We start from the raw sequence: 245,877 nt of genomic DNA on the forward strand, positions 1-245,877 counted from the left end.
AATTAACTTGTTAAAACATGGTACCAAACAAAAGATCTTGCTGATAGAAACAACTTGGGTTTTATTTGAAGCCAATAGGTGATTTCATTACAAAGTTATGATCATTATTACTAGCTGCAAAATTTGATAATTTTTACCTGCCCTCAAGGTGTGAATTATCTGTGGGCAGATAATTATGCATAAATTTATCAAATTTTGCAGCTAATAAAAATACTCATAACTTAAGAATGAAATCACCTATTGACTTCAAATAAAAACCAAGTTGTTTCTATCAGCAAGATGTTTTGTTTGGTGCCATGTTTTAACAAGTTAATTACTGCCTCAGGGAGTTAAAGACAAAAATGATCAATTTTCTGTACAAAATGGCAGTAAAGGTCACCAAAGGTCAAATCAGCGATGGCACTATATCTAAAAATACATGGATTGAGGACTACTATTTATGTGGAAAGTTTCATGGCTTTATGAAAAAGTGCACAATTTTTGGGTTGTGCCGCTATACTAAAATACATTATTTTACCCTGAATGACAATTTTTATTAGAAGATGATGAACTGTTGTTGATCATTTCCAACACTTCCTTCTCACAAGACTTAATGGATATTTATACGAATATTCTATTAGAGTATTTGAATAACTTTCAACAGGTCCCATCTGTGGATCCTTATGAATTAAATCTTACTATAAATTATTGCTCTGTACTGCATGCTGCACTTTTGTGCTGCCAAATTTAGCATGTTAGTACTATTTCATAATAGTGTGTTAAGTTGATATATAACAGAGCAGTCATACAGTCTAATATTTAAAACTATCAGCAGATTACATTCAATGTATACATCTTATTGCCTTACTGCTTCATAATCATGCTAAAAATTGAATTACAAAAAATCTATTAATTTGAGAATAATAAATGTGACCCGGTCTGCGAAAAGGGCTCTTATAGCCTTTCCAATTATCCATGTTTGGCTAATCATAACTCCTAATCTACTACAGCTATCATCATGTAATTACACCCACAGCTACTGCCAGGTTAGGGTTGTTGAGTGACCAATTTGTAGGCTTGTACCATATTCACCAGTCAAGTTATGGGTTACCATATATATGCAATTGGAAAGGCTATAAGAGCCCTTTTCGCAGACCGGGTCACAAATATACATTTTGAAATGATCAGAGCATGATGAGAGCTATTTGAGAACTCTGAATAAAGAATGAGTGAAAATTTGAGCATAACTCTTGCCTGAGGCTTATATTGGTCACTTTTCACTCTGACAGCATTTGGCAATCAGAAATCAAAAGTGCTTATATAATTACTCTGAAAATGGGACCAGCTTTAGAGATACCAAAATTCAAAAACATATAATATTATTTAGTTAGCTGGCTACTATTTAGAATCATCACTAACAAGTCCATCCTGGCATTCATTGTTAATTATATAGGTGTTCAAGAATATTAAGCAATGCTATTACCCATCGTCATTCTTTTTGCTAAAACAATAATTTTTAAAATCCATTCAATAAATTAATCACATTTGAGTGACTTGTATAGGCAAAGAATTGAAAGAAATAATATGTGCAAAGTTGAATAAAAGTCAAACTTATCATGACATTTGTGACAATAGAAAAATTGTACTTCAGTTTCGATATTTTTGAAATTTGTTGGACATTCATTAGTTAAATTGTAAGTAATTCTGCCAATATAGCAAGGCTGTGAATAAGGATGTGTTGTCCTTCAACAAGTATAAAGTCGCAAGTCTAAGTTTCGATTTAACATTAATAATTATTTCACATTTATTTCACATTGCAATCATTATTAGGTTGCTTTTCGTTTTTGAATTCGTGATCATGTTTCACTGATTGCTTTATTAGAGTAATTTACTATTGTGTGACTGTTCTATTGACTGCTCTATTAGGGAAACTTGATATTCTCCCAATATTGGGACATACAAACAACTGGGCATGTATTATGCACTACTAAATTTTAGTTGACAATATCAAAAGTTCATAACGTAGATCTATTAAACTGGGACAACCATGCAATATCAACTATAATATCAGGAAAAGTTTATCAGAAGCTTCTCAGTCAGTAGCTAACTAGAAGGAGATAATACATCAGTCTTGTGTGTTACCTTTATATTGTTGTCAGTCCTGGAAGCCTTTCTGAATAAGGCAAGAAAGAATACAGTGGAGTGTATAAAATTAAAATAATTATAACAACTTTTATTCATTGTGCATACAAGACATGCTTAGTAAAGATGCTACAATAATATTATATTTTATTGACATCTTCTTTGTTACATTTTACAAATCCTAAACCCTCACTTGAAACCATGCTGTCCAACACAAGATTTGATCCTTCAGACAATTAAACACTACATATACTTAATACCTTGATCTGTAGAATTCTTTATTTCATTTTGACCATAATTGTAAACAGAAGTTATACACCAACATGTTATTTATTTACAAGAAATTGACACTAACAATGTGTATAGTGTATACTAGTCAATATCTCTGCCACCGTACAAAAATGAGTAATAATTCACTTTATGTAGTATTAAATAAAACTCTCATCAACTGGAGATGTGCAGTTATACCAATCTGCTATATAATTAAATGAGTTATCTAAACATTAAAGTTAGAGAACCTCTCCAGAGCTCTCTTAAAGACATCAGTATTTCCTAAAAATCCCAGACCTCACTTGTTCCATTGATTTTTATTTTATGATCCCTACTCAAAATTTCTAAATTTTCCTTATACTTGTTTGTTTAACACAATGATGACTGGTGAACCAATGTGGTATGCTTTGATGTGGTATTGCATACCGCTTTGATGTGGTATTGCATACCGCTTTGATGTGGTATTGCATACCGCATCAAAACAATGAATGGCAGCAGCCGGATAACATAGTAATGTAACTTGTGCCCTGACTAAATAAATTACCAGATTTGTTAAAAGGGATCTTCCCCACACACCCAATTTGCCAATTTTCACAATTCATGATTTAAAAAGTTCTTACCTTGAATGTTGGTCAATGGTGAGCACCAACATATAGCTCATTAGATAGTGAAAAGAATATCAGATTTGTATGCACATTGTATCTAAGTTATGGTTTTGCAAATTCGGTCATCACAGAGAATGACATAGCCATTGTTCTTAATGTTCAGCTTTGTTCTACCCATTATACAGCATTACAAACAAAGGAACATTACCAGTAGTGCATTAGCAATCCACTCACTAAAATAAAATCGATTCACTACAGAAATTGCAACTAAATCACCCTAGTAGAGAATTATATTCTGACAATTATTATAACACCTAAATATTGTCAGATTAGTGAGGATGTTGCTTCACTGTGTTAAATATATATATATATATATATATAGTAGACCTAATTACAGAGATGTTAGGTTAGAGAGGTGTTGTATATACATAGGTGAATATTACAACACTATTATGTGACCGGATCTGTGAAAAGGGGTCTTATAGCCTTTCCAAGTATATGTACTTTTCAATCCATAACTTGATTTGTGTGGATGTTACCAACCTGAAATTTGGTCACCTTACACTCCTTACTCCAAAATAGCTATATATATGATTTTGACTGGTTTTTAATTGCAGCAGGAAAAAACTGATTGTGGTTAATAAAAAGTTAGTATTAATTTTATAATACTAATCGTACAGGTGTGGAAAGACAAACACCTGTGAGGCCTGCTCATTACACAAATCACACAATACTACACCTAGATAATTAAATCTAATAAATAAATCATATTTATACAATATAATAAACTAAATAAACAAATTATAGTCAAGTGTTATAGGGTGGTAGCTAGCTATAGTGAATATCAATGTTGAAATCATTAATAGAAGGTGAATTGACAGTATCCCAAAGTAGGTTGTTCAGTTTACACATTATAATTATAAAATTAATCTTCAAGGTAGCTATGCATGCTCACTTCAGTCAGAACACTTGTAGTTGATATCAATTTGCATAATGTATTTTTAGTTGTTTACACATCTTTAAACATTGTAATGTCACATGTTATGGGGACATAAGTGTATATTATTATAGAGTCTTTCGCACTTTCTTCTGTTACACTAGACTAGCAGTGTGCCTATAAAGTATTTACAGATTTTGAGGTCTACATGTATTGTAATTACTAACACCAAATTAGTTCAGTTTTTAGAAAGTTTAAAGCTAGCCTGGTGAGGGAATAGGATGCAATGAGATCGGGCCTACAAAAAAAATATCATGTGGGCACATAAAGTTTGTTTTTAAATTTCAATCATAACCTTTGATATTTAAGCTATTGCCATTAAAGTTTTGGCACCTAAGTATTATCCATTTAACTGGCTATATAGTTACAGAATGCAGATATTCTATTCCAGTATTGATATGAACTGTTGCATGATGTGGTGTAGTTTGTGCCCACATGACCGGTCACAAACATTGAGCTATATGTACTGTATTATATTCCATTCATGTGCAAGTTGAGCTCGATCCTGAAAAACAGCTAAAAATTGTAAGTGGATCTTTTCTCAACATTTTAGCCAACCAGATGATTAATTGTGACAGCAAAGGTGTCAAACAACAGACACATACAGTTTGGTAGCTCCATTACAAGTTCAGGAAGAGGCTGTAATGGACACTGAACTTTTATGGCTTCATTATAAGAAATGTATGGTAAAAATTTAGATTGGCCGTAAATAATATGTCAGACATTTGAACAAAAAAAATTGAAATATTTTTAGTGGGTCAAGCAGCACTACAAGTGTGCCAAATATTAAGATTGTGTGTAATAGGCCGTCTCAGCAAAAACCTGCTTAGTTTTCACAACCATGCATTTTGAGAATAACAAAATGATGAAACTATGCATGCTACAAAGAAAAACATACGTAAACAAGTTTTAATCGAGCCATTACTGAAGGGAAGCAAGTTTCAAATCAATTAAATCTATGTACCATCTTGCTTGCCTGTTCATGGAGAGTTTGAATATCCTCGTTTTGTTTCATTAGCCCCAACAGTGTGCATGCCACATGTGCTTCCTTATGATGCAGCAAAATTGATGTTACTTCTTTATATAAAATTCCTTTATTGTAAGTGACTACAATGATAAAACTATTATATTGATTGATTTGCCAATTCATGAACGTGTAAGCCAAATCCCAACTCTGTAGACTAATGCAAATGAAAGTTATGGCAGCGAATTTAAACGCCTGCAGTTTATTTTCAGTAGAGTTGCTGTATATTTCGATTTCTTTGCTCTTCCTACCATCTAGTGCTATAATTCAAAAACTGCTAACCATAATTTGGACACCAGATAAAGCTGAGGAAATAAAATGAAATTCGGAAGTTGTGCGACCCAGGCAGAATTCGCTGAGATGGTCACATATTCATACATAAGCTTGCACACACACAATCACAAACACAGGGATTGTAAACACACATCTTAGAGAAGTCCCTTTTGACCACACTACTCTTATTAGTGCTCTCCTCCATCTCATCACTATCATCATCATCATCCAGTAGGACTAGTAATGTCCCATGACCTCCTGGTGTTCAACTCATCTGTCTTCTCTGTCACTGCACTAGCATGGGTACTTCTACTCCTTAAAACTGGGGTTTGAGCTAGTGGAGTTGATAGGTATATCATAACAGAAAACTAGCACACAATACAATGGACACCACAACTGGTTTATTTTTAACATACAGCTTCATACGTAGTTATAGTCATCTGACCACTAGAAGTTTGCATAACTACTAGGGTGTTTATTGTTACAGTAGTGGGAAGTGAGCTGGAGGATACTTACTGATCTAATCACATGTATGTATCATAGATCAATTTATGGTCACTTCTTTTTAGAAGAAGCGCAATGTCAAGTAATTGTAACTGTAATTTTTCTTCACCACACATCTTCCAATTCTATGAATATGGAAATCATAACTTAATGATTCAGAAATAAATTACCCTGAAATTTTCTTCATCCACTAAGCCACACTATTGACCAAATTTCAACCCAATATCCATTTCAATTCTGAAGTTGTGATTTATCAAAATTAGCATAATATGTACATGGAAGACCCCTTTTTGCAAATCTGGTTACATATACAAGTTATCACTAATTGTAAATAACAGCTTACATAGGTCCCCCTCAATATTATACAATAATGCACTAATATGGATATAGTATTTATAAAATTTATCCCTAAGGTGCACCAAGAACAATTAGCTACTATATACTTTATCTTGGCTACTCTACTTTGTTTTAATTCATCACAGATCAATTTATGGCCACTTCCTTTTAGAAGTAGCACAATGTCAGACAAGTAATTGTAATTGTGATTTTCCTTCACCAAAATGTTCCAAAATAGCACATGAGAGAATTGTGCACTAGTAAACTGATACATTTTAGATGATTTTAATGTTTAGTTTCTATTTGTAAAATTTAATGAACAGAGTATATACATTATCCTATTGTTGGGACTAATTCCTTATTGTTTTTAAACCAGGCGCACGCCCACAGCCGGCCGAAGGCCGGCTGTGGGCGTGCGCCAGGTCTACTGAAATTGTTTTCGTAAAAGTGTGTGTGTGTGTACCTATCTATCTACCTATCTACCTATGTTTTGTCCGTACGCACCCACGTGAGCAAAATCGTTTAATAACGATAAAAGCAGCTTTTACGTAAGAAGTAAAAGTGAAATGAAGTCTGTATTAAACTTCTGCACAGGTGAACTTTGCTCTGAGGTGGTTTCTTTTCGGCAGACTGAAATACGGGTGTGGTGACTTTCCTCAGACTACCTTCCCCTTGAGGTTTTCAGATATTTAGCAACTGAAAAACAACGGTGCAGGCCTCGTACACTGCCAGGAATAGCCTATCGCTTCGAGTTGAAAGGGGGCGTATCCCTTACGTACGCGAACGAAAATGAGGAGCAGCTTTGAGGCTTTGTCGAGAGAATTTGTGGGAAAAAACACGTTAGTCACACTATAAAACAGTCTAGAAGATAGTTTTGTGCGTAATATGTTGGTAAAAGCGGTTTATTTAACAAACGCTTCCTTAGCAGTGCATAGCAACGTAATTGAACGAATTACGAATATTTCATGAATTACGGATATTTCATGAATTACGAAATACAAGAAATAGCTAATTATATTATTGCACAACCCAAACTACCCTATTGTAAAGTAGTAATACATAGTTGGTTAATTCATAGTAGTATATACTGTCTATGGTTATTCCAGATGAGTTAGCTAGCTCCATGGCGCCTGGTTTTTAGAAGTAGCACAACATCAACTTGTTTGTTCTGGCATTACTAACCAATATCTACAAGTTTTACACAGGTCAATCTCAACTATGCATGCAGCTATCAATAAGTTTCAGTGAAATGTCTGAAATAAGAAGTACATATATTCCTGATGTTGCTTTATTGTGCTAAATATAATAGACTCAATTACAGAGGTGTAGGGTTAGAGAGGTATATTTTAATACTATGTGACTAGATCTGCGAAAAGGTCTTATAGCCTTTCCAATTGCATGTGTGCTTGGCAATCCATAACCTGACTTGTGTTTATGGTATTAGCCTGATATTTGGTCACCTTACACTCCTAACATAGCACTATTCCTGGATGTAATTTTAAAACAATAGGTTAAACATATAATGAGTTATGACTCATCAAACTTAGAAATTTTGGATAGACTATAACACCCCCTTTTGCAGATCTGGTCACATATACATAATATTATCTAATCCAAAACAGCCAAGCTGTAAAAAAAGTGTGCGGCCCTCAGAAAGGCTATGGTGAAAAAAGATGTGAAATCCAAGGTGGCGGCCAAGAAATGGCTGTGATGGTAGGTTAATGGTAAAAATTTTAATAATGACAATTCAGGTAAATTTTGTGAAGCGGCACAAAATTTACCTAAATTGTCATTATTAAAAATTTTACCATTAACCTACCATCACAGCCATTTCTTGGCCGCCACCTTGGATTTCGCATCTTTTTTCACCATAGCCTTTCTGAGAGCCGCACACTTTTTTTTACAGCTTGGCTGTTTTGGATTAGATTTCATTTCTTTTTGTATTTGTATACCCCAAAGCCGGCCTATGGCCAGCTTTGGAACTATTTTAACCTATGCTCTTTTTTTTTACTACAGGAAGAAGAAAAGATGAAGTAGATGTACTTTAAATATTTTATCAGTAAATGTACAAATTATATATATAATACATGTGTGACCGGATTTGCGAAAAGGGGCCTTCCACACACATCCAATTTTCCAACGTTGACAATTCATAACTTCAGATTGGAAAGAGCTATTGCCTTGAAATTTGGACAGTGGTGAGCACCACTATAGCTGAATACATGGTGAAATTTGCAGGTTAATATGTTACTTGAACACTGAGTTATGGTCCCCAACGTTTACGGAATTGGATGTGTGTGGAAGACTCCTTTTCGCAAATCCGGTCACATATATTGATTACAGAAATCTCCATGGTGGTTTCTTTGTAACTGAGCACTCTACAAGGTGACTTCTTCTAATTGCTCTCTCTACAGGATGAATTGTTTGTAGCTGAACGATCTACAAGGTAACTTCTTCTAGCTGATCTCTCTACAGGGTGATGTGTTTGTAGCTGAATTCTGTATAAGTGATTTGTTTGCAGCTGAGCTCTTTACAGAATGGTTTCTTTGTAGCTGAACTCTCTAAAAGGTAACTTCTTCTAACTAATCTTTCTACAGGGCAATTTGTTTCTGACAGAATTTTCTACTGGGAGATTTCTTTGCAGCTGAACTCTCTATACATGGTGGTTTCTTTGTAGCTGAACTCTCTACAAGGTAATTTCTTCTAGCTGATCTCTCTACAGGGAGATTTGTTTGTAGCTGAACTATCTACAAGGTAACTTCTTATAGCTGATCTCTCTACAGGGTGTTTTGTTCGTAGTTGAATTCTGTACAGGTGATTTGTTTGCAGCTGAGCTCTTTACAAAATGGTTTCTTTGTAGCTGAACTTTCTCCAAGGTAACTTCTTCTAACTGATCTTTCTACAGGGTGATTTGTTTGTAGCTGAACTATCTACAAGGTAATTTCTTCTAGGTGATCTCTCTACAGGGTGATTTGTTTGTAGCTGAATTCTGTACAGGTGATTTGTTTGCAGCTGAGCTTATTACAGAATGGTTTCTTTGTAGCTGAACTCTCTACAGGGTGATTTGTTTGTAGCTGAAATCCCTACAAGGTAACTTCTTCTAGGTGATCTTTCTACAGGGCGATTTGTTTGTAGCTGAGTTCTCTACAGGGTGTTTGTTTGCAGCTGAATTCTCTACATGGTGGTTTCTTTATAGCTAAACTCTCTACAAGGTGACTTCTTCTAGCTGATCTCTGTACAGGGTGATTTGTTTGTAGCTGAACTCTCTACAGGTGATTTGTTTGTAGCTGAACTCTCTGCAAGGCGATACTTCTAGGTGATCTCTCTACAGGATTCCTTGTTTCTAACTGAACTCTCAACAGGGTGATCTGTTCATAGCTGAACTTTCTACTGGGTGATTTGTTTGCAGCTGAACTCTCTAAATGGTGGTTTCATTGTAGCTGAACTCTCTACAAGGTAATTTATTCTAGCTGAACTCTCTACAGGGTGACTTGTTTCTAGCTGATCTCTCAACAGGGTGATCTGTTCATAGCTGAACTTTCTACTGGGTGATTTGTTTGCAGCTGAACTCTCTACATGGTAGTTTCTTTGTAGCTGAACTCTCTACAATGTGACTTCTTCTAGCTGAACTCTCTACAAGGTGACTTGTTTCTAGCTGATCTCTCTACAGGTGATTTGTTTGTAGCTGAACTCTCTACATGGTGGTTTCGTTGTAGCTGAACTCTCTACAAGGTAACTTCTTCTAGCTGATCTTTTTACACTGCATATTTGTTTGTAGCTGAGTTCTCTACAGGGTGATTTGTTTGCAGCTGAACTCTCTACATGGGAGTTTCATTGTAGCTGAACTCTCTACAATGTGACTTCTTCTAGCTGAACTCTCTACAGGGTGACTTGTTTCTAGCTGAACTCTCTACAGGTGATTTGTTTGCAGCTGAACTCTCTACACGGTGGTTTCTTTGTAGCTGAACTCTCTACAAGGTAACTTCTTCTAGCCGATCTTTCTACAGGGTGATTGAGTTTTTTGCAGCTGAACTCTTTACATGGTGGTTTCTTTGTAGCTGAACTCTCTACAAGGTAACTTCTTCTAGCTGATCTTTCTACAGGGTGATTTGTTTGTAGCTGAATTCTCTACAAGGTGATTTATTTGAGGCTGAACTCTCTACATGGTAGTTTCTTTGTAGCTGAACTCTCTACAAGGTAACTTCTAGCTGATCTTTCTACAGGGTGATTGATTTTTTTGTAGCTGAACTCTTTATATGGTGGTTGCTTTGTAGCTGAACTCTCTAAAAGGTGACTTCTTCTATCTACAGAATGATTTGTTTGCAGCTGAACTCTCTACATGATGATTTCTTTGTAGCTGAACTCTCTACAGGGTGATTTGTTTTTAGCTGAAATCCCTACAAGGTAACATCTTCTAGCTGATCTTTCTACAGGGCGATTTGTTTGTAGCTGAGTTCTCTACAGGGTGATTTGTTTGCAGCTGAACTCTCTATGTGGTAGTTTCTTTGTAGCTGATCTCTCTACAATGTGACTTCTTCTAGCTGAACTCTCTACAGGGTGACTTGTTTTTAGCTGATCTCTCTACAGGGTGACTTGTTTTTAGCTGAACTCTGTACAGGTGATTTCTTCTAGCTGAACTCTCTACAGAGTGATTGATATTTTTGCAGCTGAACTCTCTACATGGTGGTTTCTTTGTAACTGAACTCTCTACAGGGTGATTTGTTTGTAGCTGAACTCTCTACAGGGTGATCTGTTCATAGCTGAACTCTGTACATGGTAGTTTCTTTGTAGCTGAACTCTCTACAATGTGACTTCTTCTAGCTGAACTCTCTACAGGGTGACTTGTTTTTAGCTGATCTCTCTACAGGGTGACTTGTTTTTAGCTGAACTCTGTACAGGTGATTTCTTCTAGCTGAACTCTCTACAGAGTGATTGATATATTTGCAGCTGAACTCTCTACATGGTGGTTTCTTTGTAACTGAACTCTCTACAGGGTGATTTGTTTGTAGCGGAACTCTCTACAGGGTGATCTGTTCATAGCTGAACTCCCTATAAGGTAACTTCTTCTAGCTAATCTTTCTACAGGGCGATTTGTTTGTAGCTGAGTTCTCTACAGGGTGATTTGTTTGCAGCTGAACTCTACATGGTAGCTTCTTTGTAGCTCTACAATGTTACTTCTTCTAGCTGAACTCTCTACAAGGTGACTTGTTTCTAGCTGATCTCTCTACAGGGTGACTTGTTTCTAGCTGAACTCTCTACAGATGATTTGTTTGCAGCTGAACTCTCTACATGATTGTTTCTTTGTAGCTGAACTCTCTACAAGGTAACTTCTTCTAGCTGATCTCTCTACAGGCCGATTTGTTTGTAGCTGAACTCTCTACATGATGGTTTCTTTGTAGCTGAACTCTCTACAAGGTGATTTCTTCTATAGCTGATCTTTCTACAGGGTGATTTGTTTGTAGTTAAACTCTCTACATGATAGATTCTTTGTAGCTGAACTCTCTACAAGGTGATTTCTTCTATAGCTGATCTTTCTACAGGGTGATTTGCTTGTACCTGAACTATCTACATGATGGTTTCTTTGTAGCTGAACTCTCTACAAGGTAACTTCTTCTAGCTGATCTCTCTACCGGACAATTTGTTTGTACCTGAACTCTCACATGATTGTTTCTTTGAAGCTGAACTCTCTACGAGGTGATTTCTTCTAGCTGAACTCTCTACAAGGTGACTTGTTTCTAGCTGATCTCTCTACAGGGTGACTTGTTTCTAGCTGAACTCTCTACAGGTGATTTGTTTGTAGCTGAACTCTCTACATGGTGGTTTCGTTGTAGCTGAACTCTCTACAAGGTAACTTCTTCTAGCTGATCTTTTTCACTGCATATTTGTTTGTAGCTGAGTTCTCTACAGGGTGATTTGTTAGCAGCTGAACTCTGTACATGGTAGTTTCTTTGTAGCTGAACTCTCTACAATGTGACTTCTTCTAGCTGAACTCTCTACAAGGTGACTTGTTTCTAGCTGATCTCTCTACAGGGTGACTTGTTTCTAGCTGAACTCTCTACAGGTGATTTGTTTGCAGCTGAACTCTCTACAAGGTGATTTCTTCTATAGCTGATCTTTCTACAGGATGATTCGTTTGTAGTTGAACTCTCTACATGATAGTTTCTTTGTAGCTGAACTCTCTACAAGGTGATTTCTTCTATAGCTGAACTTTCTACAGGGTGATTTGTTTGTACCTGAACTATCTACATGATGGTTTCTTTGAAGCTGAACTCTCTACAAGGTGATTTCTTCTAGCTGATCTTTCTACAGGGTGATTTGTTTGTAGCAGAACTCTCTACAAGGAAACTTCTTCTAGCTGATCTCTCTACAGGGAGATTTGTTTGTAGCTGAACTCTCTACGCGTGATTTGTTTGCGGCTGAATTCTCTACATGATGGTTTCTTTGTAGCTGAACTCTCTACAAGGTAACTTCTTCTAGCTGATCTCTTTACAGGGTGAATTGTTTGTAGTTGAACGATCTACAAGGTAACTTCTTCTAACTGATCTCTCTACAGGGTGATTTGTCTGTAGCTGAACTCTCTACAAGGAAACCTCTTTTAACTGAGCTCTGTACAGGGTGAATTGTTTGTAGCTGAACTATCTACAAGGTAACTTCTTCTAGCTGATCTCTCTACAGGATGATTTGTTTGTAGCTGAACTATCTACAAGGTAACTTCTTCTAGCTGATCTCTCTACAGGGTGATTTGTTTGTAGCTGAATTCTGTATATGTGATTTGTTTGCAGCTGAGTTCTTTACAGAATGGTTTCTTTGTAGCTGAACTCTCTACAAGGTAACTTCTTCTAGCTGATGTATCTACAGGGTCACTAGTTTGTAGCTGAATTGAATTCTCCACATGGTGGTTTCTTTGTAACTGAACTATCTACAAGGTGACATCTTCTAGCTGATCTTTCAACAGGGTGATTTGTTTGTAACTGAACTCTCTACAAGAAAACTTCTTCTAACTGATGTCTGAACAGGGTGAATTGTTTGTAGCTGAACTCTCTACAGGGTGATTTGTTTGTAGCTGATCTCTATACAGGTTACTTATTTCTAACTGATCTCTGTTCAGGGTGACTGCTCTATTAGGATGACTGCTCTATTAGAGTATCTCGATCTCGCACTTGCTACACCAAGTTGGATTTCGTGTTATAACTCCGTGGCTTTAAGTCTGATTCTTCTACACCATTGAAGAGCCTTTTTAAGATGATAACTCCATCTGTACAGCGATTTTCAAAGCATTACCCCAAGCGGTTTATCTGGTAGGCGTGGAAAGCAGTCGTTTTTTATTAGCTAATCTCGATTGCGTAATTGTTACACACTGTTGATTTTTTCGCTGTATCTTCCTAGTTTTTAGCTCGATTTCTTTCAAACCACAAAAGGTTTGAGGTTCAATAGTTAACCTATTCACCCACCGATTTTCAGCTTCTTCCCACACGTGGTTTACCCTGTAGGCCTGACAACATATTGGTGTTATTTTTCGTGCATAATCGCTCATAACTCTTTGCCTGTTTATGGTATTCCAGCCAAAGTTCGTACCGAGATGCGCCTTTATACCCCCCTTCTGTGTGCCAAATTTCAAGACAATCGGATAACCCGTTCGCGTTTTATAGCAGTTTTTGTAAGTGTGCGAACAGAGGAAGAAAAATAAGAAGAAAAAAAAACGAAGAAACTAAGCCAATTTTTGAAGTCGCATATCTCAGGAATTCCAGAAGCGATTTCGCTCAAATTTGGAATGTGGAGTACTGAAGTTGGAGGGAATGTACACAGTAAAATTTGTCTTGTTTTATCAAGGCAGCACAGAGCTACGGAGGTGCGAAAATTGCGTTTTCTTTCTTCCTGTCAATGTACTACGGGTGTTGCGAGCCGGCTTCTTGGGCCGCACGACACACTACCGTGTGTCTTGATACGATTCTGTAGAAGTTGCAACTCTATATATGCAATTTAATTATTTTTATAGTAAAGTGCACAACTTGCAAGAAGTAGCTATACACATGATTTTGACTGGGTTTTAATTGCAGCAGGAAAAAACTGATTGTGATTAATAAAAAAGTTGGTATTAATTTTATAATAATAATCGTACAGATGTGAAAAGACAAACACCTGTGAGTCCTGCTTGTTACACAAATCACACAATACTATACCTAGATAATTAAATCATATATACATTATAATAAACTAATAATTTAATAGACAAATAATATTACTATAGTCAAGTGTTATAGGGTAGTAGCTAGCTATAGTGAATATCAATGTTGAAATCATTAATAGAAGGTGAATTGACACATGCCCAATCACAAACGTTGAGCTATATGTATTATATTCCATTCATGTACAAGTTGAGCTGGATCCTGAAAAACAGCTAAAAATTAAAGTGAATCGTTTCTCAAGAGGGCAAACATTTTAGCCAACTAGATGATAAATGGTGACAGCAAAGGTGTCAACAACAGACACATACAGTTTGGTGGCTCCATTACAAGTTCAGGAAGGGGCACTGTGCTTTTATGGCTTCCTTATAAGAAATGTGTGATGGTAATAAGTTTGAATGGCCATAAATATTATATCAGACATCTGAACGAAAAAATTTTGAAACATTTTTAGTGGGTCAATCAGTACTACAAGTGTGCCAAATTTCAAGATTGTGTGTAATAGCATCATCCATGAGTTATTAAATGTTTTTGAAGATCCAGCTGCTCAATGCGTACATACTATATCAAATTTTGTACCTAGCTGTAGTCAGTCAACTGGCATCATCATGTGACCTGGAAATAATGTAGCAAACTTGAAACTTTGTTATTCTAGAGCTCTTGCGTAACACAGTAACGTACGTATACATCTAAGACAAGAAAGTTTCAAGTTATAACACATGAAAAAGCTATTAGTAAGACATGCACCACTTTGGGTTACTAATGTCTCACACTACACAGTAGTTCAGTTAAACACTTCACAATGGAAAATGATATGAATTATTATACACAACTATGTATTTACAAAAATGAGACAAGAAACAGTTTGTATTTGATGTAATTCACAATTCATAATAATAAAAACCACAAACCAGCTAAATACAAATCAATAATACATAAAAGATGACATAATTAAAATAATTATGTTATTATCGGCTCACTCCAAAATAGATCATGGTATTTGTAGTAGGGCCGAAATGAACTCAAGTGAATTCTAAGGTTCATACGAAGAATGAATGAACATTCAAATATGGGTTGAACAGTTCAAACTATACTAATTAGATAGTGATACAGTTAACTATTCCATAATGATGTGTGGGAAGCTAAACATATGGTATTTTGGAATTTAATCAAGTTAACTAGTGTTGATGGTGCTAGTGGTGTTACAGGCCATGTCTATAAAGTAAACTGTGAGGTTTTAAGATTTCCATGTTGTGCCAGTCACTTGCCTCAGCTGTATAGCCATAGTAAAACCTAGTAACCACACTTGTGGTATTCAATTTTAAGTTTTTTGAGTACAAGTGTTGAGTCAATACAATTGCACGCGTTGCAAATTTGTGAGACCACATTAATATGCGACATTTATATACAGGAACCATTTCTCTTTAAAAGTTGGAAAGATTTGTAAACGTTAGTTAATAAAAGTTTGAACCCTGACAATCCAAGTTTGTTTGGGCCCTAGTTTGTAGGTTACTTGCTAAATTTGTCTACAAAGTTTCTTACCAGCCTTAAAGCCACTTTTTACTGTAATATTTTCAAAGTAATCTTTTTCACCATAACATGGAGGGTGATAGATCACATCATAGTCGTCTACCTTGTCTGGACTAAACACAATTAGCTCTCAATATTGTTTGGGATTACTACAACTTGTCATTGAGTGACTTAGTGAGCCGTGACTTTTTCTCTAGTGTGAACTGAGAGATTGTACTAAGTTCTCTAGAGTGAACTGAGAGATTGTGGGGTTGCTTATTATTATTATTATGATTAAAGTACTTGGTAAAGGCAGAGCCTGTATACCAGAAGCCTTATAAAGACCTGTTTAATGATGTTTACCAGTTACTACATTAGAGTGAGCTCCATTTCAGTTGGTACATGATCAGGTGATGATACAGCAATCATGAGATCATCGAAAATCAAATTTCTGAATATGTGACTGAATTTTGGAAAATCACCCATATGGGCACACTTTACATCTAAAATATTTAATGATCAAATCACAAACTTTATAGTGCAAATCTACTTGTTAATGGTTGTAAACCATTCTCAATACCTTAAATTACAAAAAATACTTGAAAATTTTTCAAGATTGTGCTCTGCTCTTATTAGCAACCCACTAAAAATGAAAATTCTAATTGTTTCATGTGTGCCCATACAGGTGATTTTCCAAAATTCAGTCACATATAATCATCACATTGCCTTTATGAGACAAGTTACAGAATAAAATCCTCTTATGAAGATGGAGATACTCTAAACTCTAATAGAACAGTCAACTCATATAATCTAATCCTCCACAGCTATTGATTCACGGGTATCATCAATGGTAGATCCAGGATGGGGAATTTGGAGCAAATGCCTCCCCCCCACCTTGTGTAGGAGTCAGTCATAGCTACATGCTTCTGATTAAAATACTAAACTTTATGTCAGGCCAAGATTAGTTTATAATATATGCACATTTTACTACAGTAGCATTTATTACAAACTTTACCTGAAACCAAAGTAAACTAACTGTAAATTGTCATCCAGCATCTTCGTGTGTGCTAAGCACCTCTAAAATAATTACTGTGCTGCTGGCATCATTGCATTCAATGCCTTTAAACAGTTTTTAAACACTTCACAACCATCTGCAAATGCCAAAATTGCAAACTCAGCAGTGAGACACTACTAAGAGGTGATTATTTGCTGCTTCAAAAATGCAGCAATTATGACAAGATAATCTGGCTCTCCCCAACCACCTACAACTTAGCCTGTTTGCGCCCCTCTCCTTGCCAGCTCCTGGATTTACCCCTGATCATCTACACCGTCTTTCCATGCATGGGCATGGTTTTTTGCTAATGAAATGTACATTGTCCTTTATTCTCCATTCTTTTTTATAGATATTAAATACAAAATGATTAATAGGCCAAAGGCCTTTAACTATGTCCATATCCAGTTTTCCTCCTGTATTAGTTTAATAACTTAAAGGCTATTAAATTTTTGCCAGATCAGGTAAGTCATTCCATTGTTGGTCATTCCAAAGTTGAAAAGTGTTGACCAATGCTTCTGTTAATTCTTGGTTCAATTGGTGACCCCTGCATGGTGACACTATCTTGTTGTAATGTAAAAATATCTTTTGGGTCAATTTGATAGAGTGATTTTAACATTAAACACCTCAATTAGGTCTCCTCTTGTTGTACTACAAAATAAAGTGAGTAAAAATCAAGATATTCAAGTCTAGCTTCATAAAGTAGTGTAGAGACAGATGGCATCAACTTAGTGGCCCTTTTTTTGTACCTTTTCTAATACATCAATGTCATTACTAGATTATGCTCATTATGCAACTGATAAAACCAAAACTTAATGCTTAAAATCTACTACACATTAGTTATTATACACAGCTCAGATCTAATTACTGATGATGTCACTATTATCATCTGATATCTGAAAAAATTTATAGGTAAAATGTAATGGGACTCTAGTGTTTCAAGCATCCTTTCATTTGAGTTATGGAAATCATTTCCCATATCCTTGTATACACGTCAAGTCACTGAGCCTCTAAAATAGTCTACACTGTGCTGCTATATATAGTGCTAACTGAAGTTTTAACTATCAGTGCAATTGGAAATCAATGCCTATAATAGGTTACACAAGATCTATCTAACTACTGAATCCTTATGCTTAGCTATTTACAACTACAGCAGCTTGTAGCTTATAATGATTCTACTGTATATTAAGATATATACACACTATTACACCTTTAATAGGCTAGGTAACACAACACCATGGGGTATTGTGGCTGCTCTGTCTAAGTATCTTACTGCTCTATTAGAGTAATATACATTGATCTAGTTCTCCTTAGCTGCCTTGGTTGCCTTAGTGGTAAGTAGCTATGCCACTGAACCCTCTCCTGTTCATTCCATAGTCCTGCAACGTTTACCAATGAAATTTTCAGGAAATGTATAATTTTGTCATGCACATGCACATTTCCTGAAAGGAATTAGGTACATTCATACATATAATTACCAAAAGCAAGAGTTCATAATATAAATATACTAAGTACATATATTATGAACTCTTGCCAAAAGATAAATTAATTGTGACAATTCCTTACACAATTCTATGTACATTTTCTTTAATTCAGGAATTACGCACATTCAGGTATTTCTGACTCAAGGAATTGTCATAATTTGTTATGCATGAAACGTCAGGAAACATAATTTTTTTCACAGTGGTAAATATAGGGACCATGAATACACTGATACAAATGGAATGACTTATATACAATCTAAACATTGCTTTTATACAGATAGATTCATTCTATGCCCAAGTGATAAAATACAGGAGTCCTACAGTATGTCTGCTATACAAAAAATAGCAGTGTAAGGTCATGCTCATTTGTATCACCTTCAAGTTATAATGTTTCGTCTGAAAATATTGTTAGCCGTAAACTCCAAAACAAACACTCACCAACAACCTTTTATATTGTGAGAATGTTCTATTAGAGTAAATGTGACTGCTCTATTAGAGTATACATGACTGATCTATTAGAGTATTTATTAATGCTTTACAGCAAAAATACTGAAGGTTCCCTATAGCTGTTTAAAGATGTCATTATAGGTGTGTTTAAAAATTTACAGAAAGGAGAAAAATCCTTGATCTGACCTAGGCAGCTTCGAACCTGCAACAATCCGATCAACGATTGAACGCTTACAGGAGTTTGCCAGGTGGTCAGGACATTTTCTCTTTGTATTTGTATCCATAGGAACTCTAGTGAGTGACTTATTATCTCTAAGTACCCCAAGTAGAACCAAATGGATATTACTTACTGTATTATTTTATAATATTCTTTTTAATAGTTTTATAAAAAGGACTCATGAGTGTAGGGGTGTAGGGAAGGGGTTTCCTATGGTTTCAGGAATCCCTTTGTAAAATTTAGACTTCTAAGCTTGCAGCAAGAACTTTACGCAGCATTAATTTGGCAGCACAAAATTACACATAAGCATTGCTACCAAATTTTGGAAAATCACCCATATGGGTGCATTTGACACCTAAAATACATTTAATGATCAAATCGCAAACTTTATAGTGAAAATTTATGGTTTTAAGCTATTCTCAATGCTGTAAATTTCTTCAAATGTTTTCAAAACTGCGACCTGCTCTTATAGCAAGCCACTAAACATGAAAACATGAAATTTTTTGTTGATTTCGTAGTTGCTTCGTTATCCAAAAAATTTTCATTCTCGAACATTAACAATAATCGGATTGGCTCAATGCTTTATAATAGATAGCCTAGGTCAAAAACCAGTGATCCTTGAAAATAAAACTGCGAAAACCCTGAGAATTATTAACCCACAAAAATTACATACCTTGAAAATTGATACATATACGGTAATCACAAATCATTTTACCTGTTACTACTTACATTGAGGAGTGAACATCACTGTTATAATAGAAGAGTGATGTGGATAAGTGGTAGAACAGGTTGGGTTGACACTAAACATTTCCCCTGACCACTTAGTTCCCTCACCAGTGTTCATCTCGAATGGTTCAACTGTACGGTGTGGCAAACACTGTAGGTGAATAAGCATGTATTACTATAGATAATACCTATCCCTAAAAGAATACACTACAAATCTTAAGCAATAGGTTAGTAAACTGCGCATGTCAGTATCACATGCCATACATGCAACATATGATATCCCATTTCAGGGGACATGTGTAGAATTAAAATGATGTTGGGAGTGACAGGATCTCAATGTTGCAGCTCTGAATATTTCAGAATGTAAGCCAAGACATTTTACAATGTGTTAAGTCAGATCCACATTGTTATCTATAGCATTAAGAGTGTTGTTTAAGATTTCAATTTTTAGCATTGGCTCGTACAGTTTTAGATTTTTTTGCCAAAAATATAAAGTTACAAACATGTCTCATGTAGAGTAATCCTCAGTTATCTGAACACTTTTGTTCTTATAGTTAGTCATCAGATAAGTGACAATTGTTCGGATAACTGAAGCCATAACAGAGCTATGTTCAATTACTCTAATAGAACAGTCAATTACTCTAATACAGTGTACACTAATGACAAAATACTCTAATAGAACAATCACTTTTGGCATTTGGATAATCAAGGTGCTCAGATCATGAGGTTTGAATAAGTGAGAATCCACTGTACACCCAGAGAGGGTAAGGGTGCAAATCACAAGGGACATGATACAATTGATAATATTATTATGTACTATGTCTATTACTGGCTAACAGTCTCTGGCAGGCAACCAAGTCTCAAGGGTAATCACTCATTTTATAGACATGCCTGTGAAAAAATCAATTAGAAACCATGGTGTAGCACCTGGGACTTGAAGGTGACTGGAAGTGAATTAGCATATCTTGTAGTGTTGACTATGCTCTCGTGTTTGTTTGAAACATTAATAGACACAGCAAGAACGATGTCAGTTTCCAACAGTTTCTCAATTAGCCCACTTCATGTGTACAAATGCAGTTTACAAAAATTGAGTTAAAAAGTTGCAAACTTTGTGTACACAACCACAAATGGTTATTGAGTTAATCAACTTATGTATTAGAATGCTTCATACCACAAGTAGGTAACAAGCAGTTTCCAAATGTGGAAACTCAGTCAATTAACTTTTCAACCAAAAAAACACACACAAAGCCTTACAAATACACCTATTAATAGTTGTATGATGTCATAATTAATTAACATACACCACACAACATAGTTGGTATTCTAGCAAATAATTTTCTAAATATATTAGACTTACATATTTACAAATGTACAGATAAGTCATATCCAGCTCTATATTAAAGAATTATAGCTATACGTTATCAAAATAAATATAACACAGGTGTCATTAACATTATATTCCTCACATTTACATCCGTTACCAGGTGGAAAGGATTTTTATTGGGCTTATATGAAGCTGTAGATACTTCTGGGTAGTGGCTATTGTACCACCAATCTCCCACCACCTTTGATCTTCTATAGCTATCTTGCTGTGTGTTAATGAAGATATCAATGTCTATATATGCATAAAATAACAATGATAATGAACATACACAATAATGATAATTATGGTACATCATTGTCATACATGCAACTCCATTATATTAGTTGCATAAGTACATTAAAGTGTGAAAAAAGTGAAGCTAAAAATTGCATCTCATGGCATGGCAGTAGTATTCATCTTAACAGTGTTACATCTCCAAACCTCTGTGGCCATCTCGTCTGTGTTATTATGTGGATTGAATACCACAAGTGAAGTTGAGCCAAGCAATATAGTGCTTTATAGGCGTGTCCTCAGTTGTATTCAACCCCCAAAAAAACAAATTTTCTCCATAAACATGTGCACACACACACACATACGCAAAATAGAGCAAAGCTTTGGTCATATATTCCTATGCTGTGAACCAGTTCAGACACCTCTGCAATACTCGGGTGCTATGAGTCAGCACATTCCAATCCTCCAGGTAAAGGACTAGTGACCCACATACAAGAACAACAACAACCTTGCCTGGTGAAATGCTTACATGTGAAAGTTAAGGTACGTAGAACTAGACTAAGTTATGAATCCAAGCTGTACGGTTCTTTGCATACTACCAGAGAATCAAGCTGATACCTGGACTGTGTGTTCAGTAATTTTAGTGTCAAAATTTCTGGCTAAACAGATTTAGCCTTCTTTGTGTGATCCCAAGTATAAGCACACATTACAGTATGTATGTGGGTATACATGCATGCATGCACACACACAGACACAGACACAAAATTAATATGCACAAAGAAATCTCCAGCAGCTACAGCTATTGCTGTCTAGCAAACACACTAAATATCACACCACACATGTACACTGGACACACACTTTATACTCTACATAGTGCACATACACACACAGAAACCTAATAATTGAACCAATGTAAGTTGAATGAATGCACAGTAGTTCTGGATGGGAGATGTATGAATCCTATAGTGCATGCATAGAATGGTTGTTGGCAGGTCAAGTGCTGAGACTATGCTTTAGCTTTTATAAACAGTTCTAATATAACATACACAACACAGTACACATTACACACAGTGAAATTTGGTACTCTAAATGCAAGGGTGTATAGTCAAGGGTTTCTGAAGGCTCAGAAGCCTCCCTTTTCCATGAACAGAATGTTTTAAAGTTAAAAGTTACACCAAACTTATAGCTCTGGAATTCTACAGTAGCCATACTTGCACACTGGTGCTGCACTGCACTACTCCTGAGGATCACATACCACTAACAATGAATTAAGCATTTCTTCAATAGGTTATTAGGTATATCATAATATAATCAATTGTGTACGTGATTCTTGGTGTAAATGGCAAAAGATTCATAAAACTACTTACAAGGCAGCAGGTGCAGAAAACTTGAGTGTTCATGTGATATATGCATCAAATTAGCACAAACTGTTGAATAGTTTATGTATTTACATTGTGAATGTTTGTATGTATGTGATGTCTTATTGGAGTACAAGAGTAAAGACACCTGGATTTACTTTGACCATCAACAGGGAAAGGAACAAGAATTATGTTTATATTTGGAAGAAAGTTTTGCCAATCAATAAAGTCACTCAGACGTGGAGGAAGCAGGAATACTAAACATTAAAGTTGGTTGGTCATCAGTAGCTACGTACCTGGAAGAGGAAGAATAGTAGTTCTATTTAGGCTTAGATCCTGTGTGTACATTTCAGCTAGGAAGATGCATACACACTAACTTTAATGTAACCACTTAGGGCTCAGTTTGCATATGCATTCGTAGGTGCCTCCAGGAGATCACCCCAAACCTTCCAAGATAATTCACTTCAAATTTGAATCCCCATTCCCTCCCAGAAACTCTTGACATGTGCATTTGGTGACAGTGGCAGCAGAGGGGAGTATAGAGAGATTGAAGCCATCAACTTTAAGGGGAGAGGGATAGAGTACTCCAATATTACCTTGCATGACATCATGAGTCTATGACATGATTCATGATTTTTGAATTGGCAGTTATATAATTATTAAATACGTAGCTATGTATGTCTGATAGTTAAATTACTTGACAATATTTAAAACTTAAAAAGTGTCACCAACTTCAATTTCAAGGTACCCACTTTTCAACAATTTCAGGTCCTCCTATAAGAGGCATGCTATGTTAAGTGTCCATTGCATACTGTTGTAATCACTAGTACAAACATAAACAAGTACGTACTACTCCAGCCTCTATATGAGTGTCAAATATTTAAGCCTAGTTTCATGCCTAGACCTAGCTACCTTCCTCCCCCAACCTTTTCCCATTCCTCAGCCTCTGAGCTACACACTTTACACTAACACCACACACAGTGAGCCATAGATATACTAATTAACCCCACGTGATCCACTACATTTTCAATAAACTTAGTGTACTTAGAGTCTACCTGTGACGAGATGCTGTAGTTACAATCTTCTCCTCAATTTGTCATACTGCTCTGAGGCTAAGGAAACTTGATTACCAGTTCCTCGCTCAGATTTTTGAAAATTTGATTCGGGAGGGCGGTTATTATTCATTATTTTCCAAAAGCACAACACACATCCCAAACATGAAGATTTCTGCCAAGAAACAGTGAGATCTATACATTGATCATTCTTGCATTAAATAGCTAACTGAAGCCATAACAGAGCTGTGTTCAATTACTCTAATAGAACAGTCAATTACTCTAATACAGTGTACACTAATGACAAAATACTTTAATAGAACAGTCACTTTTGGCATTCGGATAATCAAGGTGCTCAGATCATGAGGTTTGGATAAGTGATAATCCAGTGTACACCCAAACCCAAGTGAGGGTTAGGGTGCAAATTACAAGGGACATGATACAACTTATATATTATATGCTATGTCTGTTACTGGCTAACAGTCTCCGGCAGACAACCAAGTCTCAAGTGTAATCACTCATTTTATAGACATGCTTGTAAAAAAATCCATTAGAAGCCAAGATACAGCACCTGGGACTTGAAGGCAACTGAAAGTGAATTAGCATATCTTGCAGTGTTGACTATGCTCTTGTGTTTCTTAGAACACTAATAGAGCAGTCACTTGACAGTGACATGCTGAGGGATTTCAGGTTATTCGCTCACTTGCATTTATAAAATTAATGCACTCTCACTTGCTAAATACAATAGCTAACCACTTGTCTATAGCATACTCACAAATTTAATCTTGGGCTTGAAGCCAAGCCTCAACTGAAGAACAAGTATTTGGCCATTTAATGTCACTCTAGCAGCTGAAATCAATGAAACCTAGCATCATCACACTCGTGTAGTGTGGATAGTGCACTGGGAAAACTTACTACCCATGCCAGCCACTACTTTTGTGCAATAAACCAGTTAAAGCACTGCCTAGCTCATGCAATATGGAAAAAATAGCTTGGAGCATGGTCTCGAGCGATGAGCCCGCACTCTACATCGCATTTACAGTGGTGCTTTAACTAGTATAAGAAAATGCAATATTATCACAATAGGGTCAGGCTAACAAGGCCCACATGTTTTAAAAACAAGTTGATGATGTGCTACTTCTAAAAACTAGGCACTGTGTGACCAGCTTGAATTAACAAAATATAGTAATATTTATTTAGCTTTGGTGCAATGCTACATACAGAATTATTTAAAATTCATGAAATATTTTGTAGTTGTGTAATTATGTTGCTATGCAATGATAAGGAAGTGTACTCCATTTTAAACCACTTAAGAAGTACCTTCATAATGTGTTTTATAGTTTATCTATGACATTTTCTTGCACAAATTTTCCAGACGAAGCCTCAAAGCTGGTCTTAATTTTTGTTCGTGTTATATATAATTAGTACAGGTCATGTCTCTTTTAAATCAAAGGAATTCACTATAGTATACCTGGTAGCCTACGAGACCAGCTACATTGTTTTTCAGCTGTTTGACACCTGTACAGCAGATTTGGAAAGGCTTTCACAACAATATGATAAAACTAATTTCACCTGTATTTCAAACTGGCACGTTGATGATGACGATGATGAGCTTTCTGAATTAATTTGCTGTTGTGATAGTCAACTTATTTCAGGTTATGAAGACCGATCTAGCTAGCAGGGTTGCCAAGAGAAATTAAGGGGCCCAGGGCAAAGAGTTAAAGTGGGGCCCCAGGGACAAGGAGGGTTCCACTCTCAATGCACAACTTCAGCCTAGCTGTAACTGAAGACCAAATAAAATAAAAGGCCATTAAATGCTCACAATGACAATAGCTACCTCACCAACTATATCTCCATTTTATAAGTTTGTTACACTACACCTTTGAAGAATACTATGACTGCTCTATTAGAATATCAAGGTCTGACTGCTCTATTAGAGTATATCAATTTTTTAAACAGGTATTCAAGGGGCCCCTTCAGGCTGGGGCCCCGATCAAGGGCCCCTTAGGCTGCCAGCACCATAATCCACATGAAGTCATATCAGAAGGTAACTGATACAGATTTAGTCATATCAGAAGGTAACTGATACAGATTTAACAATTGTAGACAAAAGTGGGTAAATATGTTATTGCTTAGCTGCCTTATCAGACTGTCAATTACCAAGAGTACAGTTTTGCTAAATGGCTGAGTTGGTAGCTATATACTAACTGTAACTAGATAAACAATGTAACAATTTGAATCAAACTACACTTTGATTAAGAATCACCTCTTATAGCCATAGTGGAAAACAATGCATAAAACAAAACTCACAATTAAACTTTTGTAACTATGGAAATGCAACCCACAATCAAACCTTTTTCTTGAAGAACTTTTGAAGAAAAAGAAGCTATACTCTCCTGTAACAGAGTTGAACAATAGGTATAGTTAAATAGACATAATTTGTGTTGATAGTGATGTATAGTTCCTGGAATAAGTCTGCTTTTGATACACATTGAGGATTTAGGGTTTTATTGGCCAAGTACTAACTTAAAAAGGAAGCCCCCTTACCCCCCTCCCTAAATCCGCCCCTGCAGTATCTATGCCTTAGTTAACGTTAGACCACCATTTAGATATTCAACTTGTACACATGTTTGTATCTGTGTGTTTAGTTTTGTACTTGTTAGCTACATAGCTATACTGTATTTGTATATTTTGTACTGCTCTGGCAAGGGAGAATGGCAGTCATTGACTGCCAGAGGGTAAATCATAAATCAATCAATCAGCAGAGACACTTGAATGTCCCTTGATGACCTGTGAGTGATCAACAACCTCAATAACAATCAATCAACTTTGACACCTACAATTTGATCAGTCTGATAGGATGAGACGAGGCTACTCCTTCATGAGCCTTGATCATGACCTTTACCAGATCACATGATCCTTTAATGACATCATCAGGTATGAGATCATCATCACATGATTCCTCATTATCAGGGAATGGTTTACCCACAGCTACAGTGAGGTCTATCAGTTGTTGATCCCCTGGTACTTTATTGTACACCTCCTAGTCCACCGTCAGCTCTGTATATGAAAATAAACATTTTAAAAATACCAGCAGTCAGATTTAACTGCATCTAAAAATACAAATATAAGCACTACCAAAAATATGGTGACCAGTGTGCATGTAGGAGAGACCCTACAAGGATAAGTGTAGCTTGTGCTCACTACAATTATACTAAACTAACTCACCACATGGACTGGTGTTGTTTAATTTCACACTTCTCTTAACAGGTCCACTATCAGCTGGGTGAGAACAAAACCTGAACAACACACACACTAATCATAGCCATACTTTGATGTAACACATAGTGGATACATCAATATACCATACAGTCTGGTTGTTAGGCACATAAAGTTCAAGAAAATTAAAATGTATTTGTTAAGAGTATGTGCCTACTTGTTGTGATTATGATTCACTCTCTTGGGGATCATGTGATTTGTAGTCACAATGTCTACCAATAGTTGAAGTAGTCTGGTTACTGTGTAAATCATTTGTATGGAGCATACTTACGCAGTGACGGATACAGGGGGGTTGCAATGGTTTCAGCTGAAACCCCCTCTGAAAATAGCTTGTACCCCAAATTTATTGACGAGTCATCGTGTCAGTGATAAAATCGCCACGTGTGTTATAGAAGGATTCTCTACTGGCGAAAATCTTCATAGTTTAGATTTTGAAATCACAACTGTAACGTTCTACAGCAGGTTGTGACCTTTTTTTTTGGTCTTCGACTTACAGTTAGGCTGAAGTTGAGTGGAATCTGAAACCCCTCTGAAAATTTCTAGATCCGCCACTGCTACGGTAGACCATTTTGCTTAGTAAGTATAGTCGTGCCATGTGAAATTTTACACCTTGCAACATTGGAGTACTTCTACAAGTTTTATAGTAGCTATCTTGCATAGCACATCTTGTCTTGGAACTTTGTGTTTGTCCACAAGTGTTTTCTTTCAACGATGGTTAAGTACGAGAAATGGGTAAGCACTTAACAAACAACACAAGCTTAACATATGCGTACGCTTAACAACCAGACTCTATGGTGTTCTACAAATTTACGTATTTAATCTAATCATTTAATTTAATTTAATCAGACTCAATCTACAAATTTACGAAGTCCTCATTATTACAAGCACACAGAACAATTTGGGATTTTCAACTAGAGTAGGGACCATAGCACATCGATAAAAAATACTGAAACAAGTTGGAGTACAGTGCACGCTATTAAATCACAGTAAAACAATAAGAAGTGTTATATCCCTACTGTGCATGGTCCCTACTCTAGTTGAAAATTCCTAATTTTTCTGTGTACTTGTTTGTTAACTTTTTTTTGTAATAATTATTATGACTGGTGAACCCATGCAAACCACATCTGAATGGCGCTGTACACCCAAGCTATGTTAATTATTGTCTGAAAAGAGAAGTATCCATTACGCTTTGTTGTCAGCTATGTTCAACCCATTACACAGCATTTTGGATCAAGAACAGCACCTCTGCATCCATACACTGGTGCAGCGCTCCAGTTATTTTAATTATTGTCTGAAAAGTGCAGTATCCATTATGCTTCATTGTCTACTATGTTCAACCTGTTACACAGCAATACAAATCAAGAACTGATCGAAAAGCTCCTCTGCAATCAAAATAGCCACTACAAAAAATACGGGTGATTTCCGTTACGAAGGGAAGCCATCACATGTTACCACCAAATCGACACTTTTCGCTGTCAGCAAAGATGAATGGGACACAAAGGAGGACACTGATTAAGCTGGGTAGACTGGAACAATGTTAGAAAAGTTTCTTGTTTAGGGAAACAAATAACAGCATTAAGCATTAAACCTATATAGAACCTTATGGTTACCATGTCAACACTATATGTTTCACCAATTTGGCTGCCTCACAAACAACACACAAGCAACCTTATATTTTTTACTAAAACTGTATACCAGTTGATCAGGGGGGACCACTTCTTGTAGAGTAAACTTGATGGCTACTTCCGTGTCATTCCTGAAGTGTCTTGGAGCAACCATTAGTGATCAGACCATAGTTCAGTGATGGTAAGTCACCTGTCAATGATGGAGCCTACAAGGAACACATATTCACTGATCACTATACTACCACACATAACACTGACTATCCAGTCACATAGACAATTGAATCCACAAAAAAGAGGCATCAGGATGACTAATGGTTAAGGTTAATAGCTGTAACTACAATAACCTTTAGCAAGGAAATAATGTGGCTACCATGTGAAAACAGCTACTATCTGAGGGTGGCAACTATGATGTTGTGTGTAGGAGCCCACAGCATCCTTCAAGACTGTTATCCACATGGCTCCTTTCAAAATCACTATTTCATAGCTTAGTCTCTCCTTCAAACAAGTGTTATCAACAATTGCACCAACATATTCAGATACAAGTCAGAGCTCTAATCCAACAGAAGTTACCATAATAATTCAAGGCTGCACTATAGCTATTATCTATTATCTGGGGCAACTATTATATGTGAGCCACAGCTATTCTGGTAAAATGTGGTATCATCATCTTAAGATTCTCAGAACAGTTTCATACAGTACGCATAAACACTGTATCTGTATTCAGTGGCTAGCACAGAATCAACACATAAATACTCTAATAGAACAGTCACATTAGAATAAGTACTCACTTTAGCAATAGCTCTAACACACATCACCAGGGGTAGACTACGATGTGTGATAGTACAGTTGAGATCTACTGATACGGCACCAGCCACAAGTGGCCTGATCAACACCTCACAATAGCCAACACCACTGGACACTATACAAGTGATGAATAGAACTCTCTATACACTGGAACCATATAAGAGAAATACACCTTGATATGTGAGCTATAGTGTAGAGCTATGAAAATGGACGAAATACAATAACCGGTTACTGGGCGAATCATAACTTCCGGTTATCCGGTTAACTGAACTTAATCTAATTTTTATGCTGGACTTGTGTAGTTTTGTAAGCTAACTGCAACTTAAAATGTATAGAATAGTTTATCAGATTGTATTTGTAGTGGCCAAAGTAATAGACAACAACTAAGGCTGAACCCCACAACAAGTGTGATTATCAATGTTGAAGAATGAAGATTACCCAAACCCCACATTTTTGACCGAAATATTAGAAATCAGTTATATGATAACTGAATTTATAAAAATTACTAGTCGATTAATCGGCTAACCATAAGTAAGTGTATAAGTCATGTGTATAACTTGTGTTAACCATAATTAGAACAGTACATGTACGCATGTGCACATACAGACACACACTACACACTACAAACATACAAACTCATACACTACACAGACACATACACTACAAACACTTACACTACAAACACTAACACTACAAACACTACACACACACACACGCACACACACACTACAAACACACACACACGCACATGTACTACAAACACACACACACACGCACACACACACGCACACACACTACAAACACACACGCACACACACACTATAAATACACACACACACACACACACACACTACAAACACACACACACTACAGCGTGCGCACACACACGCACGCACACACGCACGCACGCACACACACACACACTAACATGGTGTTGCTACATCTGTCTGGTCATTCCTAAAGACATTTGGTAGTTTAGAGTGTCCCTTCTCATGACGTAACAAGCTGCTACTCTTAGGATAAGACTTGTAGCTGGTGGTAGCTGTCATGTGCCTCATCTGGTGACTCTGCTCTCCCAAAATGTAATGGTCTTGTGGTGGTCCTGTAAGAAAGTGTGGTGAGATCTTACTACGTGAAATAAACCACAAACAATTACAGGCTGACAACATGTCAATATACAAACTGTTTACACACACAATACACAAACAGTCTCAATGTATACTAACACATGAGGTGTTCTGTCTACACAATTGTGTAGGAAGAAATAAAGAATACTAAATTAAGACTTACTAGTTACTCAAATATCACCGTATAACTTGTTTGATGTTCTATTAGAGTATATTCATCCTTATAGCAGTTAGTGGTCATGAATGGTCCAACAGGTAATAGGGTGGTCTGATGTCAAATCAATGACATCCAGTTTATAATCCACTCTGATGTTATACAGCAACAACATAATAATATCAATTCTTTAAGTTATTCTAATAGAACAGTCAGTCAGTCAACTACTCTAATAGAGCAGTTATCAATGTACAACTCAACAAGTTTAATAAATTCAAGTGCAGTGTTACACCACATATGATATCAACACCACACAATGAGGTGATAACTTACCGAACTAGACTTCCGTACTTTCTTGCCACTAGCAATATCTGGAATGTGAAACAACATCATGAGATGAACATTGTACTGAGACCTGCTCACTGTGTACAAAGCCGACTATACCAACTTAAGTTTCAGCATCACTACCGTATCTCAGGTTATTTTCAAATGGTTTTTGTTTGGATTACTTTGAAGAGGCTCTTCTTTCAAAAATAAATTATCTCCTGCTTGAAAATAAATTGCCACAATTAAAGTTCACATGACTGGCATGAACATATAATCGCTCCACGCTCGTGTTATAGCACAGTATTAGTGGTTTAGCAGTATCATTGAACAGATGATCACAGACCTGCCATTGTTGAGAAATGACATGTGATCAAGCCAGTGGCCGATTAGAATTTGCTCCACTAGAGACTTCCCCAGACTTTCTCCAGTACATAGGGACAGGGAATAATTTTCTGTTGGCAAGATATCACGCATTTGTGACACAAATTTCCATTTGTTTTCAAAATGTACACTCTTAAAAATAAAACTTCAAAATTTGGATATTGCCTCTTGTGCAAAATTTTCAGCTTTGAAAATAACCCACTATACGGCAATTTGTCAATCAACTAATATTGACGCTGGCTTCAGAACTGACCCTAATCATTACATAATGAGACTACAGTCAGTTACTAACCTAATGTTCCATGTCTCATCTTCTTGCCCATATCAGGAATAAGATTGTGATGATCTGTGTAACACAACTATTACGATCAGAATACTACCATATATGGGTACAATCTGATATGTCCTTACAGTACAAGGTTCAATTAGGGATCATAGAAATAACAAGTAGTGAAACAAGTGAGGTCACCTACACCTACAGGTATACTACCTACTCCATGACCAAATAAGGTATATCTGTAGGTACAGGGAACATCAAATTGTATCAATACTTTTTTCTATGATCCCTAATTTGACTTAAAATTCCAAAAAAAAAATCTTTGAACAACTAGTTAAAATGAGAATTAAAAGAACTGCTGAACTGCTGGCAAATTACAATATTTAGTCTTCCGGTTCATCTGTAACTTAATCTGCAATACTTTTGTCACCTTGATCTATTATGATAATTACATTAGAGATTAATAACTACATGTGCAAAGCACATGCAAGCTAGGAGGGTATGGGGGCATGCTCCCCCAGGAAATTTTACAAAAACAGATGCTTTGAAATGGAACCTAGAGGCTTTTTTGCCATGCAAAGTATCTTGCTCCTTTCTTTTTTTAATATTAAGATAGCATAGACCAAGCAGTATAATTAGAGCAATGTTATATATTCTACTGACTGTTCTATTAGAGTATCACACTGACTGCTCAATTAGAGTATTTCAATCTTTTGACAAATTCAAGTAGCTGAAAATTGGCATTGGTTAATCACAGTGGCTCTTTGAACTACTATTCCTCTCACTGGTTTACTGCTTCCTACACATCCCAACCGCTGCACACAGATCTAAGTAGATAGCACCTTCAAAATACCCAACAGTATGCCACACAGTTGACGTGGGCGAGATGTGGGTGCAGCAGGAATAATGGCAAAACTGGAGATGCCATCTTACTAGCTTAAGTTGTTCTGCTTAGATCATGTGCGCTATATTGTGATATAGTTTCTAGCTATTGTATTGCAATATAAAAAAATATGTCTTATGTTGGCTATATCGCCCAGCACTATTATGTGGCCATCTCAGCAAAAGCCTGCTTAGTTTTCACAACCATGTGTTTTGGTAATAACAAAATTTAAAACAAATGATGAAACTACACATGCTACAAAGAAAAACATACGTAGGCAAGTTTTAATCAAGCCATTACTCAAGAGAAGCTAGTCTCAAACCAATTAATTCTATATACCACCTTGTTTGCCTGTTCATGGAGAGTTTGAATATCCTCATTTTGTTTCATTAGTCCCAACAGTGTGCATGCCACGTGTGCTTCCTTATGATGCAGCAAAATTGATGTTGCTTCTTTATATAAAAATGTTTATTGAAAGTGACTACAGTGATGAAACTATATTGATTCATTTGCCAATTCATGATGGACATTGTAAGCTAAATCCCAACTCTGTAGACTAATGCAAACAAAAGTTAAGGCAGCGAATTTAAATGCTTGCAGTTTATTTTCATTGTAGTTGCTGTATATTTAGATTCTTTGCTCTTCTTACCATCTAGTGCTATAATTCAAAAACTGCTAACCATAATTTGGACACCAGATAAAGCTGAGAAAATAAAATGAAATTTGGAAGTTGTGTGAACCAGGCAGAATCCACTGAGATGGTCACATATTCATACGCAAGTTTCACACACACAATCACAAACACAAAGATGATAAGTACACACCTTAGAGAAGTCCCTCTTGACCACACTACTCTTATTAGTGCTCTCCTCCATCTCATCACTATCATCATCATCATCATCCAGTAGGGTAGGACTAGTAATGTCCAATGACCTCCTGGTGTTCATCTCATCTGTCTTCTTATCTGTCACTGGGTACTCTTACTTCTTAAAACTGTGGTATGAGCTAGTGGAGATGAGAGGTGTATCATAACAGAGAACTAGCTAACACACAATACACGACGGACACCACACTGGTATATTTTTAACATACAACTTCAGAGTTGTAGTTATCTGATCACTAGAGGCTTGCATAACTACTGGGTTGTCCACTGTAGTGGGAAGTGAGCTGGAGGATACTTACTGATCTTATCATATGTATGTGTTACTAAACACATGGATTAACTGCCATCTATGAATAACTGTAAACAAAGAGCTGTAACTTAGTTAAACAAGGTGTGAAATGGTACCTATGTAGGATAATTTAACTTACTAGACCAAAACTTTCATAAACTACTCTAAATAAAAACTATGCAAGTCTTAAAAATGGTTAATATCTACACAACACAATTCACCATTCAATAGCACATCACGCCATGTTATGGCTAAACTTGTTCTTTATATGGCTGCTACTGTAAGTAATGGCATCAGGTACTATGATATGCAGAACCTGAGGATAAATCCTGGGACACACACACACATGTGCTCACACACACACACGTGCACACACACACGTGCGCACACACACGCAAACACACACACACACACACACATACTACACACACATACACACACACACACACACACACACACACACACACACACACACACACTCTCTCTCTCTCTCACACACACACACACACACACACACTACACACACTACACACACACACACGCTCACACACACACTACACACACACACACACACGCATGCACACACATCACACTACACACATACGCGCGCGCGCACACACACACACACATACTACACACACACACACACACACACACACACACACACACACACACACACACACACTACACACACTACACACACACACACACACACACACACACACACACATACTACACTAGTGGTTTGCGATATAGGATATTTTCTTATCACAATTATTGCACACAATTATCACGATACGATATATATCACGATATACAAACTCATCACTCAGCTTGTGTACTTACACTGATGACACTTGTAGCACTAATGTACTAGAAGTACAACACAACATGGTACACAACATTACATTACTGACAAGCTCTTTTATCAAAAAAAATATTACAGTGTACAATGACATCTTGGGTACATTTTTTTCTAATTATAGCTAAAATCTATACTTCAGCTTATATCACGATATAAAGATTCAATATCATATCATGATATAAAAAAAATTATCACGATATTTCGATATAATTATATCACATATCGCACATCACTACATTACACACACACACACACACACACACACACACACACACACACACACACACACACACACACACACACACACACACACACACACACACACACACACACACACACACACACACACACACAAGCAAAAGCAAAGCAAAGCCTCCGGCAGCTATGCGAAACATAGCTATTGCTGCCCAATGAACCAGCACTGGGATGCCTGTGCACCACTCAGACACTTGAGCCTTGTGCAGGCAAATCCTCCTGGGGCAGGGCTAGTAACCCAGGCTGATAGCCCACGTCAGGCTGATAGCCTGACGTGGGCGGACGAATGACGCCCACACTAACTAGCATGATGACTAATCACCCAGATGACTCAGGCTAATAGCCTTTGTCACGCTAGGCAATCAATCACCTCAACCAGTAAGTATGAAGTAAAAGTGAAATGAAGCCTGTATTAAACTTCTGCACAGGTAAACTTCGCACTTCTTTTCAGTGGTCTGAAATACGGGTGTGGCGACTCTCCACAGACTTTGTGAATTACCTTCCCTTCAGGGTTTTACAGGTGTTTAGCAACTGAAAAACAATGGTGCAGGCCTCGTAGACTACTAGGAATAGCCTATCCCTTTGAGTTGTTGAAAGGGGGCATATCCCTTATATATGTGAACGAAAATGAAGATAAGCTTTTTATTTGAGGCTTTGTCAAGAGAATTTGTGGGGAAAAAAACATGATAGTCAACAGTTTAGAAGATATTTCTGTGCGTAATATGTTGGTAAAGTGGTTTGTTTAAGAAGCGCTTCTTTAGCAATGCATAGTGTAATTAAAAGAATTTAAAAATTTTCATGAATTATCAAATACGAAAATTACACACTAATGATAATGTATTATTGCACAACCAAAAACCCTATTGGTTATAACAATGAAAAAGTTGGTTAGTTCCAGATGACTTAGCTAGCTGCATGACGCCTGGTCTTCACAAGTACCACAACATACATGTAGCTTGTTTTTCTTTGAACCTGTTACTTATTTTGTAATAATACTTATGACAGGTGAACTCTCACGTACTGCATCCAAAAAAAGAATGGAACTGGAATTATTTTTACACATGAACTCCTGTAAATGGGTAATATGTTTCACTTTCAGTTTTATTCAGCCCATTACACAACATCAAAATGAATAACAGTAATAATCCAATCTCTATGACAATGTAGGGAAGCCACCACAAATCAACATCTTAATTGTGTTGTCAGTGAAAAGAAATGGGATGAAAGGAGGACAAAGGTAAGTCCATGATGTGTCTATTGTACATACTGCAGTATGCCAACAAGCTCCTGACAGACTGAAACAACTTCTAATAATATTGAAAAAGCACATACATAGTTTTAGCTGTTATTGAGGTTCCCTTCTCTGAAGGCATCAGTCAGTCAGTGAGACAGTCAGTCAGTGAGGCAGCATAGCTAAGTGGTTAGGGAATCTGCCTGGTGATCGAAAGGTTTCAGGTTCAATCCTCGGTTATGCTACTTTGGTTTTTTTTATTGTTTCCTTGAGCAAGAAACTTTACTCAAAGCTGCTTCAGTTACCCAGCTGTTAATGGGGACCTGGTGGTCTAGTGTCAACTGGGGAAGCAGTCCACCCAGCTGTAACATCAATGGGTACCTGGTATTAACTGGGGAAGCAAATGTCCAACTGTCCTTGTCTCGTTTAGCAGTGTTTAGGCCATTGTGGAACTCTGGGTTCCGCGACCTCTCTCTATGAGACCTGGACAGTCCTCCTGTGGGTTACTAGCCCTGCCCCAGGAGGATTTGCCTGCACAAGGCTCAAGCACCTGAGTAGTGCACAGGCATCCCAGTGCTGGCTTACTGGGTGGTAATAGCTGTGTTTTGTACAGTTGCTGTAGGCTTTGCTATGCAGTCAGTCAGTCAGTCAGTCAGTCGGCCAGTCAGGCAGTAGAAAATTCTCCTGGATTAAAAATAATGTACCAAGGCACATTTGGGCTTGGTGATACTGTACCTAACCAATACTGCCAAGGTGTCATGAGTATTGTGAGGGTGAGATTGGTTTATAGTAAGTGTTTTTTTTTGGTGCACACCTTCATGATCCATAATATAGAGTTTACCAAACTGTATGATAAACACAAGTACATACACATGTGCATGCACACGCGCATACACTCATGCACACACATATATATGCACGCACGCACGTAAAAACACATCCACTTACCACTATCCAGGATTCCAGAAAATAGCAACAGTTTGTCCTACAGTGAACTGAACACAACTGTAATAAATGCTATTGTCAGACATAAGATAACAAAATGTGGAACTTGACATAATTTCAATACCATATATGGTACATACAGTATGCACACATGTTAATGAGAGGAATAACATTTAACCCTCGATCTCACTGCCACAACTGCCCTATGGCATAAACGGCCATAGCATCACATTCTAAGTGCTCTGTAACTTCAGTCAAGCATTTTAGTAACTCCTGTACTTATGTATCTTGTAGTGGCCACGCCCTTAAGTGAACGGGAACAGGGATAATTGGCCTCTCTGCACTATTGCGTGATTAGATGATGCAATCACATACTTTTGGAATGTTGATAACAAGTATTGTAGACGATTCTTCGCAGTGATAATGGCACTACTAATAAAGAGAAACGGTAAGGAGAAGGATTGTACAGGTTGGAGTGGCATGTTGCTACTTCTTTTATGCCTCTAAACAGTGACCTCATGTCTGTATGTGCATGTGCACTTGCTCAAATGCTGAAAACCAGACTTGGTGACCATCACTTCAACCATAAACAGGTAAGCGATGTTTATTGTGTTATTAGAAACAGTGGTAGCCTGCAGAGAGTTGTGAAATTTCACGTTTGGTTTCACTTAGGCCAATTTTTGCCCTTAAAAGTTGTATAATGACTCTGTGGTTCCTCTTGTGTAAACAACAACCCAATAATTGAATTCCTTATTCCATTGCAAGTAAACTGATATAGTTTTATAGGATTATATGGTATAATGTGTAAGCTATAGCAGTTTAAAAGCAGTATATTGGAGGTGGTGGTGAGGGGTTTTAAAATTAAATTTAGTAACACAAAGTCTTCTTGTTCACTACAAGGTAACATTCCAGTTTGTACAGATAACAGATATTAGTTAGTTCACTGTACATACAGTAGTACATTGAATGAGCTCTTCTTGTCTACCTGAACTGTATTCTAATTCATTAACTATCAAGCAAACTAAATTTACTTGTGGCTACTAGCTAACTGAGACATTAAATAGTTGATCATCGAATGTGAATTGGCCAAGCAGTCAATTATATCAATTCTTAAATGACTGTTCTATTAGAGTATTTGAACTTAACTTGTATAACAGAATTATTTTTCAGTTCAAGGAAGACCATTTGTTTCAGACAATAAATATAATCTTCTAGCAGTTGCTGTTGACATCATTTACACAGCACTACAAGATTTTATTATACTGTAGCAACACTTCTCCAAGTAGGCCAGTGAGAAGGTTTTAGATCAATGTGTACAAAATTACGTGTTACCCCACCTAACATTGCCATACAGGTCCGTTTTGTGTAAACACACATTCTTTGTAGCACACATTCTCTACAAAGTTCTATGTGGGCTTAAGGTACTTACCCTATTAGGAATGTTCATACCAACACTATCCATCAATATTCTGTAGATCACCTTCACCCAGTCATCTTACACATTAGGTAAAAATACTCTAATAGAACAGTCACTTCCACAGTTTGGATAATCGATAGTCAGATAATGGAAGACCATTGTATACAAACACACATTAGAGTGTTTTGTCTAAGGTGTGATTTTACTAAAGTAATTGAACAACGTTCTGGATTATGTATTGAATGTGTCCTCAAGTGTCCACATTAACAGGTTCCAGTGTAATATGGAACAGAACAAAGAACCCCTCTCCAGCTACTATTGGATAACGACTTATTAAATACAAGCACATGTGACTTACCATAATGTCTTCTTTCCCATCCTCTCCAACAATCAAACAATCATTGATCTTCTGTAATAGTGATAAACAAATGATGAATTATTTGTGTGTTTAACCGTACGTATGTCAGTATATACAGTAAACAGTCCTTGTATATACAAATAAATATGAAATATAAACAACCACACACACACACACACACGCACGCACACACAAACACACACGCACACACACATGCGCGTACTTCTAGTAATAGTGCATACTTCAACACTCTCTGGACAGGTTTCAGCAGGTAGGCTCCTAATGGTAACATGTGTCCAAGTTTCTGTTGACATTTCTGTACAATAATACAATATAGTGATCACATCGTTATCATACACTATCAATGAACAGTTATGAAATCTAGAGGACTTTGTAAGCTTATGTATGACTGGCATTTCAAGTGAACACTTATGTAATAGTTACGCTTCAGACCACAGGGGTCTAAGTAATTTAGTAACCCGATGGCCCTTATTGTGTGCACTTGTTTATGGTTTTCAAGCACTTGTTAAAACAATAAGAAGTGAATATCCCTACTGTGCTACGATCAATGCACAGTAGGGATATTCACTTCTTATTGTTTTACAGTATTTGGACATTACATACTACTCTGATCCAGCTTTTTTCAGTACTTTTTATTGCAGCACTATACACTGTCCCTACTCTAATATGCTTGTTTGTGAATTTTTTTTTGTAAGCTCATGACCACTAAATAGCCTGCTTTTCACAAAACCAATCACAATATTTTAAGAGTTAATCACAGCTCTATTGTACTAGATTATGACTCATACAATAACAACTGATCAGTGGGTGTGGCTCTACAAAAAACTGCAGACAATAATGTACGTGGATTCGTGCGTACCTACAGACTGGTGAATGGGCGTGGCTACCACATGTCTACAGACAGTAATTTACATAAGTGGGCATGGCTCATGAAAGAAGCAGGACTACACTATGACGTGTAGTAGCACGTCCACATTTTAGAACGTTCAGCCGTGTCTTCCTGGGATTTTCCAAATGTTTATAGTAGCATGCTCTAGAATGGTCAGCTGTATTTTTACGAGATTTCTGCACATCTTTGTCATATGATGCTTTGGTGCTTCAGCAGATTTCATCTGTCACATGTACTGGGCGGTACACCAGACCAGATATACCGGGATGCAGCGGTATTATTACCAAACCAGGTCAATCAACTCGTTTACACTAGAAGCAGAATTCGAACCATTGTTGTGTAATTCAATCTGGGGTGATTAACACTTCAGTGTAAACACATGCCGAATTGAGCCATGCAAATATGAATGGGGCTACCTACCTGAGGTGGTCCAGTTCAATTCACTGTGACTCACATCTGTGTGTAAACAGTTGTGACCTTGTAGTTCAATTTAACTTTATTAAACGGAATAAAGGTACGGACAGTTACAGCTAAAATGGCGACTGTAATGATGAAATGAAGTAACAGAACAGTATTTAGGTGACGATATGGAAAGACACCCTCTAGACTACAATAGGACTCAAAGCAAACATGTACGTGTACTAATCAGTAGTTAACTAACTACACAGGGTTGGGAGTAGTTACCCAACACCGAGGCCAACATTTACGCAAGAGTTTATCATGCCTGCTAGCCTGGCAAAAATAGAGAGCACAAATCCTCAATCAACAACATTTGTGACCAGATTTTACAGAACCGATCCAAATCGCACATCAGGCAAAATCAAACTAACACCACCAGTGGATAGCTGCACTATCTTACTACAAGTTTTGACCCTCAGCACTACTCAAACTACACGAGGCTGGTTTTTACACACGTCTTTTCTGGGTGGTGTGGAGTGCTCAAATGGCGGTTTCAGGCCTTGTGAAGAACCTGGCTTGGCAAGAGTCAGTGGTTTACTGGTGGACAGCCTTATAATGTTGGCCAGACGTGTTCTCTGCTGATTTTGCTACATATCAGCCACTAAGGAGCCAGCACAGCCCTGTAATCTGGTGTCTGGACTCCAATCGTGGTCTGCCTCCATTTTGAGGTCTAACTTTTGCCCTCCCCGCCACCCCCCAGCCTCCACCCCCCAGCCTCCACCCCTTTGTGAGCACTCGTGATACTACTTCGCTCGTTCAACTGCTCAGATTTTCTATCTTATTTGGCGGGAAACTGTACAAGCAGCTACAAGTACTGGAAGTGGCTTGAAAGGTAACAGATTGATGCATCTTTTGTGTAAATTTCATACGCGTGCTTGCTATCCTTGGAGAGTTATGCTGGCTTCAATTCTTTAAAACCGTTTATCTCGGAACTTCTAATGTGCGATTTGGATCGTTTTTCCAAAATCCAGTCACATTTAGTTTGATACAAATTATGATTATGGGTTTAAGTTTTTACAGATTGGAGTGGGCTTGGCCTTCGTAATATAAACGGGGCTCAAAAGTTGATCTGGATTGCACTGAAGTGATACCATCCAGAGTGATCTGCAGTATAAACACATGGAGAGATATTCACTTTCAAATCTACCAGTAATATTGGTATGAATGCCATTAGGCTATGAGGGAAGCCAAACATCAGGTCTTTGGTATTATGTGTTGATGGTTTGGTGGTGACCACAAGTCCTGCCTAACAGTAAACTGTGTGGTTTCAGGCTACACTGTAGAGCCAACCATTACTTGTATAGCAAAATGCATTTAACCTGTTAGCCATGAATAACTTTTACTTGTGGTATATCTCCAACTTTGGATAATAACTACAGATTAACACTTTGACTGTTTTAGCATAAATAAACATTACCAGCTTGATTAAAATATGTATTAGTAGATTACATAGATACTGTGAAATACCGGATACCGGGGTATTTTCTCAATACCAGATATACCTGGAGCAAAAATACAATACTGCCCAGCACTAATCCTAGTACAAAGTATCTTGTGTCACATTCCCACATCTCACCAAACTGCAACACTTAAACTAGAAAACCAGATTATGATTTAATAAAACAACAACAATTTAAAACATACAACACTTAAAGATTTACATGAATAATGATTTCAAACAGTGATACAGTATCTCATGACATGTTCATCCCGTCTCTTAGAAATAAAGATTTTGGCAAGAACAAGATGAACAACCTGTATTATAACAATAACTACACACATGGCACAAAGAAGAGGTACCCCTCGACCCACAACACATCACTACACAGACGGTGTACACAGAACACACAATACTCCCTAGTTTATGTCATCCCCATAGACACAGTACAACTCAACACTAACAGTACAAAAGATATGGGACACTACAATAATGTCAGCACAGGTCAAGAGATAAACAGATTAACACCTTAGTGATATTCATAACAACCAGCTGACTGTATGTGAACACTTCTGTACCACAATAGACAGACAGACAGACACAGATGGACAGACAGACACAGTTACATACATCATTGTGTTGCTTGTACATGAAGTGATCTTCTTTCTTCTTAGTAGAGGAAGAAGTGTCTCTCTGTTGTCAACCTGTTGTTAGTATTGACTGGCTTTCCACCGAGAAACCAGAATGTGTCCTGTAGTAAAATAGTGTTAACTATATGTGAAATACTTGAAATACATGTTAAATACATCAAATATATACAAATGGATGACGTAGTCTTATGACAATAACACAGTTTCAACAGTAACTGTTCCATTAGAATAATTCTGCAACACAGCTCTTACAACACACACACACACGCACACGCACACACATGCACACTACACACACAGCCCAAATTGTGAACACACACATGTTTTGTTGACTGTAATAAAGCGAGTACACTTAGTTAAAATAAAATTTTACAGATCAAAAATTCTTTAAAATTTTGCTACTACATATCAACAGACACACAACTTCAAACTCTACACAACTCATCACATTAAAATGTTGCTACAATACTGGACCTTGTTTACGATGTCAAAATTCTTCCACTTCATTACAACAAACAAGGTGTGTTGTTCCTATAATAGTATACACTGGACACTTTTATACACTAAGATGTGAGGAGTAATTGTGGGTTTGAGTTTGTGTATGCTATGATGAGGTGGAGTTGTTAACAACATCTAATTTGTACCCTAACAGGTAGAACACAATTTATGCTATTATATTTGTGATTTAATAAAGAATAAAATATTACCTAGGGGATTACTCTGTGACCAAGTCAAAAGTTGCCATGACAACAATGTTTATACAATTCAAACACACATGCTACAAACTATTCATACCTCCTTCCCAGTTCACTACATTGAGCTGATAATGTTACAACATCTAAAACTGATGTTAGTTGAACATTAATAAATTGACTACTGTGTCATATTCATTCACTATCGGTCTAGTCCTTCATAACAAGTCAGTGAATGTTGTTACAATTATTTATCCTTTTCTGAGTACACAAATGATATGTTTTCTATTGTTGGATGGTTTTAGGGTTTGTACATTTGTTCCAGCTCTACCATATGTACATGGTCAACACATGACTACTACAGTACTACCTTCACACAGACGTACAATATTTGTATAACACACTACACACAGACAGATGGACAGACACAATTACCTGTGATGGTAAATATCTCGGAGGAGGTGACAACATGGATCACAGGTTAATATACTGTCCTAATCTCTCACTCTCTTAGACCTATATCATCTGTGTCATTATCTACCTGAGGGGACTACTCTTCTGTGCCTATCACATGATCCTCATAATCCCAACCCTTAGGGTATATAACACTGGTCCATTATTGTATGTCCAACTTGTTCATCACTTGTTAGATGAGACTGGAACACCATCTGACCATGAGGGTGTTCTGTGTCTGTCATCTTGTTGAGATCATGTGATCTGACTAACTTGTACTAACAGTGGTGGTCAGCATTTCTTGAATCAACCTGTAACGGAACAAGTTTAATGAGACACATATGACAAGTTAGTCAGTATGGTATATGTATAACTACTCTATGATGACCATGGAATCATTACAATTTTATGAAATGAGCTACACAAGGACTAGTGGTGTGCGATATCAGGATTTTTATTTCGATATGTTATCGATACGATATAGGGGTAACTATCGAAATTTCGATACGATTTTCGATAATTTTTAATTGTGTGGGTGGTGTAATTGCGTGGGCGGCCGATACTTATAAATATGCTTGAAATACACTTTACACACAGACTATTGCATAAAACTAATAATAAGCCTAGGAAACTGGTAGACAAGTTTTTTAAGTGGCTAGATAGTACAGAACCAGCCTTCATTTCTAGCGTGATTGCGCAATCACACACTAAATGCTGTAGATTTATCGAAATATTCTTCGATATTTTGATAATTATCGCAAAATATTACCTTTTCGATAAATATCAAAATATGCTAAAGCAGTATCGAAAATCGATACGATAACGATATCGACAAAATTATCGTGAAATCGATATTTTTTCGATATATCGCACATCACTAACAAGGACACAGTTATTAAACTACACTACTAGTGTACATGGTTGAGAGGTAGAGGATGACAGATATACTACAGAGTTAACAAAACTGTCAACATTGAGCTGTTAAACAATCAGAATAAGAAGTGTTATATCCCTACTGTGCAATTCCATTATGGTACCTTGAGCACAGTAGGGAAATAACACTTCTTATTGTATTACTGTGATTTAATATCATGGACTATTCCAGCTTGTTTCAGTACTTTTTATTGATGTGTTATGGTCCCTACTCTAGTTGAACATTCCAAATTTTTTCTGTGTACTTGTTTGTTAACATTTTTTTTGTAAAATAATTATTATGACTGGTGAACCCACGCATATCGCATCTGAAATGGTGTCATGCATATCAATTATTGTCTGAAAAGTGAAGCATCCATTATGCTTCGTTGTCAGCTATGTTCAACCTGTTACACAGCATTTCGGATCAAGAACTTTTCGAAATGCACCTATGCAATCCATGCATACCAAAACAAAGAAATGGTGCCACACGCCCAGTTATATCAATTATCATCTGAAAGTGAAGTATCCATTATGCTTCGTTGTTGGCTATGTTCAACCCATTACAAAGCAGTACAAATCAAGAACTGTTCAAAATGCCCCTCTGCTATCAAAATGACTACTATGAACAATACAGATGATTTCTGTTACGAAGTGAAGTCATCACGTGCTACCGCCAGATTGACACCTTTCGCTGTCAGCAAAGATGAATGGGATACAAAGGAGGACAATGGTAAGTCCATTGTATGTACTGCAGTATGCCAAAAGGCACCTCTCGGGCTGAAGCGACATTGAACAGTGAAAAAATCAAGCCCATAGCCTTAGCCGCTATCGAGTTATGCTTGTCTGAAGCATCAGTCAGTTACTCAGTCAGTTAGTAGAAAGCTTCGTTAAATAAATATATTTTTAAAAAGTCCGTAGCAACTTGTTGAAAGCATTTCGGGTCGATCTGAAAGTTTGTTTGGGCTTAGTTTTACCTAACCAAAACTGCCTTATCATCGTCAGGGAATATTGAGGCTGGTTTTTGGCTACATTGTTCAGCAAATGGACAAAGGCGAGCAGTTCTTTGTTTCCTGGCTGGATAAATTGTTGTCTTCAGGTACGTAACAGTTATACACAATATTACTGACATTGCGTTTGAGTGTTTAAATTAGACACTTAATGATTATATTATTTTAGAATATGATCCCATCCCAGCTCAGCAAAAGAGCTTTATATCCTGGCAGGTAAGTTGTAGCTGTCACCGTACATGACAAAATTTCGATGGGGGGAAATATTAGTGAGTGGAGCTTTTCTCCTTCGTGTTGTATATTGAAGAGGGAAAATTTGGCAAACGACTTCTAATCCACCAATATTTTGCCATGTACGGTATATCTGATAATATTAACTCTCTATGTTTATCACTGTACTAGACGTGGGACCTACAAAGGATAATGTATTACGGATTTAAGGAGTTCAGTGCACAATACATAAACAGAAATCCTGGATACTACATCAATCCCCATGATGTTAATGGAAGTGTAATGGAGACAATTTTTGGCCAGATGAGACAGGTCGCCCAACACAACCTGACAGCAGCCAACTATGCTTGGACAAGGGCATCACTTTTAAGGAAATGGAGTTTGTCAGGAAAGAGGACATCGGGAGATGATTATAGACAACAGCCTTTGTATTTAAAGGAAACAGAACTGCGCAGGAAGAAATGGGTGTACATTTCCCAGTAATTTATAAAGTTATGTTATGTAGGTACATGTTTTTCACTAGCATATGTTTTTAACTTAGCACGCAATGCTACATCTACATCAGCACATTTTCCTCCCTTTAAGTTTCCTAGCAAACGGTGTCCTGTAATAAATTCTTTACATCGTGAATGTAGCATCTTCAGCATCATCATTTGTTCCACAGAAGCAACTGCACTGTTCAGAATATCTTGCGGAATCAAACATCTTGCAGAATCCATCTATCGTTGTTTTAGCATCTCATTGTTGAGTACAGCTTGCTCTGTGACCTATAGACATTGACACATATAAATACATACATATATATATATAATATATACATTATGCAATATAATATACATTATGCATGCAAGTATCATAATTTTATGGTATATAATTTTGTATGTTAAATCACTTTAAGCAGCTCAGAACCATATTTTTCATATCTTTCTGTGCAGAGATGATCCATCAAAATTTTGTTTGCAAATTGTATGTAGTGGAGCAATGAATACTTTGGAAATGTCATTGATCCCTTGTCTTGAGTTGTTATACCAATTGGCAAGGTCTTCTTCTCTACATCAACTAGTGATTGTAGAACCCGCAGCTCTGTGGAATATGACTGCAGTTTGTCAGCTGTGTGTTTAATCTTTGTTTTGTTCTTAATTGCTCTTTCCCGATAGTCAATGCAGCTGAATAGTACCCAACCTCCTAGCCTCAACATTGATACCTCATCATCCATAACTCTTCTTTTCTTTTTCATTGGTCTGTTAATAGCGCATATTCATTACTCAAATTTGCGTAATTAGAAAATACGGTTGGAGGGGCATGTGCGTTAAAAGAAATAACTGTGATGATGGAAAACCTCGCGGAAGACGACAAAAGGCTATCTAAAATGAAGGTTACGGAATTGAAGAACTGGCTCGCCAGCAGGGAAGCACCAACGAAGGGGAATAAGGCTGAATTGATTGCCAGGTAAGATATTCATAGGCTTATTTATAAGTGTTTGTAGTGGCATCCCCCACATACGCCTGTGGTGAGACCTGTACTACAGCTATCCTGTATACGTAGGTTGTACAACTACGCTTAAACGAAGGTCTATTCCCGGGGTCGACATCTGTTAGGGTATTTTTACACGAGAGCCTGCTTATTACATGTAGGATATGTAGTTTAATGTTTGCATTAATATTTCATCTTATATTGTGTATAGAATAATTATTAGTGTCCATATATACATTACACAGGGTGAAGGCTTGTATTAAATATGGAATCAAGAACAAGATTGATTCTAAAGGAGTGGACATTAATAATCAAGCTGATTGCACCGACTTAGAATTCCCAGAAAGTGGATGGGAAGAGTTTGTAAAGGCTCTTACGATCACCGACAAGTTCCATTTTACTTTTGGTGAAATAGTATCTTATTTTGTAAACCGATCTGTCTCTGATGGACTTCCTGCTGATGATTTCAAAGCAATCAATTCATCTGCAGAGAACTTGTTTTGATGTGGACACATTCAAGGAATTCAGGTATGTGCTACAGAAGATAACCTGTTTTTACGAGATGAGAAAAGACAGAGTCTACTTTCTCAAGATGGTGTGGAATGTGAATAGTTGTGATATCTTTTATGCTGAATGTGGATGCCCTGCTGGAGTTGCACCACAAGGAAGTTGCAAGCACATTGGTGCCTTTTTCTATGCTTTAGCGGACTTTTGCAGAGTACGGTGTTTGCCAGAGTACATGACTTGCACAGACAAATTGCAGGAATGGAACCAGCCATGTGGGAAACGTGTAGAACCAATTCCAGTAGACCAACTTGGTGCTCATTGTCGAGAATTAAAACAAGAACAATTTCGATCAAGAGGCTCGAAGACGGTATTTGATGCTAGGCCATTGAAGTTTAGAACTCCTTGCCCACAAAGGCTAGAGGAACTCCGTTGTAATCTTTTGAAGCTTGAAAAGCTACCGAGTTTCTTGAATGTTATTCTACCATCAGTTGACAAAATTCAGCATGATCATTGTTATTGTATCAGAAGTGATGAAGTTTCAGATATTGACCTGAATGGCAATGACGAATGTGATAATGACACAGCAGCTTCACCAAACCAACTTTTTGTGATCCCAGCAGAGCAGAATATTTTGGAGAAGTTGATACTTACAGCTGAGGAAAGGGACTATTTAGAATCATGCACCAGACAGCAGTCTGAGTGTGACAAATGGCATGATGCACGTCGTCTGAGAATCACTGGCTCTAAATGTGGCCATATTTTATTGCAGAAGAAAAGGACTGTTTCGTTGCTTCAGTTTTGTATGTATCCTAAGGTCATGCAGCACCTACCCAAACCTATCGCTTGGAGTATCAACAGTGAGGACAAGGCAAGACAAGAATATGTAAAGGTCATGGGAAAAGATGGTCATCATGGCATTGAAGCCACTCGGGCAGGATTTGTGGTACATCCAAGGAAATGCTGGCTTGGAGCTTCACCAGATGCGTGGGTTACTGATCCACCTGTAACAAACCCACAGGGAATAGCTGAGTTCAAATGTCCATATTCTAAGGCATTTGTCCATCCTCGTGAGGCTTGTAAGAATGCCGACTTCTACTGCTCCATTATTGATGGACAGCTACACCTGAAAAGAACACACAGTTATTATCACTAAATACAACTGCAGTTATATGTTTCACCCAAATCTAAGTGGTGTGATTTTTGCGTATATACCACATGTGGCATTGCAATTGAAAGGATTTACCCTGACCCTTTATGGGAGGATACTTTTTGTAGTCAACTTGACGATTACTACATGCAACATGTTTTACCCGAGCTTATATCCCCGGAACACAAGCCCAGTTATTATTTATAGAACATGCATTGTACATAGATATACAAGTTTCTTTTGTGCATAATTATATAATATGTATAATATCATTACTATACAGGTTTTTAGAATATACGTAAACAATGTCAATAATTTACATTTACTTACACAAAGGAGGTGAAAAATTTGCTAGAATGCAGCACACAAAAAAGATTTTATCTGCAATATCTGTCAGTGAGGAAGGTATGGTATGATCAAATACATGAAAATTCTTAATCCTTTCCATGGCTCTTTCAACATGTATCCGTAGGGATGCAATTCTTCTAGTGGATACTAATTCATTTTCTGATAGTTGCTTTTTACCACGTAAAAATGGAGGTATATTTAACCTCACTCCAATAAGCATCAGATCTTCTACAATTTCAAGGCCTCTATCAGCCATAACTGAGTCCCCTTCTTCCAACAAATCAAGAATGCCACTCTTCCTTGTCAACTCTTTATCAGAAATACAGCCTGGATATAGTGAGGAAATGAAAGTTATAGCACCATCTAGTGAAATACCAACTAATGCTTTGAAAGTGTTGTGATTTTTGTAGCTAGAAAATGTCATTTTTTGAACCTATGGTAACTGTGGTTGTTCCACAAATATTTTTGTGGCATCAATGATGACTCCGGTTGATGGGTACTTTTCTCGAAATTGTTTGGGCATGTTCATTTGTACTAGTTCTCTGGGTGGCCACAATGGAATGTCTTTGAGTTTTAGATACAAAAAATTTATCCAAGTGCAAACTATCCTGGATACTGTTGACTGACTAACTTGGAATCGATTAGCAATGTCCTGCTCAAAAAGGCCAGCACGTAAACGCAGCATGGTCATAAAGAATTCTTCAAGTGGAGGTAGAGCTCTTGATCGACATCTCTTAACTTGTTCGTCAGGAATGGGAGCATCATGTGAATAACTCAGGTGATCTGTAGCCGGCCCAAGATAATCATAAAAACTCTTGAGGGCAAAGAATGAACTAAACCCTGTATAATAACATACTTGAGAGTCATTGTTTTTAATGTTTTCTAATCGAAACAGTTTGCTGTTTGCACTAGCAAGCTCCTCCAATAACCTAGTGTTCTTTTGCTTTTCTTCACGAAGCAAACGCTCTAGTTCCTCTATGCTTGGCCCTTCCCTTTAACTACTCTCACACTTACTACACACTGACACGTTTGTAGCATCACTTTCTGTAGAGCTCGAGGTTGGGATCCCCACTTCTGGGCTGCAGCTGCTGGTGTGCCTGGGCTGTGGCTTGACAAAGGGGCGATCTTTAGGGGTTTTTCGAGTAGCAGTTTTATCGCCTGTGCTTCTCACCGGAAGGTGAAGAGATGGAACTTCGTCTGGCCTTAACAAACGCCCAGCTGCATTCACGAAATGAATACTGCAAACACGAGTACTGCCATTTATCGGTAGATTTGTCCTCCTGATCACATGAATCCATTGCTTCAAAATGGCTTTTCTGTTTAACGGCAACTTAAAATAAGAAAGACCTGTTTCTCTGTCCGATCGGTTTGAGCAACCTGGCACGTAGCAGGAGTGAGTCATTACTAGGAGTTATTCCAAATAATACGCATGCCCCTCCAACTGTATTTTCTTATTATGCGCATTAGAGTAATGAATACGTGCCATTGCTTCAATAGCTTTGGTCACTTCTGTTTGTATTATGCTAAATGATACAAACAGTGTGGTGGACACCAACGTATTCCAATTATCAACACTCACAGCCTTGTCATACGAGTCTGTGAGGTCTTTTCTCGACTGCACAAACATTGCTTGGGCAGGAACCGAGTGTGGCTGATTGTACCATTGTAAGTAAAATTTGGAATACTTATCAGCTCCTTTGTTGTTTTCTTGGTACAGCCTGTTGTATTCATCTGTTGTGTATATGTGACCGGATTTGCGAAAAGGTACCTTTTTCACACACAAAATTTGACCCATTTTTTGAACTTTAAAGCTTCATAACTTTTTGATCATGGCATAAAATTGCTTGAAATTTTCAATGAATGTAGCTACAGTATCTGGCTACATTTTGATACTAAGAGCAAGTTAATCAGTATAAGGAGTCAAGTGTTACATCATTTTGTTTGCTGGTATGTCAAATGTGTGGAAAAGGTACCTTTTCGCAAATCCGGTCACATATTATGTAGCTATAGGACAATATTACTATATAATACTAACCCAAAAGATGTACAACGAACTGCCGAAAGCTGGGGTGACTTGAACAATGTTCCCAAAACTGAAGTTTTTCATTAATATGACTGATGTGCACCATTCCTGTATATATATAGCTTCACACATGCATGCACCACATTTAACTTTACTGGAGTAGTGACATAGATAGCTATATAGCTTTATGGAAGCATATACCTGATATAACCTTTACTACACCACTGTGTACTTTGCATTTGTCTAATGCACTTATAGTTGATGTCAGTTTCGACTTCTCATCTTTGTTAAGCCTTCTTTTCGGCTGTACTGTAGTGTTGTCGCCTTCTCCTTGAAGCTCATCCTTGTCTTCCGAATCGGTGTACTCCTCTTCTAACTCGTACTCTTCTCCCCCTAGCTCATATTCAGGCGCCTCTTGTACTTTGTCGTCAACATATATAACAACATCGCTGTCACTCATGCTGACAAGCGCAAGGTCTGTTGGCACCATGGCTTTTGCTTTTAAGCTCCTGTTCCGCGCATTGCAGTAAGAAGCACGTGTACGTATTACGTTATACCCATGAAATAATTCCGTTTAAGGCAATTTTATTTATAGTAAAGCTCGTTGCCATGCAACTACTCCTATGTTAATTTAGGTTATGCATTTTGTACTATCGCATTGGTCGTTGTATACTCCTCGCCCCACAGGCTTATGAGCTCCTGTTTATATACAGAACATTAAAATATACTTTAGGCAAAATACTCTAATAGAACAGTCGCTACCACAGTTTGGATAATCGATGGCCAGGTAAAGGAGAGACCGCTATATACAACCACACATTCACCCACACATAAAATACATAATTATATAATGCTAGTTGACTAACAAACAATACAATAGAGTGGTCCCTCCATAATCTGGTCATTGAACAATAGAAATGACTGCTCTATTAGAGTGTTTTGTCTAAGGTGTGCTTTTACTGAAGTAATTGAACAACGTTCTGGATTATGTACTGAAAGTGTCCTCAAGTGTCCACATTAACAGGTTCCAGTGTACTATGGAACAGAACAAAGAACCCCTCTCCAGCTACTATTGGATAGTGACTTACTAAATACAAGCACATGTGACTTACAATAAGGTCTTCTTTCCCATCCTCTCCAGTACTTAAACAATCATTGATCTTCTGTAATAGTAATAAACAAATGATGAATTATTAGTGTGTTTAACTGTACGCATGTCAGCATATACAGTAAACAGTCCTTGTACATACAAATAAATATGAAATATAAACAACCACACACACACACACACACACACACACACACACACACACACACACACACACACACACACACACACATGTACACACTTCTGGTATTAGTGAATGCCACAACATTCTCCGGACAGGTTTCAACAGGTAGACTCCTAATGGTAACATGTTTCCAAGTTTCTGTTGACATTTCTGTACAATAATACAATATAGTGATCACATCGTATCATACACTATCAATAAACAATTGTGAAATCTAGAGGACTATGTAAGCTAATGTATGACAGGCATTTCAAGTGAACACCTACTGGAGGCTTAGAAACATTACACAATTATATTGTGATGATTATGCTCCACCAGTAGTATACTACTGGACCAATCAGCTTATGATTGATGTGTATTAGTCACAAAGTGCTGAGAAAATTTGAGCAGAAGCCATGACTTGTGTGGGTCATTTTGTGTTCATAACTGGGTCAATGGAGCACCTTGATATTACATTATCAAATACCCTGACAGGAATTAGTTACAATATCATGGACTCCCAAAAAATTCAGCAGAAATAAATTAATTTCATTCTGAGTCTGGCCGAAGAATTAGGAAAACAATGTACCAACCCGGTGCTATTGTCAAATTATTCCTAATACAGACTGCAAGCTTTATGGCTATGTTATTAGTGATCCGTTTACTGCTTATTTTCTGGATTTCTTTCTACAGGGACCAACAGGAATGACCTTGAGATGGAACTGATGATACCACAACACTCACTTGGCCGCAGTGCTATATACTATGATTGCCTACATTATCCAGGAGGGATGGTCAATGTCATTACTACATTGATTTTGAATATAGTCATCCAGATGTAATATTAAGGATTTCAACAAGTAAAAAGTAGAAACCACAATCAATAATAAATAAAGTATCTCGTGACAAATCTCTATACCAGATGCTGCATGAAGTGTTCCATGGCTTAACTAAGCATTATCCGAGGGTGAATCAGGTTACAAGGAGAAGAGGGACCAAGAGAGACATTATTCTGTGAACAGAAATGAAGATTGTTTTGCGGTAGCCATGATGCTTACTGAGATGTCACACATTGGGCACGTTCCAACAATTTCACACTCGGTGCTTCATCCAGCATCAAGGTAACATATTGTGTGAGGTCACTGGTAATCCTAAGTACTCAAGAGACCTTCGTCAACTAGTACTCCAAGTGCCAAAAAATTACCGCGCTTATAGTTAGAAATTTCCTGTGCTTGCCGAAATTTAGAGTATGTAATGGGCTGGGGACCCCGCTACAGCGCAAGGACTGGACCACGCGTTTCCTTCACTACAATTCTTATTAACGCATCTCAATTACATCTTCACGCATGCGTACACAACACATGACATACACTATAGTGATATACAGCCTGGTTCTCCAACTCCGTTACAAGTACATTGCGTTCAAAGCACGGGGAGTGCCAAATATTTAGCGATACCGAATTTTTAGAGTATCCACGAATAATTTTTACTTGTATATATCCAACTTTGGATAATAACTACAGATTAACACTTGACTGTTTTAACACAAATAAACAATACCGGCTTGATTAAAATGTGTATTAGTAGATTACCAAGATACTGTGAAATACCGGATACCGGGGTATTTTCTCAATACCGGATATACCTGCAGCAAAAATACAGCACTAATCCTAGTACAAAGTAACTTGTGTCACATTCCCACATCTCACCAAACTGTACATTACAACACTTAAACTAGAAAACCAGATTATGATTTAAATAAAACGACAACAATTTAAAACGTACAATACTTAAAGATTTACACACATACATGATTTCAAACAGTGATACAGTATCTCATGATATGTGACCCAGTCTGAGAAAACCAGTCTTATCGCCCATTTGATTTTTCACCTAAGACACAAAGCTACATGAATACACTATCTAATTCCATAATCAAAATCAGCTAGACTTGAGTGGTCTGGTTTTGCTGGCTGCTTTTCCCAAGCCCAGTGGTGATCCGTACATGCGGTGTGGGGCATTAATGGAGCTCTGGTCAGCCTGGAAATGACTGTATGTGGCTGTACAGCTCTGTGGTGTTGAATAAGTACGTCTGCTGTAAATTTCCTTTCATTTTAGCCAATTCTGAGACCTCAATGGTCAAAAACTTGGACTAATTCATCCCTACGCCTTCCTTTTCAATCTTTGAACACCATCTTTCCCGCCTTCCAGGCCCCCTGCCTCCCACCCATTTTGCAGCTTGCCTGATACAGTCAACCTCGGTTTAAAAACTATCTAAAATGGCAGGAAACTTAGTTGTTGACTACTTGCACAGTGGATGCTGTGGAAGGTAAGGAATTGGTGTAAAACGTGTGAAAATTTGGTACACATAGCTTCAACCATTGGCGAGCTACAACACAGTAAATACTTAAACCGGCGTTTCTTGATACTTTTAAATAGGCGATAAGCCCGGTTTTCTCAGACTGAGTCACATACGTTCATCCAGTCTCTTAAAAATAAAGATTTTATTAATTGGCAATAACAAGAGGAGAACCTGTATTATAACAATAACTACACACATGGCACAAAGAAAAGGTACAACACCTCCACCCAGAACATGACACATCACTACACACATGACACAAAGAAAGGTACAACACCTCCACCCAGAACATGACACATCACTATACACATGACACAAAGAAAGGTACAACACCTCCACCCAGAACATGACACATCACTACACACATGACACAAAGAAAGGTACAACACCTCCACCCAGAACATGACACATCACTACACACATGACACAAAGAAAGGTACAACACCTCCACCCAGAACATGACACATCACTATACACATGACACAAAGAAAGGTATAACACCTCCACCCAGAACATGACACATCACTATACACATGACACAAAGAAAGATACAACACCTCCACCCAGAACATGACACATCACTATACACATGACACAAAGAAAGGTATAACACCTCCACCCAGAACATGACACATCACTACACACAAGGTACAAAGAAAGGTACAACACCTCCACTCAGAACATGACACATCACTACACACATGGCACAAAGAAAGGTACAACACCTCCACCCAGAACATGACACATCACTAAACACATGACACAAAGAAAGGTACCCCTTTGACCTGCAACACAACACTACATAGATGGTGTACACAGAACACACAATACTCCCTAGTTTATGTCATCACCATAGACACAGTACAACTCAACACTAACAGTACAAAAGATATGGGACACTACAATAATGTCAGCACAGGTCAAGAGATAAACAAATTAACACCTTAGTGATATTCATAACAACCAGCTGACTGTATGTGAACACTTCTGTACCATAATAATACAGACAGACAGACAGACAGACACAGTTACATACATTATTGTGTTACTTGTACATGAAGGAAGAAGTGTCTCTCTGTTTTCAACTTGATACTAGTATTGACTGGCTTTCCACTGAGAAACCTGATTGTATCCTGTAGTAAAATAGAGTGTTAACTGTATGTGAAATACTTGAAATACATCAAATATGTACAAATGGATGACGTAGTCTTATGGCAATAACACAGTTTCAACAGTGACTGTTTCATTAGACTAACTCTGCAACACAGTTCTAACAACAAGACACACACACACACTCGTGCACACACACACACACACACACACACACACACACACACACACACACACACACACACACACACACACACTCACACACACACACACACACACACACACACACTCACACTCACACACACACACTCACACACACTCACACACACACACACTCACACACACACACACTCACACACACACACACTCACACACACACACACACACACACACACACACACACACACACACACACACACACACACACACATACAGCCCAAATTGTGTACACATTTTTTGTTGACTGTAATAAAGCGAGTACAGAGAGGAACCTTAGTTAAAAGAAAACTTTACAGATTTAAAATTTTGCTACTACATATTTTTATTTATTTTATTTTATTAAATAAAAATAAATAAATAAATTTAAAAACAACAACAAAAAAAACACTAAGATGTGAGCAGTAATCGTGGGTCTGAGTATGTGTGTTATGGAGTTGTTAACAACATGTCATTTGTACCCTAACAGGTAGAACAGGAGTGTCAGTTCTCCATTTAATATAACTGCGTAGATTACTTCCCCACTTAACACCAGGTCCCCATTAATAAAGCTGGTCATTTTCTAACTCTTAAAACCCACACACATACCTTAGTAACAATTCACTGAAAAATGCACACACTGATAAACTTTTACACGTAACCTCAAACAGATTACTATCACTATGGAACACAATTTGTGCTATTATATTTGTGATGTAATAAAGAATAAAATGTTACCTAGGGGTTTACCCTGTGACCAAGTCAAACTTGCCATGATAACAAAGTTTATATAATTCAAACACATATGTTACAAACTATTCATAACTCCTTCCCAGTTCACTACATTGAGCTGATAATGTTACAACATCTAAAACTGATGTTAGTTGAACATTAATAAATTGACTACTGTGTCATATTCATTCACTATCGGTCTAGTGCTTCATAACAAGTCAGTGAATGTTGTTATAATTATTTATCCTTTTCTGAGTACACAAATGATATGTTTTCTATTGTTGGATGGTTTTAGGGTTTGTATATTTGTTCCAGCTCTACCATATGTACATGGTCAACACATGACTACTACCACTACCTTCACACAGACATACAATATTTGTATAACACACTACACACAGACAGATGGACAGACACAATTACCTGTGACGGCAACTATCTCAGAGGAGGTGACAACATGGGTGACAGGTTGATACTCTCTCCTAACTTCTCACTCTCCTATGCCATTATCTACCTGAGGGGACTGCTCTGATCCACATAATCCCAACCCTTCGGGTATATGACACTGGTCCATTACTGTATTTTAAGGCCCCAACTTGTTCATCACTCTTAGGACTTTTTAGATGAGACTGGAATACCATCTGACCATGAGGGTGTTCTGTGTCTGTCATCTTGTTGAGATCATGTGATCCGACTATCTTGTACTAACGGTGGTGGTCAGCACTACTTGAATCAACCTGTAACGGACCAAGTTTAATGAGACAAGTATGACAAGTTAGTCAGTATGGTGTATGTATAATTACTCTATGATGACCATGGGATTATTGTGTTGTAACACAAGTTTATGAAAATGAGCTAAACAATAGGGTTGAGACAAATAGTTCGAAGCTTCGTTCAGTTTCATAACATTCGGATGCTGCTTTACTTCACCAAAGCATGAACACATGCTTTAACACATACGTAGAGATACTACAGTGCTTATCTTGCCAGGGGATGGCTGACTCCCCTGATGCAGTTACCATCACCGAAGTGGAAGACCGCGGTGGACTAGCTTCGACCATGAGCTGCAAATTCAATGCCTGTGGTCAGCAGATCACTTTTTAAACATCAACCAAAACAACTGGTCTAACTGGCAGAGCACACTGGACCAATAACTTAGCAGCTGTTTGGCAATAGGTGGTGGCTTCAATTCACTGGAAGAATCAATGAGCATTCTCGATGTTCCAGTAATGACAAAATCATCATTCATCCACACAGAGCAAGTTATTGGCAAATGGTAGTGGACAATTTTGGAGGAGTCTATGATAGCTGCAGGGAAGGAAGAAAAGCAAATTGCAATACAAAAAAACAGCTATCATGGAGGATACCCAGCTATAACAGTCATTGTTGATGGGGGATGATGCAAACGCACACATAAGCATTCATACAATGCATTGTCTGGAGTTGGTGTCATTTTTGGCAAAGAAACAAAGAAGCTTTTGTATGTTGGCGTACGAAACAAGTTTTGTGTGGTGTGTTCTAAGGGTGGTGACAAGCAACACGAATACTTTAAGAATAGGTCTGAATCATCATCCTTCATGGAGTCAGATGTTGTATTGGAAGGGTTTCGCAAGGCTGAAAAACAGCATGGTTTGCTCTACATCAACTTTATTGGTGATGGTGACAGTTCGGTCCAGTCCACATTGAGAGACAATGTCCATGGATGGGGACGTGACATAACCAAACAAGAATGTGCAAACCATGCTGTAAAGTGTTTCAGGTCTTCCTTAGAGAATTTTGTGAAAACCGATCCTCATTACAAGGGTAGACACAAGCTTATGAAAAGTATGCGAAAAAGACTGGCTTCATCAGCTATATGTGCAATCATAATGAGGAGCCAAGATGTAGCAGAAAAGAAAAGCGATCACGTAACCGCTGCCAAACATTTGCAAGAAGACATTTTGAACTGTGCACTGTACTGCTTTGGAAGCCATCACAAGTGCAAAGCTGATTACTGTAAAACAGTCCAGAATCTGAATGCCATTCAACAGTCAGCAACCACAAACTCATCTACTGATACTTTAGTGCCTACAGATTCCTTGGACACAACATTATCATCTTTGGACACCACTGTATCTTCTACTACCTCATCTGATACCACTGATGACTCACTTCAAGATATTACACATGATAATATATCAGCAGTTGAGAGGGATGTAGAAATTGACATCATAGATACAGTGGTGCTAGAACAGCTGACAGCATGGGAGGATGCAACTACTGATAACCAGGTTGATTTTGTTAGTTCCACTTTAGATCCACCTGTACCACTTTATGAACGAATGATCTGTGACATACGAAAGATTGCTAGTAGGCTAGCAGCAAAGTCCAGTCAGCTTATAGGTAAGAAACAAACATATAGAATTCAGCATGTTGCTATATCTCTGTTACTCACCTAGGAAATTTTACAACTGATTTGGCAGAAGATTACATGCACATCCGCAGCAAATTCGATGGTGGTAAACAGATCAATCATTGTCAAAGTGTGTCCTGGCAAGGAAGATGTGCTAGTGCTGCACTGAGGGGCCAGAATGGGGACCATCATGCTGAACTAAGGTGACACAATCTCAGGCAAATAAATGTTTCAAGTCTGTCTCAGCCTCTAAAGCCAAACAAGTTTACAATGATCGTAAACGAAAAGCTACAGATGATGCTAAATATAAAGGAAAGCAAAAAAGAAAAGAAAGTGACAACTCATTACAAGACCATCGGGATTATTCACGATATGATAACAAGGGGCCAAATGCAAGAGAAGTTTCCTCAGACATCTCAAATTCAAACCTTCATGAACTAATGATTAAGTACTTCAATGCTCAGGTAACAGTAACTGAAGCCTCAGCAGAAGAAATCAATATGAGCACAATAGAACAAGGTAGCAATAGGAGATGGCATTCAGAGAGGAGAAATAGAATCACGTCATCAAATGTGGGCCAGATAGCCAAGAGAAAAAGTAGTACCAAAGTTGCTGCCACTGTCAAAAAACTATTGCATTCAAATTTTTGTGGAAACAAAGCCACTGAGTGGGGGATTGAACAAGAAGAAACCAGCAGAGAAGAATACAAGGAGCAGAAGCCGACTACTTTAGCTGACTACTCAGTTGTACAGTGTGGCTTAGTAGTTTGTGTTCAACATCCCTGGCTTGCAACTAGTTCAGATGGCTTGGTTTACGACCCCCACCAAAGGACTTAGTTGACTTCAAAAATCCTTACTCTGCTAGGGACAAAACATTGTTACAAGCAGCAAGCTCTAAGACCTTTTGTCTTCAATTTGATAAACTTACTATAAAACCAAACCATGATTACTACTACCAAGTACGATGTGCAATGTTTTGTAGAAAAGTGTAAGTGGTGTGATCTGGTGGTAATGACTAGTATGGATCTATATATAGAAAGGATTTATTCAGAGCTTATGATAACGTCCAGACACCAGACACCAGACAGCAGACAAAATCCGGTCAAATTGCATAGATGTCTGACCATAATGCAATTTGTCCAGACACAGTGTCCCATCAAAGCACAGGGAAGGAGCCTAAGGGCTGAGCTGGCATGCTATCAGCAATAAAAGTCACTTGGTTGCCAGGAGATAGTATATATTCTTACAACCCAAGGGAGTGACCACAAATGTACTATTGCCAACCCTCTGGCTCTGGTGTACTGTAACCACATAACAGCTGCAGTAAGGCATGTGACATCTTAACTATAATGTTTATTTGCTATGCTACAGTGGACACATTGGGCATTTGTCTTCTACATGTCCAGTCAATTTTGGCAATTGTCTTGCCAATTTTGGTTTGCCAGGACATTGTGGCAGGACAACACAGAATTCTTATCATAAGCTCTGTTATTTTGACTTAAACTTTTGTGAAAAATTTCTTCCTAAGTTACGTGAATTCTACTTCACATCAATTTTTCCGGAGTTGGCATCTGAGCAGGGTGTATGTAATACGTGAACCAGACCAGTGGCTAACAGATGAATGGACAGAAACATATTTACAATTGAACAGGAATTAGTGTATTTATTACATTATTGTACGTATACCATTTATTTTTATTAAAATGACTCTTCTACCAATGACCCATAAAGTTACACTCCAAATAACCGAAGTTGGGTAGTGGGTGGGAATTTGTACTGGAATTGAATGGGAATCGTAATCCACAGGGTAGTCAAATTTGCAATTTGAATAGCTATTGTCAATGAATTCCAAGATAAAGAGCATGGAATTAGTAAATTGTAGCTCAGTGGAAATTTGTAATCTATTCTTTGCAACCCCACCTCTGCCAGACTTGGGTAAGTGGAGGGTGACATTGATAGGTGCACACTAGACTAGAGTACACCCAAGCGGTGACTATCAGACCCCAACAGCAAGCAATCTAAGCTATGTATCAAGCATGTAGGCCTACGACAAAGGAGCCACAACAACCGAGATGTAGAACTAATTACTCTACATTCAGTCAAACCTTAACCACGTAAACATAGTATATAGCTACCTACACTGGCATAGCTAAATGACAATGATTGCTAAAATACAGCACTTTACATATAGTAACTAAACAAACTTTTTCAGTTCTAATCTTCTCTTAGTAATGCACACCTTAATGAAACAGATTGCCACTGGTTTTCCATCTATTACCAAGGTCACCTTTATAGGTTATAACCCGATCCTGCACAGGAATTTAGCAGATAGAGAACCAAATGAATGACCTTAAAAGTAGTGCACTCTTTGTGCAATCACTACCCATTGATTACCTTTGATTACACAACGTATGATGCAATCATAGGTATGAATAAATTTTAAAGCCATATGACTCAAATTCCTGGTTAACCAGTGTTTCCGGTATACCGTAACCTTAAAAGAAAATTTTACAGATCAAAAATTCTTTAAAAATTTGCTACTACATATCAACAGACACACAATTTCACACTCTATACAACACTCGTCACATTAAAATGTTGTTACAATACTGGACCTTGTTTAGTCTAGTGCTGAATAATTGTAAAAATTTTACTATCACAATAGTTACTCATTAAAATTAGTGAATACTATCCCGATAGTTTATGAAACACTTTGCTCTTAACAAAATCTTAGTTGTATAGCTATGATTTGCAGTCATATAGAACGTTATTTTGCATGCACAGGACATTTGTTAATTAACTGCGTGGGTGGCCGATGAATATGGACTTTTGGTAAAGCTTGTAAGAAAGCTGGTGATACCAACTGTAAAACAGTATAGAAGGGCTGTTAATACCATTTTAATACAGATCTGAGCTTATCATAACTATCAAGATAGTGATATCCCTACTATCACGATAACGATGGTAATTTACTATCGTGATATATCGCACTATCGATACTATTGCTCAGGAGGAGTAATTGTGGGTTTGAGTTTGTGTGTGTTATGATGAGGTGGAGTTGTTAACAACATGTCATTTGTACCCTAACAGGTAGAACAGGAGTGTCAGTTCTCCACTTAATATAACTGTGTAGATTACTTCCCCAGTTAACACCAGGTCCCCATTAATAAAGCTGGTCATTTTCTAACTCTTAAAACCCACACACATACCTTAGTAACAATTCACTGAAAAATGCACACACCGATAAATCGACTTTTACACGTAACCTCAAACAGATTACTATCACTATGGAACACAATTTGTGCTATTATAATTGTGATGTAATACAGAATAAAATGTTACCTAGGGGAATACCCTGTGACCAAGTCAAACTTGCCATGACAACAAAGTTTATATAATTCAAACATACATGCTACAAACTATTCATAACTCCTTCCCAGTTCACTACATTGAGCTGATAATATTACAACATCTAAAACTGATGTTAGTTGAACATTAATAAATTGACTACTGTGTCATATTCATTCACTATCGGTCTAGTGCTTCATAACAAGTCAGTGAATGTTGTTACAGTTATTTATCCTTTTCTGAGTACACAAATGATATGTTTTCTATTGTTGGATGGTTTTAGGGTTTGTACATTTGTTCCAGCTCTACCATATGTACACGGTCAACACATGACTACTACAGTACTACCTTCACACAGGCATACAATATTTGTATAACACACTACACACAGACAGATGGACAGACACAATTACCTGTGACGGCAACTATCTCAGAGGAGGTGACAACATGGGTGACAGGTTGATACTCTCTCCTAACCTCTCACTCTCCTATGCCATTATCTACCTGAGGGGACTGCTCTGATCCACATAATCCCAACCCTTCGGGTATATGACACTGGTCCATTACTGTATTTTAAGGCCCCAACTTGTTCATCACTCTTAGGACTTTTTAGATGAGACTGGAATACCATCTGACCAAGAGGGTGTTCTGTGTCTGTCATCTTGTTGAGATCATGTGATCCGACTATCTTGTACTAACGGTGGTGGTCAGCACTACTTGAATCAACCTGTAATGGAACAAGTTTAATGAGACACGTATGACAAGTTAGTCAGTATGGTGTATGTATAACTACTCTATGATGACCATGGAATTATTGCGTTATCTACACAAGTTTATGAAATGAGCTACACAATAGGGTTAAGACAAATAGTTCGAAGCTTCATTCGGTTTCATAAAATATGGTGCTACTTTACTTCACCAAAGTTTCGTTACCATGGATACTAACAAGTTAAACCAGTTACACAACTATTTCACTCCTTGTGGAAGCTGCTATTTGCTTATTTTTTGAGTAGTTATAGTTTAAACAATAGTTGTACTGGAGCTATAACAAAGTGTAGGAGTTTGTACTACAGTGTACACCCTAATAATCATCAATTGTGTTCATTAATTGTTGACATGACATCCGTAACAAAGCTTCGAAGCTTCCGTAACATTTTCAAAAGAAGCTTCCGAGGATGTATTTGTACATTCGTTCCAACCCTACTACACAAGGACACAGATATTAAACTACACTACCAGTGTACATGGTTGAGAGTAGAGGATGATGACAGATATACTACACAGTTAACAAAACTATATCATTGACTATGACACGATTGTGTAGTCAGTCAAACACACAAGATAAACAAGTGGTTAGTGACATGTATCATCCTGGAGGTAATATTTGTAGACCAACATGTAACCATCAATATATTAGTTACAGGTCAAACAGGTTTCCAGTTTCAGATAGACAAACCCTTCTCCAGGGCGATTTATCACAATAACAGCTGAACAACAAATGTGACCCAGCTTGGGAAAACCGGGCTTATCACCTATTTAAAAGTATCGAGAAATGCTGGTTTTAAGTATTTAGCGTGTTGCAGCTCGCCAATGGTTGAAGCTATGTGTACCAAATTTTCATATGTTTTACACCAATTCGTTACCTTCCACAGCATCCACTGTGCAAGTAGCTAACAACTAAGTCTCAGATAGTTTTTAAATCGAGGTTGACTGCATTAGGCGAGCTGCAAAATTGGTGGGAGGCAGGGACCTGGAAGGCGGGCAAGATGGTGTTCACAAATTGAAAAGGAAGGCGTAGGGATGAATTAGGCCAAGTTTTGGGCCATTGAGGTCTCGAAATTGGCTAAAATGAAAGTAAATTCACAGCAGAGATACTTTTTCAACACCACAGAGCTGTACAGCCACATATATTCATCCTAAGGCTGACCAGAGCTCCATTAAGGCCCCACACCGCATGTACGGATAGCCACTGGGCTTGGGAAAAGTAGCCAGCAAAACCAGACCACTCAAGTCTAGCTCATTTTGATTGTGGAATTAGATAGTTTATTCATGTAGCTTTGTGTCCTGGGTGAAAAATCGAATCTGCTGACATGGGAGATAAGATTGGTTTTCTCAGACTGGGTCACAAATGTTGATTCTTGCAATAAACCCTCTATCTGCTTGTCTGAGCTGTCTGTCGACACATGAACAACTCTGGCAGTTGTGGGAAACACAGTTATTGCTTCCAGTAAACCAACACTGGAATGTCCATGTACCACTCATACACTCAGCTGGGGCAGGACTAGTAACACACAGGAGGACTGTACAAGTCTTACAGATAGAGGACACACAACCTGAAGTTCCAGAATGATACCTAAAACACTACTCAACACAAGGACAGATTCCACAGTTGACATGTGAGCAAAGTTACTTGCTCAAGGTAACAACAGTAACAGTAACTGAGCATTAAACTTGGAACCTTTCAATTACCAGGTAGTTGGTATAGCCACTTAGCTATGATACCTCACACAATGCATGCACGCACACAGATGGACAGACGGACACACACACACACACTACAAATCTGCACAATAGCAGCTTCAATCACAGTCAGAGCATGATGATGTGTAAAATGGCCTAATGTGACGTTAATTTTAAACTCAGAATCAGTAGTTGCCATGACAACATTACATCGGTAGCATATACAGGTAAAATGACATCTGCACAAAAAAAATTGTTATGCACAGTGAAACCTCTAGGACCATGAAATTGGACCTACTAGATGTGGCCGCATGGAAATACCTTATACAGTGAAAATCACCTTTACAGAATAGCTTTACTCCATTCAGCATCAATTCATCAATTATGCATTAAAATAAATGCCATAACTTGAACTTTTAGCTTGCTAGCCTGTATGTCTGCACCTGACCACAATCACAAGGCTAGAGGCCAAACAAAGCAGCACACAACCACCATTATATGCCACAACAACAAACTCACTGGTGGGATGCAGAGGAGGTTGGAAGGCTTCCCAAGTCACATGACAAATAAAGGTATTTTTTACATTGATGGAAATAAATTATTATGATCATTGATTAGTCTGTGGCTTATTACTGAATTTTTAGCACCTGTGCATTAGGCAACAGGCACGCCCCTTGCTATTCTACATCCTTATGTTTAAAATAGAACTAGTGTATCATTTTTCAACCAAAAGGCATAAAAATTTTGGATGAGTTACTGTAATAATTTTGCTAGAAAAGAGTGCTTGCGGTTTTTTGATAGCAACTTCGGGTGACAAATAGCATGGAAGTAAAAGGAAAGATTGGTGGCAGTGTCAAACTGGAAGTTGAGTATCTGGTGATTGAGAAGCTAAAAGAAAAATAAAAACACACAATAGTTTGTACTGTTTTGTATAGTGTATCATGAAAGTATCAAGGCTCTAGTGTGTAAACTCTAAAATATATAGTTCTAGTTTATAGGGAAAAATTATAACTCACATTCTACAGCAAATTAGCAGTTGGGTTTGGACTAAAGTGTGTTCTAGTGTTAGCTTATATCCAGTAACAAAGTACAGTATATTTGCCAAAATCATTTGTAAGTTATGGAAATTTCATGGGAGCCGTACATGAACTGCATGTACAGAGCAAGCGTTATGAAAACTTTTCTTGTGTTGATTGTATTAATGAGCAGGGTATAACACGAAGGAGGACAGCAACATTGAATGTTGGCCCTGAGAATATCATTTCTAGCCTTCTTTGTGGTGGCCAGTTATTGCTATCATTCATCTGGAGGCTTTCTTCATCTTTGTAGTCTCATGTGATCCCGACTAGGGCACATGCCACTAGTGTCTTAATGAAGTACGCTGTATAGAATGACTTCTTGTGTGTTTATTTGTACTGTTTTCTCAGGTGTGACTCCTCTATCTATCTTTCTAGCTTGTCAACAAAGACATTTACAGCATCTGTGGCCTGGTGTGTAACCTCATGTGAGTTATACTTAGCCCAAGTTTAAAACTAACCTATTCAGTGGGGCTTAATGGGGCTCATTGTGCCAATGTCATGTACTTGTCATATTTCATCAATCAGGAGGTATTTCAGTACCCAAGAACGTCCAGTACATTTTTCATTGCAGACCATTGGGCTCACGTGCACGCTTCCAACCTCCGCTGGGTGGGATGTGCCTTTTGTATTCCTGATGAATGTCTGCCTTCTGTGTTTTGTCATTTCTTTTGTCTTCAATTAAATGATCCTCTTCTATCCAGGAAATCATACAAAGACATTAATCTTCCATATCGACACTTTCCTTGAAAGAGCATATCTAGATGCCACAAAACTATTTGAGGCGCTTAACAGACTGGTAGCTGCTAAGCTGTGCTGCTTTTAAAACAATTGCCACACCCCTTAAAGATCAAAATGTGACATGACAATCTAGCTTCATAGGAAAACAAGGTGTTGTGTCATGTCCACTAGCTTGATCTAATGTGTAGCTTAGTGGCAAGATCGAGATACCACACTAGCATATTTCATAGCTAGCTCTAGTAAAAAAGAACCAAACTAGTGCAATAAAAATTACATAACTTAAAAATGTGGTATGGTTCCAGCAATAAAACAAGAGATGATGGTAGCTGTGAGGGAAAATCCCTAGTTACTTGGAATTGTAGCAAAGTGGGGAAACTCCTACTTTTGAATCCATCATCTCGTGCTTCACTACTTTTTATCACTGGAACCATACGTACCTCATTTTTAAATTATATAATTTTTATTGCACTAGTGTGGTCCTTGTTTGCTAGAGCTAGCTATATAAAACCGTACTTCATTGTTTAAAGCAATAATTTTTATTGCACTAACTTTAAGGTGGTCACTATAATGAGCTTGTCTCAGGGAGGGTAGGACAAGCTCACGTGAATACGTAATAACACTTAGCAAATACTGAAAGTATTTCACGTCAACTGAATAGACCCTGTACAAAAAGTAGAGGGAGGGGATCGACGGGGATTAATACATATTCTAGTTCTACTTAGTTTGTTGTTTGCAATGATGTGATTCACGATTGGAAAAACGCTGCCGTTATGGAGTAATTAGACTTACAATGATGACGATGTGTGGCGGTGATGACTTTCACATCAACAGTAACAGTAGTTATCAATGATTACAATACAATCTTTTTTTGTACGATCTATTAATTTCAACAGGTAGTATGACTATGTTTAAAACAAATATTTTAGTTAGCGCTCCGTAGTGAACGTGGTCCTGTCCTACCCCCTGAGCTTGTCTTATTAAAGAGGTGGTAATATAAGGTTTCACTGTACTAATATTATAGAATACACTAAAACACTTTGTTGTTACAGGCCCACAAGCTGTTGATAAGATACAATAAAAAACAATAGTGTCAGTTATACAATCACTCAGGACCACCACTTTGGTCAGGTACCACAATACAACACCTTCACATGACTACATTCAACCATAGATATACGACTCTTAATAGGGATTGGAAATGGCGTCACACATCCAGTATACTACTTGTACATTTGACGACACCAGGTAGATACAAGGAACATTTCGCTTGCTACCACTTTGAAGAGCATGAGAAGACTAACACTTCTTACTGTATAACACTTCTTACTGTAGACTATTACTGTAGGTTTTGTATAAGTTCTGTATGGTTGAATGCAGAGGAGGTTGGACACGCTTTAAGCATCACCAAATATTATTGCCGTTAATTGCATTATTTTAATTGGTACTTCACATGACCCTCGATAGTCTCAATACAAAAAATACAAATGGTGGAGCAGAGTGGGGTATAGTGGGGTAGACTTGATAATCAGATCACTCTTCATGTAAGCTTCATGAAGAAATACTTTGTTTTGTTAAAGCACTTAGAATTTGGGTAAAATTGCTAACCACTTTTTCGCATGCAGAACTTTGCCTGACAAATCTCATATGTATTTGTAGACAGAAATCATGACGTCTCACTGATTTGGATCGAGACAACCCTTTACTTCACTTCATAAAACAGACTATTGTAAAATTTGTTTTAGTGGTGTTTAAGGGTTGAATGATACAAGCTGCTTTGGTGAAAGCCATTGAGTGGCCTTTCCCACAGAAGAAACTTGTTATATCGTGCTATTTTGTTATCGTCTCTACACCAAGGTACCTGTAGCCTCTGCACACACTTCTTGGTATCAATGATATGTGGCTTTTTAGAACACTTTTGGTCATTAGAATTGAACAGAACAGTTTGTAAGTCATACCCCTGGTTTAAACACTGCAAATTCCTTAGTTACAACATTGCTTGGTGCTGTAATACCCTAATGTTTCTGTTCTTTAACTCTGCACGGTTGTCATGTAGCACAACTATTTTTTGTCTATCAAGCATTAATCTAATTCCCAAGCCATTGAACAAGGCTAGTAATACTGTGACACACTTTGTTAACGGGTCCTAACCCCTCTCACAAAACCTGCAAAACTCCCATCAATGGCCAATAATTTAGTACATGCGGTACTTAAATTACAGGAACCACATGCCCATTCAAAATGTGGCTATTTTAGGCATGTGACGCTATTTCCAATCCCTTTTTAAGAGTTGTATATCTATGATTCAACATGTATACTTCATGTACAGTACATAATGCATAGACCAGTAACACCATAACATTGTGATCAGCAATATGACCATATTTAGCTTGAATAACATTTAAGGCTTGTGAGCAGCAATTTGTAACCTCAGTTGGTATAGTGACTAAACCTTATCCTCCAGTTTGCCAACCTACACACTTAAGTAATCTGGAGTGAGTAAGTTATAGGATCAGCCTAACTCACATCCAAATAAAGTGATGAGTTATGCAGAGAGATGATACCTGCCATATACGGTTTTGTTAAGTAAGCAACATGCAATATCTAGCCATACCTAGACATATCGCTGCCTATTCACAAGTGATACAGTAATCATGATCAATGTAGCTTAGTCACCATTTCACTCGCAAAATCACTATTCAGCTGGTAAAATATTTTAATTTTACTGACCTATTGACCCTGTACTTGGCTGAATTTGGCCCGAGAAACAAAATATTTAGTTGAAGTGGCCTAGTTACAGGTTGCACATCTTGCAGGACATCCATGGTTACAAAGGATTGATGGGGCACTACCACTATTGACAAAACTGTTTGTATGGTTCATCTCAATTCCTACAATATAATACAAAATAAAAGTAGTTCTCAATATAGAACTAAAGTATTAATTCTATATAACATTGTAGATCTATATTCACAGGTCATACACTGATCAACACTTCAAATAACAGATCAAGGTGATATGTTGCCCAGTCAAGACCACAAGGACTTTGACAGTGGTAGTAAAGCAACCTATAGCTCATATCACTACCTTGTATTGTATATAGTGTACTTCCCCAACAAACATATTGGTTTGTTTACATGTTGGGACTATAAGAAAAAAAAAAACTAATGCTAAACATCTATTACTAGTAATAGCATGGGTAGCAGTGAAATTTGGGATAAATACCACGAGTGTTGTATTGGAAATTTACCATTTCCATTACAACAAGAGTGCCAAATTTCACCACTACACCCATGCTATTCCCAGTTAATACCATACTCGCTGCATACAAGCATGGGTTAAAGATAAAATTACACTATTTGGATACACACTCCCATATTATATAGGAGAAATTTTGCATACCCCTATGCAAAATGTCTCCTATATAATATGGGAGTGGCAGCATTTATATAGCGTACCCCTACGCTATGGCGTTCTCCCATAATATATAGGAGTAATTTTGCGTACCCTACGTAAAAATTACACCTATCATACACTAAAGTACTGTATATTGGGATCATGGAGGTTTGCACCAATTCACAATACATACCTCCAAATGCTATTCTCTATTCTTCACTGTAACTAATGCTGTGTGATGGGCTGAACATGAACCCAAGAAAATATGATCTATTGACTTTTCACAAGTGGATAAATCCACTCACCCATGCAATTAATTAATTATTTAGTTGTAAATTCTTTATACAAAGTTTGTGAGGTTAGCGTTGAAACAAGGGTGATTATCTACACCTGCAGAAAGTGCAGATACAATAATAGATATACCTTATTGTGCTGTCCCAAAATCGCTGCATATACTATTTGAACTCTACCACCATTCGATACTCATAAATAATTATTAAGCACTTATTTTCACAATCTATTACACGAACCATGGGTATTAACCAATCGTTTACGGTATATGCATGTAGGCGCGACCATGCTACCTTTACTTCCAAATTTTCCTTGTATTAGTGTGCCCACATAAAATTCCATGCAAAAGGGTGATCTGTTTCGTGATGTGATCATTGTTTTTCTATAAATGATATCTTTTCTTATTGTTTCAAATGTCACCTTTTTGATGACATTTGACAAAAGTCACAATGACCATTCCTTTAATATGTCAAAGAAATTGCACACTTTAATATCTGAAATGGTGTTTCATTATACAATTACTTTGAACTTCAGTGTATAAATAAGCCAAGTTTTAGCCTGTTCAGTACAGTTTGCATAGTAAAGAAATGGTCATTGTGACTTTTGTCAAATGTCATCAAAAAGGTGTCATTTAATAATATAGGAGTGATTTTGCGTGGAGTATGCAAAATCACTCCTATATATTATGGGAGAACGTCGATGCATAGAGGTACACTATATAAATGCTGCCACTCCCATATTATATAGGAGTGCGTATCCAAATAGTGTAATTTTGTATATATCCCTGGACTACTGGACTGACATATTTTTGGTTTTTACACATTCTGAGGTTGGTTTATGAGTCTTGCTAGCTAAGGGTCTTCAGAAAAGTTGCAGCCTGCTACTGAAATGATGAGTGTGATGAGTGGAGTAAGCAAAAACTGACTTTTCACTACTTGTTATGACCTACAGCATTTATATACTTCTTAATATTGTGTTTTGGAAATTGTAATATCTAGCAATAGCTAGTCATAAATCATTTTACTATATTTGTACTACCTATGATACACTGTATCCTTACACTAAATAGCTCAGACCCCTGGGACACAACCTATCCTTCCTAAGATAATCTATTGCAGCTAAATTTGTTCCTACATACAATATACAAGCTCATTACACAACTGTAGAGTTTTTCTGCTATCATGATTAGTTCTTACATGTGCTGGTTGGCGTACTATAATATGCGACCAAATTTATTAGCATTGTACAAGCTTGCTACTACCTCCAAGTTGTTCTTATTGGTTAACCATAACTAGTACATTCCCTGTAGCATACTGATAAGGAGTATAGTACAGGGGTGTGTGTATATGCACTGTAGAAGAACATAATAAATAGAGGTGAAATCACTAGAAGTCAGTTTTTGCTTATTCCACTGATCACACTCATCATTTTAGTAGCAGACTGCAAGTTTTCTGAAGGTCCTTGGCTAGCAAGACTCAATAAAACCAACCTCAGAATGTGTAAAAACCAAAAATATGTCAGTCCAGTAGTCCAGTCCAGTGTTCCAGTCCACTGATTAGTTATACCCCTTCACTTCAACACACATAGTGGTCTGGATAAAACAAATAAAACCAAGGTAGAGTCTAATCACTGGACTGGACTACTGGACTGGAATACTGGAATGGACTACTGCACTGACATTTTTTTTTTTGGTTTTACACATTTTTAAGGGTGGGGTTACTGTATATTTGGGTGACTTGTGACAACATTTCGGCACTGAGTGGTGAATATAATACAAAATGTAGCCAAATGGGTTCAGTTAAATGTACTGCTTGACAGTATCTACTCTACTGTATAGCAGATATACTGGTACACCCAAAAATTTTCTCTCACTGTTAGGCACATGTGATTAATATGATGCAACTTTACACACAAACTAGATCCCATTGCATGACTGGTCATATTTCATTATTGGAATGAAATGTCTGCATTCTGTTAATTGTATTAAGATGCCATTTAGCTGTTAATAGGAGTAGAAGATTGCACGATCATAGCACAATGGCGTACAGTACATACAGGTTTTAGTAGGTAAATTTAATGTGCCCCCATTACATACAGTTACATACGTGTATCATGGACTTCAGTGACTAGTCACCAATTCACAATATACATATGTTATAGAAAGTTGTATCACAATGATCATGTGTGCCTAAGAGAGAAACATTTCTGGGTATACCTACATGTCAGTATCTGCTATACAGTAGGGTAGATACTGTCAAGTAGACTTAGATACTGGCTTAATTTTTAGGATCATATTCACCACTCAGTGCTGAAATGTTGTCACAAGTTACCCAAATATATAGTAACCAGGCCTAATGTATTTCGCGGACTGGACTCACAGACTGGACTCGCGGACTGAGTTGGAAACAGATTTTAAACAATAATCCAGACATTATCCATCTCTTGCAACACTGGAGGCACCACTATCGAGCTACAACTGCTGATACTGCTCTTCCTTACAAGTCAACAAACTAGCACACGCACTAATTAATTAGAATACACTTACGATGACGTGTACTAGCAGTGATAAAATGTGATAGAGGCTATTGTTGTGGCTTAGATGTTTTCCTTTGTTGCTCCAGTACTTAGCACTAGTGTTAGGGCTGTAGTGATGAGCCAGTTTATTTGCATAGCCCCGTCAATATAGCTACCCTGCTAAGAATTATTACTGACTTATCTCTACAACCCTAGCACTAGATAAAGGAAAACATTTACGCTACAACAATAGCCTCTATCACGCTTTATCACTGCTAGTAATCGTGTGTCGTAAGTGTATTCTAATTAATTAGTGCATGCGCTAGTTTGTCGACTTGTAAGGAAGAGCAGTATCAGTAGTTGTAGCTTGATAGTAGCGTCTCCAGTGTTGCAAGAGATGGATAATGTCTGGATTATTGTTTAAAAGCTGTTTCCAGCTCAGTGCGTGAGTCCAGTCCTGGTCCAGTCCGCGAAATACATTAGGCCCAGTAACCCCACCCTTTAAAATGTGCAAAACCGTTAGTCCAGTAGTCCAGTCCAGTGATTAGACACTACCTAAAAACCAATGTTCTAAATGTCTGAGCAGCGTGTTACTGTACATTAGACATTGACCAGTTACTGAAAGTGATTAGGCCACAATTTGGTGATCTTTCATTTCTCATCAGTTCCCACATGTATTTCCCCATTATTACAGATTTAACCATTATTTGTCTGAACAACAAAATACTGAGGTTAGTTTTCAAGATTGTCACACCTGTACAGCAGCTACTGTACCTCATGCACTGTACAAGCAATGTTTATTGGAGTATCAGATTTGTGAAGTGAGCCCTTCATCATTATAATGTTTACAGAACTTTGCAAGCAAAAAGTGTCAAACAGTGCCACTGTGCTTGTCAGTGGAGCTGACAGTACATCAGAAATGGTCCAGTATCTTGTCATAGCCTAGCAATTGTGTGATAATGACCACCCGCCGCACTCCACTTTTTAAATCTTCTGATGAGAAACTGAAAATCATTAAATAGTTGCCTTATGAACGAGAGTACTTAGTCTCGCGTGGCCAAACCACCTTTTCTCTTTATCACTGGGTACGGAGAAACAGTGACAAAGTGAAAAAAAGTGGTCCGCGTTTGAGACTTAGAGACTACTCCAGGTGGGCTAACAAAACATAATCGAGAACATAACAGACCAACTGGAGGATTATACATCCCGTACAAACACATCACAAACACTTACTACACATGCTCATTTTTGGTATCGCTCCTACTCAGTCTAGCTCCTGCTCTGCTGCTTACCTGCTTCATTTCCCCACGAGTATCCACCAGTGGCCGTATACACTCCGAATATTACCTACGCCAGTCGCGTGATTTGCCTTAGCCTGAGTAGTCACTGTCCTCGTCGATACTGTCGATAGCTGATAATCACTCTATAACAGGTGTTTGTGTGTGTTGTGTAGTACACTATAATGAAGTGTTGATTCTTGCTCGTGTTGTGTCCTCGGGTGACGCGACTTAGCAACGCACAAATTCCGGTCCGGACATGTTAATAACTGCTACCTATGCAGATAGGGTATTATAACAGCTAGTAAAAGATCAGTATACAGGAGTAAACTCGGGAATTTAATCACATTACACTTGTCTTATGAAATAAATTACAGTGAGTAGTTGGATTATTTAACTTATATATAGCTAGCAGGCATTCAGAGGTGGCTCAGTGGCCCAGATTTTAAGCTGGGAGCCCTGTAATATTTAAATCAGAGAAAGAACTGTGTCTAGCTTGTACAGTGAAGTACACAGTAACATGATAGCTCTTGTGCACATATCACATGTGCAATCCCAGTACAGGCTGATCATGACCAGTGGTTAAAACAGTGGACACACTACACATTCCTTTCTGTGTTATGTGACATGTAGGAGTATTTTAGCTTAGGTCTACTCTAATGAATAAGTGAATGTGAACCATCTCGTCTACTGATCACATGCTCCACAAGAAGAAACATTACCTTAAAGATTATAGCTATAATTCCCTCACCGTTAGCCCTTATAAAGCTTTACAAAAAATACATGCACCACATCTGCATAAGCTATTATAGTGGACATTGATATTGGTCGATTGATAACTCATATACGGAAGGTCACATAAGACTTGTATTTAAGATTTTCAGAATGCTGACATCACAAAAAATAAAAATAATGGTGTCCAAGTTTTACCGATTATGCTGGTTGAAACACAGGGGTGTAAATTTGTATAATGTTTTAGAGAAGAAGATACAGTATCTTTGAGGTTTGTAAACACTGTGGGCTCTAGTTTTGTAAAATGTGTCCGTCAATCTACAAGTTGATATGGTCCAGTGTCGCTTTTAGCAAGTCCCTCAAGATTAGTGTGAAACGTTCGAGTGAGCTGATGGCAATTCTTGCCGATTGAGGATAGATTTTTAACTGAAACCAGATGAAGAAGACCATGAACACACATGGAGAAACAGTACTAACTCTTTTATTATTGATAATTCTAAAGTAGACCCCATATTTTGCTTTCAAGAACTCCTCTGCCTGGTGGTAGCTAATACTGCCCATTGTCTCATTACTGCATGTTGGAATCTGATTGGCATACAATGTAGGGAATTAGTTCAGATTGACAAAATATCCATTAACATAGTGATGAAAGAGATTTATTCATGATTAGCATTATGATTATAGAATCATTTTAGTAAACCCGCCACCCTCCCTCCTACCCCCCAATCAGTGCCTGTTATTGTTATTAGGACTGTACCAATACCACATTTTACATCGGTACTGATATCCAATATATATTGTCTATTTCCAGTACAGGTTTTTTTATGTCATATAACACAGCCGATACTTAAAGTTGAACTGATATGCATTACAGCATAATAGTATGTAGGATGATCACTATGGCTGTGTTAAATTACTACAATTCATATTATTATGCTTTTCAACCATGTACTCCACACAAGGCCAACTCTTGCTAGTTAAGGACTTAGCCATTTGACAACAGTTGTAAGGCACTTTTCATGTCACGTACGTATACTATACTTTTAATAGTGCATATAACTTGAGTGAAATATCTGTGTTGCAGAAAATTTTATGTAATATTTCTTTGATATCTGATGATACTAAGTCCAACAGTAACCTGTGGTGGGGTTAGTAGCTAGCAACCTGTGGTGGGATTACTAGTTGTAACCGGTGATGGGGTTACTAGTTAATAGCCTGTGGTGGGGTTACTAGTTAGTAACCTGTGGTGGGGTTACTAGTTGGTAACCTGTGGTGGGGTTACTAGTTGGTAACCTGTGGTGGGGTTCCTAGTTGGTAACCTGTGGTGGGGTTACTAGTTGGTAACCGGTGGTGGGGTTACTAGTTAGTAACCTGTGGTGGGGTTACTAGTTAGTAACCTGTGGTCTCACCGGTGGTTGTTCACTACATTCATCAAACGAAAATCTGCAAAGCCAATAAAATGTCTGCTAACTTTCAGGAATCATTAGCATTCAGTTAGTCTAGGTGTTAACATCATTCTAGCCCAGCATTGTACCTACTTGTTACTAGCACTATTGTCACGTAGTGCCTGAATGTCATGCTGGTGCAGTGGCAACTTGACTTAAGAATTCCAATGCTAGCACACACAGTTTGCCACTTTCTCTCACTCTTTCCTAACCAAAATTTCTAAATCACTTGGAATGGGTCAGCTAAGCTATTTAAAGCCCCTCAGATGGTGTGGGCTTGGCTACTGGCCTTGGCTACTGGCCTTGGCTACTGGCCTTGGTAATTAAATTTGTTCATAGCCTCGCCCACATTGTCCTTGGGTCTCTAAATAGCATAAAAACCTTGTTGATCCATTCTAGCTAATACGTAGACTTCCAATTGACCAATACTGACACTTGTAATATATTAGTACTGATACAGATGTAATATCGATATAGGTATAGCCCTAGTGATTATGTCAGTATAATTTTGGGAATGACATGTTTACCTGTTAACACTATAGGTATAGTTATGTTGGTTAAAACTGTAAGAAATGCACCAGAAATTCCAAAAAAAAAGTACGTATTATCCTAAAGGAAGCATGTCAGGTTGTACTAAAGGCACTTTTGGATTTGATTATAGTTAACCATGCAATACAGCCAAGGCACCATGAAGGTATTGTGAGGCTGGTTTCTGTTTTATTTTATTTTTTGTGACCCATACAGTACTACCATATTGTACGATGAACAGTCACACTAGTTAAACTACTCTAGTCAGGTATATAGAATGATGGAGCATGGTTGCTAAATTATTTAACTAATCACTGAAAGACAGTATAGTTTCAACTGGCTGGAAATAGTCTCTCATAACTGCAGTTCGCAAGGGTGATCATTAGAGGGCATCTTGCTTCATGCTGTACATCATATAGATGAAGGAAAGTAGTGTGTGCTGCTTTTCTTGACTTTCATAAAGCGTTTGACTCCCTTGACCACTGTTTACTATTGTAAAGAATCAACAATCTTGGTGTTACAACTTCTGTACTATCTTGGTTATATGTATTCAGAGCGGAGAGAAATGAAAGGTGGGATTTCTCAAGACAATGTGCTGGGACCATTGTTATTCTTGATATACTGTACATGAATGATCTACCTTTACAGGTTACTGATATGGGCCAGTATGTTAGTGTTACAACATTTATTTGTAGTGGAGCTACTCCTTCCATTACAGCAGCTTCCATTACAGCAGCTTCCATGAACACACAGTTACATCTGATACATAACTGGATCACTAACAGTAAAATGAGATTAAACTGGAAAAATATGTCACGTGGTTCAAATTTGGTTCTAAAAAGTTTTCATCATATCAGTAGTAGATAATTCTAACCTGAAATCAGTACATAAACAAAAGTACTTGGGTGTGTTGTTTTTGACTGTATGTTATCATGAACCTACCATGTATCTCAAGTTTGTAAGAAAATGTCATACTATCATTTTAGTTGTCACAAACATTGTCTGAATGCTGACCTGCTCATATCAAAAGATTTTGTACAGAATGTGAGACACTGCAATCTCCGTGACATTTCCGGATTTTTTTGCTACAGAAGAATGGCTACTAGGTCACACCGTTCCATCCCTAAGAGACATTATCGTGAATTAGCTGATGTAACTGTGCCGAAAAGGTCTATAGTATCACGTCTGTTGTCATTTAGTAAAAGCAATGGAAGAAGTGATGACAGTTCATCCAAGAAACTTTACCGTTTGAGAGTAATATAAGCCGATAGTGAACGTGGCCATGTTAGAGTTCGATACATAGGCTATGGAGCCGAGTGGGATGAATGGAGGTCTCTTGACGATATTGTGGAACTGAGAAATTCGTCTAGTTCAGATGAAGCTACTACTACCACCCCAGTATCATCTGAAGGTCGGTTTTGTTTTTATAATGAACTGAGGAACAACATAAAGTCAATGTTGGTCGTCAAGAGGAAGGATGATTCAGTTTGCACCATAGTCATGAATTTTGACAAGGTTTATTTTGAAGGACGTATAAGGCGTGGTGTAAAGACCAATGGGATGCGAAATAGAGATATGTACCAGTTGAGCAGCTTGTCAAAGCTGGATGATGTCTAGGAAGAAAGGTGGTATGTACGCGGGCTTAATGCTAATGGAGACTTGTTATGTCCAGCCAAAAACAGTGAAATCTACTATTTTAAAAATTCAAAACAAAAGGTTGACTATCAGATGCAAGCAGATGGGTTACTATGCAAGTATGTATTTGGTGGGAATTCTCAACTGGTCTTTCATTTCATCCGTTGTGATGGTACTGTAGCAGACTGGGATCATGTATCATGCCAGTGACTTCATAATTTGACTCAATTGTATTACAACTGTACAAGTGACAGGGGCGTAGCCAGGATTTTTTGAAGAGGGGTTCCAACAGCAGTATTGAGTTACCAGAAGCAGGGGTCTGCGCCCCCAGCCGCTGAGAGACTTTCCATATTTTAATAAATCACAACTCAGCAAATTACTATATTTTATGCAAAAAAGCTGGAGTACATAAATTATAATGCATATAAGTGCCCCTGGGGTGAAGCTCAAGTAGTACTAGGTAAAGCTATAATACCACATGCATGGAAACAGACAGCATAACACATAACTATAAGCTTAGAGGCACATATAGATAATTGCCCCACTAAAGTGTAGGATTGGAACCATGAATCGACTGATACAAATAGAATGACTTAGCTACAATCAAAACATTATGACTACAAACATGCATAGCATGGATTCCTGCATTCTGCATTCCTAAGTGATGGAGTTCTATATCTTTTAACCAAAGTATAAGGTCATGCTCAGTTTTGCATTCAATAGAGTGTCTTAGAAACTCCGCAAATGAAGTCCTTTAACATGGATATTACAGTTAGAGTATAGGTGACTGTTCTATTAGAGTATTTACCTAACTGCTCTATTAGAGTATATCGGTCTTATCAAAAAGTTTCCAAGAGGGCCCAGTAAATCCTTCCAGTGCAAGCTTCATCAATTGTTGTGCTGTGTCATACACTATTACTCACTCATTTTGATGCACTGCATGTACTAAATGGTGCGGAGTCCTGCTGTAAACCCAGAAGCCTGAGTCTGAATTTTTTACAGGGGGGTTCCTGAACCCCCCGGAACCCCCCTCCCTACGCCCCTGAGTGATAATATCAAACATATAATGCTGTATGTACAATCAAGCACTATCATTGTTTTGGGAACATGTTCGACAGTTGTGATTAGACTGTTGACATATTCCACATAACTGAACTCTGTTTGAATGAATGCAATCAGGATTAAAGGTTGGTTTTTCAATGTGATTTAGTTTAAGCAGAAGTTGATGTAAGGAACTGATGTCACGATGGTTTGTAGATCTAAAGTAACTTTTTGTTATGTTGTCATTTAATTTTTCTAACCCTTGTTGACTAAATGGGGTGATGCTTCCATAAAGCTTCAGAAATTCAGGGATGTGACTTACTAACACATGTAGGTATGGAGTAACATTCTCAGTCTGGTAAACGGAGGTAAAAAGTGACATCCACTGAATCAAATCATGTTTAAGGTTGCTTAACTGAGTACTAGTTAAAATTGTGGGTAATTGAAGTGTTTTGTAAATGTTGTAAAATTGTTCCCAATTTATTTTTACATCAGTAACTTTTGGCAAATCTGGAAATAAATCACTGGAATCAATATTGTTGAATACTCAAACTTTCTCAGGGCCAGTTAAGTCCCTCCATTTCAATACTTTAGACTCCTTATCTTGATACGTGTGAAAGGATACTTTGCAATCCTCATTCGAAAACTTGATGTACTTGTCAAAATGTAACGTATTTTTATTGATGCCATCTAGAGGTCTCAACTCCACAATAAGCAAATGTGACCGGATTTGTGAAAAGGGGTCTTCCACACACATCCAATTTGTAAACTTTGACAATTCATAACTTCAGATTGGAAAGAGCTATTGACTTGAAAGTTGGTCAGAAGTGAGCACCAACATAGCTTAGTAGTTGGTGAAAATTTCAGAGTAATATGTTACTTGAATACTACATTACGGTCTCCCAAGTTTACAAAATTGAATGTGTGTGGAAGACCCCTTTTCGCAAATCCGGTCACAAATTAGTTAGAACATCTGACACCCTCAGAAATAAATATAATATATTGGGAACCACATGGTCTATCGGTATGGACGGAAATAAAGGCTGCCGAATACAACCACACTTTTCTTCATTGTACTTTTTTGTTTTAGGCAATAATGAACCTTTGCTGATACTTACAATTGTCCATCCTCATTTTATACAGACCAAATTTTAGTCATATCACGTCTGTCTTCGGAGGGACACTTACACCATATGCAAGAAAATCTGGCGTTAGCAGTTTCAATACCTGTGATTATGGCTAAGTATTTTAAATCTGCGGTGAAGAACCATTCAGTTGCAAATTGATGCGCACCTACTTTTATTGACTGTGTCTGTTGTATTTCATCTGAAATTTTCACTAAAGATTCTGCTAAAGTGTCATAATTTTCTGTTGTATTTAGAATTGCAATGGTGTGATTTCCACTGGGGGAATTTGGAGAAGCAACTTCTCTAAGAATTGTAAAAGCAATTACAACACAATGCATACTTTGACTGACGCGAGTGCCATCACCTGTGATTTTTACTCGAACAACTGAATTTTCTGTAAATGAAGGGTCACTTTCTACCGAGTGAGAAATCACCTTATGTATCCGCTTTCTTATGGACTGTTGGGCTCCCAAACCTCTTCCTGGGTTAGGGCAGATGGAGCTCTTCTTACCTAGTTTCTTATCTTCTTTGAGAATAGAGCTAGAGCTTGGAAGAGAGGGATTTGCCATGGAAAATTCATGATATGTCTCATTAGAAATTTTATACCATTCCTTAAGGTAGAGTGTCTTCTGTACAACGCTATTTTCAGTCGCTTCTTTTTCTTCAACCACCTGAGTTGCTTTTCCATTTCTGTCAACAGTCATAGTTTCTCCAGTGGTCTTATTCATGAAGCTTACTTTAGTAGGTGTAAAATGATTATCTTCTGCAAATGACAGTGCTGCCTTCACATCATTGGTAAACTGTTCTTTTGTACTGAGGGGTATACTCTTCCCAGCTTTTGTAATTTTTAGGAGTACCAGTGTCTCCACTCCGAACTATTTTTGCTGCCAGCTTATTGTTAGACTTTCTAACAGATGTTAATTCATTTGAGATATCCTTTAATTTATCATTGGCTTCTTTGACTTTTTCTTCTAGTTTGGCAAACTTCTGATGAAATGATTGAACAATCAAGTGGTCAGGGTTTCGCTTCCTATTGGTTGGAATAATTTCAGTATCCTTTAACTCGAGTAACCATCATATTGTTTCTTTCCAATTGTCTAACAATTTAGCATGGCCAGTTCCTCCTACTCATTGAATAGCTTTTCCCATTCAGATGTAAACAAGCTCTCAACCTGTCTGTTATCAGCACACCACAATGGTAATGGTTGAAAAGTTTCACAATCACCTTTCAATCAATAGTTGCTTATCGCTTAACTTCTGCTTACTGCAAAATTTTGCCTCGGAATCATCTGATAGGTCACACTGAGGAAGACCATATTTATTTGGATGGCTAATGCTGTACAAATAGTGGCTATAAAAAACAAAACAGAATCATAATAAAGTCACACAAAACAAAATAAATAATTTATAGAACCATTAATATAGCTAGTGCATAGACAATAAGAGGAAATGCCTACTGCCTTAAATAAAATCAGGACCGAGATAAACGCTCTGCAACATTATCTTATGTACAAAACTACCCAGATAAAATTGCCATTGAAGTAGGAACACCACTTACTTGTCAATGTTCAATGAGCAAACTTCTGTGGAGTGTAGCGGACTGTACGTTGACTTAGATAACGAAAAAGCAGACATTATCGCTCAGCATAAAGAAAAGTCTTTATAACTAAGATAAGCTTCAGACATCAATAGTCGTAATTCCTGCCATATTTACTGTTAGTCTCATTCCTAACGAAATATTTTCATCAATAAAGGGAGGTTGTTGAAACCCACAATTGAAATTTGCATTGTAATGGCTGACACTTGTAACGAGAACTAAGCAAAAAGCGGATAATACAGATACGAGTATTGCTTTTATTCCAATGTAGACATGACAAAGATGTTTGTGAGTTTGTGTCCAGTCGTTTTGTGTAAAAATATATTGTACAGAATTTGCTATTTAGTGCCACAAACGAAATAACTATTACAGCTTAAGTTTAGGTTGATTTGATTTTTTGTTTAAACTCATGACGTTCGGCATAGCTGTTCTTCCATGTCAGAGTACACATACAAATACACAAGTACAAAACTGAAAAACATACAAGACATGACACATACAAAGCAATACATTTAAATAATACACAAATTAACTACGTACGTATTATTAGTCATACAGTGGGTCTTCGTTAAAGTGACAATAGGAAATAGTAAGTAACATTACATTTTATGAATAATAGATGGGCATGTCCCCTTACGCGTAATGTACTAAAACTCTATTTGGGTGTTTTGATTTGGCTTCGGGTAAGGGTAGAGGGTGGGGCGACTTAGCAATGGACAAATGGTCTGGACTTGTTTAAAGGACCACTGCTCCACCAAGACGATCTATGCAGAGATGGTATTATTAAAAGATCAGTGCTAGAGTAAAGTATAATAGAATCACATTGATCACTATCTCATTACTTTGTGTGATGTAGTGATTATGTCGACATAATTTTGGGAAGCTGTCAGTGCTATAAGTGTGGTTTTGAAAACTGTAAGAAAATGTGCACAGTTCGTTAAATATGAGATGCTCTAATAGAGGAGTCAGAAATTCTAACAAGTGCAAAGAAAAACTATTGATATAAAATGCAATAATAATTTGTGTGTGTTCATGTTATGCATTATTTTTGGCATGCGCATTGCACGTTTTAACTAAAGTTGTTGAAAATCATCCTTTTATGCTGGCATAATGCTTGATGCTTTTGCTAGCCTATTATGCTCGAAATTATGCTGGCATAATTGGCGCAAGCCTAGTGGACATTTAATCCCTAGTTCAATCATGGTTATAGGGGCAGTAGTAGCAGACAACCTCCCTTGTTTCACTACTTCTATCCCTAATCAAACCGAAGCTTCTGTTTCCTTATACTGTACTTGTTAATGTAAGTATCTGTTTTGATTACATGTAGGTCTACCAGAATTTCAGCACTGCTAAAAAAACAAAATACCATAAACTAAAGAGCAGTAAAGGTTACCAGATTTTTCTTACACTTATGTATATGCACAAACACTACATTTCACTATAGTTAGAATACCACAAGACAACAGGTTGGTGACCAGGTAATATTCATAGCAACATGTTAGGCTAGGTACCAACATTAGTTACTGTGGTAAAACACACATGCAACAACCAGACAGACCATCGGGTAAGTAGAATTGGGGGGAAAGTGGAAATGACCAATTGAAAATGCTTGATAAAAGCCACCATGATTACATACAGGTTGGATTTGCAGCACAACGCTTCTCTGTGTCTAATCCTTCTGCTAAAACAATCAGAACACACACTAATATAGCTGCATTAAATACTCTAATAGAGCAGTCAAGAATGTTTACCTAGGACTGCATTGAAATCCGGTTAAATGGTGGACTATCATAGATTAGGTTTATAGACTAGCTAAGTCAACGCCACTAAAAGTTAGCTAGACTACTTACTTGAAACCAAATGATTTAACCATTAAACATGAATAAGTTTTCTAATAAACCGACAGTGCCTGAATATGTATGTAGATCTGGGAAGTTGTACCCACAACCTCAGGGTAATCAAATGATGGGGTATGTGTAGCTGGTTCAATCCAATGAGGAGACTACGGACAATGACCAGTCATGGGAATTCTTTTGTAGCTGCTTCAACTTGACAATCATACTGCTGCATGCATACCTCCATCATATGATTTCTTATCTGGAAGCAGCTGGTGTAGCTAAGTCTGTAACAGGGACTGTCAGTAAACTAGAATACATCATGAACCTCATTGGTATAAAGAGTGTATAATATTTAATAGTTGAATATTTTAAAATATTTATAGTTTCAAAAGAGTAGCTAGCTAACTTTCAGTGTTGATGACTTAGCTAGATAAGTTTATATACCCTTGTATTAGTCCATCAATTCATAGACTTTCAATGCAGTCTCTGGTAACCATTCTTGACTGCTCTATTCGTGTGTACTTTAGTACAAGTAACTGCTCTATTAGATTGTTGTAGTAGAAGGATCCAACAATGCTGTAACGAAGCATTGCTGGTGCTGTGAAATCCAACCTGTATGTCGACATGACCTATATCAGACATTTTCTGTTGGTTGTTCTCATTTTCCTAGAAATCTACTTATACCCCAGATCACCTCCCCACTAAACCAGTCACTACTATGGTTTTGTATAATATTTCATAATAAATAGTGATATCTGTGTAGATGTTAAATCACCAACACAACCAGTTCTGTACATTTCCATCTCTGAAAAGAGGACAACCTCTTTGTTCTACCAAAAAGGAAACAGAATTCTTGATTCTAAACTGTACATTACAAAGTAGTGTCCGATGTGACTCAGTCAAGCTACAATAGTTCAGAGATGACAAGTCCTCCTGAAGACATGACCAGTAACCCACAGGAGGATGTACCGTGGCTTACAGATAATTTTTTTTAGCCTTTAAAGTATTATCTGAACCTCATTCACGATGTGAGACATCACCATGTGAGACATCACCATGTGAGACATCACCATGTGAGACATCACCATGTGAGACATCACTATGTGAGACATGGACAGTCACTTCCTAAATTACTGGAAAAATAGCAGCATATTGTACCAATAATTTGTTCTATCAGGCAATATTGGTTACTAGCTGATTGATCAGTTTTGATTAAATCAAAGCTGATATTAACCTCCACTGTGCTGTGTAGTATAATGATGTGGGGGAGGCTAGACATTAATTATTTGGCATTTCAATTAAGTTCTGTGTTGATGGTTTAGCAGTGACTATCAGGTTTAGGCCATGCCCTGAGGTTTTAGGTTTGTATGTACATACTTGTCTCACTGTATAGCAGTAGTAAAATCCTGGCAAACACCAGTAATTTTTGCTTGTGGTATACATCAAGCTTACAGTGTAGCCTACAATGAGCTGTATATCAATGGTTATGTCACTAATATGAGTCACTTGGTAATGATAAGAATGAGTATTAGTGATATTAGTGTAAATAAGATCAGTTATCAGTATCTGTTGCTTAATTCACTTATTGGAATTATAGGCTAACTTTGTTATCTCTGCAACACACTTTACAAGGCTGCAATTTAGCAGCTGCTGCAGCATTGGTTGGTGAACATAAAACTTTCACGGGTAAGTAGAATTCTAGGAAAACGGGAACGGAACGGAAACGGAAAGCGGGAACGGAAACGATCAACGGAAAATGCCTGATGAAGGTTATCATGTCAATATACGGGTTAGATTTTACAGCATGATGCTTCTTTGTAACATTGTTGGACCCTTTCGCACTGTTCCGCAAAAGCGATCGAAACTCTCTAATAGAGCAGTCACCGTGCATTAAAATACTCTACTAGAACAGTCAAGAATGTTTTAGCTAGCTAGCTACTATGCGGACCTTTAAACCTGTGAATGATGGAGCAACTATGGCTGGCAAAGATGAGGTATGTAGACTAGCGAAAGAGTCATCAATGCTGACTGTTAACTGTTCCTTTAAAACTATAAACATTTTAAAAGATTCAACACTGAAACATGCTTGAAGAAGTTTGTGTAATTATATAGACTGAAGACAGTGTCTATATAGGCTATGCACTTACATGCAGCTTCCTGATAAGAGTTATGTATGATAAGGTATGCTGTTAGCTTGCTTGTCAGCTGCAAGACGTGCATGGCTAGTCTCATATGGCACACACTAGCTATATCATCAACACTATGTAAAAATCTGAAATAACCATACTCCTTGAAACCATACAAAAGATTCAACAATTAAGAGTGAAGAGATTTACAAGTATTCTAATTAATTGACTGTGTTTACATAAAGATGTTAGAAGGTGTATGGCTGCAATATTGTCAAGATAAAAGTTAGGTATGTGGTAGATACAGTAATCAGTATGTGTCAGGTTGAGGTGACTCCAATGAAGAGGCTGAGTGTTGCCAGCTATAGTACAATTATTCACAAACTTTCAATACTAAAAGGCCCCTGGTGAGATACATAGTTTGTAAAACATTCTGTGACTGCTCTATTAGAGTATTTTAATGGACGGTGACTGCTCTATTAGAGAGTTTCGATCGTTTTAGCGGAACAGTACGGAGGGTCCACCAATGTTACAAAGAAGCATCATGCTGTAAAATCTAACCCGTATATTGACATGATAACCTTCATCAGGCATTTTCCGTTGGTCGTTTCCGTTCCCGCTTTCCGTTTCCGTTCCGTTCCCGTTTTCCTAGAATTCTACTTACCCAACTTTCACCACTACACATCACACTACATACCTGCACATCACACTACATACCTGCACAAACCTGTTACACCACAATACTATAATCCTAACTTGTTAAAATACACAACAACACCCATCATAACCTTTACACTAACATTACCATAATATGGCCAACCACTAACTACACATCTTTGTAAACTACTGGACTATTGTAATCTACTGGACTTTTGTAATCTACTGGACTTGGACTGGATAAATAACTACAGAGACCAGGGAAACTTTGTAAATATCAGAACAGGAAATCCACAGTTATAAAATCTCTTGTCTAACCAGCCAACTAATCCACAAATGTGTCATTTGTGCACAAAGTGGCCAACTACACTGAAGTTTGTAGTACTAAACACAACACAACAAACACACTACGCACGCACTCACACACCCACGCATACCACACCCACACACAGAGAACTGAGCGATAGCATCGATAGTGCAATACTGTAGATCGTGATAGTTAATCATGAAGACAAAAGCGATAGCATTGCATCACTATCATGATAGTAGCCAGGATTCGTGCTAATAATGTTATCCATTAGTACTGCCACGATATAGAAAACTCTATATCATATATCACCAAGGTTTATATTACGATATGAACATATATCACGATAATATATAGAAATAACTAACATTTGCAAGACAAACATATTCATTGTAAGTTTAAATGTATACCACAAGCAAAAGGTACTCTTGTTTATCAGGTTTTAAATGCATTTTGTTACTGCTTTACAGTTGAGACAAGTGGCTGGCACTACATAGAAACCTTAAAATCTCCCAGTTTACTTTGGGGTTGGCTTGTTTACCGCACTACACCATACAACAATTAAATGCCAAATACCATATGTATGGCCTCCCCCACATCGTTACACTAAGTGGCGCCACTATTGCGCCACTATTGTGCAACCATCGATATAACTGATTGGCTATATCATATCATTTCACTACCTTGTTATATCGATACTATCGATGTATCGATATATCGTGGCAACACCATTACCTATCATTAACATTTTAAACCTGTATCAAGACACACGGTAGTGTGTCGTGCGGCCCAAGAAGCCGGCGCGCCACACCGTGAGTATATTGACAGGAAGAACGAAAACGTCATTTTCACACCTTTGTATCTCGGTGATCACTTATCTGATTGGAACCAAATTTGCTACACAGTTGCCCGCCAGCCAAGGGAGTCTACATTCTAAATTTGAAGGAAATCGCTCCAGCCATTTCCGAGATACGAGCTGCCAAAGTTTCGTTTTTTTTCTTCGTTTTTTTTTCTTCTTCGTCTTTTCGCACACTTGCAAAAATTGCTATAACAAGCAAACGCGTACTCCGATCGCCTTGAAATTTGGCACACAGAAAGGGAGTCCAAAGGCGAATCCTAGCATCAACTTTGGTACAAATCCGATGAATGGTTCAGGAGTTATGACCGATTATTCGCGTAAAACAAGATCGATTTGTTGTCACGCCTACAGGGTAAACCGCTTCATGGAATGAGTTGAAAATTGCTATGTAGATGGAGTAACCATCGTAGGAGTGCCTTTTGGTGGTTTGAAAGGAATCGAGATAAAGACCACGGAGATATGACACAAAACCCAACCTGTGTCATAATTACGCGATCGATTTTTATGAATAAAAAAGTATTAGTTTTCACGCCTACTAGGCAAACCGCTTAGAGCAATGAGCTGAAAATCGGTGTATAGCTGGAATAATCTTCATAGAAAGTCCTTCCAGTAGTACAGAAGAATCGGATTACAAACCACTGAGTTATGATTCGAAAGCCAACTCCTTGTAGCAAATGCGAGATCGAGATACTCTAATAGAACAGTCACCCTAATAGAGCATTCGGCTAATTTATTTACTCCATTATAGAATTTTATTACATCACAAGTTATTCTGTAGGGAGTTCAGCTGCAAACAGTTAATCTTATAGACAGTTCAGCAAGAAGACAGTCACCATGTGGAGAGTTAAGCAAATATACCACTATAGAGATTCAGAACATTACGAGTCACACTGAAGAAAGTTCAGCTATAAACAAGTCATGCACTGTGTAGAGAATTCAGCTACAATTAAGTCACTCTCTAGAGAATTCAGTTACACAGAATTCTGCTACACACAAGATACTGTGGAGAAAGTTCAGCTACAAACAAATTACCCTTTAGAGTGATCAGCTACAAACAAAACACTTTGCAGGGTGTTCAACTGCAACAAATCAATTACCTTTAGAGCGATCAGCAATGAACAAATCAACACAAATCTACCTGTAGAGAGATCAGCTAGAAACAAATCACCCTGAAGAGAGTTCAGCTACAAAAAATCACCCTGTAGAGACATCAGCTAGAAACTAGACACAATGTAAGGAGTTCAGCTACAAGCAATCACCCTGTAGAGAGTTCAGCTAAAACAAATCAACCTGCAGAGAGATCAGCTACAAACAAATCACCTTATAGAGAGTTCAGCTACAAACAGATTACCTGTAGAGAGATCGGCTACAAACAAATCAACCTGCAGAGAGATCAGCTATATACACACAAATCAACTTGTAGAGAGATCAGCTACAAACAAATCACCCTGTAGAGAGATCAGCTAGAAACTACACACAATGTAAGGAGTTCAGCTACAAACAAATCACCCTGTAGAGAGATCAGCTACAAACTAGACACAAAGTAAGGAGTTCAGCTACAAGCAAATTACCCTGTAGAGAGTTCATCTACAAACAAATCAACCTGTAGAACAATCAGCTAGAAACAAATCACCTTGAAGAGAGGTCAGCTACAAAAAATCACCCTGTAGAGAGATCAGCTAGAAACAAATCACCCTGAAGAGAGGTCAGCTACAAAAAAATCACCCTGTTGAGAGATCAGCTACAAACAAATTGCCCTGTAGAGAGATCGGCTACAAACAAATCAACCTGCAGAGAGATCAGCTACACACAAATCAACTTGTAGAGAGTTCAGCTACAAACAAATTACCCTGTAGAGAGATCGGCTACAAACAAATCAGCCTGTAGAGAGTTCAGCTAAAACAAATCAACCTGCAGAGAGATCAACTACAAACAAATCACCTTATAGAGAGTTCAGCTACAAACAAATCTCCCTGTAGAGAGATCAGCTAGAAGAAGTTACCTTGTAGAGAGTTCAGCTTCAAACAAATCACCCTGTAGAAAGATCAGCTAGAAGAGGTCACCTTGTAGAGAGTTCAGTTACAAAAAAACCACCATGTAGAGAGCTCAGCTACAAACTAGTGACCTTGTAGAGACATCAGCTAGAAGAAGTTATCTTGTAGAGAGTTCAGCTACAAAGAAACCATTCTTTAAAGTGCTCAGCTGCAAACAAACCACCTGTACAGAATTCAGCTACAAATAAATCACCCTGTAGAAAGATGAGCTAGAAAAAGTTACCTTGTAGAGAGTACAGTTACAAAGAAACCACCATGTAGAGAATTCAGCTACAAACTAGTGACCTTGTAAAGACATCAGCTAGAAGAAGTTACCTTGAGAGAGTTCAACTACAAAGAAACCATCATGTAGAGAGTTCAGCTACAAACAAATCTCCCTGTAGAGAGATCAGCTAGAAGAAGTTACCTTGTAGAGAGTTCAGCTTCAAACAAATCACCCTGTAGAAAGATCAGCTAGAAGAGGTCACCTTGTAGAGAGTTCAGTTACAAAAAAACCACCATGTAGAGAGCTCAGCTACAAACTAGTGACACTGTAGAGACATCAGCTAGAAGAAGTTACCTTGTAGAGAGTTCAGCTACAAAGAAACCATTCTTTAAAGAGCTCAGCTGCAAACAAACCACCTATACAGAATTCAGCTACAAACAAATCACCATGTAGAGAGATCAGCTAGAAGAAGTTAACTTGTAGAGAGTTCAGCTACAAAGAAACCATCATTTAGAGAGTTCATCTTCAAACAAATCACCTGTAGAGAGTTCAGCTACAAACAAATCTCCCTGTAGAGAGATCAGCTAGAAGAAGTTACCTTGTAGATCGTTCAGCTACAAACAAATCACCCTGTAGAGAGATCAGCTAGAAGAAGTTACCTTGTAGAGAGTTCAGCAACAAAGAAACCACCATGTAGAGAGTTCAGCTGCAAAGAAATCACCCTGTATAAAATTCTGCCACGAACAAATTGCCCTGTAGAAAGATCAGTTAGAAGAAGTTACCTTGTAGAGAGTTCAGCTACAAAGAAACCATTCTGTAAAGAGCTCAGCTGCAAACAAATCACCTGTACAGAATTCAGCTACAAACAAATCACCCTGCAGAGAGATCAGCTAGAAGAAGTTAACTTGTAGAGAGTTCAGCTACAAAGAAGCCATCATTTAGAAAGTTAAGTTACAAACAAATCTCCCTGTAGAGAGATCAGCTAGAAGAAGTTACCTTGTAGAGAGTGAAGCTACAAACAAATCACCCTATTGAAAGATCAGCTAGAAGAAGTCACCTTGTAGAAAGTTCTGTTACAAAGAAACCACCATGTAGAGAGTTCAGCTACCAACTAGCTACCTTGTAGAGACATCAGCTAGAAAAGTTACCTTGTAGAGAGTTCAGCTACAAAGAAACCATTCTGTAAAGAGCTCAGCTGCAAACAAATCACCTGTACAGAATTCAGCTACGAACAAATCATCCTGTAGAGAGATCAGCTAGAAGAAGTTACCTTGTAGATAGTTCAGCTACAAACAAATCACCCTGTAGAGAGATCAGTTAAAAGAAATTACCTTGTAGAGTGTTCAGCTACAAAGAAACCATCATGTAGAGAGTTCAGCTGCAAAGAAATCACCCTGTAGAAAATTCTGCCAGAAACAAATTGCCCTGTAGAAAGATCAGTTAGAAGAAGTTACCTTTTAGAGAGTTCAGCTACAAAGAAACCACCTGTACAGAATTCAGCTACAAACAAATCACCTGTAGAGAGTTCAGCTACAAACAAATCTCCCTGTAGAGAGATCAGCTAGAAGAAGTTACTTTGTAGATAGTTCAGCTACAAACAAATCACCCTGTAGAAAGATCAGTTAGAAGAAGTTACTTTGTAGAGAGTTCAGCTACAAAGAAACCATTCTGTAAAGAGCTCAGCTGCAAACAAATCACCTGTAAAGAATTCAGCTACAAACAAATCACCCTGTAGAGAGATCAGCTAGAAGAAGTTACCTTGTAGATAGTTCAGCTACAAAAAATCTCCCTGTAGAGAGATCAGCTAGAAGAAATTACCTTGTAGAGAGTTCAGCTACAAAGAAACTATCATGTAGAGAGTTCAGCTGCAAAGAAATCACCACTGTCCAAATTTCAAGGCAATAGCTCTTTCCAATCTGAAGTTATCAATTGTCAAAGTTGGCAAATTGGATGTGTGTGGAAGACCCCTTTTCGCAAATCCGATCACATATGTATTATATATATAATTTGTACATTTACTGATAAAATATTTAAAGTACATCTACTTCATCTTTTCGTCTTCCTGTAGTAAAGAAAAAAAAAACATAAGTTAAAAAAGTCCCAAAGCTGGCCATAGGCCGGCTTTGGGGTATACAAATACAAAAAGAAATGAAATCTAATCCAAAACAGCCAAGCTGTAAAAAAAGTGTGCGGCCCTCAGAAAGGCTATGGTGAAAAAAGATGTGAAATCCAAGGTGGCGGCCAAGAAATGGCTGTGATGGTAGGTTAATGGTAAAAATTTTAATAACGACAATTCAGGTGAATTTTTGTGCCGCTTCACAAAATTTACCTGAATTGTCATTATTAAAAATTTTACCATTAACCTACCATCACAGCCATTTCTTGGCCGCCACCTTGGATTTCACATCTTTTTTCACCATAGCCTTTCTGAGGGCCGCACACTTTTTTTACAGCTTGGCTGTTTTGGATTAGATATATTTATCAGTACTTTCTTTACTAACCAGTGTTACACCACACAAAGCCATCTAAGTGCACTTGGAAGCATATTAAAATCAGTTGAAAAATGTACTTACCAATACAATGGTTCAGACTGACAAATGGAACACACTAAAGGACTTGCTAAAACTGCCATCTTTGAAAAAGCTGAGCAATCTGGATCAGACATTGTGGTAGCATGCATTATATTTTTTGTGTTGCCTTATTGTCCGAGTTGTGTAATACAAACAACACCACCAACAGCTAACAGACATAGAAATGGAGAGTCCAGAAAACACGAAATAACGGAACAGCGGAATAACGGAATAAGCAAAAATTACATTCTTAACATTTTACTACTATATATACAGTCTATAGCATTTATACAATACTCACCTCGTAGCAATTCCACAAAGAATCACTAAGGCGATCCTCAGGGCGATCTTTAAATAGAACTAGCACAAATGTCATGGATTGATTGTGAACTTTAGTAACATTGTATATAGGTAGACTTATATCACGTCTGATTGCAGGTCTTGTTTATTAATGTCACGTGAATACAAGTTTGGTGCGTACGCGAACGGTTGTGACTTTAATCCGGTTGTGACTCGAGCATCGTCGAGAAACTGCTATCACTATACTCATTACAACAAAACTAACCACTCCAGAATAATCTAACTAAGCTAAAATACTTTCTAATACACTTTACTACAAAATCGCTACAACACTATAAGTTCTTTCTGATACAGCTACTTATACCAGCCACCACACACGAGTAACTGCCCGAATTTATTAGTGACAACACTCTATCCTAAGAAATCTTCTCTGAAATAATCTACTTTGGCTAACTGTTAGTTATCCATCGCCAAACAAGCTTAATGTAAATTCAAAAGGTTAAGTGCTGTATTTAGCTGAAAGCACTTTGTGCAGCTTGATTCTAATAAATTCGGGCAGTTACTCGTGTGTGACTGCTGGTATAAGCAACTGTAGTAGAAAGAACTTATAGTGTTGTAGCGATTTTGCAGTAAAGTGTATTTTAACTGAGTTAGATTATTCTATAGTGGTTAGTTTTGTGCTCGTTCTATTTAAAGATCGCCCTGAGGATTGCCTTAGTGGATTCTCTGTGGAATTGTTACGAGGTGAGTATTGTATAAATGCTATAGACTGTATATATGTAGTAAAATGTAAGAATGTAATTTTCGCCAATTTCGTTATTCCGCTGTTCTGTTATTCCGTATTCCGTGTTTTCTGGAGTCCCATAGAAATGTTTGTAAGAGGATATTATACAGAATCAAGCTGTCTTAAGAAATATCCACTTGGTAATGCAGTTCAGAAACTATTGGGATACAGTATTCACTATAGTGATATTTGCTGAAAAACTATTGTGATAGTAATTTTTTTATGATCATTCAGTACTACACACACACATACACAGCATAAAAGCAGCAGCTATGGTAATAGAATGCTAACGATGCAAAAATCAGCAGATCACGCTTTATATCTATGGCAACAGAATGCAAATGATGCAACAATTAGCAAAACACGTCATTCACACCCACAAACAATCAAGAAGCTGCTCAGTAGAAGCCCCACAATCTTGGGATAGGTCAACGACCATACTATACTATGTTTAACAGACCCTTTCCTTTTCCCGCTCCCACACAAAAGAAAGAAAGGGGTCTGGCTACGTGAGACTACATCATTATAATGTTTACAGAGTTTTGTGTCACTGTACTTGTTGGTGGAGCCGACTGTACATCAGAAATGGTCCAGTATCTTGTCATAGCCTAACAATTGTGGCATGTTGTGTGATAATGATCCACCTGCCCACACACCAGCCTCGCACCTGCCTGTACTCCACTTTATAGCCTTCTGATGAGAAACTGAAAATCATCAAATAGTTACCTTATGATTACTTAGTCTTGCGTGGCCAGACCACCTTTTACTCTATCATTGGCTGGGAAAAACAATGACAAAGAGAGGTCTGGCCAAGCACATGAAGCGAGACTAGAGACTACTACGGGTGGAAACATAACAGACCAACTGGGCCGATTATACATACCGTACAAACACATCATAAACACTTACTACACATGCTCACTGATAATTTCGTGTGGTATCACTCCTGCTCTCTCCTGGTCACCTTGCTCATGGTTCACTTCCAGATCCGAGACCTATCCATACTTTCCAGGTATTACCTACACCAGTCTCGTGATTTGCCTTAGCCTTTGGTACGCTTTGGTAGTCCTCGTGTCCTCGTCGATAGCTGATAATCACTCTATAACAGGTATTTGTATGTGTTGTGTAGTATATTACAGTATGATGAAGTATTGATTCTTGTTCGTGTTGTGTCCTCGGGTAAGGATAGAGGGTGGGGCAACATAGCAATGCACAAATGGTCCGGACTTGTGTAAAGGACCACTGTTCCATCCAGACAATCTATGCAGAGAGGCCATTATTAAAGCTGGAAAAGATCAGTGCAAGAGTAAAGTACAATAGAATCAGATTGATCACTATCTAATTACTTTGAGACAAATATTACGTCAGCATAATTTTGGGAAGCTATCAGTGCTATAAGTATGGTTTTGAAAACTATAAGAAAATGTGCACAGTTCGTTAAATATGAGATACTCTAATAGAGAAGTCAGAAATTCTAATAAGTGCAAAGAAAAAAATAATTTAAGGATCATAGGAGTGTACCTGAAGATAGCATAAGTGACCGATTATCAAATGAGGTTTACACTTTACTTTTCATAAATCCAGGAAAGCAGTATTAACCTCAAAATTTCACCACGAGGTAGCACCTTTCTCGTAGAATATCTCACGTAAGTTTGAGCTGATTAGTGTCCGTGTGACAAGTGGATTTCTGCATTCCATATAATACGAAATATCGAACACCGCTACCTATTATCAAACAATCGTTAATTTCCGTTGATCAGCTATTGAAAATTTTGCACCTTTTCTACTGTGGTAACCTCAGTGCAACATACATACTCTTAATTATTATGTCAACATGTTAACTGAAGTACCATGATACTGTAACCGAAGTATAATTTTGATACAAGCATGCACATGTGAGTTACAATAGTGAATCATTTAGTGTTAAAGGTGTACAGTAAAAAGTCAACACAATAACACAGCCTTAACATCTTTGTTTACAACAACCCCTCCTATACAGTCTTTGTGGATACATCTTTCACTCAGGAAAATGATAAATAGTTGGCCAATTCTGCTGCCAAAGTCACACTCGAGTTGTAGTTCTTTCATGACAATTCCTGTTTTCTTTTTCTTCATTTCTTCATCGGTAAGCTCATAGACTACACTATTGGAATTCTCCATATAAACACCTTACGAGTATGTGGAATAATATTGTAAACTTCTGAATACATTACATAATTTTAATGTTTGATAATAGGTCACTATACTGGTGGACATTTAATACCCAATTTAGTCATGACTGAAGAAGGGATTAAATGTCCACTAGTATATCGTCAGGTGTAGGCAACTCCATGCACTTGTTTCATTGCTTTTAAAAATCTAATTTTTCCTTATATTATACTTGTTTGTTTACCTTTTTGTACAATAATTACCAGCGCATAACGCATTAAAAGACTTTACATCAGACTTGGTTTCATCTGAATGGACATACCAAGTTCACTGAATTACTGAAAAGTGGCAAGTGGCTAGTACAATTCATTTTTAGCTACAGTATGTTCAACCCTTTAAACAACGTTACAAATGAAGAACCATATGAGAGGTACCTCTACAATCAATCCAGTCACTACAGAAAATACAGATGATTCCTGTTACAAACTTAGGGAAGTTATCACTTGTTGAATCAACACCTTGAGCTGTCAACAAAGAAAAATAGGACACAAAGGAGGAGAGAAAGTTAGTCCATGATGGATACATTGTATGTACTGTGGTATCACAGTTGGGCTGAAGTGATGTCTAACAGTGACTGACTGATACTACCTGACTGACATACTTACTAATACCTTCAGACAAGTGTAGCTCAATAACACCTATATATGACTATGGGCTTGATTTTTCAGTCATGTAGTCGAAATAAAAGAGGTTCATATAGCTACACTGTACCTAATGGAGGCATTTCAAGTAGTATTAAAGGCACTTTTGTGTTTGATTATACTTAACCAATACTGCCAAGGTGGCATGAAGGTATTGTGAGGCTGGTTTACGTGTTTTTTTTTGAGACTCCATGATCCTTGATATACAGTACTGGTAAACAGTCACACTAGTTAAACTGCTCTACTAGGACAGTCTGGTAGAATGTGAGAACATGATTGCTAAATTATTTAACCAATCACTGCTTTAACTTTAGCAGCCACATGATGACATAAATCAAAACACAGAAATTTAAATGTGTGTGTTCCATTACTGACTCCATTGGAAAGATACTGTATCTCTGAATATATTCATCCCTATTACAGGTAACTTATAAATTTCCTGATTCATGTGATCATGTGATCCACAATAGATAACTATGTAAATATTATAACATGTTGTATTGTGTTATGTTGTTACAGAAGATAGTGATATGGCTGAAAAGAAGAGGAGACCTACTCAAGTGAGTATACACTTATTATACCTGTATTGTGTATTGTGTTGTATAAATGTCAAACCTACAATGTGTGGTTGATGTATTAGTGTGTGAAATAATGTTTGGGGACATTACTGGTCAATTACACTAGTTGTCAGGCCATATTTTGTCAGAAAATAATGTCTTTATAAGTTGAGTGTGTGTGAGATATTGGCCAAGGAGGGACACCAAACATAGAGGTATTGGAATGTAATTTTTGTTGTTTCCTTGTGGTGACCACAAAGCCATTCCTAGGTAAACTGTGAGGTTAACAGTTTACTATGTTGTACCAGCCTACTTGTCTCAACCTGTATTGTAGTAGTAAAATGTGCGTACTTATAACCTGTTAGCCATTATTACTTTTTACTTGTGGCATTCACCTGTACATCTAGAAAGAACAAGACATCACTGCATCTCTTACAATTTTGAACTTAGTGATAAACCTCAATAATAAGGCCACTTTGTTTTATAGCTACACTAGCATTGGTACCCGCCCTACATGCAGGACCATCTCCACATGTGTTAATGCTGGACACAGACACCAAGCATTTAGCATTGGTACCTGCCTTACATACAGGACCATCTCCACATGTGTTAATGCTGGACACCTAGACCGAGCATTTAGCATTGGTACCTGCCTTACATGCAGCACCATCTCCACATGTGTTAATGCTGGATACAGAGACCAAGCATTAAACACCAGCACTGCTCATGTAGGTATGTAGCATGTATGGTGATGTTACTTTTAAAGAACTTATGCCATCCCTCAAGGTAGGTAAAATCAGTGTACCCAGGGACCAAGGACCCGGGAACCTGTGGGAATCCAACTATTCTTGGAATTTTATACACTTCACAACATTCTATACTTGTACTAGGACAAGTAGTCTTGCATGGACAATCCACTTTTTCCCCATCATGGTGTCTCCCTTGATGTTTATACCAATTAGAAATTATAAGCGTTTCTGGAAAAGTGTCTGAAGCTGACTGCACTTTATATAGGCCACTTGCCTGCATGAGCATACGTACTAGTCTATTATGCCGCCTAGCTACTAGACTAGTTTAGAAGCATTGTGCAAAATGTATGAAGTCTGGTTGTCGAGCTGCTGGAACTTGCTTAGTTTGGCTTAGCTAGTAATCGCTATTTACATAGAAAATTTGTTTGCACAATATTTCTAAACTTTAGTAGCTAGGTGACATAATAGACTAGCATGCTCATTGTGCAGCAGGTGAATGGTTTGTGAATGTAGTCAGCTTCAGATACTCTTTCATAGGGGTAGGTAAAAACATTGGACCCATTGACCAAAGACCAGGGGACCCGGCCAGGGATCCAACTCTTCTTGGAATTTTAAACCCTTCACAAAATTCTATATTTATACTAGCTACCTTTGCAAGTAAACTTGCATGAATAATCCACTTTTCCCCCCATCACGGTGTCTCACACAATGTCTCACGCGATGTTTAAACCAAGTAGAAATTATAAGCACCTCTGAAATCAAAGTGTCTGAAGCTGACATTTATAGGCCACTCGCCTGCTGCACAATGAGCACACTAGTCTATTATGTCGACTTACTACTAAAATTTAGAAACATTGTGCAAATGCACCACGATGTATGAAGTCTGGTTGAATGTCGAGCTGTTGGACTGAAACTTGCTTAGCTAGTAATCGCTATTTTCCGTGAATATTTGTTTGCACAATGTTTCTAAACTTTAGTAACGAGTCGAAATAATAGATTAGTATACTCATTATGCAGCAGGCGAGTGGCCTACAGTTTCAGACACTTTTTTCAGAGGTGCTTATTACTTCTAATTGGTTTAAACATAGTGTGAGACACCATGACAAGGGAAAAAGTGGATTAGTAATGCAAGTCTATACTTGCAAAGGTACCTAGTATAAGTATAGAATATTGTGAAGGGTATAAATTATAAGCAGAGTCAGGTCCTTGGGTCCCCTGGTCTCGGGTCCTCAGTCCCAGGTCCTCAGTTCCTGGGTGCACTGTTTTTTACGTACCCCTTTCATAGGCGCTTATAATTTTTGGTGCAAATATCGTGCAATACACTCTGATGAGGGGAAAAGTGGATTGACAATGCAAGACCACTTGCAAAGGTACCTATATGACCCGGGGACCAAGGACCAGGGGACCTGCAGGAATCCAACTCTTCTTGGAATTTTATACACTTCACAGTATTCTATACTTGTATTGGATTAGTCCTACTGTTTTTACCTACCCCATCCTGCATACTGAAATTAATGATGTAAAACAACAAAGTTATTTGTCTGTGGTTTTGAGAACAATGTAGCTCATTTATTGAGTGAGTCTTGCCTACCAGTGCCTTCAACGTGTTGTAAAGAACAAATAAAAACATTGGTGCCTGCTGTACATGTAGGGACAACAAATGTGACATTATTAGTATTCTATATTACTGTGTAGCATACATGTTGATAGTGCTTTGAACATAATCCTTATGTCATCCATATAGTGACATAATGAACATGCAGGGTTAGTTGAACTACATGCAAGCTAAGGCCATTACAGGTGGTGTACACATAACACAGTTTCTGTCTCTGCATGACATTTACCTTACTGTCAACAAAAAGACAGAAATGAACTTGTGCATAATTTAAAGGACATTACTAAAATGCGGAGCAGACTGGGAAAGCAGACTTACAAATGAACTGGGAAAACTTACTCCAAACGTATATTTACCACTCCTGAATGATATCAGATGCTGCAGTGACTGTAAATAAACCTCTGAACATTGTCTTGAAACTTGTATAAGCTGATATTAAGTAGAGCTGTACTGATAATCGGATCAGCCTAAATATAGGCCACTGATATTTATAGCAATTTTTACCAATATCGGCATCGGTATAGAACAGTATCAGGACCGATATTTATACAGCAATAGTTTGTATATAAACGGATTATAATATTGATTTCCTATGTTATTCATGTGGTTGTTCAGTGGCAGCGGCTTATTTTCACTCTACAGCAAGCGCTACATTATGAGCAGCCATACAAATACATGCAATTCTATTGTTTGTTGCTGGAAAGCTTATCAGTCTTAAACAAAGCAGTTATATATAGTACCTTTGTAATAAAAAGAAGAGTCACAGGATAACCAAGGAAACCGACTGTACCAGCCTTCACACAAGCCAATAAAATGCAGAGTAATGCAGAAATATCTGTTTAAGGCTTCATGGGAGTATGTATAAAAATGTTCGTGGGTGACTAATTATCTGGATTGCACAATAGAAACCCAAGCCACCATCACCACAGGCATAGAGTGAGCAATGAATATATTCACATGTTGTTGAATAGTAGGTAAATGTATAGTTTAACTATGACTTTTATTTGTAATGCAAATATCGGATCGACTATCGGCTATCGGCTTCTTTTGGTGGTATACATATCGGATATCAGTACATGCCAAAAACCCATATCGGTACAGCTCTAATATTAAGCACCGCGCTTAAAACTGCTGTTGAACGTCATTCCTTCTGTGCTGAATTAAAAGTGCATTCTTCATGGCGTGACTTTATAATGTTGTAAACAAGCCAAAGGTGACTTGTTGAAGTGATGCTGTTATTAATAATAGATTTGTGTTCAGGTTAATTGCTACATAGCTTTGCAGCTGCTTCTCAGGTTACGGAAGGTGATAGGCAGGCTTCAAAGTCACACCACAGTTTTACTTCACCAGCTGGTAAGGCTGACTGCAACAATAAAATGTGCTATAATTCAACCATGTTTACAGCACTGATAGTGACAATTTCACCCGTGACTGCTATTACCTGAATTTATTAAACCTAGTTATAAGTACTGGGCTTGTTGTTGGCTCGACCGTGCTTTAAAATCATGGGTAAAAGCTTTTGTAAAAACCTTTGTTGTGTGTAGTATTGTTTATGGGATGCTATACTATGAGCTATACTGGTATTTAGGCTTGTTTGAAACAGTCCATTTACGAGTCTGTTCTGCATTTAACCATGTCCTTAAGAGAGTGTCACTAAAAGGAAGAATGGGAAATGAGGAAATGGGAAACTGAGTATTTCTTTATAGTTTGTTTTCGACGTATTGGCAGTATTGCTAGCAAGTGAAGGCATCAAAAGTCATCAGTGAGGGTGCAAGCTGGACGCCAAGTGCATAGTTGAAACTTGATCAATTTTTTGGTGTTCTACAGTAAGTGCAACTTTGCTAGGAGTAGCTAGAGTGATAATGAACAAGACTGAATGAAAGCAGCTCGTCAAATGATCTCAGTGTTGTGCAAACTCGACCTCATTCTTCCGACGTGTGACCTCAGTCAATACATATTTGTGTATCTCATGCTGTGATTATACTATAGTGTGATTAGTCTACTCAGTGTCACACGTTCTCCAGTCACTACTGCTAACACTGGTATATTGTATGTATGATGTTGTAGCTATCATCTGATTGCTCATGACATTTGTATTTACCATGTGATTAATGTAGTCTCAGATGTAGTGGTCGGTGAAGTAGTAGTAGAACAATGAGTGACCAAGGGAATCTCTTACACTGTATCATAATCACAAAATGTTAATTTTAAATCATGTACGCTACTACAAACATTGCAAGGTGCAATACGATAAGTCACCTAGCTCGCTATACAGTCATGATAGTACTGGCAAGCATATACTGATAGTGGATTGGTGTTTTGACATTACCATATCCTTAAATAATCTGGATCATCTTTCTTGGAACACATTATTTGATATTTTCTTTTTGAGGAAACTGACTACCAGTAGCTGGCTAGTGAGATTTCACTCTACCCAAGCTACTACCATGTACAATTACCTCTACATATATGCTGATTGCACATGTGTCATATTCACATACATAAATTCATATTACGTTACCATGTATATGTGTAATTAGTGGCTACTTACATTCATGATTCTTGATAAATCATAAGTGCCGAACTTCAAAGCAAAAGATACAGTAGTTGCACTAATGCCATAGTAGTGTTGATAGTGACTTGATGCAGTGACAGGAGAATTTGAGTTCAGTAGGAGGTACACAAATATGATTGAGATCACATGCCAGAAGAATGAGGCCAAGTTAACACATTTTGAAGAGCTGCATTCAATCAGTCTTGCTCATTGTCACTCTAACTACTCCTATGGCTGTAGCAAAGTCACACTGACTGTGGAATGCTGAATAATCGCTTCAGATACCAAGTTTCGACTATGCACTTGGCTTTATGTCCTGCCTTGCACCTTCACTGACGGCTACTGATGCCATCACTTGCTAGCAATACCACACAGAATATGACAAAAGTGCACTATAGAGAAACACTCTGTTTCCTATCTCCTCATTTCCCATTCCGGTTTCCTAATTTCCCATTCCTCCTTTTAGTGACACTTGATTTAAGATGGTTTAGTTGATGTTACACGTGTTTCCTAGAATAACACATAATGTATTGTAGCACATCATTCCTTTTTTCTAATAGCATGTATAATTTCACTTATTTTTCAAATATTGTTAATTAAAAAAAATGTTGTGCAAGCAATGTGGATTATGCTGAGATGATTGCATATACACTGAACACTGTAAGGTTTGACACTATGTTTGTTGAAACATTAGAATGAAGTCATTTCTCTTCAGTTCAAGATAGTATTACAGCATGATTGGATATTATTGTAGTTGTAATATATAGAAAAGATTTGAGTGGTGAGCAGTTACATTTATTCTAGCAGTGAAAAAAATAAGGGATTATCCATTATTTTCAGTGTTTTTGCAAGATTACAGAGAGTAGGTTAGGGAAGAGGAAAATTCATCTGTACATTGTTTTAAAAATATGGAGGCCTGACTTATAGGAACTAAACACTCGGGCTTCTATACAGATAAATGTGTTATGTCATAATGTACATATTGAAGTACAGTACATATGTGTAAAGATGATAATTATCATTGGATAGTTAGTGCACTAGTAATGACCATATTGTGTTGTGGAATTAGTGATTGTTGTTATGGTTACTAGTAGGTGTAGTGTGGATGATGTAATATCATGTCATATATATGTTAGGATGAGAAGGACAGACTTCACAAAGCTATAGATAATGATGATATAGACACCATTAAGACAATGATGGAGGAGGGGTCAATTCATGTTGATGCTTGGATATTGTATGCAGTAAGTATAGTTCTAGTTAATGTCCACAATGATGTAATTTTATCAAATTATAATACTGCTAATCACATATATTATGTGATGAAGCAATTGATTAGATTTTTATTAATTTGTGAAAAAAATCACTGGGAAGAGTAGGAGGCTAGATAGCCTATAAGAACACCCCCAAGGGATGAAGTGAAAGTGGAGAAAGGCTCATGGGTGTTCTGTAATAAGAGTACATTTCACAATATTTTCCATAATAACTTGAATATTTATGAAATTTTCTGGTATAATCTGAGTATCATTTCTCACACTGCTTGTACATGTGGTTTAGCATATTTAGTAGTGCTGCATAATTATTCTATTGTGAACCATGGTAATAGTTCGTAACAGAGATTGCTTGGAATTTTTGCAAACTCCTAATACTATAACCTGAAGAGTGACTTTAAATAGCAGACTTGGAACACTCAGAAGATTTATTAACTTAGAGAAATGGTATTGTTTTGAAAAAAAAAAAAAAAGATCTGGGTGAAATTTGGGGACATTCAAATATTGAAAATGTTTATCAAAATGTTCATCTTCATATTATTTTTCATTATTCATACGAAGTATATTCATCTTATTGTTTCAGAGGTTTACAGCAAAATTTAATGTGAAAACTATGTCCATGACCCATTCATTTATAGACCTGCTCGTTATCCACTTGATATAGTTCAGAGATTTTTCATCTCGTGAACAGAATTACGTAATTTATTAAATCTGCCATATTGGAGCACCACAATCTCAACTAAGGGTGACCTCAATCATAACAATGATTCAGTTTGTCGTATGTGATTGTAATAACCGAACTGATCCCTGTCCTGGCAGCAACCAAGACAAAAACATTTCCTTTCATAGAATACCAGCAGTTCACGACAGAGAAGGGCAGAAAGATTACGAGTTAAGAAAATGATGATAAGATGGGTATCTTGCTGTTATTCATAGAGAAGACCTCAATATTCATGCTCTAGATAAGTACAGAATTTGTTTGAAGCGTTTTTGGTCTGGAAAGCCTGCAGATTTGTACTACCAAACAAGCCCAAACTGGCTATCAACTTTGCACCTTGGACACTGAGGTAGTAACAGTGAAAACATTTCGAGAGCAGCAATTGAGAGGTATAAACGAATATGGGAAAGAGACCAATGTGAACCAGGAAATGGGAGAAGTGCTACCCACTGTAATGGGTAATGAAATTGATTTGATCATTTCTGAAGAGGTGAAGCTGATTGCAAGCGAGCAAATTGAAATTGCACATCAATATTTTAAGGCAAAGGAGTCAAGTGATTGTGAGTATTCCAGCAAAGTAGCCTTGCTGGAGAAAGAACTTGCTGATAGTAAAGAAGCCATCAAATCTTTGAATGAGCAACTGCAACTGATAGATTAGAAGCATTTACGAGGTTCCTTTACAGAAGAAAGTCTGTTTAATGCAACTGATGATGCCATGAGTTCATACTCTGCCTTACTGAATTTTAAAATCTTAAAGGCTATTTTTGAGCATGTCCATAAAACTTTACCAAGTGATGGGATCACCAAGTTGTTTCCTTTTCAGGAATTCATGTTTGTGATGCTTAAGCTTCAGGTGTTGTGAAGGTCGAGTGAGTGACAAGCATCTCACTGAACACTGTGGCATTTAAAAAATATATATTACCAGGAGATATAGTCTTGGCTGATAGAGGATTTGACATTGCTGAGTCAGTGGCTATGATGCAGGCACAACTTCACATCCCTGCTTTCACAAAGGGAAAGCAGAAGTTGTCAGCAGCAGAGGTAGAAAGCACTAGGCAGATAGCCAATGTTAGAATTCATGTGGAGCGTGTTATTGGTTGTGTTCGCCAAAAATATTCTATATTGTGTGGTATTATTCCAATCAATATTGTAACAAAGAGAGTGGGAGAAGAAATCCCAGCCATTGATTGGATAGTATGAGTATGCTGTGCCTTAAACAATGTATGTGTGTCAGTTGTACCATTTGAATAATCAATTTTAGAAATGATGCATTATAATTACATACATGAATCAGTAAATTATAATTATTGCGATTTCTTGTTTGTCTTGTGTCACGAAGCCAAGTAGTTCTAGCTATTCGATCCGGCGCTTCAGTTCTCAATACTCAGTTTAGCACACTCAATTGCAGACTAAATTTTGCACACAGACACAGAGTATTTATACAAGCTGTAGTGCTAAGGTCAGCAAAAGATCAACTACACAAGCTTACAAAGCGAGTTAATTACCTGTACAAAACTAGAACAATAAAGAGACAGAGATATGTCAAAACAACCTATTGATAACTTACAAAAATAACAACGAAGACAGGATTAGGTAAAAACACCTGGCTAATTACACTAATAAGCTACAAAAAGTAATTATATATGCATACAAAGAGATAATTAATGTTAATTAAGTATGAAGTCATAGCTGTTTACAGCCTGCTTCTTCACATCCCTCCCTCCTTAAGCTGATGGCTGGGGCTGCTTGTAGTCACTGCCATTTGCTCAGTTAGTTGCAGTGTTCCTCTAGATAGCCCATCAGCATTACCATTCTTACGACCAGAACGATGACATATCTCAAAGCAGTAGGGTTGAACAGCTAGTGCCCATCTGGTAAGTCGCTGGTTGTTGTTCTTCATTTGCTCTAACCAGGAGAGTGGCTGATGGTCGGTCTCTATAGTGAACTTCTGTCCATATAAATAAACATGAAACACTTGTAAGGACCACACAATCGCAAGGCACTCCTTCTCAATTACAGAATAATACTTCTCTCTAGGCAAGAATTTTCTGCTAGCAAATGCCACTGGATGTTCTTCTTTGTTCTGATCTATCTGACTTAAGACAGCCCCGAGTCCTTGTTCAGAAGCATCTTTCTGGAGAACGTAACACTTAGTAGGCTCAGCAACCTTCAAAATGGGAGGAGTAAGCAACAGTTCTTTCAACTTACAAAAAGCTCTCTCACACCGGTCACTCCACTTAACGTTGTCGGGGTTCTTTGCCTTGGTCAACTCTGTTAAAGGCTCCGCAATGGTAGCAAAATGTGGCACAAATCGTCGATAGTAACCAGAGAGGCCTAAAAATGCTCTCACCTCCTTCTTGGTTGCTGGTACTGGGTAGTTATCCACTACTTCAAGCTTCTGAGGGTCTGGTTTCACAGTTCCTCCTCCAATTACATGACCCAGGTAGTGTACTTCACTCTTCCCAAACTGACACTTGGACATATTAACCGTTAATTGAGCCTTCTGAAGACATTCAAGGACTTGACACAAATGGTTAAGGTGTTCTTCCCAGGAATTACTGAACACAAAGATGTCATCGAGGTACGCCCTAGCAAATGACCAGCATTCTCTGAGCACATGATTGATCATCCTCTGAAAGGTAGCAGGGCACTATGTAAACCAAATGGCATTATCTCAAATTTAAATAGTCCAAATGGTGTAGTGAATGCAGTCTTGTCCTTTGACTCTTCAGCCATTGGTATTTTCCAGTAGCCCTTGGCTAAATCAAGTGTTGAAATGACTACTGCTGGCCCAATTGTATCAATGAGCTCCTCTATTCTAGGCATTGGGTAGGCATAAAATCTGGCAACTTGATTCAACTTGCGGTAATCCACACAAAACGAATACCCCATCTTTCTTATTGACAAGAATAATTGGTGAGGCCCAGGGGCTAGTTGAAGGCCTGATCACACCTGCCTGTAACATTCTGTCAAGCTCCTGCTGAACCTGCTCTCTCTGGGAATAAGGCACCCTGTAAGGCTTCTGTTGTATTGGAGTTACATCTCCCACACTGATGAAATGCTTAACAAGGGTAGTCCTTCCTGGTTGGATGGCTAGTACCTGTGGAAATGATAACAGTATTTCACACAGTTGCCCCCTTTGTGGTTCGGAAATGTTCAAGTTCACTTCCTGGACCCCATCTACTTCCAAAGGAAAGAACTGTTCCTCACCGGTCTCCTGCCAGTACTGAGTATCTTCTGACTCTGGAACAGCCTCAGCTGGGCCCATGGCCATTGAAACAGCCTGTACACTGGGTTGAGATGGCATGACATACCACTTCATCATCAAATTTACATGATAAACTTTTCTTTCCTGTCTCCTACCTGGAGTCTCGACCTCATAGTCAACAGTGCCCAACTTCCTTGTGACCTTGAACGGGCCAGTCCACTGCAACTTCAGTTGATTTGCTCTAGTGGGAAGTAGTACCAACACCTGGTCTCCAACCTTAAAACTTCGAGCCTTTGCTCTTGTGTCATAATATAGCTTCTGCTTCTCCTGGCTCCTGGATGAGTGTTCAGCTACCAGCTGTGCCATGTCTGCCAATCGCTGCCTCATCTCTACCACATATGTATTCACAGGAACTGCAGCTTCCTTATCTCCGGTCCACCCTTCTCTCAGTACATCTAAAGGACCTCTAACATGGCGTCCATAGAGTAGATCAAATGGGGAAAAGCCAGTTGTTTCCTGTGGAACCTCACGGTAAGCAAACAATAAATATGGCAAATACTCATCCCAGTCCTTCTGACTTCTGCTTACAAACTTCCTCAGCATACTCTTCAGGGTCCCATTAAACCTTTCCACCAGCCCATCAGTCTGGGGATGATATAGGGTGGTCTTGATCTTCTTGATATGAAGCAGCTGATAAATTTCCTCAAGTAGACTCGACATGAAATTCGTTCCTTGGTCAGTCAGAATTTCATCAGGCACTCCAACATGAGAAAAAGGTTTACTAGTTCTCTAGCTACTCTAGGAGCTTCCACACTTGGCAGAGGGATGGCGTCAGGGTAGCGGGTAGCATAATCACAAATAGTGAGGATAAATCTGTTCCTCTCTGTGTACGGGGTAGTGGCCCAATGACATCCATAGCTACTCGCTGGAAGGGCTGTTCTATTACAGGCAAGGACACCATCTTGGCCCTGGGGGGAGACTTAGGATTACTCTTCTGACATACCTCACGTGTCCGACAATAGTTAGTCACATCTGTGAAGACTTCTGGCCAATAATAACATTGTAGGAGACGATTCTTGGTCCTGGTGATCCCCATGTGGCCAGCCATTGGTACATCATGAGCTAACTGTAACACTGCTTGTATGCACTGCTGGGGCAACACTAATTGTTTACAAGTTCTTACGTCCCCTTCTGATGACCCCTCAGGTCTCCACTTCCTGTACAGCAGCCCATCATGGTAGTAAAAGCCAACTCTAACATCACTCCCCTCTTCTCCAGCCTCATCCCTGACCCTAGTCAATGTAGGATCAGTGGTTTTCCATTGCCTTATGTCATCAGCATTAGCCTCCAGTGGACTGTGTTCCTCATCTGTGGAGGTTGGTAGCTCCTCCCTCCTTTGCTCATTGCTCTCCTCTATGGGATCACTCACAGTACTGCACTCACCCTGAGGATTACTGTTAACTGGTATGACCTCATTGTCATCACCGGGTTCTGGTCTGCTACTTTCTTGTGCACCAGCAGTAGAACTGTGACTCCTTCTTGCTTGGGCCCTGGTAGTGACCAATACTGGCTTGAGTTCATAAATGTCTGTACCTAGCAGCACAGGCACTGGTATACCAGGAGCAACTACTACCTTAGCAACTTGTGACCATTGCCCCAGCTTAAGGTTCACTTTTGCAGTTGGGTAGCTCACCATATCCCCATGTACACAAAGGATCTTCTCCTGGTTGTCATTGTCTAAGCAGTTAGGGTGGATATAATCAGCTGACACCATTGTCTTGGTACACCCTGTGTCTATCAGCATTTGGACTGGCTTACCATTCAGCATACCACGACGCAAATACTTTTGGCTCTCCTTATCACAAGCCTTTCCACTCAATCCAGCATTGGTTTGCTCACGTCCCTGATGATCTGGGCAACTATACATTAAATGTCCAAACTTTCCACACTGAAAACACTTCTTGTCTCCTCGTAGATTGGTTTGGCTTCTGCCATTTCTCATCAGATTGCTCTGGAGTCGATCTTTTGAACCCAGACTGCCAGCTGAGTTCTCCAGAAGATGTGTGCCAGTTCCAGGTGGGGTTGAGGAAGATGTCTTGAGATTTGTCTTCTGGTTACCCTTACGAGCTAGAGCATAGTCATCTGCAAGAACTGCAGCTTGTTGGATTGATGTGGGTTTTCTCTCATGTAGCCAAATTCAGAGGTCATCAGGTACACTGACAAGAAACTGCTCAATCATTACAAGCTCCTTTAGTGGGACAGCCTGACTATCAACCCATCGAGTAAAGTGATCTCCCAGCCGGTCAGCATACTCCTGATAAGATTCCTCACCCTTCTTACGGTCCTGTCTAAACCGTTATCGATATGTCTCTTCATTTATTTCATATATCTCCTCAGGATTCCCTCTTTCACCTTCTCATACTGGATTGCATCCTCTGGGGTAAGAGCTGCATACGCCGCCATCGCTTTGCCACTAAGTAGCCCTGCCACTTGTGTTGCCCATACCTCTTTTGGCCACTTCTGTTGGGTTGCAATCCTCTCAAAGGTAGCTAAAAAATGTTCCACATTGTCTGTTGCAGTTAATTTCTGGAGCATAGGCTTTGGTAACTTTGCCTTTGCTGGGTCACCCATCTCTTCCTTTGGCTGGGTGTCCTTGAGAGCCTTCATCTCTCGTTCATGAGCCAATTGTTGCTGCTCCATCATATCAAGCAACATCTTCTGTTGGGACTGGTGCTGTTCCTGCATAGCACGATTCTGTTCCTGCATAGCACGGTTCTGCTCCTGAAGCATTTCCAGCACTCCAGCCAACGATGATCCATCAGAGTCTGCACCTTTATCTGCCCCCTTGTTAGTCGGCATCACTGAGTCCTATATACAAAATGTAGGAAGACAGAGAACAACTGCTCAATGCAAATTGCTAGACTATAGACCTTTCAGGGTACCGTTATCACTAGAAGCCATGGTACCACAGCGGATGAGCTTCGGGTTACAATAATCAGTAGAGCTATCAATCGCCACGCAATTAGCTTTAACTGATCCCACCGCTGCCACCAAATGTCACGAAGCCGAGTAGTTCTAGCTATTCGATCCGGCGCTTCAGTTCTCAATACTCAGTTTAGCACACTCAATTGCAGACTAAATTTTGCACACAGATACAGAGTATTTATACAAGCTGTAGTGCTAAGGTCAGCAAAAGGTCAACTACACAAGCTTACAAAGAGAGTTAATTACCTGTACAAAACTAGAACAATAAAGAGACAGAGATATGTCAAAACAACCTACTGATAACTTACAAAAATAACAACGAAGACAGGATTAGGTAAAAACACCTGGCTAATTACACTAATAAGCTACAAAAAGTAATTATGTATGCATACAAAGAGATAATTAATGTTAATTAAGTATGAAGTCATAGCTGTTTACAGCCTGCTTCTTCACATCTTGCCTTTTTCTTTATGTTTGTTACTGTTTCGGCAATTGGGACAGCACCATTTTCCTTTTGGTATAGACCTACTACTCATATTCAAGTATTTGAGATGGAACCACTTTATTTTACAGTCATTATTGTCTCAGCAGATCTTTTCCCCTCATCTGGACCACTACAGATACAAAACGTATCATCTTCATTGGTTGATAGCGCCCTGTCCTTTTGCAACTCCAGACTGACTACTAGTCGATCACCCGTCTAGATCATTGGATGATGTTACAGCTGGCTGCGTAAACCAGTGGCCTATAATCTCTGGCAACAAGCAAGTGACAAAGAACTGCTCAGATTTCAACACACAGCTATCCCAAAATGATTCACTTCCTTTAATGTGCTCAACATACAGACTAGGTTCCTTCTTAGAAGATTCAAATGTGAGCAAACAAAAATTACAGTGCAGTACATCACAAACAAACATCTGCGTTTATACTTGGTAATAGTGAGCACGACTCTGATTCAGATGAAATGAATCACCTTGTTTGACCAGACAAAACTGACCATCATTGTCTACTGCATCTTCAATGCTATCCTCACGGTGACAGTAAGGACACTTCACTTCCAGTACACGCTTGACACAACAGTCACACTACACAATACCATCAGGGGAAGCTCCAATGTGTGGCCATTTTGGATTAATAAACAGTCCATTTTCTGAAACCTGTAGGTTCTGATGATCTTTCTTGGCGGCCTTTACATACTCCTCTACTGCAAGCTTCTCATGTTTCCTCCCCCAATCTATTTATTTGCTTGCTGAATACAAACAACTCAGGGTAACAAATTCTTTTAATAAGGCTCTTTGATGGATTCATACTATCTATGTGGCACTCTACTTTCATATTGGAAGCAGTAACTCTTCCAGCTCGGTACTTAAACCAAAGCTTGGAATTTGCTTGTTTCCTCGTTTTGGCCTCAACCTTCTCAGCCTTTTCAAGGGTAACAGTAAGAGAAACATTTTTACATACATCAAGCAAAAGGTGGTATTCAAATGTAGCATACTCTGGCTTCTGAAGTAGAGTAATAAGCTGTGGGAAAGTTGACAATTACATTGCAGAAATGTATCAGAATGCTCTGAGACAACTGATAGCACAAACTTTGACCCAGTAATACTCAAGTTATTCAAAAGCTGTGCTAATTCTTCATTTGTTGACCTTATGCCTTCTTTAGATTTCTCCTTAGGACTATCACGCCCATCAATTATGTCATCTAGTTTTTGCTTTTTACCTCGTGCAGAAGTAAAATCAATGTCCTTAACTGGTAGATACTGTACTGATTTCAGTGAGGATGGCAATATATGAGCACACTGGCCATAAGTACAGGTTCTCCCTCCTTCGATTCTATTAACTGCTTCCAAGTAGAACAGCACAGCAGCTACATGAGTGCACACTTCACCAAGCCATGCCATGCAGTTACAGTGTGCACAACAGACTTGACCATCTTGCTCTATTATCGGCCCACACTTCAGAGGAGTGTCACTCAATCGTTGGGAGTGAAATACCTGCAAACAAGCCGACAAGTTACACTCAATTTGTGGATTATTCCTTACCCTTCCAGTTGTAACAAATTCTTTTACCCAGCCACACACAAATTAATTGTATGCCTCTAGTCCCTTTCTTGCTACAAACTGTTCTGTTGTTATAAAACTAATCCTGAGCACCAAATATGACAACAAGTCACAAGCGTCCACAGTAGGGCAATCGTTACTTCTTTCGAGATATCTAAGCATACTGGTACAGAAGGGACTGATTCCACCAATTATTCTGATCTTATGTAAGTAATGAGACTTCGCTTCATCTGACAAACTACTTGCATACGACGATATAGTAATATCTGCTGCTTCAGAAATCCAAAGTCATTGTTCTACGAGCATTGTTCTAAAGTAGCAGTGGTGCTCCAATATGGCAGCTTTAAGAAATTACTCACACGATGAAAATTCTCTATAGTTCTAAGTTCTCTTCACCGTTATTTCCGGTGGTTCCATATAACTAAAGAAGTCTTATAATAACAAAATATACTGGTTTTCTTTGTATGATTGTGTGCACTGGTGTTTGGTGAACCATGTTGAAGTGTTACTTAACTTAGTTACTTTAAGACTGTAGCAGTACTTTTCATATTTAAACAATCACATATTAAAATGTCACTGATAAGGTTCTCTTCACATATCTAATTTGCTGCAAAAGGCCATATATATAGGTGCATTCATCATTTGTGCTGCCTCTGCTTAGCAGCACTCATGCCCACTTATTCATTGTCATGAATTTGATTCATTTCCCTATCCACACAAAAGGGTATATACTAGTAGGATTGGGCCATATTGAAATCTCCTCCCAAGGCTATTGTGGAGCTTATTAACATGATACATACCACGGTATTGAAATGAACTAAAGCAAGTATACTTAAAAACAGTTCACACATTATAATATTATCTAATCCAAAACAGCCAAGCTGTAAAAAAGTGTGCGGCCCTCAGAAAGGCTATGGTGAAAAAAGATGTGAAATCCAAGGTGGCGGCCAAGAAATGGCTGTGATGGTAGGTTAATGGTAAAAATTTTAATAACGACAATCCAGGTGAATTTTTGTGCCGCTTCACAAAATTTACCTAAATTGTCATTATTAAAAATTTTACCATTAACCTACCATCACAGCCATTTCTTGGCCGCCACCTTGGATTTCACATCTTTTTTCACCATAGCCTTTCTGAGGGCCGCACACTTTTTTTACAGCTTGGCTGTTTTGGATTAGATTTCATTTCTTTTTGTATTTGTATACCACAAAGCCGGCCTATGGCCAGCTTTGGGACTTTTTTAACCTATGTTTTTTTCTTTACTACAGGAAGAAGAAAAGATGAAGTAGATGTACTTTAAATATTTTATCAGTAAATGTACAAATTATATATACTGTATAATACATATGTGACCGGATTTGCGAAAAGGGGTCTTCCACACACATCCAATTTGCCAACTTTGACAATTGATAACTTCAGATTGGAAAGAGCTATTGCCTTGAATTTTTGGCAGTGGTGAGCACCACTATAGCTGAATACATGGTGAAATTTTCAGGTTAATATGTTACTTGAACACTGAGTTATGGTCTCCAACGTTTACGGAATTGGATGCGTGTGGAAGACCCCTTTTCACAAGTCCGGTCACATAATATTATATTGATTACAGAAATCTCCATGGTGGTTTCTTTGTAACTGAACACTCTACAAGGTGACTTCTTCTAATTGCTCTCTCTACAGGGTGAATTGTTTGTAGCTGAACGATCTACAAGGTAACTTCTTCTAGCTGATCTCTCTACAGGGTGATGTGTTTGTAGCTGAATTCTGTATAGGTGATTTGTTTGTAGCTGAGCTCTGTACAGAATGGTTTCTTTGTAGCTGAACTCTCTTAAAGGTAACTTCTTCTAACTGATCTTTCTACAGGGCAATTTGTTTCTGGCAGAATTTTCTACAGGGTGATTTCTTTGCAGCTGAACTCTCTACATGGTGGTTTCTTTGTAGCTGAACTCTCTACAAGGTAATTTCTTCTAGCTGATCTCTCTATAGGGAGATTTGTTTGTAGCTGAACTATCTACAAGGTAACTTCTTATAGCTGATCTCTCTACAGGTTGATTTGTTCGTAGTTGAATTCTGTACAGGTGATTTGTTTGCAGCTGAGCTCTTTACAAAATGGTTTCTTTGTAGCTGAACTATCTACAAGGTAATTTCTTCTAGCTGATCTCTCTACAGGGTGATTTGTTTGTAGCTGAATTCTGTACAAGTGATTTGTTTGCAGCTGAGCTCTTTACAGAATGGTTTCTTTGTAGCTGAACTCTCTACAGGGTGATTTGTTTGTAGCTGAAATCCCTACAAGGTAACTTCTTCTAGCTGATCTTTCTACAGGGCGATTTGTTTGTAGCTGAGTTCTCTACAGGGTGTTTGTTTGCAGCTGAATTCTCTACATGGTAGTTTCTTTATAGCTGAACTCTCTACAAGGTGACTTCTTCTAGCTGATCTCTCTACAGGGTGATTTGTTTGTAGCTGAACTCTCTACAGGTGATTTGTTTGTAGCTGAACTCTCTACAAGGCGATACTTCTAGGTGGTCTCTCTACAGGATTCCTTGTTTCTAACTGAACTCTCAACAGGGTGATCTGTTCATAGCTGAACTTTCTACTGGGTGATTTGTATGCAGCTGAACTCTCTAAATGGTGGTTTCTTTGTAGCTGAACTCTCTACAATGTGACTTCTTCTAGCTGAACTCTCTACAAGGTGACTTGTTTCTAGCTGATCTCTCTACAAGGGTGACTTGTTTCTAGCTGAACTCTCTACAGGTGATTTGTTTGTAGCTGAACTCTCTACATGGTGGTTTCGTTGTAGCTGAACTCTCTACAAGGTAACTTCTTCTAGCTGATCTTTTTACACTGCATATTTGTTTGTAGCTGAGTTCTCTACAGGGTGATTTGTTTGCAGCTGAACTCTCTACATGGGAGTTTCATTGTAGCTCAACTCTCTACAATGTGACTTCTTCTAGCTGAACTCTCTACAGGGTGACTTGTTTCTAGCTGAACTCTCTATAGGTGATTTGTTTGCAGCTGAACTCTCTACATTGTGGTTTCTTTGTAGCTGAACTCTCTACAAGGTAACTTCTTCTAGCCGATCTTTCTACAAGGTGATTGAGTTTTTTGCAGCTGGACTCTTTACATGGTGGTTGCTTTGTAGCTGAACTCTCTAAAAGGTGACTTCTTCTAGCTGAACTCTCTACAGGATGATTTGTTTGCAGCTGAACTCTCTACGTGGTAGTTTCATTGTAGCTGAACTCTCTACAATGTGACTTCTTGTAGTTGAACTCTCTACAGGGTGACTTGTTTTTAGCTGATCTCTCTACAGGGTGACTTGTTTCTAGCTGAACTCTCTACAGGTGATTTGTTTGCAGCTGAACTCTCTACATGGTGGTTTCTTTGTAGCTGAACTCTCTACAAGGTAACTTCTTCTAGCTGATCTTTCTACAGGGTGATTTGTTTGTAGCTGAATTCTCTACAGGGTGATTTATTTGTAGCTTAACTCTCTACAAGGTGACTTCTTCTAGCTGAACTCTCAATAGAGTGATTGATTTTTTTGCAGCTGAATTCTCTACATGGTGGTTTCTTTGTAACTGAACTCTCTACAGGGTGATTTGTTTGTAGCTGAACTCTCTAGAGGGTGATTTGTTTGTAGCTGAACTCTCTACAGGGTGATCTGTTCATTGCTGAACTCCCTATAAGGTAACTTCTTCTAGCTAATCTTTCTACAGGGCGATTTGTTTGTAGCTGAGTTCTCTACAGGGTGATTTGTTTGCAGCTGAACTCTACATGGTAGTTTCTTTGTAGCTCTACAATGTGACTTCTTCTAGCTGAACTCTCTACAAGGTGACTTGTTTCTAGCTGATCTCTCTACAGGGTGACTTGTTTCTAGCTGAACTCTCTACAGGTGATTTGTTTGCAGCTGAACTCTCTACATGGTTTATTTCTTTGTAACTGAACTCCCTGCAAGGTGACTTCTTCTAGCTGATCTCTCTACAGGGATATTTGTTTGTAGCTTAACTCTCTACAGGTGATTTGTTTGCAGCTGAACTCTCTACATGATGGTTTCTTTGTAGCTGAACTCTCTACAAGGTGACTTCTTCTATAGCTGATCTTTCTACAGGGTGATTTGTTTGTAGTTGAACTCTCTACATGATAGTTTCTTTGTAGCTGAACTCTCTACAAGGTGATTTCTTCTATAGCTGATCTTTCTACAGGGTGATTTGTTTGTACCTGAACTATCTACATGATGGTTTCTTTGTAGCTGAACTCTCTACAAGGTAACTTCTTCTAGCTGATCTCTCTACAGGACAATTTGTTTGTACCTGAACTCTCACATGATTGTTTCTTTGAAGCTGAACTCTCTACAAGGTGATTTCTTCTAGCTGATCTTTCTACAGGGTGATTTGTTTGTAGCAGAACTCTCTACAAGGAAACTTCTTCTAGCTGATCTCTCTACAGGGAGATTTGTTTGTAGCTGAACTCTCTATACATGATTTGTTTGCGGCTGAATTCTCTACATGATGGTTTCTTTGTAGCTGAACACTCTACAAGGTAACTTCTTCTATCTGATCTCTTTACAGGGTGAATTGTTTGTAGCTGAACGATCTACAAGGTAACTTCTTCTAACTGATCTCTCTACAGGGTGATTTGTCTGTAGCTGAACTCTCTACAAGGAAACCTCTTTTAACTGAGCTCTGTACAGGGTGAATTGTCTGTAGCTGAACTATCTACAAGGTAACTTCTTCTAGCTGATCTCTGTACAGGATGATTTATTTGTAGCTGAACTATCTACAAGGTAACTTCTTCTAGCTGATCTCTATACAGGGTGATTTGTTTGTAGCTGAATTCTGTATAGGTGATTTGTTTGCAGCTGAGCTCTTTACAGAATGGTTTCTTTGTAGCTGAACTCTCTACAAGGTAACTTCTTCTAGCTGATGTATCTACAGGGTCACTAGTTTGTAGCTGAATTCTCTACATGGTGGTTTCTTTGTAACTGAACTATCTATATCTATAAGGTGACATCTTCTAGCTGATCTTTCAACAGGGTGATTTGTTTGTAACTGAACTCTCTACAAGAAAACTTCTTCTAACTGATGTCTGAACAGGGTGAATTGTTTGTAGCTGAACTCTCTACAGGGTGATTTGTTTGTAGCTGATCTCTATACAGGTTACTTATTTCTAACTGATCTCTTGAATTCTGTTCAGGGTGACTGCTCTATTAGGATGACTGCTCTATTAGAGTATCTCGATCTCGCACTTGCTACACCAAGTTGGATTTCGTGTTATAACTCCGTGGCTTTAAGTCTGATTCTTCTACACCATTGAAGAGCCTTTCTAAGATGATAACTCCATCTGTACAGCGATTTTCAAAGCATTACCCCAAGTGGTTTATCTGGTAGGCGTGGCAAGCATAATAATAATCATAATAATAAAAGAAAAATTAGCTAATCTCGATTGCTTAATTGTTACACACTGTTGCTTTTTTCGCTGTATCTTCCTGGTTTTTAGCTCGATTTCTTTCAAACCACAAAGGTTTGAGGTTCAATAGTTAACCTATTCACCCACCGATTTTCAGCTTCTTCCCATACGCGGTTTACCCTGTAGGCGTGACAACATATTGGTGTTATTTTTCGTGCATAATCGCTCATAACTCTTTGCCTGTTTATGGTATTCCAGCCAAAGTTGGTACAGAGATGCGCCTTTATACCCCCCTTCTGTGTGCAAATTTCAAGGCAATCGGATAACGCGTTCGCGTTTTATAGCAGTTTTTGTAAGTGTGCGAAAAGAGGAAGAAAAATAAGAAGAAAAAAAACACGAAGAAACTAAGCCAATTTTTGAAGTCGCATATTTCAGGAATGCCTGAAGCGATTTCGCTCAAATGTGGAATGTGGAGTACTGAAGTTGGAGGGAGTGTACACAGCAAAATTTGTCTTGTTTCATCAAGGCAGCACAGAGCTACGGAGGTGCGAAAATTGCGTTTTCTTTCTTCCTGTCAATATACTCACGGGGTTGCGCGCTGGCTTCTTGGGCCGCACGACACACTACCGTGTGTCTTGATTTGAAGTCTGTTTACTACTTTGACAACAACCAGCCTAACTTATGGAGATGCCATGGAGTGTATATAAATCTTGAAGGAGGTGAATCATGAATGACTATAATATAGCTAGCAGTTGGTTTACTAGCTAAGGCTTGTTAATATTGGGCCAGACTCTTTATACCACAACACAGTAGTGCTGCATCCAGCTGGTAAGTGCCTCTTATGGATTCTAAGGGTCCCTTGAGTTAGGCTTGTTTGCTAGTATATATAAGGAGGCTGAAATACTGATTAACAAGTACTATAATTATGGCATTGTTAACATAATTGCAACAAGAAGCAGCTGTATTTCTGCCTCAATATCACAATACCTGTATAGCAGTTATTTTAAACAAGGTGGCATCTGTTACTGTCAGCTGTAATATTGCCTTGTTACCTTCATACCAGTATATCGCCCAACACTAGATACTAGTCTTGTTAATTTAATATTAAAACTATTTACTGTATCAGTGCCATATTGTCTACCCGCAATTTGTAAATATGCATGCCTCATGCTGTCAAAAAGTTGCTTACAGCATTGTTTCCATGTGCTCACCCAAGATAATGTTATCTTTCTGATATTTCTAATGGAACTCTTATTCACATAATACCTTCCAAAACTTGTCAGCTTTCTGCAATTTAATGTATAGTGTGTTATTACAGTACAGACCACTTACAATTCACACACGTGTAGCATTTTGCAGGTCATGCCATGCATTTTTCTGCATGAGGAATGCCACTGCCACGAGTGGGGAATTCCACGGCCATGCATGGGGACATAAGTGCAAAATAATATCCAGAGCTACACATGGTAAAAGCCATGGGCAATACTTACATAAAGAACACAGCATGATTTCTTCACTAGTAGTGGCATATTTCATTACTACATAAGTGTAGTGTAGCTACGTACATATAATGTAATTTTACAACCATTATACTGTACATAAGTATAGCTACTTACCCTGTCTTTTCAATGTACAGTAGATATATTTACATCACTATCTACCAAACTCTGGCACCCGTCTACTGCAAGAGCAACAGCTAGGATCGATTTCTCGAAACTTCGAAAAGAACTCTCCGTAATTATAATGAAATGCACTTATATATAAGTACAGTGTATATACCTTCTTGTTCACACGGTTCCCATATGTACGTAGCTCAATACGTTGAGGTCAAAGTTCATGTACTGGACACGTCTAACCAATTGCTACTCCACCTTCAAGGTCCTCTCACAACAAATTCAGCAAAAGCCACAAGGTATTGAACCAACAGTGTGCAAAATTTCATTCGAGTTTAGTCAGCTTGCTACATTAGAACTTCTGATTATATCACCACTTAATTTATTAGTGACAACATGTAACAATAATACATGTAACAAATAGAGAGCTGCAGCATGATGATTCGAAGTCTACTCATGGTACAGCACATCTGAAAGGGATGACACTGAAGAAGGGAGGGCACGGCAAAGTGTAGTTGTCACTCTATAGCTTAAAAATCAACAACAAGAGGTAAAGTGAACATATAGTTATACTTATAGCATTTATCAGTCAGGTAGGCTATGAAATATATCATTCTAGCTTAAGACACACCTGGCCATTGTTGTAAACATGTGCCATGCATGGTGTACAGCTCATGCGTGTGAGTATTCCAGGCCATGCGTGTGAGTATTCCCGGCCACACGTGTTGGCATTCTCAGCCACGAGCGGCAGATCCCATGTTGATGTGTGGCGACACACATGGCCATGAGTGGTAATGTGAAGTTGTAAGTGGACTGTACCATATCATGTTGTACTTTTTGTATAGCACTGTTGTATATAGTTAGTTTTAGTTGTGTAGTTGTACAGTTGTGTTGAATTGTTTTGTACTAGTATATGTGTCGGTATGTAACTGTCTGTATATACTGGAATGGAAGAATGGTATTGGCTGAATTCCAGAACAGGGGCGTAGCTAGACGTTTAGTGACTGTAGGGCCTAGGTGGGGCATACCTTCTCATCAAGTCCTCCCATGCAATATAAATACACGACATACGAGTCCATCTCACTGTGGACTCTTACATATCTATATAGAAATCTTATTAAAGTGCATGGTTGTGCCTAGCTAGCTAAATATACTGCCACACTGTTGTTTCTGCAGCTAATCGACCCTACAACCTACGCTAATGCTCGGTCAGCATGTAATTTTACCTAATTTCTTCTTCCACAGTTCTCACGAATTAACTCTTGATCCAAATTTTAATCGGCTAGCAACATGTCACACATCAGCACTGCAGTGTTGGAGATCCGCTTAACCACAGCGGGCATTAAAAGTAATATGTAGTAGCATGTGCCTCATCATCTTGACAATCTCCTTAGTATCATAGGTCCAATCACTATCAGCTCACTATTCACAACCTTATTGCAGTGAGCATTAAAAGGAACACTTCATTTATTAAACCTCTTACACTTCTTCTTTCAAGAACACCTCACTCAACACCTGTCATAGAGTAGTATGTTATCACCTTGACTTGATACAATCACGATGCGTACAGCCTCATTTTACTGACACCTTCCCTCCAACTCACACATTTGAACTCGCGATCACGTGATAGTGGGCATTTAAAGGAATTTTAATTTTCTTTGTCCGCTGATGTTAGTAATAGCGAAATAACAAGAAATTGTATCTGCAGCGATGATATTCATATAAAAATTTGCATGGTAGCGTTGTGAAAAATCGTTGCGCATCGAATCACGTGACTTGCAACATTTACTGACGGTGGGGCCTGGAAAGCTGACGGTGGGGCCTGGAAAGCTGACGGTGGGGCACAGGCCCCAGTGGGCCCCAGTGTAGCTATGCCACTGTTCCAGAATCCATAGAAGTAAGAATCTAGTCAAAAAATATTGGTAATGTGAATATTGCATGGCTGCACAATCAACTTAGTGATGATGTAGGCTACATATTCCTGCAACACACAGCATTGTGTTACTGTGTGCATAAAGAAGACTATTCTCTTTGGTTTGCTATATCATGATCAATCCATAGCTGTATAGTGGCTTTTGGAAGATAACCACCTGTTTCTGCACCACTTCATATATTGCCAATCACAATGATATCTAATCCTCAGTGATTCCTCACCACGAATTTATCCACATAGTGCTAAAAACTAGATTTCCTGTAAACAATGTTTTACCTGTGTAACCTTATATGTGACCAGATTTACAAAAAGGGGTCTTCCACACACATCCAATTTACCACCTTTAACAACTCATAACTTCAGATTGGAAAAGGTTTTTGACTTAAAATTTAGTCAGTAGTGAGCACCAACATAGCTTAGTGGATTGAGAAATTTTCAGGTTAATGTGTTTCTTGCTTGCTAGGTTATGGTCCTCCACGTTTATAGAATTGGATGTGTGTGGAAGACCCCTTTTCGCAAATCCGGTCACATATAGTAAATGATGACAAAATCAACCCATTGATGGATTTATAAAATGTGACCGTCTCAGCAAAAACCCGACTTGTTCACACAAGCATGCGTATTGAGAAAATTGAAATAATAAAATAATTCGTAAAATTACGCATGCTACAAAAAAATTATGCAAGTTATTATCGGGCCAGTACTTGAAGAAGGAAGACTCAAATCGATTGAAACTATATACTATCTTATTCGCCTGTTCATGGAGAGTTTGAAAATCTTTGTTTCGTTTCTCTAGCTCCAACGGTATGCGTGTCACGTGCGTTTGTTTACGATGTGGTAAACGTAAACAAAATCGTCATCATTTTGTCTACCAAACCGCCTTCATATTCATATGCGCAATTATCTACAGGGATAATACTATACCTTGGCTGATGTGCTGATCCATGGTGAACGTTTTAAGCCAAATCGCAACATTGTAGGCTAACCCAAACGGAAGTTATGGCTGCAAATGTAAGCGCCTGTAATTTATTTTCAGTATAGTCGCTGTACAAATCGATGGTTGAGTCCTTGGGTTTGTGGTCTGCTGCTAGTCATCCTATCTTGCAGGATATTGTTTTGAGGACAACCACCAGGAGTGGCATTCTCGTGGCCTAGCATACCGCCATCTGCTAGAGCAACTCTCTGTTTGTCTGTGGTGCCACAATTCCCGGACATTTTTACATCTATTTAGCCTGTTGCCTGGTAGTCCTTTGTGGGAGTTGAACTCTGTTTCATGCTCCCACTCCCTGTAGTTTGGACAGTAGTCTGCAGGGCTTTCTTGTTAAGGCCCCTGTCCGGGGGTTTTGCTGTGTGTATGCTGGCGGTCCATGCAGTGTTTTTGTAGGCCTGTGTAGGCTCTGTAGGTTTAGCTGCTTTTTCTTTCTTCTGTTTTTTGTCATTTATAAATTAAATTAGGTTTAACTTCTAGCTAGAGATCGGGGAGGATGGGAGTGCCATTAGGGCTGGAATAATATTATAAAAAATAAATAAATAAAAAATAATTAAAAAAATTATTTTGCTCTTCCTAGTGTCTATCGCTATAATTCCAAAACTACACACCACAGAAGGCTGAAACTTTGGTGGTCCATTCCTTGGATACTGCAGATATTGCTGAGTAAATAAAAAAATTTTTTTATTGTGCGAACAAGTCGGGTTTTTGCTGAGATGGTCACAAATATAAAAATACTAAACAGACTAAAAATTAAAAATTTACAAAGAGGGATAGGGATCGCTAATAAAAGCCACCAAACAAGAAGGGATTGCTGAGGTGGTACATCCTCATATAATTTTTTGCCTTAATAGAAGAGTCAAAATAGGGATTTGTTGTTTACATTACTACCCCAGCAATTATTCTTGTGTGGTGACTTAACAATCCCTATTCCTCTTTTTAAACTTTCATTTTTTCTTTATCTAGAGAATGTACAATATTTATTACTGGATTAAGGTTAAGGTTGGAGTTAGGGTTGACTCACTCTCAGTTAACATTTTAATAAAGTGATAACATCCAGCTCTATTTGGCTGTAAATGGGATAAAATAATTATGTGACCCGCTAAGTGAAAATCTGACTTGTTTGCATCATTCTGTTTTTTTGAGATAAATGCCATTGAAATACAGTGGGTAAAGAACACACACTACATACATTTTATGCATGTTTTAATCACTTCAGTAAACAGTGAAAAAATTAAAAACTCACTAATATACCAATGGATTCACATATTCATGGAGTGTAAGCAAATGTGAGTTACACTGATGCATGTTTTGGTTACGTTGTGGTAAAAGTAACTGTATTGTTGCTGTTTCTAAGTTTGAACAACCTTTTTCTTAATGGAATCGGTATATTTAGACCACAAATTATACCTAGATAAATGCCCCAGTTCATGATAAATAGAATTTCACAAGTTCCAACTCTGTATCCCATTACACTTGAGACTTATGATCAATTACACAAGTGCCTGTAAATTTTTCCCATATAAGCACTGTACAAATCAATTAATTTGCTCTTCTTGTTGCCTATCGTTGTAACTCCAAAAGCACTTACCAGATAAGGCTGAAACTTTAACACCCTATTGGTATTTTCATCTAGACAACAAAAAATGTCATAAAATCAAGTTCGAGGAAAATGCTAACAAGTCAGGTTTTCACTTAGCAGGTCACATATAGTAATATCCTTGTTTTTGTCTCCAACTGTTAATACAACTACTGTAATTATCAAAGTTCTAGTAATGTTGTTATTACATGTTTCTTAGTGAATTGTGTGCTTGTGTGATGGTGTAATCATTTGATGTTTGTTTGTCTTAATTGTTGGTTTGGTGCTGTTTTACATATGTACATAATTTCATAATTTCGTACTCTACTGAATTAAGAAACTGTATGACGCTCATCAACTAGGGGAGAGAAGCATCACAAGGGTTGTTGACACAAGCAGTTGATACATGTAGGATTTTGACTACTGTCAAAGCCTTGTTTACATAGACAGCAAATATTATAAGAAAACAAATTAGTTAGATTTTTAAACATAAGGTTCTGTGGATTGTTGTAGTACTTAAGCAAGGTCATAATGTATGCATGGCCGAGTTGTTTAGAGGGAAAAATCAATGGCCTTTAGTCTTATCTGTTGAGTACTCTTAGAGTTAAAACAAGGTATATAGAGCAGGAACAGTGAAACAATTTATTTGTACGGTAACTATATTAACATACACTTGGTGTATGACTTGTAAGTGAAATGGTCTGAAGAGTCGGAACTTGTCTCATTGTATTGTGAACAGGGGAATATGTCAAAGTGAAGTGTTTTACTCATCAATGCTTATGAGCAAGATGGCTATAGAGGCTTTCAACTTATGATCAAATTACATTAATTTATGAGCATAGCATAAATCATGTTTACCTACGTATGACAAATACTACATTACACCATCAGACCAAGTTTTGATGTGAATAGTTCAATGACTAAATAAGCAAATGCAGTATAATGCATAAATGGCACTAAGATGTTCTTACTCTCCATGAACAGGCAAATGATTTGATATATAAATTTATTCAATTTGAGTCTTCTTTTGCTGCTTACTGAAGCAATTTTAAGGTGCATAATTGTATTTGATATTTACTTGGTGCATTTGTTTGTTTGATAATCATATAATACAAACTAGTCTGGTTTTTGCTCAGCAGGTCACACATACAAGGGTATGGAGTGTATAAGTGTTGTAGAGCATAATACATTTTAGCATCATAAAAGGACAGTTTTACTTATTACAGTATTCAACATTAAGTAGTGCATGGACTATAGGTTACCTGTTCCAAAAATCCAGTCCACACAATACTAACACCCATATTGTAATGTAAAGGTGACCAAAGGTGGTGCAATGGGCTTGTTTCTGCTAATCAATATTACATTTCTTATTATTTATATATAAGCGGCTGACAACAATTACAATAAGGTCTTAACCCTTAAACGCGCATGAAACTTTTAAGGAATTAGTCCTGAATGCGCACAGAACATTTATGGAATGCGTGTTTACACAAAACAAACTTATATGGTGAGGTAAGACAGCCTTTCCTAAATCTATTAACCTAAAACCATATATCAGTAGAAAGCTTATTCATTGGTCTACTTGGGGAAGGCTAAATAACCTCTGTAACAACAATGGCTTACTTAATTATAAAGCGAAGAAGATCGATGTCTCGCTTTATCGCAATGCCACATTCTTCACTTCAATCGTAGTTTTGATTGTGGGTTTAGTCATGTGAGCTATATATGGCCTCATTCGCCATTGAATGGCCATTCGAATAGTACTTGTTTGAAGCAAATCGGACAAACTGTCAAGGAGTTATGGATCATTTTCTAAAGGTATGTAATATATTTTTTGTGGTTAGTTGTTGAAAATTATTTTTCACGGTGCTTTTTGGTCTTATGCTTTGGTCGTAGGGTAAACCCCTAGGTATCATCTTAATGCTTATTACATCACGAGTAGAATGGCACAAGTTACAAAGCCATATGGTAAACGCTTCAAAAGTTACAGTGCTTTGTTTACAACCATGCGTAAAAGCCTACATTTAGGCTTATGCGTTTTCAAGACCATGTGTAATCTGCCTATATATAGGCTTATGCGCGTTTAAGGGTTAAATGCTTGACTACAGATCACTGGAGTCTATGTGTGTAATAATAGCCCTAAGTCCCTGTAGTAGCATCATCACTTCACTAATGTGCCACAACACAACATCTTTGTGTCATTACTTGTGGAGATCACTATAACTATTACAAAGCCTTGTCATTGATACAATGCCCACTTGCTTCACATAAGGATCAGTAAATATACAAATAAAAGTTGTCTAGAAGAAGACTACATGTGGGAAGTAAATTGGTTTGTTATTATAATCAGTGATTTTTTTTTCCCTTTTTTTTCATTTGTTGATTTAACTGTATAGTTAACCTGAGTCCTTGCTTTGTATTAATAACTCTTGTTACATGGGTCAGCTGTACAAACATTTAAAAGTTGTTACAGAAAGTGTGTTTGAAAAAGTGGAGAAAGGAGAAAAAACCCATGACTGGACCTAGACAGCCTCGAACCTGCAGCCATCCGATTAGCACTCGAATGCTTACAGGAGTCTGCCAGGTGATCAGGATGTTTCTCCTTGTCAATTTCATGTATGCTCTGTGATGTTGAATAAAGACCTGTGCTGAAAATGTCCTTCATTTTAGCCAGTTGTGATACCTGAATGGCCGATAATTTGGCATAATCCATCCCTATACCTTCATCTTAAATTTATTAAAGCAGTCTCTTTCCCTCCTCACCACTACTACCCACCCCCTTTTGTAGCTCACCTGATGCAATCTAGGCTTGTGTTGATTATGTGGTATAATTTTAGGCATAGTATAGGGGAGAAAAGTTTAAAGTGATGGAGATAATATCATAATTAGCAGCGTATTGGAGAAATTTCTGCGACAATACATATATAGCTCCTATACAACAGTCACAAAGTCAAGGGTTAACCTGTTTTGGATGGCGCAGTGAAAGGAATAATTTTACACTTGACAGAATGAATGCTTTATAGAGTCAAACATGCGGCCGTGTGCCAACTATTGTATGACATGGCAAAGTAATTTAGCTCAGCATCAATCATTGCACATATGTAACATGACTGATGTCTGAAATGATATAATGATTATGTTGTTGATTATTGGAAGACAGTTCAATGTGGATGTAAGCTATAAACTTTGACATAAAGTTAATGTTAAGTCAGGTAACTATTGAATGTAGGGACGCATCTATTATGCCGGAATGATTTCAGGAATAATAAGTGGTGGAAAGAATTAGGGAATGTTCCAGAATAATCGGATAAGTTCTAGGAATAATTAGTACAAGATTATGAATTATTCTTGTAGTGCAATGCAAAAATCTTTTGGATACAACACTGAAACAATGCAAGCATAAAAATGGTTGAAAACATTGAGATACTCTAATAGAGCTGTCGCTTATACTCTAATAGAGTGGTCACTTATACTCTAATAGTGCAATTAACTTCAAGTCCATAATTCTAATATAGCAGTCACTTATGTCAAATTCTAACTAATATGTTTGCTTTTGCACAAATTCCAGGAATGATTTTGGGAATAATAGGTCAATTTAAAAAGAATTGCCAGAAAGAATAATTGGGAGATTAAAAAGCATAATAGACTCCTGCCTAATTGAATATCTGGACAATGAAATAGTGAAGTCTTTCTAGGACTGCAGTGAGACTGAGGTTAATATCGAACCAGGAAAATATTTCAACAAGATTGAGATTGTCTAATAATAGAACAGTCAATACTCCAATAGAACAGTCATTGCATGCAACAGGAGAATGAGAATCCTTGAAGTGTTTATTTCCAGGTTGCTAATATGTTCATGTGTGTTGCCAGCATTTAAGTTACATATTACGCTGATGTCCTTTGAATATAAATTGCTACGATTCATGTTTAACAAAGATAGATAAAAACAATGTATATTTATTTTGCAGATACGTAGCTATTTACATGCAGAACTAATACATGTTGTAAGATAATATTTTGCATTAAAATTCCTATAACTTCAGGGGGCTAGATGTGCTTCCAGAGCCCTAGGCCTGCTCTAATATGTATGCCTATTAACTCTGGAGCAATTGGTATGTTGCAGTTGATACATGGGAAGAAATTTACTGCACAAGGGAAAACACAAAATAAGAGCATAAAATACCGTAGAGTCGGGTTGTTAAGCACATGTATCTATTAAGTGCATATTATTTGTTAAGCGCATACACATTTCTTGTAATTAGCCATGGATGATAAGCGCACATGGCCAAATGCGACAATTCAGCTACACACAGCAAGAAACGGCAAGAAAAGCTGAAAGTATATACTGAAAAATCAATGTCTTCTCAAGCGCTTACGTCTCCCTTTGCTATGCATATAGCAAATCTTATGTCTCCCTTGAGGTCTCTCTTTGCTATGTATATAGCAAATCAGTCACCTGGAGAGTGATAATCTTGTTTATCACGAAGGATTTCACCCAGAAATGGAGTCAAATATTCTTGCACACTAGCATGGTGACCGGCACAAACTATTAACTACTCTACAACATAGTGATTCCATGTTACAGTTACCATAATTATTTATTAAGCGTATGCGCCTAACAGATAGTATGATTTTTACAAAATGTTTTCTCCAAAAATCATAAGTGCATCTGCTTAACAACCCGACTTTACGGTACATCAATATTCTGAAAAGCATAAAATCAAGTATAATAGGCAGAAAATTACAAAAAAACATAATAGGTAAATTATGGAGCATAATAGACTGAAGTGTACAGTCAACATCAATTTAAAAACTATCTAAAATGTTGGGAAACTTAGCGCTTGGCTACGTGTACAGTGGAAGGTAAGGAATTGGTGTAAATCATTAGTCTGGCATAACTAGACTGCTTGCAGTGATGTCTACTGAAAATTCACCAGACCCTTCCACCTACAAAAAAGCCATATACAATATATAATAATACCATTTACAGTAATTAGCTAGCTAACCTTATGAACGAGATAGTCCCAAAAAGTTGTGTACTTCATTGTCTTGTAAACTGAGACTGTATAATAATTGATTTCATAGGTGCTTCTGTACAACTGGACTTAGTTTTGAGGAATTTATTTTGAGGTCATTAAAAATGAGAATTAATTATTGAGGCTCAGTCTTAAAGCTATTTTTGGACCTACGATACTTCACATGTCCAGTATAATGAAGTGGTCTTTGCAATGAAGTACTATTAGTAGAAATGTTGTGAATTTTTGTCCAATTTCAGTTTTTCACTTTCCAGTTTTAGTTTCCAGTTTCAATTTTAGTTGTATACTGTAAATTCCAGTTTTCAGTTTCCAATGTCTCTTAACTGTGATTAATATGTGTATAAGTAATATGTACTTGTTGGGAATGATCAGTTGTACACTGCTGCTGTTTTAAAGTCATTTTTAAGTTATTGTCAAGTTATGACATAATTGGTGACAAGGATAAACTATGGTCACAAATTGCCGCCTATGAGAGTTCAACTCTGCTGTGGAAGACTGGACCTCCTATGCTGAAGGACTGGAGTTATACTTTGCTGCCATTGATGTGAAGGAGGCTGACAAACACAGAGCTGTTCTTTTCAGTGTCTGTGGTGCTGCTACTACTTACAAGCTCATCAAGAATGATGAATCTTCTGGCTCATATAAGCCCTGCTGAAGCTGCTTTCAAGAACATTGTAAAATTGTTGACTGAACATCACCAGCCTAAACCTTCCAGAGTTGTGCAACATTACTTGTTTAATTCTTGTAATCACAGGCAGGTTAAGTCTGTTGCTACCTACATACACTGTAGCTGAGTTTAAACATTTGTCTGAACATTGTAAGTTTGCATGCAGGCACACTGGAAGATAGATTATGTGATAACCTGGTATGTGGAATTAATGATAGCCATATTCAATGCCGTTTACTACCTACCTGGGATGCCAGATATCAGCCAAAGTAATACAGCCCATTGAAGACAAAATCAGAGCTATAATGGATGCTCCAATACCTACTAATGTGACACAGCTATGGTCATTTTTGGGTATAAATTTTTGCCTAACTTTTCACCAGTGTTAGCTCCCTTGTACACTTTACTACAGAAAGGTTGTGGGAGCTCACAAGTTAACATCTGAGTGCTTATTAACTCATTGTAATCCCAGAAGTCACTTACCTTAGCCTGCGATGCCTTTCTCTACAGGGTCGATGCAGTGCTTTCGCTCATATTAGATGATGGCAGTGAGCAACCAATAGCTCTTATATCCAGATCCTTATCTCCAGCAGGAAAATGGTACACTCAACTAGCACTAGCTATTGTTTTTAGTGTCACAAATTTTCATGTTTACTTGTATGATTCAGAACACAATCCATTACCGTACCTTTTCAATCCTAGTAGAGTTATGGCTTTTGTTAGAATTCAGTGTTGGGAATTACACTTTAGTTCATACTAGTACACAGTTTCTTACATGCCACGATCTCAGATGCCTAATGCAGATTTTCTGAGTAGATTACCTAGATGCCTGAGCCAGTTCCTACCATTGGAGAAACCTTCTTTCTAATTACAAACATCACAAATATTGTTTAACGAACTGAAACAGTGGACCGCACAAGACCAATCCTTTTCAAGATATACACATTGGTACTTCAGTGATGGCAGCATTCCAATGATCCTAATATGAAAGCCTATCAAGTGAGACATGGTAAACTTACTATATGTGATGGATATGTATGTTATTTGGGGGAGGCGCATTGTTGTTCCACAAGCAGGACACATTAGCATAATGGAACAGTTACATGATGGCCATCCAGGTACTTCAAGAATTAAGAGTCTGGATAGAACCTTTGTATGGTCAAATCAAATGGTTAATGACATTGCAGACAGAGTGAAATCATGTTTGTGTAGAACAGAGTTGTTTAGATGTTGTAGTACATGAAATTACCTTTAGGTTAATAATTTGAGAGCAGGATTCCTTTATAGACATTTCCATTTTTTTTACAGTAATGCATTTTTATGAAAATTATCTCATGAACTCTCCCCTGCAGGTTTGCTGGCTAGCTTGTAGCAGAAATCTCTACAAGGTAACTTGTTGTAGCTGAACTCTCTACAGAGTGACTTCTAATGTAGCTAAACTCTCTGTAGTGTGATTTGTTGGAGCTGAACTCTCTCCACAAGGTTACTAGTTTGTAGCTGAACTCTCTACAGGGTAATTTAAACACCTTACAGGGTGACTTGTTTGTAGCTGAACTCTCACTTGCTTGTACTGTAGCTGAACTCTCTACAGGAAGATTTGTTTGTAGCTGATCTCTCTACAGGGTGACTTGGTTGTAGCTAAATTCTCTACTTGGAGACTTTTTTGTAGCTGAGCTCTCCATTGGAAGACCTGTTTGGACTCTCCATTAGGTGCCTTGTTTGTAGTTGAACTCTCTATAGGGTAATTTATTTTGAGCTGAACTTTCTACAGGGTGACTTGTTTGTGGCTCTGTACTGAGTGACTTGTTTTACATAGCTAAACACTCTACTGGGTGACTTGATTGTAGTTGAAGATGACTTGTTTATAGCTAAACTCTCCACAGGATAATTTTTTGTGGCTGTACTCTCTATAGGAATACATTTTGCATCTGAACACTTTACAGAGTGGATTTTTTTGCAGCTGAACTCTCTACAGGGTGACTGAACTCTGCAGAGTGAATTGTTTGTAGCCGAGCTCTCTACATTGTAGCTATACTCTCTACATGATTATTTGTTAGTAGCTGAACTCTCTGATGATCTGTAGGTAGCTGAACTCTCTACATGGTGGTTTATAACAGACTAAAATTCTCTACAGGCTGACTTGTGAAATAGCTGAATGCTTTAATAGAGTACTTTATTTCTTAGCTGGCTGATCTATTAGGGTGACTGCACTATTTGAGTATGTCAATCTTGCACATGCTACACGTATTTGGTTTTCATACAATGGCTCTACATCCAATCCATCTAAACCACTGAAGGGCCTTTCTAATATGATTAATCCATTTATGAGCCCATTTACAACTCATTCCCCTGAGTGGTTTGTCGGTAAGTGTGGCAAGTCAATGTTCTCTTCTGACAGAATATGTAAAATTGGTCTATATTCTAGTCATTGTTTTTACTAGTAAATCCTGGTCACATTATTGTAGTAGATAGGTGAAAACATGTTCTTTTCTGGCAGAAAGCATAAAATTAGTATTCTATAATTCAAAACATGCTTATTCTAAATTTTACAGGAACTACTTTGTCAGATTAGAGCTACCTACTCAATATGGATATTTTAGACAAAAAATAACTAATCTGTGTTCTGTGCCCATTACGATTCTGCTGATTACTAGAAATGCTACCTCTCAAAGTGCAAGACTCAAATCTGATGAAATGAAAGTTTCCAGGTTGAGAGAGGTTGACTGGTTGTTGCAAAAGGAGCAGCTTGACCAAGATGATAATGTGTCATGGTCAGCTTACTTTGCACATCTTCATTGCCATTTTCTTTGATGCCTTTGTTTAACACTCTAAGGTCATGGTAAAGTATGGAATGGCTGTCATATTGAAATTACTGAGTTATTGAATCCTAGTCTAAACTCTTGATCAACCATTATACACCATTGCTAAACAAATACAATAGTCTTGGTCAAACATGTATGGTGAAGAGAAGTGTGTAGTGCTTATTATGGGTTGACTCTACATAGAATTTCTCTACTGAATGTCTTTGGTAATTGGTTGGAAAAAGGTGGTTGGGCAGCCAATATGGCTATAACAGAGAGGAGAGTTGATGCCATTCAAAGTGGTTAACTCACTTCACGAGCCCAGTGGAGTCATCAAGTTGCAGCAACAACCTTATTCCATCTACAAAGTCAAGCATTCACCCCATACAAGGATAATCATTTTAGAGACAGATAACATGACAACAAAGCCATTTGATGAGCAGTATGCAGATATGGAAAGTGGTCACTCACAATTCTTTACAGTGGTAAAACTCTGAAATTGGAGGTCCTCTTCCTCCAATTCATGTGATCGCAATGAATTTATTTTACAGCACTTTGATGTTTGACATGGATCACTTTCATTATACACAGTGGCTTTCTGTACATGCATAAATATATTACATGTGAGGGACCTCATACAGCTGGAATGTGAATGCTCCACAGTTTGGAGCCAGTCCCTTATAAGGGACGCTACGTCTCTCAGAAACCCCACACAAGTTATCAATGGTGGCTCACAATCAATTTCATGAGCAATTGAATGCCAATGTAAAGTGGAGTAATATGTTACTGAGAATGAATCACTCTGCAATGCCGGATGATTGCTGGCTTAGATATGGCTATGAAGGTAAGTGAGAACAGCATTAAAAGTCTGGAAAACCAAAGTGCAGTCATTATGAATAAACTCGAAGTACACAGAACAGATGTGCAAGCATGTAGTAGATGTCTTCAGTGAAATGGGAAATAGATGTAGTTTGGGACTCGTACACTGCTCTGTGAATACCATGTACTAGAAATCATTTGCGTGCATTTGAGAGAATCCTCAGAACTGGAGGAGTTAATTCCAACAAAACGGAGCTCTTTCCACTTCTTGCTTCAGCCATTGAATCTGTTGTGACACCTGAAGCCATCACCACAAGCCTTGCATGCAATAAGAAGCTGACCATTGTGTTATGTTTCATTGTGTTCATGCTCACCAACATGGTCTGGAGAAGATTATGTTGTATGCGACTGGCACACATACATATGCTTGTGCTTGCTATCATCACTGCCAGTGAGTTAGAGATATGTGAAATTTGGTTACAACAAAAATTTCAAGTACAATGCATTTCATATAATTGTAGCTGAACTTGGTGATGATTTGGTGCAAGGTCTTGTTGTCCATGCACATCTTCTCAGGCTGTGATACAGTCATATCTTTTTGCAGCATAGAGAAGAAAACTCTTTGGGATGTTTGGAGGTGTTTACCAAGCTTAACAACTCTGTTTGGTCACCTTTCTCAAGACTCCAGAGGCAATTACTAATGAATAATTAGATGGATGTTTGTATAACTGTACTTCACAACTTGCCACTGTAAATGCTGTAAGGAAGCAACTCTTTTATTATTGGAATAGAAAGCTGGAAAATCTTCCTCCTTCCAGGATGTGTAGTGAGTATCATTCCAAGCACGCCATATGTGGAGACAAGTGCTGATAGCAAAACCATCTCTTCCGAGTCCCAAGGATTGGAGTTGGAAGAAAGACAGAGGTGGAAATGGACACCATTATGGACCAAACTTGCTGAAGCAAAAAAATTCAGAGAGCTGTAATTGCAAGAAACACTGTCTTCGATACCACAAAGCCAACTTAAAGTGTACACAGTTGTGAAAAATCTTGACCACATGCATACTGAGTTAAAATGTAAGTAGGAAGCCTTGTTCTGATGAACTGGTTCCAGTTAAATTCAGAATCAGCATGTTTTAAAACCCCAAAAATACCAAATTGTATGATTTCTGCCAGAAGTGAACATGTTTGCCATTAAGTTTGATGTTACTGTACATATCCACTTCACTATTATTGATACACACTATTGGTCTTTGTGCTGTATCTTTATTGTCTTTAGCTCAATTTTTTCAAACAACAAAAGGCTTAAGGTTCAATAGTTAGCATATCCATGTACCAATTTTCATTTTATACCCATATGAAGTTTACTCTGTAGGCATGATAACATATTGATGTTAGTTTTCGTGATTAATCACTAATAACTCCTTGACTGCTTACCATATTCAAGCTAATCTTAGTACCAAGAAATGCCATTATAGAGACTCTCCCCCCACCTGTGTGTGCCACATTTCAAACCAATTGGATAATCTGTTAACGTTTTATGACAGATTTTATTATTATGCAAAAGTAGAGATGTACCAATAATTAGATCGGCTAAAATATTGGCCACCAATACAGTAATTTTTACTAATATCTGTATCGGTTCAGAACAGGAAGGAAACTGATATCGGTGCCAGTGGCTTATTGTTCACTCTGCAACAAGCACTATGCCACAAGAAGCCAAACAAATACATGTGATTCTAGTGTTATTTGCTGGATAGCTTATCACAGTCTTTACACATGAAGCAGTTGAGTACCTTTATAATAGAAAGGAGGGTCACAGGATAACCAAATAAACTTGCTGTACCAGTTTTCACACAAGTCATTAGAATGCGGAGTAATGCAGAAATATCCGTTTAAAGTTTCATGGGAGTATACATAAAAATTTTGTGAGTATCTAATTGTCTGGATTGCACAATAGAAACACAAGCTGTATAGTGTATACCACCACAGGCAGAGTATAGCAATGAATACATGAACATGTTGTAGATAAATGTACACTTTTGTTTGCTTAAAACAATACATAATGCAAATATTGGATTGGCTATCGGTTATTGGCTTCTTTTGGTGGCATCAATATCTGAAATCAGTACAAGCCAAAATCCCACATCAGTACACCTCTATACAAAAGATTTTTTTTAAATGAAGCAAAAATGAAATTAAGCCAGTTTTTAATGTTTCATATGTCTGGAATACTAAAAGTGAAGCGATTTTGCTCAAATTTGGTATGCGCACTGCAGACAGTGGAGGGAATTTTCACAGCAAAATTCGTCTTGCAGCATGGAGTTACAAATGCATGAAAATTGTGTTTTCTTCCTGTCAAGTGTGGCATGCTTGGGAAGCATTACTAGCGTGTGTCTTTATCAAGGAAGTACTGTACTTGTATAAATAGTTTCTTTCATTGTAATATTGATGATGTAATCTTGACTAAATTGTGGTTAATACTAGTCCTGCACAGCAAATAATTATTTACTTTTGTGCTAGAAATAATTATTATACTCATGCATACTGAGTCCTTTACAAACATATAATATATACTGTTTTGCAGATTGCTATTCTCAAGCCTTCTGAGTTATGTTAGCCATAATAATAAACAACAATACATTGCATCCACATTATTTTAATTTGAGATTACATTGTAGTGTTGTTTGACTTTTTAAAGGCTGTAGTAGTGCTCTTCACTCATAGAAGATGCATCTTTGGTGAGTCTTCCTGTAGGCGTGGGAATTCACTGCAAGAAGTCATTCAAACACATTCAGGTCCTTATATGTAGCTACGTAAGATAAGTAATAGCATTGATTACAATGTATTCAATATTACGAATTTGGTTTCTATAAGGATATCACAGTAGAACAACATTGCCACTTTAAGATTGATGTACTCTATTAAGCAGTCAGACTCTCTACTATAGCTAGTGGTCAGTTATTCCAGTACATTAACCACATCCTATGACAACCCAAAAAAAGGAGCCAATGATTAGACACACTAAAGATGTGGCACCTCACTGCAAAATTTTGAAGCCTGACCAATCCCAGATTCACTGTGAAAACAGAGGGATATAAGATTGTATTTCCAGTGGCTTATTGAATACAAAAAACCTTGTATAACCTGTATTATACTAACAGTCTCTTGTAAGGCTTTAGTTAATGTGTTAAACATACTGAAACCATATATGTGGTGGTATAGTGTAGGTATTATATTTGATATAAGCTATTTCAGGTAATGTAGTAAATAAACTGAAACCATATATGTAATATTATAGTATGCATTATACTAAAGTATAACATGAGTATAATACAGGGTTTGTATTAAGGCTTATTTGTATTCAATAAGCCACTGGAAATACCATCTTATATCCCACCTCTTTCACAGCGATTGCTTCCTACTCTCCTGTTCTAAAAAAGCATTTTATTTTCACACAAACATAAAGCCTGAAATCTTGTTTATTACAGCAAGTGCCACTCTTGACTGTCAACAAAATTTACATTACTCAATGTTCAGTATTCCATATTATACGTGCATAACAGCTGCTGGGTTCAGTAGATTCCTTTAATACTTTAATAACTGCAGAGCATAACATCCAACCATAGTACTGTATGTAAAATTAAAAATAGTTTAGTAGTATAATTAATGTGGACGTCCAGCCCACCCCATAGTAATGGCCTCACAGAAATAATTTGCACATATCTGTATAGTAGCCTAAATGTCAGGCTATTGATGGAATATTTCTCAGACAATTTCTATATATGGCTAATGAATTCACCACAGATAATAGTGTGGCTTAACTGTTCAACTTCAAAGCAATGTGCATGTTAGCATGGAAGAGTGTATAAGATAAGGACATTGTTCTTGTCAACAATATTGATAATTAATATATTATTGTACATTAACTTAAAGTTTGGCTATCATTAACTTGGCCACCTTAATTTGCTGTTTTGCAAGCTTTTGGATTAACTGTTGCATGAAGATTGCAATGCCTTGTACAAAGATATAAAGAGATTTGTGTTATGTTGTCAGGGGCATACGCAGGAATTTTGAAAAGGGGTTTCCACTAAAACTAAGTGACTGTTATATTAGAGTAGTTTATATTACCTGACTTCTCTATTAGAGTATCTCAATCTTTTCACCAAAATCATAATTCAGAAAAATGCTATAAGTGTTGCTATCATGTTAAAAACTATTATTTAACTAAGATAAAAGTTTAAAATATATCCTGTTCCATGACAAGTTCCATATTCAGGAAACCTGAAGTTTCAATTTCTTAATGTTTCAAGTAGTGTATAAATCCAAAGGGGATTCTGGAAACCCCTTGGTATGCCCCTGGTTGTGAAGATGTGGATAACATTTCACAAACAAATTTAAAGTGACATAATGAAGGACATGTTTTCTGGATGAGTTGGTCTGTTTTAAGAAGTTAGTGATGGTAGTAATAGCTTTCTAGAATCAAACTCTTGGAGTTTATGCAGAGCATGCATGAAAAGTGAAATGTTGACAATCTTAATTTCAATTGCCAAAGTGTATTTAGGTCATAAGGAGTGAGCTTCTTACAAGATAGCATAAGCTACCAATTATTGATCCATATCTCTTATCAACGATTAGGCATGTGTCTATTATGCCGGCATAATTTTGGGAATAATAGGTACTGAAAAGCATTGGGGAATATTCCGGAATAATTGGGTGAATTCTAAGAATAATTGGTACAAAATTATAAGTTTTTTTTTGTGGTGTAGTGTAAAAATCTTTCACATTTACTACCAAAACAGTGCAAACATAAAAACGGTGAAAACGATCGAGATACTCTAATAGAGCAGTCACTTATTCTAATAGAGCAGTCAATTTCGAGTCCATAATTCTAATAGAGCAGTCACTTGCCTAAAAACCCTAACAAAAATACTAATTTGGCACACATATTTGGGAATAATTTGAGAATAATAGGTAGACTCAGGAATAAATTTGAGCATAATAGGTGAATAAAATAATAAGTGCCAGAAAGAATAATAGGAAGATTTTGGAGAATAATAGACTTAAGCCTATCAACGATATTGAGGCATGTGTAATGTAAATGGTAACCTAATCCAAAACAGCCAAGCTGTAAGAAAGAGTGCGGCCCTCAAAAAGGCTATGGTGAAAAAAGATGTGAAATCCTAGGTGGCGGCCAAGAAATGGCTGTGATGGCAGGTTAATGGTAAAAATTTTAATAACGACAATTCAGATGAATTTGGTGCCGCTTGGTCTTGGCACAAAATTCACCTGAATTATTGTTATTAAAATTTTTGCCATTAACCTACCACCATTTCTTGGCCGCCACCTTGGATTTGGCATCTTTTTTCACCATATCCTTTTTGAGGGCCGTACTCTTTTTTACAGCTTGGCTGTTTTGGATTAGATTTCACTTCTTTTTGTATTTGTATACCCCAAAGCTAGCTTGGACTTTTTAACCTATCTTTTTTTCTTTACCACAAGAAGAAGAAAAGATGAAGCAGATTTTAAATAGTTTAAATATTTCTGATTTTAACTGAACTCTCTACAAGGTTACTTCTTCTAGCTAATCTTTCTACAGGGTGATTTGTTTGTAACTGAGGAAACTTCTTCTAGCTGATCTCTCTACAGTGAGATTTGTTTGTAGCTGAACTCTCTACATAGTGGTTTCTTTGTAGCTGAACTCTACAAGGTGATTTCTTCTAGCTGAACTATCTCTTTCCATAGTTGAACTCCCTACAAGGTAACCTCTTCTAGCTGATCATTCTACAGGGTGGATTGTTTGTAGCTGATCTCTCTACAGGGTGACTTATTTGTAGCTGATCTCTATACAGGTTACTTGTTTCTAGCTGATCTCTTGGATTCTCTTCAGGGTGACTGCTCTATTAGGGTGACTGCTCTATTAGAGTATCTCGATCTTGCACTTGCTACACCAAGTTGGATTTCGTGTTATAACTCCGTGGCTTTAAGTCTGATTCTTCTGCACCATTGAAGAGCCTTTCTAAGATGATTACTCCATCTGTACAGTGATTTTCAAAGCATTACTCCAAGCGGTTTTTCTGGTAGGCGTGGCAAGTACAGTAGTCGTTTTTTATTAGCTAATCTCGATTGCGTAATTGTTACACACTGTTGGTTTTTTCGTTGTATCTTCCTGGTTATTAACTCGATTTCTTTCAAACCACAAAAAGGTTTGAGGTTCAATAGATAACCTATTCACCCACCGATTTTCAGCTTCTTCCCATACGCGGTTTACCCTGTAGGCGTGACAACATATTGGTGTTATTTTTCGTGAATAATCGCTTATAACTTTTTGCCTGTTTATCGTATTCCAGCCAAAGTTGGTATGGAGATGCGCCTTTCTGTGTGCCAAATTTCAAGGAAATCGGATATGGCGTTCGCGTTTTATAGCAGTTTTTGTAAGTGTGCGACAAGAGGAAGAAAAATATGAAGAAAAGAAAAACTAAGAAACTAAGCCAATTTTTGAAGTCGCACATCTCGTGAACGCTTGAAGCGATTTCGCTCTAATTTGGCATGTGGAGTGCTGAAGATGGAGGGCATGTCCAAAATCGTCTTGTTTCATCACGGCAACACAGAGCTACGGAGGTGTGAAAATTGCGTTTTCTTTCTTCCTGTCAATATACTTACGGGTGTTGCGCGCCGGCTTCCTTTTTTTTTCCGACCGTACAAATTAACAATAACTTATTACAATTACAAACAACTATTACAACTACATAAACTACAGCTAGCTACAGGGGGAAACTATTACTAGGGGAAAAGGGGATTGTCATCATCATCCGAGCCCTGAAGGGCCCAGTACCTCAAGATCATCTTAGCATTGTTGGACCACAGTTGCACAAACAGTTGTTGTAGCAAGTTCTTTCTAGCAACTTTCCGAGGGACACCACTGCGAGGAGTGGTACGGTCAGCTATACTCTGTAAAGTTTTTAGAGCAAAAGGTGTCCAAACTCCAAATGTTTCCACAACTAATGGAATGAAATCTGACCCCACCTTCTCCACAGCTGCCAAATGCTTCTCATCCTTGGCAACCTCTCCAGCAGCAGCAGCAGCCACCCCAGCACATGAAGCACAGGAGGAGATAAAAGCAGGCTGAGTGGTGCAGCGTATGGAGACATCGAAGTAAGCTGGACGACCATGCTGGAAGTCAGGATGAAAAACATTGCCAGGGCGCAACCCATCATCATAAGAAGCTCTCTGTTCCTTAAGAACCCCAGGGTGATCCTGTGAAAGGGCATTATAAATGATGTTTACCAGAGCATCATGTCGACGTATTCTTGAGAGCAACCTAACAGATGGTCACCATAGTTATCGATGGTAGAAAGACAGGTACACAAAGGAGAGAACGGAAACAAAGAAACACCCAACCATATACGTAATCCAATAATAAATTCAGGCCCAGGGATAGCCAAACCCAGACTGACTCGAGGAATAGCTTTGAGCCAGCCACTACTTGTGCCAGAAGGGTGTGACAAAACAGTTAAACTAGCTTGATCGCGAGTGCCAAAGGATGCAAATAAGTCATCAAATAAATGTTTGTCTAATGTAGCTTGCAGGTCCTTCTGAGAGGCTGAGAAAAGCAAATGACCACTGGAAATACCCGATTCAGAAAGTAAGGTAGCAGCATCCTGTTCATTTGGGAAACTGAGCTGATTAATATCAACAGAAAGAAGGGTGGAGACTAATTCACGAACACTGTTACATGAACCCAAAAGTGCAGGTGAAGCAGAAAAAGCAGATTCACGTAACCCCAGGCCTCCTAATCGAAATGGCAAAGATGCCTGTCTCCAAGAAGTGTCGAAAAGACTGCACTGCATAATCCTACTAAGGCAGGAACAAAGATTATGATCAAATTGAAGCAGAAGGGGTTTCAGGATGGTGAAAGGCACAGTGCAAAGGAGGTGAATAATTTTACAACTACTGAGGCAACTACGTAAAAGATGGAGCTCTACCTGAGGGTCATCTAACAGAGAAAATTTCTCCTGAGTTAATGCTACTTTGTCCATTCGAGAAGAAAGAAAATCATTAAAGAAAATGCCATCACCCCAAAGAGGAGAACCCAGCAGTTCCAAACTTGTGACTTGCTTGATGTCAGTTGGGAGATTGGGAAAGAAGTCTCCAGAAGGCCAAAATAATTCACACTTGGTCAGATTCAAATGTAGTCCAAACTCAGGACCTCGAGTGGCAAAAAGAGACAAAAGAGATGATAAAGAAGATTGCTTCCCGACTAATGTACCATCATCAAGGTACCAAAGATTTAACTCTACAAAGTCACGGAGATTTACAGCATCAATAAACTGTAAAATTACAAGTGAAAAAAGCAAAGGGCCCAGAGGGTCACCCTGTTGCACCCCGGACGAAGCCAAAAGCCTTCTATTGCCAAAGGGAAGCTCAGCCGGTTGGGAATAGCACCACTTCACCCAGGCAGAAATCTCAGGAAAATCTTCAGATACACGAGTGAAAAAGGCAGAGCGATCACATTCAGTAAAGGCATTCTTCATGTCCACTTTTAACAAAGCTAAAGAGTCATCAGCACCATGAGTAGAAATACTCACTGGTGTTGCGCGCCGGCTACTTGGGCCGCACGACACACTACCGTGTACGTGTCTTGATTTTGGTAAGCAAGAATTTATGGTAATGCACAAGTGTTCTGCCTATTATGTTAGCATTATGCTCAATGCTTTCAGTCAGTGACAGTCACCTATTATGCTCATTATTATGCCAGCATAATCGGCGGGTCCTTATTCTGACGGTAGTGTATCGTGCGGCTCAAGAAGCCGGCGTGCAAACCAGTGAGTATATTGACAGGAAGAAAGAAAACGCAATATTCGCACCTCCGTAGCTCTGTGCTGCCTTGATGAAACAAGACGATTTTTGCTATGGACACTCCCTCCAATTTCAGCACTCCATATTCCAAATTTGAGCGAAATCGCTTTAAGCGTTCCCGAGATATGCGACTTCAAAAATTGGCTTACCTGTAGTTTCTTGGTTTTTTTTTCTTCGTATTTTCTTCCTCTTTTCGCACACTTACAAAAACTGCTATAAAACGCGAAGGCCATATCCGATTGCCTTGCAATTTGGCACACAGAAGGGGGTATAAAGGCGCATCTCGGCACCAACCTTGGCTGGAATACGATAAACAGCAAAGAGTTATGAGCGATTATTCACTAAAAATAACGCCAATATGTTGTCACGCCTACAGGGTGATCCGCGTATGGGAAGAAGCTGAAAATTGGTGGGTGAATAGATTAACTATTGAACCTCAAACCTTTTGTAGTTTGAAAGAAATCGAGCTAAAAATCAGGAAGATACAACGAAAAAACCAACAGTGTGTAACAATCACTCAATCGAGATTAGCTAATAAAAAACGACTGTTTTCCACGCCTACCATATAAGCCGCTTGGGCTAATGCTTTGAAAATTGCTGTACAGACGGAGTAATCATCTTAGAAAGGCTCTTCAATTGTGTAGAAGAATCAGACTTAAAGCCACGAAGTTATAACACGAAATCCAACTTGGTGCAGCAAGTACGAGATCGAGATACTCTAATAGAGCAGTCAACCTGAAGAGAATTCAAGAGGTCAGCTAGAAACAAGTAACCTGTATAGAGATCAGCTACAAACAAGTCACCCTGTAGAGAGATCAGCTACAAACAATTCACCCTGTAGAGAGATCAGCTAGAAGCAGGGAGTTTATGCAACTATGGAAAGAGATAGTTCAGCTAGAAGAAATCACCTTGTAGAGTTCAGCTACAAAGAAACCACCATGTAGAGAGTTCAGCTACAAACAAACCATCATGTAGAGAGATCAGCTACAAACAAATCTCCCTGTAGAGAGATCAGCTAGAAGAAGTTACCTTTTAGAGTGTTCACTTAAAAAGAAACCATCATGTAGAGACTTCAGCTGCAAACAAATCATCTGTAGAGAGTTCAGCTAGAAGAAGTTTCCTTGTAGAGAGTTCAGTTACAAACAAATCACCCTGCAGAAAGATCAGCTATAGAAGAAGTCACCTTGTAGAGAGTTCAGTTACGTATACAAATAAACCACCATATAGAGAATTCAGCTACAAATAAATCGCCCTGTAGAAAGATCAGCTAGAAGAAGTTACCTTGTAGAGAGTTCAGTTATGTATACAAAGAAACCACCATGTAGAGAATTCAGCTACAAACTAATCGCCCTGTAGAGATATCAATAGAAGAAGTTACCTTGCAGAGAGTTAAGCTACAAAGAATCCATTATGTAGAGCAGGGGCGTAGCCAGGATTTTTTGAAGGGGGGTTCCAGCACCAGCATTGAGTTACTAGAAGCAGGGGTCTGGGGGCGCAGCCCCCAGCTGCTGAGAGACTTTCGATATTTTAATAAATCAAAACTCAGCAAATTGCTATATTTTATGCAAAAAGTACATTAATTATGATGCATTAAGTGCCCCTGGGATGAAGGTAGTACTAGATAAAGTAGACCTAGTGGAAACAGACAGCATAACATATAGAGACACATATAGTAATCTGTAAGTGATGGTTATATCTTACTGTGGTATAGAAGCCATGAATCCACTGATACAAATGACAATCAAAACAATATAACGACTATACAAATATGCATAGCATGAATTCATTTTGCATAACACAAGTGATAAATTACTGGAGCTCTGTATCTTTAAACACTGCTCACCAAAGCTATAGCAGTATAAGGTCATGCTAAGTTTTGCATTTAATGTTGGAATGTCTGAAAAACTTTATAATATTATTGACAGTATTATGTATTTACATGCATGTTCTATTAGAGTATACCTGACTGCTCTATTAGAGTATATCGATCTTTTTAACAAGTTTTGAAGAGGGCTCATGTTACCTCTGTAAATCCTTCCCTGAGAGATGAATGTAAGTTTTATCAATTGTTGTGCTGTGCCATTACACTATATTGCTCACTCATTTTGTCCTGCCACACTAAATGGTGTGTTAGGATCCTGCTTGCAGAAGTCTAAATTTTACAGGGGGGGTTCCTGAACCCCCCGGAACCCCCCCTCCCTACGCCCCTGTAGAGAGATCAGCTACAAAGAAATCACCAGGTAGAGAGTCCAGCTATAAACTAGTGACCCTGTAGAGACATCAGCTAGAAGAAGTTACCTTGTAGAGAGTTCAGCTACAAAGAAACCATTCTGTAAAGAACTCAGCTGTAAACAAATCACCTGTACAGAATTCAGCTGCAAACAAATCATCCTGTAGAAAGATCAGCTAGAAGAAGTTACCTTGTAGAGAGTTCAGCTACAAAGAAACCATTCTGTAAAGAACTCAGCTGTAAACAAATCACCTGTACAGAATTCAGCTGCAAACAAATCATCCTGTAGAAAGATCAGCTAGAATAAGTTACCTTGTAGAGAGTTCAGTTACAAAGAAACCACCATGTAGAGAATTCAGCTACAAACAAATCACCCTGTAGAGAGATCAGCTAGAAGTAATTACCTTGTAGAGAGCTCAGCTACAAAGAAACCATCATGTAGAGAGTTCAGCTGCAAAGAAATCACCCTGAAGAAAATTCAGCCACAAGCAAATTGCCCTGTAGAAAGATCAGTTAGAAGAAGTTACCTCATAGAGAGTTCAGCTACAAAGAAACTATTCTGTAAAGAGCTCAGCTGCAAACAAATCACCTGTACAGAATTTAGCTACAAACAAATCACCCTGTAGAGAGATCAGCTAGAAGAAGTTACCTTGTAGATAGTTCAGCTACAAACAAATCATCCTGTAGAAAGATCAGCTAGAAGAAGTCATCTTGTAGAGAGTTCAGCTACAAACAAACCACCATGTAGAGAGTTCAGCTAGAAGAAATTACCTTGTAGAGAGTTCAGCTACAAACAATTCACCCTGTAGAGAGAGCAGCTAGAAGAAGTCACCTTGTAGAGTGTTCAGTTACAAAGAAACCACCATGGAGAGTTCTGTGATAAATATACATATTGTATATAATTTTACTGATAAAATCAGAAATATCTAAAGTACATCTGCTTCATCTTTTCTTCTTCCTGTGTCAAAAGAAAAAAAATATAGGTTAAAAAAGTCCCAAAGCCGGCCTATTCCCAAAGCCAGCCATAGGCCAGCTTTGGGGTATGCAAATACAAAAATGAAGTGAAATCTAATCCAAAACAGCCAAGCTGTAAAAGGAAGTGTGCGGCCCTCAAAAAGGCTATGGTGAAAAAAGATGTGAAATCCAAGGTGGCAGCCAAGAAATGGCTGTGATGGTAGGTTAATGGTAAAACTTTTAATGACGACAATTCAGGTGAATTTTGGTGCCGCTTGGTCTTGGCACAAAATTCACCTGAATTGTTGTTATTAAAATTTTTACCATTAACCTACCATCACAGCCATTTCTTGGCCACCACCTTGCAGTGTACAATATAAGGGAAAATTTTGCTCGGACAGAATGGCCAATCAAAAGTAAATTTGATTGGCCATTTCTGAATTTGCATGGCCATAAGATAGAGATGTACTATGCTAGTGTGCAAAGCACACCCCACAGTGTGAAGCACAAGCCTTCTAGGGGATCTGGGGGCATGCCCCCTAGGAAATTTTTGAAAAAGGATCACTCTGAGATTGAATCGGAGACCATTTTCAGCTACTTATCACTGACCTTCATGCACATGTATTTTACAGAGAATTAATTGTTTATTAGTAATACATGTACAAAATCGTTGTTGCTGCATACATATTTTACAAAAAAAACTATGAATCAATGTATTGTACAGCCAGTTTATAGACTTAGCTAGACTAAATGCTTTGTTACAAGTGGTGTTGAGTCAGCACAGATTTAATTATCAACTAGTTATTCCTAAAGTTTCTCTTGTGAATAGCAATAGATCAAAACGTACTCTCGAACTTTCCATGTGCAGAACACTTTTAGCATGTGACTTTCATTCCACCATAGATATTAGAGAGAACTAATATCTATGATTCCACTTTCTCCAGCCACTGCCGAGCGGCCACCGCTGCATCTCTACAGATTATAACCACGAAATGGCCATCTTATTCTTAATATCGTACCTTCACTTCACAAACATTACTTTCTTTTCTTCTCTTGGAAGGCGCCACTCGTGTAGTCAGTGTAGTGATAGCTTCTTCACAACATCGACAGTAACCCACAATTGATAATTTGGGTAAATACGAGGTGCAGTGCTCTAGCTTACGCATGCACATCGAGTCGATGCTTCGACGGGATCGAGACTTCACGTAGTGATTAAAGAGCTTTGGTAAGGAAAGTTAACGATACGACAATAATAATAACAATAATATCACATGTTATAAAGACTAATAATAAAGAATTACAGTTGTAAAAAATTTGATCGGCACAAATGGCCGACCAACGGCTACATTGATCGGTCAATAGCATCACTTGGTCAGAAAATGGCCGAGGGCCGACCATTATATTGTACTCTGCCTTGGATTTCACATCTTTTTTCACCATAGCCTTTTTGAGGGCCGCACACTTTTTTACAGCTTGGCTGTTTTGGATTAGATAAATATTACAGGAAAAGATCACTATACTCTGATAGACCCGTCAGAGAATAATCAAGTAGCTAACTGTTCTATTAAAGTATATTGATCTTTTCTGCAACATGCATTTTAACAAGCAAGGATTTGGAGTCTGTGCTTCAGCAACTTACTGTTTTCCATTAAAGTGCAAATTTACTAGAAATACATGAGAACTGAGGTATAAATATTGAGCATAATTTGAGCATAATAGGTAAACATTGAGTATTAATTTAAGCATATATATTAAATATAAGGAAAATTTTGAGCAGTGCAGCATAGCATAATAGGTAAAATAATGAGCATAGTCAGTGGGTCCCTAGTACAGCATAACAAAAACCAAACCTTAGCCATTTACTTTTCAAATATATCCCCACATTAGTGGCAGATCTAGGAATTTATAAAGGGAGTTTCCAGTTTAGAAGGTGGACATATCCACTGCATATAGGCTCTAGCCTTTTATGCTTAAAATTTTACCTATTATGCTTTTGAGTGTTGTTCAAAAATTAAGCCTATTATGCTCAAAATTATGCTTTTAAAATCAAGATTATGCTCTAGAACTGGCTGTTTTATTATAGTATACCACCCTTTCCTGACTGCTGTATTAGAGTAAGTGACTGCTTTATTAGAGTATCTTGATCTTATTTCTGCAAAGTGTGAATAACCAACAAAGAAACGGTATAACGAGTTATATTACGTGTTTTAAATATGAAATACACTAATAATACTATTGGCAATGAACATTTTCTTTCAGGCACGCGTATTGCACATTTTAATTAAGTTTTCAAATATCGTCCCTATTATGCTGCCATTATGCTTGATATTTTTGGTCACCTATTATGCTTTAAATTATGCCGGCATAATCGGCCGGTGCCTAACTGCATAGGAGGCAGAAGGATGCTACAGTTAGGGGTGCCTTAAATTTATGGTGGTAGTATCTAGCATGCTAATTCTAGGGGGTCTGGTAGCATGCCCCCACCAGAAAAAAAAATTGAAAATTAGGTGTCAGGAGATTGAATTTGGAGGAATTTTCGATGGTTTAGCTGTTAATCAAATAATAGTATTATTAATGTTATCAAGAGTAAATAATAGAGAAGAGAGTATCCAACTGCCATATACCATATCAAAAATGATCCTGTTAAGTCTTTCTGTATATTTCAGTAAAATTTAGGGTATCATATAAGTGTTCATATCTAGTAATCATCACCTTCAACACTTACACACAATACAAAGCCTGTGTGCACACCACTTGTTAATAGACTAATTTAACACCTTCTTTGAAAATGTTTTAACAAACAGAGTGGACTTTACAGGATCATTTTTGATATGGTATATGGCAGTTGGATACTCTCTTCTCTATTATTTACTCTTGATGTTATTTTAATACACGCTTGAGTTGTAATATAGGGTGGCCGCTCTATTGGGGTGACTGCTCTATTAGAGTATTTCGATCGTGATTGACAAGATTCTGGAAGTTCATGTGATGACTATTGTGCAATACAACTTTGCAACACCCCGTTTTCCGCCGCCTATATGCTGACGTGGATGAGTGTGCGAAGAAGCACACTCACCATGCATGCAAAGCATGTATGTGCTAGGAGGGTCTGGAGGCATGCCCCCAGGAAATTTTCGAAATTTTGATGCTCTGAGTCTGCATTTAGCAACAATTTTAGCTCATTTCACCAGTTGTGGAAACTTTTGAGATATGGACACCTTTTACTTTGTCTATTCTTCATTCTATTGCTGATCGTACCACCACCCATAGTGGCTGAAGTAGCCAGAAGAAATTTACTTCTGCAAATTTCTGTTTGTTTATGGATAAATAATTCTTGCATGATTTTAAGGTATTAGGCTCTGCAAGGTGGTGATGATGACTTTCCCCTTTCCCTGTAGTTGCTCTTTCTTTGTTGTTCCCCTTTCCCCATAGCTAGTTGTATTTTGTACTTTATTTATTGTGGTTATATAGTTTGTTTTGTAGATTCTAAAAATAAGTTAAAATAAATTTTAGTGTGAAAAATTTTACGGAATGTTGAGCATGCACATTGCTTATTATAGGTGTACGTTGCAATAATTAATTAAAATACTTAACTGTTGCATAATCATTTGTCAAAGGGGGTTTCTGTGGAAACCTTGTAACCCCCCTAAATCCGCCACTGCACATCTTTTGTAAATCCATAAATTACACAGAAAGTTAGAGGGGAAAGTTTCAAAACCCATCTATATCAATGTATTGGGCAATGATAGGCTGGCGGTTTTATGCTTTCTGACATAATGAGAACTTTGATTACTTCCGTTAGTGCTCTGAAAATTGTTGGGTAGTGAAGAATGGTACTATCGTATAGTGAAAACTGGACCCTCGTAGGTGGTTTACTTACAAAGTTATGATAGTTTTGATAAAATGTTGACAATAATCTATATACTACTGTATTAAAATAGTTTTGTTTTTAAATAATAAAAATGACAATAACAAATAACTTGAAAAAGTGAGTGATTTTATACTTTGTTAACCATTGTACAAACTACAGTGATGAAGTGAAGGGATTGAAAATTCCCTTGAAATTTGTACCTAAACCAAAATTATTAGTTTGGCTGCGCAGATAAAATGGTATAAGCACTGAATAAGGCATGGAGTATAGTGCGATAAGAGGTAGTGTTTAAAGTGAATATTACTCAGGGTTAGTTCCTGATGTAGAATAAAGGTAACATCTAACTTAAAGGTCCGGTACAACATGCTTTAGCAATTATCAATTCTTGCAACCTAATGCGTCACCATTAATGCGAATTAGTCAGATTTGATTTGTTTAGTTAATATACTGTGGTTAGTTGATTACATTGCATCATAATGCATCACACCAAGAAAGTCCATTTCAGTTCATAGTGTCAAACCATATCAGACATAGCACTTAAAATGCAGTAAGAAATTGTACTGCAATCAGTACAAACCTACAGGAGAATACTGTGCCAAAACTATTGTGCTATTTTGATGTTACTTCTACAGTATATTTTATTAAACTACCAACTTCCGTAAAATTCCATAAAATTTCTGCAGAGTTTCAAACTTGCACACTATTTTCATGCAATTTTCAACTTTCACAACACATTACTTCCAAGTGTAATGACACACTATTACCACACTCCATGCCACACTTCCACACAATTTCAATACAATTTCCAAGTTCCATGCCACACTTTCAACTTTTCCCAAATACACTTCCATATTATTTCACATGTTCTACTAGTTGAGCAGAAAAAATGAGTATTTTGTGCACTTTCTGATAGTAATGTAAAACTACACAATTTGCACTCCTTGTTGCATGCTACAGTGTCACCACAGATTTGACTTTTACATTGAAAAGTCGTAATTTTTGTCTTTATCTCCCTGAGGCATTATAACTATTAAATCATGACTTCATATTAAAGTTTTTTTATCTTGGATTAGCTCATTCCTCCTAAGCTACAGTTTGGTTATTTCCATTTGCCACAAAATTCTTTGAATTTATCTGCCCTTGGAATGTACATTGCCCATAGGAGAGTAACATAATGTAGACAACTTGTAGTTTTATATTTTGCTGACCATGCATGCAGTTTGCACCTACACCAACATTACAGCACATGTAAAGGTGTATAAGTACTGAATAAGGCATGGAGTGCAGTGCTTTGAGTTATAGTAATGAAAATGAATGTTACTCAAGGTTAGTTCCAGATGGTGAGCAAAGGTAAAATCTAACTTAAGGTTACAGTATATTTTAAAGTACGTGGGCAGAACAAATTACAGAATTTGCTCTAAACCACGCAAGGGATAAATAATTTCACCTACTGTGTTGTGGAAGTAATACATCTATTTGTACTTGTTTGCTTATACTGCAGAACAACAACTGTTCTTGGGTGTGTGGTCCATGATAGAGCCATTGTTTTTCAAAAACGCACTGCCAAAAACCAGACCAACAGATTACTGAATCCCTCACAAGTAACTAAGCAACTAAAATATCTAGGTCCTGTGGAAGCGATATTTTAAGTTATTGTTTATGAAGACGTTTATTAAACTTTTAGTAGTTTCTTCGAGTGAAACAAGCTTTTTAAAGGCTTGTATCTCTGTCACTGGGAATAAATATGCCAAAAACGCTTCCACTGGACCTAATAAATTTAATGTACAGCATCATCATGCCCCAGAACTGCCCATAGAGCCTACAGCTTTTGCTGCATTTGGTGGCAGAAAAACATGGTAGTGGCAGCTGAAGCTGAGCGGTGTACAGGCAGGCTTACCTGTCTTGCTACAACAACTTGTAGTGTTCCACCTGTCTCATACTACATTGTAGCAACATAAAAACATTAAATATGAATGAACGACTCTGTGTTCACTTTAAACCTTTCATGCTGCTATACTTAGTAGACTTGTTTTATGGCTTTCTCAAAAAGTATTGATAGGCATTCAAAAATTTGAATGATTACCTGTGACTATATCGTAACCTTAAAGGTGCACTGAAGTTGTGAAATATACTTTAGCTATTATCAATTCTTGCTACTATGTAGTGTCACTGTGAATGTCATTTAGTCAAATTTTACTTTGTTTGATAGATATAAAGCAGTGTGCGAAATAACGTCCAGACACCGGACAATTTCCGGTCAATTGCACTAGGTGTCAGGCCATCATTGAATTTGTCCGGAAATAATGTCCTTTCAAAGTTTATAGTGTTAGCATTGGGCTAGGAGGGAGGCCAGACATGATGGTATTGACATGTAATTAAGTTATTTGCTTTTGGTTTGTATGGACCACAAGGGTATGCCCAAGATGTACTCTGAGGTTAACAGTTTACTATGTTGTGCCAGCCTACTTGTCTCAGTCACCTGTACTGCAGTAGTAAAATGTATTTATAACCTGATTACAGTTAGTAGCTTTTACTTGTGGTATCCATGATCACTTGTACAACCAGTTTTTAAGCTAGAATGAACAAGACATCAGTGCATCTATTTATATTAGGGATAGAGCCATTATATATTCTAAGCCATGGCAGCTGCCAGCATAAGCAAAGTTTGACCACATAGCTATATCATTCCAAGGCAAGCCCTGACTGAAGTCCTTATGGTTCCTTTCCTACAAAGGCCCAATTTATTGCATAGAAGCCCTTTCATGTGGCCAGTAGCTACCTTTAAAATGCTGTACTATCAGTATAAGTGAGTGGTTGACAAGTAATCAGCTGTACAGTACATTAGTGGCCCCAGTGTTTGATACAAACATACAAGTGGTAGAAACACAGGAAAGGAGAAACAATAGAAGTTAAAATGTCAAGTCAAATTGCTTAATGTCCACTCAAGTTTTGCAATGCCCTGACAGTACGACAGGACATGTCTGAAAAGTTATTTCGCACACTGATAAAGTGTAATACATTTTACTATATTGTGGTTAGTTGACTGTAGATTAAATTGCATCATAATGCAGCGTCCTTCCTTCTACAGTTCAGTAGAGATGATAGGAGGTTAAAGCACTCTAGAAAACAGATTCATCCTAAGTTAAATTTCTGTAGTATCTCTGGGCTATTCCATACATAGTAACAAATGTAGCTACAGTGTTTCACTATACCTCCCATAATTTATAAAATGAATGGTGTAGTTAATTCATGTTGGCTTGAGTGACTGGTTACCTGCTCTGGGCTATATATTAGCCTGAAATATGCTTACAAAAACAATGCAAATCAATGATGAAAACTTATTTGCAATGCTAGTTATCTGACTGCAATGCTAGTTATCTGACTGCTCTTTTAGATACTGATTGCTGTACTATGTGTAGGCTTGCGCTGTCTGTATTTTACTGCACTTAGATAATGGCATTCATAATGCTTTCAGCAATGAAGTATTTAAGAGACCTGCTAGCAAATCTTTAAAATGGAGACCTGATGTCAGAAAGACCTCATGTTTAATATGGCGCTGCTTTATTACAGTACTATCAAGATGATACTGCCAATGATTAATTTTAATTTTTTCAATGGAAATATGTGCAAAACCTGATGGAATTCTGTTTTTCAGAGCAATGCAAGTGAAATGCATTGGGTAAATACGCATGCTAAAGAAAACTAACTTAATTGCTTCAGTAAACATTGAGAGAAGACATGAATTAAATCATGTATGTATGCACATGTTGAGCTGGATCCTCAAAAATGATTGATAACTTGTGATTGTTACATTGCACAGACCTCCTGTATCGCTTGTTAGGTAGCACCTCTCAACCCACTAAATATTAAAAGTGCTTCTCAATCGAATGAAAGCACTCCAGTTATGATGCTGTGAAGTTTCGCCATTCATTTTCAATGGGGAGGCCTCTATTCATGGCCTTTTGATGTTTATGTTGACACATGTAATGAAACACTATTTGTATGAATTTGGTCTGATAGTACCTTTAATAACTTCCAAACACTCCTGCACTGGTCAAACATACAATGGTATGCTCACCTTCTGCTAGCATAACAATGCATCAATAATTTTGAAAGTGCACCCACTTATTCTTCAATTCTCTTCAAGTACTTCACAGAGTTCAATACAATGACTTAAGTATAGTTCTCCATGCAATGACATCTGGAGAAAAATAATATACAAGTTGTAACACTAGTACTATAAATAGCAAACAATCTTACATCGGATGAAGTAGGCTCAGAAGAAGACCTGGGCTCACTGCTGGTAGTGGTTGTGGAAGAGTCATTAATACCACCACCACCATCATCATTATCTTCTACATGTATCACTGCTGATGTGGATGAGGAATCACTCTAGAAGTTCTTCATGAAGTCCATCCTGTTCACAGTAATGATCTTCAACTTTTTCTTGAATTACTTTATCAAGGATTGCCACCTCTTAGATGTAGTGACCTCATATCCTTGATAAACCAGTTCCTTATCTTCAGTCAATGTAAACTTTTAAAACAGACCCAAAACTATGAAATTGTCCATAATAATGTTGTTATACATCTTGTCATTCCGTTTTACATATCCTTTCATTTGAGTCCAGGCCATCTCAATTCACAATGTAGCCACATGCCAAATATTTGACTCTGCCTACAAGTGTTAATAACTACACTATGACTGCTGTGATATAACTGGCTTATATCACATAAAAGACTGTCAGTGCTTTGATGCATGTATATACAGTATATATATGGCTTCATACACAGCCAAGGACAACTGTTAATATCTACAACTGCTGTGATATAACTGGCTTATATTCAAGTGAAAGACTGTGGGTATTTTAATGGGTATGACTTCATATTCAGCTTACATGAACACATTACACTGACACTGCATTCTGATTGCCAACATTTTAACACCTTACTGGACAATATGGTAGTTATTGCACAGGCTTTACAGTTTCAGTATAGTATGGCTTCAAATAGGTCTATATAAAAGGGTAACATGTTATTTGAATGTATATTATCTGTTTTGTATAATCGTGTATTGGAAGTGACAAATTTAAACTGATTTTTTACTCTAATTGGTATAAACTAAATTCAACATGTACTTGATTGTAAAGTAACAGTTAAATGGTTAATTTTATAACTGCATGCATACCTGAGTGAGCAGCAAGTATCTTAAAGCTAATTCTTATGGAATATACAGTGTAAACAAACATTAACAAATGAATAACATTTAATTAACAACTTGTAATATTTTATCTTAGTCAAACATAGTGATAATATTCTCCATCACATGTTGTATAGGATTATACTGGACTACACTATTCAGTGGAGCAGAACAAGATAGACTGTGTCAGGCTATATTTACAACTAGGAGCTGATATAACTATAAAGGATTCAGTAAGTAATTGTTGTAAATGTTTATGTATACACTAAACTATTACTTAGTCATGAGCCTTATGTACCGATTTGGTATTGGCTAATATAAACTTTAACTATAGTGTGTTTTGTTGGTTATAGTAGTAGTAGTCTTTCTTACACACATTAAATAATTGACTAATGTATTATAAAGTAAGGAGGTGTTCAGTAAGATAATGTACATATTTGGAATACTTAAAGGCATATTGTTTAAAATTTTTATAAACCAACTGGTACTATACATTCATCTCCATTGTCTGTTATGTATTTTTAACTCAAAGCATGGTTTAAAGACTGTATTATTTTGTGGTATAGTAAAATTGCACTTGTATATAAGTAGTAGAGAACTGCTGACCTTGCTAATCATATTCAATATTCAATTTATTTACAAGTAATAAACATGTACATTGTAGTACAGCACAGATTTAATGTTTAGGCATGTGGCTACATATTATGCTTTTAAAATTGAGCATTATACATTTGTGAAGTGCTCAAAATGTGCTTTGGAAAAATTAAATTATGCCCATTTTTGGCCGGTTAAATGGTGTATAATAGACTATATACTTTGATTTTCATTCTTAAATATTGCTCTATTCTTATAGCCGGTTAATATATTAGAGAATTTCATTATTCCAAGTGACTGCTTTAATAGATTAGTGAAATTGTGTGACTGCTCTATTGCAATTGTTGACTGTTCTATTATAGTATATCATGTAATTGTACAATTTGCAGATTTTCTCATTGTTAAGGCTTTACAATTGCTTTAAAATGCTGGTATAATGTCTGGTTCCCAAACATACCTATTCCCAAAATTATTCCTGCAACCCTTGTGATGTTCCCAGCCACAAGGGTACTACTCTGTCTTCAACTGTGAGTGATTTTTAACCTAAACCCTCAATGCATTAAGACAACAGCTGAATGATTTCTACAGGTAAATTTTGCCAGAACTGTGGATAAGGAAGCCTAAGGTGAGGCCAAAACTGTAGCACATCATCAACTTGTTTGAATTATGTTTAAGAGTCCAGTACAGCAGGTAGAGGCAGAGAAACACAAGGAGAAATGGTTGTGATGGCACCACTGGCAAGATATGCATAAGATAATTATTTTCCCTGCCAGGTGGATAAGTGACTCAGGAAAAGTCTAGCAGTGATGCTATTGTTTGTTTCCTGGTACTGCTAACCAAGCTTTGTAAAATGCTAAACCAATCTTGATTCAGAGGAGCATAATGAAGTGTGGGTTTCGATAGCATGAAGCACTACATCCAACAACTCCATGCTTTTTTGAGTAGAACGATTTAGTGTTCTTGGAATGCTACAAAGTTGATAAGGAGAGCTTGGTCTTACCACCTGCACAATAGACTTTCACTTTTTTGTCTACCTTTAAAGTAACAGTTCTTGCGATTCTTTGTTTTATGTCACAATGTGACATATGCAACTAAAGATTGTGGCTTAATATATGCATGCCACTATATAACAATGTGTTTGATTTATTTAAAGGTGTTTTTGAACATTGCATGATGCAAGCCCCCTATATATTCAGGCAAGTGAACTTACCAACCTATTACATACTGGTATAATTTTTGCATAATACAGTAGGTGACTGATACATCAGGCATAATGGCACCGTAGTATAGTGAACACAATAATTATTCCTTACATTAAGTTATAGTCCATTGTCAAGAAAATACTTACGTGCTCTAATAGAACAGTCAGTAACTACTTTATAAAGCTGCCAAATGTCAAATTTATATGATGGACAACAATTCTTTTCTTCTGATCATGAGTTAAAGTTAATAATGGCTAAGGCGTATTTACTGTGAACATAACAAGTTTATACTTTGAACAGCAAATATTTGAAAGCATAGTAGTTTGGTACCTAGTTAAACACTGTACATTAATACAGTCACTCTCACTGTATCCCAGGGGCAGATCCAGCAGCTGGCAAGGGGAGGGACACAAACAGGCTTAGTTGTAAGTGGTTGGGGAGACCCAGATTATCTTATTAGTTGCTGTATTTTTGAATTTTGAAGCAGCAAAAAATTACCTCTTAATAGTATCTCAGTGTTTATTTCGCCATTTTTGCCTTTGCAGATGGTTGTGAAGCCTTAAAAGCTGTTTAAAAGGCTATTAATGTCTTTAAAAGTAGCGCAACACAATAATTATTTTAGAGGTGCTTAGTATGCACGAAGATGTTGAGTGACAATTTTACAGCTAGTTTGACTGATTTGCTTTGATTACTGGTGAATTTGTAACAATAAACGCTAGTAAAAATGTGCATATTTTCATACGTTATGAATTGATCTTGGCCTGACATAAAGTTCAGTATTTTAATCAGAACTATATCTAGCTATATGGCTGCTCCATAAGGTAAGGGGCGAGATTAGGAATGCGGGGAGGCAGTGGGGTCGTTTGCCCCAAATGTCCCATCGTGGATCTGCCATTGTATCCTGTTTCATACAACTTGGCAGATGCATCTCTAGCAACACAAATATACATATGGATAATGCAGCAACGAAAAAATTGAAATATAGGTTCAACATACAGTTATTGCACTACTGAACCTAGCCTGATGGTGTGGATTTGGTGATGAAGTTACTGTATATACTGGAAGACTGCTATAGTTTATGCATGTATGAATATTAGTTATAGTAGTCACATTGTTCTTAAAATGTAAGCTATGTAGATGCTGTAGAAGATAAGTCATTCACGATTCCTAAATAAACAAATACTCAACTCCACTTAGACTCTTATTGGAGAATCATAGCATATGCCATTATAATTTTGGGTAAAAATAAGTAGTAATAGGCCTGTGTTATTTGCCACGATAATTAAGAACATAATGGGGTGCTATTTCAGCATAATGCTAGCATATTAGGTAGATATTTCAAATTCTGGAGGTTAACTTCTGGAAATGGATTGATACTACCTAATAGAGCAGTCAGTGAAATTACAATAGAACACTTAAATGTATGATACATAGCTCTTTAGATAGATAATCTCTAATAGAACAGTCACTTTGTAATACTGTAGAATATTCTAATGGAGCATGTACTGATTATAATACTCCAAGATGGTTGTAAGAAACGTTGATAACCCACAGTAGAAGTATAATGCAAGTATAATGGAAGCATTAAAGAGCATAATTAAGGCCTGAGTCAAATATACTTTTATCTAAACTGCTTTCTGGAATTTCCAAAATTTTCACCTATTACAGGGTGCTCCCTTAAGAGTGGTAGAGTAGTGCTGCACCACTATACCTTGTAAAATACCTTTGATGTGGTTAAAGGAATGTATACAATAAGCAAAATCTAATGGCTTTGATGTTGTTAGCAAATTGACACTTTCTGGGGAAGGCTCTGTAGGTAGTATAGGAGAGTGGCTAAGCAAAACAAGTTGGTGTTGTGCTGCTTCTAAAACTCAGGTGCCATGCATCTAGTTAACTCATTTGGAAGTAACCAACTATGTATTACTAATTTATTACTTTAAGGTTACGGGATAGTGAGAGACTGTCAAACAAAATTTGTATGATGTAATTAACGCGGGCTTGATGTTGTTGTGTTGTGTATCAGCTAGTAACAGGCTTAAATTGTTGGGAGAATAATAGTGTGCTGACTGGACAGTTACAATGTACAAGAAAACACATGTAACAGTACAAGATAATATAGAAACAACACACTTAGCAACTGACACACCTGTAAGCTCATGCATAGTTTTGCTCAATAATGCCCTGAACCAAAAATCAGGACTGTCAAACAACTTTTTAATATTTTGTATAAACCTACTGCTAATTTGCCTTCTTGTCTAGGTCCTGATGGAGCCATTTCTAAGAAATAATGTTTCTAGTGCTTGTGATATGAATTTAAAATTCTATTTTGTGACCACAGTGTCTTGTTTATAATCACTTCGTTGCCATACACATCTTGTCAGTCCCTCACAAGTGATGTTCTTCAAACCGTAGAATCATCATGGTTCTTCATTGGTCTGATTTTTGGTTCATAGTTTTAACTATTTGGCATGGGGATAACTCATACTTCTATGACAACATTTGAATTCCATGTCAATTAATGAGAAGTTAAGAATGCATAAATATTTAGTAACATTGGATTAAGAACAAGTTGATGTAATGCTACTTCTAAAAACCAGGTGCTGATGCAGTTAACACTATCCCATTCTAACCATATAGTAATCAACCATGTATATATTTGTACTATATATTCATGCTATTGTTATTATTAATTCAGCTAGACAAGTAGATTTGTAATTACTGTCACAGTAATTTAGCTAATTTCATAATTCATAAATTATTTTGTAATGCAGCAATTATGTTGCTCTACACTGATAAGGAAGCGTAACTATAACACACCACTTTAAACAGCAAATTACGTACAAAAGTATCTTCTCAACTGTTTTATAGTGTGTCTATCATGTTTTCTCACACGGATTGTTTAGAGAAAGCCTCGAGGATTCCTATCATTTTTGTTCTCATAAGTATGGGTGACGCCCCCATTTCTACCCAAAGGATACACCATCTCTGGTAGCCTAAGAGGCCTTTACTGTTGTTTTAAAGGTGTTAAATGTCTATAAAACTAAAAGGGAAGACCGTTCGCGAAGTATATGAATAATCGCCAGACTTGTTTTTCAGACCGCTGAGAAGAAACCAACTCAGAGCAAAGTTTACCTGTGCAGAAATTTAAACAGACTTCATTTTGCCTTTACTTCTTAAGTGCAAGCTGCTATTACTATTTATGATTTTGCTCACGTTGGTGCATATGGACAAACATAAGTAGATAGGTAGGTACACACACACGCACACACACACACACACTTTTCTGAAAACAATTTCAGTAAACCAGGTGTGCGCCCAACCTGGTTTAAAACATCAAAACCCCAAATCATGAAAAATGATATATAGTGTACATGTGGGTTTACGGTACCCTGTAAACTTAAACAATAAGTTTTTGGTTGTGCAATAATACATAATTAATTTATTGCAATTCTCAGATTTAGTAATTCATGAAATTTTCATAATTTTTTGATTTTGTATTGGTAAGGGTGCTCTGTACAGTTCCGCGTATGGCTTCTGAAGTTAGCACAGCTGGGGTTTACTAATGGATTCCCATGGTCACCAGCAATTATCTAATTAGTCTGTGGCTTGTTTAACGCGTGGCGCGCCCAACGAGAAAATTCCTTTTATGATGAAATAACCTGCCACAAACGAAGAAAGAAGAGCTATATACATGAGGGAAGCGAAGTAAGTGTTGTATCTTCTTCATCGTGGTCTAATGAATATAGCGATCCGTAATTTACTGATTATCTTCCAGTTACATAATTAAGAAACAATAACTGTGGCCATAGAACAGCTGCGGGCGCCTCAGTTTCTACACCTTGATACTAAAATTAGAACTAGTTCGTCATTTTAGGCCCGATAGACAGGAAAATTTCAGATGAGCAACCAAGATATTTATGCATTAAAAGAGTGTTTGTCGTTTTTTGATAGCTCCTTCTGGCGAGGAATGGCGTGGAGGTAAAGAAGACTGATTAGTGCCAGCATAAAAGCGGAAGAAGAGTATCTGATGACTGAGAAGCCAGAGAACAAAAATAGAAACGCACGTTTGTTTGTACAGTTTTCAATAATGTATTTTTAAAGAATCAAGTCTCTAGGTCATAAACTGTGGGACTAGTTCTGACTAGTTTGAAGCGAAAATTTATAACTCGCCTTCTACAGTGAGTTAAGACATGGGATTTGTACTAAACTGTGCAGTAGTGATAGCTTATTGCAAATAAAAGGTGTTTAGCAGAATAGTTTAATCCGTTCGTAAGTTATAGCAGAAAACATAGTTTGTGGGAAGCCATACGCGCAACTGTACAGAGCACCCTTAAACAAACCATTCATTATGCACACAAGTATCTTCTATAGTTTAAGTATGTCGTTTTGCTCACAAATTCTCTAGACAAAGCCCCAAAGCTGCTCTTAATTTTTTTCATGTACATAGGGGATATGCCCCTTTTAGCCACTGGAAGGGATAGGGTAGTTTACAACTTGTACCATTATTTTTCAGTTGATAAATGCCTGTAAAACCTGAAGGGAAAGTAATTCACAAAGTCTGAGGAGAGTCGCCATGCCTGTATTTCAGACTGCCAAAAGAAGCCACCTCAGAGCAAAGTTTACCTGTGTGGAAGTTTAATACAGACTTCATTTTGCTTTTACTTCTTATGTAAAATCTGTTTTTATCATTTAATGATTTTGCTCACGCTGGTGCGTATGTACAAACATCTGTAGATAGATACATAGATAGATAGGTACACATGCACACTTTTTAGAAAACAATTTTACTAAACCAGGTGTGCACCCACAACCAGCATTCAGCCAGCTGTGGATGCGTGCCTGGTTTAATAAATCATTAACTTTGATAAAAGCACCAAATATGGTACTGTAACAGTGTTTGTGATTCATACCAACAGTTAAAATTACCATATCACAGACAAACAACTCAACAGATAAAACCAATAGAGAATATGGAAGACATAAAGTGCTCAAATGTGCACATATAAAGTATTACATCTTTATTGCCAAGCAACAGATAATCAGCTCTAAAAGCTGATCAAGGAAGGTGTCCATCCGTGCAGGTCAGTAGGTCATATTCTTATGAGGTACTTTTGCAAAGCCATGGTTATGCAGCATGTTATTTCTATTGGATTGTGTTTGTACTTTTACAATGAAATATTGGCACCTTCAGAAGAGCAACTAAAACAGTTTGCTTTATCATAATTCAGTGGCAGATCTAGGATTTTAAAAGGGGATTCCTGAAAGTTTGTATAGCTGAATAAGGCACTTGATGACATTTCTCTGCAATTTAGAAGCTCTAAGATCAGATTTTAGGCTACTTTTAGTTAGCAATTACAATAAATCCAACGCTTTAAACTGTAAGTACTATAGCTAACTATAGATGATTATATGCTTTAGCTTTAATTACTCTATTAGAGTAGTTACTTGACTGCTCCATTAGAGTATCTCGATCATTTTTAATGCAGTGGGAAATGAAAAGTGAAGTGTTGCTAAGGATTTAATAGCTATAAATGGGGTCAGTTAAGTGCAGCTGCATGCATGCTACTGAAATACAGTGGTATATAGCTGTTTGATATGACAAATTGTCAGTACAGCAATGTGTATGTACAGTACTAAGACTGCCACTGAGCTAAATTTAAAAGGAGGTTTCTGTTGAAACTCCAGAAACCCATCTAGATTTGAAAGATATTCTGACTGCACCTGTAATATTGAAATAAATTTATGTTATGTAAGACCAAAAGACCAAGTTGGTGATTATTATCATGGCTTCTAGATAAGCTAGAAATGGTCTAATAGTTTTAAAAGATTTCAAATATTGCCCTTTTTATATAGGCTGTTTTCACTTTAAATTTTTCTCAATCATTATTGGTTCATAGTGTGTGTGTGTGCTACATTTTGGTTGCAAGACCACAGAATTAATCTTCCTAGAAAAAGTTAATATAAATCAATAAGTTGTGATAGGCAGTGGAATTTGTGGTCTGTTACTGTTGTATGTGGTGTAAACCTCCAATACTCACTCTTGACCAGCCCATGCAAAGGATTGTACAATTAAAATGTCCTAGTACAATGCAATGTAACCATCTGTACAAAATTACTGCAGTTATTGTTTATTGGACTCATGGGTAATAGTCTGATAGCCCAATAGGTGGCATGGCTACTATACAAAGTACAGTAGAACCTTGATTATCCAAATCTCGATTATCAGAACAGTACCCATGTAGTGCTATTCCATACAACTTTGCGGGGTGGTGTACTGGAGACTTTCACATTAATGTTAAAGTGGTCTTCAATACAGGTAGTTGTTAAGACACATTTCACTGCACTTGTATACCTTAATTGTGTGACATGAATTTGGCACCGGCTTGTTAGGGGCGAGTATTGCAGGTGTACACCTGCTGCTGTACAACAGTAACATCATAATTCCACTGCATACCATTTTTCATTTAGATGTCTTGAACATATTGCAGTCCTGCAATCAAAATTTCGGCAAACACAGACCATGACTTAGCCATTGGTGTGAAAATATTGAAGATACACCTTTTGAATCACCTTAAGGTTTAAGATTACACCAAAGGGAGTTAGAAACTAAATTAGTTACATAGTTATTAATCACTTTAAAGTGTTAATCGACAGTCATCAATTTGTAAAAGTTTTATTGAATTATTATAGCACATTATAAAGTTACAGTAGAATCAGTAAGTCTAGACAGACCAATATTATAATTATTTGTTGAGAGGCTATGTAGTGCAGTACAATAATGTTGGGTTGTTGTACATACACTCCATATATGGGTAATACTAAAAATACATCAGTGTTTGCTGAAATCTAAACGAATACCCTAAACCCTTGTTGATTTGACATGTAGTATTAAGATAATTGCAAATAAGTGTTTTCCTGGCAGCAGGTTTTAATACATGTCTGCAAAATGTGGAATAACTACCCTGTAACAATAATTTCTTAGCATAATCAGAAGAAAAGCAATACAGGAGGCACATCTAAAGTATAGTGGTGTACGATACCAGTACTTGTACAAAATCATCTGCTGATACTGATACTGATACTAAGCATTGAAGCCTACACAAGTTTAATACTGAGTGATATAGAAATTTCACTGTTATGATACATAGCTAGCTATAGCTGTTAAAATATCACAGTAATTGTGAACTTTGATTGAGAAGTGATGTTCATCAAATTAAGCAATTAGTGATCCACAATGGTTTCCATCAAGTTTAGCATATTTGTTCACACAGTGAATATGAAAGTTATTGAACTCATTTATTAGGTAATTAATTGCATGGGCAGCCAATAATTCTACAATGTTTGTTACAGCCTTGCAACCAAACCTTTACATGAAAAAGCAAACCAAATATTTATAAACTTACTTCTTTTTGAGGAACAGCCGCACTGTCATTTAATCACAAAGGATTCACATGCTTTAATATAATAGAACACACAGAGCAAGTGTAGCAATAATTAGAATAGAGTAACAAAGGCTTTGTATTCACTACTTTGTTATCCCTACTAACTTATTTGCTATGGAAACTTAAATAGAGATCGTTGAAGATTAATAAACATGGTAAGTGTCTATATACTGGTGGTACCTGCAGCTTTGTACTACCGATACCAATCCAATACCGATACCACTAGTATCGGCATCAATACCGATATTGGTAAGCCTCTAGTAAAATGTGGCTCATCTATTAGCATATTATAATGTTTGCAGTAATGCTACAAAGGATAGTTATGACACTTTCTTATATACTTGTTGTTGCATAACTAAGAGGTAACACTGTAGCCACAGTATTAAAGGCCATCAGCTACATGGTTGATTCTTGGAAGTTATCAACTTTAAATTAGTCAATAGCTATATACTGTAGTTGGTCTGTATGAGAAGTTTTATACGATTTTAAATACAAAATTAATTTATTTTACAAGCAGATAGATCCCACACAACTCACCACTGGGCTTCAAAAAGCAGCTAGCAAAAGCAATAACTTATCATGGTGACAGTGAAATTTGAACTTGTATATATTCATGTGCAGTAATTTTGTAAAAGTCAAACCTGTAGTCAGTGAAAACTGCAAACTGCAATAGAACACTCAAATGCATTGTACATAGCACCTTAGATTGATACTCTCTAATAGAACAGTCACTTTATAGTAACATACTCTAATGGATCATTCAAATGTATATATACATATAAATATACATATAAATATGTATGGCAAAATGATCAGAAAAATCAAGGATGAGTCTACTTTGCTTTTTTTTCCACCTATTTTTCTTTCCAGCAATTCTTTTATTTTTCACCCATATTTTGCTCAAGAAATATAAATTTTGCTCAGCACTAATCTTTGTTAGTTTACCATTTTCAAATGCAATTTCACCTTAAAGTGACTGTTCTATTACAGTATCTCAATCTGCACTTGCTCTTAACATATAATAGCAAGAAGCTAGCTAATATTGTACGGCGTGTGTGACTGTTCTATTAGGGTATCTTGATTGCCACTTGTTCTTCCCGTAACAATTAGCAATGTGTTGATAATCATGTTATTGTGTCTGACTGTTATATTAGAGTATCTCGATCTTTGTGTAATTTTACATCCACTTCACAAAAATTGCACCTAATATGCCAGCATTTTGTTCATTGCTTTTACCCACCCATTATGCCAAATAATTTTCCAGCTAAATCGACACATCCCTATCAATGTATATAGGGCAAACAGTATTGAGGCATTTTTGAAGAGTTTCTGTAGCTACACTGCAATGCAGGTTAGATACTGTGTGACAATATAAGGGAGACATTTTTCAGAAGTACTGGAAGGAGTTATCATTAAATGTGACCAGATTTGTGACCAAATTTTGGTAATCACTTATAGGGGTGCATTTGACACCTAAAATAATTTTGACTGGATTTTGGAAAATCAGTCTTAATGTCACATTTTACAACCGGAATATTTATGATTTAAAAAAGACATTACAAACATGTACTCAGCTTTACAGTGATTAGATTGGTAGTGAATTACACGAAATTCTGTGAAATATTCTACTGGGTGCATAAGTGCTTTAGTGGTGACTCATATAAGTGCGGATTTCTGTGTATTTCAAATGTGACATTAAGATTGATTTTCAAATTCGGGTCACATTTAATGATCAAATCGCAAACTTCATAGTACAAATCTACTTGTTAATGGTTGTAAGGCATTCTCAATACGTTAAATTACAAAAAAAGTCTTGAAATTGTTTACAACTGTACCCTGCTCTTAATAGTAACCCACCAGAGGAGGGTGGACATGCGCACGTGAGCACATACGTTTGTATTAAAAGTTTAACTAAGCCTTCAGTGAAGTTTAAATAAGTACCATTCGAAAGTGTGCTGGAAGTTTAGTATATTTTGCCGGTCTGCCCCACTCTTCCCTGCTATTCCGGGCACGTAAATCGCTCTTTAATTTATAGAGGATCACGTGTGCATTAAGTTTGTAGGTGGAATCGATGCGTTGCACTCTAGAGACAACTTATAAGCTTGTATTCGAGCCCAAAAATTGTCGAAGAAGGTATTATGAGCCTCCTATGCTCGCTCCCATGGAATTAAAGAAAGGATAGCGGACGCCGCTAGTGTGTCCTCATGAAGACTCAAGCAGGAAACAAGACACCTTCGTACTTATTTTCTTCCGTTCGTCACAAGAAGCACAAGATAAATTAGTGTGGCTGTTGCTAAACAGTTTTAATCACTTCATTTTAGTCTTGGTATTAGAAATATTCAATTAACGGTAATAGTTTTCAGTAGCGCTTATATCGTGTCCACCCTCCTCTGGTAACCCACTAAACATGAAAATTCTAATTATTTCACGAGTGCCCATATGGGTGATTTTCCAAAGTTCAGTAGCATTTGTGGCTGCACATTTTACATGGTCAACAAAATGTTGTATCAGTAGTCTCCTTACACTGATTATATAAGCTGCTGTTTCTATCATAATATAGCCAGTTACTAAAGTTACACTCATGGAAACCTTCATACAGTTATATGCTGTGATACAAAAGTTATGAAGTTTCAAAGTTCAAAATGTGGGTAAATTTTGTGTATGAAAAGGTATAGATATACATTTGTAAATCCGGTCACAAATTTCAAGCATAGTAGGCCCAAGCCTATGTAGCCATAAGGGTAGATATTGTATATATGAATGGATAACACATTTAGTAGATATGTACGTATTATGGACCCAGTGTGTGATCCAGTACCTTTAATTTACAATGGCAAAAAAGAAATGTTGGTAGCATTTTATCAAGAATGTAAGCTTGCCATAACATCACCATGTCCACTTCAGTATAGCATTTGACATATCAATCTCACAGTGTGATTTGGTTACATGTATGTGTATAGGCAGGGTAATCAAGACACACGGTAGTGTGTCGTGCGGCCCAAGAAGCCAGCACTACACCGTGAGTATATTTATAGGAAGAAAGAAAACGTCATTTTAACACCTTTGTATCTTGGTGATCTCTTATCCGATTGGAACCAAAATTGCTACAGAGTTGCCCGCCGCCAGGGGAGTCTACATTCCAAATTTGAAGGAAATCGCTCCAGCCATTTCCGAGTTACCAGCTGCTAAAGTTTCGATTTTTTCATCTTCGTGTTTTTGCACATTTGCAAAAATTGCTATAAAACTCAAACGCGTACTCCGATCGCCTTGAAATTTGGCACACAGAAAGGGAGTCCAAAGGCGAATCCTAGCATCAAATTTGGTGCAAATCCGATGAATGGTTCAGGAGTTATGACCGATTATTCGCGTATAACAAGATCGATTTGTTGTCACGCCTACAGGGTAAACCGCTTCATGGAATGAGTTGAAAATTGCTATGTAGATGGAGTAACCATCGTAGGAGTGTCTTTTGGTGGTTTGAAAGGAATTGAGATAAAGACCATGGAGATATGGCACAAAGCCCAACCTGTGTCACAATTACGCGATCGATTTTTATGAATAAAAAAGTATTAGTTTTCACGCCTACTAGGCAAACTGCTTAGAGCAATGAGCTGAAAATCGGTGTATAGCTGGAATAATCTTCACAGAAAGCCCTAGCAGTAGTACAGAAGAATCGGATTACAAACCGCTGAGTTATGATTCGAAAGCCAACTCCGTGTAGCAAATGCGAGATCGAGATACTCTATTTATTTATTTATTTATTTATTATTAATACTGTGCAGACCTCCATTAGGGAATATAAAGCACAGATACATGCAAGAAAACAAAATGTACAACATTTTAGACTATATAGCTGGATTAATACAAAAATAGTCTACAATCCTTTTCTGAAAGTCATCTACATTGGTTGCTTCAATTGCAGTAGCTGGGAGGCTGTTCCATATTTTGATAGTGGCAGGGAAAAAATAGTGCAAATAAATGTTTAAGTGGGCTGATACCTGTCTGAATCTGTAAGAGTGCCCTCTTGTACATGTGGTTATTGGCATAGGAAGGTGGTAACTGGAAATGGATGTTTCATTATGTAATATTTTAAAAAGCATAATAACCCGTGAGATTTCTCGCCTACACTCCAAAGATGTCCATCCAAGTGAGTTTAACATCCCTGTGACACTAGACATAAAACCATAATCACCAGTCACAAATCTTGCGGCTCTACGCTGCACCGACTCAACTAAGTTTATGTTTTTATTTGTAAAAGGTGACCACACAACACTAGAATATTCAACAGCTGGTCTCACCATAGATATATAACAGGCTTCTTTCACCCTAGCTGGGCAAGAACTAATGTTTCTTTGTAAAAAAACCCTAACTTGGTTTGCTTTATTAACAATTTTCTTAATATGTTCATTAAATGTTAAATGCTCATCCAGAATAACTTCCAAATACTTTGCATTAGGCACTGATCTCACCTCCTCACCATCCATATGATAACAATACCTTGAGGGGTTTTGTTTGTTTGTAATGCGCAGTAGCTCACATTTGGATAAATTAAACGTCATTTGCCATGTTTTTGCCCATTGTGTTAGTGAATGCAGGTCTTGTTGTAAAATATCATGATCTGCAGCAGAATGTATTGCTCGATAGAGTAACACGTCATCAGCATAAAGCCTAACAGATGATTTAACATTACCGGGTAGATCGTTGATATAGCAGAGGAATAATAATGGCCCTAAGACCGTCCCCTGAGGGACTCCAGATATCGCATTACTAGGGCTACTGCTATATCCATTTATAATCACTTGTTGAGTTCTATTTGTCAGAAAATTCTGAATCCAATTGAGGGTATTGTTACGAATCCCATAATGTGATAACTTATGACACAGACGTTGGTGTGGAACTTTATCGAACGCTTTCTTAAAATCTAGTAACAGCACATCAGTTTGCAAGCCTGAATTCAGATTCTGTAGAAAGTCATCCACAGTTGATAGAAGTTGGGTTTCACAAGAGTGACCCTTTCTAAAACCACTCTGATTATTGCATAAGATATTATTATCCTCCAGGTGTTTATAAATGTTAGAACTAATAATATGCTCGAACACTTTACAGCATATGCATGTTAGGGAAACCGGCTGATAATTCAATGGGCAAGACCTATCGTCTTTCTTATATATTGGAACCACATTTGCATTCTTCCAATCATGAGGTAATTGACCTTGTTCCAATGATGCCTTGTAAATCACAGATAAGATGGGTCCAAACTCAAAAGCAAGTTCCTTTAGAAGTCTAGTTGGAACCTTATCAGGGCCAGGAGCTTTAGATGTATCAAGATTCTCTAAAAGATGAATAATGCCCTCTGTACTGATGTCTATGGGAGGCATTTCTGGGTATGGTGTGCCATCTAGAACAGGCACCGTTGATGTGTCCTCACTTGTGAAGACCGTGGTAAAAGCCTCATTGATTAAATCTGCCTTGCCTTGTGGGTCACTAAAAACAATTCCATCATCCTGTAGAGTTGCCACACCACAGTAATTATTCCTTTGTGATTTGATAAACGACCACAATTTCTTTGAAACTGATCTTCCTTGTCCGGCCAGATTATAAATATAATTATTATATGCTCTTCGACATTGCTGTTGTGACTCCTTTTTAATTAGGTTATACTGTAACCAATCTAATGACAAACCAGATTGGCGAGCACGTTTGTACAATCGATGTTTACGACGAGATAAAGATCTGATATGACGATTAATCCACGGTTTCTTGGCACTAGATGTTAATAGAACAGCCACCCTAATAGAGCATTCGGCTAATTTATTTATTCCATTATAGAATTCTATTACATTACAAGTTATTCTGTAGGAAGTTCAGCTGCAAACAGTTAATCTTATAGACAATTCAGCAAGAAGCAAGTCGCCCTGTGGAGAGTTAAGCTACAAATATATCACTGTAGAGATTCAGAACATTACAAGTCACTCTGAAGAGAGTTCAGCTATAAAAAAAAGTCATGCACCCTGTAGACAGTTCAGCTACAATTAAGCCACTCTCTAGAGAACTCAGCTACACACAAGTCACTGTGGAGACAGTTCAGCTACAAACAAATTACCCTGTAGAGAGATCAGCTACAAACAAAACACTTTGCAGAGAGTTCAGCTACAAACAAATCAACTTTTAGAGCGATCAGCAACAAACAAATCAACTTGTGGAGAGATCAGCTACAAACAAATCAGCTTGTAGAGAGATCAGTTACACACAAATCAACCTGCAGAGAGATAAGCTATCACCATGTAGAGAGTTCAGCTACAAAAAACCACCCTGTAGAGACATCAGCTAGAAACTAGACACAATGTAAGGAGTTCAGCTACAAACAATCACCCTGTAGAGAGTTCAGCTAAAACAAATCAACCTGTAGAGAGATCAGCTACAAACAAATCACCTTATAGAGAGTTCAGTTACAAACAAATTACACTTTAGAAAGATCGTCTACAAACAAATCAACCTGCAGAGAGATCAGCTACACACAAATCAACTTGTAGAGAGATCAGCTACAAACTAATACCCTGTAGAGAGATCAGCTAGAAACTGACACAATGTAAGGAGTTCAGCTACAAGTAAATCATCCTGTAGAGAGTTCAGCTAAAACAAATCAACCTGCATAGAGATCAGCTACAAACAAATAACCTTATAGACAGTTCAGCTACAAACAAATTACCTTGTAGAGAGATCGGCTGCAAATAAATCAACCTGCCTGCACACAAATCAACTTGTAGAGAGATCAGCTAGAAACTAGACAAAATGTAAGGAGTTCAGCTACAAGCAAATCACCCTGTAGAGAGTTCAGCTACAAGCAAATCACCCTGTAGAGAGTTCAGCTACAAACAAATCAACCTGTAGAGAGATCAGCTACAAACAAAACACTTTGCAGTGAGTTCAGCTACAAACAAATCAACCTTTAGAGCGATCAGCAACAAACAAATCAATGTATGGAGAGATCATCTTGAAACAAATCAACCTGCAGAGAGATCAGCTACAAACAAATCAGCTTGTAGAGAGATCAGTTACACACAAATCAACCTGTAGAGAGATTAGCTACAAACAAATCACCCTGCAGAGAGATCAGGTAGAATCTAGACACAATGTAAGGAATTCAGCTACAAGCAAATCACCCTTTAGAGAGTTCAGCTACAAACAAATCACCCTGTAGAGAGATCACCTACAAACAAAACACTTTGCAGAGAGTTCAGCTACAAACAAATCAACCTTAGAGTGATCAGCAACAAACAAATCAACTTGAAGAGAGATCAGCTAGAAACAAATCAACCTGCAGAGAGATCAGCTACAAACAAATCAGCTTTTAGAGAGATCAGTTACACACAAATCAACCTGTAGAGAGATAAGCTAGAAACAAATCACCCTGTAGAGAGTTCAGGTACAAAAAATCACCCTGTAGAGACATCAGCTAGAAACTAGACACAATGTAAGGAGTTCAGCTACAAGCAAATTACCCTGTAGAGAGTTCAGCTAAAACAAATCAACCTGCAGAGAGAGATCAGCTACAAACAAATCACCTTATAGAGAGTTCAGCTACAAACAAATTACCCTGTAGAGAGATCGGCTACAAACAAATCAACCTGCAGAAAGATCAGCTACACACAAATCAACTTGTAGAGAGATCAGCTACAAACAAATCACCCTGTAGAGAGATCAGCTAAAACAAATCAACCTGCAGAGAGATCAGCTACAAACAAATCACCTTATAGATAGTTCAGCTACAAACAAATTACCCTGTAGAGAGATCGGCTACAAACAAACCAACCTGCAGAGAGATCCGCTACACACAAATCAACTTGTAGAGAGATCAGCTACAAACAAGTCACCCTGTAGAGAGATCAGCTAGAAACTAGACACAATGTAAGGAGTTCAACTACAAACAAATCACCCTGTAGAGAGTTCAGGTACAAACAAATCACCCTACATAGAGTTCAACTACAAAAAAAATCACTCTGTAGAGAGTTCAGCTACAAAGAAACCATCCTGTAGAGAGTTCAGCTACAAACAAGTTTACCCTACAGTGAGATTAGTTTGAAACAAGAGATTTCAGCTACAAACAAATCACCCTGTAGAAAGTTCAGCTATGAACAGATCACCTGTAGAGAGTTCAGCTATACAAGTCACCCTGTAGAGAGATCAGCTAGTAGGAGTCACCGTCTAGAGAGATCAGGTCACCTTATAGAGAGTTCAGCTACAAAGAAACCATCCTGTAGAGAGTTCAGCCACAAATAAATCACCCTGCATATAGTTCAGTTGCAAATAAATTACCCTGTAGAGAGTTCAGCTACAAACAAATCACAGTTCAGCTGAATAAAAGCCAGAGATCAGGTCACCGTATAGAGAGATCAGCTAGAAGAAGTCATGCACCTTGTAGAAAGTTCAGCTACAAAGAACCCACTCTGTAGAGAGTTCAGCTAGAAACAAGTTACCCTATAGAGAGATCAGCTAGAAACAAGTCACCCTGTAGAGATTTCAGCTACAAGCAGATCATCTTGTAGATAGTTCAGCTAGATACAAGTCACCCTCATTGTAGAGAGATCAGCTATAGAGGAAGTCACCTTGTAGAGAGTTCAGTGACAAATAAACTATCCTGTAGAGAGTTCAGCTACAAACAAATCACCCTGTAGAAAGATCAGCTAGAAACAACTCACCTTGTAGAGAGTTCAGTGACAAAGAAACCATCCTGTAGAGATATCAGGTAGAACAAATCATTGTGTAGAGAGTTCAGCTACAAACAAATCACCCTGTAGTGAGATCAGCTAGAAACTAGACACAATATAGGGAATTCACTTACAAGCAAATCACCCTGTAGAGAGTTCAGCTACAAACAAACCACCCTGTAGAGAGATCAGCTACAAACAAATCACCTTGTAGTGAGTTCAGCAAGACTTGACACTTTTTTAAGTGCTTTGACAATAATTTTTATTTGAGATCCTTACAATTCACATTTTTGCAAACTGAGATAGTTCATAAATTTATAACTATTGCAAAGAATTCATACAACTGCCTCTGCCAATTATGTAGTAATCTTAGTTGAATTTAAGCATAAATGTTACAAGAAAATAGTATTTTGAAGTAAAGATAACAGTCTAGTTTCTTCTAAAGTATTATTTGATATGTATATAGGTATTCCAATGTTGTATAGTATTTGGGTATGAGTTTTAATACAATAGACAATATATCTGCTGGTGAAATAGCTTCAATTATCAGCAATAACTTGTTGGAACATTTGAATTAAAATGATTGCAGTTTACGAGATCATGCAGTTGTAGCAATAGCTGATGCATTGGTAAAAATCAATTCTTTAGTGTACCTTAACCTCGGCTACAACTGCATCACACAACAGGCAGTCACAAAGATTGGAGATGTTATTTATAGTAATCATGCAATAAGGGAGTTGCACCTTCACAACTGCTTAAGACCATTCAATTATACTTTCAGCTGCTAGACAAAAATCTGCATTGAAATGCCTGAATTTGAGCTCAAACATCATCACACCTTCTACAGAAGGTATCATAGCATCAATTGTTGATCACGCACAGTTAGAATACATTGATTTATCATATTGTTACTTATCAGATTCTGGATTTCTTCAAATTTTGAATTGGATTATCAAGATAAGCATACTACAGTATGTCAATACTGAATCAAATACTGTCACCTAAAGATCAGTGGGAATACAATTGTAAATGCAGACACTTTAGTGCAAGTAATTAGAGCAATTGTAAAACTGAGACATCTCAACACATTTCATTGCCTAATCAATGCTGCTAGCCTTGTTGCAGTTTTCAAAGCCTTACAAAATAAAATGTGTTTGTCTTATTTTGATGTTAGTTACAGTTTTACAGTCAAAATGGCTGCCATTGAACTGGATAAAATATTTCATAGCAACAAAATCATAACACATTTATTATTGAGTCATTGTGTGTTTGAACTACAGTCATTTAGCAAAATTGTGCCACCCTTAAAACTATTTGGTTGTTTAAGGCATTTAGATCTAAGCAGCACTGCAAATAGTCAATGCTTGGCAGATGAGATATCAGATGTTATTGAGAGCAATATAATGTTACAACATTTGAATCTATCAAATTGTAAGTTATCTGGACTTCGCCTTATGAAGATTACTTTAAGTGTAGTGAAGCTATCAATGTTGAAGTGCTTGGATATTTCTTGCAATGAAATAGCTGATGAAGCTGCTGTTGCAATTGCATCTGCAATCAAAAACGATCCATCTTTCCAACATTTGCTTTTGGACAATTGTAATATACAAGAATTAGGAATTAAGAAATTTGCCAATGCATTTGAGATGTATATCATCTTTGCTGTCTCTTGATATTAGCAACAATCAAATCACAGCTAAAATTGAGCTAGAAATTGCTGATGCAGTAAATCCTTCTCTACAATTGCACGTGTAGCCATTAACTTCATCAATACAAGTTCCATTATTATCACAAGGATCAGGATCACAATCATCAATATCTGTAGTACAGTTAACACCGGTAAATCCTGCTACACAATCACACTTGTAGCCACCAGTGATATTTACACAGTTTCCACCATTAAGACATGGATTAGGCATGAGGTATTAAAACTCTGCTTTGTCTTTTTATTCTTCCTGTTGTAAAGAAAAAGGATAGGTTAAAAAAGCCCCAAAGCCGGCCATAGGCCAGCTTTGGGGTATACAAATACAAAAAGAAGTGATATCTAATCAAAAACAGCCAAGCTGTAAAAAAAGGTGCGGTCCCTAAAAGGCAATGGTGAAAAAAGATGTGAAATCCAGGTGGCGGCCAAGAAATGGCTGTGATGGTAGATTAATGGTAAAAATTTTAATAACAACAATTCAGGTGAATTTGGTGCCAAAACACAAATTCACATGAATTGTTGATATTAAAATTTTTACCATTAACCTGCCATCACAGTCATTTCTTGGCCGCCACCTTGGATTTCACATCATTTTTCACTATTGCCTTTTAAGGGCCGCACCTTTTTTTACAGCTTGGCTGTTTTTGATTAGATACTATTACATTACAAGTTATTCTGTAGGGAGTTCAGCTGCAAACAGTTAATCTTATAGACAGTTCAGCAAGAAGCAAGTCACCCTGCATGTGGAGAGTTAAGCAAATATATCACTGTAGAGATTCAGAACATTACAAGTCACACTGAAGAGAGTAGCTATAAACAAGTCCGGCACGCACCCTGTAGATAATTCAGCTACAATTAAGTCACTCTCTAGAGAATTCAGCTACACACAAGTCACTGTGAAGAGAGTTCATCTACAAACAAATTACCCTGTAGAGAGATCAGCTACAAACAAAACACTTTGCAGAGAGTTCAGCTGCAAACAAATCAACTTTAAGGCGATCAGCAACAAACAAATCAACTTGTAGAGAGATCAGATCAACCTGCAGAGAGATCAGTTACAAAAAAATCAGCTTGTAGAGAGATCAGTTACACACAAATCAACCTGCAGAGAGATAAGCCAGAAACAAATCACCCTGTAGAGAGTTCAGCTACAAAAAAATCACCCTGTAGAGACATCAGCTAGAAACTAGACACAATGTAAGGAGTTCAGCTACAAGAAATCACCGTGTAGGGAGTTCAGCTAAAACAAATCAACCTGAAGAGAGATCAGCTACAAACAAATCACCTTATAGAGAGTTCAGCTACAAACAAATTACCCTGTAGAGAGATCAGCTACAAACAAATCACCCTGTAGAGAGATCAGCTAGAAACTAGACACAATGTAAGGAGTTCAGTTACAATTAAATCATCCTGTAGAGAGTTCAGCTAAAACAAATCAACCTGCAGAGAGATCAGCTACAAACAAATCACCTTATAGACAGTTCAGCTACAAACAAATTACCTTCTAAAGAGATCAGCTACAAACAAATCAACCTGCAGAGAGATCAGCTACACACAAATCAACTTGTAGAGAGATCAGCTACAAACTATCACCCTGTAGAGAGATCAGCTAGAAACTAGACACAATGTAAGGAGTTCAGCTACAAGCAAATCACCCTGTAGAGAGTTCAGCTACAAACAAATCAACCTGTAGAGCGATCAGCTAGAAATAAATCACACTGAAGAGAGGTCAGCTACAAAAAATCACCCTGTAGAGAGATCAGCTAGAAACAAATCACCCTGAAGAGAGGTCAGCTACAAAAACTCACCTTGTAGAGAGATCAACTACAAACAAAACACTTTGCAGAGAGTTCAGCTACAAACAAATCAATTTGTAGAGAGATCATCTAGAAACAACTCAACCTGCAGCGAGATGAGCTACAAACAAATCAGCTTGTAGAGAGATCAGTTACACACAAATCAACTTGTAGAGAGATAAGCTAGAAACAAATCACCCTGTAGAGAGTTCAACTAAAACAAATCAACCTGCAAAGAGATCAGCTACACACAAATCAACTTGTAGAGAGATCAGCTACAAACAAATCACCCTGTAGGGAGATCAGCTAGAAACTAGACACAATGTAAGGAGTTCAGCTACAAGTAAATGACCCTGTAGAGAGTTAAGCTAAAACAAATCAACCTGCAGAGAGATCAGCTACAAACAAATCACCTTATAGACAGTTCAGCTACAAACAAATTACCTTGTAAAGAGATCGGCTACAAACAAATCAACCTGCAAAGAGATCAGCTACACACAAATCAACTTGTAGAGAGATCAGCCACAAACAAATCACCCTGTAGAGAGATCAGCTAGAAACTAGACACAATGTAAGGAGTTCGGCTACAAGCAAATCACCCTGTAGAGATTTCAGCTACAAATAAATCACCCTGTAGAAAGATCAGCTAGAAACTAGACACAATGTAGGGAGTTCAGCTACAATTAAATCACCTTGTAGAGAGTTCAGCTAAAACAAATCAACCTGCAGAGAGATCAGCTACAAACAATTCACCTTATAGATAGTTCAGCTACAAACAAATCACCCTGTAGAGAGATCAGCTAGAAACTAGACATGGTGTAAGGAGTTCAGCTACAAGTAAACACCCTTAAGTGAGTTCAGTTACAAACAAATCAACCTGCAGTGAGATCACCTACAAAAAAGCACCTTGTACAGAGTTCAGTTACAAACAAATTACCCCGTAGAGAGATCAGCTAGAAGAATTCACCTTGTAGAGAGTTCAGCAATAAAGAAACCACCATGTAGATAGTTCAGCTGCAAACAAATCACCCTGTAGTAAATTCAGCTACAAACAAATCGCCCAGTAGAAAGATCAGCTAGAAGAAGTTACCTTGTAGAGAGTTCAGCTACAAACAATTCACCCTGTACAGAGATCAGTTAGAAGCAGTTTCCTTGTAGAGAGTTCAGCTACAAACAAATCACCCTGTAGAAAGATCAGCTAGAAGAATTCACCTTGTAGAGATTTCAGCTACACAGAAACCACCATATAGAGAGTTCAGCTGCAAACAAGTCACCCTGTAGAAAATTCAACTACAAACAAATCACCCTGTAGAAAGATCTGCTAGAAGAAATTACCTCGTAGAGAGTTCAGTTACAAAGATTCCATTCTGTAAAGAGCTCAGCTGCAAGCAAATCACCTGTACAGAATTCAGCTACCAACAAATCACCCTGTAGAGAGATCAGCTAGAAAAAGTTACCTTGTAGATATTTCAGCTATCCCTATAGAGAGATCAGCTAGAAGAAGTCACCTTGTAGATAGATCAGCTACAAACAAATCAACCTGTAGAGAGATCAGCTGGAAGAAGAGTTATAGTTCAGCTGCAAACAATTCACCCTGTAGAAAGATCAGCTAGAAGAAGTCACCTTGTACAGTGTTAAGTTACAAAGAAACCAATATGCAGAGAGTTCTGTAATAAATATCTAATCAAAAACAGCCAAGCTGTAAAAAAAGGTGTGCGGCCCTTGAAAAGGCTATGATGAAAAAAGATGTGAAATCCAAGGTGGCAGCCAAGAAATGGCTGTGATGGTAGGTTAATGGTAAAAATTTTAATAACGACAATTCTTGGTTCTGCTTGGTCAATTGGCACAAAATTCACCTGAATTGTCGTTATTAAAATTTTTACCATTAACCTACCATCACAGCCATTTCTTGGCCATCGGCACCAAATTCACCTGAATTGTCGTTATTAAAAAATTTTACCATTAACCTACCACCACAGCCATTTCTTGGCCGTCACCTTGGATTTCACATCTTTTTTCGCCATAGCCTTTTCAAGGGCCGCACACCTTTTTTTACAGCTTGGCTGTTTTTTATTAGATTTCACTTCTTTTTGTATTTGTATACCCCAAAGCCGGCCTATGGCCAGCTTTGGGGATTTTTAACCTATATTTTTTTCTTTAGCACAGGAAAAAGACAAAGATGAAGCAGATTTTAGAAACACTTTAACTCATTCTGATTTTTCAGTAAATGTACAAATTATATATATAATGCATATATTTATTACATGTCAAGTAATCCCCACAGGATAATTTGCAGCTGATCTCTCTACTGGGTGACTTGAAATGTAGCTGAACTCTCTACAGGGTGGTTTGCTTGTATGTAGATAAACTCTTTACAGGATTCTCTCTACAGGGTGACTTGACTCTAGCTAAACTCTCTGCAGGGTTATCTGTTTGTAGTTGAATTCTCTACAGGGCGATTTGTTTGCAGCTGAACTCTCTACAAGGTAACTTCTTCTAGCTGATCTGTCTACAGGGTGACTTGTTTCTAGCTGGTCTCTCTACAGAGCGGTTTGTTTGTGGTTGAATTCTCTACAGGGTGATTTGTTTGCAGCTGAACTCTCTACATGGTGGTTTCTTTGTAGCTGAACTCTCTACAAGGTAACTTATACTACCTGATCTCTCTACAATGTGACTTGTTTCCAGCTGATCTGTGATTAATTTGTATCTGAACTCTGTACAGGCTGATTTGTTTGCAGCTGAACTCTCTACAATGTAACTTCTTCTAGCTGATCTGTCTACAGGGTGACTTGTTTCTAGCTGGTCTCTCTACAGAGCGGTTTGTTTGTGGTTACAGGGTGATTTGTTTGCAGCTGAACTCTCTACATGGTGGTTGCTTTGTAGCTGAACTCTCTACAATGTGACTTCTTCTAGCTGAACTATCTACAGTGTGACTTGTTTCTAACTGAACTCTCTACAAGTGATTTGTTTGCAGCTGAACTCTCTACATGGTGGTTTCTTTATAGCTGAACTCTCTACAAGGTGACTTCTTCTAGCTGATCTCTCTACAGGGTGATTTGTTTCTAGCTGGTCTCTCTACAGGGCGATTTGTTTGTAGCTGAATTCTCTACAAGGTGATTTGTTTGCAGCTGAACTCCCTACAAGCAGTGGCGTAGCCAGAAAAAAAATTTTTACCGAGGCAAAGTAAGTTATACATTGACGTAATTGAGAGGGTCAGCTTGTGACTCAACTGATTCACAAACATTTTCAAGCATGGGTGGTATATACAGCATTTGCAGGTTGATTCTCTGGTTGGATGGAAGAAATTGTTTCAAAAGACTCTGAGTACTTTTCTACATGTCATGCTCCAGCTTAGTTAATGCAACAGTATACCATGCTTCAATTATTAGACTAGTTTAATTGTACTCAACACAAAAAAAAACTGACTTACTCGGGAGATATTTTGAGTGGTCAGGCCATTCATGGACTGCAACAGAGGTCATAGTCATGCACACTATACTTTTATTGATCCGATATGATATTTAAGTCAGAGATATCTCTTCCATGAAATAATCAATAGCATGTATCAAGCTAGAGAGTCTGGGGGCATGCTCCCTCGAGGAAATTTTTGAAAATATATGCTTTGAAATGGCATGTGGAGGCTACTTTCATGATATACATGCATGATCAATGGGCTTTATGCAATGCCATACAGTTAATTCATTGGAACACTTTTGAAAAGTAATTTAAAGACAATTAACGATGTAAATGATTTAGAACAAGCAGTGTAAGAGTACTGGCTATAATTTACACTGAATGCTCTATTAGAGTATATTACGATGACTGCTCTATTAGAGTATCTCGATCTTTTTCCGAACACAAATTCAAGTAGCTGAAAAGTGGTCCAGGACTGTGTCACCATGGGCTCCGGCCTGCTTAGTACTACAGCCATAGATTCTATTGTGTGTGGTACAGTAATGCTGTATAGTAACATTTGAGTAGAATATTCAAGGTGCCAAAACTCAGGCCTGCTCAGTGTTCAGCCTGAATTGTTGAGCAATTTTTTACCGAGGCAGCTGCCTCGGTTGCCTCAATGGTAGCTACACCACTGACAAGGTAACTTCTTCTAGCTGATCTTTCTACAGGGCGATTTGTTTGTAGCTGAGTTCTCTACAGGGTGTTTGTTTGCAGCTGAACTCTCTACATGGCAGTTTCTTTGTAGCTGAACTCTCTTCAATGTGACTTCTTCTAGCTGAACTCTCTACAGGGTGACTTGTTTCTAGCTGATCTCCCTACCGGGTGACTTGTTTCTAGCTGAACTCTCTACAGGTGATTTGTTTGCAGCTGAACTCTCTACATGGTGGTTTCTTTGTCTCTACAAGGTAACTTCTTCTAGCTGATCTTTCTACAGGGTGATTTGTTTGTAGCTGAGTTCTCTACAAGGTGATACTCCTAGCTGATCTCTCTACAGGATGACTTGTTTCTAACTGAACTCTCTACAGGGTGATCTGTTCATAGCTGAACTTTCTACTGGGTGATTTGTTTGCAGTTGAACTCTCTACATGGTGGTTTCTTGTAACTGAACTCTCTACAGGGTGATTTTTTTGTAGCTGAACTCTCTACAGAGTGATCTGTTCGTAACTGAACTCTCTACAGGGTGATTTGTTTGCAACTGAACTCTCTACATGGTGGTTTCTTTGTAGCTGAACTCTCTACAAGGTAACTTCTTCTAGCTAATCTTTTTACAGGGAATATTTGTTTGTAGCTGGAGTTCTCTACACGGTGATTTGTTTGCAGCTGAACTCTCTACGTGGTAGTTTCTTTGTAGCTGAACTCTCTACAAGGTAACTTCTTCTAGCTAATCTTTTTACAGGGAATATTTGTTTGTAGCTGGAGTTCTCTACACGGTGATTTGTTTGCAGCTGAACTCTCTACGTGGTAGTTTCTTTGTAGCTGAACTCTCTACAATGTGACTTCTTCTAGCAGAACTCTCTACAGGGTGACTTGTTTCTAACTGAACTCTCGACAGGTGATTTGTTTGCAGCTGAACTCTCTACATGATGGTTTCTTAGTAGCTGAACTCTCTACAAGGTAACTTCTTCTAGGTGATCTTTCTACAGGGTGATTTGTTTGTAGCTGAATTCTCTACAGGGTGATTTATTTGTAGCTGAACTCTCTACAAGGTGATTTCTTCTAGCTAATCTTTTTACAGGGCATATTTGTTTGTAGCTGGAGTTCTCTACACAGTGATTTGTTTGCAGCTGAACTCTCTAACTCTCTACATGGTAGTTTCTTTGTAGCTGAACTCTCTACAATGTGACTTCTTCTAGCTGAACTCTCTACAAGGTGACTTGTTTCTAGCTGATCTCTCTACAGGGTGACTTGTTTCTAACTGAACTCTCGACAGGTGATTTGTTTGCAGCTGAACTCTCTACATGATGGTTTCATAGTAGCTGAACTCTCTACAAGGCAACTTCTTCTAGGTGATCTTTCTACAGGGTGATTTGTTTGTAGCTGAATTCTGTACAGGGTGATTTATTTGTAGCTGAACTCTCTACAAGGTGATTTCTTCTAGCTGATCTTCTCTACAGAGTGATTTGTTCGCAGCTGAACTCTCTACATGGTGGTTTCTTTGTAACTGAACTCTCTACAGGGTGATTTGTTTGCAGCTGAACTCTCTACATGATGGTTTCTTTGTAGCTGAACTCTCTACAAGGTGACTTCTTCTAGCTGATACAGGGTGACTTGTTTCTAGATGAACTCTCTACAGGGTGACTTGCATGTAGCTGAATTGTCTATCAGATTAACTGTTTGTAGCTGAATTCCGTACAGAATATCTTGCAATGTAATATAATTCTATAATGGAGTAAGTTATAAACGTAGCTGAATGCTCTATTAGGGTGACTGTTCTATTACAGTATCTCGATCTCGCATTTGCTACACGTAGTTGCCTTTCGAATCATAACTCAGTGGTTTGTAATCCGATTCTTCTGTACTACTGCAAGGCTTTCTATGATGATTATTCCAGCTACATACTGATTTTCATCTCATTGCTCTAAGTGGTTTGCCTGGTAGATGTGAAAACTAATAGTTTTTTATTCATAATAATCGATTGCGTAATTTTGACACAGGTTGGGTTTTGTGTCATATCTCCATGGTGTTTATCTCAATTCCATTCAAACCACAAAAAGGCACTCCTACGATGGTTACTCCATCTACATATCAATTTTCAACTCATTCCTCCAAGGGGTTTACCCTGTAGGCGTGACAGACCTTCGACTTTATTTTACGCACATAATCGGTAATAACTCCGTGAATGTTCATTGGATTCCTACCAAAGTTGGTGCTGAGATCCGCCTTAAGGAGCCCTTCAAGTGTGCCAAATTTCAGCCCTATCCGAGTATGCATTCGTGTTTTATGGCAGATTTTGCGAAGTGTGCGAAATGAAGAAGATGAAGAAGAGAAAGAAGAAAAAAACCAAGAAATTAAAATGAACTGTTGTTCGCTTGTATCTCGGAAATAGCTGGACCGATTTTCTTCAAATTTGGTATGTAGACTCCCATAACTGGCCGGCACTTGTGTAGCAAATTTGGTTCCAATCGGATAAGGAATCACAGAGCTACATATGTGTGAAAACTGCATTTTCTTTCTTCCTGTTAATATACTCACGGTGTGGCACGCCGGCTTCTTGGGCCACACAACACACTATCGTATGTCTTGATATGTATTATCAAGACTCACGGTAGTGAGTCGCGCGGCCAAGAAACTACAAAGTGCACGCCCAATTAAAAGACGCGCGGCCACTACTGTGAGTTATTTACGTGTAGGGCCGGTTTCGCAATATTAGTCCTAGATTATGCAACATCTCTCAATAGATTTGTATTGCGTTACGTGATAAAAAAATCTTTAGGAGTCATCATCATCATAGTTTTCTTGCGACCTCGCTAAAATAAAAAAGTAACCATCGCAAAATAAAAAAATTGGCGTATTTCACTTTATTTCTCTACCTTATGTTACAACTACTGTCACGTTATACCAGTCAACATAGTCGTGTTTATATAGTCCATCTAGCACTGACATTATCCAATCCTGGTTTGCCTATACGCGTATTTTCTTCAATCAAACCTCTAATCCCTACAATAACTTTTAAAGGCACGACGTGGACACAAACTCTAATGCCTGATAAACAAGTTGTGACAACGTGCTGAACTGTAAGTTCCCTAGGGATGGCATTTTAAGCAGAAATCTTTTAAATTCCATTTAGTGCCACACCCCATGCGAGCGTTTATAAATCGCCAGTTGTCTTATGGTGTGAAGAACAAAATCACTAGCGAAGGTGCTTTAAGCATACTCTTCAATTCTCTATTTACATGTAATTTTTAATAGATTAACCACAAAGGCTGATAAGGTGAATACAAAAGGTAACAAGCTTTTAGGGGTTACCACCTCTATGTAGTGTTTACCATGTAGCTTGTGTTGTGGCTTTCATTAAGTATTATGCACACACAAATGGTGCAACAAAATTTTGTAATGGATTGCTCGAATGTGGTTGGTGGTGTTGTGGCTCGAATGTGGTTCGTGGTTTGCCAGTGACCATGTATGAGTTGGGGTTGTTCCACACAACTTACACAATATTCAAATTTCATGATGGCCATGAAAATTTCTTGCCATATGGTAAACATACAACAATGTGTAACAACGTTAATCAACATCACATCAAGACTTGACTAAAAATAGTTCCAACAATAGTGATGATTTCTTGTATGTCAGCATGACGATACTGAGACCTGTAAAAGAATAAGCAGGCACTGAAGTTAACCTTAAATTAAACACTCATGCAACTGATCTGGAACATTGGTCGCAACACCAAAAACACTTGTTTTGATATCTGATGACACAATCCAGCAGGCACTGAATTAAAAGAGAATGTATAAAAAATCTATGTGCCGGGCTGTATCAATAATAGCATGGATAATCAAAATGAACAAAAATTATATCCCAGGCTAAGTGAATGAATAACATAACTGTTGGGTAAGCATGTCAAACCTGAACATTAGGACATTAGTCAAACAAAAGTACGCTATCACAACTTGGTCATAATACAATGTTTGTACCACTGGACTTCACACTGGTTGCCCAAAAATTGTGCCATTCCAGGACAGCAGCATAATTATGAAACAAATAGTTACTACAACACAGAAGGCTTACTGTTGTACCGTCTACACTGATATACCATAATTTAAAAACATAACAGGTAGCTAGGCATTAAATACAATACACTTAACATCTGGGTACTAGGAAAAATCACTAACATCACAACATGTAAACTGACCTAGAAATTAACACCCTTGATGCCACTACAGTCTACACTGGATATTTGTTTGAACCCATCAACACTATATCCGATACATCTGAGTAGACTGACCTGCAAATTCACATCACTAGTATACAGTGATAATTGATAACTACAAAAACAACAATTGCAATAATACAATTCTTCTGTACGTCAACTGACCTGAAATTCATGACACTCGATACCGAGACCTGTAAAAGAATAAGCAGGCACTGAAGTCAACCTTAAATTAAACACACATGCAAACTGACCTGGAACATCGGTCGCAACACCAAAGACACCTGTTTCGATATCTGATGAAACAATCCAGCAGGCACTGAATTAAAAAGAGAATGTGCAAAAAATCAATATGCCAGGCTGTACCAATAAAGGATGGATAATCAAAATGAACTAAAAAATATATATCCCATATGCAGGTTAAGTGAGTAACATAACTGTTGGGTAAGCATGTAAACCAGAACATTAGGTCATTGGTCAAACAAAAGTATGCTATCACAAACTGGTCACTGATAATTGATAACTACTAAAAGAACAATTGCAATAATACAATTCCTCTGAACGTTAACTGACCTGAAATTCATGACACCTGTATCTTTGTTCTTGCATGGTCTCAACTTACATATGTACCATGATCACATTCAACTGCTAGTGGATAAACCAGTATGACCAAATGGCCTGCAAAAACCAACAAGCAGGTGTTAAATACAATATACCTAAAGCCTGGAATATGAAAAATAATTATTCCACACTGATATAGTAATAGATTATAGGACGTTGTGGAACTTGCCTAAACGTGTAAACTTGAACAAGAGGACAACTGCATAATCTGGACACTTGGAATTGTCCAATACCTGATGAACTAGTTAGTACTAATGACATTCACTTCAACATTTTATCCCAGCTGGGTGAATCTCTTGTAACTGAGTAAAAAGGTGTTTATTTTCCACCTGCAACCAAAGTTCTACATTTCGATCTGTGGTTGAGTGTACATAAACTGACCATGCCATAGCCGGGGTATGGAAATGGTTCCTTTCCTTCTGTTGTGACATTACTTACAGCTGACTGGTAAATAATCATCGATGTCCCCGTGGACCCCAACAATGAGTATATCAATAACTTCACAAGTTGGAATGAATTTCCTTTCAACATGTGGTGGAATGAATTTCCTTTCAGCATCTGGTGGACAGGTCCATAAACCCTATCGCACAAACACGGTGAATCAGTGTGTGGCGATGTGACACGTTACACAAACTTCACTCCTCGTTTCGTTAGCATTCAAGACCGGCGTATATCATAGAGTACCTCAATCAGTATTCTTGACTCTTACTTCTTCAAGCGGTGCTCAAGCGATGTAGTTTCTCATGAGGGGCTCGAGTTTCTCATTAAAGTCGAGCCGATTAAAGTACGCCTCACCATCTAGTTACATTCTTAAACCATTCAATTTAAAACCACGTATCACGAGTGTTCGCTTAAGATAATTAGGGACTTTCCACGAGATTTCCCCTAAATAGATCACGTGTTAGTTGTCAATCCGGTGGATTCTGGTGGTATACATGGTTCAACAATGTGGTAAGTGTACATATGCTGTCAATAATTGTTTGTCCACTGCTAAACTAAGTTATTTTTGTGTGGTAAATATGCTTGAGGAAGGGTCTGGGGGACGACACTAATGTTTTGACAGCAGTTGATGATGGCCAGGCAAAAAACTGCGAGAAGAACTACTGTGATAGTGTTATAGTAGGGAAAAATTCCCACCCCTATAGCTCTGCCTAGGGGTGGGAATCAGGTACTGTATTATGTTGCCGATATGTACATCCGGGCCAAGAATAAAGGTGAAAGTGTTAGTAAGGCTCAATCCTATTATTCTGCAGAACAGGCATGGGAGTCTGGGACTCTGGGGGCATGCTCCCTCAGGAAAGTATAAGTACTAAAACTTTTTTGTTTTAATTGCTTCATCAAGTATAAAAATTTCAGTCAAAAGGTGATGATCGAGGTTCTGGTCTTATGCACTGGTTGGAGTGGTTGTATCGATACTGCACTGTGGCAACCTTGAGGGGTTAGTGCTGGCATTATCCTTGGCAATACTATTCCATCTCCCCGAGTCTTGATGATTGAGTCCTCCATTCCTTTCTCTGCTGCTCCAATCCTGAAGTTGTGACCACAGTCAAAAGGTGACGATCGAGGCTCTGGTCTTGCATCTATACTGTACTGCAACACCCTTGAGGGGTTAGTACCGGCATTGTCCATCGCAATACTGTTCCATCTCCCATATACAAGTCTTGATGGTTGAGTCCTCTATTCCTTTCTCTGCTGCTCTAATCCTGAAGTTGTGACCAAAATAATAAAAAATGGTTATAACATGATAAATGATTATGGTGATAACAATTACAAATGTATTTATAGCTGTGTAGCAACTGTAAACTAATTAGTCACTTGCAAGTTTAATTAGGTGTCTGAAGCATTTAACATGCACAGATATGAGATATATTCATCACATGCAGGCAGTAAAGATAGATTTACTCTAATAGAACAGTCATACTACACCGTAAATTCATACTTCCGAAATTACGGTGTTATGAAACAATCATTATTATGTGTGGATTTTACTGACTCTCCAAGATAATATTCTGCATTAATGTTAATAGCTCATTTCCAAAAAAAAATTACCTTTTAAACCAAATGTAGAGTCTATCACTGACAAAAATGAGTGATATCCACCCCAAAAACACCTTCGCTGTAAAAAAGGCGCGCCCAAGAAACTACAAGTACCTGGAACCCAATGTAAAAAAACAAAAAGTAAACAGCTCAGCTGAAGTGAAAAGTAACTGGTAACTTAAAGACCTGATATCTGAAGCGGCCAAGAATACAATTACTAAAGTTTAATCCATGCAAGAACACCTTGGCTATAAAACAGGTGTGTACATGAAAGTAACTGGCAACTGAAATGGCTGATATCTGAAGCGGCCAAGAATGAATGGTCATATACAATTAATTCAAAAATTTAACACTGAACCTTTATAATTCAGCTGTGTTCTATATTCACTCTTGCTGCATCGTAAAGTAATTTCTTTTAACTCTAATTGGCTGGTAATTTGGCCACCTTTTTTTGCTCTATTATACTGACTATTAAAAAAGGCGGCCAAATTACCAGCCAATTAGAGTTAAAAGAAATTACTTTACGATGCAGCAAGAGTGAATATAGGACACAGCTGAATTATAAAGGTTCAATGTTAAATTTTTGAATTAGTTGTATATGACCATTCATTCTTGGCCGCTTCAGATATCAGCCATTTCAGTTGCCAGTTACTTTCATGTACACACCTGTTTTATAGCCAAGGTGTTCTTGCATGGATTAAACTTTAGTAATTGTATTCTTGGCCGCTTCAGATATCAGGTCTTTAAGTTACCAGTTACTTTTCACTTCAGCTGAGCTGTTTTTTTTACATTGGGTTCCAGGTACTTGTAGTTTCTTGGGCACGCCTTTTTTACAGCGAAGGTGTTTTTGGGGTGGATATATATAACTTGTACATTTACTAATAAATTCAGAAATATTTAAAGTATTTAAAATCTGCTTCATCTTTTCTTCTTCCTGTGGTAAAGAAAAAATGATAGATTAAAAAAGCCCCAAAGCCGACTATAGGCCGGCTTTGGGGTATACAAATACAAAAAGAAGTGAAATCTAATCCAAAATAGCCAAGCTATAAAAAAAGGTGTGGCCCTCAAAAAGACTATGGTGAAAATGATGTGAAATCCAAGGTGGCAGCCAAGAAATGGCTGTGATGGTAGGTTTATGGTAAAAATTTTAATAACGACAATTCAGGTGAATTTTGTGCCAAGACCAAGCAGCACTAAATTCACCTGAATTGTTGCTATTAAACTTTTTACCATTAACCTACCATCACAGCCATTTCTTGGCTGTCACCTTGGATATCACATCTTTTTTCACCATAGCTTTTTGAGGGCGCACACTTTTTACAGTTTGGCTGTTTTGGATTAGATAATTATAATACTTTGCAAATTGTAATGTAATTTTGATTTCAAGCACAGGATTAACAAGGCTTGAGGTTTTCACTGCTTCGTCCTAACTGATACCTTTTTGCATAAAGCAATATGTATGTAGGGACCAGTCTATTTTGCTTTTTTTTCCACCTATTTTTCTTTCCAGCAATTCTTTTATTTTTCACCTATCATGCTCCATATTTTGCTCAAGAATTATAAATTGTGCTCAGCACTGATCTTTGTTAATTGAATATTTCCAATTGCAAAGCTACAGTTTCGCCTTAAAGTGACTGTTCTATTAGAGTATCTCAATCAGCAATTACTTCTAACATGTAAAGCAAGAAGCTAGCTAATATTGCTTAACATGTGTGACTGTTTTATTAGGGTATCTCGATTGTCACTTGTTGTTCCTGTAACAATTAGCTATGCATTGTTGATATTTTAGCACGTCTGACTGTTCTATTAGAGTATCTTGATCTTTTGTGCAATTTTTATGCCAACTTCACAAAAATTGCACCAATTATGCCAGCATTTTGCTCATTGCTTTTACTCACCCATTTTGCCACAAATTTTGCCGGCGAATTCGACGGGTCCCTATATGTATGATATACTCATCATGGACTTGCCTTTGTCCTCCTTTGTGTTCCATCTCTTTTTGCTGACAATGAAAGTTATGGTAGTGCACCAATTGCTTTGAACTCCTATTTCATAATAATAAAATCAATATTCTCCGTGATGTTTTGCATCACTCCTCCAACAGTTAAAGGTTGTAGAGTAGTTTCATGTATTGTTAGTGTGTAGGTCAGTATAAAAGGAAGATCATAGTCAAACACTATATGGAAGTTCACGTTGTGAGGTACAATTGTAGTCTCATACATCTGGCATTAATAAAGTACTTAAAACTAAAGTGCAAATTTAATCCTTACTTTAGTCATGCTGATCATATGAGCTAAATTAGGAATTAAAATTTCACTTCAGCTAATGACCCACCTCAGGATCCAGGGTTTCACAAGGTGGATACACCATAATCAGGGTAGTAGGTACAGAGCTGCCCCTAGAAGAGTTAAGTGTTTTACATATTTCAGGACTGAAATTTTTGGTTAAGTTTATGCCAAATATCTAAATCATAGTAATAACATACTTTTTAAAAGTGTTCTATATTGATCAAGAGCTGCATGTAGAGATCAGTATCAGTCACGAGTTCCACTATAGAAACTAGTGTAAATTGTCTTATTATATGCAAAGGACTAAGCTGAAAAAATTCCTTGCAGGTTACACAGCTAAGTGTGCCCCTGTGTGCCCATGGGTTGGTATTACAGTGTTCATACTGAGTGAAGGATTCTTAATAGTGTTGCACACAGTGAGTCTGACTATTCTATTAAAGCATTTTACTGACTGCTCTATTAGAGTATCTCGATTTTGTGTATAGAATTTTTTGGGGAGAGGGGACACATCCTCCTCTGGAACAACTACTCTCAATGATCAATGATAATATTGTTATATTGACCAGTAGTGGCTACATACTATCACAACTACTCTCAATGATCAATGATAATATAGTTATATTGACCAGTAGTAGCTACATACTATCACAACTACTCTCAATGACTAATGATAATAATATCAGATTGCAATGCTACTGTGAGCATATATCTCCATGACAGATTTTGATATGATCAACTACTGGATAACTGAATTCTGTAGGATGAAATTTATGTGCAATTATGTGACCATGGGGCTTGTGTTCACATGCTTTTTGGCTACTTTTTCAAACTTCCATCACTCATATCTTTTTATACTATACATAATGCTATGGCAATGTAATTTTCTGCTCTTATTAAGCATTATTTTGATTATGTAATTAGCTTTATGATGCAAGTTACAGAATGCAAATACTCCATACCAATACTGAGATCTGACCTGCAGTGTTGCAGGGTGTCGTTTGTGCCCACATGCCCTGTTTTCGCAGGCCCAGTCACATATATTAAATGCTAGACTTATTACCTTACTGTTTGTTTCCATGGAGAATTATTGCGATGACATTTCATGCATAACAAATCAAGTTTCAAGAATACTGTTATAGTAGTAGACATGAATACATTATTAAATGGAAAGTGGTTTTAAAGTTTTGTTGACTGTAGCAATCCACAATATTTCTGTATCATTTAGCTATCAACATTAGTTTGTTTCACAAAATATTTATTTTAGTGGACCTTATACAGTAGAATTGTTCCCTAATTGTACCAATAATATTGTACGTATGTGACTTATGGAAATCAGATACTTAGAATTACAGTTGTTTGCTTGTCGCAATGACCATTTGACTACACAACACAGCACTGTGTGTCTTGATCTGTAAACGAATTATATATTAAATAATATGTTGTGTTTACTGTGTATAGTAATAATCTTGTCATTTTACTAATGTAGATATTGGAAGGTGGTCAGTTTACTAAAAAGACTCCACTGGAAAGAGCAGTTGATGGCAACAAGGTGGACATTATCTATTGCATGATCAAAGAGTTCAATAAAGATGTTTCCAGTGTTGATCAGGTACAGTATAAACAATAATAATCCTTATTGTATCATCATGTAGCTACATACAGATGTTGAACATTTGTAGTATGTGTATAGTGTTCCGGTGTGATTACCTTAACTCTATAACCTAACCATGGTTCAATATCCTATTTTCTTACAACTTTTGTCAGAAGAGATAATTGTGATGTTTAAAAGTCAATACAAAGTTATACATTTCTAAGCCATACATTTATGTAGAGGTTCATCAACAGTATTGTGTGAAACCCATACTCTTATAGCTGGTAATGAGTTCAGTTTCAGTACAAATATTAATGAGCACCTACTAGTGCTGTGAAACTTAAGAGTTCACTAATCTGGTTATTATAAGGTGAATAATTGGATATTGACTGGTTATTGCCTGACTGCAAATTAGCAGGCATAATATACTCTGTTGCCTCAGCAACATACAAAAAGCCGCATGAAACTTTACAAAATGCATGCACTGCATCCGCATAAGCCACTATAGTGGCTATTGATATTGTAATTTGATATTGTCACATGCCATAATGTTACAGAGCTCGGTTTGGTGGAAGGGTGGTTTATGTAGGAAAGCATGCCATAGTGTTCCATATGTGCTCAAGTTAGCATCTTAAATGGTACTCAACATGCCTGTTGGAAACAGCAGGGTGGTAATAAAGTGACCATCAACATCCCGCCTTAAAATTGCAGTGACTGCAATCACATATTTACGCATGCTGTGAGGTTATGTTATGATGTTATAACACTTGTCAGCAGGGGTGATTTATTGTTTACCAAGTGAGTTGGCAAAACCAGTTTAGCCAATAATTTCCTTTACTTAGACAATAACTGGTTTTTCCATACTGTTTCACAACACTAACACCTACAGGGTATAGTGGAAAAGCAAAAGATTACATTAAATTGTTATCATCATTTCCTCAAATTTAACTAGCTGTTATCAATACATTTAAACCTGCAATTGTGTTTTCATTTGTGACTACCAGCATTACAAAGTCTTCCTGTTATCTAGAATTACCAATCAAGGATTAGAAAAATGGTTCAAGATTATGAAAGATCTCATCCAAAACTGATGATTCAATCACAAGGTATAGTTGCAATTATTGACTTGTTTGCACATTCCTTTACATTTCTTGATTTATACAGCCCATGAGGCACTTGAGCAAGCACCAATAAAATAAAAGCCACACTGCTCCAAAGTAATAGCAATAGAAAACATAATCAATTATTGGTGGCCACTAGACAATTATGCTCCAATTTTATCTATTAACCTGTGCTACACTTCTCAAAAAGTTTGCAATCTTCAAAATTTACATATATAGAGCTGTTTATTTACTACAGTGCTTATGTACTGACTCAGGTACCCAACTGCTCAAAAAGAGTTACTATTATTTTTTCTGCACTATGACATGTTATATATTAGTGCTAGGCGGTGTACTGGAGACACAAGTAACTTTTACTTGTGACATATGTGCAACTTTTAAGACTATGTGTTAACACAAACAAAATAGGTTTTTTAAAATGTAGATTTGTTGATCAACATGAAATGCAGGATACCAGGGTATTTCTCAAAACCAGATTCCAGTAGCAAAAATGCAATAGCACTCAGAACTATTTTGCATCTAACTTAAATTAATTGTATCAAATTTCCAACACACTACAGAAAGCACAAATTTATCACTTTGCAATTCTTGCAGTAGAATTCTTAGAAACTGGGTGAGTTTTCCTTTTCTATACAGTATATGCCCAGAATGAAACCACAAGAAAACAGTGTGAGTGACTAATCTTTAAAGTGTACAAAACCAAACTAAAATCTCTTTTCAAATTCCTCTTGGTTCATTGTGTCCACCTTTTTTATCCATATTACGTGCTTTTCTTCAACATAATATGTGATCAGCTTTGCATATGGCTTGTTTGTACAAATTGAAAATTTGCAGTATATTTATATGAGAAATTTGTATTATGGTTTATAATGAATGGCATAAACAAAGCTGCACATGTACAGCATCATACAAGTCATATTGGAGTCCAGAAAATATAATTGGACCTTTATTTTTGGGATCCCCTTTATACAATACTATACTGACAGTAATGCCATGAGCTTAGTATATGACCATTTAGCTGCCTACACTTTTAAAGCAGAAATTATCGTACTTCCATCAAAAGCATGCTTCCCAGACTCATATGAGTATTGTTTCTTGGTACCTATTGTCAGTGTTGGGAATAACGCGTTACTTATGTAACGTGTTACGTAATATTATTACTTTTATGGTAACTAAGTAATATAACGAAATACGCTATAAAAATGGGTAATATAACTCAAGTTATTTTACTTACAAATGTAACGCGTTACCTAAGTAATATAGTTACTGTAACGAATCTAATATTGCATAATATTATTACTACAAGTAACGAAGTTATTAATCTCATTAGTAATCCACTGAGTAACGCCTAGCCACAACGAAGTAATGAAGCCTACTGAAAGAGGCTTATTCACCAGCTTCTTACTTATAATCAAGATTTGCACATTGTCCAACAACGCAATAGTGTCACGTGATGAGGTGGTAGTTTCACACATGACAGCTTAAAACTGTGGACATAAAGTAAAATAATATGTAATATCATGAACCACGATAGTGGGTTCATAATAGGGATCGCAGTGGAATTTTTGAAAATCCTAATAGAGCAGTCACCTAAAACCAGCCTTAGAAAGCAGACTCTAGCATAAAACAACCCTCAGAAGGCTTATTATCAAACACTGAACTCAGAAAAATTGTGATATAGCAGTAAAAATGGTCTAGATGAAGTTTGGAAACATTCAAAAATTGCAAATTTTACGCGAATTGTTCATATTATTATTCATAATATTATTATTATTATTTTGTTTTACTCGTGTACAGCCTAAGGCTTCCATTTTTTTGCGATAAAAACTACACAGCCCTACTCACTGAGTCCTTCTACGTGTCCATGACCAATTAATTAACCTGTACTCCACAGATCGCTAACCGGCCTCCACCTCTATAAATTTCTGAGTCCTTCTTCACCATTGCCTGCTGTTCCATATACAGAACAAACCATAGAAGAACAAATTTACGGGATCTTGTGTGCTCAGGGATGTGTATTGTTCGACTATAGTATTTATAACGTTAATAAATGGCAGATTAAAGTTGTGCAGCACTCTTTTACTTTACAAGATCGCCATAATAGGGCCTCTAGTAAGCTTCCTGTGTTCGCTATGAGAAGCCGTTCAAGCACTCATGCAAGGCATTGGTTTATTCTCTTCCTAGCCATCACAGTGAGTGCTTTGTTCATCCATTATAGGGGGAAGAATGGTAGCGCTGATATTACGGCTGCTTTTCACACGCAGAAAAGGTTGGGTGGGGTGTTTATTACAACCCTACCATTTAAAAATATTTTGTGGTCTAACCACATATCATCAACCCTCCCATATGGTATCCATGTCATAAACACTGAACTTAAGGGTGTGAAGCCTGATAGTCTTGTATGGGAGGATTCTGTGCTACTGTGCTATTGTCACTGTAACTAGCTACTGTGTACTTACTCTAGCACATTCTCCGATCAGCTAGTGATATTGACAGTTGCAAGCATTCATGAACACATGCTAACCAGACTTAAATTTGCTGACTATACCTATGGTGTTCCACTTTATGACACACTGCTGCTAGCAGGCTACACCTAGGCTTTCCAGGGCTAGAGCCCAGTCTAAGTCCTGGCAATTGGAACTCAATATGCCAGTTTAAAGTAGTCTTGCATGGGTATAAGACTGCCAAATCTCTGGTAATAATGTAATACTGACTACGCCACTGGCCACTAGTATAGTGACATAGTGATTTGTACATGCAGACACCGGTATAGGAAGACTTCGGCCAAGCCTAGCCATCTCCTCCTATTTAGCTTGCAACTCACATGGTTGCTGCTGCATGCAGCCTTGCATGTTCATATGTGCATTTATACAAAGGTGTTGTAAGTGTCATCACTACAATAATAGCACTACAGCTACAATGTATAGCTATCTCTTCACTACCTATTCTGCTAGACAACTCTACACCTATAATGCACGTGCTTAATGTATGCATTGTTCTTCTCTTTCTTTTAAAAATTGGACTCTACAGGAATTATAACACTAATAGTTACCATTCTTATAACTTGTATCATAGAGTTTCATTCTTGTCCTTCTGTTAGAATAAACACCTAAGACACCTTGTTCTTCTTCAAGTCTCCTGTGCCGTCATCAACACTGTCTCCTGTATGATAGGTGCACAATCAGCAATTCTTCTGACAGGTAGCTATAGTATGTTCACGTTGAGCTGAACCTTGAAAAACAGCTAAAAATTAAAAGTGGATTTTTTCTCAACAGAGTTAACATTTCTGCCAACCAGATGATTATTGGTAACAGCAAAGGTGTCAACAACAGGCACATACGGTTTGGCTCCATTACAAGTTCAGGAAAAGGCTCTAATGGACACTGTACTTATATGGCTTCTCCATAGGAAATGTATTGTTAAAAATTTGATTGGTCGTAAATATTATGTCAAACAATTGAACAACAAGATTTGGAAATATTTTTAGCGGGTCAAGCAGTACTACAAAGGAGCCAAATTTCAAGATCATGTGTAATTGCATCCATGAGTTATTAAATGTTTTTGAGGATTCAGCTCAACGCGAACGTACTATAGCTCATGTAGTAGTGTGTTTTCAGCAATGGCACTAAGTGTAACGATGAAGGCTGAAACTCTGAGTATACTAGGAATTAATGTATCCTACCTTATATTTTGTGCGTGTACAAATCGGGATGAAAATACAGTCTTTATCATAGATTACAAATTAATATTGCATTAAGATATCTAGTTAATGAGTTAACCTTTTAAACTGAGGAATCTCTGTTAGCTTAGGCTACACTATAATGTGCCAATTAACTTATAATCCATAAATGGATTTGGAAAAAAGTACACAAACTAGACATATTAAAAATTAAAATTAAGAAATAGGGATCCCTAAAAAAAGCCACAAAACAAGAAGGGATCAGTGGGGTGGTAATGTAAACCACAAATCCCTATTTTGACTCACTTCAAATTGACAGAGCATGTATAACTTAAGATTTATGACAGAGAGTCAAAATAGGGATTTGTGGTTTACATTACCATCCCAGCGATCCTTTCTTGTTTTGTGGCTTTTTTTAGCGATCCCTATTTCTTATTTTAAATTTTTAATATGTCTAGTTATTATAGTTACTTTATTTGTGACCGAATTTTGGAAAACCGTCGATATATGCACAATAGTATTTTTGTAATAAACGCATTTAATAACTATGGGTAAAAAACGCAAGCTCCAGAAAAATAATTACGCAAGCTTTTATCGCCTCACTGGTGGGTGAATTAAGCCTCCAATGAGCCGCGTAGCCAAGGGGGGGCAAGGGGAGGCATTTGACCCCCCGTCACTAAGTGATGTTTTTTTTTAACTTCCGTCACAAGCTTTGCAGTAACTGACACGCATCCCAAATTACTGTTTGTGTGCTACTACGCGAGTGCACACAAAATTCAACTTGTTTGTGAATGGTGATAATAATACGATGATTTCTTGCACGTTACAAATATTATTATTATCAATTTTACCACGAAGGAAGGCAACAAGCAATTAATAAAACGATGCACTAAAAATAAGGTATGCCCGGATCCCCAGGGGTTCTCCGTATAGACACTAGGCCTTCACCGAACGAAAATATTAGACACAATTCTATATTCTATATTTAGCCTACACTACTCACGTGTTAGTGCATTTTTCGAATCTAAAGACAGATGACCCGCTCAAAGTTACTTCGCAAGAGTCGCAACTCAGAAGTGACAAATGATATGCAATGATGCTACAAACCTACGAGGTGATAAAGTGTTAATTGAACCAACTTTATTTTCCCGAGTTAATTACACTGGATTTTCTTACAGCGTAGTGGCATGCCAGTTAAATTTTTTTCACTTCAGTGTCAGCCAGTCAGATGATCCATCACAAGCTTACAAATTCTGCTAACAGGAAAGGTATAGAGTTGGGATTTCGTGCCAATACCGGTATGGCGTTTGAATTTTGCCGGCTGAAGTGAGTGAGCTCATTATACTATGCCAGTGTGCTAGGACTGCAGCACAGACTGTGGCTGACGTAAGTAACTGTGACACATTGTATTTGTACTAAAATATTCACAATATAGTTCTACTGGATTGTGGGCGAATTTGTTGGAGTACAGTTGTGGCACGTGCGATGATGCTCGACGAAAATATTTCCATTGATAAGTGATAACTGGTAGCAATCAGTAATGAAGTAGTTATGTAGCTAGTTAAATAAGCTGTAATAATACAACACGGTATGTTGGCTAGCCCATCATTGGATCATTTGCCTTTTGTGCAATTACGAACAATGTCGAGTGTTTGTGGGGGATGCCCCCCCCCCACCACCATCTGGCTAGCTACGCCCCTGCCTCCAATGGATAAATCCTGGGTATCATCGTGTTCGCCTGTTCATAGGGAGTACAACAATCTTTGTTTCATCTCCATACACGAAAAGATGTCAAAGTTACAGACGTTTGTTTACGTTGCGGTGACGGAAGAATTTACCGACAATCGTTTTTCCGAGAATTTGTCTTCCTTCTCAAACACAAAAGCATGCCTGGGGCAACACCTATACCTTGGTGGATGCACAAATATGTGGCGAACACAATGAGCCAAGATTCAATTTCATACACCGTTGTATCAGCAAGTTATGATGGTTTATGTAAGCGCCTGTAGATTCTTTTCTCGATAGCTTATGTACATATCAATTTATTTGCTCGCCCGGCTGTCTAGTGCTGTATTTCCAATGCCGCTTAACTTATGAAGCTGAAACTTAGCTAGTCCATTCCTCTGTCCCTGTAGAACACAAAGATCAAATAAAATGCATTTTGAAAATTGTGCGGATATCGACGGTTTTCTAAAATTAGGTCACATTTTATGGGTAATATGTAACTGTAACTAAATAGTTCAGCTGCAAGTAATATGTAATATGTAACTAGTTACTTTTACAAAGTAACTTGCCCAACACTGCCTATTGTCATAACTAAGCCAAGACAATGTGGTAGCTAAAATACAAGATAGGATACTAAATACTGAAATACCCTGTATTCTCAATGTGTTTAATTTTATTATCCATTCAGCTTTTCTGATATTTTCAAAATCTGGTTATTTCAGCAAGTTAAAGCTAAGCTACAGACACAGTTTGTCATCCCTTCATTAGCAAACAAACGCTGGTGCAGTCATGTATATCATTCTACAGGCATCACAATTTCTGTGTTGTCTATCAACATACATGCATGCACTGCACCATAATTATTACAAGTATAGTTACGTATTACTTGATACATTTTAGTAAACTGTAGCTAGTTATTCATACAAATTATTTCAATTTATTCTTGGTACCATTTAGCCACACCTCAAAATGTGATGGCTGGTGTGCAACAGCTTAAAATGGTGGATAACTATCAACAGAGAAGGAGCCAACCACAACAGCAACAACCACAAAATCAGCAACGACTACCAGAGCAAGCACAACAGCTACAATTGCAAATAAACAATTTAATGACACAATTTCAAACATTGCAAACAACTGTCACAACAGAGCAAGAAAAGTCTCAGTCATTAGAGAGAAGATGTCAATCGCTAGAATCTGCTCTAGCTTCAGAACAAACAAGGCGTCAAACTTTGGAGTCTAATATGGCAGCTGAACAGCAGAGGTCCCAGTCAAGATATCAAAATCATGAGGAGAGGCTGAAAGAAGTTGAGGACACAGTTGAACAATTGTGGTCAATTTCAAGAGATGAGGTCAACCTTACTAATAAGATCATTGGCACAGGTGGATGGGGATATGTCACAGAAGCTAACTTCAGAGGAAGGAGAGTGGCAGCTAAATGTCTTCATGCAGCCATCACATCTCAACATAATGAGCAATTATTTGCAAAGGAGATGAAAATCTTTGCTCGTTGTAGGCATCGCAATCTACTAGAGTTTATTGGAGCTGTTCCCGATCACCCAGCTATCATTGTCACAGAGTTGATGGACACCAACCTCAGAGAAGCCTTGAGTAATGGAAGAGCCACTCCAAATCATATCCATCCCATCTGCATGGATGTGGCTCAGGCACTATCATATTTGCATGGCATCCAGCCCCACCCTGTAATCCATCGTGATGTCAGTGCTCCCAATGTCCTACTGAAGGCTGTTGACACAGGAGGGTGGATAGCCAAACTGTCTGATCTTGGCTCAGCACAGTTTGCTAATATTGCACAGACCCTTGCTCCTGGATGTGTGGTGTATGCTGCTCCTGAAGTTCGTCAAGAAAGTTCTGCTCGTAATCAGACCACTAAGATGGATGTTTACAGTTATGGAGTGCTCTTGATCGAGATCCTTACCAGACGTATGCCTCTTGGTAATGTTGCAGATCTGATCACTAGTATCCAACCAACATGGCCAAAGTTTGTTCCACTGATCAGGCAGTGCACTATCGATGAGCCATCCAGGAGACCAACTATGATCCAGGTGATCACCACACTGAATACCATAACTATCTGAACAGCTTTTGAACTGTATTAGTTTATTTTAGGATTCAGAGCATTTTTGGATTTTGTTTGTATTAGGTAGCCTTTTTGAACCCTTATTATTGGTAGGAATATTTAATGCTATGAATATATTTTAATAAACAGTTGTTTTGAGTTGAGATTCATAATAGAGTGTTAATATTAATTATCACCATTTGCATGTGAAGAGGTTGTTATAGTCTAAAATGTAGTGGTCTATTATTTTATGTAATACAAACTATGTTTAAAAGAGGTGAAGTGTAATGTATAGTAGTTCTACTTGAAGTTAATTACAAGAGAACTTTTTAAACTCATCTAAACATTGCACAGTATAGTGCGAATAATGTATGTAATGATGGAACGATGGATTGGACAATTGATTATAAGCATATTGCAAAGCAAAATTTTGGTGCAATGTTTCAATAGTAGAATTACATATGAGAATGTACTTAATGTAATATTTTGATGGGATGTTTTTGATAAAACTATTACACTGCATGATAATATAAATCGCAACCCTAATGTATCCACCACTGAACAATGCTTGTAAATGATTTTAGTTGGTCATAACACTAACTGCAATGAATGTAAAAACAAGAACTTTATTGATGGTTGTGATATGTAAGTGCATATATAATCAAGTCACTCTCATGTTCTTCAAATTCAATGATGTCTATAATAGATTCATCACTGGCATCATCATCAATATCAATGGCTGATTCAATGCCATTGTCACTGTCAATGTCCTCAGTGACCTTATTATCTCTTGAATTGTTATCTTACATCTGATTGGAAAGTTACTTCATCATCACCAGAAAAAGGTGCTTCTTTAAAAAGTGTTGACCATGTTACTTCCATTGTCTGTTATTATCTTTATAACCTTTTCTGCTGATATATTCCATTAAAGGAGCACCTTCTTTATGGTGTCACTGATATTTTCAGCATTATGTGGTCCATCGATTTGTTGAATCATAAGTGTAGCCCCATTAACCTTTTCAAAAGCAATAAAATGGGTGGTAACAATGGAGGATCCAGGATGGGGCATTTGGGGCAAATGCCCCTCCCCCCTTCAAGAAATTGCATACAAGATCGAGATACTCTAATAGAGCAGTCAATTACTCTAATAAAGCAGTCACAATGTTCATGAGGCAGTGTAGCTTACCTATGAAGCTATAAATAGGATTTTATTTTACATAACAGACGTGATATAGTTGGTAAGGATAACTAGCTATTATTGTCGTGACCTTTTTTTTTTTTTTTTTTGGTCTTCAACTGGTTTTCAGGAAGTTTTTTTTGGTCTTCAACTGTTTTTCAGAAAGGTGCCCCCCCTCTTTCCAAACTCTGGATCCGCCCCTGGGTAACTCCTAAATATGAAGAGCTCATCTCACATTTTGTCCAAATACCTGTATCTGCAGTAATATGCAGTTTTCTTGCATTCCTTAGGTATTTACTGATAATCCCTTTCATCTTCATTAGAATTTGATGTATCTCTTTAGTAATAAAATTTCTTCCTGGGACACAGTAATGAGAGTTCAGTCCCATTACAAATTCTTGAAATTCAGGAATTCTATTGGGAACATTAGTGGCTGCGACAAATATAGCCAATTTCTCTGTAATCCTTTTATATTTTGCATCATCTGATGAGTAAGAAGTAGCATGTTTTAGAGTTTGATCAATTGTTGGCTAATTTTTATCCCAGATAAGTACCTTTTTGTTGATTTCAACCTTGCTGTCTCTTCTTTTACTTCTTCTCTATTATGAATTCCTCATATATATACCTCCTTATGCTTCATTTTCAAATGCATTTTTAAATTGGCATATAGGATATTTTCCAAATTTGACAACATTCTTCTCCAGACTCCCCAATAAATTCACATTAAATTTTGGTCATATTGTCCACTTCAATAATACTTCCAAATACCATCTTTTGGTCTTCCAGCATGACCACTACTTTTTTACACAACTCTAAGTTGACAATGTACAACTAAATACTTCTAGAATATTCTAGCTTGCAGTAGAGCAAGTTACAGATGCCATAAATGTTTGTGGTAGTACCCCGGCCCATTGCTCCTGAATTTATAGGTTTGCAATAAACAACTTCCAGACTATTCTACATCCAGCTAGCTTGCAGTAGAAAAAGCATGTGCCACAAACTATTTGTTTGTGAAGAAAGCATAACATTATGTAATTGCAAATGGGATGCTGAGAATACTGACACACAAAATTTATTTTGATATCACATGATGCTAATAATCATGCTATGGACTGTAATGAAGCTTTTCCAAGTGTAAACTAATATTATAGCTATAGTTTTAGTTACAGTTTCAATTAGTTTCCATGAAAATTATTTTAATTATGTTATCAATGCTTATGTGGATATTATAGTTTTAGCTATATTTAATAAATTAAAAAATGGGAACACAAATTTTGCCTACTTTTTCACGACTCATAACTTTTTATATGGTTATCATATCATCGTGTACTTTTCAGCACTTACTAAATGGTTAGTTGGTGGTATAATGCAAGTGAAAGATTGCACATATTCCATTGTAGTACTGAGATATGACTTGTTATGTGATAGTGTGTAGTGTGTGCTCACATGTCCTTTTGTTGTAGGCCCAGTCACATATATTCCATTGTAGTACTGAGATATGACTTGTTATGTGATGGTGTATAGTGTGTGCCCACATGTCTTATTGTTGTAGGCCCAGTCACATATATTCCATTGTAGTACTGAGATATGACTTGTTATGTGATAGTGTGTAGTGTGTGCCCACATGTCCTATTGTTGCAGGCCCAGTCACATATATTCCATTGTAGTACTGAGATATGACTTGTTATGTGATAGTGTGTAGTGTGTGCCCACATGTCCTATTGTTGCAGGCCCAGTCACATATATTCCATTGTAGTACTGAGATATTACTTGTTATGTGATAGTGTGTAGTGTGTGCTCACATGTCCTATTGTTGCAGGACTGGTCACATATATTCCATTGTGGTACTGAGATATGACTTGTTATGTGATAGTGTGTAGTGTGTGCCCACATGTCCTATTGTTGTAGGCCCAGTCACATATATTCCATTGTAGTACTCAGATATGACTTGTTATGTGATAGTGTGTAGTGTGTGCCCACATGTCCTATTGTTGCAGGCCCAGTCACATATATTCCATTGTAGTACTCAGATATGACTTGTTATGTGATAGTGTGTAGTGTGTGCTCACATGTCCTATTGTTGCAGGCCCAGTCACATATATTCCATTGTAGTACTCAGATATGACTTGTTATGTGATAGTGTGTAGTGTGTGCCCACATGTTCTATTGTTGCAGGCCCAGTCACATATATTCCATTGTAGTACTGAGATATGACTTGTTATGTGATAGTGTGTAGTGTGTGCTCACATGTCCTATTGTTGTAGGACCGGTCACATATATTCCATTGTAGTACTCAGATATGACTTGTTATGTGATGGTGTGTAGTGTGTGCTCACATGTCCTATTGTTGTAGGACCGGTCACATATATTCCATTGTAGTACTCAGATATGACTTGTTATGTGATTGTGTGTAGTGTGTGCTCACATGTCCTATTGTTGTAGGACCGGTCACATATATTGTACACTGCATCTGTTTTAATTATCCATTTCATACATGTAGAACTGTTCTAGTAAAAGTATTACTACTCACATTTTCTTACCGTTCTGTGTGGTTGTCATGTGTGACTACTCTGTAGCTAATGAGCATCTCACCCTTTTCCATGTAAAATGTACAAAGTTTATATCCCTCAGTATCAGTCTTACAAAATTGTACCAATTGTACCACCATCATGTCCTATACTATTAACAACCTATTATGCTCCAAATTTTGTCAGGAAATTGACACGTATATATTAACTAGTGGTTTTTCTAGGTATTCTAGTTTTATGTTAACAGTGCTTCAGGGAATCAGTTTTCAAGAGCCTTTCCTCTAATTTATAATCAAACTTCATGAATTTTAATTCATGAGGCTAGTAGGATAATTGAGTTTTGAGTAGTTCTAAAAGAGCACCTACTCATTATGCCATTGAGATGATTAATAGTTTTAGGCTATACATATTATTGTTTCAGTTCCAATTTTTTTGCCATAGATGGTTCATTTCATAATCATTCTAAGTGACTTGACTGCTTTAATAAAAATAATGAAATTGCATGACTGTTCTTCGAATGCTCTATTAGACTATTTCAAATTTTTTACAAATCTAGAATTGTGGAACTAATATCACAGGCATAGGCAATTCTAGTTGGGGGGAGGGGGTTAGGGAGCCAGGGGACATCCCTCTGCTGAAAAATAAGTTTGAAATATCTTAGGGGAAAATTGCATGCTTTTAGCATTAGGAAAAATTGCATGCTTTTAGCAAAAGTTTTAAGCTGTTTTCAAGCCTTCAAATTATAAAAAGTCTGCAGTGCCTGGGAGTTGCACCCCCAAATCCCCTGAGATTCTACTTTATATTACAGCCATATAATAACAATAGTCATGCTCTACCCTACTTGGACCCACTGTAGGTTAGGTCTAGAACCATCACTGATTACAGGTTAACTACATCTAACTACAAGGTTTCATGTCACTGAGAGAGTTAGACATCCAGTCACTAATTGTGTGCATGATGGAAATGATGACTGAGCGGACATGAAAAAAACAGTGAATTATGTAGTGTAGTATGCAAGTGTCTGAAAGGGTTATCTAGCTATATCAGAGTCTATATCCATAATCCATGATCTACAACAATCCTAAGTGGACTATTTTATGACCACACCAATGTTCTAAATACTAGTCCTGAAATTTCATCATGATTGTGTAGGACCAGTTGTAGAGAATTGACTGACCTATTAATAGTTGCAATGTGTTGTGCGCATGTATTATGTATTGTATGACGTATGCAATCACATGTTCTTAGGGCTTTAATTAGAGTATTGAGAGTTGTATCCACTCGTGGCGAGCCAATCCGAGGTAATCTTTCCTGAAGGCGAACCGATACGTCCTTACCGCGACATTCTCTGGTGCTGTGAAGGAACTCTGTCGTCCATTGAAGCCGATTCATAACCCCAGGCGTAAACGCTGTGGCATCGTGGCATATTGGCTCTACTAACGGTGCCAGAAGAGGCAAGCACCCCGATTCACTTCATAGTTGTTTGCCGTTTGTATTTATTTTCAGTGGACTACGACGATGGAAAGGTTAACTCGACTACGGACTTCTCGAAGAGCATACCGCTCCCACATGACACGAATTTTTGGCAAAGTGGTAGAAACTGTAGCCACAGAACTCGATGAACTTGCCGTCACTTATTTAAACACCGCTGTTGCTCAGTTAGAGAAGAAGAAGGAGCAGATTGTAGCACTTGATGAACAGATTTTCGAACTGATACAAGAATCTACGGAGTTAGAAGAAGCTATTATGGATTCAGAGGAACTACAGGACACCATAACGGAAAAAGTTAATGAGTTAAACAAACGTGTGGACCTATTCCAGCGGGAAAATCGTTCTGCTACTCCCTCACAGCAAGGATCAAGTGAAGCTACAATACAAGGACCAGACAAGGAGGTTGTGAGTGATATAACTAGCACATTACCAACTGGTTCTTGTGATACACCTTTTACAACTGTCACTAGTGACACCCCAGTGTTATGTACTACTCATGATACACCAGTAATGAACACCATCAGTTATGCACCAGTGGTAAATGCTAGTTTTGGAACTCCTAGTAGTTTGGTACCAACCTCGTCACTGACACTCCCAACACTAGACTCATTCTCGTCACATTCGACTTCACCTATCTCACTCACATCTGTCAGCTATGTTTATGGTTCAGGGCCTCCCCCCTTAATTCCAACAGTTACGAATGCTGGCAGCCCTATATCATCTAGTCTAGCAGGAGACCCAAGTCTGTTATTGCCATCATTATCAACCCAGAACCTTAGACTCAGCAACTCTACAAGCTTAGCTGGAATTCCCACTATCAATACCGTATCAACCACACACCCAATAAGAGCAGCAGGTCACACTCAATCTCAACAGTTTGCTATGTGCAGGTTACCCAAACTGACCCTGCCAACATTCTCAGGAAATCCTCTACATTGGCTAACCTTTTGGGACTCCTTCCAAGCTGCAATTGATCTAAATCCCAATCTAACAGGAGTACAAAAGTTCAATTATCTTAAGGCACAGCTTGAAGGAGATGCAGCTAGGACAATTGAAGGGTTCCCCCTTACTGACCATAACTATTCACATGCAGTAGCCATTTTACAAGATCGTTTTGGTCAGCCTCACAAGGTGATGCTGCACACATGAAGGCTTTACTTGAGATACCAAAACCAGCTAACAACCTGACTAGTCTGCGTGTGTTTCATGATACTATTGAGAGCCACTCCCGTGGCCTTTCCTCACTGGGAAAATCTGAAGAAACATACGGTGACCTGATTGTGCCTATTATTCTTGGTAAGCTGCCAAAAGAGATCAGACAGAATCTAGCAAGAGAAGCCACTACCTCAGAATGGACATTTTCTCAGCTAATGTGTTCTATCCTGAAGGAAATTCGAATTCTAGAATCCGGTAACGATGATCTATGCAAGTCTCAGCCCCATTCTACAGCTGCCTTTGTAGTGAGTTCCAAACTTCAGGGTAACAAACCTAAGTTAGCACCATCATGCGTATATTGCAAGGGACCCCATGCAGCTCACCAGTGCACTACTGTAACAGATCATCAAAGACGACTGGAGATTGTGAAGCAAGGTCGCTTGTGCTATAACTGTCTTGCCAAGCATAAAGTCTCACAATGTAATTCAAAATTTCGATGTAGAAACTGCAAGCGAAAACATCATACGAGCTTGTGCAACAGTGACCATAGAACAGATGAACCAAGGGCCACACCTCAGATCACTCATCAATCTATTGTGCCACAACCTATTCCTCCACCTACCACTAATGCTACACCAGTCACATCATTGCTCATTCCTGATTCCCACCGTACTATTTGTTTACTCAAGACTGCTATAGCTCCTGTTATTGGTGGTGGTACACGCCTGAATGCCAACATTCTTTTTGACGAAGGAGCACAACGCTCATTTATTTGTTCAGAACTAGCTAACAAACTCAACATTGTGCCATCCACCACTACACAAGTAGCTCTGTCTTCATTTGGCAATGACTCGCCATCATTTCAGACTTTAGGAGTAGCTACTATCCAGATACAGACGCTTACCGGGGATCTTGTTCCTATTTCTGTCCTCATAGTTCCACAGATAGCCTCTCCTATTCAGAATTCCTGTGTAGTGGAATTAGAGAGCTTACCACATTTGAAAGGGCTGCAGCTTGCAAATCCCGTTACAGATAGTGACGAATTTCTAGTCTCTATTCTAATTGGAGTGGACTATTACTGGTCATTTGTACAGGACCACATCATTAGAGGAAACGGTCCCACAGCGCAGCAATCCCAACTTGGCTATCTTTTATCTGGACCTCTACCTTTATCGTCTACCCAATTACCAATGTCTATCCTGCTTCAATTTACCACTACACCAGAGGAGATTGATTTGCAACAGCTTTGGTCAATAGAAGCCAGTGGTACAGACACTCATGAATGTGGTTCCAGCTTTCTCAGATCCTACCAATCTAACAACATCTATCAGCTACCAGATGGTACTTATACAGCCAAATTCCCATGGAAAGATGACAAACCACACCTACCATCGAATTACAACATCTGTAAGGGAAGAACTAACAGTTTACTCACGAGGTTAAGGCAAAATCCACAATTACTGAAAGTGTATGACAACATTCTAATGGAACAGGAACGCCGTGGTTTTATTGAAAGGGTCAATGACACTCACTCCTTTTCTACTCCTGAACTGTCAGTACACTACTTATCCCACCATCCTGTCAAGAAGGACTCTCAAACAACTCCTATTCGCATTGTATACGACTGTAGCTGCCGTGAGAGCTCCTCTGCTGCAAGCCTGAATGATTGCCTGGAGGTGGGACCTCCTTTCTTGAATGATTTATGTTCCATTCTGTTGTGCTTTCGTTTACACAAGTATGCCCTGTCAACAGACATTGAGAAGGCCTTTCTTCATGTCAGATTACACGAAGACGACAGAAATTTTACTCGTTTCTTGTGGCCAGTGCAACCTGAGAACCCTGACAGTTTACTCCAGACCTTTCGTTTTACATCTGTTCCATTTGGCACAGCCAGTTCTCCATTCATGTTACATGCCACTATTGATCTACACCTTCGCACCTTTCGTTCATGTGTTTCCGAAGACATTCAGCGCAATATCTATGTCGACAATATCATATCCGGGTGTGACACTGAGGTTCAACTCCTTGAATACTACACACAAGCAAGGAACTTCATGCAACAAGCTAATTTCAACCTAAGGTCTTGGGCGTCAAACAGTATCACACTACAACAGATTGCTACTGCCGATAAGACCATCAACCACAATACCACTGTCCAGATCCTTGGTCTCCTCTGGAATACATGTACAGATACAATGTCACTGGCTCCCAAGTCACTGCCTTCAAGTAACATCATAACCAAACGTAGTGTTCTTCAAGATTCATCATTAATCTTTGATCCTCTAGGATGGGCTACTCCAGTTACTATCCATGCCAAGATACTACTACAAGAAGTATGGCAACAGAAACGATCCTGGGACACTCCACTTCATGAAGAACTTCAAGAGAAATGGGTTCAAATACGCAGTGACATCCTCGAGCTCTCTAACATAACTATTCCAAGAGCCTACTTCCCTATCCTATCAGACAAAGTTATAGATCATCTTTATGTGTTTGCTGATGCCAGCACTAAGGCATATGGTGCTATTGTTTATCTCTGCAGTGACAACAACATCTCATTTGTCATGTCCAAAAGCCGTGTAGCTCCCATCAAAGATTTGACTCTACCTAAACTGGAGTTGATGGCTGCTGTTACTGCTACCAAAGTGGCAAAATTTGTTCAAGCTTCAATCTCAGCCAGTCAGCACCTCATTCCAGTACACCTCTGGACGGATAGTCAAATAGTTCTCCATTGGATCAACAATGGTAGCCATTCCAACTCCTTTGTACATCAACGAGTAACTGAAATTCTGAAGAGTTTTCCTTCAACAGTTTGGTCATTTACACCCTCATCTGATAACCCCGCAGATCTCCTTACCAGGGGAATATCCACAGAGCAATTGACGTCATCTGAGTTATGGATACATGGTCCACAATGGTTGTCGAACACTTCCAATTGGCCAACCTGGACACCTATCAATGTTCTTGATCTAGTAGTGACTGAAGCTACAGAATTTATACCCTCCACTACCATGTCTTCATTGAAAGATCGAACTAATCTACTCACAGTCATTGATGCTTCACGGTACAGTCACATTAATCGTTTGTTGGGCACCATTGCTTACATCTACCGCTTTATTCACAATCTTCGCAAGTTAAACCCCAAACTTTCTGGTCTGCTTACTAGAACTGAATTGTCTGATGCACGTAGAAGTTTGATCATTGCAGTGCAACACAGTAGTTTTCCAGAAGAACTTGCTTACCTGCTCAAGACATCCTCAACATCTTCCAAATGTCCTCACTTAGTCAAACAGCTTAGATTATTTATTGATGACAAGAAGTTAATCCGTTGTGGAGGACGAATACATAATGCACCGATATCAGATCTTAGCAAGTTTCCCTACCTCCTACCCAAGAAGCATCCCGTCACCAAACTGATTGTAAAGGACACTCACAAGCACTTGTATCATGGAGGAGTGAATACAACCGTTACTGCCCTACGCCAGATTTTCTGGATACCAGCAATACGGCAGTGTGTTAAGAGTATATTGAGACACTGTGTTCCCTGCAGGAAGCTCATTGGTAAGCCATACAGAGCCCCAGACCCACCACCGCTACCAAAGATCAGGGTTACTGAAGCTCCACCCTTTACCATCACCGGTGTGGACTTTACCGGAGCCTTATTTGTCAAGGAAGGACAACAGGAGAAGAAAGTTTACATTTGTCTTTTCACTTGCGCGGTAACAAGAGCAGTACACCTTGAAGTAGTAAGTGATTTATCTGTTGATACATTCTTGCTGGCCTTTAGAAGGTTTTCCAGTAGAAAGTCACTACCACGCAAGATGATCTCCGACAACGCATCTACATTTCTTGCCGCCGCGGAGGATATACAGAAGTTATTGCAATCAGACACTCTGAAAGAGACATTGGAACGTCAGAACGTTACTTGGGAGTTCATTCCCAAACGAGCCCCATGGTATGGGGGCTTCTGGGAAAGGATGATAGGACTTACGAAGCAAGCAGTGAAGAAGACATTGGGACGAGCATACATATCACGGGAGCAGCTAGAAACAATCATTGTTGAAGTGGAGGCAATGTTGAATGATCGACCTCTTACCCATGTTTCTTCTGATCTCTCAGATCCCGAACCCCTCACACCATCCTATTTGTTGTATGGTAGAAGAGTGCAGATGATTCCCCATGATCTAGAAGATGTAGATGATTCTGATGATCCAGACTTCCTTACTTCAAGTATGATCAGGAAACGGGTAGACAAACAGACACAAGTCATCAAGCAATTTTGGATGCGTTGGAAGAGTGAGTACCTCACCTCTTTTTGGGAATTTCATAAATCTTCAGGACACAACCAGCAAGTCATTAAGAAAGGCGACATAGTGATAGTCCATGATGAAAAAGCTAGACTGTATTGGAAACTGGCAATCGTAGAAGACCTCATTCAAGGAAAGGATGGCTACATTCGTGCTGCAAATATCAGAATAGGCAACCATAGGACATCACGTCCAATTGTTAAATTATATCCTTTAGAAGTGTCAAACACTGATAATGAAGAACTTCCAACTGAGACTGTTTACAGTAAGCCAGATCAACCAGAGTCAGGAGATAACCCAGCTATACATAGTGATCGCCCCAGAAGAAGAGCTGCCGTGAAAGCACTACGTCAAATATCTGAATGGGCGGATACTCTCAACCGCGCCCGGGAGGATGTAGAGAATTGACTGACCTATTAATAGTTGCAATGTGTTGTGCGCATGTATTATGTATTGTATGACGTATGCAATCACATGTTCTTAGGGCTTTAATTAGAGTATTGAGAGTTGTATCCACTCGTGGCGAGCCAATCCGAGGTAATCTTTCCTGAAGGCGAACCGATACGTCCTTACCGCGACACCAGTATGAGATATAAAGCAATAATATTTATTATGTGGAGTGGTGTAAAATGATTGTGCAATACTTTTGAGAGACATGATCATGAGACATTATGACAATTGAGTTTTGAGCAGTGCTAAAAGTGCATCTACGTATTATGCATTTGAGAGAAATTTGGCTGATAGCATCATATTAATGGTTTATATATTAGGCTATAAGTATTATTGTTTCAGTTTCAAGTTCATTCAGCTGTATATAGAATATTTCATTTCATAATCATTCTATGTGACTACTTTAGTAGTATCACTGCTTGTCCTTTGACTGCTCTATTAGAGTATTTCATATTTTACCAGAGTTGTTGAAATGTCTGGTAGATCTATAAATATCACAGATTAACTACATTTAACTTATCTAATTATTTCAGAGAACCTCTCTGGAGGTCTAATTTAAAGACATCAATATCTACTAAAAGTCTAGCATATTCAGGTATAGTGACCTCCCTTGTTTCATTGATTTTTATTTTTATGATCCCTACTCAAATGTAGTCCTTATACTTGTTTGTGTAACACAATGATGACTGGTGAACTGATGTGGTATGTTTTGATGTGGTATTGCATACATTATCAAAACTATGAATTGCAGCAGCCAGCTAACATAGCTATGTAACAAAATAAATTACCAGATATGCAAAAAAAGTGATCTTCCACACACATCCAATTTGCCAACTTTCTCACAATTCATAATTTCAGATTAAAAAAGCTCTTGCCTTGAATTTTGGTCAGTGGTGAGTGCCAACATATAGCTCATTAGATACTGAAAAAAAAATCTGATTTGTATGCACCCTGTATTTACGTTATGGTTTTGCAAACTTAGTCATCACAGAATGACATCGCCATTATGCTTAATGTTCAGCTTTGTTCTACCCATTATACAACATAACAAATGAACAGTACCAGTAGTGCCTCTGCAATAAATTAGCAATACACTCACTAAAATAAAATCTTGTCACTTCAGAAATTGCAACTATATCACCCTTGCAGTGAATTATACTCTGACAATCATTATAAAAATGTCAGATTAATGTGGATGTTGCTTTACTGTGTTAAATATACTAGAGATGTATGGTTAGAGAGGTATTGTAGGTGAATATTACAATACTGTTATGTGACCGGATCTGCGAAAATGGGTCTTACAGCCTTTCCAATTGCACATACTTGACAATCCATGACTTGACTTGTGAGTATGGTACCAGCCTGAAATTTGGTCACCTTACACTCCTAACATAGCACTATTCCTGGATGTAATTTCAAGACAATAGGTTAAACATGGAGATACTGTATGACTCATCAAACTTGGAAATTTGGAAAGGCTATATCAGACCCTTTTTCACAGTCAGATCCGGTCACATATGCATAATATTACACAATTAATCCTGTAGAAGTTGCAACTCTGTGTACACAATTTTATAGTTATACTAGCTGTAGTACCTGCCCTATCGTGCAGGGCAGTATGTACAATGACATGGAAATTAAATGAAATTACAGTTGGTAATATACTATTATACATACTTTATAAAAGACTAAGGAAACAATGTGGTGTAAGGATTGCTTGTGGAGAAGTACACTCTTATTGGAATATTTTGTGACTTAAGTTGCTCAAATTCTACCATCAACCAAACATACCATGAATTACTGTAATCTGCACTACAACGATTCTGTTATGACAAAATATAACGGCTTTATATAATATAACAGCATGGGCACAGAGTGGGGGCTAGCAAGAAATAATAATAAATGAAAACAAAAAATTTTGAGTCATCCAGCCCAAGACAGCTCATGGAAAAAACCTGCCAGCCTTTTCTTTTGTTTTGCTGCACAGGAAAAACCGGAAAATGCTCCACTCTGCTTTGTATGCATGTGTAGAAAGAGTTCAAATCATTGCTGCAAAGTCTATAAATAGCTCCCATTTTCACAACGTGCCCCACGTTGTGAAGAACAGTCTGCCACGGGACCGTGTCATTTCACTGTGTAGCTGCAGTCATCCCTCCTCCGAGCAAACCATCCAGGATATGCATAAAGACAAAAGAATAGAAAAGATAAATAGTTTCACACATACATAAATATACAAAGCAACCATCTGATACATTTTTTTTACCATAATACCTTCCTTACCACCATCCACAGGTGCTGATCCACAACATCACAAAGCAGCAGTAGCAGCAGACAAACCTAACTAAAGTGCGTGTGTTTGCCTATCTAAAAACCTCACTATAGACTATATTACGTGTTTTGCAATCCCCTCTAACTAAAAGTGTCAATCTATCTGCTGAACCTACCCTAGATAGTGCCACATAAAGCATGCCGTGTGTGAAGCTTTCGTCCGTCAAATCTAATCCTATACCCTTAAAAGTTTGGCCCTGGCTTTTGTTAATGGTCATGGCAAAGCAAAGTGCAATTGGAAATTGAAGCCGTCTAAATTCAAAACCGAGTTACTCGGAATGAGAGGAATGCGTGGTATTATAATATCGTGTCCTGCATATCTCCCGTGAGAAATCTTGGCCTCTACTGTGTTAGCCGACAGTTTAGTAACTACACACCTAGTGCCATTAGTAACCCTTGGAGGATCTAGAGAGCGTAGAATAATAATAGGAGCGCCTAATTTAAGTAAGAGAAGATGCTGAGGTAGTCCAGATACCTCTAAAGAGTTCAAGAATTCTGTTGAAAAGTGAACAGCCTGAGATTCATCAGGTATGGTGTCCAAGGACCTGTAGTCACAGCAGTCACCAGGTAACTGCTCCACCAGAGTCATGTTGATGGAATGAGTGGTCTTGTTAAGAGGAGCAAGAATGCAGCATTCAGAAAGCCAAGCCAAGTCCCTAAAATTAGAGAGCAAATCTGGATACACCCTGGAAACCAGTTTCTCCTTGCTATCCACAAAGGTTCCCATGGTGTCAGGTAGCTGGACAACATCAGGTAGAGTGTCAATAGGAAACTTCCCATCTCCAATGGCCAATAGTTCTTCAGCGAATTGTCCAGCTGCCGCATCCCCACACAGGTGCACTCTCATGTTAGTGTGTAGTTGTTTAACCACCACACTGTCCCACAGATGAGATCGCTTGAGGCAAGCATCATCAATGTTACCTCTAGTGCCACCTTGAATGACAGGTAGAATCTGCCTGAAGTCACCACACAGTAGCATGCACTTGCCTCCCATTGGATTATCATTCCCTTTTGCCATTCTGTTGAGTAGAGCCAAGCCCGTGGTTTCCCAAAAATCATCTCCTTTGTGAGCATCTCTAACAATTTCTTCACCTTAAGCCTAAACACACGGGTCACTAAGTCTGGACGGTCCAGAGGCTCTTGACCTGGTAGTAGATTGTTCCTAATCTCTGGCCAATTAGGATTGGTGGTCATGGTGATAAAGAGGTCGGGGTGGCCATACTTCCTAACGTAGCTCATTGCATCCTGCTGACGCTCATGCATGTAGCGTGGTCCACCAGTAAATGACGACGGTAGGATCACCCTACGACCAAAATTCCTGGGGTCACCATCCCCATCTACCATTGCATCCCGCAAATCCTGGTAGCAATCAGCACGTAGTGCCTTTTGCTCACGCCTGAGAAACTGTAAGCGCTCAGTTTCAATCTTACAGTAGGCGTCAACCAGGAATTGCTGGAAAAGCCTTTTAGCCTTAAGCAATACAGGCACTTGCTGCTTGAACATGATGTGGTAGCGGTAATACACCATGGCTGTCAATTTCCTACCATTAGCCAATTTCAGGTTGATGTGCCATCCATCGGTGCCATAAGAAAAGAGTAAAGGATACTATAAAGGATCATACCCCCTATGAAGTTCAGAAATGCGCTGCAAAGACCCATCCCTATAGTGCAAAACTATGTCCCTATTATTTACATTATCATTAGGCATTAGCACTCCTACCTCGTCACACATCGGGCCATTGTACCTCCTAGCATGCTCTCCTACAGGCCGTTTGTTCTCATTAATCACTACCCTAATATTTGCTGGCTCATCATGCTGCTCAAATATTTCTTTAGTTACCTTAATAAGTTGAACATAGTGATTATTGTCATGCAAAAGCTCAGTAATACCCCTAACTATGTCAAGCCTTAACCCATCAACTATCCCACATCTTGTAGCTACTTCAGTTTGCTGGTTGTCGATAAAATAAATTTGGGAAAAGTTAGGAGACTCACCTGTTGATGGAACTAAACTACCTATACGATGATAGACTTGACCCTGTACTCTAAAAGAAGGATTGAAGCCAGCCATAGTTATCTCGTTACAGCCAAAGCTTGTCATTTGAAATGCACTATTATACTTACGTATGCTAGCTAGAAAATGTTTACCTGCTGTGTTTGTACCTTCATACAGGTGTCTCAAGAATGACTGGGGCTGTGGAAATGCCTCTAACTGGACATTACCCTTCAAGCAACAAAGGGATTCGGTCTCCTGGGGAAATTTTAATGCGCCGCAGTGTGTGCATTCTACACTAAGTGTGCCTACATCTGTAGTGTTGAAGAAGTTGTGTGGCTGATAGTTAAGCCCCCTAAAGCTTGGGTGTGTGCTTGCACGTACCTGTTGTCTGCGTGCTGTGTTAGCCTGCTGCTCCAGAGCTCTGTAGAGTGGATCAGCTCGAGCTTGTTGATGGGAAGCTGTATCTTGTTGTTGCTCCTCCCTCCTTGTTACTGGGTCTTCACGCGCAAGTCCACGGGCAGCTGTTTCACGCTGCTGTTCTTCTTCTCTGGTGGCCGGGTCCGCACGCGCAAGTCGACGGGCAGCTGCATCGTGGATCCGTTCCTGTGATCTTCTTTCTTCGTCCTGGCGGGCCACACGATGGGCTTCTGCGTCACGTTGTCATCGTCTCTGTTGTGAGTGCAGTTCACACCTAGCACTGGATGAGGTGGTAGCTCCAGTTGAAGCCTCCTGGCGACGCAGTATTTGACATTCTGCTTCTTCCCGTCTCTTCTCTGGATCCAATCTTTGGTTCTGCTTGTGTCTCTTTGCTTGAAACGCACAAAAAGTAGACGATATTTTTCGCTTAGGCGGCATGCTCGGGCATGCTTACACAGCACATCAAATGAATTTGAATTAGAAATATCACGTGTGTACAGTTGGCAAAAACACATGCGGTACAGTGCGAAAAAAGGTGTACTGAAAAGGTGCCCAAAACGAAAAAAAAAAATAAACACTAGCTGGACTCGAACCCACAACCTCGCGCACGTAAGACAGGCACCTAAACCATTAACCTATCTACTTCACCACATTGTTACAGCAATATTTTTGTCTTATAAAGACTTGTACAAATGGACTGAGATAGGTGTTTACTTGCGGTTTGCATGCGGTTTATAGAAAGAATTCAAGCGAATTTTAGTCTACACACCTGCCTTCAACGGCCCCTAGACGACTAACGATAGCTCGCACGAACTTTTCGAAAGCGTTATTGTTGAGCTCAATAATCATCGCTTCCTTGACGCCAAAGACGCTTCGAAACGCGCAGCGGTTCGAGAGTACAATGCGTGACATCAAATGGAATGCAGACAGACAGACAAACAGACGGATTTTCACTCTTATAATATAGATAAGTGCACAACTTGCAAGAAGTAGCTATACATGATTTTGACAGGTTTTTAATTGTAGTAGAAAAAATCTGATTGCGATAAATAAAAAAAGTTAGTATTAATTTTATAATAATAATCTGTACAGGTGTGAAAAGACAAACACCTGTGAGTCCTGCTCATTACACAAATCACACAATTCTATACCTGAATAATTAAATCATATAATTATACAATATAATAAAACATTATAGTCAAGTGTTATAGGGTAGTAGCTAGTTATAGACGGGTTGCCTTTTTAAGGCGTGGTCGTTTTACCGTAAATTTTCCACATACTTTCCGAATTCGCTAAGTCAAAAATGTATTACGGCTAATGGAGAAAATGTACGTTTCGGTTAACTTTAGCAAGCATGAGTTAGCCAGCCTTCAGAACAGAAAGTATGTTATAGAGAAAGGCTCGAGCTATAACATATCCAGCGTGTAAGGTGAAGGCTGAACGAGAAGATGATTTTCTCTCAATCTCGGGTTTTTGGAAAGCGATAAAACTCGCTGAAAACATTCTTTGTAAGGCGTTGCTACTACTTAGAATGATAGACTGGATGATTTTAACTCACCTTGCACCTTTGAAGAGTCAAAAGCGTTTGTCAAACTATTTTAAAAAATGGGTTTTTTGTTGACTTCTTGACCAACATTGTAATCATGCGTAAAACGGAAAGTCGCGTTTTCTCGCGTTACACAAGGGACACGCCCTAAATAGGCAACCCGTCTATAGTGAATATCAATGTTGAAATCATTAATAGAAGGTGAATAGACAGTATCCCAAAGTAGGTTGTTCAGTTTACATATTGCAATTATAAAATTAATCTTCAAGTAGCTATGCATGCTCACTTCAGTTGTAGTTGACACTAATTTGTGTTTTGAGATGTTCACACCAACGTTGAAACCGGGTCACTACTGCTGACCCGGATGACCCACTGACCCGGATTTGGCCCGGATGTGACCCGGATTAATTAAAGCCGAGACGTGTTTCGGCTAGTCTCGAGCGAGCTAACGAGTCTACATTTTGAGCGTTCAATTCGTGTTCAGTAAATATTGCAACTTCAGCCTAGCTGTAGGTTGAAGACCAAAAAAAAAAAAAAAAGGTCTTCACCTACCGGCAATAGCTACCCTCGCGTATGTTGGTAATGCGATAAGTGGGCGTGGCTAAGGAAGAGCTACGCGATAGCGTTTATAAGTTTCCACGTCGTCAAACGAACAATTTTGTTTCTCACGCGATCCAATCCGGGTCAGACCCTGATAAATTGTAAACCGGGTCAGACCCGGATAAATTGTAAACTGGGTCAGATCCGGATGACCTAGAGAAAATGTGACCCGGATGACCCGACCCGGTTTCAACGCTGGTTTACACCATCTTTAAACTTTACAATGTTGGACATAATAGTATATTATGCTTTAATATTATAGAGTCTTTTGTATTTTCTTCTGTTGTACTAGACTAGCAGTGTGGCCTATATAAGGCCACTACAATGAGATAACTTGTTTCTCATCAACTTCTCATAGAGTAACACATGCGGGCGGGCGGGTTATCTCATTATCTCATTATTGCACAAGCCATAGCATATTTGTACAAAACCAGTATAATAATCCTTTATTTTAGGCTATTGGCAGGATGCACACCAAGCACTGGTGCACACTGAGGGTAAAATTCCAAGTGCACATAAACTTCAACTTCAGTAACAAAGCATTCAAGTCCTTTACGAAAGTTCCACCAGTCTTGGAGTCATGTACCATGCAGCAGCAGTGTTAGCACATGTAGGCTGGTCAGTCTTATTAGGGGGAGGGGCTGTGTAAGCTTGTGGCAGAAGTAGCAACACTAAAGCTACTATGTCTCTTAGATATGATGGCCCTGCACATAGGGCATGCAGGTCACGATACCAATGCTAGTGTATGGTCTAATGTACACTGTAGCACTCACTGTTGATGCCTTGGTGGTTGTTGATGCTCCAGAAAGCTCTCTAATCAACACAGAAGTAAAAAACACTCATAAATGGTGTCTGTATCTCAATGGGATTGCAGTTTTTCATGGAAATAGTGCTTTTCTACGTGATAAACCCACTACCACAACACTCAAAAAAGCCATGCTGCCATCTTGTGCAATAATGAGTGCGCATGGGCAAAAGAAAATTTTGGTGCGGGCGGTTGATGAGAAACAAGTAATCTCATTGTAGTGGCCTAACTTTGTGATGTCACATGTTATGGGGACATAATGGTATAATTAGGCCAGGCCAAATTAATTCACAGTTTATCGTCACCGCCCGCATGGGTTTTTAGGAATAGAACAATAATTTCATAATTCATTATTTCTTACGTGATAATCATTGCTTACGCTTCCGAACTCGTTTTTGTATATTAAAACATGGTGTGTGCACCAAACGTGACGATTATCCCCAGCCTGGACTCGTTAGTACCTTCAATAAATGGATTTTTAAAGAGAGATTGCATAAACGAAGAGCTAAGTATTAACAGTGACGTAATCAAATAAGCTCTGCAATCATTGTTAAAGTATAGCTAGCAACTGTGTGAAGCTACTTTTAAAATGTTTTCCATGTTAAAAAATTATGAAATATGAAAAATGACCTCCCGCCCGCATGACTTTTTCAAATATCCCGGACGATAAACTGTCAATCAACTTGGCCTAGCCTTATGATCTATTATAGAGTCTTTTGTATTTTCTTCTGTTGTGCTAGACTAGCAGTGTGGCCTAATATAACTTTGTAATGTCACATGTTATGGGGACATAATAGTATATTATGCTCTATTATAGAGTCTTTTACATTTTCTTCTGTTGTACTAGACTAGCAGTGTGACCTATATAACTTTGTAATGTCACATGTTATGGGGACATAATGGTATTATCATGATCTATTATAGAGTCTTTTGTATTTTCTTATGTTGTACTAGACTAGCAGTGTGGCCTAATATAACTTTGTAATGTCACATGTTATGGGGACATAATGGTATATTATGATCTATTATAGAGTCTTTTGTATTTTCTTCTGTTGTGCTAGACTAGCAGTGTGGCCTAATATAACTTTCTAATGTCACATGTTATGGGGACATAATGGTATATTATGATCTATTATAGAGTCTTTTGTATTTTCTTATGTTGTACTAGACTAGCAGTGTGGCCTAATATAACTTTGTAATGTCACATGTTATGGGGACATAATGGTATATTATGATCTATTATAGAGTCTTTTGTATTTTCTTCTGTTGTGCTAGACTAGCAGTGTGGCCTAATATAACTTTGTAATGTCACATGTTATGGGGACATAATGGTATATTATGATCTATTATAGAGTCTTTTGTATTTTCCTATGTTGTACTAGACTAGCAGTGTGACCTAATATAACTTTGTAATGTCACATGTTATGGGGACATAATGGTATATTATGATCTATTATAGAGTCTTTTGTATTTTCTTATGTTGTACTAGACTAGCAGTGTGGCCTAATATAACTTTGTAATGTCACATGTTATGGGGACATAATGGTATATTATGATCTATTATAGAGTCTTTTGTATTTTCTTCTGTTGTGCTAGACTAGCAGTGTGGCCTAATATAACTTTCTAATGTCACATGTTATGGGGATATAATGGTATATTATGATCTATTATAGAGTCTTTTGTATTTTCTTATGTTGTACTAGACTAGCAGTGTGACCTAATATAACTTTGTAATGTCACATGTTATGGGGACATAATGGTATATTATGATCTATTATAGAGTCTTTGGTATTTTCTTATGTTGTACTAGACTAGCAGTGTGGCCTAATATAACTTTGTAATGTCACATGTTATGGGGACATAATGGTATATTATGATCTATTATAGAGTCTTTTGTATTTTCTTATGTTGTACTAGACTAGCAGTGTGACCTAATATAACTTTGTAATGTCACATGCTATGGGGACATAATGGTATAATGATCTATTATAGAGTCTTTTGTATTTTCTTCTGTTGTGCTAGACTAGCAGTGTGGCCTAATATAACTTTGTGATGTCACATGTTGTGGGGACATAATGGTATATTATGATCTATTATAGAGTCTTTTGTATTTTCTTCTGTTGTGCTAGACTAGCAGTGTGGCCTAATATAACTTTGTAATGTCACATGGACATAATGGTATATTATGATCTATTATAGAGTCTTTTGTATTTTCTTCTGTTGTGCTAGACTAGCAGTGTGGCCTATATAACTTTGTGATGTCACATGTTATGGGGACATAATGGTAGTTATTATGATCTATTTTAGAGTCTTTTGTATTTTCTTCTGTTGTACTAGACTAGCAGTGTGACCTAATATAACTTTGTAATGTCACATGTTATGGAGACATAATGGTATATTATGATCTATTATAGAGTCTTTTGTATTTTCTTCTGTTGTGCTAGACTAGCAGTGTGACCTATATAACTTTGTAATGTCACATGTTATGGGGACATAATGGTAGTTATTATGATCTGTTATAGAGTCTTTTGTTCTGTTGTACTAGACTAGCAGTGTGGCCTAATATAACTTTGTAATGTCACATGCTATGGGGACATAATGGTATATAATGATCTATTATAGAGTCTTTTGTATTTTCTTATGTTGTACTAGACTAGCAGTGTGACCTATATAACTTTGTAATGTCACATGTTATGGGGACATAATGGTATAATAATGATCTATTATAGAGTCTTTTGTATTTTCTTCTATTGTACTAGACTAGCAGTGTGACCTATATAACTTTGTAATGTCACATGTTATGGGGACATAATGGTATATTATGATCTATTATAGAGTCTTTTGTATTTTCTTATGTTGTGCTAGACTAGCAGTGTGACCTATATAACTTTGTAATGTCACATGTTATGGGGACATAATGGTATATAATGATCTATTATAGAGTCTTTTGTATTTTCTTCTGTTGTGCTAGACTAGCAGTGTGGCCTATATAACTTTGTGATGTCACATGTTATGGGGACATAATGGTATATCATGATCTATTATAGAGTCTTTTGTATTTTCTTTTGTTGTGCTAGACTAGCAGTGTGACCTATATAACTTTGTAATGTCACATGTTATGGGGACATAATGGTAGCTATTATGATCTGTTATAGAGTCTTTTGCATTTTCTTCTGTTGTGCTAGACTAGCAGTGTGGCCTATATAACTTGTGATGTCACATGTTATGGGGACATAATGGTATATCATGATCTATTATAGAGTCTTTTGTATTTTCTTCTGTTGTGCTAGACTAGCAGTGTGACCTATATAACTTTGTAATGTCACATGTTATGGGGACATAATGGTATATTATGATCTATTATAGAGTCTTTTGTATTTTCTTCTGTTGTACTAGACTAGCAGTGTGGCCTATATAGTATTTTACAGATTTTGTGGTCTACATGTATAGTAATTGCTAACACCAATTTGAATTAATTAGTTCAGTATTAAGACGATTTCAAGCTAGTCTGGTGTGGGAATAAGATACATCGAAATGAGATCAGATCTACAAAAATTAGATCTTGTGGGCACAAAAGTTTGCTTAATTTTTCAAAAATAACTTTTGATAATGATATTTAAGCTATTGCCATAACACCTACGTATAACCCATTAATTTTTAACTGGTTATATAGTTACCGAATGCAGTACTGATATGACCTGTTGACGGCTGTTGTGCAATGTGATGTAGTTTGTACCCACATGCCCAATCACAAACATTGAGCTATATGTATTATATTCCATTCATGTACGAGTTGAGCTGGATCCTGAAAACAGCTAAAAATTAAAAGTGAATCATTTCTCAAGAGGGCAAACATTTTAGCCAACTAAATGATTAATGGTGACAGCAAAGGTGTCAACAACAAACACATACAGTTTGGTGGCTCCATTACAAGTTCAGGAAGGAGCACTACTATGCTTTTATGGCTTCCTTATAAGAAATGTGTGGTGATAATATTTTGAATGGCCATAAATATTATATCAGACATCTAAACGAAAAAATTTTGAAACATTTTAGTGGGTCAATCAGTACTACAAGTGTGCCAAATTTCAAGATTGTGTGTAATAGCATCCATGAGTTATTAAATGTTTTTGAAGATCCAGCTCAACGCGTACATACTATATCAAATTTTGTACCTAGCTGTAGTCAGTCAACTGGCATCATCATGTGACCTGGAAATAATGTAGCAAACTTGAAACTTTGTTATTCTAGAGCTCTTGCGTAACACAGTATCGTACGTATACATCTAAGACAAGAAAGTTTCAAGTTATAACACATGAAAAAGCTATTAGTAAGACATGCACCACTTTGGGTTACTAATGTCTCACACTACACAGTAGTTCAGTAAAACACTTCACAATGGAAAATAATATGAATTATTATACACAACTATGTATTTACAAAAATGAGACAAGAAACAGTTTGTATTTGATGTAATTCACAATTCATAATAATAAAAACCACAAACCAGCTAAATACAAATCAATAATATATAAAAGATGACATAATTAAAATAATGATGTTATTATCGGCTCACTCCAAAATAGACCATGGTACTTGTAGTAGGGCCCAAATGAACTCAAGTGAATTCTAAGGTTCATACGAAGAATGAATGAACATTCAAATGTGGGTTGAACAGTTCAAAGTATACTAATTAGATAATGATACAGTTAACTATTCCATAATGATGTGTGGGAAGCTAAACGTATGGTATTTTGGAATTTAATCAAGTTAACTAGTGTTGATGGTGTTAGTGGTGTTACAGGTCATGTCTATAAAGTAAACTGTGAGGTTTTAAGGTTTCCAAGTTGTGCCAGTCACCTGCCTCAGCTATATAGCCATAGTAAAACCTAGTAACCATGAGTAACTTTTACTTGTGGTATTCAATTGTAAGTTTTCTGAGTACAAGTGTTGAGTCAGTACAATTGCACACATTGCAAACTTGTGAGACCACATTAATATGCGACATTTATATACAGGAACCATTTCTATTTAAAAGTTGGAAAAATTCATAAACTTTAGTTAATAAATGTTTGAACCCTGACAATCCAAGTTTATTTCGGCCCTAGTTTGTAGGTCACTTGCTAAATTTGTCTACAACTGAAGTTTCTTACCAGCCTTAAAGCCACTTTTTACTGTAATATTTTCAAAGTAATCTTTTTCACCATAACATGGAGGGTGATAGATCACATCATAGTCGTCTACCTTGTCTGGACTAAACACACTTAGCTCTCAATATTGTTTGGGATTACTACAACTAGTCATTGAGGGACTTAGTGAGCCGTGACTTTTTCTCTAGTGTGAACTGAGAGATTGTACTAAGTTCTCTAGAGTGAACTGAGAGATTGTGGGGCTGCTTATTATTATTATTATTATTATGATTAAAGTACTTGGTAAAGGCAGAGCCTGTATACCAGAAAGCCTTATAAAGACCTGTTTAATGATGTTTACCAGTTACTACATTAGAGTGAGCTCCATTTCAGTTAGTACATGATCAGGTGATGATACCGCAATCATGAGATCATCGAAAATCAAATTTCTGAATATGTGACTGAATTTTGGAAAATCACCCATATGGGCACACTTTACATCTAAAATATTTAATGATCAAATCACAAACTTTATAGTGCAAATCTACTTGTTAATGGTTGTAAACCATTCTCAATACCTTAAATTACAAAAAAATACTTGAAATATTTTCAAGAATGTGCTCTGCTCTTATTAGCAACCCACTAAAAATGAAAATTCTAATTGTTTCATGTGTGCCCATACGGGTTATTTTCCAAAATTCAGTCACATATAATCATCATATTGCCTTTATGAGACAAGTTACAGAATAAAATCCTCTTATGAAGATGGAGATACTCTAAACTCTAATAGAACAGTCAACTCATATAATCTAATCCTCCACAGCTATTGATTCACGGGTATCATCAATGGTAGATCCAGGATGGGGAATTTGGAGCAAATGCCTCCCCCCCCACCTTGTGCAGGAGCCAGTCATAGCTACATACTTCTGATTAAAATACTAAACTTTATGTCAGGCCAAGATTAGTTTATAAAATATGCACATTTTACTACAGTAGCATTTATTACAAACTTTACCTGAAACCAAAGTAAACTAACTGTAAATTGTCATCCAGCATCTTCGTGTGTGCTAAGCACCTCTAAATAATTATTGTGCTGCTGGCATCATTGCATTCAGTGCCTTTAAACAGTTTTTAAACACTTCACAACCATCTGCAAATGCCAACATTGCAAACTCAGCAGTGAGACACTACTAAGAGGTGATTATTTACTGCTTCAAAAATGCAGCAATTATGACAAGATAATCTGGCTCTCCCCAACCACCTACAACTTAGCCTGTTTGCGCCCCTCTCCTTGCCAGCTCCTGGATCTACCCCTGATCATCTACACCATCTTCCCATTCATGGGCATGGTTTTTTGCTAATGAAATGTACATTGTCCTTTATTCTTCATTCTATTTAATAGACATTAAATACAAAATGATTAATAGGCCAAAGGCCTTTAACTATGTCCATATCCAGTTTTCCTCCTGTATTAGTTTAATAACTTAAAGGCTATTAAATTTTTTGCCAGATCAGGTAAGTCATTCCATTGTTGGTCATTCCAAAGTTGAAAAGTGTTGACCAATGCTTCTGTTAATTCTTGGTTCAATTGGTGACCCCTGCATGGTGACACCATCTTGTTGTAATGTAAAAATATCTTTTGGGTTGATTTGATAGAGTGATTTAACATTAAACACCTCAATTAGGTCTCCTCTTGTACTACAAAATAAAGTGAGTACAAATCAAGATATTCAAGCCTAGCTTCATAAAGTAGTGTAGAGACAGATGGAATCAACTTAGTGGCCCTTTTTTTGTACCTTTTCTAATACATCAATGTCATTACTAGATTATGCTCATTATGCAACTGATAAAACCAAAACTTAATGCTTAAAATCTACTACACATTAGTTATTATACACAGCTCAGATCTAATTACTGATGATCTCACTATTATCATCTGATATCTTCAAAGAATACTCTGTTGTCCACAGAACAAGTTGGTTTGGTAAAGTTTTAGTTTTAATTGACTTAAACTTAGTTACATGGCAACTGTTGTGTTAAGTTGTTCATCAACATCTTGCTACTGTGATGTCATTAGTTATTTTAATGAAATTTTCAGCCAAGACATTCAGATGCATGTTTATGTCCATCACTTTCTGAGTGCTTCTTAAACTTCTGCAATGTCACTGTCCATAAATACAATGGTGTCTTGACCAGCTCATCAATTTTATCAGGACCTGAGAATAGGGCACAATACATACGTATTGCTTCATACACTATATCTAGCAAGCTACATGTAGTGAGTAGTCATATGCAATCCATTTATACTCATTACTGAAACATGTTTGGTTAAGAGATTTAGATGCTTTCCATACTATAATCTTCTATGACACTTGACAGAGCGTATAGGTAAAATGTAATGGGACTCTAGTGTTTCAAGCTTCTTTTCATTTGAGTTATGGAAATTATACTTTCCCGTATCCTTGTATACACTTCAAGTCACTGAGCCTCTAAAATAGTCTACACTGTGCTGCTATAGTGCTAACTGAAGTTTTAACTATCAGTGAAATTGGAAATCAATGCCTATAATAGGTTACACAAGATCTATCTAACTACTGAATCCTTATACTTAGCTATTTACAACTACAGTAGCTTATAGATTATGATGATTCTACTGTATATTAAGATCTAATCAAAAACAGCCAAGCTGTAAAAAAGGTGCGGCCCCAAAAAAGGCCATGGTGAAAAAAGATGTGAAATCCAAGGTGGTGGCCAAGAAATGGCTGTGATGGTAGGTTTATGGTTACATTTTAATAACAACAATTCAGGTGAATTTGGTGCCAAGACCAAGCGGCACAAAATTCACCTGAATTGTCGTTATTAAAATGTAACCATTAACCTACCATCACAGCCATTTCTTGGCCGCCACCTTGGATTTCACATCTTTTTTCACCATGGCCTTTTTTGGGGCCGCACCTTTTTTTACAGCTTGGCTGTTTTTGATTAGATATCACTTCTTTTTGTATTTGTATACTGCAAAGCCGGCCTATGGCTGGCTTTGGGGCTTTTTTAACCCATGTGTTTTTTTCTTTACTACAGGAAGAAGAAAAGAACTTAAAGAAGAATTTTAGTACTTCAATTATTTTTGATTTTATTAGTAATTATACAAATTATATACATATATTTATTACATGCCCATTATTCCCCACAGGATATTTTTTTGCAGCTGATCTCTCTACTGGGTGACTTGAAATGTAGCTGAACTATATACAGGATGGTTTCTTTGTAGCTGAACTCTCTACAAGGTAACCTCTTCTAGCTGGTCTCTCTACAGGGTATTTTGTTACTAGCTGAACTCTCTACAGGTGATTTGTTTGCAGCTAAACTCTCTACATGGTGGTTTCTTTGTAGCTGAACTCCCTACATGATGGTTTCTTTGTAGCTGAATTCTCTACAAGGTAACTTCTTCTCTACAGGGTGATTTGTTGTAGTTGAATTCTCTACAAGGTGGTTTGTATGAGGCTGAACTCTCTACATGGCGGTTTCTTTGTAGCTGAACTCTCTACAGAGTGATTTGTTTGCAGCTGAACTCTCTACATGATGGTTTCTTTGTAACTGAACGCTCTACAAGGTGACTTCTTCTAGCTGATCTTTCTACAGGGTGAATTGTTGTAGCTGAACTATCTACAAGGTAACTTCTTCTAGCTGATCTCTATACAGGGTGATTTGTTTGTAGTTGAATTCTGTACAGGTGGTTTCTTTGTAGCTGAACTCTGTACATGATGGTTTCTTTGTAGCTGAACTCTTTACAAGGTGACTTCTTCTAGCTGAACTCTCTACGGGGTAATTTCTTTGTAGCTGAACTCTGTACATGATGGTTTCTTTGTAACTGAACTCTCTACAAGGTAACTTCTTCTAGCTGATCTTTCTACTGTGTGATTTGTTTGCAGCTGAACTCTCTACATGGTGGTTTCTTTGTTGCTGAACTCTCTACAAGGTGAATTCTTCTACCTGATCTCTCTACAGGGTAATTTGTTTGTAACTGAACTCTGTACAAGTGCGTTTTTGTGGGTGATTTCACTGCAGGTTGATTTGTTTGTAGCTAAACTCGCTAAAGGGTGATTTTGCTTGTAGCTGAACTCCTTGCATTGTATCTAGTTTCTAGCTGATCAAGACACACGGTAGTGTGTCGTGCGGCCCAAGAAGCCGGCGCGTAACACCCGTGAGTATATTGACAGGAAGAAAGAAAACGCAATTTTCGCACCTCCGTAGCTCTGTGCTTCCTTGATGAAACAAGACGATTTTTGCTGTGGACATGCCCCCCAACTGCAGCACTCCACATTCCAAATTTGAGCGAAATCGCTTCGAGCGTTCCCGAGATATTCGACTTCAAAAATTGGCTGAGTTTCTTCGTTTTTTTTTTCTTCTTATTTTTCTTTTTCTTGTCGCACACTTACAAAAACTGCTATAAAACTCGAACGCCGTATCCGATTGCCTTGAAATTTGGCACACAGAAGGGGGGTATAAAGGCGCATCTCGGTACCAACTTTGGCAGGAATACGATAAACAGGCAAAGAGTTATGAGCGATTATTCACGAAAAATAACACCAATATGTTGTCACGCCTACAGGGTAAACCGCGTATGGGAAGAAGCTAAAAATCGGTGGGTGAATAGGTTAACTATTGAACCTCAAACCTTTTGTGGTCTGAAAGAAATCGAGCTAAAAAACAGGAAGATACAACGAAAAAACCAACAGTGTGTAACAATTACGCAATCGAGATTAGCTAATAAAAAACGACTGCTTGCCACGCCTACCAGATAAACCGCTTGGGGTAATGCTTTGAAAATCGTTGCACAGATGAAGTAATCATCTTAGAAAGGCTCATCAATGGTGTAGAAGAATCAGACTTAAAGCCACGGAGTTATAACACGAAATCCAACTTGGTGCAGCAAGTGCGAGATCGAGATACTCTAATAGAGCAGTCATCCTAATAGAGCAGTCACCCTGAAGAGAATTCAAGAGATCAGTTAGAAATAAGAAACCTGTATAGAGATCAGCTACACACAAGTCACCCTGTAGAGAGATCAGCTAGAAGAAGTTACCTTGTAGGGAGTTCATGCAACTGTGGAAAGAGATAGTTCAGCTAGAAAAAATCACCTTGTAGAGTTCAGCTACAAAGAAACCACCATGTAGAGAGTTCAGCTACAAACAAATCGCACTGTGGAGAGATCAATAGAAAAAGTTACCTTGCAGAGAGTTCAGCTACAAAGAAACCATCATGTAGAGAGTTCAGCTACAAACTAGTCACCTTGTAGAGACATCAGCTAGAAAAGTTACCTTGTAGAGAGTTCAGCTACAAAGAAACCATTCTGTTTAGTGCTCAGCTGCAAACAGATCACCTGTACAGAATTCAGCTGCAAACAAATCACCTGTACAGAATTCAGCTACAAACAAATCACCCTGTAGAGAGATCAGCTAGAAGAAATTACCTTGTAGATAGTTCAGCTACAAACAAATCTCCCTGTAGAGAGATCAGCTAGAAGAAATTACCTTGTAGAGAGTTCAGCTACAAAGAAACCATCATGTAGAGAGTTCAGCTGCAAAGAAATCGCCACTGCCCAAATTTCAAGGCAATAACTTTTTCCAATCTGAATTTATCAATTGTCAAAGTTGGCAAATTGTGTGTGGAAGGCCCCTTTTCGCAAATCCAGTCACATATATATTATATATATAATTTGTACATTTACTGATAAAATATTTAAACTACATCTACTTCATCTTTTCTTCTTCCTGTAGTAAAGAAAAAAAACATAGGTTAAAAAAGTCCCAAAGCTGGCCATAGGCCGGCTTTGGGGTATACAAATACAAAAAGAAATGAAATCTAATCCAAAACAGCCAAGCTGTAAAAAAAGTGTGCGGCCCTCAGAAAGGCTATGGTGAAAAAAGATGTGAAATCCAAGGTGGCGGCCAAGAAATGGCTGTGATGGTAGGTTAATGGTAAAAATTTTAATAACGACAATTCAGGTGAATTTTTGTGCCGCTTCACAAAATTTACCTGAATTGTCATTATTAAAATTTTTACCATTAACCTACCATCACAGCCATTTCTTGGCCGCCACCTTGGATTTCACATCTTTTTTCACCATAGCCTTTCTGAGGGCCGCACACTTTTTTTACAGCTTGGCTGTTTTGGATTAGATCTCTCTACAGGATGATTTGTTTGTAGCTGATCTCTCTACAAGTTGATTTGTGTGTAGCTGATCTCTCTGCAGGTTGATTAATTTGCAGCCGATCTCTCTACAAGGTAATTTGTTTGTAGCTGAACTGTCTATAAAGTGATTTATTTGTAGCTGATCTCTCTGCAGGCTGATTTGTTTTAGCTGAACTCTCTACAGGGTGATTTACTTGTAGCTGAACTCTTTACATTGTGTCTAGTTTCTAGCAGATCTCTCTACAAGTTGATTTGTGTGTAGCTGATCTTTCTACAGGTTGATTTGTTTGTAGCCCATCTCTCTACAGGGCAATTTGTTTGTAGCTGAACTCTGTACAAGGTGCTTTTTTGTAGGTGATCTCAATGCAGGTTGATTTGTTTGTAGCTGAACTCACTAAAAGGTGATTTGCTTGTAGCTGAACTCCTTACATTGTGTCTAGTTTCTAGCTGATCTCTCTACAGGGTGATTTGTTTGTAGTTGAACTCTCTATAAGGTGATTTGTTTGCAGCTGAACTCTCTACATGGTGGTTTCTTTGTTGCTGAACTCCCTACAGGGTGTTTTGCTTGTAGCTGAACTCTCTACAGGGTGATTTGTTTCTAGCTTATCTATCTACAAGCTGATTTGTTTGTAGCTGAATTCTCTGCAAAGTGTTTTGTTTGTAGCTAATCTCTCTACAGGGTGATTTTTTTGTAGCTGACCTCTCTTCAGGGTGATTTGTTTCTAGCTGATTGCACTGCAGGTTGATTTACTTGTAGATGAACTCTCTACAGGGTAACTTGCTTGTAGCTGAACTCCTTACTTTGTGTCTAGTTTGTAGCTGATCTCTCTACAGGGTGATTTGTTTGTAGCTGAACTCCTTACATTGTGTGTAGTTTCTAGCTGATCTCTCTACAGGGTGATTTGTTTGTAGCTGATCTCTATACAAGTTGATTTGTGTGTAGCTGATCTCCCTGCAGGGTGATTTGTTTGTAGCCGATCTCTCTACAAGGTAATTTGTTTGTAGCTGAACTATCTATAAGGTGATTTGTATGTAGCTAATCTCTCTGCAGATTGATTTGTTTTAGCTGAACTCTGATTTGTTTTTAGCTTATCTCTGTACAGGTTGATTTGTGTGTAACTGATCTCTCTACAAGCTGATTTGTTTGTAGCTGATCACTCTGCAGGTTGATTTGTTTCTAGATGATCTCTCTATAGGTTGATTTGTTTGTTGCTGATCGCTCTAAAGGTTGATTTGTTTGTAGCTGAACTCTCTGCAAAATGTTTTGTTTGTAGTTGATCTCTCTACAAGGTGATTTTTTGTAGCTGACCTCTCTTCAGGGTGATTTGTTTCTAGCTGATATCTCTACAGGGTGATTTTTTGTAGCTGACCTCTCTTCAAGGTGATTTGTTTCTAGCTAATCGCTCTACAGGTTGGTTTGTTTGTAGCTGAACTCTCTACAGGGTGATTTGCTTGTAGCTGAACTCCTTACATTGTGTCTAGTTTCTAGCTGATCTCTCTACAGGGTGATTTGTTTGTAGCTGATCTCTCTACAAGTTGAATTGTGTGTAGCTGATCTCTCTGCAGGTTGATTTGTTTGTAGCCGATCTCTCTACAAGGTAATTTGTTTGTAGCTGAACTGTCTATAAGGTGATTTGTTTGTAGCTGATCTCTCTGCAGGTTGATTTGTTTTAGCTGAACTCTCTAAAGGGTGATTAGTTTGTAGCTGAACTCCTTACATTGTGTGTAGTTTCTATAGCTGATCTCTCTACAGGGTGATTTGTTTGTAGCCGATCTCTCTACAGGTAATCTGTTTGTAGCTGAAGTCTCTATAAGGTGATTTGTTTGTAGCTGATCTCTCTGCAGGTTGATCTGTTTTAGCTGAACTCTCTACAGGGTGATTGCTTGTAGCTGAACTCCTTAAATTGTGTCTAGTTTCTAGCTGATGTCTCTACAGGGTGATTTTTTGTAGCTGAACTCTCTACAGGGTGATTTGTTTCTAGCTTATCTCTCTACAGGTAGATTTGTGTTGATTTGTTCATTGCTGATCGCTCTAAAGGTTGATTTGTTGCAGCTGAACACCCTGCAAAGTATTTTGTTTGTAGCTGATCACTCTAAAGCTGAACTCTCTCCACAGTGATTTGTGTGTAGCTGAATTCTGTGTAACTGTATTCTCTAGAGAGTGACTTAATTGTAGCTGAATTCTCTACACAGTGCATGACTTGGTTATAGCTGAACTTTCTTCAGTGTGACTTGTAATATTCTGAATCTCTATACAGGATAACTTGTGATGTAATAAAATTCTATAATGGAATAAATAGTGTTGACTATGCTCTCGTGTTTGTTTGAAACACTAATAAACACAGCAGGAACAATGTCAGTTTCCAACAGTTTCTCAAATAGCCCACTTTATGTGTACAAATTCAGTTTACAAAAATTGAGTTCAAAGTTGCAAACTTTGTGTACACAACCACAAATGATTATTGAGTTAATCAACTTATGTATTAGAATGCTTCATACCACAAGTAGTTAGCAAGCAGTTTCCAAATGTGGAAACTCAGTCAATTAACTTTTCAACCACAAAAAAAACACACAAAGCCTTACAAATACACCTATTAATAGTTGTATGATGTCATAATTAATTAACATACACCACACAACACAGTTGGTATTCTAGCAAATAATTTTCTAAATTATATTAGACTTACATATTTACAAATGTACAGATAAGTCATATCCAGTTCTATATTAAAGAGTTATAGCTATACGTTATCAAAATAAATATAACACAGGTGTCATTACTGTCACAGAACATTATATTCCTCACATTTACATCCGTTACCAGGTGGAAAGGATTTTTATCGGGCTTATATGAAGCTGTAGATGCTTCTGGGTAGTGGCTATTGTACCACCAATCTCCCACCATCTTTGATCTTCTATAGCTATCTTGCAATGTGTTAATGAAGATATCAATGTCTGTATATGCATACAATAACAATGATAATGAACATACACAATAATGATAATTATGGTACATCATTGTCATACATGCAACTCCATTATATTAGTTGCATAAGTACATTAAAGTGTGAAAAAAAGTGAAGCTAAAAATTGCATCTCATGGCATGGCAGTGGTATTCGTCTTAACAGTATTACATTTCCAAACCTCTGTGGCCATCTTGTCTGTGTTCTGTTAATATGTGGCTTGAATACCACAAGTGAAATCAAGCCAAGCAATATAGTGCTTTATAGGTACGTCCTCAGTTGTAGGATTCAACCCCCCAAAAAAACAAATTTTCTCCATAAACATGTGCACACACACACACATATGCAAAATAGAGCAAAGCTTTATTCCTATGCTGTGAACCAGTTCAGACACCTCTGCAATACTCGGGTGCTATAAGTCAGCACATTCCAATCCTCCAGGTAAAGGACTAGTGACCCACATACAAGAACAACAACAACCTTGCCTGGTGAAATGCTTACATGTGAAAGTTAAGGTACGTAGAACTACACTAAGTTATGAATCCAAGCTGTATGGTTCTTTGCATACTGCCAGAGGATCAAGCTGATACCTGGACTGTGTGTTCAGTAATTTTAGTGTCAAAATTTCTGGCTAAACAGATTTAGCCTTCTTTGTGTGATCCCAAGTATAAGCACACATTACAGTATGTATGTGGGTATACATGCGTGCATGCACACACACAGACACAAAATTAATATGCACAAAGAAATCTCCAGCAGCTGCAGCTATTGCTGTCTAGCGAACACACTAAATATCACACCACACATGTACACTGGACACACACTTTATACTCTACATAGTGCACATACACACACAGAAACCTAATAATTGAACCAATGTAAGTTGATGAATGCACAGTAGTTCTGGATGGGAGATGTATGAATCCTATAGTGCATGCATAGAATGGTTGTTGGCAGGTCAAGTGCTGAGACTATGCTTTAGCTTTTATAAACAGTTCTAATATAACATACACAACACAGTACACATTACACACAGTGAAATTTGGCACTCTAAATGCAAGGGTGTATAGTCAAGGGTTTCTGAAGGCTCAGAAGCCTCCCTTTTCCATGAACAGAATGTTTTAAAGTTAATAGTTACACCAAACTTATAGCTCTGGAATTCTACAGTAGCTATACTTGCACACTGGTGCTGCACTGTACTACTCCTGAGGATCACATACCACTAACAATGAATTAAGCATTTCTTCAATAGGTTATTAGGTATATCATAATATAATCAATTGTGTATGTGATTCTCGGTGTAAATGGCAAAAGATTCACATAAAACTATTTACAAGGCAGCAGGTACAGAAAACTTGAGTGATCATGTGATATATGCATCAAATTAGCACAAACTGTTGAATAGTTTATGTATTTACATTGTGAATGTTTGTATGCATGTGATGTCTTATTGGAGTACAAGAGTAAAGACACCTGATTTACTTTGACCATCAACAGGGAAAGGAGCAAGAATTATGTTTATATTTGGAAGAAAGTTTTGCCAACCAATAGTCACTCAGACGTGGAGGAAGCAGGAATACTAAACATTAAAGTTGGTTGGCCATCAGTAGCTACGTACCTGTAAGAGGAAGAATAGTAGTTCTATTTAGCCTTAGATCCTGTGTGTACATTTCAGCTAGGAAGATGCATACACACTAACTTTAATGTAACCACCTAGGGCTCAGTTTGCGTATGCATTCATAGGTGCCTCCAGGAGATCACCCCAAACCTCCCACCAAGATAATTCACTTCAAATTTGAATCCCCATCCCCTCCCAGAAACTCTTGACATGTGCATTTGGTGACAGTGGCAGCAGAGGGGAGTATAGAGAGATTGAAGCCATCAACTTTAAGGGGAGAGGGGTAGAGTACTCCAATATTACCTTGCATGACATCATGAGTCTATGACATGATTAAATACTGGCATGATTTTTGAATTGGCAGTTATATAATTATTAAATACGTAGCTATGTATGTCTGATAGTTAAATTACTTGACAATATTTAAAACTTAAAAAGTGTCACCAACTTCAATTTCAAGGTACCCACTTTTCAACAATTCTAGGCCCTCCTATAAGAGGCATGCTATGCTAAGTGTCCATTGCATACTGTTGTAATCACTAGTACAAACATAAACAAGTACGTACTACTCCAGCCTCTATATGAGTGTCAAATATTTAAGCCTAGTTTCACGCCCAGACCTAGCTACCTTCCTCCCCCAACTTTTTCACATTCCTCAGCCTCTGAGCTACACACTTTACACTAACACCACACACAGTGAGCCATAGATATACTAATTAACCCCACGTGATCCACTACATTTTTCAATAAACTTAGTGTACTTAGAGTCTACCTGTGATGAGATGCTGTAGTTGCAATCTTCTCCTCAATTTGTCATACTGCCCTGAGGCTAATGAAACTTGATTACCAGTTTCTCACTCAGATTTTTGAAAATTTGATGCGGGCGGGCGGTTATTATTCATTATTATCCAAAAGCACAACACACATCCCAAACATGAAGATTTCTGCCAAGAAACAGTGAGATCTATACATTGATCACTCTTGCATTAAATAGCTAACTGAAGCCATTATGCAGAGCTGTGTTCAATTACTGTAATAGAACAGTCAATTACTCTAATAGAACACTCAATTACTCTAATACAGTGTACACTAATGACAAAATACTCTAATAGAACAGTCACTTTTGGTATTCAGATAATCAAGGTGCTCAGATAACTGAGGTTTGGATAAGTGATAATCCAGTGTACACCCAAACCCAAGTGAGGGTTAGGGTGCAAATTACAAGGGACATGATACAACTTATATATTATATACTATGTCTGTTACTGGCTAACAGTCTCCAGCAGGCAACCAAGTCTCAAGTGTAATCACTCATTTTATAGACATGCTTGTAAAAAAATCCATTAGAAGCCAAGGTGCAGCACCTGGGACTTGAAGGCAACTGGAAGTGAATTAGCATATCTTGTAGTGTTGACTATGCTCTCGTGTTTCTTTGAACACTAATAGAGCAGTCACTTGACAGTGACATGATGAGGGCTTTCAGGTTATTTGCTCACTTGCATTAGGTAATGACATTGTTTTAAATGTTTAAAATAGGTCATAATTGTTGAATGGCTTCATAACATTTTTGTGGTTTGGTGAAAGCAATGCAATAATTTGTCTAGCATTGGTCAAATTGTTTACTGTTTTAACGTTGCTGTATGGGAAAATATAGCACAGTGGGAAATACAGCTCACAAGTGCAGCCAGGTGTACTTAAGCAGTACTACCTACATAGCTGCAATATTTGACCTATATTATGTACTTAATAAATTCACTCTCACTTGCTAAATACAAATAGCTAACCACTCGTCTATAGCATACTCACAAATTTAATCTTGGGCTTGAAGCCAAGCCTCAATTGAAGAACAAGTATTTGGCCATTTAATGTCACTCTAGCAGCTGAAATCAATGAAACCTAGCATCATCACACTCGTGTAGTGTGGATAGTGCACTGGGAAAACTTACTACCCATGCCAGCCACTACTTTTGTGCAATAAACCAGTTAAAGCACTGCCTAGCTCATGCAATATGGAAAAAATAGCTTGGAGCATGGTCTCGAGCGATGAGCCCGCACTCTTTTTCACATCGCATTTACAGTGGTGCTTTAACTAGTATAAGAAAATGCAATACTATCGCAATAGGGTCAGGCTAACAAGGCCCACATGTTTTAAAAACAAGTTGATGTTGTGCTACTTCTAAAAACTAGGCACTGTGTGACCAGCTTGAATTAAGTTGGAATTAACAAAATGTAGTAATATTTTTTTGGTGCAATGTTACATACAGAATTATTTAAATTCATGAAATATTTTGTAGTTGTGTAATTATGTTGCTATGCAATGAAAAGGAAGTGTACTCCATTTTAAACCACTAAGAAGTATCTTCATAATGTGTTTTATAGTTTATCTATGACATTTTCTTGCACAAATTTTCCGGACGAAGCCTCAAAGCTGGTCTTAATTTTTGTTCGTGTTATATATAATTAGTACAGGTCATGTCTCTTTTAAATCAAAGGAATTCACTATAGTATACCTGGTAGCCTAGGAGACCAGCTACATTGTTTTTCAGCTGTTTGACGTTTGTACAGCAGATTTGGAAAGGCTTTCACAACAATATGATAACACTAATTTCACCTGTATTTCAAACTGACACGTTGATGATGAGCTTTCTGAATTAATTTGCTGTTGTGATAGTCAACTTATTTCAGGTTATGAAGGCCGATCTAGCTAGCAGGGTTTACAAGAGAAATTAAGGGGCCCAGGGCAAAGAGTTAAAGTGGGGCCCCAGGGGCAAGGAGGGTTCCACTCTCAATGCACAACTTCAGCCTAGCTGTAACTGAAGACCAAATAAAATAAAAGGTCATTACATGCTCACAATGACAATAGCTACCTCACCAACTATATCTCCATTTTATAAGTTTGTTACACTACTCCTTCAGATACTATGACTGCTCTATTAGAATATCAAGATCTGACTGCTCTATTAGAGTATATCAATCTTTTAAACAGGTATTCAAGGGGCCCTGGGGCCCCGATCAAAGGCCCTTTAGGCTGCCTGCACCATAATCCACAACATGAAGTCATATCAGAAGGTAACTGATACAAATTTAACATTCATAGACAAAAGTGGGTAAATATGCTATTGCTTAGCTGCCTTATCAGACTGTCAATTACCAAGATTACAGTTTTGCTAAATGGCTGAGTTGGTAGCTATATACTGACTGTAACCAGATAAACAAAGTAACACTTTGAATCAAACTACACTTTGATTAAGAATCACCTCTTATAGCCATAGTGGAAAACAATGTATAAAACAAAACCCAGAATTAAATTTTTGTAACTATGGAAATGCAACCCACAATCAAACCTTTTTCTTGAAGAACTTTTGAAGAAAAAGAAGCTATACTCTCCTGTAACAGAGTTGCACAATAGGTATAGTTAAATAGACATAATTTGTGTTGATAGTGATGTATAGTTCCTGGAATAAGTCTGCTTTTGATATACATTAAGGATTTAGGGTTTTATTGGCCAAGTGCTAACTTAAAAAGGAAGCCCCCTTTTCCCCCTCCCTAAATCCGCCCCTGCAGTATCTATGCCTTAGTTAACGTTAGACCACCATTTAGATATTCAACTTGTACACAAGTTTGTATCTGTGTGTTTAGTTTTGTACTTGTTAGCTACGTAGCTATACTGTATTTGTATATTTTGTACTGCTCTGGCAAGGGAGAATGGCAGTCATTGATTGCCAGAGGGTAAATCATAAATCAATCAATCAGCAGAGACACTTGAATGTCCCTTGATGACCTGTGAGTGATCAACAACCTCAATAACAATCAATCAACTTTGACACCTACAATTTGATCAGTCTGATAGGATGAGACGAGGCTACTCCTTCATGAGCCTTGATCATGACCTTTATCAGATCACATGATCCTTTAATGACATCATCAGGTAGGAGATCATCATCACATGATTCCTCATCATCAGTGATATCAACAGGGAATGGTTTACCCACAGCCACAGTGAGGTCTATCAGTTGTTGATCCCTTGGTACTTTATTGTACACCTCCCAGTCCACCATCAGCTCTGTATATGAAAATAAACATTTTAAAAATACCAGCAGTCAGATTTAACAGCATCTAAAAATACAAATATAAGCACTACCAAAAATATGGTGACCAGTGTGCATGTAGGAGAAACCCTACAAGGATAAGTGTAGCTTGTGCTCACTACACTTATACTAAACTAACTCACCACTTGGACTGGTGTTCTTTAATTTCACACTTCTCTTAACAGGTCCATTATCAGCTGGGTAAGAACCAAACCTGAACAACACACACACACTAATCATAGCCACACTTTGATGTAACACATAGTGGATACATCAATATACCATACAGTCTGGTTGTTAGGCACATAAAGTTCAAGAAAATTAAAATGTACTTGTTAAGAGTATGTGCCTACTTGTTGTGATTATGATTCACTCTCTTGGGGATCATGTGATTTGTAGTCACAATGTCTACCAATATTTGGAGTAGTCTGGTTACTGTGTAAATCATTTGTATGGAGCATACTGCGGTAGACCATTTTGATTGGTAAGTATAGCCATTTTAGACATGTGCCATGTGAAATTTCACACCTTGCAACATTGGAGTACCTCTACAAGTTTTATAGTAGCTATCTTGTATAGCACATCTTGTCTTGGAACTTTGTGTTTGTCCACATGTGTTTTCTTTCAACGATGATTAAGTACGAGAAATGGGTAAACGCTAAACAAACAATACGAGCTTAATGTATTATATGTGTGCTTAACAACCAGACCCTATGGTAGTTTCATCTGCAGTAGGACAGTACAAAAAAACTTGTAGAAGTTTGATAATTGCATTTGACATGTGTTGCAATAGATAAAACTAAACAAGCACTAAAAATGTGTTTGTTGCAATTTGTGAATACTTTTCTGCAAGGGCATATAGAGGGGGGAGGGGGAATTTCAGGAAACCCCCAAAACTACTGATAAAAGTTTAATATTAAACTTGTCTCAGTAAGAGTGCAGTAAACCTAATTAGAGAGTGCAAATATCATATGCTACCTTTACGAATCAGTCTTTCACTGTGAGTGTCACTATCACTCACAGCAGCCAGAGGAGGGTGAAGCGCTGTTTGAAAATATTACGTTAATTGCATACCTCTGTTTAGAATTTCACGTGAGCCTTAATAGTTGCAATACAAAACTAGCAAACAATGGGATCACTGGGGATCATTAGATATTTATATCGTACTTCGTGATGTATTTTGTTTTGTAAAATTGCTTGGTTTTCAGTGCAAAACTGATGAAACACTTTTGCGTGTAGTACGCTTGCACTAACCAGGTATGTACACTCTTCAACAAGACAAGATGCCGTACTTTGTTACACCATTTACATAATTTAGTTAATCGCAGATAACGAGCATTTTGCATAATTCATTTTAACGGCGCTTAAACCGCCTCCACCCTCCTCTGCACAGCAGCAATACAAGTTAAATGCACTTTAATTAGAGTATTGTTATAATCGATTGAGATTTTAATTTTACCATGGAAATGTCTTCTAACAAGTGATGGATGGCTTTTTCAAACAAAGAGAAGATGCATATAATAATTATAGTAGTGTACTATTAGTCTTATGGATTATTGCTGAGTACTGAGTTTAGTTTATTATTACACAAGCTGTATAGCTGTCCATATTCTTACTGAAGGAAACCCCATTATAAAAATCCTAGATTCACTTCTGTTCTGTAAACTTTTAAAATCTACAATACAGCGGTACAGTAACAAAACTTTGTCTCCGTTACTTATATTAGGAACTCTTCGTAGCAGTGGCATAGCCAGACTTTTTGCCATGATGGTAGGGCACTCACTGGGTGGGCAAGCCATTCAACTTTGTGCAACACACATACACATGTCCATCTGCATATGGACATCAATAGACATTTTAAAATGTGTTGTACATCACTACCTACGTATATACTCCACCTACACTAACTGCATGCAAAATAATAGCCTTACTAATTGTGACCGCTAGCTAGCTACTCTCTTATCACATGCATACAATGGTGTCTTAATACCAGATTAGCAGGGAATTTGAAAGCACGGAGTGTTTATAGGCCGCATCACGTGATGACTTTAAACCGGAGATAACCAAATCTACAAACAGGAAAAATGATTATGAGCAAGTACTCCATACCATCTGAACTATCAGACTAAGTCCCAGTATCCATACACACAGCTTGAACGGGTTCCCATGTTTCATAACTTCACATCAATTTGACTTTTCATCATCAAGGTTTTCAACCTATAGTCCACACTTCACCACAAACATGAAGACACACTGTCCCTATCTGTATAGAAAAAAACTCTGTATTTAGTCCATTGTCACTATACTGACTGCGTTTTAATCATGTGATCTCATTTCTATTCATTGCTTTTATTAGCCATTAACACAATACCACAAGCAAATAGTAAAACCCCAGGGGAAAGCCTGGTTACTGCTAGCCAGCCAGAAAGAAAGCATTGGTGAAGTGGACACACAGTAAGTTGTGTTAGCTATTCTTGTTAAGTGATTGCTCATCAGTGATTCAGCCCACCTTCTTAATTACTCTGGGTAGTTGATGGTAGGGCAAAGTAACTTGATGGTAGGGCAAAGTAACTTGATGGTAGGGCAAAGTAACTTGATGGTAGGGCAAAGTAACTTGATGGTAGGGTAACGTAACTTGATGGTAGGGCAAAGTAACTTGATGGTAGGGCAAAGTAACTTGATGGTAGGGCAAAGTAACTTGATGGTAGGGCAAAGTAACTTGATGCCAGGACAATGCCGTGGCTTGCCCGGGTCTGACTACGCCACTGCTTGGTAGAAAGATTTTTTCTAATGGCCCCAGCTTTTTACGTTGTGACATTTTTCTACTGAAATCAGAGGATGTCACCCCTTTAATGTGAATTGGTGTTAATGTGTCCTCAATATACAGGCTATATAACTGATGTTGTTACCTCACTATAGTGGAGCCATATGAAGCAGTGGTAGGGAACAATACAGGACTACCAACAACTCCATAACTGATCACAATTGAAGTATCAGCTAACCCTGGTACCTGAATAATATAGCAAAAACACTCTAATTGATGTAGGCTGCATGTATACACTAATCCATAAACCAAAGCATCCACCATTTTCAGTTTAAAGAAATGTTGCAAACATTACTGAATGTGTAGACATTAGCTCAGACAAGCTGAACTATAATTTTAATTCAGTAATGTAAGGAAATTTTCAATACTACACTGATTTCTAAAAACTTATGAAAATCTTCTCTTTATCCTGTCAAGTCTAGCAAACTACTTCACTGTAATTTGGTGACATCAAAGAAATGAAGTCACACAATACCAAATGATGTCACATAACATAAGGTGGCATCACATGACCTTCTAAGACATTACCTGACACACAAGTTGATCAGAGTTTCAGTACACTTCTCACATGTCAGAGTATGACTACACTTGGATCATGTGACTAGAGTGGGCAGGAATGTCTAACTGACTTGGGGTCATTACAAAGCCACACCCCTTTCCTCTGGACAACACCTGATTGGTTAGATCTGCAATGACAACTGAAGCATCACATGATCATCACATGACATATCTTACCTAACTGGTTCCTTTTGTCTGTCATACTCTTGGGATTAGCTAGGTCGGAAGTTTGACTAAGTATTGTGCTCTTGCCAGCTCTTGTAGTTGGTGGGTCAGCAGGTATCACAGTTGGTACTACATGGACCACTAGACTAGTGGGTATGACAGTGTTGTTTGTCACTTTAAGGTATAGACGGTGAGGGGCCTAGCCCAGTGAATTGGTACTGCCAAAGTCTAGCAGGCACCTAATGTAGCACATGGTGAGGTAAAGTACATGTACAGTATATAACACAATGTCATGACATGTGATTCACACACACACAACACATGGTGAGGTAAAGTACATGTACAGTATATAACACACATGTCATGACATGTGATTCACACACACACAACATATACAAATACATGAAAAAATTTGGAATTTCAACTAGTGTAGGGACCATAGCACATCGATAAAAAGTGCTGAAATCAGTTGGAGTAGTCCATGACATTAAATCACAGTGAAACAATAAGAAGTGTTATATCCCTACTGTGCTCAAGATACCATAACAGAAATGCACAGTAGGGATATAACACTTCTGAATGTTTAATATCATGGACTACTCCAACTTGTTTCAGTACTTTTTATCGATGAGCTATGATTCCTACTCTAGTTGAAAATTCCAAATTTTTTCATGTACTTGTTTGTTAACTTTTTTTTGTAAATAATTTTATTATGACTGGTGAACCCACGCATACCACTTCTGAAATGGTGCCGCACACCCCAGCTATATCAATTATTGTCTGAAAAGTGAAGTATCAATTATGCTTCATTGTCAGCTATGTTCAACCCGTTACATGGCATTTCGAATCAAGAACTGTTTGGAAAGCACCGCTACAATCCACGCATACCAAAAGAAATGGTGCCGCGCGCCCCAATTTTATTAATTATCGTCTGTTTGAAAAGCACATCTGCAATCAAAATAGCCACTATGAAAAATACAGACGATTTATGTTTTGAAGGGAAGCTATCACGTCCTATTGCTAAATCAAAACCTTTCCCTGCCAGCAAAGATGAATGGGACACAAAGGAGGACACTGGTAAGTCCATGAAGAATGCGTTGTACATACTGTGGTATGCTAAAAGGCACCTGTTGGGCTGAAGCAACGTCGAACAGTAAAAAAATCAAGCCCGTGGCCTTAGCCGTTATCGAGTTACGCTTGTCTGAAGGCATCAGCCAGTCAGTACTCAGTCAGGCAGTAGAAAATTCCGTCAAATTAAAAAAAAAAAAATTAATTCCGTAGCAACTTGTTGAAAGTGTTTTGGGTCAATTTGAAATCTTGTTTGGGCTTAGTTTTACCTAACCAATACTGCCTCATCGTCGTCAGGGAAAATTGAGGCTGGTTTTGGGGTGATGTTATTTTGTGGGCCACACCTACTCCTTTGTGGTACCTACCATACAGTTACTATCGTACTGTATGATAAATGCAATAGCAAAGCAAAATCCTTCAAAAAGTCTTTGGCTCTCACCTATAATGCAGTCATGCCTACCCAGTGAACCAGCACTGGGACACCTGCATGCTACTCAGGTGCCAGTCAGTACAGTGTGTTGTAAAACATACACCACAGAATCCCACTGACACACTAGTGTATTTTTGTTGGCCTCCATAAAAATTACAGGAAAAGTTGCACACTTTTTGAAAGTCATTTTCTAGTGGTCCATTTGAAAAATGGTAAACTTCAATAGACTCAGCATATAGTCTACATCAGGTGATCCATTATATCATGTAATATGGTTGTACAATCACACATGGTGGTCAAGGACATTCTAATAAAGTGCTGAGGTGTTTGTAATTTTGTAACAGGAAGGAAGACAGGAATGACAGGATGACAGACAGACAGACAGGATGTTATTGTAAATAAAAAAGAAACTCATACGTAGATGTACATGCTATGATATGATAGATGATTCATTTCAAACATGTACCATGAACAAAGTAAACAACAAGTTAGTTGTTCAAGTTTAATTAACCATTGATGTTATAGCTGGGTGGGATGTTCCCCAATTGACATTACACATGCACACACAAAGCAAAGCCTCCAGTGGTCAGGTGAAACACAACTATTGCTGTCCAGTGAGCTAGCACAAGGATGCCTGCGCGCCATATTATTGTTGTCCAGACATTGTGGTTGGATAATTCATACATCACTGCTGGAGGGAGAGCAGCCTTACAAAGGCAGTAATATTTAATTAAGCTGTTTGTTTATGGCTTGTGGCCACAAGTTTTACCTCAAGCCAAAACGGTGATGTTTGGAACACCAGCCTACTTGTACTTGTCAGCTTATGAATGTGCAAAATTTATTTAAAACCATGTTATCCAGTGTTACCTTTGACTTAATTGTGGGATCTATGAAGTTTTATTTAATAGCTAGAAGACTGTTGCAGTGGACTAGGAACAGTGTGTCACATTAATTTATGACATCGTTACATTAATTTTGGCTTAACTACATCTTTAGTACTGAAAGCTTAACACAGGGTACCAGAACATTTTTATGTTTTGACAGGACAAAATCTGTGTTGTACTGACAGTTTGACAGTACATTCAAACAAATTACTGGAAGCCCTGCACACAAACACACACGCACGCACGCACGCACACGTACTTCTAGTAATAGTGAATACTTCAACACTCTCTGGACGGGTTTCAACAGGTAGGCTTCTAGTGGTAACATGTGTCCAAGTTTCTGTTGACATTTCTGTACAATAATACAATAGAGTGATCACATCGTATCATACACTATCAATAAACAGTTATGAAATCTAGAGGACTTTGTAAGCTTATGTATGACTGGTATTTCAAGTGAACACCTACTGTAGGCTTAGAAACATGTACAATATTATTGTGATGGTTATGTTCACAGACTTGACCTTGAAGAAGTTGTTCATTGCAGTATACTAGACACAATAATAATATTAATGTAGTAAAACAACTAGTACTATTAGACATGTATTATGTACAAAGGTTTTCCACAATTGGAATTCTGTTACTAAAAATTTACTTGCAAATTGCTGCTACACATTTAGTACACCAGCTACACATAAATAATTTGTGACAAGCTGCTTTCACAAAATTTCATTTTGCTATAAGAACATAATGAAATAAACAAAGTTAAAATGTATTCAAAAATTACCTGTAAGCACATTTTAATCAGTTCAGTACACACTCTAACAAAGCTCAAATCAATAAAGCCTATGTACACCTTCTTGTTTACCTTCTCACGGCATAAGAATTTTTTTGTTTCATGCTTGTACGGTGAAATCATGCGAGTTATGTACACTTGTTTATATTATGATGTAGTAGAAATAACATTTAGCATTGTTATTTCATTGTTGGAATGGCTTTCATCTTAGTCCACACAGAGGACCACTATACCTTGATGAATTTATCAGTTCAAGATGAACAGGTAGAGCCAAATCCTGTTCTTGTAGGTTTTTCAGTTGTAATTGATTAGATACAGTATGTACGTGTTGGTAACTTATATGTCATATTGTTGATATAAAAATCAAGCTGTTCCAAATATCTAGTGCTATAACTGCAAAACTGTTTGTTGTGTGTGTGTGTGTGTGTGTGTGTGTGTGTGGGGGGGGGGGGGGGAACTTTGGCTGTCCACTCCTTTCTTACTATAGATAACATAAATGCAATAAAATTGAATTCAAGGAGTGTGCAAAACAACTGGTTTTTGCTCAGCTGGTCACATTTTCCACATTGGCAGTTGCTTCAACAAAGCACAACATGTGATATCAAAGCTTCGGAGGGGCTAATACAACTTTCAAAGGTTTAAGATATCTCCGAAGGTATCTGAAGTATTGAACCTTTGTCCCAACCCTACTGTGTAGATACAAAGCTAAATCAAACTACATAGAATCAATAACCAGGATCAGGGTTTTTGGTAAGTATTTCAACCCTGAGCCAAACTAGCCAAACCCAGACATCTACTGCTCAGTATACCACTGGCCAGTACTGGGCCAATCAGCTGTTTGGTGTGTATTAGTCACAAGGTGCTGA

General features: G+C 37.7%; 4 protein-coding genes and 1 long non-coding RNA gene across 19 annotated transcripts in view; 2 read left to right on the forward strand and 3 right to left on the reverse strand.

Moving 5' to 3' along the window:
- Positions 1-26,332: 26,332 nt before the first annotated feature.
- On the reverse strand, positions 26,333-74,448 carry LOC136246442 (pleckstrin homology domain-containing family G member 3-like). 11 transcript variants are annotated; one of them, XR_010696415.1, is made up of 22 exons: positions 74,222-74,392; positions 62,927-63,240; positions 57,198-57,511; positions 55,774-55,870; positions 52,454-52,546; positions 52,217-52,267; positions 43,436-46,373; positions 42,289-42,409; positions 39,075-39,167; positions 38,852-38,902; positions 37,080-37,126; positions 33,433-33,613; positions 31,741-31,794; positions 31,164-31,519; positions 31,074-31,111; positions 30,750-30,892; positions 30,388-30,561; positions 29,444-29,574; positions 28,726-28,861; positions 26,980-27,050; positions 26,592-26,811; positions 26,333-26,541 (listed from the first exon to the last, which is right to left on the reverse strand). XR_010696415.1 is itself a non-coding variant. In XM_066037904.1 (13 exons), the coding sequence occupies exons 9-12, from the start codon at positions 41,789-41,791 to the stop codon at positions 37,082-37,084; spliced, it is 258 nt and encodes an 85-aa protein (XP_065893976.1). In that variant the 5' UTR covers positions 41,792-41,814; positions 42,289-42,409; positions 43,436-46,373; positions 52,217-52,267; positions 52,454-52,546; positions 55,774-55,870; positions 57,198-57,511; positions 62,927-63,240; positions 74,222-74,448; the 3' UTR covers positions 35,799-35,969; positions 37,080-37,081. The 11 variants fall into 11 exon arrangements, 2 of the variants coding, with proteins under 2 accessions (XP_065893975.1, XP_065893976.1); XR_010696419.1 differs by lacking the exon at positions 31,164-31,519 and adding an exon at positions 42,783-42,839; XR_010696418.1 differs by lacking the exon at positions 30,750-30,892 and having other exon boundaries at positions 74,222-74,394.
- Positions 74,449-86,148: 11,700 nt separating this feature from the next.
- LOC136246347 (probable serine/threonine-protein kinase DDB_G0271682) lies at positions 86,149-199,669 on the forward strand. The gene is made up of 9 exons (XM_066037740.1): positions 86,149-86,202; positions 86,580-86,619; positions 93,953-94,030; positions 97,439-97,479; positions 103,531-103,638; positions 154,719-154,814; positions 190,787-190,909; positions 191,922-191,997; positions 198,374-199,669. Exons 1-9 carry the CDS (start codon positions 86,149-86,151, stop codon positions 199,513-199,515), a joined length of 1,758 nt encoding a protein of 585 aa, XP_065893812.1. The 3' UTR covers positions 199,516-199,669.
- LOC136246400 (uncharacterized) lies at positions 183,848-185,346 on the reverse strand. Of its 3 annotated transcripts, XR_010696393.1 has the most exons (5): positions 184,928-185,346; positions 184,609-184,673; positions 184,520-184,548; positions 184,337-184,469; positions 183,848-183,915 (listed from the first exon to the last, which is right to left on the reverse strand). It is a non-coding gene; the product is annotated as an uncharacterized lncRNA (long non-coding RNA). The 3 variants fall into 3 exon arrangements; XR_010696392.1 differs by having other exon boundaries at positions 184,337-184,548; XR_010696394.1 differs by having other exon boundaries at positions 184,337-184,548; positions 184,609-184,877.
- Positions 199,670-205,837: 6,168 nt separating the features above from the next.
- On the forward strand, positions 205,838-210,562 carry LOC136246348 (uncharacterized). The gene has a single exon (XM_066037741.1). It carries the CDS (start codon positions 205,838-205,840, stop codon positions 210,560-210,562), a length of 4,725 nt encoding a protein of 1,574 aa, XP_065893813.1.
- Positions 210,563-237,776: 27,214 nt separating this feature from the next.
- LOC136246446 (deleted in lung and esophageal cancer protein 1-like) overlaps positions 237,777-245,877 on the reverse strand; it is a 24,233-nt gene continuing 16,132 nt past the window's right edge. For 2 of the 3 annotated variants that reach the window (XM_066037924.1, XM_066037926.1), the window contains 3 exons: positions 244,475-244,567; positions 238,030-238,261; positions 237,777-237,979 (listed from right to left, as the gene is read on the reverse strand). In XM_066037924.1, the coding sequence (XP_065893996.1) occupies positions 237,940-237,979; positions 238,030-238,261; positions 244,475-244,567 (365 nt within the window). In that variant the 3' untranslated portion in view covers positions 237,777-237,939. Of the gene's footprint in view, positions 237,980-238,029; positions 238,262-238,429; positions 238,501-238,639; positions 240,371-244,474; positions 244,568-245,877 lie in introns of those variants that run through there. The other variant, XM_066037923.1, reaches the window with a different exon arrangement.

This window comes from Dysidea avara, chromosome 2 (genome assembly GCF_963678975.1).
Source record: "Dysidea avara chromosome 2, odDysAvar1.4, whole genome shotgun sequence".
NCBI classification, from domain to species: Eukaryota; Metazoa; Porifera; class Demospongiae; order Dictyoceratida; family Dysideidae; genus Dysidea; species Dysidea avara.

Bases quoted from the DNA above. Each gene is read 5' to 3' on its own strand.
- LOC136246442 (XM_066037903.1), bottom strand. From the start codon at position 30,628: ATGTTGTCAGCCTGTAATTGTTTGTGGTTTATTTCACGTAGTAAGATC. The intron at 29,575-30,387 runs GTTAGTGTGTGT...TCACTTGTATAG, and splicing joins GACAGATGTAGCAACACCAT to TGTCCAGTGGTGTTGGCTAT. The intron at 29,383-29,443 runs GTGAGTACTTAT...ATTCTGTGCTAG, and splicing joins GTGTTAGAGCTATTGCTAAA to CCACTGAATACAGATACAGT.
- LOC136246347 (XM_066037740.1), top strand. From the start codon at position 86,149: ATGCGGACCTTTAAACCTGTGAATGATGGAGCAACTATGGCTGGCAAA. The intron at 97,480-103,530 runs GTGAGTATACAC...TATATATGTTAG, and splicing joins AGAAGAGGAGACCTACTCAA to GATGAGAAGGACAGACTTCA. The intron at 154,815-190,786 runs GTAAGTAATTGT...TTACTAATGTAG, and splicing joins ATATAACTATAAAGGATTCA to ATATTGGAAGGTGGTCAGTT.
- LOC136246348 (XM_066037741.1), top strand. From the start codon at position 205,838: ATGAAGGCTTTACTTGAGATACCAAAACCAGCTAACAACCTGACTAGT.